This window comes from Argiope bruennichi, chromosome 6, assembly GCF_947563725.1.
Source record: "Argiope bruennichi chromosome 6, qqArgBrue1.1, whole genome shotgun sequence".
Classification (NCBI taxonomy): Eukaryota; Metazoa; Arthropoda; class Arachnida; order Araneae; family Araneidae; genus Argiope; species Argiope bruennichi.
In genome coordinates, this window is record NC_079156.1 from 36,199,697 (window position 1) to 36,444,216 (window position 244,520).

The following is a 244,520-nucleotide window of genomic DNA, read 5'->3' on the forward strand; positions in this document are numbered from 1 at the left end:
TTTTTTCACAAGTATGATAACGCAGTAATTTAAAAAAGCAATGATTTAAATAAATATATGAAGTTTAATATGTGATTGTGTGATTATCCCTGTAACACTGCGCTCCGATTGTAGTTTCAAAATAAGGTTCGAAAATAAAGGTATTCAAGTACATATTTGATGCTATGGTTTGCATTAAACAGTTCTGTTAACCCTTTAAAGGGCCATTTTTTTCTAGTCATATTATGTTAAAATATTTTTAGGCTTGAAATTAGAATAAAAAAAAGGGATTCATTTAGCTTATTAGATAAATTTAATTTGATTAATGAATTAATTTGGTTAATTAATAATTAAGTAACAAATCAAGACACATTTTGTGTGAGATAAAGAACTGAAGCATCTAAGTTTCTGACTTACTAAAAAAAATTTGTCAGAACTTATGCCAAACTACATAATTTCATGCAAAGATTGATAAATTTGGTGGGAAGCATACTTCCCACGGCCCTAGAAAGGGTTAATTAATCTGTTCATATACCAGTGAATATCATAGTTCCGAAACAGAGAGAGCCAAATGGATAAGATTTGTTTCATGGATTTAACATGGAGGCTACCAAATAACAGATTCTGTGTTCTAGTTTGCATTAACAGCATTCTAGCGATTAATCGCCAAAGATTCCGTGTTAAGGCATAATCCGCGTTAAGGAATGCAGTTAATAACGTACATGCACATTTATTAGCGTATACGAGAAAGTTTCTGGGAGACTATTCCAGTTAGTTTTATTTGGTTTTCAAAATTTTGCAATTTCACTTTTTTTTTTTTTTTTTTTTTGTATACTGAATTTGTATTCAGCACTTTCGAAAGGCAATCAAACTACAACAGAGTTTCTGAATGTTTGCAGGTTGATATTTCTGAAACAGAATACAAATATGTTCATCCCACTGGTCTAGTTACTGCATATTTTGTCAGCGTATTCAAATTGAGCCAACCAAAACTTCTGCATTTCTTACCCCACCACCACCAACAAAAAAAAAATCCTTGATTTTTTTTCCCTGAATACGTCAACCTTTGCCCGAAGTGCACAGACGTCCATATAACATTTCGAATCCGATAAACACCGGAACCGGATGCAGAGAAATATAGAGCCGCCAGAATATCAAAAGCAGATAAAAACGATCCGGCAAGACTATCGCATTTGCTCCGGCCAGCCTGACAATTGGCCCAAATTGGATTGGGCCGGACTGTTTGTCCGAGGGGTTGTGTTGTCCAGGGACCTTGTTAAGGGGGAGGAGAGGGGGAATTGTTTGTTACTTTTTCTTTCTGTTTCCAGATGGGTGTGCGGGGACTGCGTGACTCGGATGTCAAAGGTGGCTGCCTGGTCAGCGGCAGTTGATTTTTATCGATTGGTAGCAAGGGTGATATTTTATATCGGTTGCATTTTTTTTCTTAATATGTATTTTGTGTTCTGAAAGGAGGAGGGGAAACGCACATTGAAAAGGTAAACAAAAATAATACCTTTTTTTTCGTGTACGTAGTGTAATAGTCAGAAAATTCTATTTTGAGATTTTGATAGATCTTTACGTTTCTGAAATTTTTCCGATAGATCTTTTCATTTCTGAAAAAAAAATGAATTATGTGTATTCATCAAAAAAAAAAAAAATCAGGGGTTAGCGGTCTCACCAAAACTTTCTCTCAAACTCTCTAAAAAAGGTCTTATCTTACATAGCATTGGCGGACAGTAGTTACGAAATATTAATCTTTGGTGGGAATTTAGCATTTTCACTGAATCTAACATGTGATCCACGGCGAAGTTTTTGATTTATCAAATGGCATGCGGTTAAAAGTATTCGAAAATCGAATTTGGATTTTAGACATGTTTTTTCCAACCGATTGAAGCAAAAATTAGCCATTAATTTACATTTGTATTCGCAAAATCCCATACCAAATTTGATATATTTAAGTCATTGCGTTTGTGAATGATCGCATTTGTATTTTTCTGGAAGTATAGACAGGCAGATGTTCTGTTTTTTTTGGATTTGTGTCAATATCTCCTAGGCATCTACATTAGAAATATTAAATCTGTGTACCCAATTTTATCTATGCATATCTTTTCGTTTTATAGTTATTATGTTAGTTTATACTTGAATAGCCCCGGATAAACAGACTTACTCTAAATGGAATTAGCTTAAAATTTGATCAGTTTTTATACACTTATTGAATTTTGCATTTTCTTGAAAAAGTGTTTTTAATCTGCATATCAAAATGAAACAGTTGTCGTTATCGACAAAGCCCCAGTTCTTCTAACTAAAATTAAAAGGATTATATATATATATATATATATATGTATATTATATATATATATATATATATATATATATATATATATATATATATATATATATATATATATATATATATATATATATATATATTAATTCTAATTTCAATTTAATTAATTTCCAAGATTTTATCTTAATTTAGTCCATCGTAACTTCATTCTAAATTATTCTCTTATTTCTTGATCCAATTCCACTTTCGGTTTAATTAATTCCTTTGTAAAAATAATGCGCCATCAGTACTACGTATCAAATGAAAGTGATATCTTCGGTGCCCTTGAAAAGGAGTCAAAGATCACCACGTGTATTGAATTGACGCGTGGCGAGAAATCCTATGTTATATAAGACTAGTGATCATTTGTTCGGCCCTTTCTGCCTTCTGCTTTTGTGTCGCACTGCGCCTGCTTGTAAATAAATTGCTTTCCCGAGATGGATATTAAAGAGAATTAAAAATACAACGTCTCGTCATTGTCTTCAAACCTGCCTTCTGCTTCAAACAAAATAATGTTACATATTATTTAGCCGACAGGATTCGAAATCCATTACATATATATATATATACATTTCACACTATATCTGTTCCATGACACCGTATTTATTAATGCCTCAGTTTAGTGATAAATGGTTGGAGTACCGATTGCTCTTTCCATTTACTGTTCTATATTTTCGGCAAAACATGCCTTGATCCTGCATGCCTGAATTATTTTTAAAGTTTACAAACGAGCTTTTAAGATACCACGTATAATTGAAAACATGAAATATATAAAACAAAAAATCAAGTCTATTCTTGGATTATATAGTAAAACATTTAACAGTCTCAATAAAGTATAAAAATGCCTTATTATATATGAAACACTAAACGGAGTTAATAAAACACAGAGAGAATGTGCACAAACACCAGTTGCAATAAAGAACAGCTCATAAAAAGTAGATTTGAAATAAACAAACATAACAGCACAAAGTGCTCAAAGAAAACTCTCTGCATATCAATACTCAAAAGCGATATTTAGTTCAACTACTCGCTTGAGCTCAACTCAACCACTATTCTTTCCTCAGCACAGTTCCAATTTTTTTGCTCCAGTGATAAAGCATGGATATTCTAGATCAAACATTGGAATTCGAGTTAGATAATGCTATTGCCAAGATTCTAGAATATTCTGGATCCTTCATCTTTGTCCCCAAATTATAACCAGGTTTGCCACCAAGGTCTGGCTCATGGAACTTGCATCCGTTCAAACAATTTCAATAAAATTATCTCCTTTATTAAGAAACTAAATCAACAAAGAAAAAATATTAGAAATTCGAAACAATATTTTATGTCTTATCGTTAAACACCTTCTAAACATGCATTTCCTCCCGTCTTTCTAATTCTGAGGCTTTTTCAAAACATTAAATAAAATCTAATCCCTGAAAATTCCGAAACATGTTCATGTAATTTGTTACTTACAAGAGATGCCTGTAGAAGGAAAGAAGAAGATTTTTCTCATTTCTTCACAAAACATCGGAGCAACAGTTGTGCAGAAAATTTTAGAGCCGGAATCGTATTAAAAGAGTACTCGGCACATTAGCAGTCGAGTATTCCATTAAAAAGGGTTGTTCTGCTTCAGTCCCAGGGGTCTCTGCGTCCTAATGGAAACCCTTTCGGAATGCCCTTTCCTTTTACGATGCCTTCTTTCGATGGCATTTGAAAATAAATACTAATCTCGCTGCAAAGGAGATAAAAGCAATCGTCATGCTTTTGCTGATTTGGAAATGCACTTTTCTTCCTCTTTCCCCTTTTGATTTCCAGGAGAAAATCTTTTTCACTAAAGGTCAGATCAGAATTCTGTTTTTGGAAACAACGTCTCCCAGATTCACATTAAGGGGGTTGATCTTTTAAATATGGCTTTAAATAAAAATGAAAATGGAGAAAGTGGCTTTTAGGCTGGGTGGGGTATTATTTGGATGGTTTGAAAAACACAACGCGTCTTAAATTCTTAAGAGAAATCCTTTTCCCGAACACATTCTTTGCATTTTATTTGATTTTGTGAGATAATTTTAGAATCGACTCCTTGAGAATGGATTAAATTCGAATTTTCTTTTGGTTTCGAAATAAATATCTGATTTTAAGCATTAATTTTACTAAACTGCCTTTTAAGAATATTTTTTTTTTAATGTTATGCAGTTAAACAGTTTTTTTAAAGCACGTGAACTTTCCGAAAAATATTATATATTGCGTACAGTTTAAATTTCCATTTTTGCTTAAAGTTGATGGAAAAATTTTCATAAAAAAAATGAAACAGCTAAAAGCCATGTCTTTTAAAAAAAATAGAAGAATAAGCTTTAAATCTTAAAATTTAAAACTTATTTTTTGCTAATAAAGAAATTAAAAACAATAAAAAAATTTTTTAGTTTAGAAGCTTATAAAATAATTTGTTCAAATCCTTGCAGATAAGAAACATATTCCATCCTTTAATTAATACAGGGTTTATATTGACAAATAACATAAAACTACCATTTTTTTATTATGAAGAATTAAAATAAAAAATATATAACAGCGACAACTTTTTTAGACATGTATGGTTTATTCAAACATTAAAATGTTTTCTGCCATCTTTTCCAACAATTTTTATTTAACTTTAATTGTTTCATATTTTTAAAGATAAAATTTTATAATTGATTTTTCCACTCACTTTTTGTTATGTTAAAGTTTTAACATTTTTTGCACTTGTGTATTTGCGATAACAGTTCGTTTCAATATTTTCAGAATTAATTTATCAGTTAATCATTAATTAAATTAATTTTAATTCCATGCCCTCGACATCTTCTGATGGTGAATTAAAAAAAACAAAAACAACATAGATCTAAAGACTGTAAAGTAGGAAATAATTTTAAAGAAATCTGCTATTACTTTTCTAATAAAAGTGTGTTTTTTATAGTTTTTTGGAAATTAATTTATATTTCCCAAAACATACTTTCGACATTTGTAAAAATTATCAGTGCAATCCTATATACATTGTTGAATATTTTTCTGATATTTCAACACAAATAATAAGAATTATCGAAATTTTATTTTATTTTCCCGGTTATATATATATATATATATATATATATATATATATATATATTGTAATTGAAAAAAAAAATGAATTCGAGAATTTGACGAAGCATATTAACCCTTTAAAGGGCCATTTTTCCCTAGTCATATTATGTTAAACTATTTTTAGGCTTGAAATTAGAATAAGAAAAGGAATTCATTTAGCTTATTAGATAAATTTAATTTGATTCATTAATTCATTTGATTAATTAATAATTAAGTAACAAATCAAGACACATCATTTTGTCTGAGATAAAGAACGGAAGCATCTAAGTTTCTGACTCACTAAAAAAAATTGTCAGAACTTATGCCAACCTATATAATTTTATACAAAGATTGATAAATTTGGTGGGAAGCATACTTCCCACGGCCCTAGAAGGGGTTAAATTATAGCAGTCATGCAATATGATTTCAACAAATCCCCACGTTTCAGACCTCTTTGAGTCCGAAAAGTATACTTTTGGAATAATGCCTGTCTGACTATGAATATGATAATAAATACTTCAATAAATTCTTTGAGCTAGACAGTTGAAATCTCGCATGTGAACTTTACATCATGTTTGTAGATTTCTGAAATTTTGAACCAAATGCATTCTAAGTAAATGTGTCTGTTTGAAAGCAAATGAACACAATAACTGCAAAACTGGTAGATTTGGAAAGGTAAAATTCAATACACAATTTTAAGATCTGAAATGCAGATATGTATTAGATTTTGAACTAAATATGCCAACAAATTAACCACCTGTTTGTCTGTGCTTGTAAATGCAATAACTTCATAATTTTGAACCATGGTCGGTTGACGAGAAAGACACCTGAGCTGGCACCCTCCTCTCCAAACTTCCACAACACACCAGCTCAATGACTTAGTTGAATTAAATTTGCTACGAAATATTATTACTAAAATTGTAGCTCTGTGTTACATTTTGATTCAATCGGTCAAAAAAATAGATCCCCAAAATGCATACTCTGTTTTCTTTACTATACTACGAAGCATAAAACGCTCATGTGCGGAAATCCGAAAACAAAAGTCTGCGAAATCCTAGCGTTCATTGCCTAGTTGTAGGTCATTAAAGACCACTGTGGCTTGGTGGTAAGGTCTTGACTTCGGAACCGGAGGGTTTTAAATTCGGGACCCGGTTTCACGGATGAACCACTGTATAAGCTGGTGTACGTTAAATCCGTCGTGGACAAACGTCCTCCCGCTGGTGTGTTGAGGGAAGTTTGGAGAGGAGGGTGCCAGCTCAGGTGTCGTTCTCATCAACCCAACGTGGTTCAAAATTACGAAGTCTGTGCCTAATGTTGCTTTAAAAACGGGGCATTAAAATTACTAAAAGAAACAAAACAATCTAGATTATTAATTTTTATCGTGAAACTAGGGTTATTATTAAGGAATAAGCGAGAATATTTCTGGAAGACCTCTCCCACTGATTACGTCGACCATTTTTTATTTATATTTCTTCTTAAGGATTTTATTCCAAAAATAAATTTTCTGCGACCAAATCAAGAATAGGAAATTTCAACGTCACAAGTCAGAAAAGGAAGATGAGAACAGAGATTAAAATGAGTGACGCGCAATGATGCGGCGGGAGGATGGAGCTGTCTGCCCCCCTCCTCATCATCCTTTGTTTCGGAGGTCTATTCTTATCCTCTTCCGGGGGGTCAAGGCGAAACGAGGCGTAAAAAGCGTTGTGCCGGAGCGCGCTTTGTTCCCGCTATGTTTAGCATCTCGTTGAGGGGAGATTACAAACACACCGAATGATGCCCGAGTGTTTATGGACTCGCGCGCGCATTCCACAACCCACTCGGCTAAAAAAACATTCTCGATGATCCGGCTACTTTGGGGAGGATGTGGGGAGGGAAAGTCTATGCGTTTCGAGACTGAGATGGGTTATTTTATTGTCTGCCTTGTGGTAGATAGTCCCATTGTTGTTCAAGAATTTTCAAATCAGTAATGGAACTGGGTATTCCAAGAAGTATTGCAAAAATTTAAAATGATTTAAAATATATATGGATTCTAAGCAGAGGCAGATTTGGGCGTTTAGCAGCCCTAAGCAATGTGTCACGGAACTGCTCTTTTATTGAACCAATATTTAATGACGAGTCAATATAATTCACATTTTGACTTCATCGTTATATTAAGGATTTATTAAAATCCATCAAGTTTATGAAAATAAATAAATAATTTATTTTTTGCTTAAGTATATCATGAGACTCCTCTTTTACTGAACCAGTAATTAATTACGAGCATATTGACATATTGACTTCCTTATTATGTTAAGAATTTATTTTAATTGTGGAAGTTTATGAAAATAAATATATTTATATTTATTTTTTACATATGTGGTGAATAGCATATAAGCCAGTTAACAACTACACTGCACAGACAATTGCTTTTGTATCATGGTTGTTACTGGACTGCTAACCACAAGGTCCCAGGTTCTATCCTTCGCGCATCTCAATTCGCCGCACATATGTATATCAGGATACCCTCCTTTCACTGAACCAATAATTAACGACGAGTCATTTTAAATCACATTTTTGACTTCATCATTATGTTAACGATTTATTATAATTTTAACAAGTTTGTGAAAATAATAAGGATTTTATTTTTGCATATGCTTAGGACAAATAAAATAATTATAAAATTCTTGACATTCATAATTACTGTTTAATATTTATTTATCTGCCGCTAGTCGCCTCAGGTAACCGGGTGGTTCTCCGGCAGTATTGGATATATTTAATTTCAGATAAATCGTTTGGATATAGTTTTACGTCCATGATTCTGTCAAATTAGTAGACATTAAAATGACGTTATTTTAACTGTTATATAGGTTTTGGGTTACATAAATCTTTCTGAGATTAGTCCTATAATGTTACAGCGTTATTCGATTCGACATTCATTGCTTTTTTTGCTTGATTTGAAGAAATCTGCTGCCGAAGCCCATCAGACAGTTTTATAAACTTATGGTGATGCTGCGACGTCATATCCGCATGTCGGTTTTGGTTTCAACACTTTAAGAGTGGTGATTTCGATGTCAGTGACAAAGAACAGTCTGGAGCACCCAAAAAAATTCGAAGACAATCCATTGCAAGACTTATTCGACGAAAATGGGAAAAAAGTTGTAGAAAATGATGGAAATATTTTGAATAATATATATTGTACCAATTTTTCTCAATAAATGCCTTTTAAAAGTGAAAAAATTATCAATATGCAATCACTGAGTATCTTATTTTCCCACCACCTGGACATTTATTGACAAAATCAGAACATGATATTTACTTTGGAGACACAGAACTTGAGTCAATAAGCTGGAGGGCTTATGAGATTCCAAATATCGAGGTAGATACAGCAATTTTTCAATGAGAAATAGATAGGTTTATCATAGTTCTAGTTCTGGATGAAGGGGTTTATGAAAATACTGAACTCCAATTTTTTGACGATTGCAATACCTTCTCATTTCATACTTCAAATAGGACAAACTAAAAAGTTAAGAAAAGAAAAGAAGATACATTTTCAATTAATCCAATTACGTTTTTCACTAATATATCTCATAAAAGGAGATATCACATGAATAAGACATCCTTCACAATTTCCGCCAGTTAGTTCCAGGAAAGTGACTTTTTTCTGTTAAAAGACAGCCTCTCCTGCCCATTTTTCGGCTTGTCTTCTGCCTCTGAACTGCAAAAGAAATGCGCGACTTCCCCGGGTGATTTATAAGTGAGATGGAACACCCCGTTCCGCTCCCAAATGGCGGTTATAAACTCTTCCCAATGGCCGTTCGTATTCTTACCGAGAGAAGTCTATTGACAAACACTCACGGAGAGGAAGTGATTCCGAGCCATTTGAGAGGAGGTGACTCAATGGCCCGGATCTTTCCATCGGTGAATTTGTGACTGTCTTCAACGATTCATCCACAATGGATGGCTTCAGGACTCACTTGTCCCTAATTAACTATTTTTTTTTCCTGGATTCCATTTTCTATAAATACCCGAGATATTTCTTCACTTTGTCGTAGATTTCTTTGGAATTTATAAAATTAAGGAGACGGTATTAGTATTAATTAATTATTATTATTAATAATTAATTATTATTATTATTAATTATAAAGGTATTTTTGTTAGTTATTAATCTAGAAATATGGATTATTTTATGCAAATATATTGGGATATAAATAAATATATTTAAAAAATTCTTTTAAATGTAATATTTTTTAAAAATTTAAAAAAAAAACCTGATTTTTAAATATTACAGGCAATTTTTAATTTTCTTCATTATTATGTAAAAGTGCCGGCTTCCTTGCACAGGGGTAGCGCATCTTCCACGTTATCTGGACTTCCCGGGTTCAAATCTTGGTTCGGGCATTCTTCGTCTGCGTTCTATCTGTGAGGTGTGGGAATGTGCCCCCCCCCCATGTAAAAAGGGGTTGTGCAAGCGAATGTGTGAATTTCATCTTCATATGAGCTAGAAATCAGACTTCTGCTTTCGGGTGTTCAGGGGTTTTTACCCTCAGAAGCTACTGCACCCCCTTTCCGTGGTAACGCGGACACGACATCATCATCATTATGTAAAAATACATCTGGTCCAAAACTAAGTATTACTTTGTAATTTCATTTAATATAAATACTTTTATGCGCACAACTGAATTTCCATGAACAAAAAAAAAAAAATTAACGTTAAACTGTCGAAAAGAGCTTAAAACATAAAATGGATAACCAGTTTCATTGTAATGTTTTACAGGAATTTTCGCCGGCGTCCTGACCTAGGGGTATAGCGTCTTCCCCGTGATCTAGGCGTCCCGGGTTCGAGTCCTGGTTCGGGCATGGTTGTTCTCTACCCTGTGTTCTATCTGTGAAGTGCGTGAATGAGCCTCCTGTAAAAAGGGGTTGTGCAAGCGAGTGTGTGCGTGTTTCTTCATATGAAGCTAGAAGCCAGACTTCTGCCCTCGGGTGCTCAGGTGTCATTACTCTCAGAAGCTACTGTGCAAAAAACTTGTCTTAAAATAGTCACACGACAAAAAAACCAGGCATTTTTATAGTAAGTGTTTTGTAATTTCATTGAAAATTAAGATACCTAGGACATTTCGAATTATTTAAAACTGAAAAGGGTATCGCTTTGGAAAAAAGCAATTTAAAAAATATATTTTCATTTCTGAAACCGTCAAGCACTCCATTTATTTAATAATGTTAATTTAGTCACATAAAAATATATATTCTGAAAAAGAAATTTTTAGAAAGCGTCATTTTCCATATTTTGGTCAATGCTTATTAATTTTAAAGTTTAGCATCGTGTAGCATGCAATATATATTATAGATTGTTTTTTTTTTTTTGCTTTATTGATTGATGTAATAGTTCGAATTCGTGTTATGATCATAGAGTTAAAATCTCACGACTTTGCGCTATGATAAAGCGAAGAGGACAGAATCTTAGCTGGTGCTCTTATTTCCCCATTGCCACAGTAACACGATGATTTTGACAAACATCGACAGATCTAATATATGCATGTGTGAGATATCTTTGGTGTAACTGAGCTCGAATTTGCGACATTCTATCTATTAAGATTATACTATTTGGCCATTACGGCAACACTGCCTGAAGTGGTAGTCATTGTAATATCGAATTGATGATTCTTCAAATATCCAAATATCGACCAACTTCTAAATGTTGCCAAGAAAACATCATGTGATTGTTGTTTCTAAGATAAATTTGTGCATAAATAAACTTGTTTGATTCTTTAAAAAAAATCAAATCTTGAAATCCATTTGAAACATTTGTCAAAATAAAATACCAATTTTGACCTTATTGCGTATTTTATACAATTTTCAGTGAAATATCCTTTACGGGGGGAAAATATTAGATTTTCAATGATCTAATGGTAAAATCTTAGATTGTAAACACGATTCCAGAGCAGATATTTCATGAATGTGAGTATGATGAACGCTAAAGTTACTATGATATGTCAAGCGGCTTGACGAAGATTGGTATATAAGGTCTCAAGTTTCTCCTCTCGCAATTTGCGCACATTTCGCCGATTCGCAGTGGGTTAATAGAGTTGCTCTGAATACCTGTATAGAAACAACTCGAAATTTATTTAGAGATGGACCTCATAGATTTTGAATTGTGATCAGGATACGATACATAATTCGACACAATGCAAAAATTCTACATTATACTAAGGGGAGGACGAGATTCGAAACAGAATGCTAATCTAACTTTTTTTTTTTTTTTTTTTTTTTTTGTCGTGTGACTATTTTAAGCCCAATTTTGCGCAGAAGCGTCAGAGGGTAAAGACCCTTGAGCACCCGAGGGCAGAAGTCTGACTTCTAGCTCATATGAAGATGTACACACACACTCCCTTGCTCAACCCCTTTTTACGGGGGGGGGCATTCACGCACCTCACAGAGAGAACACAAGGAAGATAACAAGCCGAACCAGGACTCGAACTCGGTACGCCTAGATCACGGGAAGACGTGCTACCCCTACGTCGGGACGTCGGCATTCTAACATAACTTAATGAAGCTATTTTTATGAAGAATGTTTATTGCATATCATATTTGAAACATTTGTTGAGAACTTCTATATTAAAGTGTTTGTTTTTGTCCAAGAATTTACTGTCAACCCCATTCCAAAGGTACATCTAAACTAGCCTTTCATCAAATGGACCTATTGCCCCAAATACAACCCGTTGTCCAAGGCCATAACACCATTTATGCTGCACTCATTTCTATTTCGCAAAAAGGGTGGAATGTTAGGCGAGGTTTGAGGTAGGCAAACGGAAAATGTAAGTTTAAATTTTTTGAGGCATTTTAAAAATATTTCATTTGTATTGTCTCTTATAAGAAAAGAAGAGGAAGTATTGTTATCATCAAAAAATTTGATTATGACATTTTGATAAATCTACACCACTTGGAAAGGCTTAAGAAAGGAAATTATATATATATATATATATATATATATATATATATATATATATATATATATATATATATATATATATATATATGATTTAGACAGATGAAATTTGGTATGTGGTCATAAAATTAAAATTGCAGATTTCTATCAAAGTTTCGACGACTTCCCTTGCCAGTCAGAATCTTTATCCTTCCAGTTGAATATGGACATAATAAATCAAGGAGAGAGATGAAATATAGCTTATGGTTTTAGAAATTAGAATTGTATCTCGGTTTCAAATTATGGGCCAAATTCCTCCAAGAATCGATAGTCTTTTCGCTTATCTATTTGTGGATAAATGAGCATTGTAACTCATAAACGCTAAATGTTAAATAAATGAAATTTGGTATGGGATCTTTTCTCCGAAACTGTAGATTACTGACAAATTTTGGAGGACAGGATGATGTTAACAATGTATACTCAGTTTTCTTGTCTGTACTCTGAAGAAAAAAGAAAACATTTTGTTAATTTACAAAAAAGTAAAAAAAAAAAATCCATGATTTTCCCCTTATTTTTTTTTTTTGGGGGGGGGGAGGATTCTATGCTTTAGATTTTTAAATTCTAATGAACAGAATTTAGGCTAATTTTATTTCAAATTGGAAATAATATTAGCACTTCCACCCCCTCCACCCCCATTGGACAATATAATCTTTATGCATGATAATAATATCTTATCAAATGAAAATTAAGTTAATGACCGCTTTCTCATCCTTTCGTATATTTTCTATCTAAGATCAACTATCCACTCTTTACTGAGAAACAATGAAGTCAATATAATCAGATTTCTTGTCGTACTTGCAAAACATCCTTCTTTCTGCCCCCCCCCCTTCCTATAAACAAAGAGGGCGATCCTTTTGGAGAGGAAAAAGGGATCTCATGGAATCCCTTGAGCGAAATTTATGACCTCAGGGGTCGGTAGAGGGATGGAGTGGGCGACCGCAACCCCTTGATGGACGATGGAGGACGGCCTGCTCTTGCGCTTCATCGACACCAGATGGCGCGGGGGAGACAGATGGCCCGCCCATCTCTTTTCCGGGGCTTAGAGGAGGGGATTTCGACACTTAATTGCACCCAGAGATGGATCGCTGGTCACTTTTTAGCCGGACACTTGTTCCGAAGTAAATTCTTTTACACGAGATCGGATCCGTTCGAAAGCATCGATTTCGAATCCTTTGGATTTTAGAACTGTTATCAAATGATCAAAAGAATATATTATCTGAATGGGGGAAAAAAGTTATTTAATTGTTAAATAAGCTTTTTTTAATGGATTTTTTTTGTTCTTTTTTTTACCTTGGAAATCCCACAAATTCAGGCATACATACAACTTTCGTAGCAGCAATATTCTTCAATTAAAATTCTTATTCTTTTCAAGATTAAAAAATTCTTTTCATTTAGGCAGACATTCTTTTAGAGGCAGCTCTTTGCCATTTAAGTGTTACAATTAACATTAATTTTAATCAATATATTGTTAGATTATAAATCTTCTAGGTCCTGTTAATGCATTAATCGTTGTTAATTTTTAACAGAAGATTTTAAGATTTCTTTTATCAATAGATCATTTTTAATTAAAAAAAGAAAGATGTAATATAAATTTTTATATCCTTTTTATAGTAAATGTAGAAATTGTATCATATAATTAAAAAAAAAAACTTATATGATAACTTAAAAAGGCTCGACTGTTTAAAAAAAAAACAGAAAAGAAGAGCAATCCAAATTAATCATTATCTTTTCATGTGTATATACTTTAAAAAAAATCGCAACATTTTACAAGAAAATGAATAATTAATTTGGGAAAAATGATTTAAAAAAGGTAATCAAAAGAGGGTAGGTTTGACTATTTCCATCTAGTTAGAAAGTTTTTTTTTCTCGATTTTTTTTTCTCAGAATGCTTATTTGTGTGCATGTGTTGTCAACCCAAAGTCAAGTCATTTGACCTAAAGTTACTCAATCCGGCCTAAACAAACTTGAGAGAGTTAAGATTAGGATTTCTGAATGATTTCTGTGAAATTTCTTTTAAAATTTTAATTAACTGAAAATCAAGCAAGGTGTTAACTTTTTCTCACAACAAAATATTTTATTACACAAAAATATTTTATATAAGTTTTTAAAATTTAAAACATTGTTTTTTCTGTTTGCTGAGTAATGTTTCCTTGAACTGAAATTTACAAATATATATATATATATATATATATATATATATATATATATATTGCATAATTTTTAGCAATAAATTTCATTCTTCCTATGAAATTCAAATCATTTTTAATGTTTCTTAAAATATTGAATCACATGATTTCTGTCATTTTTTAAAACTAAGAAGAAAGGGATTTATGTAATATTTTTGTAATTTGCAAGAGAAATGAGCTATTCAGGTTACAGTTTACCTAAAGTTAGATTAGAAGACAGATTATCTGGGCAATTAATTTTTTACAGCCTCATGATGCCCTATACATAATGAGGGGAGCAAGTGTAAAACTATAAAAATAACACGATTTTGATGTCAATTCCAATTTTGATGTTAAAAAATATTTTTTCTGAGAAATCATGAAGCACTTTAATTAAAAGTAAACACAACCAATTGATCACCAAAGATGGCAGCATATTTATATATGTAAACATATTTTAGGATTTGTGTGACCGAATAAAAGAAACTTTTGGAATTTCCAATTCGATTTATTTCCTTCCGGGGCCATAATTTATACAGACAAAAATCGTTAAGAGATCGGTCAGCCTACATCGCGGCATAAGAGCAGAAAAGGCCAAATTTTTTTCCTTCACTGATTTTACCATAAAATTTTGATAGGGATTTCTTTGACATGTGTAGTCTTAGAAAGGAAAGGGAAATTTAGGTATCTTTAAAAGAATGTTGTGAACATTTAGGAATTTTATTTCTTCATTAGAAGCATGAAAACCTGCTGAATTCAGAAATTTTACAGAGTGCGTGTTGAATTAATTAAATAAAAAGTAAGAATTGGATCAGAAAATGATAGAACATATTAGAATAAAGTTAATACGGGTTAAATTTTAAAAAAATAGGAAATTAATTAAGAATTAAATTAGATTTATATATATATATAATTCTGAACGTGGTTTGAGATCAAGGGGCCATGATTGGAGAAGATATGCCAAAATTTTTAAAAAGTCCACCCTCCTAAAAGTTATCAAATTAAAAGGGCAGCACAAAACATGAATCCATCGCACTGTTTTCCAATGGAAGCGTGAAATTTTTCCCCATTGTTGAAAGCCAAAGAAGAAGGATTTTGTTTAATATCTGCGTATTCCACAGAAAGATTTTGTTTTGAATGATTTTTTGATATCGTGGGACTCACCTCCATGAAAATATTCATATAACCAATAAGTTAAATGGATGTAAGACAATTAAAATAGTACATCTTTAAAGGTTACCACAATTTTTATGTTTAATTATATCTTTAATCGATATTCATGAGAGAATCATGAATATCGGCCTATGGATAAAAAATTTAATTCGAACTAACATTACGACCAGCTGAACATATGGTCTCCAAATGTGGCCAATAAACAGATAATTTACTAGAGGAAACGTTTAAAATCTTACTACGAATAACTTTTATCTGGGAATAAAATAATTATGGCAGAGAATCAGGAAACAAAACAAAATTATTCGTACCAGCTGACTTCATATTTTCATCTCCCATTTATGGCATCTATTTCTTCAGGCCCATGACAGGAAAATATTGAGAGTCGAAGGAGACACATTGGCTAAAGAAGATAAACTATATATGTTTATTTACTGCTTTTAAAAGGGCCCTCTACCATTTTTCTCAAAAACCACCCTGGATGCCGACTGCGGTTAACAAAGAAATTACCCACAATCCTTCCTGTGGCTTAACATTTATGCATGGGATCCACTTCATAAAGAGGCAGGGAATTGAGTTGTTAGCATTTTCATGCTCCATCAAAGGACAAGAAGGCCTTCTTCTGTTTTCCGCCCATAAAACATCATTACGGTCGTATTGCCCTCCCCCCCTTCCAAACCATCGAAATACTTTACGACAATGACTCGATAAAATGCCTCTTCTTTGCCAAAATCGGATCCACTATAAAACGGAGCAATAGGTCGTCCTTTTTTTTGCGGTCCGATTTGGAAGGGAGTCTCTGAAATGACAGCGTTTGAGTTAAGAGGAGGGGAGGAATCGCGATTGCTGAAAAATCGGGAATGGATACTCGTTGAACTGAGATTTTGAAAAAGGATACGGTGAAACCTGTTTGAAAATCCTTCTCCATGTAGAAGCCATTTCACTTTAGAACTCATTTTCTCCATTCTGGTATTTTTGTCCTTTAGACTTCGTGGTTTAGACTTTTCTCGGTTCTTCTCTCAGAAAAATGATTTTTTTTTGTTAGTGGCAAAGATATCACTTGTTATTTATTTTGATTTCACCTCTATTTAGGACGCAAACTTATTTTATTGTTTAATAATTTTTTTTGCAAATTTCACATTATCTGTAAATTCAATAAAGTTTCAAAATCTATCATAAACCGCCCCCCAAAAAAAATTTCAAGCATTTCTCTCAACTGCAATTAAACCACAATCCAATAAAAATAAAGAGACATTTGGTCTATTCGCACTACTTAGGGAGAAAAGATGCACATTAGTTTGACGCACTGAGTTTGAAAATCTTACTTCCATAGTGCCTCATAAAATTACAGGTAAATAAACATTATAGAATATGAATTTACTGATTTTCAGTAAATAACTTAGATCTCCATTTATAACGAATTGGCCACTTTTGACATCCAGCTTATTCCCTAGAATTGATGATTGCTAAAATCTTCAATTAAATATTTTATTTACTTCCCCAGTAAAATATTTTTTGAATTCAAATTTTGATATATAAGTAAAAAGTACTATTTTTTACACTATTCTGTTTATTATGTTATGCATTCCACTCATTTTCTGTAAGCTCACTTAAAAATAACTACGATTTCCTTTAAAGAATCACAAGAATTCCTGGACGACAATCTAATACCAAGGGATTAATAATTGCTAAAATTTTCAACTAAATATCTTATATGGCTTCTGATGATTTCTGCAACACAATATTTTTAAAATTCAAATCTTGATAAGATTCGTAACAAGTACTTTTTTTTAATACCATAATGTATATTATGTCATGCATCTCACTGATTTTCTATAATATCACTTAAAATATAGTTAAGATTTCCTATTATAAAATACTACAATATAAAGAATTAAAAGAATCCCTTTGACGACAATCTAATTCCAAGGGATTGGTAATTGCTAAAATTTCCAACTAAATATTTTGTATGGCTTCTGATGATTTCTGCAATACAATATTTTTAAAATTCAAATCTTGATAAGATTCGTAACAAGTACTTTTTTTAATACCATAATGTATATTTTGTCATGCATCTCACTGATTTTCTATAATCTCACTTAAAATATAGCTAAGATTTCCTATTATAAAATACTACAATATAAAGAATTAAAAGAATCCCTTTGACGACAATCTAATTCCAAGGGATTGGTAATTGCTAAAATTTCCAACTAAATATTTTGTTTGGCTTCTGATGATTTCTGCAATACAATATTTTTAAAATTCAAATCTTGATAAGATTCGTAACAAGTACTATTTTTTGACACCATAATGTACATTTTGTTATGCATCTCACTGATTTTCTACAATCTCACTTAAAATATAGCTAAGATTTCCTGTTATAAAATACTACAATATAAAGAATTAAAAGAATCCCTTTGACGAGAATCTAATTCCAAGGGATTTATAATTGTTAAAATTTTCAATTAAATATTTTATAAGGCCTTTTCTGATGACTCCTTCAGAAAAATATATTTAAATTTTAAATCTTGATAAATATGTAACAAGTATTATTTGTTACACTGTTCTGTTTATTGTGTCTTGTAGCTCCCAAATTTTCTATCCTCTCCCTTAAAATTTGAAATTTAATTTGGAACGAAAGTGATTTAATTTCAACTAATGCAAAAACTTTCATGCAAAAGTATTTAAAAAGGGTCTATTTGTTTTAATTGTCTTCTTTTGAAAAAGTAAATTAAAGCTGTTCGATGAATGTATACTTAAGTACAAGATCCATCAATACATAATCATATCCTGTTGTTGAGATGTCTCTGAAAACAATCAAAATTACTTTATAAACTGGACATATGTAAATTTTGAAAACTGCCATCCTATTAAAGGTGTATGAAAATCAATGTTTGTTCCATATCTTTATTATTTATTCAGTAAATCTAAATTAACAAATTTGTGTACCTGATTCAGAAATGGAATGTGCTCGGTTCCATATCTTTAATAAATTGCTTCAAATTTGTTTTGAAGCTGAAAAGATGTTTACAAGTTATTATGCGCACTCATTTTCTTTGATCTGATAATTGATTTCGAATTTCGAAGTGTCATTTTAATTAAAAATAACAACAACAACAACAACAAAAATCCATCTCTGCAAAAACTTCTAACATTTTACTGAGAGTTATATTTTATCTTTCTTTTTTCCGTAAAAATAAAGATATTTCTTCCTAATTCCGGCAATGAAGTAGAAAGTGACTATAAGAATTAAGAAGAAAAACGACTCAAAAATTCTCATAAAACTTAAAAGATCAAATCATGCCTTTTTTTTCCCTCCTTTACTTTCTTTTCAAAAGCTAACCGCCCAATCATCGTTATCAGCGGGCTTAATGAGCGTCCTAAATCGTTCTCTTTTGACCACCGCCGACATCATTTAAATCAAGCGGGGGTGGAGGGAAATAGGGGGCATAAGAAAAAAAAAAAGAACAAAATTCCAGACAATTATAAAACCATCGGAAAAAATCATCTGCGCTCACTTGTTTTAAAAATGAAATCTTTCTCGCACTGTTACACCCTCTTTTGATGATTTGTAGCCCCTGGCTGCCGTAATTCGAACACAAAGGAACTGGGGTAGGAGGGAGATTTTCGCTCCATTGCCGCTCTGAAATCGTTTGGCACCCCGAGGCTATGCTCGGGAAGGGTGATTATCGAATGTAAGAGAGGGGCCGGTGAGAATAAGAATCTTTAAATTCAGAAATAACTTCCTTTACTTCCTTTTGATTAATTTCGACTGGATATTTTACGGCAGAAAAAGACAAAGATTCAGTGGATTGCTTTTTTTTTGTGTGTGTGTGTATATATATATACTATGCAGTTTACTGGTTCTTCAGATTTTAAAAAACTGCATAAGTTTTAATCGCATTACGCAACAATTTAAATTAATATTCCAAATAACGGCTTTGCGAATTTCCATGCAGACGATTTTTTTTTTTCTTCATTTGTCTTATCACTGATATCGGAGATTTGGAATTGAGCATAATTGATCGATTAATTATCTGCTTTCAGTCTTAAATTGTAGTCTTACTCTTACCAGTGGTTCTGCGAATCTTAAGTTTCTGATTTCTCAGGCATTAAATCAATCGCCCTTAATTAATTTAGATCTAATTTCTTAAAAAATGTCAATAAAAAAATTCCAGATTAGCAAACTTTATTCTTCCTTTCTTGACCATTCATATATGATATTTAGCGAATGTAATCATATACATACTATCCAATCACTGCACATTTTACTTAAAAGGCAACATATAGACAAATGTAATAGTAAATATAATTTCTCTGTTAATTTTTCATATTATAACTATATAAGAAGTCGAATTCGAATGTTTAAACGTCTGAAACAGAATACAATGTCTTGAAATTGAATTGATTTGATTATGCTCAAAAGCGAGGTTATATAATTGCGTTATTGCTAAAGAGCTGGGTATAATTAATTTTTACTATTCCTTTTCGAAAAGAAACAAAAATATAGGGACCATTTTGTCTACAGATCAGAGAAAATTAATCAAAGATATAAATATAAAAAACTCAACTCAAAAATGTTATTATTTTTTTATATATAAAAAAATTAAATCACATTTTGAAATAAATATATGAATATTTAATTCTATAATAAAAAATAATTATGAAAATTAATTATTTCAAAAAATTAAATCTCTATTAATAATCATGAGCGCGCGTGTTTGTATGGTGATGATTTACAGAACAGATTGTTTGACTTAGAGTTATAAATTGGGCCAAAATATAATTTGAAAGGTGAACATTTTCATCTCGAGACGATAAGTTTTGAAATTTTAATTAATTCAAATCCAGTTCTTTCCGTGATTTCTCCCAAAAACGTTGTTACTCAAAATTAATTTTTAGATCATTTTAAAGTTTGAAAAGCTGTCTTTTTAATAGTACTAAGATAAAATTGGTAAAAAGTCTGGGGAACTAGGATTCTAAATTACAAGCAATACCAGTTTAGTGACGTTGATTGTGAAACTAACGATTGATTAAATTGTTAAACTAAAGATAAGTTGATTGGTTAAACTAACCAATCAACGTCATGTTTTAAATGGCTACTTATTGACAAAGAATGCAATTTTAACTATGATATGTTGCCGAAGATGGCATCTGAGTTTCTATTTCTATCTATAGTTTACCAAAATTCCATTGTGCACAAGTTGTTGGATATTTAAATCCAGCATATTTAACGTACCCAGCTCAATTTGAGAGACAAATTTTAAGTGGAATAGAGTTTAGAACCTTTGAACCTCAGACTCAGAAGCACTATCTCAGGCTACCACGGCCTTCATAATACCGTTACTAGTAAATCCTAAAATGTGCAAGGCTTTTTTCACTACATGCTTTCGAACTATGCATCCTTTTGGAAATGATAAAATTTGTAGAGTAAAACATCATGTACAATTGCATTACAGCTACAACAGTCATCTCGTATCTTGAACTCTACACCATTGCATTGTTATGTCATATCATTATTCCTTGCTACGAACTTTGGTTCAAGATATTAATTTTTTAAACATTATAACATTGAATGAATTGGCTGGATATTATCTACGAATTGGACACATGCTTGAATTCATTGGATTCATGACACGAAAATCATTCGAAATGCTCTTAGCACAGACCGTTATACTGACAGTTAGAAATATGGCAGGTCGCTACTTTTTCAGTAGTAAGCACAGACGAAAAAGGATATTTAAAAATCTTAAATAAATTTTAACTAATTAATTAAGCTTGATCTTAAGGGATTTTTCGTTGATAATTTCGAAATATATTGTCACACCAATACCGCTTTTACACAGCAATAAAATACAAAACTTCCTCTTTGAATGGTGGTAATATAATTTTTGTTCAATTCTTTTTGCTCCAATTTTAATAAATTTTTAAATATATTTGCATGTTTTATACAAATACTTGATTTTTGTGTCTATACATATTCACTTTGCAGCAAACTAAATATATGAGTCCGAGAAAAAAAAAACCCCGTTTAATATATGTCTTGCTGTCTGTTTGTAAACGTGATAAAAAAAAAAAAACTGCTTTGATATTGTAACATTCCCCGTTTCCCATTACTGATAAGACATTTGCAGCCAGCTGTATCGTCGCTGTTAATTACTAAACTCCTCGAGATAGCCAGGTGGTGGATCTTTTCACCTGGGTGGTTTCACTTCTGTTTTAATTAGCTACTACAGTGAAAGACCACATGTGGGAATTCCTCGTTCAAGAGATATTGAGTGTACCTTCAAAGAGAAAGGGGTGTCCAAACATCTGGATGCTAAATGTTTCTCACTGTGAAAGGACTATGATAACTCGTGTTCCAGAATGGTCAGTTATGAAAGGTGCATCACTAAAAGGACTTTCCCACGACCGTCTGGCGCCGCTGAGGGCCGAAAGAGAGCTCAAATGACCAATGTAAATTAAGAAGCGGAGATTGTCGCCGAAATAAAGTGCGATTTTTTTTTTTTTTTTTTTTTTTTTTTTTAGGGAGAGGAAAAGAAACGAATTGCTGGCAGACTGTTGGACAATGCCCACGTGTTCGGAGTCCGAGAACTACCCCTGGAGTGGTCGTGTTGACTAACAACCTGTTATTTCCTTGTGGTGTTGTTTCTCCGTATTGATGGAGAACTGTTTTTCAAGATAAAACTTTGACTTCGTCTGTTGTGTCTCCTACTACAGGTGTAAATAACTATTTATCTAACCAAGATTAGAACAAGTTGTTCTTTTGTATATGTAGGGCTATAAAATAAAGAAATGACTGGAAATTCTGCTTCGTTATTTGATCAGTCTATATCAAGACATTACAATATAGAAGAAGGAAGTTTTGTATACGATATTTACACTAAATTTGAAAATGCCAGACAAATTCTAAGCGAATTCCTTTTTGAGGAAGTTTGTAAGCTCGTAAATAGTTATATAAGAGTTGTCATGATACCTACAGAATGAAAAGAGCTGGATGGATGAAACTTGGTACGCAGTTTTCATATTTAAGATATAGATACCTACTCACTCGGAAACCAAATCTGTTAAGAACCTGCTCTTCTTTCTGTTTGTTTTTTCTCTTGCATATGAAAGTGATAAATCAAAACCCTAATGACTTAAACAATATGGCATGAGATTTTTCAACTACAATTGTAGTTTTTTTTCTTCTTCTTTTAATCAAATTTTAGTTTCAAGTGGTTTAAGAAATGATCATTAAATTTCCAGTTACCCGTATATTTCCCAATACCTAATATTTTCAGGTACCCAATAGTTTTACCCAATAGTCCAAATAGTTACCCAATAGTTTCAGTATAAATACTAAATTCACACCAAATATCATTATTTTGTAACTATTTTTCGCAAATGCCATGCATGATATTCGTAGCCCTACCCTGGGTACACAATTTCATGTGGAGAGGGGAGGTTAAAGAGTATGTGAAAAAATTGGAACAGATCATCGTATTGGTTGTGTCCTCCATTGTTGTTATAAATAAAAGAAAAAAAATCAAAAATAGCATAAAGACCTCTAAAACAATACCATAGTAAAATGTTTCGTTCTAGAAGTTAGAATATCTTTAATTTTTTTTTAAAATTCCAAACAATAAACCTTCTATATAAAGGACCTTCCTTTTCCGGTAAGTATCATCTCAACTTCAGATTCAAAGACATAATGAATTAGCAATCTGAAATTTAATCCCAAATAGGAATATTCTCTAAATCCAATTCTAAAGGTAAAAATTCTGCTCACAAGTTTTTTAAAACTCATTGTTCTGAAATGAACGGCATAGAAAGAGAAACCCTCTTAACCCTCTCTCTCCAGTGCTGCGGGGCCCGCTCGCATCTTCCAGATGACGTCAGCAAACTTCAAAGCCCCTCCCTCTTAGCAACGCTCGGCCACTCGTTTGCGCATGGGAAGGCACGGCCCTTTAGCAAAGGATATTTTCAAAGGGTTGGAAAAAGATACTCTTTGATCACACTGTTTTTTCCGTTTCTTCGCTCAATTGGACATCTAAACTCAACCGATCAAAGTTTATTTTGCAAGCATTGGCAACAAACTGTGCCGTGAAGATATTTTTTAGTGTCTTAAATGCTTTAGTTTATGGTGGTTTGAAGATGCAAAGCGGTTTAATTCCTTTGGATTGAAGATAACTTTTGAGATAAGTTAGCTTTGCGGAAAAAGGATGGTTGGCACTGCTTTTAAAGAATCGTCTGCTACTTTATAGTTGCATTAAAAAAATATATAGGCTTTTTTTTTTTTTATATGTGATCACAGTGTTTTTTTTTTTTTTTTTTTTTTTTTTTTTTTTTTTTTTTTTTTGTACAGCTCATTTAACATACAGTTTGCTTTGAAGATATATTATATATATTTCTTCAACCATATTAATTATTTTCTCTTTCTTAGAGGATAATGTTGATAAAAAGCTCAAAGTGAAAGTTTTGAAAAAAGAAGTGAATTCATTTACAATCAAAATAATAATGAATTCAGTCAAACGTAAAAGAATGAAAATACAAAATATTATTAAGAGTATATCTTGTAAAAATAAGGATTCTTTAAAAATAATTATCTTTGTTAAAGGAATTATTGTCTTGTTGCTATTTCATTAAATGTCTAATTAAGAATTCTTCAAAACAATTCTTTGCTTTTTATAATCCACTTATTACTTTTTTTTGTTTAATTTAAAGTTAAAGCAATTTTTAGCCGAAAGATAGGTATGGAAAAAATCGCCTTTAGAATATAATATGAATATTTTGTTTTATTATTAATTTTAAAAAAAGCAAACGATATATTTTTTGCAATAGAAAAGTCGTACAAATGAAAAAAGTACTACTAAATGGTTTTAGTCATGTTAATTTTTCTCTATCATGAAACATACATTCATATTTATTAATAAGAAACCATTTATTCCAGAAAAAAGAAGTGAAATTAAAAAGGAATTTTAACTTTAAATCATACAGTTTTCTTTCTGCTCTAGACTAAATAATTAAAGAAACAAACTATTTTTCCTTGTTTTGTAAACATGTTTAAGGATTCCTAAATAAAGAATATTTTATTTACTGTTCAATGCTATTTCAAGAATACTCTTCAATAATATTTTTTTGATTTTTCATGTTTAAATGCGATAATTCTATGATTGAGAATTTTTAAAAACTCCTAATCTCATTTTTCTTTTTCTATATAAAAAAAATTGTTAGAAAAGTTATTGCTAAAAATATAGAAATTAATATTTGCAATGAAATTCCTTTTGTTTAATTTTCATAGAGACATTTTTTACTAGAAGTTTCATGTTCAAGAAATGGACACCATAAAAAGTGAAAAAACAGATTTTTAAAAATCAGGATTCCCTACTATCAAATGCACATTTGATCTGTCAGAAAAATTTTACTGTTGTCTGATAACATTTTATATATTAGGACATGTCAAAAAGAAAGCATATAAATTTGAATTTAACATTTGTAGTTGTAAAAAATACAATGCCTGATATTATGAGGCAGAAATGAAAGTATTACCAAATTATTACTTTTTGACGTGACTGCTATTCATATTGAAGCATTAATCCTAGTGTTAGATCAGAGCGAATATCTTGGACTCAAAGAATCCTGTTGGTCTGTATGAGGTCGTTGTTAAAAATCGAACATCTTAACGAGGAAAAAATGCAAATATTCTATTGGGAAGCTTTGGAGCACCCATTACACAGCTTTGAAATAACGCCCTCAAATTTTCATATATTTGGACCTATGAAGTTTGACCCAGATGACGGCTTCATATGCATTTACATCGTTCTATGAGACCCCGATTTTCAAACTGATCCAATGCTGGGGATAATACCTCAATGTAAGGCAGTTATGTCTAAAAATAATAAATTAGCGATATTTTCGTTTTCGATTCATGTCGTCATGCATTTTTATTTATTTATTTTTTTACTATTATGTTGAATATATATGCGCTACTTGTTGATTGATAGATACCTCCTGGTATGATTACAATTGAATTTTGATTGTTTTAATTAAGGACACTTTGGTATTTACAGAAACGACTATTTTAGGGACTAAGATTTTCATACATTTTGATGCATGCAGTTAATTTTTTTTCTTAACTAAACTTATTTTCTATTTTGAGCTACTGAAAAGGAAAAAAAAAATGAAAAATGCAATATTAAAAATAAATTTTAACAATTAACAAAATTTAATAATTTTGTTATAGAATCGAGTAAGAATCCCCATAGAGAATAGAGTAGAGAATCCCCACAGGACTAAATTATGACATAAATTATTAAACAGTCTATGATATTTATAATAATGTACACTATCTCACTGCATTATCTTACTACATATAGTGCTACGAGAAGATAATTTATAATACTGACGCACAATCATGGTACTTTAAATTATTTATCTAGACATACAATTTTGATTCCTTTTTCAAAGTAATTAGTTAACCCTTTAAAGGGCCATTTTTTTCTAGTCATATTATGTTAAAATATTTTTAGGGTTGAAATTAGAATCAGAAAAGGGAATCATTTAGCTTATTCGATAAATTTAATTTGATTAATTAATTAATCTGGTTAATTAAAAATTAAGTGACAAACCAAAACATATAATTTTGTGTGAGATAAAGAACTGAAGCATCTAAGTTTCTGTCTTTCTAAAAAAATTTGTCAGAACTTATGCCAACCTACAAAATTTCATACAAAGATTGATAAATTTGGTGGGAAGCATACTTCCCACGGCCTTACAAAGGGTTTTTATTTTCAAGAACAGTTTGGGCATGCGTATTCTCTGTTGGTAACTATTAGATAAAAAATCGTCACAAAAGGCTATCAAGTGAACGTATTACTTACATTTATTTTTATAACTGTATTATTTGCATTTGAAATAACAGAATAATCAATTTTTTTTTTATCAAAACAAGTATATCATTGAAAGTATTATTTTCATTACATAAGGTGCAAAAAAACTAATAATAATAACATCTAGGAGATAAAAACCGCTGAAATCTTGCTTAGCGGGTTAAAAATTTTTCTTTCATTAACCAGTTAACAGTTTCGACCTCTTCGGAAAATGTGTATCTAAATTGTGTCTCCTGATTCATTATTATTCCTGACGAATGAACTCGTCATAATGCAAAATGTTGTACTTTTTCCATGACGAATATACTCGTCAAAAACAATGAACAAGCTAAAAAGAGTTCTAACTGCTGCATGAAAACTTTTGACATTAAATGTTTCTTTGTACAAAAGTGAAAGGTTGTATTTTTAGTGAGCCAGTCATGGCGTAAAATAAACGCTAAACAGAAAAGGGATTTCATAAACATAAAACTCTTTAAATTTTCTTCCCGCCTATTTTGATAAAATACTTTTCTAATAAATTCCACATATAAGACATGCTCCAATTTTCTATCTCAATAAAATGATTTCAAACAAAGCCCATAAATGTGATTTTGGCGGTGACCATCTCTCGCCAACCACTCCGCCGTCCGTCAGGCGCCGTCCACTCCTAAATGACCGTTTAATCAGGGTAGGAAGTGGAATATTCAGCACTTTTTGTGTGCATCTCACCGAGAAGGGAGGTCGTTTGTCAGTCCGACCTGTTGGACAGTGGACGTCTCCCTGTCGCTCCTTCCTACCTGTGGATGAGGATACATTAGCCAAACTTCATCCATAAACTCTTTTAGCTGAATATCCCCCTTTGTGACGAAGAGCATGACGGGATTGCTTAACGGAGGCTTTGTCCAGAAGACAGATGCATTCACTTCTGAAGAATGAGTGAGGTATCAGTTGATGCAGAGCTTTAGGATATAATCAGGTGGTTGATTTACTGAATTCATGGCGAAGAAAGAGAAATCGTCAGCCATAATTTATAAATGATATATAAAAAGATTAATCTGAATTCGTTATGTTACGATGAAATATATTATAATGGATTTATTTTAAATTCTACACATGTTTAAAATACATACAGTTTTAATGAAATATCATTGGAAGTTCATAGAATTTTGAAGTCATTTATTGAAATTTGCAAATTATGAAAACATTTACACTTTTCCTTTATATATGGCAGCAATATATGTCTCTTAAAAGAACTTGAGTCATATTTTTTAAATTCTGTTAATTCCTCGTACACAAAGAGAGAACATTGTAATAGTGAAAAAAATTCGAGCTCGAGATTTTGATGAATTTCCAATTTCAGACCATCCTTCAGAGTTTGAAAAACACATTTTTAAAATTGAAATATTAAGAAAAACATTGAAAACGTTAAGAAAAATGTTCTACAGTTAATTATGTTCTTATGGTCACTGCGGCAAAATCCATTACAAAAAAAATAAAATACTATGAATAAATGAGAAGGTTTTTTTTTTGTAATTTATTATGAAAAAATTGCTTTAGAAAATACAATGTCAAAGAGCTCTTTTTTAAATGGCATTTATAAGGTGAAACTAAATTTATTTTAAATTTCTCTTTTTTATTAATTCAGTAATATGCAAAATGTATATAACCTAATATTTTTTATGAACCTTAGTAAGTTAAAAGGCGAAAACAAATAAATTGAAAATAGTAATTAAAATAAAAACAGCCTTCAAAACACAATAACTTCTATTTTAAAAGGAATGCATTTAGAATTGATTGAGAGACTATTACTTTCATTTATAATAATGTGCAACTCTCGTTTTGAGGAATGTTTTTTTAATTCTATTACGATTCTAAGGTTTAAACCTTTTCTATAATTTGAACAACGACATAAAAGATTAAATGATAACATCCATTGATTTTAATCACAAAATTCTGGAAAAAAGTCACGCAGATAATGACGTTTGCTGTTTGAATAAGTAAAAAAAATTACAAATACATTTTTAGTAAGGTAAACGCCCGCATTTTGAATTACAGGACAGTGGATACTTTGAAATTTGAGCATGGATCAAATGGGATAGATGGCACTTTTGAGGTCAAAAGTCCTCCCACGCTGAGGCAGATCTTTGGATTCTGCCTATTTAAGCTGCATCAGCCTACCACCCCGTCATCGTGATTTTTCAATAAAATCTATTCTCCAATGGTCAGTTTTTGGTCCTGAATCCATGAATCTATCTCCAGTTCACAATCCTAAATAATATGATTTGAGGAAAGTTTTAAAATTTGAAGTGACTTCATTATAAAATTTTTCTTTATATTTTTTGAATATGTCGATAAATCTGAAGTTTATTTTGTTATATATATCTAACTACTGAATATACTATATCTAAATTTACGAAGGTATAAGATTTATATTATTTCAGCTCTTTTTCCTTAAGTAAAATGAGGTCAAGGTCAATATTAGTTGCACCCTTGCTAATATAGAAAGCAATCGTCTCACTGGGTAGAATTATGAATGCATATGAGTTATCGTAAAAGTTACCTTGCTTTCTTGATGAATGTATAATGATGTAGAGTAGATTTACCTCCATTTTGATGACGGAACATACCTCTTACAGTTGTCCTGTTGAAGATAACGACGGCTATATACGTTAAATCTTGGGCGTTAAATCTTCTCTTTCACTGATGCTGTCTTGGCGAAGGTCGTTCAGACTATCCCGGATATCCAGGCAAAGTTGATTTAACTCACTCCTGGTAAAAAATATATTTTCGAAATGAAGATGGCATCACCAGAATATTATATATATTGTTTTCATATTAAAAATTCCATCAATTAAAACATTTTTTTTTTTTTTTGAAAAGCAAAAGATTTTGTAATGTTTACAATGACATTTGATCCATTTATAAAGCTCAGAATAAATTTAACGGTTTTGCTTTTGCGTATACAAAGTACAGACAAAGTATTATAGTAGTCAAAAAATTCAAACTCGAGATTTTATCGAATCTTTAAGTTTCAGACCTTCCTGAATTCGGGGAAAAAAAAAAGATGGAAAATGTTTGTTCTGTGAAAAAAATTGAAAAACGCTTTGAGCTAGACGGCTGAAATTTGGTATTCTGTCTTTACACCAATTTTTTTTTTTTATTTCTTTTAAAATGAGTGAAAATAAAATCAGGAACACTAACGATGGTTTTATTGTCAGCAGCCAATTAGATATAGATTTCTGAGGGCTCGTATCATTTTCAACTTTTAATCAATAACGATAACTAAATTACATACCAGAAATAAGATAATTCTTTCCAGAAATTGTATTATGGAAATAATTTTGAATGAATTTTTATAATGACATTTCTGGCTGTTTAGATTCGTATGAATCCGCGTTTGACAGGGGATGTTTCATTTCGAATAAGCAGTGTCCTTCGTGCAATAAATTCAGAGAAGCCTGCCTTCAGGGAGGGAGCTAACGACCCTTTAACGGAGGAAACACGATTAGGGGGCGAAGAGGTTGCCACTCAGAGGGAAGGGGTGCGAAACTTTGTTACAAATAGAAGGGACGTGTCTCACGTAGAAAGACTAAGTAATTTCTGTTCTTTCGTTATTCGATAAATCTAGGCTGGTTACTAGCTAGAGAACCAATATCAGATTTCTATTAAGTGGCATAGATCTATATTTGAAAGACATTGCAAAACTAGATTAAATATGATACTCGTTCGTAATCTAGATAATATTTTTATCTTATCATTAAATAATATCATATCATTCGATAACATTTTTAATTAGTATGTTATAACTTCTAAATGTGAGTAGCTTGTTTGAAATTTAGTACTTATTGCATGAAGGTTAAATAAAATGATCTTGATGTGTGTAGAATTACTCATTTTTTTGTGTAAATTTTTTTTGTGTCATTTTTTTGTGTAATCTCTACTAATAATAAATATGAATATGTGTGTGCGTGTTTTTTGGCGCTCTACAGGATGGATTGCTTGATATACAGCTACAAAATTTGCATAAATATAGCTTGGAGGGTAGGAAAGTGTACTTCGGAGTGAATTTTTTAAAATTGTAATTAAAATTTTAATTTAAAAAATTAAACTGATTTTTTCATTTTTCTGTAATAATTTCTCAAAAGAAAATTATATAAAAGTTAATTTCCAGCAATTTCAAAATTTGAAGAATTATCTTTTTAATGATATTAAGTTAATAATCATCCGAGCTTTTTTCTAAATTTCGGCAATTTTTTTTCCTAGTTTTTAATAATGAAATTACATTCTTGTCCCGAAATTCAAATAATTTTCATTGTTTTATCAAATATTTAATGGAGTAAATTTCTTCAGTTGTTGAAAGCTAAAGAAGAATTTTGTTTAATATCTATGTTCACATTTCAAATGTATTTTGGAAATAAAGTTAACAGTTACAAAAGAAAAGTTATTAAAAATTTGCTATCTTTGGAGATTAGTTTGTTCGAATAAATAATAAACTTTTTAGGGTGTTAAATGATTAAGGGGGCATTGGACTTTGAAATAAGCAAAAAGGGATGAAAATACGCTCAATTTTATTTTTATCGTTTCATCACTAAAATATCTCTTTATATTCAACTAAAATAGTGTTATAAAATGAATTATTCAATAAAATGAATATTTCAAAGGCATAGAGAAATTTAAAAAAAAAATTACTTTCGTCAAAATTGTATTGTAAATAGATTTAAATATCTTTAAAATGTTCCAGATGTTTTAATTTTTGAAGAAATTAAATGAAATTCATATTAAAGGTTTCATTAATTAACATTGAAAGAAAATAGTATATGCATTTTATGTTTCGAGTTTTTTTAGCTAGTTAAAAGTCGATTTCAGTTCATAAAAACATAAAATTCCTAAGAAAATTCCGTAAGTGTGCATAAAAACATTTCTAAAAAAATTAGCATTTAATTGGAATTACAAAATCATACGTAGCTTTGATCCAAATAAATTTACATTGGGTAATAAGAAAAAAAAATAATAAAATGAAATTAAAAATTAAGTCGCCTGGAATATTTTAAACTTTTTTTAGATTATATATCTTTTAAATTTTTTAAAAAAATAGTATAATTGGTTTTAAAATCTATTTTTTAAACGAATTTGACGTATTTATATTTTAATACATATACATAAAAAATTTCATAACCCTAAAAAAATAATTCCCAAAAGTTTCTAATGACTTCTAAACGAGTCCGCTGTTCCTTTAATATAAAATGCATTTTTTTAAAAAAGTTCTCCTTATTTTTTGATATGATTGGAAAACATGAATTCAGTTGAATCAGTTTATTGCAAATTAAGAAATGTAGATTTTTGAAATAATAGAAAAAAGTAAAAATTTACGAAAGAGTTAATGAAAGGCAAAGACATGTGACTGAATGATTTGGTAAATGAGTTTGAATTCCATCATAACATTTCAAAACAGATTGCGTACCCAATTGAATAAAATAAGCATTAATAAATTAAAGAGAAACTATTCAGAAATAATTTATATCATTAAAAAAGTAATTTTTTGCTTCTTAAAAGAATATAAAGATCATTTTTGTAAGTTAATTATTTTGGAAGATACGGACAACAATTTTACTTGGCAAATCATTGCGATTTTGCAATTGCAGACGATTATGCTTACTTTTGCTCCCCATTAAGCTTTCTATTTAAAATCTCTTTCTTAATTTTTTTTATCGTCCTTCTTTTAAAGAAAATGAAATTTTTGGTAATATCAAAGAACCCTGTCCGAAATATTTCTAATAAAATTTTGCAGCTTCGTTTATTAGCGAAGAAAAGCTCCGAATTCAATGCAACTGTTAAAAAAAGTTAATGAAAGAGTTTGAAATTCATACAACGGTTTATTTACCTTTTATTGTTGCCATTCGACGATAAGTTTATTGCAAATTTACGATAAGAAATAAAAGTGTTTCTACGACACATACATTTATATATATATATATATATATATATATATATATATATATATATATATATATATATATATATATATATATATATATATATATATATATATATAGAGAGAGAGAGAGAGAGAGAGAGAGAGAGAGAGAGAGAGAGAAAGAGAGAGATTATATATTCTAACATTTAGGTCCTTTTGACTCATGCGTTTTGTTTTTAGTTATTACTTGAAATACTCTGAGGAACTTTCAGTAAAACTGGTTCTTTAACCTGTTGACATTGTGAGTGGGGAAAGCAACTCTACGGTGCTTATTTCAGGAAGGACATTTTTTTTTTATTCGTTCTGTCCGTAAGATTGAAAGAACAGTTATGAAATAATATGTATGCAGTGAAATCTTCTTTTACAGAACTACCATTCATTGAAAATCTTTTTAAATCGAGCCTTTTCTCAAAAACATTGGATTTTCATTAGAGAAAAAAAATCTGAACATCAAATAAAATTCCTATACATCTATTTAATATTTTTATATAAAAAAAGTATTCATATATAGTGCCGTCAAAAAGTATACATGGATTTGGTTTAAAAGAAGGAATATAGATTACGCAAGAATACAATATATACTTATGGAAGAAAAGAAGACTGTTTACAAAAAGAGCAAACAATAGCTAATGAATCATGGAAGTAATTGGACATAAAAACGAAGTTAAGCTTAATAAAGGAAGTAGAAAATGGTAGTAGAAAACACATAAATACAAAAAAAGAAGTAGAAAACACATAAATACAAATTTTTTTGAATATTAACTTATATTTTTGAGTATAATGAAAACAAATTTGTAAAATTATGCACATGTTTGCGTATTTCTTAAAATAAAATTTTTGGCATTTTAGCTTTTTAAAATTTTATTAAAATATATAGTAGAAAATATATTTTTCAATATGTTATAATATATGATACATTTTTCATACGCAAATTATATGATATTTTTATATTTCAAAGTAAATTTTTGTCTTAGATTATTTTTTTTTAAATTTCTAATTGTATTAGAACTTGTTTTAGAATATATACATCTAGTGCTTACTAAACAAACTTCTAAGTGAGGTACCTATTTGTCCATATTTAAAGACACATTTAGCATTACACATTAGCAAAGACACATTAGCAGTTATATATATATATATTTAGTTTTCTTCAACTCTAAAAAATAAGTATGAATGGCTGTTTTTAGTAAGAATATGGTGAAAAATTATATAAATATTTCTGTAGTCGCAATTTCTCTATATACAATTTTATTCCAAGAAACTTTCAAATTTGATTTATAGAGGTTCGACTATACTAAGTCTGGATAATTTTTGATGTTATTTCTATGTAATAAAATTTTGTATAAATTATACAGAAATATCAAGAGAATCCTATTTTATTTTCACTGCAGGAAGTTATCGAAGAGAAATTATTTAAAAAAAGAAAAAATTCGACCTTGAGATTTCGACTTTTCAAAAACCTCCGATTAAAAAAACAAATTATTTCTATTTGTCTGCCTCACTGTCTACATGTAATAAAAAAAAACTTTGAACTAGAATAAGGGAAATTGATGAACTTTAAATCAAATTTGTAGAATTTTACCACATTTTGAACGAAATCCATACACAGATTGTCAGTCTATACGAGTGCAAGTTAAGACGTTGCTATAAAACGCAGCGAATAAATTATAAAAATTTTTAATAATATAAAATAATAAAGATAATGTAACAGAAAACAAATATATAGTATGCAAAGAAATATAATAAAGAATTTATGATAAAATTTGTACTTAGTTTTAGAATCGAAAATGCAGATATTCACATTCCCAATCTAGTCATCTCGAAAACGCAATAGTTGATATACTCTACAATTTTAGTAATTTGATTGGATACTAAATTTCATTTCATTTTGTTATCTCCTTTATATGACTGTGAATTTACAGACCGACAGACGAACAACCACTTGACAGATAGGATTCAAAATTTGATAAGTATCTATTGCATCAGCATATGGTAAAATACTTCAAATAAAATTACCAAAATGCTGGAAAATCAGATTCTCTTATTTCGTAAAATTCATATGAAATTAGGCAAATTTGCTTGCGTGACAAAATAACGCTTTCAGTTATAAGAATTTTTTTTTCAATTCTTATTTCCTTAAATTATCGTTCGCATTTTTTTTTCAGAAATCGTCAAGTTGAGTTGTTTAAATTAAATCGTGTATGCGACAGTATCTATTTTTAAGATTCTAATAATGTATATCAAATTTTATTCGTATAGCTATTTGTGTTCTCATAGAAAACATCTTAATTCGCTTTCGGATTTACAGATAAAGCAACTTTCTGTATATGGATTTTCATCCAAATTTGCCTTTTCTCTTTTATAATTTCTATACAAGAAAGTAAAAATGCGCATAATATAATGCTTTCTTCCCAATCGCCGAAGATTCTCTTTTGCTCGCCAATAGAGGTAATTCTTCGCCAATTGCGAGAGACCCAACCGCTCCGGAGAGGAAAAACAGGCAAAGAAGGAAGCATACGGGAGAGATCGCTAATCACAAAATCAGCAGTCGGGAGCGCTGCCTTAATCGCTGCACAAACGATCCAATTGAGTTGTCGGCACACGGATAATCGAGTAATAAGGCCTCCCGTTGGCACTTCCCTAATTCACCCCAAAAGGGGTTTTCCATTTAATTAGACAACACCACTCTCCCCCCAACTAATGGGCACCAAAGGTTAAAAGAGTGGGTCCATCTCATGGTTGACGTAATTAACAATACAGCAGCGTTTCGCAACCTTTTGACATTCAGAAGGCTCTTCCAATGATTGCAGCTTCTCAATGAAATTATCGTCCGTCGTTAAATCCGTTTGATGATGTCGAACAAAAGTGCACTTTCTCCACTGCGATTGCGAGATTTTTATAGCAACAGTTGACAGAAATAAAACATTAAAAAGATGTAGAATTATTAGGTAGATTCCTGTAGGAAAATTACCTATTGCAATGATTCTCATCTCATAAGTTCTTTATGGTCTCTAGACCCAAAACTACCCTTCATTCAAAAGTTTATCATATATATATTATGATATCTCTTAATGTTAAATTAAATCCTAATTAATTTCCCAAGTTCTTTCTTAATTCAATTCATATTAACTTCATTCTAAAATATTCTCTTATTTCCGGATCCAATTGCATCTTTTTTATTTAATGAATGCAACAGAAGCTCTGTAAAACTGAGACATCGACAAGTTCCCACACTCCAAGTGAAGGTATAAAAATCTGTTGGTCTAAACACATTCTTTTAAAATATCTCTATAATTCCTTTAAATAACTCTACACGTGTAAAAGAATTCCTATCAAAATCTCAAAGTATATAATCAAGGGGATAAATATTTCATTAGCTTTTTTCCTTTTTCACTCTTGTGCCGCACTGTGAGCGGACGCTAGTTTTGTCCCGCGCTTCTTGCACATAAATGATTCTTCCCGGGATGGAATAAAGCGAAGTTTAAAATTCAAAAGTATCTTTTCTCTATTCGGCCACGACCCTGATTATATATATTGATATACAATATATATATAATGATATTTTAAACTCTTAATTTAGACTAAAGTAAAATATTCTCTTATTTCGTGATCCAATTCCTCTGTAAAAATAATGCGCCATCAGTACTACGTCTCAAATGAAAGTGATCCCTTAGGTGCCCTTGAAAAGGTGTCAAAGGTCACCACGTGCATTGAATTGGCGCCTGGCCAGAAATCCTATGTCATATAAAACTAGTGATCATTTGTTCCGTCCTTTTTCGCTCTTCTTTACTTCTGCTTTTGTACCGCGTTGCGCCTTCTTGTAAAAAATCATGCCTTGTCCAACCTGCTTTATACTTCAACCAAAATAATGTTACACACACACACACACACACACACACACACACACACACACACACACACACACACACACACACACACACACACACACACACACACACACACACACATACACACAATGTAAACACATATTTTTGAGCAGTAGCGTGTCCGAATAGAGAGAAACGACTTTTGAATTTTAAACTTCGCTTTTTCCCTCCCGGGAAGCATCATTTATGTACAAGCAAGTAGCGACGAGGTACGTTAGTTCACGACACAAGAGACGAACAAAAGAGAGAAAAGGTAGACTGAAATATTTTCCCCCAGTGATTTTACACTATGAGATTCTTATAGGGATTCTTTGACACGTGTAGATTTAAGAAAGGGAAATATAGGTACATTTTAAATGAATTGCCTAAGCATGACAGATTTTTATCCTTTCACTTGGAGCGTCTGAAAATGCTGTTTAAAGCATTATTACAGAGCTCGTGTTGTATTAATTAAATATAAAAAGTGGAATTGGATCAGGAAATAAGAGACCATTTTAGAATGAAATTAATATGAGTTGAATTAGGATAAAATTAGGAAATTATTTAAGATTTAAATTAGATTTTAAAACATCGTTACATATATATCTAAGATAACTGGATAGTTTTGTTTGGATTTTAATAAGCTTGGAATACGCTGTAAGAAATGTTAAAATCTATGACGAGTTCGTAAATGGCTCATCTAGCTCAAAGGGGGTGGAAATAGTGGGGGCTTGAAATCTTCCTTTCCCTATAACTTTCTTAATATTGAAGGTAGAAAAATAAATCCTGTCAGCGAAATAAGCGCCTCATTAAAACAAACATAACTGCAATATCTTAGAAGTTAGGGGCTGAAAAGTTATTTTCAAGCCCTCATTTTGACTGTTTCTGACATCAACAATTTATATTCCCATACAGTAACTTACGTGTAAAGGAATTTACATGGAGTTATGTTTATCTGTCTGTTTGTGAATTTGTTAACTGATAAACATTTTAAGCTAGACCGATGAAATTTGGTATGGGGTTTGAACACCAAATGTGTATGTTTCTAGCAAATTCTAAAGTATACCTGCTCAAAGAAAATTTATCTACGTGTATGAACGTGAACTCGATAACTACAAACAGCAAAGAACTAGATGGATAAAATTTGGTGCTCAGTTTGCATGCGAATCCATATGCATTTCAATTCCGATATGCGAATGCATATTCATACCTTAATAGCTGTAGAAGCTGTATTATGAAACTAAGCAAAATTAACATCTTATGAGACATACAAATACTTAAATCTAAAATTTTTTTAACACATTCCAAGGCTAATATTCTAACTTTTTTATTAGGCTAAAATTCTTCATCTAATTCATTCATTTACATAAAATAATTACCATATGCTAAATATGATTCTGAAATATAAATCATGATAAGTTCATAATAGCATGGACAAAAAAATATATATTCGCAGTCATAAAATATGTAAAAAGTTTGAATTTCGGACGAAAAAAATATATTTGATTTTTATAAAAAAATTTTAGTAATTGAATTTACGCATTTTTTAAATTGGTATTATAATAATTTTATATATTTAGTGATTAAAAATTGCTTTTTCATCTAATTACATAACATTTCCGAACAGCAAGTTTATAGCTACAAGTACCTGTAAGACAAGAAAAATAGACAGTTTTTTATGAAATGAGAAATTGAAAATATATGTTGCTTTAGAAATTATAAAAAACTTCCAGATAGTTCATTTGTACTTAATTGAAGTCACGTTATAAATAAAATCCTAATATAAAACCAATTGATCCTCAAAATAAAAAACACAAAGTAAGAAAAACTAAAATTCGTAAAATTATAAAATGACTTACTAGTCTTCATACTTGAAAACTAGTTTGAAATAAAAACTTTAATTAAAATGTCACTTGATGTATGGCGATCTTTATGAACAGAACTAGAACAAACGATTTAAAAACTTGATGAAATAATGAAGCTTGAATTTAATTTCAACAAAGAAATTTACTATTGCAAATCATATCTAAAAATACAATTGCAGAAACATTAAACATCAAATTCATATAATTAAAAGCTAATTTTTCGAATTTTCAGGTGGCGTAAAAATTATTTTTGTGCAACAGTATTTTCAGACGTTATCACCAATGAACTTCGAAAATTTATGAATTTCTTAAGGAATTAAAATTCTCTTTAAAGTATCAAAAAGTTCGTGGTGCACATTTCAAATCACCAAAGTATAGCTGTTCCAATCTAGGATATTCTAAGTTAAATGGTCCATCCTATAATGTGCCAACAATCAGACAAATATAAACTACATCACTCGTTTTTACTTTCACTATACGAAGTATAGAGAAAGTATTGTAATGTTCTTAAAATTCGAACTACAGATTTTTGTGAATCTCCACTTTACAGACTTCCAAATCCGAAAAGTTTGCTCATTTTCGGAATGATGTCTGTCTGCCTGCGTATCTGTATGTATATGACAAAGATAACTCAAAAATGTTTTGAAATAGACAGATGAAATGTAGTGTACAATCTTTATACTAAATTTGCATTAAACTTTGAGCAAAATCATTTCAGAAGAAGCTATTCAGTTGTCTGGCTATTCAATTAGTTTAGTTTAGTTATATTAACGTCACGTTGTAAAGCAACACTAGGGCTATTTTGGGACGAATCTCGTCATTTTGAACAGCGGTCAGATGACGAGGACGACACCTGAGCTGGCATCCCTATCTCCATACCGCACCATCAGGACATTTGGTCTGACGGATTTAAGTCGGACTATTCAAATATAACTACAAAATGAAGAGAAAAGAAATGTAATGTTCGGTACACAGATTTAACATGTATAGCGTAGATAAATATGAAATGTTGTGCCAAATCTATCTAAAGACTTTTCATCTTTCTGAAGTCAGTAATAAGCGCAATTGCTTAAACATGTCAAATCTGATATGGGATTTTTCTAATCACATGTATAGCAAAATTTTCATTTTAATCAGTTTTAAAAGCGCATACTATTAATCGCATATTATATATTTTTCGGATACTATTAATTGCGTGTTAAAAATTCATTGCCAAAAAAATTCGCCAAGTATCCCCTGATAGATTTAATAAAAATGCTAAATTCACGCCACAGGTTAATTAATATTCCATAATTATTGTACGTCAATGCTATACAAGACATTCTCTGGGATAACATTAGATAGTATGCAAGAAATTGTTGGAGAAATCACTCTCTCTGGTTTATTTTTCAATATTAAATGATATAATGGCTAAAACAAGTATTAAATACAAACGATCCTTTTTTATGAAAAGAATAGAAAGTCATATTGCAAAAACGTTAATAAAATTAAAAAAGTTATGAAAAAAATGTTTTGAAATTATTCAGAAAATTTTAACTTTAACAATTTAAATGGTCTTAAATAGAAAATGCGAATAGTTATTTGTGAAAAACACTTTATACATTAAAAGATGTAAAACAAATGTGCATTTCAATTAACTCGTTTTAACCCTTTCTAAGGCCGTGGGAAGTATGCTTCCTACCAAATTTATCAATCTTTGTATGAATTTATGTAGGTTGGCATCAGTTCTGACAAATTTTTTTAGTAAGTCAGAAACTTCGATGCTTCAGTTCTTTATCTCAAACAAAATGACGTGCCTGGATTTGTTACTTAATTATTAATTAACAAATTAATTAATTAATTAATCAAATTGAATTTATCTAATATGCTAAATGAAACCCTTTTCTTATTCTAATTTCAAGCCTAAAAATATTTTAACATAATATGACTAGAAAAAAATGGCCCTTTAAAGGGTTAAAATAAACTTTGATAAAATGTACACAATTCGCCACCTATGAAGATTAGATAATTCGACAAGAATTTAGTTACGTTCACTTTCAATTAAATTTCTTCTACATAATATATTTGATTCCCTCTAAGGTTATTTTTAAACTTCAAATTGTAACAGCAATGAAAACGTGTTTGTTTATAGATTAACTCCAATTTTGCTCATTTTATATATAGAAATGATCAAATTGGAGAAAAGTCTCATAGTATCATGGTATTTAGACATATAACTGTCCGGCTCAAGAGTCTTTTAATTTCCGCAGTACTCTTACTTCACTTTCTTATTTTTGTTGTAAATGACACAGATATCAAACAGAATCCGTCTTTTTTTAACTTTCAACAATGGATAAAAGTCAAATGATTAAAGATTTGAAGAAATAATAAATGGCTTATGTTCTTGTTTCTAAAAATTCAGTTTTTTGTTAAATTTTGATTTATATTATTATTTGATAAAAAATGTCGAAAATGGATATTCCTCTTTTTTTACTGTAAGTATAGACTCGCATCGGAATGGTGGTTGGTTCTCACCGCCATGGTGGATACAGAAATGCTGTAGGAATGACTCCCTCTCCTTCCTACGGGAGGAGCCTTACGTTGACCGGTATTGGCACTTAGAACTCAACCTTAGTTCTCACCAATGCTGTTGCGGCTGTTCGCTTGAAATTCAAATGCCTTACGGCAGGTTTGAGTAGGTCTTAGTGGTTACTATGAGTATAGATAAAGTATTGCAATCGTCGAAAAACTCGAATTCGAGATTTTGATGAATCGCCACGTTTTAGATCTTCCTGAGAGTCTGTCTGTCTATGAACACGATGGTATTTGATATATGGAATTAGGAGCAGTTTTGAAGGCTTCTATCAAATTTTGAACGAAATACATTCTCAGAAAATCTGTATATTTACAATTAGAGGTACAAATTTAGTAAACAAATGACAATTTCGTTCGATTAACGAGTGTTCCATTGTTAAAACCGCTGGACTACTAGATGATTACCTATGTTCATCTGATGATAAAACCAGGACCTTTTTACGAATACTTCGATGTAATTCTCTTGCGCTTTATTTTTTATTCGCATAATTTCAATGATGTCTGTCTTAGCAAATAAGACGAAGGTGATGAAAAAAGTCATTATATTCAATTTCTGAGTGTCTTAAAAAGCAAAAAGAAAAGATTTGGGGATAAGAGAGAATATCCTTGTTCTTTTTTTTCTCCCTCAGTTTCTGTACCGTTTCTCCTTGTAAAAGGGAAGAAAAAAAGAATACTAGAAGCTTCGAAGTTTCTTGCTCTGCTCTGTGACGTCACATCCTAAGCCGCCTAAGAGAAATTCCACCCCCTCCCCCTCCCTTCAATCAATATCCAAAAATGGCAATAATTCAGATTTAAGCGTCGCCTTTTGCAGTTTTGTTGTAAATATCAAAATGAGAAAAAGGTAGGGGGTGGCTGTTTGAATAACGCTGTCGACCCCCCCCCCTCTTTCGTAGAATAAGAGGAGAGAGGGGGAAGGGTGCATCGGCGTTATTTCACACTCCATTTGCTTTTCAACTTCTGCTACTTCCACTTCTTCTACGACAGTCTCCCAACCATTCGCCTTATTTTTTTTACTTCCTCTTTTAAATCTTTTTTCCCTCGTTGCTCGAGAGCAGAAAATATTTAAGGCACGCAAAATGGCAACAGTGGATCAAGTCGCACGTGGTTTAAATAAACGGAAATTCGGAACGGGAGCTGAAATACCTTCCCCCACCTCCTCCCGCCTAATATGTGAGAGGAATAGAAATCGTTCTATTTTTCCCTGCACCGAGAGGGAGGTGTGATTAATTTCTAATGGGAGGTCTATCTGAATGAGATTTTCATTCTAGATTAAATAATTGATGCTTGTTTCGTTCAGACGATTTTTTTTCGATACAAATTTAAATAATTCATCACCACACTTTTGTGGAAAAATACCCAATTGAAAAGAATTCATTTATTTATGCGTTTACACAAATAATGCCCTAAATGCCTATTAGCTTATCTTTAAGAGATGTCCTTGAATTCATGAGGGCTTTTTTTAACCGCTTTCAAAGCTGTCAAATTTTCAAAAGAATTAAAGCAGTTACTCTTTGTTCCAACTAATAGTGTTTACTCTGACAGAATATCATTGTTCTTGTCAATATATATATATATATATATATATATATATATATGAGTCTAGCGTGCGTGGAACAAAAATCGTTCATATTACATACGGTCGAATGACAACAGTCAAATATAAAGAAAACACTATGATAAGAAGACGTCTGTTTACATCGCGATACAAAATAAAAGAGACAGAATTTTACCCTTTAATGGTTTTATTACAAAATTCTAATAGAGATTTTGTTCACATGAGCCGACTAAGGAAAAGGAATCTTAGGTATCTTTGAAAACATCTACACTGACGCCTGGAATTCCTATCGTGGCATAAAAGAAAAAGAAAAAGGAACTTTTTAGAGTGCCTATTGGCAATAATCAAATAAAAAAAAGTGGAAGTTGGATTATGATATAAAAGAAGATTTTAGAATAAAGTAATATGAATTCATTTAAGATTAAAAAAAGGAGATTAATTAAGAATTAAAGTAAATTAAAGAGATATCGTTTATTTGTATATGCATGTATATGTGTTGGCGCTCTACACGTTATATATATATATATTTATATATATATATAATTACGGAAATTCCGTTTTTTTTTTAAAGATTCTCGTTGCTACTTTCACAATAACACACAGCACAATTCAGCAATCGCTTGAGCTCTTCACTAGACCTATTCAACTATTCGCCATAGACTCTTTACGCGATTGATTTCGGTTTGAGACTGCCGGCCTTTAATAGTTTCCGGAGGCGGACCAAGAAAGTTCTGGACCTATCAGGCGTATCTCGGTTCCTATTAGATGAATCTGTAAAATTCTGGAAGTTTCCAGTAATATCTATTCTGTATCCAAAGTCGCCAAGTTGCCAAGCCCTGATATCACTCATTCGGCATCCGGTGAGCAACCAACAGAGCTGATCGTAAAACGGTCTTTCCAGAGATTAAACCAACCATGCTTGGAAGCAGCAGCATGGATTTGTAACAATATATAGTTTGCAGAGCGCCAACACAGATACATATTATTCATGTTTATAATTAATAGAGGTAAATGCAATCATTCTCAATAATTACATTCATATGAATGAGGAAACAACTAAAAATGAACAAAACCAAGGCAATTGAATATTTGATAATCACATAGCAAACATAGAATTGTTTCGTCTTCCATTAGTAATTATAAAACTCACCAAAAATATTAGCTATTACAAACTCTTAAAACTTTCTTTTTCCTCTATTCGTATACTAACAGATTTTGGCGAGTTTTGGTTTTTTTTTCCGCCAAGAATGCTAATTTCAGATGTAGTTCTTATGCATGTTTTAATATTTATGATTCACTGTCTGTACGAAAGCCTGCAGCCGAACCAATTAAATATCCACATCAGCTGGCATCTAAATGTCTAAGTATCGGCATTAATCTCATTTTTTTATTCATGAATCAAAATGTATATTTTATCCTATCATTAAAATGTCATGGCACATTTTACTTTCAAAAATATGCTAACAGTATCAAAACATGCTAATAACAAAGGAAGGCGCAGAAGATTTCAGTTCAATAATTACATTCATATCTTAGAAGGGCATCGTTTTAACCTCCAGAAAAATTAATGAATAACGAAAGAAAGTAAATTTGTTACATTATTACCTTAGTTTTCAACAACAGGAAAGAAACACACATCTAAATATTTCTATAAACTATAAAAATCGTGGAAATTTATTGCAACAACAAAAAGTATAGTTTTAAATTTCGCACAAAAATATTTTAAAGATATATTAAAATAAGAGAAAAAAATTTATGACAGTTATATTAGCATCATTGAAAGGATAATTTTTTAAGTTGTGTTTAAATTAGTTTTGTGTAGAAATAATTTGAAATTTGCTGTTAAGAAATATAAACAACTTATAGCTATTACGTTAACTATATTACTGATTAAACCTTCTAAAAAAATCTCTCCAAGATGCATATTTCAAAACTTCAAGGTATATTTGTGTCAAATTTGACAAATATAGGTAAAATAGTCTGTTCTTTACCGAGCCAACAAAGATACAAGTTTCAGATTTATTAATAGTCGAGACTTCAAATCATTCTGGGGAGTCTTTCCAATTGTAAACAATTGCTCATTTGCCATTTTTAATGCTTTAAGTACGCGCGGGAATTTTTATGAGCCTAAAACTCATTGATTATGTTTTGTGCAGGCGCTGCATCCTTTAAAATCTTTAACACAAAATGTTAAAACATATGAAAACTAAAATAAGCAGCATAAAATTTAAAACTCACAAATATATTTATAAAAACTGAAAACTCTAAAAAAAGAATGATTGCATACCTTTGTTTCCCTTCTTCGGTATTTCCAATTTTATTTTCATTTCATTTTCTGTAGTATTCTTTATTTTTTGAATCAGAACTACTATAATTTCGACACTAAAAGTTTCCTTTGATCTGGTATTCATAGAATACGATACCGTTTTAGAAGAGTAGAATAAAGAAGTTCTAAAAACTTCTATAGAGTTTTTCTTCTTACTTCCTATAGATCAGCACATTAGAATTATATTTGCGTACTAAATATTGATCAAAATACAGTTTGAGATTAAATTCAGTGAATTTTATTTTCATTTCATTTTTTGTAGGATTTTTATTTTTTTTATTTTTTTGAATAAGAACTGCTATAGTTTCGATACTCGAAGTTTCCTTTGATCTGATATTTATGGAAAACGATACCGTTTTAGAAGAGTAGAATAACAAAGTTCTAGAAATTTCTATAGAATTTTCCTTCTTACTTCTTGTAGATCAGCACACTAGAATTATATTTGCGTACTAAATGTTGATCGAAATAGAGTTTGAGAATTCAGTGAAATTTTTTTTACTGACGTACTAAAAAGCTAAATGATCATGAAATCTAATCTTGATTATAGGAACTGCATTCAAATCCAAAAAGTTTTTTTATTGTATCTGACATAAACTATCAAACACAGAAACATAAAGCATTTCTCTTGAAATTTGAGGTAATGAGATCGCGATAGAAGATAATTTTTCGTCATTGAAACATCAAATTTGCGACTGAGTGCAACTCCTGATGTGTAAGCGCGAGTCAAAGATTTTGTCCTAATCCATCCACGCATCACAGAAAGAAATAGTAGTTTTCTTGAGTGTTTAAATTATCTTTTAAACTTGACTGAAATGTACTTCTTTGGCCAGAATTCGGAAAAACAATCGTTAGCACAATTCCTTATTTGGATTAAGCAGATATTCAGATTCGTTTAATTTACTCTGCTCAAAATTTCTTAAAGTAATATACTTGAAAATGTGTCTTGTTGAATTCTAAATTTCATATAAAATATTCACTTGCAAAGATCTATCAGAATAATCCTCATTGGATTCGGGACATCAATTTTCATTTTTCTGAAATTTTTTCATTCTTGAATATAAGTATCATTGTCTGTTGCCACATCGGTATCAGAAAAGAATGATTATATTATTATGAATTCGTAAAATTGTTTCCTTGCTGGATTTCAATCATCGCTGTAAAGGAAGTTTTATAGGGAATCTTAATAGATAATGAAAGGATTCCAGGATGCTCGACATTGGTGAACCTCTTGGCTATCATTTGGCGATTTTTGTAATGAAAACGAAAGCTGTAGAAACTGAAATAATTATGATTCTAACTTCACATGAATAGAAATCTGAAGATTCTTATGTAGAATTCCATGTGAAGTCATGTCCAGTTTATTTATATAAAAATTATATGCTTATTATATACCAGAAAATTTATATAAATTTTATATGCTTATTATACCTCAATATGATACAGATTAAAATTAAATATCCTCAGATTATTAAGCTATAAACTGCCATTTCTATTTAAGATTTCTAGATTGAAAATTACGAGATCTTTGCCTAATCTCAAAGCTGAGCTGAAAATTATCCCTAAGGAAAAATAACTTTCAAAGTTTATTTACTTTTAAGAGGCGTGTAAAAGAATTCTAATTTTAAAATCCAAAGTGGATTCTAAAATTATGAAGAACTTATAACGTCCGATATTAGAATCTAAGAGTAAACAGACTCTCCTAATAAGGTTTCATAAATTTAATATGTGAGCCAATAGTCTGTAAAAAAGGATTATGATACAATCTAAAATAAAATAGAACATTTTAAAGCATTATCAGTGATAGAGGTTTTTTTCTAAACTGAAGTCATTGCAATTTTAGAGAAGGAAGGATTTCCAAAAGAAGTTTATCACAGATAATTACATGAAAATAGCTTTCCTCTGATTTAGCAGACCTATCTGTTTGATTCCAATGTTATGGAATCTTAATGCTCATAAACTTTTTTCACCTTCATTCTAAATAATGTTTCACTTGAGAACTGGGGAATAATACTAATTGTGATAAAATCACGTGATGTAAAAATAGTAACATTTTTGAAAAACAAAACTATCCAGATTAATTTTTCTTATTAATAAATTAAAAATTTCAATTAATTTCCATTTAATTAATTATTTTGTAATTTTCTTATTTTGTAAAGAAGCATAGTATTTTTTTTTTGAGATACATCTAATAAATTCCATTTTTACACAATCTTTAAATTTTATAATTTAGTTTAAATGAAATGCAAATTAATCTCATACTTAATTTATTTACTATAAATATTGGAATATTGTTTATTGAATTACATTACCATTCACGAGGGAGAAAAGCTTAAAAAACTGTAGTGCAAATCCTAATTTAGTTTATTTTATATTATTATCTCTTTTTTGTTTTCTTTTATTCTAGAACTTCTATTTAATTGATTAACTATACATAATCTAAATTAAATAAACGAAACGAATAAATACAATTAATGAATCATTTTTACTTCTGTCAATGAGAAAACTGTGTAAGCTTTTAAAAGCACTATCTCTATCTCTACTAATAATAAAGATGAATGACTGTGCTTTGGTGCTTTACATTCCAGACCGTTTAACTTAGACCTACCAAATTTGGAATAAATGTAAGTTTAGAGAAGGGAAATGTGATCGGAAAGAATTTTGAAATTTCAACCAAAGAAAAAAATTTAAAAAATATTTTGGCGTTTTTCCGGAATAATTTCGTAAAATAATTTTATACACTAATTATTTTTACATTATTTTGAAATCTTTAAATCTTGTATTTTTACTGAAACTCGTTTAGTTATTGTGTAAGCGAAAAAAATTGCAAGTTTTGTAACAGCAGATTACATTGTTGCATAATAATTTCAACCGTTTGTTTATCACCAAATATTCAACTGCATGATTTCCTTCCATTTTTACTTTCTCTTAAAATTTAGTGGAGGTACTGTTATCACTAAGGAATTCGAACTCCAGATTTGGAAGTACTTCTACAATTTAGACCCCCCCCTGGATTTGAAAAAAAAAAGACGTCATTACAAAAAAAGTGTTAGTACTCATGATGCTTATAGATTGAATAGTCTCGAGTTCGAATTTTTTGATAATTAGATTACTTTTGCTTTGTATACTTGCATATGAGGAATTAAATATTTATCAGTATTGTCTCTCTAGAAATTCTCCCGCTGGTGTGGTGTGGTGCGGAGAGGGGGGTGCCAGCTCAGATGTCGTCCTCGTCATCTGACAGCGGTTCAAAATGACGAGGTCCGTTCCCAAATAGTCCTAGTGTTGCTTTACAATGGGACGTTAATATAACTAAACTAAACTCTCTAGAAATTCTGTGCCGTCTTCTGTTAACCAAAGGGCCTGAAACTATATACAAAGTGCTTGGTTAAATGTTTTAATAAGGATGGCTGGGGGCCACTTTTATGTAAGATAGTTTTTTTTCTTCTCTTCTTTCATTTAAAACTTCGACATTTCAACATGAATATCTTTTCTCTTCTTTTTTTAAAATATGTTACGTCTCTTGGCGAAATAAAAAGCTTGATATTCAACTTTATTAATGTTTCCAATTGAACAAAGTATTCAATATCAAACATTTTTATTTCAATTACCCAATTTGTATTAAAAAACTTACGAAAAAAATGTAAAATTTTAAAGTAACCGGAATTTTGAATTGTTAAAGAATGTTTTAAAGGAAGAAAATAAAAATCAGTTTTTGCTTCTAGTGAAATTGATCGTAATTCTGAATCTTCAGTCATAAATTCTGGAGCCTCAAACCGATCACAAAGGTTATAAGGATTTTTAATGTTGTTATTGTTGTTTCTAATCCCAGGTGTTATAGCTGCGCTATACCGCCTCCATGAAACCAAAGATCTCTAAAAAGTCCAAAAACAATAGCGGATTCCTTAAAATCTCAAAAATCGTAAAATTTAAACATTTAAGAATGTGATTGGGGGAGGCTTGATCTGCCTTGCACCAAAGACATTCAGCAAAGATCCTCCGTCCGTGTTGGAAGGTGAGGGATTTGGTGTGTCCACTCAAAGAACGAGAGAGCGCCGTTTGCTGTTTTCTAGATATTCAGGCGGTGACACCAACCAGGACTCTTACTAAAGTACCAAGGGTGAGCAGGTGGGACTCTCCAAAGTGCATTCGACTCCATCTTTTTGATAGAGGAGATTTCAGAATAAGTTAGTGTTGCATCACCATGAAATATGTCAACTGAGGCAGGATTTTTAATTCTTCCATTTAGAAGTCCAAAAATGAGAGAAATTTTATGAGAGAAGTGAAGAGAGAAAACAACCAATATTAAAAATGTATTCAAGTATTCGCAAACTATATTATTTTGATTAAATCCTTATCATTGCTATGTCCAGTCTAATTGCCATACTGCAAGATGAGCCATTCTCTCATTCTTGTTGAATAATATTTATTATAAAAGCTGTATCATAGCAAAAACATCCACATTAATTCTTAGAAATTATAATGAGCCTACAATTATTTCTGAGATTTCTGAGCACTAAAAGGAATCCTTATACTTGCATGTAAGGAAACTCATTATTTTTGGGAATGCAAAAGGTTAAAAGCTAAGAAAAGGAGTTTTGACAGAGATATTGTTCACGTTATATTACTGCGGATTAGAAGGACAAGAACTCTCCCTGACCAAGTTTGAACCCCTAAAACGTCAACGCATAATGTAAATTAAATGAAAGTAAAGAGAAAAAAAAATCAGTTTCCTCATATCTCATATATTTCATTCATAAATCAACAAATCAACAAAATGCATAATTGGGTGAGAATTTACAGATTTTTGTCATTTCTTTCTATTTAAAATGTTTTTATGAAAAGGGAATTAAATGTATAATTCATGTGAGTGCATAATCAAGGAAGATTCATCAAACAATGTCTATTTTTTCCAAATTAATTTATTAATCAACCGATCTCATATGAATAAACGTTCTTAATTAGTCTGGTTTTTCCAGAGACATCTCATTTGACTTCTGATTACAGTAAGGAAATGATTTGAAGCGAATATATTTGAAATGATAAGAAGGTACTGTTTATTCATTAAATTTTATTTTTCTTGTCCCCAATTTTCAAAATCTTTTTTACTGTTCAATAGAATCCCCGGGGGGTACCTCGAAATGAGGATGAGATGCTTCCGGTATGATGGTTATATTTCGCCACCCTGGAGGGTACACAAAAAGGTGGGGGATCTGGCTTCTTCCTTTAGATGATGGGACGTACTTCCTTCGGGAAGGGTTGTACCGTGGCCGGTGATGGCCCTTAGGACTCAACCACAGTTCCCGCCGGTGTTGCTGTTGTGGTGGTCCTGTGATGCAGTATTTTTATCCGTGTGCCTTTGGGCAGGTCAGTGATATAACTTACTGTTCAATAAAAACATAGGATATTTCATGAAATATAGCACGTAAGCTGTCATAGCTGTTTAATACAATTTTGTATAATTCATAAGCATTCTATCTACATTTGTCAGGATAAATAGATATAAGTAAATCTTTATATAAACAGAAATGACAGAACGTCATGGGACACGAGAAGGAAACATATAAGAGTCAGAAATTTACTTTAAAATAAATAAGGACTAGTAGTATAATTAAAAAAAAGCTCCCATACTAAAAAGAATGTTCAACTATAATTTAGCTCATTTTCCTCTGGCATTTGCGCTACTTGAAAAAAACCTACTCAGGGATAGTATTTATAGAAGAAATTTATCTAAATCTCAACAATCATAAATTATGATTTACCACCAAAACACCTCTTTGATTTAATTAAATTTGACGCCTTTATTATTATTTTGGCCCACATCCGAGGCTGAAATTAAAAATTAGGTTAAATTCTGAACCATTTTCAATTTGAAAGATTTCGACAAATCAGCATGCCATTCCCATTCAACATTTTGTTATATATTAAATTGATGATGATGATGATGATGTCGTGTCCGCGTTACCACGGAAAGAGGGTGCAGTAGCTTCTGAGGGTAAAGACCTCTGAATACATGAGGGCAGAAGTCTGACTTCTAGCGCTCATATGAAGCTCACACATTCGCTTGCACAACCCCTTTTTACAGGTTTGCACATTCACACACCTCACAGATAGAACACAGATGAAGAACAACCATGCCCCAACCGGGATATATTAAATTTTTATAGAGAATATTTATTGGATAAGGCGAAATAATAAGAATATTGCATTAAGTATTTGTGAATTGGAAATAAATTAAAAAATAAAAAAGTGACAAACAAATAAATATTTTTAGCGTAAGTACATAGACAAAAGTTTTAATTGCGATTAGCAGCCTACCGCTATTAGTCGATGTCATAACTATCAGACAATTCAAGAATTCAAGTTATTTCAATTCATTATTCAAGAATGTTAGGTTCTTATAAATACTGTAAATTATTCTAATTACTCGATTTCATAAAAAAAAAAACACACGTGGGAATGGTCTCCCAGAAACTTTCTCGCATGCTCTCTAATAAAGATCTCCCACGCCATCCTCTTGTGGACTTGAACCACCCTGGTTATGGTTCAGTGAAGGACACGGGTGCTTAGATTTAAAAATGCCATATGCCCGTACATATGCATTTTTGTACGGCGTGGTGTAGTGAAGAAATAACAATATTATTCTAAACTCAATTTTTTTTTGTCGACCTAACAAAACTTTGACTCAAAACTACAATTTTAATAATAAGATAAAGGGTTTTGTATATTAAAACTCTGAATTTTTGTATTATCGCATTTACACGAGTGCTAATGTGCAGACAGACAGACAGACAGTGAACCCACTGACATATCTGATTCAAAATTTAATTTTGATTTACGATTTAGATGCTAAAACAGTGTGTTTAATGGTATTTAACCACTTCTTTACGTTATATGTTTATCGTGTTCACTTACAGACAGACTGACAAATAAAGTTCATGAGAATGAATTGAGTTAAAAAATATGTAGATAACTGAAAAAAACCAATTATTAAATAAAAACCAAATACTTTTTCTCTCTCATATGATGATGATAATGCCGTGTCCGCGTTACCACGAAAAGAGGCTGCAGTAGCTTCTGAGGGTAAAGACCCCTGAGCACCCGAGGACAGAAATCTGACATCTAGCTCATATGAAGATAGCACACACACATTCGCTTGCACAACCCCTCTTTACAGGGGGGGGGGCATATTCACACACCTCACAGATAGAACACAGATGAAGAACAACCATGCCCAAACCGGAACTCGAACCCAGGACGCCCAGATCACGGGGAAGACGCGCTACCCCTATGCTAGGACGCCGGCTTTCTCTCTCATATACGAAGCATAAAAAGACAACGTATTGTAATACTATTACTACTACTACTACTAATAATAATAATAATAATTCGAAATTTTGAAGAATCTCCACATTTCTGTCCTCGAATTCGACTTACAAACGCAATGACATAACAAAGAAAATTGGCATCTGATCTTGTTTCAAAAGTTTTAGTTATACATCAAATCTTTGTTCCACTTGATCGAAAAAGAAATAGTTTAAAATACAACCTCGGTTCTCTCCCAATACAACAAAACACAAATTTCATACGTGCAGCACTGAAAATAAAAATCTGCGCGTTCATGATGACCTTCCCGAAACTCCACAATTTTATGCGATAGTGGGGAAGGAGGACAATACTGTTATTAGAGAATATGCGAGAATGTTTCGGGGAGATCACGCTGGTTGGTTGTATAGTTTATGCATAGGAACTCCTATGAATAACCACCTATAATTTGATATAAGCTTTCGGTGTGAGAACCGGACAGTTTTAAAGATACTCAAGAAAAACTAAAATGGGAACCAGAAAACATCTCTACAATATCAATACCAATGTACACAGAGAGCCTTGTCCACTTCGAAAGACAAATTCAGAGCTAAGATAATAAGCATTAAGTAGATGAAAGATTACCAGATAACATAGAGTCACAGGCAACGTTTATTCAGTGAAAATCGCAAAAAACAGACGTCGAAAAGGCAATGAGTCAATGAGACAGTTAAAGAATATAAAATTCCTTACATTTTCAAGCTTTTATTTTTCTTCAAGTTTTAAAATTTTTGCAAGTATGGGTTCTAAACTCCTTTTTCGTTTTCAGTAATTTATGACTCCTTAGATCATTAAATCCGCATGTTACAGGAAAGAAAAAAACTTTTAAGAATGTGCTTTCATTTAGAAAAAAATTCATAGTTGAAACACCATTTGTTATTTTTTTACTAATTTTGTAAAGTTTCCAACGGTTCTCCGACTCTATATTTTTGAGACTTTCACCTTCTAAACATCGTTTGGGACCGCCGTGTTGTATGATGATTCGTTATCCTCTTGATATCTACTATCACCCTCTGAATTTGTCTGTCGAATTCGACAACACCCTGTATATATATATACATGAGCTTTTTTCCAGAATCTTGACATATTTAAAAAAAAAAATGTATAATTTTCACCAATAGATTTCATTGTAGGGCCAAATTTGAAACAGATTTCATCAGTTTATCAAATATTGAATCACAGGAATTTCTGCCATTTTTGAAAACTAAGAAGGAAGGATTTTGTGTCATATTTTTGTAGTTTGCAGGAAGAAAAAGACATTGAAGTTACAATTTACCGAAAATTAACTTAAGAGATAGATTATATAGGCAATTAAGTTTTTTTAATAGCATCATGATGCCATGGACAATAAATTTATTAGGATGGTTTATATACACAATGAAAGAACAGGTTGAAGCTATTAGAATGACAAGGCTTCGATGTCTGCCTGCTTAAAAACCTTTTTTTTTTTTAAATTGAAAATGTGAAGCGATTTAATTTAAAGTAAACACAACTAATATCCCAGGCAAACCACCCTATCACCTCGACGACTTGTTTATATGTATAAATTTCTTAATAAAAGTGTCAAAGCCGTTAAACTTATGAACGGAATTTGGGATCTAGGTACCATGACCTCAGCAGATCTGCCAAAGTTTTCAGAAAGTCGACTTCCTTAAAGTTATCTACCTAAAAGTGCAGTCCAAGAAAGGAACTCATCGCATTATTTTCATTGGAAGCGGACTTACACCGCTTTGTTTCTATTCCTGGGACCGTTGAGCGGCGGCACTCCCGGAGACATCATATCTTTATTGCAAACACACAAATCCCTTCCTCCTTTTATTGTGGGATTTCCTCCGCCGCAAAAGGGTTGCCTCGCGCTCGCCTGTCCGAACACCCTCCATCCCCATACTCTCTACCGAATTTTTTTTCCATCTTCAGAAGATTGTAGAACGAAAGAGGCGAAGCACTTGGCTTGCTTTGTTCATTTTTGCGGTTCCATCCCAAAGAGGATGCTCAAAGTGGCTGCAAGAAAGGGGAGGTTCGAGCTGTCCTCGGATGGAAATTGAACACATTGAGAGTGGCATGCTTGAGGGCAGAGCTAGGACGAGGACATCTGACACCCCGAAGAAAAGAAAAATCCGTGCAACTCTTGTCGTTATGTGCATACATATTCATGTATATACTCAAGCATGAATCAGCGATAGTGATTTTATACCGAAACTTCCTTGTCTATTCCATACTAAAGGTGTTATCACCCCTCTTGCGTATGAGTATTTTGTACTTCGTATTATAGAGAAGAAAACCGAGCACGAATTTTCAGTACGTTTCTTTCTACCGCTAAACACCATAGTTTGATACCCACAAAATAACAAACCCGTTTAATAACTAGCTCATACATATTGAATTCCATTGTCGTTATGTTTCTGAGTTATCGAAATTGCATTTATGCGAATGTACTGAGAGACGGATGGTCAACTCTTTCAAGGATCTAACTCAAAACTTTAAAACGTAGCTATCATTTTGATGGCTAAAATGCCAAACTAAATTTTATCGATCGAGCTCTTTGAATTTTGAAATTTTCATATTGCATACGTGGACAAACATACCAGCTTTCTATGTATGGGTTTGTTTAAAAAATTTATTGAAATGTGCAATTATATGACGCGTTAAGACCACATATCAAATTCATCTGTTTAAGTTCAAAATACCCTTTGGATTACTTTGTTCTGAAGCAGACAGATATAATTCCAAAAAGGGGCTTTTTGGACTCGGTAAAGTATGAAACGTGGGGATTCGTCAAAATTACGAGTTTGAATGAATTATTTTGACATTTTCGTTAATTATTTTGGACATTGAATTAATTATTAATATTTTCATATTTGGCACTTATAAAGTTTTTCACTTAACACCGATTAACAAAATAATATATAAATTGTATCATACTTTTCTTCATTTATTTTAATAAACTTGCATTTTAAGCAATAGTTAAATTTTTTCATTCAGTTCGAATATTTAATTCATTAATATCAAGTATGAGAAATTAATGATAATTATGTGAAATGAATGTTCATCTTGTGTTTAATTGAATAAAATAGATTCATATTAGGAATCCTGACTTTATTCCTATACTAAAAATTTCCCATAATCAATTGAGGGGATATATCCATGTTTAATGCGATAAATAGATTTGAAACTCTATTTTATTATTTACATATAGGTGAGAGTCTAATAATTGCCAAAGAGTTTTAGAAATTTCGTCGTACTTTTTCTTTGCAATTCGTTATTTAAAATTATCAATAAATGAATTGCAGTTTCATCTGATGGACTAAGTTATATTTTCAAGTTATTATAAGGATACTCTGGTAGTAAAAATTTCCCTATTTGTGAAGTAAGGAGTGATATAGAAATGCATTAGCTATGTTTTAACGTCTTAGTTCTACAGTAATTTTTTTTCTGATTTTCTGAAACCATCATAATAAATTTCATTTGCCTAATACATAAATACATCTCTAAGGAATGGAAAAACTGGAATGGTCTTTCTCATTCACAAGTTAGGCAAAAACTCCTAATCAACCCGATAAGCTGGTGTCCAATAAGCCTTCTTCCTAGTCTAAACATATCCAATATAAATATCTTTAATAAACTTAAAAATCGTGTTGAAAATTTCATCCCAAATTTTCCTTGTGAATTCAAAAATAAATAAATAAAAACCTTAGCCTTTGAGCGATTGTTCAGAAAGACAAAGATCAATAAACAAACGTTCCATTCAGAAAGGGTTATTATTGGAGCAATATTTTTGGACACTATAAAGGAATTCATTCGAGTTTGGACTGATGGCCACATGTACAAAATGACTAAAATGAAAATCCCTAATTGCATTGTTCAATTATCATTATCCTATTTCTCTATTTGAAAATTAATTATTAGTGCGAAAAATTCACTTTCAACTTCATGTAAATTCCAAGCTCGCTTCAACGTTTTAGTATTTTCATCTTATGTTCCAAATTCTAGGCCGACGATACAATAATCCTCTGAATTTAAAAAAAATCCCAATAAAATCATAGATAAATGAGATGAGCATCAGAAAAGTCGATTATACAATGTGAAATCCAAATTAACAGTAGTCAATATGAAATAATTCTTCTCTTAGAATGTTTGTTTCCAAAACTCTTCAGAAAAATTATCCTATGGAAAAAAATTATTACGTATCTTGATGTAACTTCTGAAAATTATCTTACATTCAAACATCATATGCAAAAAAAAAAAAAAAAAAAATTAAAATCTAGAAAATTTTAAAGATGCAGATATGTAAAAATTTAATTTAAATCTACGTATTTAGTATAGAGACCATATACTAAATTTTAGTACTCCGGCTGCAGATGTTTATCAGTTAATATGCCAATAGACAGACATAATTTCAAAAAAGGGTTTTTGGACTCTGGATGGTATTTGTTGATTTTGGAATTTTCGATGATTAAAATACTTTCTCTTAGCACACGAGGAAGTAAAAGAGGCGATGAAATTTCAACGTCTGAGTGCATTTAATAACCCCCAATCTAATGAGGTAAACTTAGTCTTGCTTTCCACCCGCGAGTATTAGCGCTCTGAAAGAGGGGAGGGGGCCTTAATGCACAGATCGGGATCCGGTCCGAACCGGAAAGCCGCGGAAGACGGAGACACAAGTGTCGTTATCTCATTGGGTGAGCGATCACCCGTCACATGGGCTTCCGGACGCTCCAGCGACAAACGGGCCCTAATTGCACCCATTGTGAGCAGGGCCCATTTTTCCCCTCCTCCAGGGAGGCGTTTAATTGAGAGCCGATCCGGACTCGCCTGCCAATTGAGTTTTCCTAATTATTCATTGGAACACGTTTCGAACAACGTACAGGATAAATAAGACCGCGATTCTGTAAATGGACTTAAATGTTTATATGAATGTGCCTGAATCATTTTTTCCTTGGATTTTAAAATCCATTTACTTCTTTTTAGTCTGCCAGTAATCCGACAGATGTGAGTTTAGACGATTGTCGGATTAATAGAAGCATCAAATTGGAGGATCATTTAGGAAAACGAATATTAATATCTAATCTTATAATATGCGGAATATTCGTAATCAAAATTAGATAGAATCTTTCTATTATATAAATTTTTTTTATGTAAACATTGCATTTTATTCACTTTTAATTAAGTGTAGGGCCGGCATCCTTCACTTATTTGAGGTAGCGTGTCTTCCCCGTGATTTGAGATTCCCGGGGTCGAGTCCTGGTTGTGTTCTATCTGTGAGATGTTTGAAAGAGCCCCCCCCCCTTTAAAAGGGGGTTGAGCAAGCGAATATGTGTCATCCTCATAGGAGCGAGAAGTCAGACTTCTACTTGCGGATGCTCAGGGGTTTTTACCCTCAGAAGCTAATGCACCCACCCCCTTTCCGTGGTAACGCGGACACGGCATCATCATCATCATATCACATAAATGTAGTACCTGCGAGTATTTTAGATCTAAAACTTAACTTCACAAAAAGGAATAATTGTAACTTCATGATAAGATGTGGTTCCACGAGTCCATCTTGAGAACAGATGACTTCTCAATAAAATACATGCAAGAATTTCAAACAGTTAATCTTTTTTCTGATCTAGATCTACGTAATTCTTTTCTTCGTGTGAAAAATTTGCTTCGGGAGTAGCTATTTTCAATTTTTGAAGAAGTACAGAGACGAGGATACAAATGGTGGTGGAAAAGTGGCAATTCCCTTTACATTTTTAAATGAACAATGACAAAAAACCAACTCAACTTAAGATTAAAGTCACAGGCGAAGGTGCAAGTAGATGTGGCAAAGTGAACTAACAGTTTCCCTTATGCTACTGTCATTGGCAAAAATGTATGTCAACACTGGCAAAAATCCACAGTTGCACAAGATATGAGGCGTCAAATAAACTGATTCTGCCAGGTTACGAGAAAACAAACGTCTTTTCATTCTTCCATAATTCCATTCTGGAATTTTGTTGAACTCAGTAGTAGAATGCACATATTTAATAGGCTCTGCCCGTGTTATCCTGTGAATATGATAGCTAGAACAGTTTTAATTAGGTATCAACTGACGAGAAATAAATAGAAAGGAGTGTGAAAATTTCAGCGAATCGCATGCAAGCTATCCATTTCAATAGTGTTGATGGCCGAATTGAAATTTTGATATGCCCATAATTTTCTTACTTTTTAACTTAAAACTATCAGTCAATTTAGGCATATTGTTTCTCTTTGTTTCCCCATACTCTTTTATTCTCATAGCTATAAATCTTATGGGGCAACAGAGGCGAAATGGCGGATTGAATGAAATATTCTTTCAGTTAAAATCTAATTCAATGTGCTCTTTCACTTTTTCAAGGATGCCAATAATGCCAAATCGCCAATCAAGATTGTTGAAGAGAACGACAAAAACAAATTCCGGCGTCCTGGCATAGATGTAGCGCGTCTTCCCTGTGATCTGGGCGTCCCGTTTGCAAATCCCGGTTCGGGCAGGGTTGTTCATCTTCTCTGTTCTCTCTGTGAGGTGTGTGAATGTGTCCCCCTGTTATGCAAGCGTATGTGACGCATGAAGTAGCTAAGTCGTACTCTTGGCCCTAGTTGGCGCTACTGAAAAACAAGAGACGCTCACTCGGCTTAAATCGCTAACAGAAAACTGTTAATGGACTTGTAAAGTGTCATAAGTCACAACAAAAACAAATAATTATCACCATCCACTTTAGCTATTCAATCTTCACACGTCCCTAAAATATAGCTACAAACAAAAAATGGCATATAATATAGAGTTATTTAACTCTCACTATAGGCATTACCTAATGGAAGTGGAATTCCATCAGTGTTTGACAAATTCACCCGGAATGGGAGTAGATGTAGTATGAAATCACTGATACCTTTGTTGCAATGACAATTTTCGTTGAAATATTATTTATCCTAGACTTAACAATACCTAATTAATTTTGGCCAGTAAATGGTGATCAATGTGGAAACAAAAAATTTATGCCAAATTTGGCATAAATAAAAAATTACGACATGTAAAATTCTATCGCATGTCGTTTACTCGAAATGGCTATTAGTTTTTAGTACATAAAGCATTCACAGCACGTAGCAGATAGAGATGTAATTGACAGAAAGTCTTATCTTTGTTTTTACCTGATAATTTAAAGATTTTGTTTATATATATTTATGTGCGTAACATTAAATCTCACATATTGAATTGTCATTCGGAAAATGTTAATACAATTTGACTTCTATTTATTCCATTTCGTAATTATTTTTGTCTTAGTGCATTAAAAGTGGCTTTTAATGAGAACTCTGCACAATAAAAGCTAGCCGTTTTGATCAATGAAATAAAATTTTACTGAATATAATTCTTGTTATAAAATCCCACTGTAAAGTTTTAAAATGTCACGATGAAGTTGCTTTATAGAACTACAACACAGTATGAAGAATTTTATTTATTATAAAGCAGGTAAGTTATAAATGTTACATGCTTTATAACAAATAAATAAAATCATAGATTAAGGAATATCTGTCATGAGTAATGGTAAATTCAATAAAATTACAAACGATGTGCCTCTTTAAAAAAATAAAGGATTCGTTGAAAACCACGATTTTTAATCCCTACGTTTCATATTCTGCAATTATTTGAGAGTTCACCCATTTTAAAAAATAAATTTTCATTCCGCTTTTGAAATCCTAAATATGATGATTAAAGGTATGATAACTTACCGAAACAAAACATCAGAGAATCGACAAAAATTATAGCTGCTATACCAAAAACATTTTTCCGTTTGATATCTAGTGTTAAATATATGGTAATTCTGCTAATCACTAACAAATATATTGTAATTATGCTAATCACTAACAAATATATGGTAATTCTGCTAATCACTAAGAAATATATGGTAATTATGCTAATCACTAAATGCATGGTACGGGCATACCTTAAAGTATTTAAGGATCTTCTCAACTTCATATGCTTTCTCCGTTCAACAACAATTGAAAGAAACAAACGAAATACATATTGCTAAATTTCTAAATAATATAACAACCAAAAATTAAGAATTTTATTATCAAATGAACAACAGTAAAAAAAAGAATGATACAATAATGAAAACATTAGTAATTGATACAATAGAGAATTTTCTTTTTCTATATTACTCAACGCATCTTGAAAGGAATTCTGCTTGCTTATTTTCATCGATACAATCAATCAATGTACGTAAATTTTAAAATTTAAATTTTTTAATATTATTCATATTCATTTGGATCATATTGAATGAAAGTCGGTTGGAATCTACTTTAATGTGCCCTTTCAGTTAGTTGCCAATGTGATAATCCTAAGTAGTTCTTCTAGCAACCGTATAGCTTATTTGTATGTTAATATTATGTTTATAATATTTGTGTATATACAGGATGGTTATAATTAAACTTCCCCTATAAACAGTATCCTACAACGCAAACGGATGAACGGATTACAGCTAAATTTGGTATACAGACTGTCATAAAATGCACTCATGGAATTGACCAAAACGGAATACAGATACAATTTTAACATTTATTGACTAGTTTCTGATCATCTTGTCAACGGACCACATTAAGTAAAGGTAAGGAAAAAATAACAGTACACTGTTTGAGGGCAGGGGGGAGCTGTTCAGTTTGTAGAAACCAGAACAGATTAGGACGAAATTGCACAAGAGGAGCAGTTGTTAATCATGTCCAGGATGATGTAGGGAAAGGTGCTCTATGTGACCACCCTCTTACACTGCAAAATTTCAAGTCGATGGACAATGCGCTCAACGTAATTGATCAGTTGTGATGCTTCGCACATGAAGTGTTATGGAGTAAAGTCATTCAACGTCACTACACAAACTTTTTACACGATACACACTACACGATACAAACACGATACATACTACACGATACAAACACGATACATACTACACGATACAAACACGATACATACTACACGATACACACTACACGACACAAACACGATACACACTACACGGCACAAACACGATGCATACTACACGATACACACTACACTATACGCCAAACTTTTTAAGCGGCCCCATAACCAGAACTCACACGTACATAAAACATGACAACGTCAACAAATGTTTCATATCCTAACATGTTTCGTATAAAGATTCCTCTTCTTCGCAAGTATGCAAATTTAGGCATTTTTTCTCCTAGAACTTATAGCTTTTTCCGGTTTTTACATTTTATTACTCATAATTCTTGTTCTGGATTACTAATATTGTTTCTGTATTCCGTTTTGTTCATTTATTGTGTTAAATTTAATGTTTTCCGGAAAAAGAGCTCTCTAGTGAACATTTTGGAACTAATTCTTTCCCCACCCCCGAAATTCCGTGAGCGCATCTAGTGTATAGTCTATATACCGAATTTCGTAGCAACTCGTTCATCCGTTGCGCTGTAGGATGCTGTTTATAGGAGGAGTTTAATTATAACCATCCTGTATATTGTTTTGTTGAGCTGCATACCTACTTCTTTGGCCATTTAGAACTGTTGGCATCCTTGGCGATTTGAAGTGGCACATTAAAGTAGGTTTCAGCTTTAATGTCAAAGGTAATGAATTGTAGATGTAGATTCTGTACAAGCACAGCTATTTCTTAAAAATTGTAAAGAATTATCGGAGTTTCTATTTAAGCTGAAAGATGAAGATACTAGTCTTCTTTTAACGGTTCTTTTGAGTACCGTTGTTAAATAAAAGGTTAATTCAGTGTACTTCAATAAAAATGGAAGTACCCAAAAATCGAATATGTAATTTGGTAGCCTTTTTTCCCTACCGATTAAAACCAAAATTTGACACGGAATTATAATTGCAATAAAAAAATTACAAATTAAACTTCATTTATTTAAGTTGTGAACATCAAATTTGACATGAGAAACTGAACATATAACTGAAATTAAATCTAGCCAATATTCCCAGAGAAGTCAGCTGGAGGCCAAAAGCGTCTACTTTTTAATAAAGGTTAAATAAATAAAATTAGTTAAATTTTTATTATAAAAAATGTAGCCATTAAGGAAGTAATATAATATATTTGGCTGCTTTAAATTGCAGTTAAAAACTATTAGTCTAAATAAAGTAATAAGGACTATTAGTCTTGGCACTAAAATATTTAGTTAATATCGCAATGTAAGCATTTGTTCTTTAACTACTGGGACTTTGTGCCTTCTCAAAAAAATGATTCCACAAACCACATTTACATTTTTGTGACAGAAGTTGACCATTTTAAAATCCAAATATTTATCATTCTAGTTATGATACCAGACCAATCTAAGTGATGTTCAAATTCCTCAATTCGTTCTTATTTAACGATAAGAGACTGACGTTTTCGTTAAAAAATAATCCAAGAAGCATTTACAATATTGCGATATAATTTTACTTTTTTAAAATCCACATATTTATATGAATTAACAATTAAAAAATTAACGCAAGATGAACTTTTGGCAACCCATTTAACAGCTGATAGTTTAGGGTTACTAAAAGTGAAGAATTGTATGTCAGAACAACGTGTTTCCATTATTAAACATTATTTCAGAAACAATGAAAGTCTGGCATCCACATTTCAAAAATTTGAGAATTGGCTTCCTAGATCATGTGATTTAACACCTTTGAATTTCTTTTTATTGGGTTATTTGAAGTCAAAGGTCTATGCCAACTAGCCCACAAGCAGGCGTGAATTGAAGGAAGAAATTCAATGTTGCTTTGCTTTTACTGAAAAAAAAAATGACTTGAAAGCTCATATTTACATTGTTGCGATATAAGCTGTATATAAATCCCAAAATATTTATAAGAATTGTAGTTATTATATCAATCCATTCAAAGCCACTTCCAAATTCTGTAATTCTTTCCTATTTAAATGGAAACTCTTAGTGCTTTATTAAAAAAAAATGATTCTGCAAGCAATATTTACATAAGTTATGGCATAAGTTGCTTATTTTAAAACCTCAAAATTTAAAAAAATTGCAGTTCAATTGAAGCAAGATCCAAATGAATCGATTCTTCTCTATTTAAATACAAATATTTAATGCTTTGCTTTTCCAGAAAAAAAAATGATTTCAAAGACCACATTTACATTGTTGCGACTGACGTTTTCGTTAAAAAATAATTCAAGAAACATTTACATTGTTGCGATATAAATTGTCTATTTGAAAGCTCAAAAATCGCTGTTATGGTACCAGTCCAAATTCGTCATTTCTTCCCTATTTTTGATGATTCTTGCCATCATTCGATCCTAAACGAGTGAAAATTGTCTAAATATTGAATACCTCCAGATAACGACTCATTTGGATCATTACGAACCATAAATAAGTCTCACTCTAACAGGCAATCGGAGCATTTAGCTAGCCTTATCGGGGCTGAAAAATGACGCTTACCCCCTCCCTCCTCTCTCTCATTGTGGAGCTGTCCTTAATGATTATTGCTCTGTGTTTTGTAATCCTCCCGACGTGTCGAGCCAGCAATAAGCCGTGATGGCTCCTTTCATGTCTCAATACAGCGGCGGACAGATTGCCTGACGGATGGCCTGGCGTTTCAGGCACTCGCCCCTGATAAAAGGGGACGTTGATGACACAGAAAGCAAACGAAAACGGCTCGTCCTCGATGCATTTGGGGAAACAAACAAGTTTTTGAATAACGGAGAAATAGCTGTGTCATGAGCAGTAATTATTTTTGATTTTCTACGATTGTCTGTCTGCGCAGGCTCGTGATTTTGATGACAAATGAAGGCAACAGCTGTTCTGCTGCATCATTAAGAATACAAACAAATAGGTCAGAATTAGTTGTATCAAATCTAGCAAAAGGTGCGCGTAAGAATTGAAGAGAGAATTTAATATTTGCGTTGATCCATTAGTCTTTGAGTAATGTAGCAAGTATAAAGCAACCTATTCCATTAGGATATTATTTATGGGTGATAACTAAAAATTATTCGGTGGATGAATAAATCTCTCTCTACTAATAATTATGAGTGTCTGACAATTCCAAAATGTAAGAAATTGCTAATCTTGCAAAACTGAACCTTAATAAAACAGATAGCCAATATTAAATAAAGAATTGACAAATCTCTAAAAAGTCTGAATTTCGATTATTTCAGAGAATTTCACCAAATTTCGATTATTTCAGAGAATTTCACCAAATTTCGATTATTTCAGAGAATTTCACCAAATTTCGATTATTTCAGAGAATTTCACCAAATTTCATTATTTCGATACTTTGGTGCCTCTTCCAATTCATGTCAAACTTTAATTAGTATTATTAACGGCTAATTGTAAAAATACGAAGCATAATTAATTAAATTTATATCATTCAAACAGTGTACTTAATTTCATATTGTTCGGTATTTACGTGCTAATACATGTTAGAGATTTATTTATCCCCCCTCTCCTACAAATCACCATTGATGGGACAATAATAAGTTCTATTGTTACTAAAATTTTATTATGTCAGCCAGTGGCATGTGGTTAATACATAAGAACCTATTATTCAAATTAATTTGAATCATCACGCCCAATTAAATTTTATATCATACTTTTAGAATTCTTAATAACTTATGAAGAAAATTATTTATTATAAGTTTTTAAAAATCCTTTCGTTCGATTTTTACTTTAAATGAAAGAGAACATTTCAAATTTTTGATTATTATACTATTTTACTAAAAACAATTTTACATTAAAAGTATTACAAATGGAAGTATTTTTACTCCCAGCAATATCTCATATATCAGTTAGTAGTATGTGAATGTTAATAAATGTAATTAACTAATTTACAGTATTACGCATGAAAGTATTTCCTCCCCAGCAATGTCTTAGATATCAGTAAGTAATATATAAATGATAATAAATGTAATCAGCTTATTTATTAATAATATTACAGAAATAATTTACTAAAAATATTACACCTGAAAGTATTTTCATTCCCAGCAGTGTCTCAGATATCAGTTAATAGTATGTAAATATTAATAATCATAATCAGCTATTTACAGAGCTAAAAAATATTATCAGAAAAATATTACAGATATCAGTTAGTAGTATGTAAATGTTAATAATCATAATCAGCTATTTACAGAGCTAAAAATATTACACATGAAAATATTTTATCTCCAGCAATGTCTCAGATATCAGTTAATAGTATGTAAATGTTAATAATCATAATCAACTATTTACAGAATTAAAAATACTACACATGAAAGTATTTTCATCCCCAGTAGTGTCTCAGATATCAGTTAGTAGTATGTAAATGTTAATAATCATAATTGGCTATTTGTAGAGTTAAAAATATTACACATGAAAGTATTTAATCTCCAGCAATGTATCAGATATCAGTTAGTAGTATGTAAATTTTAATAAATGTAATCAGCTAATTTACAGAGCTAAAAATATTACACATGAAAGTATTTTCACCCCCAGCAATGTCTCAGATATCAATAGTTTGTAAATGTTAATAAACGTATTCAGCTAATTTACAGAGTTAAAAACGTTTTGATTTCTTCCTTTCTCCAGATTCATCCGAATTCTGAAAAGCACTTTGCAAAACAAATCAATTTTATATCATCAAAAGGACATCGTAAGGACATCAAGAATTCAAGCAGATATCTATCTACATTTACAACTCTGTATCTATCTGTTACGGTGATGTCGATAGCGAAGGTCATCATGATCGTAGTAATGATGTCCATGTCGATGATCGTGATAGCCATAATGCTGGTGACGCCCGAGATGGTGGTGGTGATCCTGATGATCGTGATAATGGTATTTGTGTTGCCGGTGTTGATGCTCTGTATCTCTCGCTTGTCCACAATTTCAGATGATATTGAGAAAAACAATCAGCAATCCACTGAGAAAAAATGCGAGGATATAATCCAATGTGACTGAACCCAAGCACTTTGAAAAATTTCCTAAATAATGTCCGTTTTATGATGCACAAACTTTGTATATGAAGTGACGTTGGACTTTTGAAATCCGCTTTGACAAGTGATTTATTTAATTGTTTAGAATAGTGATATTAAAATGAAAATATGCATGTGAACGACAATAGGCCCCTTTTCTACACTGTGAGAAAATGTAAGAATTTGAACAACAAAATGGAATCCAATGTGGCTGTAAATCAGACGCTGTAATCTTAGAACATTTCCATGCAATGTGCTCTCTCCCTTAAGCATCCTTCATAGTTGGAAGTTGGACTGTTGAAATCCGTTTTAGCTCATTTAATATTTTTAGAATAGTGGTATAGATATTTATAGTTTCCTAAGACGGCAGGGAAGATTCTGGACCAATCAGGCGTATCTCCGCTCCAATTGGTTGAATCGCTAAAATTCTGGAAATTCACAAAAATGTGAATGCAAACAGCAACTGTTTTTTTTTGTAAGTTATTTAGCAAATATTAATAAAAAAATGAAATGCATGATAGATTTATATGTCACGACTGCTGAGAATCTTCTGATATGTATTTTCTGTATTGGAATAGGTGTAACACTATTAAAAAAAAATTAACGAATAAAATTCCAAATTACATGAAAGTGTGTATATATATAATTTAAATCCTAATAAATTTCCAAATTTTTAACTTAAATTAGCGCATGTTATCTTCACTCTAAAATATTCTCTTATTTCCTGATCCAATTCCCACTTTTTTAATTAATTATTTCTAACATGTGCTTAATAAAATTTCTGACTCCATCGTCCTCACGCCAGGAAAGAAGGGATAAAAATCTTTAACACCTGCAGAGATTTTTAAAAGATATCTAAGATTTCCTTTCCTAAATCGACATTTGACAAAGAAATCTTTATTAGAATCTCACAGTAAAATCACTGAAGGGAAAAATTTCGGACACGTAGCTCTAGTATCGAGATATAGTTAGTTATATAGGGCCCGGTTGCAAGAATTTGATGAAACTGAATAAGCATCTAGCTTGGTCTGATCTATCCTCAATATTAATATACGAATTTTAGGGTATCCTGTAATCGAGTAATAGCATTATTATTTGACAAATGAAGAGGATTGAACATTTTTCCTTGTAGCCATACACAACTACAAATTTCAGCAGAAAAACAAATTATCTGAATATTTATTAGGCGGATGGTAAAATATGTATATATAAATTAATTTCGTTTCTTTTCTCTCTCTCTCTCTCTCTCTCGCACGGAGTTTGCAAAGAGAAAATATTGTAATTTTCAAAGATTCGAACTCGTGAATTTGACAAGTTTAGTTTAGTTTAGTTATATTAACGTCCCGTTGTAAAGCAACACTAGGGCTATTTAGGGACGGACCTCGTCATTTTGAACCGTGGTCAGATGACGAGGGAGACACCTGGGGAATTTGACAAACCTGTATATTTCTGATCTCCCTGAGTCCGAAAAACACATTTTTGGAGTTACGAAATTTTTCTTTGCACATGAAAAGTTAAGAAAGTTTTGAACTAGACGAATGAAATGAGTTAAGTAGACACACAAATTTGTGGATTTCTATCACATTTTGAATGAAATCAATTCAGAAGAAGTTGAGTACAAGCAAAAACGATAACTAGATAACGTAAAATGCTGGATGGATAAAATTTGGTTCACAGTTTTGACATCTAAAGTGTAGGCATCAAATTTTGAATCAAATCTGTCAAAGAGTTGATTGTTTGTCGATCTGTATTTGTTTATGTTGACCGTGGTCTATGATCTTCTGACTACTAATGCAGTTCTGTGTTGAAACTCAGTTTCTAATAGTCAGAAAAAATTTCTATATATATATATTCGTTTTTCTGGTAATTTTGTACTAGCCGCATACCAGTGATTAATCACCAGAAAAATCGCTAAAAATCGCAAATTCGTTAAAAATCGCTAAAAATCGTTAGATTCATGCCAACAATAAATAAGTAACAATTGTTCGCCATTGCCTCGCATTTAATACACAAGTACAGTTTTTTTTTTTTTTTAATAATACTACAAAGCACAAAACTTTCGTATGAGGTTTACTGGAAATAAAAATCTGAGCACTGGTGGCATTCTCATCTTTGCCTAAGGTCCACAAGGATGCTGGGTATTAGAGAGTTTGAGAGAAAGATTGGAGATCTCTCCCCCTGGTTTTTCACACCTAATATTTTGCTTAGTGACATTTTGGTTATTCGTGACATAATTGCTAGTGGCCCTCTGATTCGGCATCAATTACTTCATTAAAATACAGTAAAAATAAGATTTCTTTTATAAATTTATCACTTCTTAAGCGTCTTAGAAAGAAAATCCATTCAAAAATTCTTTTTTTTTTTTTTTCAGTTATAGCAAAGGGAGATTTGTCGGTAATAGAAACGTGTTTCCGCATCTTACTTCATTTATTAAGAAACAAACGTTTATACGGTCTTTGAAAGCACGTACAAGTATAATCACGAAGGAAGTTGTTTATTCATTCTTTATTCATCGCTTTCTTTTCATTCAATGTGTAAGATCATTAAAATAAAAATCCAGAGACTGCACTCGTTATTGAAAGACTTTTGAACGTCACAAAGAAAGAATACTCTATTGATGTTTTTCATTCTCAGTTTGTTTACTCTTATATTTAATTTTTAATCATCAGCGAATAACTTGTATAATTTAAATTATTTGTGTTCAAACCAAATTATCATCACACCCACAGCTACTCCCCATACCCCCCCCACGTATGTTTTTTAATTATCGTGTTTATTGTCAGACATAATTACAAAAAAAAAAGTTTTTTTTTTTCTTCGGATTCAGAAAGTTCTGAAGCATGGTGACTCGTCAAAACCTCGAGTTAAAATATTTTTTTAAGGTTTCAATACGTTCTTTTTGTATATTTCGCACACGATAAAATAAAAAAATGCTAAAACTATGAATTTTGATGAGTGATATATAGCACTTAGTTAAACAAAAATAAAAAATTATAAAATATGACCATTTCTAGGTCGAAACCTTTAGCTGAAACAAGCCTTTAAGTCTTAGCTACCCAGTTTTAGCCTTTTTTTTTCTGAAACTTTTAAATACATAGGAATTATCAGATATCTTAATGTGTTTTAACCCTTTGCTCTCGGATATCTCTTCTAAGCCGCCATTGAAGACGGTGGATCATTTTAATTTTCCGTTTATTTATATTTTAATTTTGATTGTTAAAAATGCATAGAGAGTGGTAAGAAGATATAGATTAATTTTTCGTGGAAGTTTAACTTAAAACAATTATATATATTTATTTTTCAGAGCGAGAAACAGGTCCTCGTATTAGATGAGTAATTCCGAGTTCAAAGGGTTAAAAATGAGTTTTACAAAAATTTTTAATGAATAAAATTAGGATATCCTATATAATACTGCTAAAGGATTTGATTAAAAATGAGAAACTTTACTCTTTAACTTTTAACAGTCGAAAAAAATGAGTGTTTAAATACTTGTAACTGAATTTACTTTGTTGGTTTAACAATTATTTTTTGGGGGTAAATGCATTTAAAAGTTATCGCCAATAATATCAAAATTAAAATAACGATTTAAAGGAATGCAGAATTTTTCGGAAAGATTTCTACGAGAATTTTAGGAAGTAAACAGGCATTAAAGCTGAAGTAAGTTTCCTTTCAAGAACATCATTATACGAAGCACAGGTGCATTTCACCGTTGTTTACCTTTTCAAACAGATTTGATTACAGGTTTTTTCCCCCATTTTTAAAAAAAATAAAAATAAGAGCTCTGGAAATGCAGAAATTTTTTTGTAGGAACGAGGAATAAGCAAAGAAAAAGTTTCTTTTCCAGAACCTTGGGAAAGGTTTCGTTTTCTCCGCCGTATCCGTCTCCTTTCAGATGACAAATGAGATTGTTCGTTTGTCAAGTTACCCCCCGTCACTCCGCAGAAATCTATTTCTGAGATTTCTAATTGGCGTAGGCGGAGGTATCGTCTGCTACTCGATGAAGACACCCCTTGTGTTCCGCGCACGCCGAAAAAAAAAAAAAAAAAAAAGAGCGCGAAACTCAAGAAATGAAAAAAGTTACAGTTAGAGAAAACTTTTTTCCCCCTCCCCTTCTGTTCTTCTGCGTCTTTTCATTCGTATTTTAATTCGAAAAGCAGATGCAAAATGGAGAAGAGAAGAGTTGTTTGGAAGCTGCTTGGAAAAACAAGACAAATCCGCTCAATTATCCTGTCCCGCATGTGCGCGCTAATGATGCAATTTTTTTAATGATGTACCCACACGTTTTAAATGCAAAGTCATTTCTCAAATATAATGATGTGTTTTGACTTTCATTTGCGGTTTGTGCATTAGAAAGCTTCAAAATCAGAAGGAAAAAAATGGGTGTTAATCTATCTGACATTAAAACAAGAAATATAATATTTTATGACATTTGTTCAAAATCCACGATGTTTAATATTTATTTTTTATTGCGCCAATATTCTTAGGAGAATTCTTGACTAATTTTATTTGATATAAAAATGAAAGGTATAATTTTTATGTCTTTTGTTTAAAATCCGCAATTATAGCGCTAATATTCTTAGCAGCTTTCTTGATTAATTGTTTCTGATAAAAGCACCAAGCACAGTTAGTGTATGTTTGTTTCAAATGTGTGATGATTAGAACTTGTCTTTTGTTCCACTGATATCAGAGCTAGATGGGTGAAATTTGGTATATGGACTTTACATGAAAGCATTAGACTATTCATTTTTAAACGAAATTCACTCATAGGAACTTGACTGGCTGGTTGTCCAAATTCAAGTGTTCCCGATATCTACGAATTCTAAAGAACTATATGGATTAAACTGATTTAAGATGTTGAATTGCTAAAGAATAAATCAAATTTCCAGCCCTATTCGTCATGAGATATACCGTATATCAGTCTGTATTTTCTTATGCATATAAACGCAGAAACGCAGCTATTTCGCTAAATGAAATTTGGTATTTGTTCTTATTACTAAATTTATAATTCTGCGTCAAATATTGATTTTAATATGTCGACAAAATAACGTAATTGATAATTCAGTTTCAAAAGCTATAATTGAAAATAAAAAAAAAGAAGAAAATGAATAATTTCAAGATATGAAAGCAAGAATTTGTAAGGGGTATAAAAAAAAAAGTAAAATGGATGTTAGGACCGTTCTAATCACAAGATTCTACGATGAACTTGAAAGTTCATTTTTTGCCTTCTTAACTATTTACTAAGCCTACTCTGCCTTCTTAATCATTAAAGTATTTACTTTTTAACTTGTTTACTTGTTTCTTGTTTTTAATGAGAAGCAAACATAGAGTTTTCATGAAGATATAAGGGACATGAAAAAACTTTATTGTTTATTTCAACTTCATTTATCTTATTTGTTAAAGATGAGTGCTTAGCCTGCACACCTATGAAAATTCGAAAATGTATTAGAAGTAGGAGAGAAGATAAAAGTTTCCCATAGCCAGAAGCAGTGAATACTGATGTTTGATTAACTGATGATTTAGAAATTAGTTCTCACTATGGAAAACTTTCATCTTCTCTTGTAGCACCTCTTTTTCCCCTTGAGCAGACAGCGCCCCCTTGTGGCGAAGACAAGCAGTTGAATGGCAGACCTGCATCCTGAGGTCGACTTTTTCCCTATGCGCTAAGGCCAAATGCTTTTGGCTTTTACCTAATTTTCTATATGTTTCTGTAATAATAAGTGTTTGTAAATTTTGTAAAGTAGCTGTGTTTGTGAAGATTAAAAATAGTGTATTTAAAACCGGGCAGTTCCTTAGAAAATCACAACATACCCACTATACTCTCTTATTTCATATCTTAGACAACTATAAGACAACTTACGCAACTTAGTTAAGCATTCAGTAGTATTTTGTTCCTCACTAAAAATTTTTAAGCATTTAAATTTTACAATACATTTTAATTTAATGTAAAATTTAAGTGTTTAATTTTTATAAAAAATTAAAATAAAATTGTTTTTTTATTCACCTATACATTATTTACAACCCCCCCAAAAAAAAACTATATTTGATTGAAAGTATTGAAATTAAGGTAATATAATAAGCTCTAAATGTTTAAATGTATTATCTAAAGAATTTAAAATCGACAACTTATTTGAAAATTGTCAGATTTAAGTATTAAAACAAACTGTAACTGTATAAATTTTTAAAAAGTGATGATAAAGTTTTCTGAAGAACTTGATATATTGAATACGTCGCGTTTTGCTTTTAAAATCAAATGGCTACGATTTTTAAATTTCTATATATTCCTTAATGTATTTAGAATTGAATGTATTCAACTTTTAAATTTCTATACATTTTTTAATACTTTTTTTATCATTGAATATACAAGACTTCTTAAATTTTAATATTTTGAAATTCATTATATTCAACTTTTAAATGCATAATGCGTTTTTAAAGGCTTTGGAAATAAATACAGGCTCTTAAATAGATCCTACATTTTTAATGCTTTTATGGTTCAGATTTTGCAAGATGCATATTAAATATATAATATACTGCACATTATATATTTAATATGTATACAATCAACATTAAAACTGCTATGCTAAGAACTTTCGAAATCTGAACCATAAAAGTATTACATATTTTTGTTAACATAAACATATACATAAGCCTGTTACATATTTTTTTTTTCTTCTAATCACTATTAAGACTTTTTTTGTGTGTTTATTTTTCATTATATAACACACTTTGTTAAATGAGATTTTTCTGTGATTTGTATTTTCTTTTTAATAAATACCAGACCATTCTATGTTCTAGCATAATAAGATTCCTAAATATCACCCAGAAACGTCTGTTGCCAGTGAATTTTCGCAGTTAGTGTCATCATTTAATTCTGCTTAATACTCACTATTTCGATTAACCATGATTAGTCAATTGAAAAAAAATTGAAATTGACTAATCATAATTGATTGAAATTAATTACAGGTTATTAATTAATTTCATTTACTAAATCGAATAATAAAATAATTAAAGGAATCATAACCAGTGCTAAGAATCGGGTCTCTTACTTTTCTTCACTCGTTCCCCCCACCACCGCCATCTATTTCTCTCCCCGATTCCGTAATTCTTTTCGAGGAGCCACACTCCACCCCCAACGGCTGGGATTAAAACCGTGTAAAACCCAAAAGTCTATTTTGAGTCGTTTTGCGGTAAAAAGTTCTCTCGTGGGGGTTTTAAGTTTAATCGGCGTGGGTGCGAGAGAGCAGCGCCCCCTCCCCCACACCGAGCAGAAGGGGGATGCGGTGAGTGATGATGCGTCTAGCAAACGATTCCGCAACTGCTCCGACCTGTAATGGGTGGGCGCGGGTATCTCTCTTGTCTACCCGTCGCATCCACCGATCTCTCTTTCCACAGTTTGTCAGCGGGAAAAAATAATGGATGGTAAAAAGCGTTGAAGACATCTGTTATTTCGAATGTTTGTCTCCAGAAGAAAACCCCCTTGCGAACATGTTTTTAATTGCAGCAATAATTTTTTTTTTTCAGTACAAAAATTGCTTTGAAAAGAAAATTTCTTTCATTCCCTCATCATATTTGGTTTTCGAAAACGATATTTATGAGCATGAGCAATGCAATTTCATATTCGAGGATTCCTCAAATGTAGCCCTCATCAATCCTACTCATTGCTACTTAGCATAAAATGGAACGTTTTTAATCCTCTCACCACTGACCCGATCCAACCCGCCTCTGCAAGCTGTGCATTAATGGGCAGTTTTTGTATCAGTTTCTTTTCAAAATGAGGATGTAAAATGAAGGTATCCTTACTGATAATTGCTTGACATCTTTCACCTCTGATTTGAAAAAGAAGCCGGTCCCAAAACGAGATAGTGTCTTAAAATGGGACATCTGTCAAACAATTGGAGCTAATAAAGCTACAATTGTTTGACAGATGATATATGTACAAAAACGGCAGAATAACTTTCGATTTTATTCCTAACCCAGAAATAAAAATAAGAAGATACCATCCAATGATAATTCAAATTGTATCAGGACATGGGAGATTTCCTGCATATTTCCAAAGATTTGGAACAATGCAGGAAAATAAATGCAGCTGTGGTGGAATAGGTACTGTTTACCATTATTTAAAAGAATGCATAATAATCTCGGAATTAAGATAGAATCTGAAAGTTTAAAATTATGACTTAAGTATAGAACTGATGATACCAGATAATTTTAAAATTTTGAAGGACATGATGTTAAAAATGGTCAGTTAATTACCATCTGTTTGAAAGTTTGGAAGTGTTTGAATTTCTGTTTTTGTGGAACAAAAATTTGGAGGAGATTTTCTTTAAGTGTTGCTCCTTGCTTTATAAGAAGATAGGTGAACGGGAGGATGAGGAGGAAGGTCAGTGATTTGTGTCTAGGGGCCAACTGCATCGATGAGGATGTCAGTTTGGTGAATCGGTCAGTCTTATGGACGGAAAAATGTAGCTAATGCTAAAGGTAGCAGTCGGCCACAATAAATCCTCTCGATACTGCTTCGTTCAGTGGTGGCAGGGTGGTCGGCTATACACAAAAAGAAGAAAATATACATGAGCATGCTCAATGCAATTTCATATTCGTGGATTCCTCATTCGCCCTCATCTCCAAAGTAACCCTCATTCTCCTTGCTCACCGCTACTTAGCATAAAGTGAAACGTTTTTAACCCTCTCACCACTGACCAGGTCCAATCAGGCCGTGCAAGTTGGGCACTATTGAGCAGTTTTGAAATCAGTTTCTTTTCTAAATAAAGAATTCAAGATGAAAAAGGATGTCGCCTGAAAAGATACATTGCTTTAAACCTTGCATCCTTCGTTTGAAACAGAAGATGGCCCCTAAACGACTCATTAGTACAAAATATTAATTGCCAGGTTAATAGTAAAAGAATTAAACCGATTCCTTTAAACGTGTTCAATTCTTTCTTCCTTAACATGTCAATTTATTTTCATTATTAAAAAAAAAAAGTCTTTTTTAAAACCAGGGAGATTAATGTCTCAAAAACTCTCTCACTTTCTCTCTAATAAAGGTGTTATCCCACAAAGCGAATTGCACGGCATTGGCGTGCAATAATTACGAAATATTAACCTTAATATTCGTAAGGCGAATTAATATTATAACCTTGGCGAGTTTTTTGGCGATAACTCCCTGGCATGTGGTTATTGGTATCCGACAATCGAATATTGTTTTAGGCTTATTTTTTCCAATCGATTTAAACAAAAATTTGACCCAAAACTACACTCGCAGTCACAAAATCCCATACCAAATTTGATATATTTAAGTCATTGCGTTTTTAAGCTATCGCTTTTACATGTTTCTGACAGTATAGACCAACAGGCGGCCAACTTTATGTTGGATGTGGCACAAACGTTTAAAGGTATCTGCACTAAAGATATTGAATATGTAAACATAATTTTATTCATCTTGGTTTGCTCTCTTTGGTTTGAAGTTGCTGTGTTAATTTATATTCTTACAGCTGACAGACAAACTTTCTAAGAATAGATTTTGCTGAAAATTTACTAGGAAATCTGCAAATTTGGTATAGAGATCCTATGCCAAATTTCACCAGTCTAGCTCAAAATGTTTTTGAGATTTTCTTTCACAGATAGGCAGATAGATAAGCATTTTACAAAAATGTGTTTTATTGAACTCTGGGAGATCTAACACGTGAGATTCGTCAAAATCTCGTGTTCGAATTTTTTGACGATTACTATACTTTCTTTATATTGCATATGCCAGAAAAAAAAATCCATAGGAGGTTTCCAAATTCCCTCACATACTTTCTTATAAGAATTCTATTTCGCTGACCCTCGTATCAAATTATTGTCCTTGGGCAAACCATGAACACAACGTGAGAGTAGATTATTCGTATTTGATAGTTTTATACTTCGTAATATGATAAAGAAAATTGAATATGCATATTTTTCCTAATTGGATGCCTTTTTTAACGAAGGAAAACACAATTTCACATTGAACTACAATTTTAGTTACTAGATCACATCTAAATTTTATTTATTTAAGTCATTTCATTTTTGATTTATCGCATTCACATGTAGGTGAATTTACAGACCGATAGACGGTCAGCCTATAAACGGATTTGATTTATAATTGGATGAGAACTAATTTAAACTTTGATTAAAACTATATACTAAATTCCATCCATCTAGCTCTTTGTGTTTTGTAATGTCTGATTCACTAGCACTCGACGCTAAGACAGACACATAGATTTACTGTGAAGGGATTTTGTTTAAGACTTGAAAAAAATCTACAATTTCGATGTAAAGAACCACTTACCAAATTTCAGTTGTTTAGCTCAATGTGTTTTTGGGTTGTCGGATTCGAAGACACAGACAGACATAATTTCAAAAATGTGCATTTCGGATGCAGTGAGATCTAAAACATGAAGATTCGTCAAAATCTCGCTTTCGAATTTTCTTTTTTTATCGATTGCAATAATTTCTTCTTATATATTCCATATAAATAATGTGGCGATATAAAAACTTGCTTTTAGAAATATTTCCTATCTAAATACATTCAGTTGTATTCAGATATAGTTCTTAAACAGATAACACAGAATGATGCAAAAAGGGGTCATATTTGAATAATTTTCGATGTCTAATTACAGAAGATAAGCAAAAATATACAATTTCATTTAGATAAAACAATTAACATTTTTAGTCCAATGATTTTATTTTAAAATGGTCATACAGATAGATATGCACAATATGATTATCAAATTTGAGCTGAATGAAGTGTCAAAATCGTGTGAAATAGCCATATATTTTCTTTTTTTCTAAATTCATTTTATAAAAATCGTCTCTGTAGATGAACGTGTAATATTACACTAAGGTTCTTTATTTTATAATTCTATGTTATAGAATTGTCACTTTCTGTTTATTGAGTTCTTAAAATCTATTCTTTGCAGATGTATGCGATATAATATGAACATAAAGATAAGATGTTTTATTTTATAGAGCTGCCGCTTTCAATTTATTGAAATTAGAAAAATTATATTTGCATATGTTATGCAATGTTATGGACGTTGAATGTGATTTATTGGGTAATTATACATAATAACCAGTTTATTACACTTACCATAACATATAGATTATATATATAAGAAAAAATCATTTATTTTAGAACTTTATGTTATAGAGCTACCATCATCTAGAATTAAACATTCGTTCGAGTAGCAATGTAAACGCGTTTTTCCTCAACTCAGAAACAAAGGAATTTATAAAAATTTCCGAAGTTTTGCTAAACAGTTTTTTAATCTCAGTTACAGAACCGTTTATAATATCGTTTAAAAAGGAATCGGAGAAAAGTTAAATTTGAGGTTGCAGTAAAAGTTTTCAAGTGAAAGATTTCAGAGCCACTTTATCACATTCCTCAAATAAAACATTATATTCTCTACCCATTTGTTATTCTAAATTGAAATGATTAAAGAAAAGCCGCCGAAAATACCTTTAAGACTATTTCTACTAGCTTTTATGAAAAAGAAAACATCTATTCCAAAAATAAATAAATACCATCAGTAGTTGTTTCTACTTAGCTTTTACGAGTTACTTTATATTTAATTGCGTTATCGAGAGATCTTCCCGAATGACACAGTCGGCCATATTAGAGAGCTTTTTCGTATGAATTGTTTATTAACCTCTTCCTCTTCCAATTGCATTCCAGCAGAAGAGTAAGATTCCGGAAGGTATGAATTAAAGCGGGATTCCCTAAAGGAATACAATAAATCACAAATGGTTCTCTTGATAAGACTTTATATTATATATATATATATAAAATATAATTTATAACATTTTTGTTCTGCTCTCTGAAACTTATACTTAAAAACACGTTTACTTTTTAGATACAGTTGTTTCCCTCTCACTCTCGAGATAGCTGAAACTTATCTATCTGAAACTGCTTCCAAAGAATTTTTCTTATATTCCGGTTTTAGCGTCACTTATATACGCTAGAAATCCCGTTTCTAAACTTTTTAAACGTCCCAAATCTATTTTTTTTTTCTTTTTAATTCTCCTTTCGTATCATCTTTTTAGAGGGATTTGGTTTGAAATCCTCTTTTGAAATTATATGAATAAGAATGCTGAATTCTTGTACATACACACACACACACATAATATATATATATATATATATATATATATATATATATATATATATATATATATATATATATATATATATATATATATATATATATATATATATATATATATATATATATATAAAGTCTAATTTCAATTTAATTAATTTCCAAGATTTTATCTTAATTTAGCCCATAGTAACTTCATTCTAAAAATATTCTCTAATTTCGTGATCCAATTTCGCTTTCGGTTTAAATAATTCCTTTGTAAAAATAATAAGCCATCAGTACTACGTATCAAATGAAACTGATCCCTTCGGTGTCCTTGAAAAGGTGTCAAAGATCACCACGTGTATTGAATTGGCGCGTGGCCGGAAATCCCATATTATATAAGACAAGTGATCATTTGTTTCCGCCCTTTTTTTCCCTTCTTTCTTACTTCTGTTTTTGTGCCGCGCTGCGTATGCTTGTAAATAAATTGCTTTCCCGAGATGGATATTAAAGAAAGAATAAAACGAAATTAAAATTACAACGTCTCGTCTATGTCTTCATATATATAAAGTCATATTTTTTTACCAGTTGCTTGGTCGAAGTGAAGACACTTTTGAATTTTTTAAACTCGATTTATTCCTTCACAGGAGACATTTATGTACAAAGAATAAGTGATAAGAAATACATCAGTCTACGTCGCGAAACAAGAGCAAAAAAGACCGTAATTTTTCCATCAGTGATTTTACATCATGAGATTCTGAAAGGATTTCTTTCAACGTATCGATTTAGGTAAGGGAATTTAGGTATCTTTAAAAGAATGTTGTAAACTTTAAGGAATTTTATCTCTTCACTCGGAACGTGAAAGCTTGCAAAAGTAAACATTTTTATAGAACGCATGTAGCATTAATTAAATAAAAAAGTTGGAATTATATCAGAAAAAAGAGACAATTTAAGAATGAAGTTAATATGGGTTAAATTAAGATAAAAATTAGGGAATTAATTAAAATTTAAATTAGATCATTACACACTCACTTACACACATATATATATATATAATAGATAGATTAGATTGTATTGTAATTTATATATTCAGACTGAATCTGTTTTCGCCAATACTGACTCAACTTCTGTATTTCCCCCCCCCCCCATGAATCTTCTTGCGAGTCGAAGTAGCTATTCATGGTTACCTACTAATAATTAATTCCTAATGAAATTTCTGGTAATTATTTACTTCCAATTCCATGCTGATTTCTAAGCTCTATTTGTTCTTAAGTCTTCCGTTTGTACTTCGTAACGAATGGTTAATTTGCTTACCATTAATATATCGTATATATCATATATAAATATCTAAAATAAAGAAACCTTCCTCACATTTGCGACATTTGATATAAGAAGTAGAACGACTTGTGAATACGGTATTTTGGTTTGGTATGAAACGAGTCCTTCAAATGACAATCACATATAACAGTTTGATTGTAGATGTAGATTCCCTATATAAATATTTCATTCCAATAAAAAAGAATTGGCTAATTTGCCATAGATTTTGATATAATAGAAAGAAAATGTCTCATTCTTTATGGCCTTTCTTCATGACATTTTTTCCGAAAAGTTATACTTTTTCTACCTTTTCTGGTTCACAGGGGCTTTCGAGTTCGTCTGTGGCCTCCACGATGTCATCGTCTGCATTGAAAGGTTGTGAAAGTCGAGACGAGTGTTGGGCATCGGCTTTCGTAAAAGCCGAAAGGAACGTGCAACCAAAGAGAAAACAACGCCCGTTAAAAACATTTACGAACATTCGCCCTCCCGAGGACGGGGGTGGGGGTGGGGGTAGAGGGGAAGATTTCGAAAGGGTGGACGAGGGAGGAGAGTGAGGATTAAAGACGTGATGTGAAATCCCGAAAAATCTAACGGGGGAGGAGAGCACTAAATAGATTTCTCTGCGGTTTGGGGCTTTTCGGCGCGATTTTGTTCTTTCGATCCCTTCCCCTTTGTTCTTCTTTGTCTCGTGTTCTTTTTCCAGAAGCAGACGATTTTCGGAGGTGTTTGCTTCTTTCGGTTCGTCTCTATATTTATATGATCAGTTCCTGGCGGGTTTTGGCACTGAAAGGTTCGGGGACTCCCCAACCGTGTAGGTTGAACGTTGCGCACCAGTGCAGCAGTATTGGTAAACTTTATTTCTGTTTACGTTTCTCGTTTGGGAATAGACAAATGCTAAAAAATACATCTGGTTCTAAATACACATTTCGGGTAGTCGGATTGCCATTGGGAAACGTAATGTTTGATACTTCTGTTTACATGAAGAAGCAATTTGTTTTGGACGACAGCAGTGAAGAGGAAAAAGGGACTGATTTGTAATGCATAAAAAATGATAGATTGGAATCTGATATATATATATATGTGTGTGTGTGTGTGTGCGTGTTATTTGTGTATAACTATAATAATGAAACTTGATATGCTCCTAATTTATCATTTCACTATTTCAAGAATGGTTTTTGCTTCCAAAAAGGAGTTTAAACATGGTGTGCGAACCCCATAAAATGATCTGACAAAATGGGGATGTCAAAATTCACGAATTTGGGACACATCTATTTTCTGAACTTCATAAAAAGCGCGAAGAAAATAGAAAAAGCAGCTATGGGAAAATTTGTTCATCTTAATGAGTACAGAAGTTTTTCAACTTAATTATAATTTTTCAAATCTGGTATATTTTTCTATCTTCAATCATAAGGAAGTTATAAAGAGATAAAAATTTCATTCCTCCCACAGTTTCCTCTTTCTTTAGCCATATGGTCAATTATGAACTCATCCAATGATTTTTAATTCTAAGGCAGATTAAAATCCAATAAAAAATTTCTAGCAATCGTATTCATAAGATAACATGGGAAATATATAAAGAGAGAGAGGGAGAGCATTATAACAGATATGTAACGAAAAGATGGCTTTCCTGGAATAAACTTCAATTTACTTTTCCACGGGAGAGCAGGGTTTGAACATGGAGATCGAGTTCGTTCGTACCAGAATACAAGAGAAAAGTTACAGTATATAGTTGAATATATATATATATATATATATGTAGAGACATGTTAACTCTGATTCGAAAAATGGAATCTACGAATCGGATTATATATCAAATCAAATATCTCTCACGGGCTCTAGGGGAAAGTCCGGTTGAGATTAATGCTTAGAGATGGCTCATATTACAAGAATCACACACTCATTTAACATAAACAAATTTAATGAACTGGACGAACGGCTGGGCCGCTTTACATCGATGGACGCTAGTACAGTACTGAATATAGAGTTCTATTGGCGGGAATCAGATTACTCCGTATTGGCTGTTGAGTTATGACGCAAGCGGCGCTCCGGGCACCATATTATATATATATATATATATATGTAATATTATTTGTGGTGAAGCATGATGCAGTTGAAGGCAATGAAGATACTTTTAATTTCGTGACGTCGTTTTATTCATTTTGAAGAAGCAAGCATATGTACAAGCGACGAGCACACAGAACGACACAGAAAGGAATGAGGGAAGAGCTCTCGGACATTTTATCCCTGGTCTTATATAACCTATGATTTTGATAGGGAAAACATTTCTTCACAGTGCTAATGTATTATGAGATTTCGATAGGGATTTTCATTACAGGCGCCGAGAAGGTAGGGGAAACAAAGGGAGATTTTAAAAAAGAATTTGCTTCATCAGCGGTATGTTATCTCTTCACGCGTAGTGTGGGAAAGTTAGATTTTAGCTGATTCAACAATTTAACAAAGCTTCTCTTGAATTAATTAAGTAGAGACAGTGGAATTGGATCACGAAATAAGAGAATATTTTAGAATGAAGTTACTATGGGCTAAATTAAGATGAAGTTATTATGAAAATTAATTAAATTGAAATTAGAGTTAAAATATCATTACATATATATATATATATATATTGAAAATGTGTGGCTGAAAAGAAGAAATTTCTGAAATTATAACTAACCTCGGTTTATTTGACCACGGGAGGTGTATTACGCATAAGGAAGAAACGATGATCAAATGACGTCTGTTCATATCACGATACAAGAGCACAGTGATCAACGTTTTTCCCTTCAGTGATTTTACTATGAGATTCTGATAGGAATTTCTTTGCCAAGGGTCGATTTAGACGAGGAAATCTTAGGTATCTTTTTAAAAAGATGTGCAGGTGTTACGGATTTTTATCTCTTCTTTCTGGTGTAGGAACGATAAAGGCAGAATTTTTTTTAAGCCCGTGTTAGAAATAATTCAATAACAAAAGTTGGAATTAAAATTCAGAAATAAGAGAACATTTTAGAATGAAGTTAACATGGACTAATTTACAGTAAAATTAGTACATAAGATTTAAATTGAGAGATATTATTACATGCGCACATGCACATATAGGGTTTTCTAGACCATGATCATTAAACATTTGTAGAAAATTTCTCGGAAGTTCTTTCGTAAGAACAATTGCAATAACTAATATATTAAAAAGAGTCAAAAAAGTCTTCTCATAGAGCTGGAATTTCAATGATTATACTGAATGAAGAGTTCTAGTTTTCACTGATTATATAAAATTTAATAAGTCTTTAGTAATAATAAGTAGTTCATCAAATAAAACAATTCCTTTTTTAAAGAGTATATTGCTTTCAATTAGTTATTTCGGATAATAGACCTGGTGGAATAGAAAAATTATAAACTTTTTATTTCCAATTTTCTCTTCATAATTTTGTTAAATACTTTTTAATGGTGATTTGAAAATAACTATCACCATTGTTTAATGTCTCTTTTTTTATCTTAATCTGGCCATCAAAATCACTCCCGAAATGTGAGGAATTTTGTTAAAAAATGAAATAGCTTAATACTTCTGAAGTACGTTGCTCTTGGGAAAAATTTAACATCTGAAAAATTATTCTGAACATCTGAAATTGTTGACAGAGGAAAGTTAGCAAAACTGTTGGTTGCGTATAATAAAAATAACAATAGAAATTAAGCAAAATTATATTTGAAATAAAAAGGTATAATTAAAAATAAAAAAAATATACATAAAGCATTGAAAATAAGCAGCTATTTTATAAAAGATGGTAGGAAAAAATTATGAAGAAAATTTATTCTTATTTGATATTATATGTAGTCTATTATGAGCTTTGAAACTGTATTTTCAAAGTTCATAATAAATTGAATTGGCTTGGGAGATCTTCTATAATCAACAATCTCGAAAACTATGTACAGTGAGGTTTCTGTAGCCTGGCACCATTCTATAACATGTGAAATCCTCACTTCTTTGTTAAAATCATAGATAATCAAACCATCGATGTTCCCTTGCTTTTACTTATGGTGTTAGCTTGGTATCTTTTTACCTGATATCTTTAACTTTAGAGCTAAAGAAAATATCAGTAATTTAAACCATTCAATATCAATTATTTAAAATTCAAATCAGGCTTCAGTAATTCAAGATAAAAATCAAAAGCACAGCGGATATGCTAATATTATCTTTTAAAAATTTAATCTCAAATTTAAGGACCTGCACACCAACAACATTAAAGTAGGAGTTAGTTAATTGGGAAGGATTATGAGAGGACAAATCATATGTAATCGTCTTTTGGGGATTCTCCCCTTCAAGTCTAAAAATATTAATGCGTTTATTTCCCTTTTTGTATTCAATGTAGAAATGGGACGTTCCGGCGCAATTTGTACTTATTACGTCATTCATTGAAAATGAAATGTTTATATAAAATAAAGCAATGGATTAACATTGAAAAAATATCATTTTAGTATTATTCATTTCTGAGCCAATGAGCCACGAGAATATGAATATTGAAACTTTGAAACTGTGTCACTGGGCTTACTCAAAAGCAATCGATAAATTTACGAAAAACATTTCATTCAGATTCCACTCTTTTTCCAGGAACGGAAGGTTGATTTTGTCTCCCGGAGTAAGAGGATTATAGTTATGCTAATCAGAAATCGTAAAAGTTTCTCTTCATGAAAATCCTCCAATAAATCCCCGATTTCCTCCGTAACCGTACCCGCAGTCCACAAATTGCGAGAGGGCTTTACAAAAATCCCCCTTCCCCCCTAGACTTTATTAGTGGGAGTCCTTCCATGGTATCGAATTTGTCCATGTTCTGTTACAGGGCTTCGGACACAGGGTGGCCGCCTGTCTCCGCCATTACGGAAAGGGGCTCTCAATTTGATTTTCGATTGTTGAAGGGCGATGAAGAAATAGTGATAGCGAATGGAGGGTTGTTTTAACTTTATTGTGGAAGATATCCATCATCAAAAATTGAGCACATACAGTGATAGATCGATTTAGAATTGCTGCCTTTTCTTTTTTATCTGCCACTCAATTTTCATGAAGCACGTCACATCAGTGACAATTAATCTGAACGTTTTGGACTTTTCTAAGTTCGTAAAACATATTTTTGGTATTTTGTTTGTCTATCTGTCTGTGAACACGATAACTCAAAAACGCTCTAAGTTAGATGTATGAAATTCGGTATATTAATTATATAAAGACCAAATTTATAGATTTCTAATAAATTTTGAACGAAATCTATTGTTACGTTCAACCTCTCTGCCTCCCCGTTTGATTACAAGTAAACTCTATAATTTAAAAGGCAAAGAATTCGATAGATGAAATTTAGTACGTAGATTTAGCATTTAAAATATATATTGTTATCAAATTTTGAAGGAAATTTGTCCATCTGATCTTCTATACTTTCGCATGGATGTAAACACAATAACCCATTCAGTATATCAATTTATGCAATTGTAGTTTTCGTGCCAAATTTTGGCTCCATTCGGTCGACAAAAAAGTCTTCAAAATACATATTCGTACGATAGATTCAGTTAGATTCATGCCAAAGATCTATATTTCGTAACTACTGTTCGTTAATGCCATGCAAGGAATCTTTTAACTTTCCGAAAGTCAATAATTATATGCGGGGGTGGGGGGTAAAAGGATAAGACCTAAATTCGAGAGTGTGCGAGAACGTTTCGGAAAGGCCACTTCCATTGGTATATTTAGTATTTACATGTAAAAACCGTCAATCAAAGATTTGAATGGAATGCTATAGTGTTTATGAGCGAGGATCTTTATTACCTCGGCGCTATTGATAGACAGCACTACCTACAAAGAACTCTAAAAGAAAAAAGACTGTTTGCAGAGTATTTTTCGACATTGCCGTATCAGGCCAATTCTAATAACTATGAATTTGGAAAGAATTTCAGAAAAAAAAATCGAAAAATGTCCCTTTATAAGGATATCATTCAATGTCGAGGGATATATCAGAACACTGATCCAACCCATTGTGTTGTCCTTATGAATGAATAATTGAAAATGTATTCAAAATGAAAACTTCATTCAATAATTACATTTCATCATACTCTTAGAGATTTCATCACTTTACTGTGACCACCACGATCGCTACTTCTAGTTCTGATCTGGCATAGGTGAAGCATGATTGAAAAGTGGCTGTATTCCCATTCCTTTTTCGTAAATGGCAACTGCAGATTTTAAAAGTTGCAAATAAAAATGGATAATTTCCACAAAGAATGGTGTTTGAAGCTTATGTGATTGAATTCATGCAACTTTTCATATCTATATTTTACATAATGACAAATACATATTGGGAAGAATTCCATCACATTTTACAGATATTACTAAATTTATATTTACAGTAAATATGACATTTATTATATACTTACTTTATGAAGGTACTTCCTAACATTTTTTTTTTCCACTTGTGTGTCACAGAATTTAGATGTATCAAAACATGTATGCTTCCATTCTATGGGCTATTCAAATTAATTTAATTACATTGTATTTTCACTTTCGTTGTCATGATTTGGCTTATAACTTATAACCACAATTTGATTATGATGCAACATATTACTAATTAGGTATAATTGTCTTAAATTTTTTTAAAGTTTATTTTTTAAGAAGCAGACAGAAATTTAAATATTTTAGAATGTCTTTAATACTAAATCAGTGATCAGAGTAAAAGAAAATCTAGAAACAACGGCATAAATTAACATTCCAAGTGGGACATGCCATTTCAATTTTTGAAACCTTTTTAGATTTTTCAAATGGAAAAAAGGAGGTCAAAGCAATGTTTACGGGTTGAGAATGCAGGTACGATCCAACGGTTTGGAATCCAAAGCTTGTGAATTATCCAATGAAAAGGGATATTCGAAACCACAAGAAACAAGATATGCTGTAAAACAAGTCTTAAATAATCTTGTAAATGGAGATATCTCTTGTATTGTCTCCAGACCATGGAGGCCTTTTATTTTTTTCCTCTCGTCTCTTGATGGAGCTGCTCTAAGCCTACTCTTCACAGAGTAACAAGTGACAAAGACGTCCATGACAAGAGCAGCGGAGGACGTGATACATTTTTGTGCCTCGCCACAAAGCCCTTTGTTTCCCCGAAATACCCTGATTGATCCACAAGCGTCGAGTGACAGCGACGCCGGCAGAGACACAAAAACAATTAAACCTGTCTTACCGACCCGCGTTAATCACCCATAGCCAGTTACATTGTTACAAGCCCCGCAACAAAGGAGACGCTCTTTCCAAAATTAAGCTCTCGGTATTTTTTTTCTCAACCAGTGGACAGCCGGGTCTTTATTTTATCCCAGAGCATAAAGATAGTTGTCTGATTAGGTGCAGCAGTCCACATTTGGGGCTTTCGGCCCACGCTATGAGTACCTGTGTCCCGCTTTGAATCCTTTATTTTGTGTCAGAAATAATTCGTGGAGAATTGTAATAATTCAAAAAAAATCTTACATAATCCGACTCACAAGTATATGGCACATTCCCACCCTCCAAATTAGTTGTGGATAAATCGGTCTAGCCTGTAAAGGACCAAAACGAATACATTTACCTTTATTATTAACTCCTTTGCACACAAGGATGTATCTGACACACGCATCGGATTATTTAATTTTTAATTTTAAATCTGCAATTAAGTGAAAGTATTAAATAATTTAAAATGCAAAAAAATCACTCAGAAACGTTTCAATATTTCAAAACTTCTTATATTATTATAGGAATTAAAATAACAATAATTGTCCCAGATTGGATGTGCCATCTAATAGGAAGGTAATAAATTCGGTAATAGAGATACAATACTGGAGGTTTTGTTTTCAACTTTATATTCGTATATCTCATTCAAGTGCATATTCAAGATTATGCATCTGAAAGGACATATGATTAAATTTTTCCTATTCTGACTTAATTTGGTTAAAAAACCAAATTAGATGATATACAATTAATAAAGCTCTTTTAACCGCCGAAGACAGTGATCAAATAACGAGTCAAATAATAATATTAAAATTAATCAAACTTCGTATGAATGAAATAGGTAAACATAAAAAACGCATAAAATTAATCTATATAAAAAAATAATTTACATAACTGTAGGGATGTTTTAATTAGTTTTTACAGGATAATCAAAGTTAACACACATTATTATTACAGTGTTGTAAGCTTTATGATTGGTAGTAGCAAAACGCAAAAATTTAAGGATATATAAACTAGTTTTCAATATTATTATTATAATTGCAAACTTTTCCTCCGTGTTCTGTTGTAAATTAGAAAAAAAAAATAAAAATAGACGGTTATATGCATCCAATTAAAATTTTATGCATTCCCAATTCAGGAATTATCTGTAGCACCTATTCTTCTAAAACTCTTCAAGTCTTTGTTACTGATTTGAAAATCTGTTGCTGATGCCAACAACAAACAACAATTCTTGACTGTTTGGCTGCTAGATCTTCATTTATCTTTCTGCTTCAACCTCAACTGAAACTGGAAACAATGCCTGGAAGTGATTACTTTTTACTTTGAAGAATTATTCGGAGATAAAATCGGACAAAACAATCGAAACTGAGGAGAACTGTATAGAACTCTTTTATTCATATATTTATAACTTTTCCTAGTAAGTAACAATGATTACTTAGTAGAAGTAAAGTTTCCAAATGTTTAAAGATATGAGTTATCATGAAATTAAAAAAAATAATTATAAATAAATTTTAATTCTTAAAATATTTAAATTTAATTATTTAAACAATATTTTTTATTTAGCAATCAAACACGTTTTTTTTTTTAATTTTGGTTAAAGTTTTAGAATCTTTCACGTTAAGAAAAGTATTTACTACAAAGAGATCTTAATTTCAACTTTTTAAAACATTTTAATAGTTTATTGTATATTTATAACTTCTAAAAGAACATTTATATGAAAAAACGCTTTTATGACAAATATTAGATAAATGTGTTATTTAGATAAATATGCAAATATTATATAAATGTATAATTCTAATAAAAGTTATTTAAAATAGTATTTTGTAAATTGAAATATTAGACAGCTCATATATTTAATAATTCATCATATTGTAAATGATTTAGTGATTGAAAAAAATTTATTCCTTTTCAGATATGCCAAATACGAATAGAGTAAAACAGCGATGAATGGCCTCGTATCCCATCTGCATGGAATACTTGATGTTGGAGAAGATCATCGTACAAGAATATAGTAGTATAGTTTGAAACAAGCACAAAAACCTCTAAATTAGCTCAAAAAATTCATAATGAATGAACATTCGTGATTATATAGCATTTAATAATATTATATAGCATTTAAAAATGATTCGTGATTATATAGATAGCATTTCATGATATTCATGAACGAAAAAAATTCCAACTTGCAAGTAATAATCATATTTATTTACATTAGATTGAAGTCCCACACAATTTCTCTGAAAGTAGACGAGTGGATTTTCGATTCTTCACTCATCTTTTCCACATTTCCTGAAGTAAGTTCTTTACGATACTGCGTGGTTTCTACTTTCCTTTTAAAATTCTTTACTTTAAGCAGGGAAATTGAATTATATGGCTAGTTTGAATCGAAGACGAAACTCATGCTTAAACGAAGGTAATGGTAATACTTACCATTCCTGAGAAAACAATCATAGGCTAAAACATATTTTTCTTTGACTGGAATCAATAAAGAAACAGGATGTTTCCACTCACACGTCAAAGTGCGGAACATATACTGTGTCAACAACATCCTATTTTTCTGCCTCAGTCTTTACATATCATAAATGTTTTATTCTGTTTTGTCGGAATATGTATGAAAGACTCTTGGTTACATGGTCAAAGTTACCAAATATTTCTGTACTTTTGGTTGATCGCCAAATTTATCAGTTACTGCATTGTAAAATATGGTACTGGCAGAATGCAGTACTCATCCTCTTTTTCACATATAATTAGTCAATGATCAGACATGACATAGAAACATCAGAACATTGAGCTCTGGAATTCCACACATTAAATGACATGAATCGTCACATGTATCTTGCCCTGATAACTTTTGCTTGGATAATCCAAATCTTTGATATACAACATTCCAATGCGAAGCTTTTGTCTCATTTATCTTTATAGTTCCCGTGGCTATATACAAGATAACTTTGTTCTAAAATTCTGTGCTTCCGGGACATCCATATATGAATTAAATCACAGTAACGCCTGAAGTTCCGTGCATTTAACACATAACTTTTTTAAAAAAAATACCACGTTATTCACTTGTATGAGTTATTTTCTCATGCAATGAAGTTTGCATCCACTTACCTATATAAGGCACTGAGGGTCAGTATGAACATTGCCCTAATTGTTGCCAAAGAAGGCATTATACTAAAATGCGAAATAATTTTTTCTTCAAAACCAGACTGGATCAAAAGTTTTTTAGTTTCCTTGTCTTAAGAATGAGTATTTAGTTTTTAAAAAATATGATACCTAATTCGACTTAGCCCACATGATGAATGGGTCCACTTTGACATTCAAAAGCAGATGTTATATTTTTTCCAAAGCAACGAATCATTGCATAAATTATTGTTAATTTGCATTCGTTATTGTTAGGCATATGCATATGTTCAGTATGCATGTGTTATCCATATGTTCATTATCACTGCATAAATTATTGTTATGCATAAATTGTTTGATTTAAACTTCGTTTTAATTCATATTTTCTTTTAAACAATGTTGAAAAAAATTCAAGTTAAAAAATTATCATTAACACTTTCTCTCTCTCTCTCTCTCTCTCTCTTCTAACATCTTCGTAAATTTTTATTTTTATTATTTTCGATTATTTAAAATTGAAATCCATTGTTTCTCAAAATCATCATGAGAAGGCGTCAATGGTATGAAAGCGAATCTCAATAAAATTATTGATAATTCTATAAATAAATTCTAAACATTGAAATAATACATTATTATTTAGAATTTACCAATGTACACTGCTTCAAATCTCTAGCACAAGAAAAGCTAAGAAAGTTACAAATCAATTATAAAATTTCAACGAATCTGAAACAAGACTAGCTGAATAAAAGTGATTATAAAAGATTCATTGGCTTCATCTCAGTCTAATTATAGCTTTTCTGTGAAATGAAGCTCGAACGCTTTAATCAGTTTTGTATTTTTGACTACGCAGATAGGCCAAGGAAGGACCACAAGCAGATCGATTAAAAGTTTGTATTTTAAAAGTTACTAAATAAAAAGTCAAAGAATTTCCTAAAAAAATGTCAAATTCTAAGAATAGGAAGTATTTAAAAACTTTATCAAACACATTTGGTCAGGTTCTTATACGTTTCATTATATTCGTTTAAATATTAGATTATTTCCAAAATCGAACATCAGTAATTTTATATGTAAACGTATATACCGGATGTCTGAAGTCACATTAGGTAAATAAAAAATGCATATTCACAAAAGTAATAAAATAAATTTTAACAAAACATTCAATAACATCTTAACATTGTGCGGAAGTGTGAAACTAAATTAAACAGTTTATTAAAAAAGAAACCCTCATAATGAGTTATGCCTCGTAACACAACATATTGAAATCAAGTTGACTTTGATGAATCTGCCAGCATATGTAATATGATGACAATATTTTAAACCCTCATTTTTTTTCATTGTCTCGTTTATAAATTGCATATTTTACAAAAAAAAAAAAAAAAAAAAAAAAAAAAAAAAACCAGCTTAAAATGTAGAACTTTTTTATGGAAAGACATTTTATTTCTAAAAAAGTAATGAGCCCTTTGAAATAGTTATTCAACAATCCTGAAATTGTAAGGTGCTTTGAAGTATTACTAAAATTCTATTGGATGCTGCATAAGGAGAAAGAAAAAAAGGGAAAGAGTTCTGAAATGGAGTCGAACTCAAACATTGTTTCTGTCAAGAGCCTTTAAACTTTCCGTTGACCCACACCAGGAAACTTTGTCCTTGACATGAAATTCTAAACAGCGTATTAACATTTACGCGACAGGGCTGATTTCCAAGTCAAATGAAGACCAAATTCTGCTCGCTTGGCGTTTTTCACCGCTTTTCGCATCGCCAGACCCCCTCTTCCACCCTCACGAGTCATTGACGATATACTTTCCCCCTCCTGCCCCCTCCCCCCTCCAATCCTCAGACGGTATTTCTGTTTCCAACTTTTCAGGCAGCGGAGAGTTAAATTACACTTTTGTTTCTTTTTGCACATCGCTTTGGTAGAAACGGAACTCGATACACAGGTGCACTGTAGGCATATAAACAGCTATTTTCCGTTATATTGTTTCTCATTTGGAAATCTACGAAATCGTGCTGGTAATTGTAACTTGAAATATTTAGTGGATATTATTATTATTTCTGTGCTAAATGCTTTACATGATTCTAAATTTTTTTTGTGAAATTATTTTAAAACAGAAATTATGACATGCAAATTCTCTTTAATATATTCATTTAAAATTATTCTATTAAAACTTAACGTAATGAATACATGAAATTCATTAAAACAAATTTAATCAATTTGAGATTATTAAAAAAAATGAAAGAAAAAGAAAAGAAAGAAACACAATAAAACATGTTTAGAAAATACGAAACAAATTCTACCAGAAATTCTTTTCATTTTCCTTTAAGGGATTCTGCATGAATTATTCGAAACTCAATTCGAATCATACAAATTAAAATTTTGTTGTTTAATCTTTGTGTGTGCATGTGTGGCTTATTTCTAAAATACCATATAGGAGTGGTCACATTTCGCTGGCTTTGTGAAACAGGAATCCAAGATGATGCCAATATAGCAACCTTATCCCAAAAAAAAATCGAATGTCATGTAACAAATATAGGGTGCCCTTAAAGCATGTTACCTTTATTCAGAGCTACCTATGACATAACTATTTGTAGAAAAATATAAAACATTATAGATTATTTAATATGCAAATGGACGAAACATTTAATAAATAAAGCAAAAACATTAAATAAATAAAGCAAAAACATTAAATAAATAAATATGAACCTACAAGATGTACTATTATATGAAAAAAAAGAAAAACACTGCCAAATACAGGAATTCTTTTTAACTTCGAATGCTAGATAAAATTATTCTTTTCTTCGACTTTCACAGTCATACATCCTTTTTTGATCTAAACCTAAAAAATATTCTATAAATGAAAGTCTTTCCCCAGAACTGACCTTTGGGAAGGTAATAAACATTCCATTGCAGAATATATTCAAAATCACTGCTCCTTATAGAAAAATAGACAGCTTTTGTTTATATAACGCTGTTTATTGAAAGCCTTGCGAATGTTCCCTGTGTGACTGACAGTGAAATGATTCAAATGCATCGCAAAGGTGTTTCAGAATATAATATAATATAAGTTTAAAACAATATTTGATTTTTTCCCTACTTTTTGCTAAAAGGCTATTTAGGCCAAAGTATGGAATGCTGTTTGAAATTCAGCTACACGGGGAACGTTTCAGAATATAACACAAAACAAATCGAAAGCAATATCCGAATTACATATATATATATATATATATTTAATTAAAAAAAAGTTATTCACAACTGTTGAAATCTTGCTAGAAAAATGAATTTTTTTTTTGTAAGATAATTCTTACATAACAAATGAAATATAAAATGAACATAATATTTTTTTACAGTATTAGAAAAAATTTGTTCAAAAATCTACTAAAAACTATGAAAACTTTTAATTTCATTAAATTTCATGAAAATTGATTTCATTCCCTTCTCCACTTTCTTCATAGAAACTTGAAAATTTTTTTAAAAACTTTACTTCTGAAAGAAATGAATTTTAAAATTTATGTACTATAATTTGCATCATTAATGTAAAACTCATTCTTTACCAAGACGTTGAATTACCGACAATATTTTATTTTTATACAAATTATTCAATTTGAGAAATATCCAAAGGATTTTTAATATACTATTATTGTGCAAATTTTCTTGTACCTAAAGTATGGTAAAAGCAAAATATTCGAAATCATAAAATTGTATTTTTTTTATACACACAAAGGAATAAATTCATGCTCATATGATGATATATTTCCTATCATTTTATCTTTAGAATCCTTCTAGCATTTTACATTTTCTGCTTGTCATATTATTTTACATCAATGCATAGTGTAGATAATAAAATAATATGCGTTATAACATTTTCGCAATGACTATGAAATCAGGTAAATAACAGTAAAATGACTCGCAAAAGGTAATGAAATCAGGTAAATAACAGTAAAATGACTCGCAAAAGGTAATGAAATCAGGTAAATAACAGTAAAATGACTCGCAAAGGGTAATGAAATCAGGTAAATAACAGTAAAATGACTCGCAGAAGGTAATTTGTAATGACAGACTTACATTGAGTTGCCTCTAAACTAGCAATGAATTACTCTTATTCTGCCTAAGCATCCAATAAATTTGATTCACCGACGCAAAAACAAAGTGAGAGGAAAGAAAATGAGATCAAAATTTTAAGGACCATTACTGAAACAATAGAACAAAATCACCGCTCAATTCTTACCCGCAAGAGTCCCTATTCATATTGTTCCCGTCATTGGAATGGGGATACCTCGAACCCACAATTTTACTGCTCATTTAACCGGGAACTTCTCATCTACATACTCCTGATGCCTCTTAGGGGGTAATATCTCTTAACCCTTTAAAATACCTTTTTTTTTTAGTCAAGGTATATTAAAATATTTCTAAGATTGAAAATATTAAGAAAAGATTGAGACGAGTGAGATATAATAAGATTGAGATAAGATTAAGAAAAATTATTCATTTAGCTTATTAATTTAATTAATTAATTAACGAATCAAGACACATTACTTTGTGTGAGATAAGGAACTGAAGCATCTACGTTTCTGTAATATTGAAAAATTTGTTAGAACTTATGCCAACGTGCATAAATTCATACAAAGATTGGTGAATTTGGTGTGAAGCATACTTCCCATGGTCCTAGATAGGGTTAACTACGGATATAGAGTCTTCTTTCCATAGAGTCCGAAGTAATATGCGTCACTGAGTTACTGCAAAAAAAGGGCGGTTACTGTATGCATACATTATAGAGCATATTGCGGTTTCAGCCATTCACTCTTCACACAGAGATACAACGCGTTATTAGAATGAGAGTTGAAAACGCCATACCATTATTATCACCACTAGGAAAACGAGAACCAACAACTATAACTGAAATTCCCTATTCTCATTCTGAGCTGATATAATATCAGGTAAATTAAAACTACTCGGTTTCGAATGGAAACTTTGAACAAACATCTTACAATCATAAGTATCAAAGGAATAATATCTGATAGAAATAATTACTCATTTCTTATTTATAATGAAAACTTGGATTATACAGAAAACTGTATGAAACCAAGATCGTTGAACTGAATGTGTTATGGTGATTTTATTTACTTTAAAGAAATTTGGATCATTTCTTCGTCCTCTTTGTTTTTTCTTCCCATGAAAATTGCTGAAAAAGCTTTTATTTGTCCAATGTTTCACACGGAAAAACCCAAAATAGTTCCGTTGCCAAAAATTAAAAACCACCTGGAAGCAAGATCCATTACACCAGTAGTATTTCGAACAATCAAGTCTTTTAATGTAAAAGGCCTGAAAGAATAATTATAGCTACCTTACATCTCCAAGTTTACATTTTTCCCCCCTTGCAAGCTTACAATCCACTGTCTGGTTAGTTATTTCCTCACAGCTTAGTTCTGACAAGAGCATATTCCGCCTCTTAGTTAGTTAAGGTTGTTGACATTTTGGAGAAATGGGGATGGTATATACCAGAAACAGACGCGGAAAGAAGGGAGAAATGAAGAAGTTGGGTCCTTTGGCGGCAGATTTCAGAGTTGCCAAGTTTGTGCTGCCACTTGATGGATTGGATTGAAATGAGTGCTCGCCCCCCTCCCCTACCTGACAAGGATCCGGCGGTACTACATCACTCGGCGCAGAAAGCCTCCAGACGGCATCGGGCTCGTGGGGTTGGAAAAAGTGACGAAGAATTGAAGTATCGTTTGCATCAAGTAAAAATAATGTGGATAACCTTAAATTTCAAAGGATTTCTAGGTTGTAAAACAACCTTCTCTGTATGCTTTGTTTAGGAATAATAAATAAAAATGAGACTACGATAAAGAATCTTTAAGGCTTAAAAATGGAAAGAATTAAAAAAAAAGGGCAAAACTTTAAAAGTGGCTACAGCAAGTTACAGTATGTAGTATTTTAATATCAATGACGGCTGTCCTATGTTTTTACTTTGCCGTATGCGTAAAGTATTGAAACTGTCAAAAAATTCATCTTGAAACTTTTAGTGAATTATCATACCTCTGTCAGAATTATATCTGTCAATTTTCCTGACACACTGCCTGTCTGTTTATGGATATGATAATTCAAAGCTAGCTAGAAGAATGAAATTAGAAAATTTGATATGTTGTCATAATAACTAATTTGTAGATTTCTGACAAAATTTGAACGAAATTCATTCTCTCGAAATTTGTCTATCTGGCTGTCTGAGTACAAATGAAGATAAGGACTATGAAATGTTCAGAAAGATATAGACAAAATCCAACAAACGGTTTTATCAACTAAAGTGCTGATCTGTATCAAATCCCTCTAGCAGTTGATAGTCTGCTTGTACATTCGCATGCAAATAATTGCCTTGCTAAAAAAATGCATCGGTTGAAATAAATAAAATTTAGTATGTGACCTTGATACTTCAATTTTAGATCTGTATTAAAATTTTGAGTTCAGTCGATCGAAGAAAAGGGTTTCAAATTGCATACTTCATTGTATCTTTCATGTGCGAGACTTTGAAAATAAAAATCTGAGCGCTTGGGGAGACACTTAGAGAAATTGGGGACTCGGTGTGTATCTGTTTTCGGACTTTTACAGAAGGTTGGTAGTTGATACGGATACGAATATGATTCCAAATTGGGAATTCTTTTCTTCAACAGAGGTACTGATTACGATATGGTGGTGGCCTTAGTTTTGTCAGTAATTGATGGGTGGATGAGAAGAGGAAAGGAAGAGCTTTGTTGATATAACTAGTATTACAAAGGTGCGCATAGTGATATGTGCACAGAATATAGCTAAAAAACTTAACGAACTCTAGCGGCGACACCAAAATAGAACGACGAACTAAGCTATAGTTTGTACAATATCGATGTAGTATCACCAAATTGGAAGTGAACATGGAAGATTGTGAAATGAATTCAAAAACGGATACCAAGTACCTGACACTTTTAATATGTATCAGTTACTGGCAAAAAATATCAGGTTGAAGTATCAAATACAAAAGTGTGAGATAAAAGTATCAAATGAAGATATCAGGTAAAAATATCAAAAGCAAAAATATCGGGTAAAAGTACCAGGTGAAAGTATGAAATGCAAAAGTATCAGGTAAAAGTATGAAATACAAAAGTATCAGGTAAAAGTATGAAATACAAAAGTATCAGGCGGAAGTATGAAATACAAAAGTATCCGATGAAAATATGAAATACAAAAGTATCAGGTGAAAGCATCAAATGCAAAAATATCCGGTAAAAATATCAATAAATCAAGTATCAGTATTAATATCCACATGATAACACAAATCTGGTTATTAACTATATAATTAACCTGCCAACACAATGTTAGAAATACCAGCGGTATCCAGTTTCGAGACTCTAAGTATTAGATATCGAGCCTTATCTACCTGCTCTTGTATAAAGATATGGAAGTTAAGGTATAATGCACAGAGAACTAAGAATCGGGATCGACGGACGGTGGAAGGAAAGTAAGCTCACTTCCACTGGCGAGGGAGGGGTGTCGGAGGCGGAAGTTGCTCGAAAGGTGTCGCCTCCCGAATCATTTCCCTCTCCGATAATCGCCTCCTCTCACTCCGGAGGAAAAGGTGCGCCCATTTGTCTCGCGCCTCGTTTCCGACAAAACCACAATTAACGCCTCCCCCTCCCCTAATGAACGAGAGTTCAGCTAATGAATTGGAAACGGTTGCCTTAATTAGAACGTCCACCCACCCCCTCGTCCCTAATGTCTGAGGCCCCATTAAATGAGTCAGTGTGCCCCGAACAAGTGGTGGGGAGGCAGAGCGCCTCTAGACTTCTTTCTTTTTTTTTTTTTCAACATCATATTTTTTTGCTTTGGGAGAATTTTCAGGGTCATTCAGAAAATGTTGTTACTGTCCGTCTAAGAATGACTATTTAGTAATTATTGTTACTCTACAGGTAATAATGCTATGTATGAATAAAAAAAATTATATATTTTCAACATATATTAAAAATAATATAATTAAATTAATAACAAAACATATATCATTTTACTGTTTCAAATTATAATAATATATGTCGCCTTAAAAAGGAAGTCTTTCTAAGTTATTATTGGAATATCTACTTTCTTGGATTGATCATCTGTTCCTAATGAGTTTAATGAGCATCTTTTAAATACCTATTAGGCGTTTCTTATTATTTACATTCCTAATTACAAGTTTTCCTTATTTTGAAAGTATAAAAAATTGAGCTCTTGATTAGGCGCTCTTTTTCCTTTATTTAATTTGGCGGCCAAGAAAGTATTAAAATCGTTAAAATATTTTATCTACGTTTTTTACATCATTAACATCTTGTGGAAACTAAATAATTTATTTCTAATGCTTTAAAAAACTACTATAATTCTCTTCATCGATTCCTATACTATTACATTATATACTATTTGCCTTTGGCTACTGGCTCACTTAGGATATTGGCTATATTTAATCCAGTTAAACTGTTTACATATAAATTCAGGCCCATGATACCCCCAAATTATCAGATATGAAAGTTTATTAAAAATTGTTTTACATATGCTCTCTTCAATGAGTACATGAACTTTTCTAAAGAAGACTAGTCTCTAGAAGCTATTAAAAGCGCAAATATGCAGTGAATCTGTTTTCTAAGTTTCACGGTATTGTAGGTACATTTAGTAATTCGTCTATTAAATGCACAGATATTAAATAAAATTCTTCTTCTTTAGCTTTCAACAATGGAAGAAAACAGACAAATAATTATTTGGTGAAACAGTGTTGTGTTGTGACTTATGGCACTTCATAAGCCCGCTGACAGGTATCTGTCAGCGATTTAAGCCGAGTGAGCGCCTCTTGTTTTTTCAGTAGCGTCAACTAGGGCCAAGAGAACGACTTAGCTTATGCGTCACATTAGCTTGCACAGCTCCTTTTTACAGGGGGGGGGGGCACATTCACACACCTCACAGATAGAACACAGAAGATGAACAACCCTGCCCGAACCGGGATTTGAACACGGGACGCCCAGATCAGGGAAGACGCGCTAGCCCTATGCCAGGACGCCGCCTGATGAAACAGTAAAAACGGTTTTAGTTTCAGGAGCACAATGCAATCTCATATTATAAAATACTCTTAAAACATTTTTTAAATTAATCAAAAGTAGGGAAAAAATATAATATTGAAAAGGTAAAAAATTCTTATGATTGAAAAATTTTGAATTTTAACATAATTTAAAAGATGCAAAACTACAGACCGACAGACGGTCATTTTCTTCATTCTTCTCGCATTCGATTCAAAATTTGATAAGTATCTACATTTAAATTATAAATCTGTGTACCAAATTTTATCTTCTTTGTTTGCTCTTACCACTTTGTAGTTACTGTGTTATATTGGAATCAAACAGGTAGACAGACAGAATTTCTCTTATTGAGCTTCGCTGAAAATGTTTGCAGAAATCAACAAATTTGGTTGCAATTCCATATATCAAATTCCGAAAGTATATACTGACAAACTGGCAGTCCCTAGAGCTGTTTAGTTCAAAATTTGATACCTAATTTTTTATACAGATACGAAATTTAATTGTTATAACTGTGGACCAAATTTTATCCATACTTCTTTTTACATTTGTCGCTTTCATTTATTTGAACAGACAGGATCTGGTTCGAAATTCAATTGAAATCTACAAATTTAGAGGAAAGAAAGAAAGTACATGAAATTTCACGCGTAAAGCTCACAGGACTCTTGAGTTATTGATTAAATAATTCCAAAAATATGTCTTCCGTCTCAGGAAAGTTTGCAACGAGTCATTCGATTGAAATTCGTTAAAATTTCAAATTCGAATTTCATGATGATTACAATACATTTTCTTTACATGCTTCGTATATGAAAAAATAAAGATTGAAGCATTCTCAATGCTAACTTGGAATTTATTTTTAAAAGATTACCTTCATGTTTCTACACAAACCATTTTCATCAAAGCCTTTTACATTCTTTAAAAATCGCAATATTTGTTGAAGTAAATATTTTTCTTAAGAAAGCTACGTGTGTGGTAGTTTCCAAGGGAAAAAATTAACTGGGCCGTTCTTTTTGTCAGTTTTTAGCGAGAGAAGTTTTGATTCCGGGCGCTTTGTTAGTGTTGAACTTCCCACTTTCGCGAGTTTTCCATTAGTACTTTGGTGAAAGATGGTTCGCAGAGTAGAAAGCAAACGCAGAATAACCATTATACGCCAAAGCAATTATTCTTGGAACTTATCTCTTTTGTTTATACTCTCGACCTCATTCTTATGTTTATTTGATTGTCTTTACGTTGAATTTGCTAATTTTATATCTATAAGTCGTAGCTCGCATTTTTTACTTGCATCATCTTCAAAAAATAGTAAAACCAAATAAGATATTATCATATTATATATATTTACTTTTTAGATAATAAATATTCATTTAAAAAAAGGACTAATTTAAAACGCTGCCTTTGTCATTTGAATGGAGGACTGAATTATCAAATAGGCAAATGCCTAGGAGGCCAACATTTTTGAAGGTCCCCGGGGGCTTGAAATTTTTTAATGAATTTCTAAGGTAATCTAGTTGTGTACTTTTTTTTAGTTACAAAAGCCATGCAATCGAACATATTTAATTTAAAACAAGGCAACGTTTGGATTTCAGAATAAAATCGAAAGAATAGTGAGTTAGTCTAAGGAAAGATCGATCCCCTTCCTTGGGTTGACTCTTGACTGATTAAAATCAACAACACTGGTAAATTTTGTATTCGAATATTTAGACGTGTTAAACATTTTTACAGATGTTTTTTTTTATTTTGTTTTAAAATATCTTTAAATTCATATATATATATATATATATATATATATATATATATATATATTATTTTAGTTTGTCTTAGTATTTGGCATTTAATAACTGTTAAATTAAGAGACTAAATTAAAATCCTTAAAAAAAAATTCGAATTTCCACTAAGAAAAGGGGCTCAAAACTTAGATTACCTAAAGAGCTTTCAGAGCTTAAACCAATCTTGTCTGAAAATGACAAAAAATATAACCCATATACAACTTTATAATGTATAACTAATAAGAAACATCACGTTTCGAAATCTGGAATAATTTCTTTTTTATTTTGTCATAAACTAAATATACAAAGAAAAAATGATGTAAATGTCAAAAAATTCGATCTCCAGATTTTGACGAGTCTCCACGTTACAGGCCTCCACGTAAGTAAAAAACCCTTTTTGGAATTACGTCTCCTTTCTATCCCTCTGTGGACACAATGCCTCAAGAAACATGTAGAACTAGACTTTTGACTTTTAACAGTTGTTTCTGACCGATAGTAATCAAAATTTACAAGGGTAGGCACCAGATAATACAGAAACTTTTATCAAATTAAGTTATTGCATTTTTCAATGCAATAACTTCTGCGTAACTTATGTATTAACATGCATACAAAAGTACAGACAGACAGACTATTAAGGCCTTGACTGATATGGTACCGAATTTCATATAAATATATCTTTTAAGTGCTAAATACATTTACTAAAGGTTATCAATTTCATTTTTATATTCATAGTATTAAGTTGCATTTAGACAGCTGATCAAACAGACTTCCTCTGATTGGGTTTTATTTTAAATTTAATAGAAATCTACAATTTTGGTACAAAATCCACATGCCAAATGTCATCCATCTAGATCAAAGCATTTTTGTATCGTGTTCACAGACAGAGAAACATAATTTCAAAATTTTATTTTTTGTACTCGGCCAGATTTGGAGCTTGAATATTCATCAAAATTTGGAATTCTTTTTAACGATTACGATTATTCCTATATACTTCATATACGAGAAAATAAAAATTAATTTCACTCAAAAACCTGAAATATCATGTAATCTTTTTTTTTTTTTTTTTTTTTTTTTTTTGCGTGTTAAAAAATTGATTATCTCCTCCAACGATAGATATGAAATTATACCGTTTACAAAACAATTAAAGAGTTGAGATTTGAAATTCATTTAATAGTTGTTACATTTATTGTTACCATGGTGATTTCGTAAATTCCTAGAAAAGGCATAGTCATTCTCATTCTTTGAATCTTTATATCCGAGCATAGAGCTTAGTGCTTACTGTAACTCACTTGCCATTTAAATCCAGTAGCACATACAATCATTAAGTGCTACTGGAGCATATTCCTTAAATGTATAAGTAAATATGTTCCAGTAGCACATTCTTTAAATGGAAATCTCTCCAAAATGATGCAATGCAAGTCAGAACTTTGCTTTTATTGGTCTCCCCGAAAGCTCCTGGCATACTGTCCAATATATGTCTTATCTTGATCCGAATAAAACTGTGAACTTTGAGTGAGACGGCGAAAATCGCGAGTGCTCCGATTTTTATTTTCAGAGTTTCGCTCATGAATGATTTGGGCTTTATTATACAGTAAAGAAATCCTAGTAAGAATTCTGGATTACTTTTTTGTTGACAGATTGAAACCAACATTTGATGCATTAGCTACAATTTTTGAAACTGGATCTTCACATGCACGCAATTGTACAGAACGACAGACGGATAATCCTTTATAGAATTTAGTTCAAAAATTGATTCAAAGCTGCACTTTAAATACTACAACTGTACATTAAATTTCATCTATCTAGCTTTTTATACCTGGAAACTATGATGTTCACTTACTCTCAGAGTATGGATTTTATTCAATATTTGATAGAAATCTCTAACTTTGATTCGATTTCTATCCGCATACCAAATTTCACTCATCTAGATGAAAGTAATTTTGCGTTATCGTATTCCTAACCATGGAGATATAATTCCATAAATGTGTTTATTGGATTCAGAGAGGTTTGAAAGGTGGAGTATATCAAAGTCTCGAGTTTGAATTTTTTGAAGATTGCAGTAATTTGTTTCTCTTTGCATACTTTGAATATGAAAAAGTAGTTTCATTCTTGATGTCACCCTTAATGAACTTGAACACAATGAAAAATTGTATAGTGTAGTACAGTATAATGTCTCAAATAAATTTATTCTGTATATGTTGCACAGAGTTTGAACTTCCGCTGTAAGTACAGGTTAAATATGTTTAATAATTTAAGAAGAGAAAGAAAGAAATTAATTAAATCAATAAAATATTAAGAAATTAATGTATTTTAAGCATCAGTAAAAGCAAAGTGGAAGAAACGGCGATAAATCTACAGATAAATAAGTAACAAAAATATTAGTTAATAGAATGCTGTTGCAACAGACAAATATTTAAAAACAATCGAATAAATAAATTATTTGGAGATGATTGATATATTTGATTTTGTATTAACAAAAGAATATACTCTTTTAGATGCCGTCATCAATCTTATACCTGATCCAAAATGTGTAAGACAAATTCGTCTTTTTTCTGTAACATCCTTTTAGTTACGGTAGTCAAGATGTTTAAAAAGAGAAACAGAGATATGCGAAAGAGTGAAGTATAGAATCCTCATCAAGTGTTGCCAAGTTTCAAATACAAATTAAAACAAATTTTTGTCCAAGAGAAATACGCGCAATTACAAGCTTGGCGAGAGAAGCAACAAAAAGTTACATATATTAAGTTAGATACAGTTCATCTACATTCTAATCAAATAAAACAGAGCAGAAACATCTAATTTTGTATCAGTCCAAAGATCGTTGTCTCAATTGCTAATTTCAACAAAGATTGCAGAGCTTTATCACCGCTTTTATTTCCTACAAGAAGACAAATGATGTTGTTTACTTTTCACTTTTACGTTTCGGTGTTTGGCCGTGGCTTATCCCAAGGAAATCATATAAATAGACTGTCATCACCGTGCCCATCAATGTAAGAGAATGTGGATCCAAAGAATGGAAGCGCAAATAACGAACCCCCTTAAACACTTTTTAATGACAACAACAACAACAACGCTCCTCTTCTCGCGCAACATTTCACGCAGCGCAGTTTTAAATCGAATTAAGCACACTTTTTCATCGGCCCCCCACCCTCCCCGATAGTCGAGTGTAATTGAGTGCAAGAGTTGTTATTTTTCTTTTGGTGGAATTTTTTTTTCCCCATCCATCCCCGCGCCCCTGGTAAGAAAATCGTTTTTTTATGGCGACCTGCAGGGAAGTTAATTGAGTTGCTAATTGTGATAAATAGAAATTAACGAAGTGATTGATTTGTGAGATTACTCACTAGATTAGCAAGTACGTCTGTCCTTCAAGAATTCTGATCCTGAAGGGTTTTTTTTTTTTTTTTTTTTTTTTAAGTAAATGACGAAAAAAAAAAAGGCGAAAAGAATTTTTTTGTGACACTCTTTTTTTATTATACCAAAACAATTTTTTAGAATGATCTGAATTTGCTCACTTGGTCAAGAAATCGTTTGGTCTTTACCATCACAATAGGTTTTTTTTTCTATTGTATTTATTTACTAGCCGCCTTTGGCGACCAGCCGGTTCGCCAATCTTAATGTTCGTTAAAATTTTAATAATTAAATATTTTATGCAATTTCTACTTTAATAGCTTCTTCATCAAAATATTTTAAAACTTCAAATTTTGATTATCATATAATTTATTCATAATATTATAAAGGCCTTCAGTCATAACGTAATATGTATCTCTCTCATTTTCTGTTAGCACCCGTAGAATTTATGCTTTAAATTAAAGTGGAAAGAATTTATCTTCAATTAGTATAATAATATTTTTTTACTGAAACAAAGCATTTTTTTATAATCTGATTACTGAAAATAGAGTCACTCAGCATTTAAACTTTATGGGCACTAAAGAATATCTTTTTAAATTTATGTAACATCTCAAGAGTTGGTCAACAAAATTTTCTTAGATTCATTATGAGCAGATCGATTCATTAACAATGTTTAAATTTAAATGCATCAAACACTAAGAGAAAATAAAACGAATCGTTTAAAATAAACGGTTGAAAACGGTAGAATTTATGCTTTAAATTAAAGTGCAAAGAATTTATCTTCAATTAATATAATATTTTTTACTGAAACAAAGCATTTTTTTATAATCTGATTACTGAAAATAGAGTCACTCAGCGTTTAAACTTTATGGGCACTAAAGAATATCTTTTTTAATTTATGTAATATCTCAAGAGTTGGTCAACAAAATTTTCTTAGATTCATTATGAGCAGATCGGTTAATTAACAATGTTTAAATTTAAATGCATCAAACACTAAGAAAATAAAACGAATCGTTTAAAATAAACGGTTGAAAACAGGTTTTAAAAAAGCTACTTAAAAAACGATGTACTTAAAACTATAAGCATATACAAAAAATATATAACTAACATAAATACAATTTACTTACAAAAGCATGCAACTAACCCAAAAATAATTTAAATCATCCATTGATAACGTTGTCATGGCAACAATCAGAACAGAATGCGCATGCGTGAATTTTCTTCGCCGGTTACGTAACGCAAATACGTGATTTTTTCTACGCCAGTTGGGGTAACGCTATGCGGATTAGAAATTTCTAATTTCCTTTATTCGGTTTTATTTTAATTCAAAAGTACTTCAGAATGAATCTGAAAGATTGATTCATTAACAATGTTTAATTTTAAATGCATCAAACATTAAGAAAATAAACAGAACCGATTGAAATAATCCGCCGAAAATTTTTAACCCTAGCCTCATTACTGTTGGGAGAAAAAAAACTGAAGCCTTTCTCGTTTGGCGCTGGGGATAATGGAAGATTTTTTTGGCGGAAAAGTTGGCGGTGGGGAAAATGGAAGATTTTTTTGGCGGGAAAGTTAGTTTTTAATTAATAATTAAAATTCTAATTAAAAATTCGAAAAAAGAAACCCCAGGTGCACATTCCCAACCTCCAAGGTATACATGTACCAAATTTGGTAGCTGTATGTCAAACGGTCTGTCCTGTCGAGCGCCAACACACACACACACACACACACATTGAGCTTTATTATAAGTATAGATTTTATTTTATTTCTTTTTTAAAAAGGCGAAAATAATTTTTTTTATTACTTTTTTTCTATTTATCAAAACAATTTTTTTTAGAATGAGTCAGAATTTGCCCACTTCGTTTGGCTTTTACCATCACAAAAGTTTTTTTTTTATTTCTGTTTCTTGAATTCAATCATTTTAAGCGATGTGTTAGTTTTACATCGGAATCTTTTCGTAAATCGTAGATGAGAATGATTTCTTTGTTTTGCATAGAACAGCATACAATGAGATGTTAAATGACATGTGTTGTTACATTTGTCAAGAAACCGCGAAATTACGTAAATTTATAATTATTTATCTCGAAATTTTAATTTTTGTATTTAAGCCAGACGATAATAAAAAGAATTCTACCGAATTTCAATCTTTAAAAAATATAAATAGTTGTAGTTTTGAAATAATTTGTATAATTTGAATTTGTACCACAAAATATTAAAGGTATAGTTTATACTTTAAAGCAATTATTATGATTTATAATCTAATCTATTTATTTACATTATTAAAAAATTATTATTATAATAATCTAGTAAATCTATTTATATTATTAGAACAATTATTATTATATATAATCTAGTCACACATTCTGGAGACATTTGGTATAAAAATGTTTTTAAAAAGAAAATAAATTAGCAGTTAAGATGTATAAAATACAGTTCTTACAATAATGAATAAATATTGTAATTTAATAATATGTTTTCTCATAAATAAAGATCGCTGTTAAATTAATATTTCTTTTTTTTTATCACAAACAAGAGAATGAAATATTATAAGAAACTATAACTATTTAATTCAACGTTTAAAGTAAATTTACTTTTTATTTAAGATTCATTCCTAATTAGAAAAAACTTATTTTTTAACATTAAGAATATAGTCAGTGATAAAGTATGCTATTCAGTTATGAAGTATATTCAATCATTCAGTGTAAAAATGTAATTCAGTGCAAAAAAAAAAATTCATTCTACCGTAATAATTTTATCATAACGTGATAAAATAACATTGCCCTCCTAAAATGCAATGAGTTTGGATATTAAGTTCAAAGGAAATATAGTATTATTACTGAATCAAAAAAGATTTTGATTTATTTTATTAAAAAACAACAAATATGGTTCCATAGCATTCTTTATTTAAGATATAATTTAGATTTGGCAAGAATATAAATATTTTAACATCCTATTCCTTAATAACAGATTTAATTTTTTAAACAAGCATAAATGACCTAGAATAAGTATATAAGTAGTTGAAGGGAAAAAAACCAAGCTATTTATTGAATAAATTTTTCTTACACTTGTTTCTTGAGCAATCGTATCAGATGTGTAAATATTGAATGACTACCATATTGCAATCATAAAAATGTTCAATTTTAAATTTAAAATTGTTGAGTTTATAATAGCAGACAGTTGTTTCGTTTTATTTAAAAAAATAATCAGACATTTTTCGAAAGGTTTTTCTAGAACATTGACAGTTTTTAAAAAAACTTTTAAATAAAACATTTTTCTAAAAAGAAGCAAAACATGTAGAAAATGAAAAATCTGTTCATTTTTAAAAATATAGCAACAAAAAAATTATTATAAAATCATCACTTTTTTACAGTACAAAAGCTTTCATTAATGCATTTATTAAAATATATAAATTTTCATTTGCATGTAGTTTACAATAGATATATTTTCATTTATGTACCATGTATATGAAAAACATCACGTTAAAAATATCTTTTTTGAAGGGCCTTTGTAACTTTCAAAACTTTCATCCGTAAGCTTTGGTTTAATCATATTTGGTTTTAATCTTTTTTACTTTCGCATTAAAAGTATAATTATATATTTTTCAAAATGTGAAAATTTTAGATTTTTAAAAAAATTTTTATATCAAACAATGATAACTATTCAAAGGTTTTCGAGATGTGGATAATTTATATTAGTAATTAGTTGATATAGTAAATGAAAGTTAAATTTTTTTTATTTGGCTATATTCTACAAAGCATAGAAAAAAATATCACTTTGTGGCACATATTTCTGTCCTTCAACGGATATTTATGTTCTATTTGATAGCTCTAGGTGAAACTGCTTTTTTTATAATTTTTTTTAAAATTTTTATTTATTTATTTTGTTCTGAAGAGCGCCAAAAATATAAACAAATTATCCTTCATATCAGTAAAAATTGCATTTATATAATTATTCATTTTTGGAAACAATTTCTTGTAAAAAATCGTCTGATTTTATTGCTTTCCTTTTTATAAACTTATGTTGAAAATTAATTTAGATATTCGATTGTTGTGCATATATTAGAATATTATTGAACGATCGGGTTATAAAGTAATTTTGTTTTTAAGTGTATATTTATTATTTTTCAATGATTTCATAAATATATATCTTATTTGTACTTTCATATGGAAGTACTCAGGATGTATTTAAATTATTTTAACAGGTTTTTCTAATTAGAATAATTTTGAAATTAGATAAATAATGAATATTAATTTAAATACTGAATTATTTGTTGCGTGACAAAGTAAATAGAAAGTAATATTGATTTCTGAAGTGGGATATACTATTTTGTTTTTTCAAAATCTTCTATTAGGTGATCAATTATTATTCCGCATACAGAATATTTTAAGAATATTAAATAAATTGTTCAGATACGTATGAATTCCCTCAATTTCTTCATCAAAAGGAGTAATCAAGTTTAATTTATTTTGCTTGGAAGAAATTTTATTTTTTTCGTTAAATTTTTGTAATTTCAGTTTAATTTTAATTTTTTTAAAATTTCACATTCCTCTTTCTTTTGAACAATACATTTTGATGCAATGGATTAATCTAAAACTTTACAATCTTTCTTTTCGATAGTAGAGAAATTAACTTTTTAAAACGTTTAAAATACAGAATACAACTTCTGATGAAATAAACTAAATTTTAGTTTTGGTATAATATTTTGTCGTGTAAAGATAATCCTCCAAAAAACTGTTAAAATTTCATATTTCTGAATGTGATGGGTTTTTTTTTTTTTTGCCTTAACATATTTTTTTTATATTTAAACAAAAGAGAAATTAAATAATTTTGAGGATTAAAAATTTAATAATATTCAAAAGAGGAAGGTTTTACATAATTTAAAATCCTTGCAAAATAGAATTTTTTTAACCAACATTTTTTTTACAACTTCTGCGAAACAAAGCATATAATTTTCCAACAAAAAAATTTTACGACTAATTAAGTTACAATCTATAGTAATTCCATAAATTTCACAAGAATATACGGAAAGTCTGTACTTACCTTTAGAAAATTCATTAAATACTATAAATCTTACATCTTTTAAAAAACTACATATCGAAACTGCATATTTTTAAAAATATTTTATCTCATATTGTCTTGCAATATGACACAACAAAATCTTGAATCTGTGTTTCTTCACTCTTGAATAACTTTTTAAAATGGGACATATAAAATTATTTATTTTAAATTGCATATTGAAGATTATAAAAAAATAATCAATCCTGTTATCATTACATATGCAAAGCCAAATACTGAATTCCTAAAAAAAATATTCCAACCTATTTTTTCAGAAAATGTGATGAAAAAACAGTGTGATGTTTAGTAAATGTGATATATTGACTTAAACTAAATAAAATAACTAATTTTTACTGCTTGTTATACTCTCGCTGTTTGAGTTTTTAAGGTAGAGAAATATATTAAAAAGTCAAAACATTTTAACACCACTGAAAATTGTTTAGACAAAAACACCAAATATTTTTTTAATTGTTATTTTATATCTTTGAATATTTTTCATAAATTCGTTTGTGTTTTATTTCTACATTCATTCTTTGAGAAGTTTTACTCATTCCCACATTGACATGATTCCCATTTTAATATTATTTTACATGTTTAAATATTATTTTCCAAATTCTAAATATTCATAAAATTTTCTTTCAGGAACCCTTATAAATAAATTCAACGTATACTTTTGCTTAAATTTACTCTAATAATTCTTCAATATGTACTATAGTTACTGAATTTCAGAATATACAATCCGTTTGATTAAAAAAAGAATTATAGTTTTAATGCTTTATAATGCGAAAAATAATTTAAAATTCATATTATTTTTCAGTCAAATTCCAGCATTTAAAAATCAGATTGAAATACGGCTTATTTCTTAAACTATCTGCAAGAGTTCATACAAATCATTTGATAAATTTCTAAATTAAGAGTTTTTTTATTTATATCCTTAAAACAAATTCAGAATTTTTAAAACAGTGTTAACTTTTAAATAATCCACTTTTGTTTTATTGCTAGGTTTTTTTTTCAACCAATTTTATGCAAACAAATTCAAAAACAAGTATTTTAAAACATTAATTTAAATAAGTATTGTATTCTGTTCGAGTATTTTATAATGTTTGTCGAAAAATTCCTTCTAAACATAATCACAAACCTTAAAATTATTATTAAAAAAATGTTAAAGTTATTATAATAATAATTTATTATAAAAAAACTTTAAAATTATTATAACAAATTAAAAAAATTCATCGCATTATACTAATAAATTCTTCCAACCAAAACTTTTTTAACATTTTTTTCTTGTAATTTTTATTATTCATTATACTTTAAATATTTATTAAACAAGAAACAAGTTAATTTTAAAAAAAACTTTTATTCATCGAAGCCAGATATGCTAATAGACGAAAAAGGTGTGAAATCTTCAAAAATAAAAATCCCTAGGCTTTTGTCCTGTCACTAATATATTTATAGCCATTTCCGCTGGTATTTTTTAAAATGTCAATAAGGAGAAATGGCTACCCACCCTTTTTTTTTTTTAAGTGAAAACGTGCAGAAACAATCCGGAAACTGCATTAGCGGTAAGGCGTATCAACTCACAAAAGCGTCAACGATGATGAATCGTATTCGAAGAGGACAGCTTCTTTCGAATTTTTTCACGATAAAATTTCTTTGTTTGGATTTGCGGTTGAATTGCTCTTGGCGTAAAACCTCAGCATGGTTTAAAGTTATATAAAATAGGTGGAAAGAGATAGCAAGATTCCAAAAATTGAATTTTAAGTTTATAATAGTCATATTCATTTAATTCCACAAAGATTTATCTTATATTTAGAAAACTATTATAGAGTGTAGTTTTAATTACTGAAATATAACTATCAAAAAATGTTCTCTACAAAAATAAAGAATTAATTATAGCTGTTGCCATTCTATGCAAAAGGAAAGTTAGAAGTAAATAATAAAAGATAATTTAGTATAGATGTATTTGTAAGAGATTATAATATCGCATAACCATATTTGAAATTAATTAAAATTAGTATATAACTTCCAAACTGAAGCATAATCGCTTTCAAAACAAGAAATGTTTTCTTAAAAAATATATGAACAGCTTCTGATTTTATTTTTTAAATCTTTATTTGTTTCAAAAATAATACTTCAAATAAACAAAGATTATTATTTCAAATTAATTCGGTGGTATTTTTTTCCTAATAATGCCAAGAAAAATTATTCTTTTTATAACGATAAAAACAAGCAAATGAAATTTCCTAACATTCATTAGAATATGACAGGACTTTAAATTTTTTTTTTCTCTGTATATATTCTTTACCGATGAATATTAACCGACAAATACTACGACATAAGAATCGAAGAATAAATATATTTGCTGTCATTATAAAAAGAAAAACAAAATCAATAATTCATTTTAATCAATTATGTTATATGAATCAGAATCACCATTTAAAGGTAATTATTCATTTCTTCTAAGTATTTTAAAGAACTAGAATAAAAAAATCCTTTCTCTTAATGGTTAAAAATCAATCCATAATTATTTCCGAAAATTTTAACATTTCATTTATATTCATTTATTCAAATGATAAATTAAAATTTTCTCTATTCGATTGTGAACTAATAGTTACAATCATTTTTGAAGTATCAAAGAATCTTTGCGCCAATCTCCGATTCTTTTTTAGCATTTTAATGATTTTTTTCTTAAAATTAGTGGCAATAAGGGATATTTAATTTAAATTAACGTGAAGAGCACATATATGGACATGATTCTTCATTAAATCGTAACTACTCAAATGACAAAATAAACAATATTGCACAATTATATTCCTCTATTTTCCCATCTATATGACAAACAATATTCCTGTATTATAACATGTATGTGGCATTATTGGTAATAAACAAAATTCTTCTATTTCCACATTTATATGGCATTGTATCATATTGATGGGAAAATAGAGATTAAAAAGCGCCGACGATAAATATTATAATTCCATGAAACGAGATGTTTGCGGAGTTTCAAATATTTCAGTCAAATTTAGATTTTCAAAATCGTTTGGCGGGAATTTTTTTAAATGTTCTTTTAGATAAAAATGTTTCACTTGTATAAAATAGTTTTGGGCAAATACAGTTTGGACAAAATTCTACTTGTTAACCGACAAACCGGAAATCCAATGTACTTTGGAGTCTAATGTCAATAAGAACTAAATTTTGTTTTATTATTATTATATCTTAACTGCATGGGTTGGCAACATGTATTGAAAGTAATAATACAAGATGATATTGGTGTGAAAAATTGCTCAATGTAAAAATGTGTAATTTGTAAACATTCTTTTATAAATACTATACACTTCCTTTTCTGCGGTTATTAGTTCTATAAACCACTCATGCAAAGTTCAATAAACATTTCATGCTTGATTTTCACATAATAAAATAATGAGAAAAAACTCGTCAACAAAGAATTTTATTTACATGTTGAAGATCAAATAGCTCAATAAAAGATATTCTAAACACGAACAGCGTATATTTCAAAAGACAACAGTGAAGAACAGGAAATGTTTCTTAGAAAATTTTTTACGACAAAAATTGTTTTACATAAAGATAAAAAAGTTCTTGTAATTAACATTTATGCGATTTACTGAAAAAAAAAAACAGAGTTTGGAACAAAAATGTCACATAATTAAATTAACTGTTCGAAAATGAAATGTGCATAAGAATTGGATTTTTTTTTCAGCAGAATCTGGTTGTACGTTTTAAACTTACTCTTTTTAAAAACGAGCAAGTAATATTGGATAGCATCAATGAACTGATAATTTTGAATGAAGATATGAAATGAATAATACATTGTAAATTTAAAGAATCACAAAAGCGTAGTTCAAATCTGAAATAAACATCTTATAAAATAAACCTTTTACAAATAAAAAAACTTACATAATATGAAGAAATCGTAACACTTGATGGAAACATTTATTGTTATTCTAATACAAAATTAATTAAATATTTAAAATATTTCACATAAAAGTGATTTTCTGCGGAATTAACTTATTGATACATGATGTAAAAATTATTTAAGAATGTTGAATTTTAAAAAATAATAAAATAATATTCATTTTTTTTAATTTAAATTCTTTTTTGTGTTAAAAAATAATTATCAGATCATGACAAAAAATATTATTGAAATACATAATTTCAAAAATCTTCTAAAAATCTACTTATTGTATCTACCAGAAATCATTAATATGCATATGAAAATTACATTAAAATGTATCTCACATTATGTGCAGCACATGAAATATTTTTTAACGTAGATGTATCTAAAAAAAAATTTTTTTTCTTTAGTATTGGCAACACATTTTTTTCAGCCATTTTTAATTTTCTTCCATTGCTTAATCCATATAAACATGTTTTTTAACTGATAATTTAATTTCCTGCTAAATATTATTGTTGAATTCAATGAAAAAAATTTAATTTTTGACAAAATGAAAAAGAAATTTATTTTTAATACCCTTAATAGTATTTTAACAACTTTTATAAGCAGTTTAATTTGCAACTCAGAAGAAATTTAAAATTGAAAAAATTTTAACTGATTAAATATAAAAAGCTCCTCATTCCAATAAGCACATATCATTAAAAAAAATAAAAATGATGCACAGCTAATATTTGGTTTAATTTTTTCAATCACAATGAAACCACTATACCTTACCCACAATTACTATGAAACCCAATTGTGGAATCAAGGATTTTGATAAATACAACAATATTTAGTTGAAAATTTTCTTATTGATTTAATATGAACTATAATGACTAAGAGAGTTTCACCACACTTTTGATTTTAAACATAACAGTATAAATAAACAAATTTTAATATCTATTTTATCATTTGATAACAATCAAAACGTAAACAAATCAACAACAAAATGAATAATAATTTTTTGGTATTAATTTCATGTGCTGCTTATCCAAAGCCAGCAAATTTAAGAGTTAATTATACATTTGAGCATATCTACATCTAACAAGTATCACTATTTGAAAACAAATGTACAGATTCACCGGTATTCTGTAATGATTCGTACTAGAAAGATAGGAGCCATTGGTCTTTGTTATCTGTTTTGAAATGTTGCGTCCCCATTTTTAAGTTTCTGCTACTTCATATTTATCTACAAATCATTTTAAATTAATCATTTAAAGAATAAAATATTTTAAAGAAATTGAAAAAAGGAGACAACATTTTTGATGTGGAGTTCAAAAACTGAAGGCATTAATGCAATAAATGTTAGAAAGTAGTTAAAAAGTAAAAAGACGAAATAATCTAATATCAGCAGCAGAGATAATAGAAAATAAATCATTTAATAAATAACTATTATAATCTTTGAATAAAGAATTAAAATATAGAAAATTAATTAATAGATTCAAACATTTTTTTTAAATCTTTATAAAAGTTTAAAATAATTAAAAAAATTTCATGTACAATTTCTTGCTTAATTTACATTTGAGCAAATTTTAATTTTGGAAAAGCGTAATGAGATGAAATTATTCTTTTTAAAAACATTAATTTATTGTTAATCTTTTACATTTAGGAAAATAGGAAAAAATATTGTAAATAAATACAATTAAAATTTTTGGTACAAAATTTTGATTTTTTAAAAAATTTATACTAAAACTTCCTTTAAAAACTTGACAACGTTATATACGAGTATTTTTTGACATCAGTTGTCCACAATTTTATTCTGAATAGACCTTTCAATAAAAGATCAAAGTTGAAAAATATTTTTATTAAAAATTTAAATTCATGAATTTTCGTATAGGGTATTATTTATAAGTATAATCAGACTAATCAGGTATTTTTATTTATTATTTGACCACTCGCATTTGCCAATTTTTCCATTATTATTTGATATTGAAACAAATTATAACAACAATAAAGTTGTAGAGAAATCATTATGATAATTATAAATTTCTGAGTCTTTCAAAGAAATGGAAATTCTAATAAATATAACAATCTCATCGATTCTTTCTTTCATACAATGCATTCTAATTTTTAGAAATTAATTCTCATTCAATTTTTTTATAGCAGTGAATTGCTTTTGGTCTATTCGATAATGTTTTAAAACAACAAACCCTTTGGCAGTCTGTCAACGTTTCGTCACTAAAGTGACGTCAAAGATCCATGGCTCCTCCTCCCAGTACGATGCGAAAGAGGTAGTCGCAACTATAGATCTCTAAACGAACAACAACGAACAGCTGAATGTGTCACGACACGAGAAGAAGAGTAATAAAAAAAGTCCTGTTGTCTCTCCCCTTCCAAAAAGATGGAAGAAATAGATAGAGAAAAAACAAAGTGTCCTCAAGTATTTTGTTCCCTCGGTGAAAGGGTTAAACCAGGAATGTCCGTGGAATGTAACCTCGCGTCTGTGGTCGGAGAGTCACTATTTCAGTCAAGTGCAGTCCATACGTTTGGTCCTGTGCCAGGTGCGAGCTTGAAGTGACAGGAAAGGAGACTCCTCTGCTTTCAAAAACTCATTGGCATGAGGGCTTTCTAGGAATCCCAAACAACTGTCTCCCCTTATATATAAATGACTTAGGAGACCATTCAACCATTTTTAAAAAAAAATCATGCGATTACCATATTTTAGTATCACAATTTAGGAATCACTTGGAATATTTTTATAAAATTATATATTAATAATCTATATTTAAACAATGAAGCCCTTAATGGAAAAATCTCTAACTGTTTTTTATTTTCTGAAGTAAAGAATAATTTCTGAAACCTTTGTTGTTAGATTTCTATAATCACAAATAACTATTTCTCTTAACCCTTTCTAGGGCCGTGGGAAGTATGCTTCCCACCAAATTTATCAATCTTTTTATGAATTTATGTAGGTTGGCATTTCTGACACATTTTTTTAGAAAGACAGAAACTTAGATGCTTCAGTTCTTTATCTCACACAAAATGATGTGTCTTGAATTGTTACTTAATTATTAATTCACCAAATTAATTAATGAATCAAATTAAATTTATCTAATAAGCTAAATGAATCCCTTTTCTTATTCTCATTTCAAGCCTAAAAATATTTTAACATAATATGACTAGAAAAAAATGGCCCTTTAAAGGGTTAATGTCAGAATAGAAAATCATTAATTAATAATCCTGAAACTTAAAAGAAACCATGCCTTCTTTTATTTAAACATTTCAATTTAGTTTAGAAAAAATTGCCAGTAATTCACCTGGAATTAAATTATTTATCAATAATTTACGTAAAGAATGAACTATTATTGAAAGAACCATTTTTTTTATTTATTGATGTAAATCATGATTTCTAAAACTTTTGTCATCAAGCTTTCTATAATCCCAAATAACTATCTTTCCTAATGTTTGAATAATTCAGAAAATAATTGATTTATCGTCCTGAATTTTCTTTAAAAAAATCATGCGTTTACTGTATTTAAGCATTTTAATTTGATTTAGAAAAAGTTGCAGTTAATTCACTTGGAACATGCATTTATCAATAATTTACATAAAAAAATGGAACTATCGTTGAAAGAACCAATTTTATTTTAATTTATTGATGTAAAGCATGATTTCTTAAACTTTTGTTCTCAGGCTTTCTATAATCTCAAACAACTATGTGTCCTGATGTCTGAATGATTCGATAAACCATTGATTAATCATCTTGGAACTAACCAAATGATGCTCTTAATATATTTTAACATCACAAATTGATTTAGAAGTTTCCCGGTAATTCACCTGGAATATATTTTTTAAATTTTTGATCAACAATTTACATAAAGAATGTAAATTATTATTAATAATGTTACTTACAATGAGTCTTACAATAATTTTGTAATATTATTGTAAGAATTATTATGATTTATATATTTATGTAGTAAAGCCTGGCTTAAAATTTGTCTTTTGTGATTTTTTTTCCCTGAGTAGAAAACGACTACAGTTTTACCTATATAAAAGTTTCATAGAAAAGCGAAATATAAAAGTTTTAATTAAATTTTTTATCTATTTTATTGGATTTTTCAAATAAAAATATATTTATACAATTTATAATTAGCTTCGTTTTTCATTAAAACATATATATTACTGATTATTGTCTTTAAAATATGCAACTAATGTTTTAAAATTTCCCGATTAAAATTATTTATATATTTAAAAAAGATCTATTGAACGAATTATGTAAAGGTATTAGTTCTCTTCTGAGTCTTAAATTTAACATACGGACAAAATAAAATTTATGCAATAAAAATATGCCTAAATTTAAAATTCTAATAGAATATGAAAATATTTTGATACAAAATGTTGACTAAAATATTAATCCTTTTAACTAGATCATTTGATAGTAAATTCATCTTGATGAAGTAGATTAAAATTCTAGTTCAGAAACTGCACAAATTTATTTTGTATTTATTCGTTTTTCATACAATATATATTTTAATCATTTGCTTTAATTAAAGGGGGAAATTTTAAATAATTTTTTATATATTTAGAATGCAATTTTTTTGTATTTTTTGAATAATTTGAAGTAATATTTCCCTTATGTGTTGATAATTTGTTAAATACTATAATTATTTAAATAAAATTTAAATCCTTAGAGGGGATGAATTACGATAAAATATTTTATTGATATTATACAATAATTTTCCCATTCATTGTCGTTTGTTTCTAATTTTGTGCACTAACTTTATAATTCTATGTCTTCCATCGAACAGTTAGCTTTCAACTCAGATAACTTAACTCTTTAGAACTTAATTGCAGTTTTAAGAGTCAAAATATTACACATATTAAAAATTCATTGCATTTTTCTATTATAAATTATATAAGAACATGATTTAAATTTAAAAATGAGTTTTTTTTTAACTATTTCTCAACTTATTATTATATATCATCCATTAATCCATTATAAACTATTAGCAAAAAATGATTAAGTTTAACTAGTATCAGTAATTACTATTGCTTATACTCACAAATTACAAGGAATTTATTTCAAAATCCCTAACTAACAAACTCTATTGATTATCATTAATAGTTAAGTAGATAATAAAATTCATTAAAAATACATTATGTTTAGGAAATAAATAAATTGATAGCTGCAGGAGGAATTTGATTTTATAGTAAATCCTTCCTCAATTTGTTCATCTTTTATTTTAATCAAAATTACTTCCTTGGTTTTTGTCCATCGACACATAAGAATTAAAAACTATTTTCATTAAATTTAGATTTATAAGATTTAAAGTATTTAATATTTAGTAATTATTTTATGCGCTTAAATATCATCTATTATACACATTTACAAGAAAAGTCTTTAATAATTAATTTTTAATTTTATACTTTTTTAAGTACAAAAATAGCTCGATTTTAATAGATAAAATAATAAAATAAGAAGATTTTGGAGATTTGAATTTTTTTTCTTTAATCTTAAAACATTATTGGTATCCAGAACAATTAATTTTTTTGCAAAATAATTTCACATTAATTGTTTTATATTAAATATTTGATCAATTACTGAAGTCATTTTCGAAAGTTATCTTTGTTCTAAACAGCCAATTTGTACCCACATTTTTAAGTCTGTTATGCTAAAAAGACAAAGTTACAGCTCTCTGACTTGCTATATAATATCTATTAATTTTATCAAATTGTTATTAATTTATTAAGTAGTTTGTCAAACAAATTGCATTGTTTAATTTTTAATTAAATTCGAAAGTAATATGGCCAAATTTATTCGATTCCTAACCGAAAAACGAACATTTTTCCTTCACTAATATAAAAGCTATTAAATTTATGATCCCACAATAAAATCGAATTGGATCATATAAAAATTCCTTTATTTGATTATTTCATGAAAATTTTCATTAAGTTATAGAAATTTAAAATAAATACAAATTATAATATTTTTATATTTACCAGATTGAAATTTTAAATAACGTTTATTAAACCATAGTTACCAATTATTAAATATAAAAATTTAAAAAAAATCTTCAATAATTTTTTGGTCACATTAATAAAATTTTGCATACAATTGAAATTATTTAAATATATCTTGAAATCTTCTGAAATATTTAATTTTAATTTGCCAAAATATTTATTGAAAACTACTGTATAAGTTATTTTTATTTCCCTTTAGTAATATGCGAAGTATTTTAAAAATAATGTAGACAGTTTATCAGTTTTCTTCACCTTAAGAAAAGGGAATAAATTTAACTATCTACAGTTAAACAGATAGTTAAATTTATTCCATTCCATTATATTGCTATTATTAAATAAATATTTATGTCTGAAATACTTCAAGATCCAGGTGCATTACAATTCAATGCATAAAATGTTATTTATATTTTAAGTATTTATTTATTCAAAATAAATCCATTATTTAAGCATCTAATTGCTTTCTTATTTACTTTCATCATAAATAAGGCTTTAAATATAAAAAAAATTAATGAAATATAAAGAAATAAGCAGCTTGAAATCCTCTACTTTATAAAGTGAAATAAAGACTTTCTTTTTCTTTTGAAAAAAAACTGGGCAAAGGATTTAAAATATACATTTTAAGCCGTTCTTCATTGCTCTCAAGTTTTTCCTAAAATTTTTAGGTTAATATCATCATTAGTTATAGAATTATTTTATTTTTAATATAACTAATTGGTATTTAAATTTCTAGGATTTGAATTTAAAATTTAATAACTCTTTTAAAATTTATAAAATCTACCGTTTTTAAATAGAAGACCTGTATTAAATTAGCATTAAACTTTCCATCTGTCTAAAAACATGACGACAATTTTCTCTTAATTCGAATGTATGAGAACTTTTACATTTTTTTTTTTTTTTTTTTTTCATTTCCATTGAGTCAGAAGAATCATAAGCCCTCATGCCAGGAGTTTTTCCTTGTCTCAAGAAACACGTAGTAACGTGAGAAGTAATTTTAAAAAAGAGATCCAGCCTTACTACCTGCAATTCTCTCAACTTGTCCCGCAAGACGTCAGAGGTAGAACTCGGGAGAACTGGGATTACTGGCTGCTCCACCACTGGACACGCTAGACAGGGACCTAGGATCCCTGAGAGCGTGCAGTTGCTGCCTATAGAAGTCTCTCTCCCTGCACGCCCTGTCCAGCTCCTGGCGCAGCCTGGCCATCTCACCTTGCAGCAGGCGGTTGCGGGACTCGAGCTCATGCCTTTGGGCCAGTCTCTTGGTGCGGCAGTTTTGGGCATAGCCCCTGTTCTTCAGAGTCCTCCGCTTCTGCTTCATACGGACTACCTCTTCCCTCGGATAGCCGTGTAGACGCTTGTTGAGCTCTCTGACTGTCAATGAGATGAGTTGGTCATCGTCGAGTATATCACCACCTTGACCGTTGCTTCTCTGGCACGTTGAAGAACTCACTGAGCTACAGCTGCTGCTACTGCTACTGTTGCTGTTGGCACCCATCATGTGGTGATGATGATGATCCATCTGTTGACCTGGATGGTGTGTTGGTGGGCCTCGCTGCTGTGGTTGCGTAGGGGGTACGCCCTGTACTTCTGGATAATCACGGCGCCCACCTGCTATGAGCCATGCCTCCATGTCCGCTGCACACTGTGGGGGTCGTAAATCTAAGGGACCATCCTGCGTCCCATTAGCAGCCCCATAGCGAAGATTCTGTGTAAGCCACAACATACCATCATCTATGAGGGGACCTGAAGTGGCCACGAAGGCTGGAGACGGTGGCATATGGCAGGGAGGAGTATCCGGTGGCGTAGTAGCCACAGGTGGTTTTCTGGGACAGGGAGCACCCACTGACATAGCATATCCTCCATTCGGATGATGCTGGGCTTCCAAATGTTGCTGGGGTGGTACCACTGCCATCCCATTATTGCACGGATTGAGAGCAGCCGGATATTTGGCCCTGTGCATTTCCTGCTTCACCACTTCCTCTAGGTGTTCCAGATCAAATTCGTGCACATAGTCTACCCCGTGGTCCGATGGGGCTCCCTCCATCATGGCGTAGTAAGGCGGCCCCGCGGGGTCAGGGGGGCCCCAAACCCCTTCCGTAGTCGAAACGTTGGCCGGTTCGGTGATGGAGGGCTCCGGCAGACACTCCCGCCGGAGGAAGTCGGAGGAGACCGCCGCGCAGGAGGAGAAGGTTCCCGGAGGAGGGATTTTTCACACGATGAACGCTCCACACATATCTTCAAATAGATCACCTGCTTTTGGAACAGATGCGGAGGAGCACTTGTGCGGTCTTTTCGGTGTTCTTTTCTTTTCTGTCTTTCTCTTTCGAATTCAGTGTCTGAGAGGAGGCACAGAAGATTTGTCTTGACAAGTTTTGGAAATGAATATTTAAATGTAGGGATCAAATAAATAAGGTTTTTCTTTCCATTGATTAATTATTCATAATTTATCTCCTTTGCAGATGCTATGTATAGTCCAATGTCAAAATTTCAAAAACTTTGAAACAGTTTTTTTTTTTTTTGGTGTCTTGTTCTTTTAGTTTTTAATCTTCAGAGGAGAAGACACTGATTTCTTTTTAAAATAGTCCCCAAAAACTTAACAAATGAAATTCTTATTTCTTTTGTTATTTACCTGTAGGTAGTATTAAGTCAATGTCTATTTTCATTTAATCAGCTTAAATCCTTTAGTGCTGAGTCTATTTACTTTATTGGCATTTAGCAGCTGGTTTGATTTGTAAATTTAATTATGAAAAGCAATTAATTAACTGCTGGATCTTGAAATAATTATTTCATTTGGCGAAGATATTCTGATTTAGAATTAAAGCAAAAGTAGTTCATAAAAAATCAGCTAGATCTTTTGATAAAAAAACCAATGTCTTTAAGTTTGTTGCCCTTGAAGAGATTTCAGAGAACCGGCATAGACACTTCGGCATTGGTCACTTCTGGTATCACGTAGTCAGCACATATCCTGCGAGGCATTATCCTGAGGTCCTCCAAAAACGCGGACTTGCAAGAAACGGTGGATGATGCAAGGGGTGGGAGAAGGGGGCCTATTAAAGGCTGTTCGATTGATTTCTGCAGCCGATCACTCAAATTCCACCTCTCTCTTCAACCGCAATGGGGGGAATTGCACCGATGATAATCTCAATTAGGGCCCCTCGCATACACACAAAGGGAGCTGGGTGCCCCTTTTTATTTATCTTTTTTTTCCTTCGGTCCACCCCAGTAGAAGAGAAGCTTCCTCCCCCTCTGTGACGACGGGGGTCAGGGGATGCTGAAGGGAAGGGGAGGCAGAGAAAAAAAGAAGTCTTCTCGCTCTTCAGATAAAGCAAAATAAAATCTCTCGGAAAAGGCTGCAGCGGGCCTCAACACGGAAAACTATACGAGCAGCCGGGTCTTGGAAATCATCGTGGGGAGAGCGAAACCGCTACGGTTGCAGCTAAAGTCCCGCAGCCGTCAGCATTTTCTGTTGCGAGTTCCTCTCTTCTCCTCTTCTACTCCTGGCTGAAAACTTTTGCTGACTCAACTCCGCTCTGGATCCGGGACCGCTGGATATTTATGAAGCGCCTGACGTCACCCCACCTTCTCGACCAATGGCGGGAAGACGACGTCACGTGCTGACCCCCCTTTCCGAGAGAGTTTCCAGGCCCCCGAAAGATGAGGTGGGGGTGCACACGCGCTTTTTGAGCGTGACACGTCGTGCGGACCAACGTTTTTTGGACCTTAAAACTTTTGCAAACATTTTTATAATGACTTTACTAAGAATAATTAACATAGCCTGCGAGATAATCAAATTAAACGGCAAAATTACAGTTAATGAGCCTGATGAAATGGTTCGCAACAATGTAGAAGAGCAGTTGATGGAAATTTACAGGTAGTAATATTTTTTATCTTGTATTATTTGGTATTGTTTTTGAATGCACGTCAACAGGGGTTTTATCCTTTTACAACAGGGGTTTCAGCACCCCTTTATAATAATAACTCTTAATTAGATAGAATTGTTTTCTGAAGAAAGACCTAGATAAAAATTTCAACACAAATTCATTAGCATTTTTATGCATTCATACATTAAAGATTTTATATGACATAATGATATTCTTTACAAACCCTATAGGAAACAAATTTTTATTAGTATATAATGTAGTCAAAGATTTAAAAACAATCATAATAAAACATAAAGAAAAGCGTACTCGAATAATTCATAGTCCCGTGCTTAGTATCGGAATCAGAAATTCAACAACAGATAGAAATCAATAAATTTAACCAACCTCAGAGTGGTTATAATTTATCAATTATTAAATTCATGGAAATAGCAACTTGCGGATGTCTAATTGTTCATCTTTCGTGAGTTTTTTTATTTCCGTCAATATTTTAATTTATTTCGTGGGGCGGCAACAGTTTTTATAATGTTATAAAAAATGCATAATTTTGTTCATAGGAATTCTAAATTCCATTTGTAAACTAGAAAATTTCTCAAAGAAGCAAATAATTTTTTTCCATAGTTATCTGATCGAGTTAGTTCAAATTACAAAAAAGTAAATTGAATTGAAACCCATATTTTTTTTTCAAAGGAAATTGAAACTTTAAGGAGACTTTGATTAAAACGGTAATTAAATACTCAATTCTGTTTCAGAAATAATTCATTTTTATAGGTTCTTAAGTAATTATAATGTATTGAAAGCTAACCGCCTTCAACGACCACCTCGTTCGCCGGGATGATGGTTACACAAAATTTCAAGTGAATCTTTTATATGCAATTTGATTTGAACGGCTTCCTCTATAAAATACTTTTAAATTTTTCTCAAAAATACTCAAAGTTTGATAGTCATAAAATTTGTAATCCTATTTGAACCTATACGGTTATTTTCATTTTGTTGTTTGTCTTTAAGGTTTTCGGGCATTTCATCTAAAATAGAAAATTTAATTCTAAACGAGATGATTAAATTATGACAAATCCAATGACATTTTGTTTGAATAGAAACACATTCATGGTATTATATAGGACAGAAAGAAAGATCATTCGAGATACCAACCAGTTTTTATATGTACCATAGAATATATTTCATAATTTACGTAATATATCTAAGAATTATTTATCAAATATTTCTCTATCATCAAAAAAAAAAAGAGAGAGAGAGAGAGAAAAGTATTTGAAAATAAGTTGAATTTAATCATTGCTTACTTCTTCAATTAAATATTAGCATAATTATAATATTAGAAAATATTATAACTATCACAATATTTTATGATTTTATTAAAATTTTATTCAAAACATTCTTTAAATAAAAACCTGTTCCATACGAAAAATACTTTAACTTATTATTATATACTTAACCTTATTATTATTATTAACTATTACCTCTTAATACCTTAACTATCAATAATGAAAGAAAAGCCATAATTAAATATTTATAGAAATTATGGAAACGACTTCGGCTTCATTAGCTAAATATTGCTCGAAAATATTGTTGTAAAAATTACTTGAAAGCATCTTTAATAATGCATTAAATTTAAACAAAAAATATATGGGCAATTAATTAATATCATTTAAAATATAGTATTTTGAGTTCTCATGTGATGTAAAAAAAATTTTTTTTGTGCTATAACATTTTCGAAAATTATAGAGGAAAACCCCCAAATATAGGCTAAGTTTTTAATTAATTGGAATTCTAATTGCAAATTCTAAATTTCAAAAAATAGCTCTGAAGATCACATTCCGACCCTCCAAAGTATGTATGTATTATGTTTTATACCTCTAGGTCAAATGATTTAGCTTGTAGAGAGCTAGTAAACATACAAACGTATACACATTCATTTTTATTATTAGTAAAGACAGTGTGTGATATTTCATCTCTGACGAGCCAAAAATTGTTTCGCTTTGTTTCTTTGAAAATATTAACCCTAAAAAAGCTTTACTAGAAAATCATACGATGAAAATAATAAATACTGCGATGGATTCTTTGCACACGAAGAAAATATTTTAAACAATATTTCATTATTACATCAAAATAGACATGCAAATAAGCCTCTCATAGATATATGAAATTAAAGATTACATTCAACAAATTGTTTTTCAAATCGTCATTGGCAACAGCTGGCATATTGGATACATCTAATTTCAGTTAAATCGTTTAGATATAATTGTCTATGATGTCTGATTCCCTCATATTGTCAGGTATTAAAGCCCTGTTGTTTTCTTGCATATGTTCTGTTCATTGTGTACATAGAATCATCCAATAGAGATTAGTCCCATGATACTATAACACTGTTAAAACTGTAAATATACGTTTCCTCTTAAATTTCGTGATACATTAACTTCACTTTTTATCCGTCTTGTAAACTACACAGATATTAAATGGAATCCTTTTTCTTCAGCTTTCAACTCTGAAAGAAAATCTCGCCATTTAATATTTGATGGCACAATGGAAACAGTTTGGATTCAAGGCAACAATGTAGTCAATGTAATGAAATTCGAAACTAGGCACAAAAAGACAAAAAATTTTAAGTATTTCCAAAATTCAGTAAACAGTTGAACGACTATTAATTTGATACTGTTAAAAAACGATTATTTTTTAAATTTTGACTTGGTTTTAAATATTTTTTGGGGCAATAATATTTTTTATTCGCCCCAAAACGCCAAAATTTTGACTGATTTTTAATTATTTAAAAATTTAAAAACATCAGTCTGAAGTGCATATTCCCAGCCTTCAATGTATATATATGCCACGTTTGATAGTTCAACGTGAAATGGTTTGACCTGTAGAGAGCCAACACACCCTTCCATCTTTATTATCATCTGACGAAGAATGATTATTTATATTAGAAAGATAAAAAAAGATGAAAATGTAAAAATTTATAAAACAATACCATGAAAAAAGAAGAATGCATCTATAAAGATCGATAATTTTTTTATTAAACAAAACTTAACATTGAAAAGGGCATTGATTTTTTAAAAAAAGTTTTGAATTAAGAAAATAGTTATAGAAACATCACAGAAAATGGGCACTTTATTTGAGATAAAATAGTTATACAAACATCATAGAAAATTTTCCCTTTATTTGAGAAAAAATAGTTTTAACTGTTTCTTTTTATCAAGAAAACTATGCATAAATGTCAAGAATGTCCTATCGGATTCAACTATTTGATGATTACTTTTTATTTTATTTTTTATTGCGAAAACACGAACTTTCTTATTAGAGAGTAAAAGTAGTTTATCTAGAGAAGCTACATAAAATTTCGAAATCATTTCTTTATTCTATATGATAATTAAGCACTATTTCACTTAAAAATAATTTTTGACTAGATGTCTTTGGTGTTCAACGGCATTATTGTGCTTAATTAAAATTTGATCTCATATGTTTAATTTGTTGTTCATAATTACCTAAATATAATATTTTTAAACATGAAATTTTGGCAGACATTAGAGCAATGTTACTTCCTTCTTTTTTCACCTCTTCTATTATTGTATACATGAACCTTGTTATTAGAATAAAGTTCATGACATCATAATACCATTAAAAATGTATCTATTCGGATAATCTACTATTTTTCTCAATATTGTAATTTTATTTTTTTTCCTTCCCAGATATGAATGTGTGTTTTCATATAATAAGAGTAAACTTTCTTCTTTTGTATTTCAATTAATTAATGCATACAATTAAATATTTGATGAAACAATTATAATTCCGTTGTAACAGTATAAAGTAATGCTGCAAATAAGTCAAAAAATCTTTTAAAAATTGTCAAAATCATTTTTGTATGCAAAATATTTTCTGGAGTTATCGCAGAAAACACAATTATCTTGCTTAATTTTTTATTGACTAAAATTTTTAAGAAATCTCTCTTCTAGGCTTACATTTATATATATTATTGTTAAATTTGATTGCGCTAGTATAAACAGTCTTAACCGTAGAGCACCAATAATATACATAGACGGAACGTTTTTTCTACATCATTAACAATAGCAATTCAAAACTTTAGTTCATTTGAAAGAGAATGAAAAATCGATTTTAATGCTCTCTATTTACAAGTCCAGTTAAATAAAATTGTAATACGAAGGTTCCTCTTTTCTCACATTGGAATTTGTGCAGGCTTATCTTAAATGTAGAAACGTGAATTTATTAGAAAAATCTATCATTGAAAAAAAAAGTACTATAATTTTAATCTAATGTATGATTCTGGTTTCCAAAAATCCTCTTTTCTCACATTGGAATTTGTGCAGGCTTATCTTAAATGTAGAAACGTGAATTTATTAGAAAATCTATCATTGAAAAAAAAGTACTATAATTTTAATCTAATGTATGATTCTGGTTTCCAAAAATCCTCTTTTCTCACATTGGAATTTGTGCAGGCTTATCTTAAATGTAGAAACGTGAATTTATTAGAAAATCTATCATTGAAAAAAAAAGTACTATAATTTTAATCTAATGTATGATTCTGGTTTCCAAAAATCCTCTTTTCTCACATTGGAATTTGTGCAGGCTTATCTTAAATGTAGAAACGTGAATTTATTAGAAAATCTATCATTGAAAAAAAAGTACTATAATTTTAATCTAATATATATTTCTGGTTTCCAAAAATCCTCTTTTCTCACATTGGAATTTGTGCAGGCTTATCTTAAATGTAGAAACGTGAATTTATTAGAAAATCTATCATTGAAAAAAAAGTACTATAATTTTAATCTAATGTATGATTCTGGTTTCCAAAAATCCTCTTTTCTCACATTGGAATTTGTGCAGGCTTATCTTAAATGTAGAAACGTGAATTTATTAGAAAATCTATCATTGAAAAAAAAAGTACTATAATTTTAATCTAATGTATGATTCTGGTTTCCAAAAATCCTCTTTTCTCACATTGGAATTTGTGCAGGCTTATCTTAAATGTAGAAACGTGAATTTATTAGAAAATCTATCATTGAAAAAAAAGTACTATAATTTTAATCTAATGTATGATTCTGGTTTCCAAAAATCCTCTTTTCTCACATTGGAATTTGTGCAGGCTTATCTTAAATGTAGAAACGTGAATTTATTAGAAAATCTATCATTGAAAAAAAAGTACTATAATTTTAATCTAATGTATGATTCTGGTTTCCAAAAATCCTCTTTTCTCACATTGGAATTTGTGCAGGCTTATCTTAAATGTAGAAACGTGAATTTATTAGAAAATCTATCATTGAAAAAAAAAGTACTATAATTTTAATCTAATGTATGATTCTGGTTTCCAAAAATCCTCTTTTCTCACATTGGAATTTGTGCAGGCTTATCTTAAATGTAGAAACGTGAATTTATTAGAAAATCTATCATTGAAAAAAAAGTACTATAATTTTAATCTAATGTATGATTCTGGTTTCCAAAAATAAATGCGAGTAATTTTTATGACTTAGTTATATTTTAGTAAAAATCGTTTGATGTGTGAACATATAGTTTTGCTGTAAGAGCGTTCAGCCAGTGATGAAAAAAAGTAGAAAATTCATCATTTCTTTCATGGTTGTGTGAAAAATAATATAACTTTTTATGTTAAGACTTTCAAATTTAAATGTTGTTAAAAAGATTATTTGTTAAAATTTTGATTTTTTTCATCGCTTATTCACTGTCTTGTATTTCAAGTCTAAATATGAATTTTTTTTAACGTATGGGAAGTTTAGTTTTCAATCTCAAACATGCTCTATAACTTTCCAGTGGAATGATTAAGTTTTTAAGAAAACATTTTATCCTAAAAGCATTTATTTTGAAATCGTAAGATCTTTACTATTAATATTTTTCCATGTAATTAAATTTTCAAATTATTGACTGTAATTGATTGTTATTTCTTTCTCGACTTTAAAAATTTTATTTACTGCTTTTAAAAGCTTGATTATCAAAAAATAATTAACTGCGAATGGAGTGAAAAATTTATTTTTATAGAAACAATAAGTTGTACAATTATATGCTGATAAACTTTTCAGGAAATTATTTTGTTTTCCAAACTTGAAATACAAACGCTGCTTCTTAAAAGACAAATTGCATTTATATTTCAAGTTAATCAATAAATAATTGAAATTTATGAAACAAGATTCTGTAGACAATATTGAATTGGACAATAGAAAGAGACATAGTCCTATTAATTAATTAATTAATTATACTTTGCGAAATTATATTACTAATTAAAAAATCAACAAATGATATACGTATAATATACTTTTTCACCTATCGTTGTTTTCTTTGTTCGTTCGTTGTATCGTTCTATTCATTTCTTCAACAAATGAATTGCAATTCAAGCAGCCATTACTGATAAGACAAATAGTCAGTTATATCTTGACTTAATAAATAAATAATTAAATTTTATCAAATAAAATTTTCCTGAACATGTTTAATAGATCAATGCATAGAGTGAATGTCATTAATTAATTATATCTGGTGAAATTAATTTTCAAACTAATAAATCAAGAAACGACGTTTTTAATAATTTTTTCTTTAAACATTTATTGCTTTTCAATCAATATTCATTAGACACTGATTTCTATTGAATCGTCTTTTTGTACCCATTTTTGTAAAAGATAGATATCGAAGTATAAGGAAAGAAAGATTGTAAAAGTAAGATGTAAATCATCCTCTAAATAGAATAAATCCATGCATCTTTGCAATCGCAGGATAAATTAAATGAGAATTTCATTCAATATTTCACTACATAGAATGAACTAGAGTTTCGTCATAGACATTTATTGTATAACATTTTTCCTATGGAGAGGTGCGAATTGAACATTTCGCATTGAGTATATCACATGAATAGAATTCAATTACTTCTAAAGATCAATAAAGAATCTTTCACAAAGGCTATAATGGTTAGATCAATCTAAATAAATATAAAAATTGTAAATTTTGCGAAATTTGTTACATTCTTTAAATTGCCAGATTAATTAAGTAGAATTATATGGATTTATATATTAAAAACAATAAAACTGATTGTGTTGTTGCATTTAATATTCAGAACTACATTTCTTTTATACTTCGTATATGGTTTTTTTAAAAGAAATTACGGCCTGAAATTATCAGTTTCTATGTATAGACCAATTGAAATTTAGCTTTTTAGTATATGAAAATTGTCTATTTTATACGTTGTAAAAAGGAAAAAATTATATATTTCTTTTGCATTCTGTGATAGAATAGAAAGAAACTCATAACAGAAGAGTGATTTTGAAATACGGGAGTGATGGGGGGAAAAAAGAAAAAAAAAAGACTTTCTTCTTTCATTCAAACCCAGAATGTTGACTTCTCTGTAATATTAGAATGTTAAGGGAGAAACAACCTTGACCGGGTAACACAAGTGCGATTGTGTAAACTTATGCCCACTGTGATAGAAATAATGATGTAATTTTGAAGATATACTTTTTTTTTTCTTTTTTTTTAAAATTATTTTAGCTAAAATAATATAAAAATTTTCGTTGCCAAGAAATTATTCTCAAGTCATCTGAAATTATATTCTTATTATTGAAACATAACTCAAAAACATATCGAACTAATCGGAATCTTAATATATAAATTGTAGGTCTTTGACAAATTAAGAACCCGATCTGTCAAAAAAACAAGGATAAATTTCCAAAACGCATATTTCCTCTTTTTTTTTCCCCACTGCAATCTATCAACTTACTCTATTAATTTTTCAATTCAAGTGGTGTTTTATTTTTTATTCGACGCAAAAATGTGCTACATCAAAGAGAATATCATAGCAAAATTTCAAATCGAAATTTACATTACCTTCCATAAAGTCAAGTAAGTCAATTATGCAGAAAAAAACGAAGTTGGAGAAAATTAATTTGTGAACTGGAAAACATAATATTCCAAAAGTAATATTCTATGATTTCGAGTATTATTATAATGAACGATTTTCCAAAAAAAAAGCATTAAAAATCAAAGAAAAAGAATTTTACTTTATGACGATTGGTTCTCGAAAAGCATTAAATAATAGCATGATTGAAACTAAAAAAAAAATGAGTTTAGGCTTAGTAATCGAGACAAAAAGTTGTTTTCAAATTCGAATTTTATGCCTTTTTCTTTGAAAATCGACAATTATAATATTATCAAGGATCATAAAAAAACACCTTGAAAAAAGAGTTGTTTTTCCTATCTTCAAATTCGGAGTGACAGAAAAGTGCTTATAGGTATTTTTTAACTGTGTTTTCATCGATAAAATTAATTTTTTTAGAAATAATGCAAATATCTATTTGAAATTTTCAAAAGATATTTCCTTCTGAGTAACATATGCTTTTGTAGAATTCCAAAACTTATTCAAACACTGAAAAGATTTTTTTTTAAAACATGCAATTTTCAGCGTTCACTCATCTTTGAAATTTATTCTTGACTTCATTATCTGAACATTCGATATCTCATTTAATAAATAATTTTACCTATAATTTTTAAACTGAGATATAATTTTTTTATCAGTTTAATAGGCTATTATTTAAACATGAAAAACCGATATTTCTTATTTTTCTTCTTCTCCATTTATTTAGTCCCACATCCGAGAACAAATGTAGAAATTTGTTTTGGCTAGCCAACCTATTATCTTTAATTATTCCAGTCAATTACCGATTGATTTCATTCGATTCGATTAAATAATTTAATACCTGATTTAAAAGTATACCACAGGTAGCATCGCTAAATCTCGAAGGTTCCGAAATGTTGTCAATACGTAACACGGAAGAGAGATGTTTGTGTGGGTGTATGACAGGTGAGTCGGAGTAACCCGAAGACGCGGAAGAAGTGTCAATTCCCTCCCTAGGAGATCGGCAGAAGAGATAGGCAGAGCCTCAAATAGATTCGAATCGCATTGAAACACCCCTCCCTCTCTTTACCTCCTTTTCCACAGTTACAAAACACCCGCCAAGTAGAGAAAATTCGGTGAAGGTGTAATCATCCCGGAGATCTATCTGATTATCAGGAGTTGTTAATCGTAATGGACACCCCGGGGTGAAGACGGCGGAAATAAAAATGTCACTCACGATTATAATTAATGATCGTATTTTTAACGCTAACTCGGAAGTAAACATGAAATTTTAAAGCCTCACAAGTTTTATTTACGTAATGGGATTACAAGACTTAAATGAAATATTTTTAACTTGTTCGTTTATAGATTTCCAAAACATTTTTCAAACATCCTGAAAAAATGAGCTGGTTTATAAAAAAATATTTTTTTTCATAATAAATTTACACTTTTAATAAGATTGAAATGCATCATTTATAATATTTTTTTGATAGTATAATCCTTTTCTTATTGAATCAAACGTTAATAGTGTTTATTATTGAAGTGCTTTAATACGCTCTTTATTTTACCCTTTTTCATTTATTGTAAAGTTCTTCAATTCATTTCTCAATATGGCGTAATATGTCATGCTTCGTAGAATACTAAGCAATCATGATTAAAACTCATCAATGTGATTAAAACTACAAAAGTGCCCTTATCAACAACTCCTGTGTCTTTCATTTCACAGACCTGGCATCAAAAATTGTAGATCCATAACTAAGCTGCTGTCAGTGTGTACTTTGGCATGCACGTAAACGCAATGACTCAAAAGCGTAACATCTTAGGTAAATGAAATTTAGTCCATACTTTAAGTATTTAAATTGTGGATCCTATCTTATTTTGAACCAGATCTGTCAAAAGGTTGACTGTCTGGCAATCTGTATTTCCGCGATACTTAACGCGATAGCTCAAACACTCAATGACTTAATACAATTTGGTATGTGTTCTTGGGACTATAATTGTAATTCTGTGTCACATTTTGGCTTAATCGATTGGGAAGAAAGCGTCAAAAATGCATATTCGATTTTCTGATACTTGTGTATTAACCGCATCCCAATGATTATTTGCCAAAAAATCGCCAAAGCTCACTTTCTAATAGTCTGATAGTCTATATTTCCGCAATAGCTCAAACACTTAATGACTTAATACAATTTGGTATGTGTTCTTGGGACTATAATTGTAATTTTACGTCAAATTTTGGCTTAATCGATTGGGAATAAAGCTTCTAAAATGCATATTCGATTTTCTGATACTTGTGTATTAACCGCATCCCAATGATTATTTGCCAAAAAATCGCCAAAGCTCACTTTCTAATAGTCTGATAGTCTATATTTCCGCAATAGCTCAAACACTTAATGACTTAATACAATTTGGTATGTGTTCTTGGGACTATAATTGTAATTTTACGTCAAATTTTGGCTTAATCGATTGGGAATAAAGCTTCTAAAATGCATATTCGATTTTCTGATACTTGTGTATTAACCGCATCCCAATGATTATTCGCCAAAAAATCGCCAACTCTCGCTTTCTAATAGGATCTTCAGTCATTATTTTTCCCCATTGTCATACGATTAATGCGCAAGTATAGATTTTCTTTACTATAAGACAAAGCACGGAACTTTGGAGAAAAAAAAAATTTGAACCTATGCGACATTCGTAAATTTGCATTAACCCTTTCTAAGGCTATGGGAAGTATGCTTCCCACCAAATTTATCAATCTTTGTATGAAATTATGTAGGTTGGCATAAGTTCTGACAATTTTTTTTAGAAAGACAGAAATTTAGATGCTTCAGTTCTTTATCTCACACAAAATGATGTGTCTTGGTTTGTCACTTAATTATTAATTAACCAAATTAATTAATGAATCAAATTAAATTTATCTAATAAGCTAAATGAATCCCTTTTCTTATTCTAATTTCAAGCCTAAAAATATTTTAACATAATATGATTAGAAAAAAAATGGCCCTTTAAAGGGTTAAGTCTTTAATTCTATACGGGAAGGGGAAATATTACATCTGTATTAGAGTATGAAGGGAAATTTAGGGAGATCCGTTCTGCTTGGTTATATGGATGTACGCTTGGTTTATAACAAATTATATTAAAATATTATTTTCACTAAGGAAATGTTTTCATTTGGCAAATCTACTTCGCATGCTTTACCATCAAACGAAATCCAATAAGTATGGTTCTTAGTTGTTTCACAATCAACAAATAACCTGAAACTGAGCATTTTTAGGTTAAGAATGAAGCCTTATTTTATGATGCATCTGAAAAAGAGCAAAATCTAATCGATGCGCCTCATATTTATAAAAAAAAGGAGGTAAAAAACATATTCTCTCTGTGTTTCTCGATCCCATCTATTGCTTTCTATTTAGAAGAAACAGAATGCTGTCCGAAACGAACGATAAGGCGAAGAGTTAGAACAAATGATCCAATTTTCGATACGAGGTCAAGCTTATCGGAGAAGCCCCTCAAATGCCGCCCTTGCACGCCCTACGTTTTCCTCTTAGCGATGCTGTCATACAAATGCTGGAATTAGAAAACTGCTAGACTGTGAATGGGATGCTGGGGTTTTGTTTGTAGTAGTCGAAATGATTTCCAACAAACTAAATTAATATTTTGTCATCTTAACCCCCATGTACTATATCTAATTTTTTAATTCTTCGCTGCCGTTTAACTTTCTCATATGAGAATACAAAGTAAAAGTATTGCAATTGTCAAAAACATTCAACCTCGATATTTTGGCGAATCTTCGCGTTTCAGATCTTCTTAAGTCCGAAAAAAATACATTCTTGGAATTATATCTATTTGTTTGCCTGCCTTTTTTTCCTTGAATCCAATTACACACACACACAAAAAAAAATGGTTTTAACTTGACTTTTGAAATTTAATATATAGTCTTCAAAGAAAATTTGTATACTTCTATCAAATGTTTAACAAAATCTATTTAAAGCAAATATATTTGACTGTCTGCTTAAGTATGCAAAATAACAACAAAATATACACAGTCAGATAGTTGAAGTTTGATAAACAGAACAAGATTTTATTTGGAGACCCATATATAAGTTAAAATTTAATCAGTCGACGGGTTGACCATTTGTCGGTCTATATACTCGCATGTACGTAAGTGCGCCAGTTACAAAATGTGCAATGGTGTGGATAAATGAAATTTGGAATGCAAACTTATTGCCTTTATTCTTATCCAAAATATTCAATATTCGCATTGGGAAAAGAAGAAAAACACTTTTATTATTAATTATACGAGAAAGTTTCACTAAACCCATTTTCACTAGTGAAGCAATAAAATTTGAAGATTGTTAGTGCACATTCAGATGAAAATGAAAAATAAATAAATAAGATGTTAAGTACTGTTTATTCTAGGATTCAGGAAATTTCCACACTTTTGCGCAAACGTCAGGAATCTTTTCTTTCGTCAAAAAAGGGTGATCATCATGTCGTGTCTGCGTTACTAAGGAAAAGGGGGTGCAGTAGCTTCTGAGGTTAAAGACCCCTGAGCACACGAGGGCAGAAGTCTGACTTCTAGCTCATAGGAAGATGAAACTCACACATTCGCTTGCACAACCCCTTTTTACGGGGTGCACATTCACACACCTCACAGATAGAAAACAGATGAAGAACAACCATGCCCGAAGAAGGATTCGAACCCGGGACATCCAGATCACGGGGAAGATGCGCCGGGTCAAAAAAGGGTGAAAGGAAGGGTGAAAGGAAAGATGAAAGAAAAGATGTTTACATTCAGCAAAAGGGCGAGTTCAGATAATTTGAGGAATTAGGAGATGTAGCCATCCATCTGCGTACCACCCCTTAGTGAAGTGCAATGACCCAAAAGTATTAGTCTGGGGATTCTGAAACGAGCAGTAACTGGCATCTTAAATTAGTATAATTATGCAATTGTAGCACAGTTTCTATGCACAGCCTAAGAAATTTATTGCCTACAGAATTTGTTCGTTACTTTAAATAAATGGGTGTGGCCTCCATGAAATTTTCTCTCATACTTCCTAATAAATGTATTATCTCCTCCCCCTTCAAACAGAATAAAAGATATGAACTTTGCTTCGAGTTCGTGAATGCAATGGAGGCTCAGATTTTTATTTTCAGAATCCCGCTATGAGAATTTTGGGCTTCGTAGTATAGAAAAGTAATCCTAATATATACTTTGAAACCTATTTTTGACAAATTGGTGCTACAATCTGACACAGAACTACAACTTTAGCAACAAGATCACATGCCACATTTCATTTATTTAAATCGATGAATTTTTAAATTATCATATATAAACGTAACCGAATGTACGGACCGACAGACAGTCACCCATTTGATGGATTTGGCTAACACTTTGACACAGATCTATACTTTAAATACTAAAACCTTGCATCGATTTTTTTTTATCTTATTCTTTGTGTTTTGTAGTATTGAATTCGCTTAATCGCGGGCAGACAAAGAGATAAATTTCCTTTGAATGAATTTCACTCAAAATTTGACCGAAATATACAAATGTAGTAAAAATACCACAGGCCAAATTTTATCTGTCTAGCTCGAAACAATTTTGAGTTATCGGGATCCCAAATAGACAAATCTAATTTCAAATGTTTGAAATTTTTGGCAATTTCTATGTTTTTGTCTTTGTATATTTCATTACAAGAAGTTAATAAATTAATGTGGCGCACTTCGCTACTAAAGAAACTAACCATTCAGGATAAAAGACCAGCTGCCATGACAGTCAATGCCCTGAGACTTGTCCGGTTATTTCTTTTGTATGACAGCATGTATGCCATCAATCGCTCTTTGCGGTCAAAGCCATTCTAATCCTCTTCGGAGAAGGGGGGAGTTAACTAAGCACTACCCCTCTCCCTCCATTGATTTCTTCCCTTGTACCTATTAGATCTCTTTAGATAAACCCCTACTCCAGGGACACAAACAGCTCGATTCTTCGATACTCCATCGTTGTTGCCACAAAATATTAGTCTAATGCGTAAAAGCTCTTTCACTCGCTCATGTAACACAAGGAAATTAATAGAGCCGTTGCCATCTCACCAGCTAAACATCATCTCAGTGCATAGAGTGTTATTTTGAATCCAGAAAATGCACATGCGAATAATCGTTAGTCTCGGTTATGATTTTTTCTCTTTCCTTCTATCTAATTATTTAGATCTTTGAAATTGATTTAAATGATTTGTTACGTATCATTCAAATAATTTGTTTTACAAATGAGATTCTAATAAGTATATTCTACAAATATTTTTCATTTTTGAAGAGAATTATTTTTTTAATTAAATTCAGCTGTAGTATAACTATGTAAAAATACAAGTAGAAATGGAGGCAATTTACTTCAAAAATCTAATTTTATCTTATACATAAATTACATAGTTTAATTCAGAGTGAAACGCTGACAAAATCTTTTTATCGTCTGAAATGTTTTTTAAATAAAAAGATAATTCCAATTCAAACAAACGATTTTTAAAAACAGCCAATAGCTAATTTCTACTTAATTTGTTAACATTTGTTATAGAAATTTTTAAATTTTGTTTACAAATGCGGGAATATCAGAAAGAGATTAAGCAATTCTTTTATTAATAAATTTGACTGACGTTTCTAATTAATAATTTTGATTATTTTATAATAATTTTTCATAAATAAAAAGCATGAAAATAAACCCAAGCAGAAGTTGTTCTTGATATAAATTGTTAATTGTCAACTTCTAAAATCTTCTTATAGCATTCTTACAGAATTTTTCTAATGTATTCTGGCAACAGTTTTTATGCATTTGTGTTCTTCATAATAAAGAAAACCGTTACATATTGAGAATAAAATTTTTAAACGATCATTAAAAGTTGAAACAGTTAGTACAGAAATAAAACTTATATCACTAAAAAACACATTTTTAAAATTTAAATACAATTTTTCGGGAAAATTTTTACAGGTAAAACATCAAAATTTATTGGGTTTTTTTAATTAACTGAAATTTTAGAGATGATAGTAGATTTTAATAGTGATAACTTTTTAACTAATTAAAATAACTTTCGAATTTGTTTAAAGCTAATAAAAATCATTGCTAAAAATTTTGATATAAAAGAAATATATCGAAAAATAAAAGTCAAGTATTTTAATTTTCTAATTTGGTGAAATAAGAAAATTTTGAATTATTACAATAGTATTTAAAATGAATTTTGAAAGCTCTTTAGAAATGACGAAAGATGTTGTGAAAAATATTAAGATGTTGATTCTTTAAGATGTTGTGAAAAATATTAATGTGATTATTTAAATTTTTTTTACCATTTTAAGTTAAAAATTCTACCGAACTTATTTTTTATATTCTTGAAGTCATTATTGAAAATTATCTTAGAAAAATTAACCCAATTATTTAAAATTTATGTCATTTGAAAATTTTTATCTATCATTTTTTGTGATCTTGAAGTTATTAACGAGAATTATCTTGATTTAAAAAAATACATGAGATATGTTAAGAAGACAAAATCTTTAATCGGTAACTGTAAAAAAAATTCATACAACTTCAAGCCTGATTCAATTTTTACTTGCGACTTAGACCATAGTTATTTTTTTGTAGTTGCTTATTTAATGTTTCTAGTGCACAGAAGAAGAAAATTTTACAACTTTATATCGATTTACTCGTTGATGGAAGATGAATTAAACCCTCTAGAACCCACTGGCTATATAAGTCTCGGGGTCATCATTTTCCCCTCTCTGACTTCCAAAACCCTATTTTTTTTATTTAAAATAATTTCTATATAAGCAGTTTGAACGTGGCAAGATCCACTCCATAGTAAACCATATTCACAAGTACCAAGACCTCTTCAAGACTACAGAATAACTGAGACCAAAATGCCACTTGTCAAAATCAACCGAAATTATAACTTCAAAAGTCCCTCAAAAGTGCAGTTCTCACGAAGGGAATCAAAACCACAGGATTCAGACGGACGCCACAGATTTCTGACTCTTTAGTGATTACTTATATGCTTACACATGTCATACAGATATTCTCAATGTAATTTATCAATTTTTCAGTTAGTAATCTCATTTCCCAGTAAGTTCAACTCAAAGTCACCATTTGTCTAAGTATTCTTGTCCCCTCTATCCAGTTATTACATCACCAAAAAATTGAATATAGTCATGTAGGATTTGACACCAATGTGATTCTCTCTGGAGAACCCTGGATGGTCTGTCTTTTCTTTCTTTCTATCAACAATTTTCATTCTTCCCCCCCCCCTTCCATCTTGTGCTCATCCAACTGGTTAGATAACTTAGTGTTATAGGCACCGGGGGCACAGGATGGCGTTATGTTATGTTATAAGCAGTTTGAAGAGGAAAATTTTGACAAACTGATATAGAAGAATATAAAAAATGGATTACTTTCAAAAAAATTAATTTCGATATACATCCTTTAAAAGGTGCAAGATTAAACCTGAAAAAGTAATTTTATACGAAACTCCAAAATTAGCAAATTTTTAATATAATCTAAGCATTTCTTTTTTAAAGGATTGGACATTTTTTTTAAAATTTAAAGCTAGAATTTTTTTTAATTCCACAGCTTTGTAATATAAAACAAAAGGCTATTAATTGGGAATGTTCTTAGAATAATTTTCTAAAACTTAAATGATACTTTATTCTAATTCGATTAAGTTAGAGAGCAGTGCTTTTGTGAATTCAATGAAAGCTCAAAATTAAATTACCAGAAAAACATCACAAAAAAGATCTCAAAGATATAGAACCCCCTAAAGTTGCCGGCCTCCAAGATAATTACTTTCTTTGTTTATTTAATAACCAGCCCTGATTAGATGGAATAAATTCTTCGAGAATATCAAAAGGGATCAATGACGAAAAAAGAATAATAGATTCTAAATGTAAAACGAATGTATTCCAAAAGGAATTTTAAAATTTATTATTTTTGAAAACTATTTTTACTGATTGCATTTCTAATAAATTTAAGGGACCATCATTGCAAACTAAACCCTGAAAATTATAACTTATATAATTCTTTAATCACGCAAATCACCTCTAGTATGAGGGGAATTAATAATATAACATCATATAATATAAAAAGCAACTTAAATAAATATTTAAATAAATACACCTACATCTTACAAGCCAATTAGGAATTGATAACCTGGAATCTTTAATGCTAAATTAAAAATAACTATCAACGTTTTTATTGCATTAAACAAACTATTCAGTTTTTATGTGCTATTATGGATGCTAAATATCTATGCTTTACCCCACTGCTAATATAGTTTTCATGACCAAATTCAACGATACTTTGATTTAATTATAAGAATTGAGTTAGAACATCAACTGAATGATTATTTTTAATTATTACCTCATTTAGTTCGACCTGTTGCTTGGGATTCTGTGCTTATCAACCCATTCAAAAAAATATATTGTTGATTTAATAAGGAAATATTTTTTGTTATTTTACGAAACGTGTTTCTTCAGTTCGTTTATTCTTTTTGTAAAAAAATGCAAGCATAATTAGAGATATACAATTTGAAGAAGTTTCTTATGGCAAATATGCTCTTTCTACGATCACCTCAGAAATAGAAATTACCTTTAATATACATCCGAAATAACTATTAGTTATTACTTCCCTCATATTAAACATTTCCCTTTTTATTTAAAAGATAGTTTAAGTCCATCAACCCACCATTAAAATGTTTCTAATCGAGAAATATTCTATGAAGCATGTCTCTCCATTTCCTTCATTAGCTGCTGAGAGTATTAAACATAATTAATGGTGTCCAAAAGTATGAGTATTTTTCTGGTGGGGGGGGGGGCTAGAAATTCTTTTTAAGATATATGAAAATGAATCATGTCTCACCAATTATTGTGTCGCTGGTATTAATTATTTCCCTCTTTGTTTAAAAGATTGTTTGAATCCATCAAAGTATATGCAATGTTTATAGAGACGTATGTTCTGTCATTTCCTGAAACATGCCTCTGGATTTCCATCATTACCTTCCTAGAATATTCCAAGTATAATTAGTGATATTCAAAGGTTAAGATTTCTTCTGGCTGAGATGTATCTATTATGCCACAGGAATTCCAAGATGGCCATAAAATGAATGATGTCTCACTAATTATTGCGTACACTGGTATTAAACATTCTCCCTTTTGTTTAAAAGGTAGTTTGAGTCCATCGTTTCAAATAAAATAAATCTCAACTGCCACCCCTGCCTTTCATCCCTAACTCGTTTTTAACGACCCGAAAGTGCCAAGATGGAAGAATGTGTGAAGAAAGTTGGATGCAACAGTTGGTTATTAATGAGGGCTCTGAGCACAGCATCTAGCTGAAGGCCGTTTATATTGCTCGCTGCAATGAGCGCCTCTTTTGTGCAAGCTAGTCCATTGTCTGCGGATAACGGATTGCCTTTCTGAAAGAGAATGAGCTTTGGGCAGTTCACTTTCAAACTCACAGAGGCAGACAACATTTCATAAGTCCCATTCATAATGCCGGCACCACAGAATAAAACAAACACGTGCTAGAGAATTCCTTCGAGAATTAGCTTGAGAATGAATAAGAGAAAATGATTTAAGTCTGGGCTTAGACAGTCAGATTCATGCTTGGAGAGAAGCAATATTTCGTAAGTGATTTAAATTTGACACTGAATATGTTTTATAATTGATCCTATTGGTTGAAAAATATAAGAACAAATACTTTAAACAATAGGTGATAATTGTCACAGTTACTAAGGTAAAGAATTAAGTTTTCATCTTTTGAATATCGTGATGGTAATTAACTAGAAATTAATTATTTCTACTTAGCAAAATGAAATAGGGTCCAATACGCGACTAAAATAATTAGAATTCTTATATGTTCAAGAAAATCGAACAAAAGATTTGTGTGGTAGCTTTAAAAAATCAAATTAAATCAATTCGTTATAAGACTGATGGCTACAATTTTCTTAAAAACAGTAATATTATTTATATTTAATTTAATATGCATTTTATAAGTACTATGCAAGATATGATATAATGCTCTAAAAGTTCTTGTTGCATATTATTCAAATCAGTTCCAAAAAATATTTCAAATTAATGATAACTTATTTATTTTCCACTTTAATTAGTAATATTAATGAAAGTAATAGTAATTTCATAATCATTGCAAATATTAAGTTATTAAAAAAATGGAATCTGCCTCTAAATGGAAAAAATAAAATAAAAAATAAAAATTGCAGAACAAATCTAAAAACTTCTTTCATTTACTTTCGGTATTCTAAGAGCGTTTTTCTTTAAAAATATTATTACCTTAGAAACTACATGATAGTTTTCGAATGTTGGTTTTGGTTTTTCGTTTTCCTTCTATTGATACATTGATGAAATAAATCTTTGCCAATGTACGGGAGAGTAAACAGAATGAGCGAACTCTATGGTTCTTAACCCCAATAACTTTGCAACTGTTGAGAGAATTGGCGTAGGCACGTGATAAATATATAGTACCTTAAAAACTGAGAAAATTAAATAAGGAGGAGATGTGTAATTGCAGTTATAAATAAGAAAACAAATTACCTAAGAAATCGTTTCTGCATGCGATCGTGTTCTAAAATTTTAGTAGTAAAGGAAGTAACGTTAATTAAAACAATTATTTTCAAAATTCATCAACAAAAAAATTTTAAAATGTTTTAGGTCTGTGTATTTATACCTAACCATAAAATCTTTGTGGTCATCGTCAATGGACGACAGCAAAGTCCATCTATTGTATGGAGCTCTGCTATTTTTGTCAGCAAATTTTTTTCTACAGGCTCTTCAACTAAAATTTAGCCCTATTTTTCGACGGTTACAATATCTGATTTTTGCATAATACGAAGAAATTAAAATTTAATATTTTCTGCATTACAGCTTAAATTATTTCGAAATGCATCGCAACGCTAAAGTATTAGGGTGTCCCAAAAGTTTCTTTCTCATCACGCTATGAAGGACCTTATCTGGCTTTTCTTGTGTGGCCCATACAGGCTTATCTATTAGCCGTCTACGTCATCGGTATCAGTCGTCACAGAGTTCTAAACTGTCGCAAAGCCGGGACTACACCCCAAAAAAGTTCTTTTATCAGGATTGGAAAGGCATCATTTTCTACGAACTCCATCCTCAAGGTGCAACAATAAATTTTACGACATACTGTCATCCATTGGATCAATTAAAAGCTGTCATAGCAAAAAAACAGCCAGAATTAGTGAACAGACTAGACGTTGTTTTTCATCATGACAACGCGAGATCACATATTGCATTAGCCGTAAGAGAGAAGCTCTTGCAGTTTGATCCGCATTCTCTCCAGATTTCGCTCCATCAGATTATTACTTCTTTCTGTCCTTAAAAAATTTTCTTCGCGATAAGCGCTTTAAATCCATCAGCGAAATAAAAGCGCACCTCGAGGATTATTTCTTGTCCAAAACACAACAATTTTGGAAAGAAGGCATAATGAGGCTTCCTGAGAGATGGAAAAAGGTAATAGAGTAAAAAAGATCTAATATAATAAAATAAATAATATCTTAAACAGTAAATAGTGTGTATTCATTTCATATTAGAAATAGGAAAGAAAGTTATGGAACACCCTAATATTAAACGTCGCAAGAACATTAAGATATTTTTTTTTGAACTTTCCAGTTTTTACTGAGTTAATTATAATTAAAAACTATTTTTTCATTAAAAAAAACAGGCCTAATGCTCTACATTAGCAGTCGCGGAAACTTTCTCCCGGTGCAAAGCTACTTTTGAATCTCATTGTGAAGAAATGAAGCTTCACTTTCCACCGGACGGGCTTCGTTATGAACGAGTAATTAATTCCGTAGTAACCGATTTTTTTTCAACGACGTTTCTTTTAGTTTCTTTCTCTTTCGCCCATTGTATTCACCGTGTTTGACTTGAAACTGCTGAAAAACGTCAAAAAACTGTCATTCTCAAAAATGGAGAATTTCTTTCCCTTTCCGTCCAGGAAAATTGTAATAATACTTAAATTTTTTTTTGTAAAAAAAAAAAAAAAAAAAAAAAAAAATGAGAGCTTTTTTTTCTTTTGGAATGAGTCTTTGATGTGCCATTTGTGTTATTAGCGCTGACTTTACGTTCGTTTGCCGGAGGAAACGAGCTGTCATTAAATCTTAATTAAAACCACAAAGGGTTGGTAATTAACTTTCTACGATGCGGAGTTTTCCTTTTTTTCTATTAAATCTAAAAACTCATTTTAATTCACCACTTTATACACTTAAGTTACCTTAATATACTCTTTCCAACAATAAAAAAATCGATATGGTGGGTTTGTCATAATGCCTTTCCTTCACTTATGCGTAGTTTATTCAACATGACTCAAGTTGTGGATATTATTTTAACGACTGATACATACATATATTACATTACAGACTACTATATTAGTTTTTAATTTTAGTTATATTAACGTCCCGTTCTAAAGCAACACTAGGACCATTTTGGGAAGGACCTCGCAATTTTGAGCAGCGGTCAGATGACGAGGACGACACCTGAACTGGCATCCCTCTCTCCGAACTTCCACACCACACCAGCGGAAGGACGTTTGCTCCCGATAGATTTAGCGTGCACCAGACCCGCTTACACGACGGTTTCTTTGGTAGAATTGGGTCTCGAACTTGAAACCCTCAAGCTCCTAAGTCGAGAGCTTACCACCAAGCCACCGCGGCCCTACAGACTATATTAGATGAAATACATCGTTCATTGTGACATGACAAACGTAACTGCGCTCGTCACCTTATATTAAATTCCATTTTATCTTCTGTCACTATGAAGAGACACATGCCGTTTTACTTTCTCGTATAAGAAATATAAAAAAGAAAATACTGTAGTATAAAAAAAATCGAAAGCGAGATTTCTTCAAATCTCTACGTTTTAGAGATCATAAAACACATTTTTGGAAGAATGTATCTTTGTGAACATCAAAAATGTTTTGAACTAGAAGAATTAAATTGTATTTTGGAATGTATTTTGCGATATTTATAGATTCCTATCAATCATTAATTATGATAAGAGCAGAATGGAATTTTTTAAGTGAATAAAATTTTGTCTACAGTTTAAGCATTTCAAGTGCAGATCCATATCAAATATTGAACTAAATATGTCTACAAATTCATCGTCTACCAGTTTGTATATTTACATGCACGTAAATGTGATAAACATAGACGAAATAATCTGAATGAAATTTGGTATGTGAGGTTATTAAAATTACAGTTATCTTTGAATTCATTACAGTTATAAATTTTGAATTCATCTATGCATTTACTCTTTGTCAATCTGTGCATCCGCATGGATGTAAATGTGATGCAAAAATACAACCACTTAAGTACTTGAAATTGGACATGTAATCTTGTCTTAAAAGTGCAGCTTTGATTTTTTTTTCAATGCCATTTATTTAGTATTAATTGGTCTACAAAAAAGTGTACAAGATACATAATCGGTTTCTTCCCTATACTGTGAAGCACAAAATACTCATTTCAGAGCTCTGAAAATAAAAATCTGAGCTCTTGTGACATTCATACCAACATTTTTATGTGTAGGGGGAAGGCGAATAATATACTTTTATCAAAGAATATGCAAGAAATTTCAAGTAAACCCCTTCCGCAAGTTCATCGTTAAGATACGCAACGAAATTATACGTGTTAACAAGGCGCATTTGAAGTTATATTATCACATGAAGTATGAATTAATGGCCTTCTAATACAGTATAATAAGGTGGCATTGTTTAAAAATAGCTTTGCTTATTTACATTTTTTTTAATTATTATTATTATTTTAAAGCATAGAAAGCTTATTAAGAAAATATTTAAAATGTTAGAAAAGTATTTCTTGAAATTTTGTTGAATATTGTACGTTTCAGACCCCACTGAACCTGAAAAAAAATATTTCGAAAAATGTCTGCTTATCTATCTGTGAATATAAGCTAGAGGAATGAAATTTTTCCACCAAACTTTTCGTATCAATCAAATTCTAACTGAAATTCATCAACGGAAAATTTATCAACACAACGAAATACAATACGCTCAGGATATTAAAAATCAAAATCAAAGCATTTGTGGAATTCATTGTCTTGCCCAATTCCCGCAATTTTATGCCATAGAAATAGTAGTTTTCTTAGACAGTTTGCATAAACGTTTCGAGGAAAACTCTTCCATTTTTTTTTATTCTGATAATTGAAAATTATTTATAACATTATACCTCCTCATCATATATTAAAATGATTAATTAACTTAAGCCCTCAAATAAATTTTAGAGGACAGACTATTTCTTCAGGATACTTGCCTTATTTTTTTTCGAAATAATCCAGGGATATCACCCCCTTCCAAAAACATCAACTACCCTATCTCTTTATGAACCATTCACTTTTTCCTGTCACTTTGTTGTGCTTACTTACATAGAAGGTCGTTAGGCGGATCGAGAGTCCGGTTGTCCTTCGAGTGTCCGGCGTAGGTCATCTCGACCGATTGACCGCTCGGAAATGGATCGGCTTCTTCTCTTTAGGCCGCAATATCCGGTCAAGAAGGGGCGATTAATATCCGCACGCCCTCTCCCCCCCCCCTTTTCCTTGAGCGATGGATCCCGTCTTCTTTGTGAACGGATAATTGAATCTCTGATCTATCAAATGAAGACCGGAAAAGCGATGAGGAAAAAGCAAATGTCTCATACACAATCAGAAATATCAGGTACTTATAGATTGGTATACATATAACGTGAATATAGCAGTGAGCAGCTGAAAATGATACTTGGAACAAAGAGCCATTATACAAGGTGTTAAAAGTTAACAAAGAGCCATTATACAAGGTGTTAAAAGTTAATAAGAGCTCAATTCCTAATTTGTAAATGATTAAAAATAGTCAGATATCTTCGATTGAAAAAAGAAACTTTAAAAGACAAAAAATTATATTTCGTGTTATTTAAATCATTAAATTATTATAAATTAAGAAAAGAAGAAAAGATTATTATAAATTCTAAAAAAAATTATGCAGTCTCCTAATACTATTTGTTTCCTTCAATTAAAATATTTTTAATCTACATTTTTCCATTGCTAATAAAAGAGAATGTGTGTTAGTTGGCCCTCTTCAAGAAAGAATGTTTGACTTAGAGCTACTGAATATGATAGAGATATACTTTGGAGGATATAAATGTGCATTTATGCACTTTTTTAGGAAATTTTAATTAGAATTTCAATTATTATGCGAACTTTTGAGGGTTTTCTTCAATAATTCCTGAAACTGTTATTGTGCAAAACTAATTTTTACACCGTTAAAAATTTTTTTTAATTGTCTTTTTAATAAAACTGATTTAGAGTTTACAGAGCGAGTTTTAGAGCGATAAATCCTTGTTGTATGAATAATAGAATTCGAAACTGGATTTGGGTTTCCACAGCGTTTCTCCAACCGATTGAAATCAAAATTTGAGGCAATGTTACAATTGTAGTCACAAAATCAAAATCAAATTTGATATGTTTAAGTCACTGCGCTTTTGAGCTACCGCGTTTACATGCTTCTGAATGAACAGGCCGACAGATGGCCAATCCCTTGTTGGAATTGGCTTAATAATTAAAAGGTGTCTATAATATAAATGTTAAATATGGGTACCGAATTGTATCCGTTTTGATCTCTTTCTTTTGTATTGTCATGTTAAGTTATAATTGAACAGTCGACAGACAGACTTCCTCTAAATGGAGTTTGCTCGAAATTTGAAAGCAATCTACAAATTTGGTGTGAAGACCATATGCCAAATTTCATCCTTCTAGCTCAAAGTGCTTTTGAGTTACCTTTACAACAGAAAGAAAAACGGACAGACAGACAAACATAAAGCCAAAAATCGTTTTTTTTTTAACTCATGGTGACCAAGAAAGTGGAGATTCATCAAAATCTCGAATTCGAATTTTCTGACGATTACCATATTTTCTCTGCATTTTGGATACGAGAAAGTAATGAATCATCTTACGTGCCAAGTGTTCTTAAAAGAAACTAAAATGATTCGAATATTAGAATAAATACAATACCATACGATACCTGCCTGAATTTTTTCGTGATGTGTCGCACACAGAACTTATAATTCAATAAGTTAACAGTTTTATTCTCAATATATATTTTTATTTTTTTATGTGATCGACTGATAGACAGAAACGAGGGAACGTGAGTCCCTTGTCCAGCTGAAGGTAAGAGGGAATAAACGACAGTCGTAATTTTTGCACCTAAAAGTCCAAATCCCCCCAACACGAACCGAAACCCTGAAAAAGCGACATCAGATAACGCTTTTATTTAAACTCCGAGCGATGATATCGATACGAGTCCCTCTTTTTTCCGACATCCGGAATGGCAACAGTTCGGGAGTAGGGGGAATTTTAAAATAGGCCTTGTTTAGGGTTAAGTAGGGGTCGGTCCTGGATTTTCGCTGACTGGCCTCCTTTTTTGTTTTCGCCCCTCTCCTTTCAGATGGATTCTTTCTTTCCCCGAGATGCTTTCATTTTAGATTTCATTTTAAAACTTGACAGGTTTGAAATTGCGAATTTTCGGAGTGACACATAAATTTCTTTGTGCGATTCAGAAACGAAAGCTTTTCTTTTTCTTAACGAAAAAACGGAGCCAAGAGCCATGTCCCCCAATGTTTGCAGCGGTGACTGGATCTAGTTGTTTGGGGCGATACGAATTCCAAACATGAAACAGATAAGAAGATGTGTCCAACAAAGTTTCAAAACATCAATTGCTTTTTGAGTTTTGGCTGACAGAAATTTCAACTCATCAACCGAATATATTATTTTTAATCGCAAAATATATAAGAAATGAAAAATATATTTTTTTGCCAATACAAAAATCGTCTTCTGTACTTAGAAAGATCAGCGATACGTTTTCATTTTTGTAGCATTTTTATGACTGGATTGCCCGACTTATGGATTTTCAGACTGAGCCACAGACTAAATATTTCACTGTTTCATACCACAAATGTGATTTATACGATTCATGATTTTATAAATTATGACATGCATTATTTTTTTATACGTTGCATAACAATATATTATTTTTTATAGCAATAGTTCAACATTATAATCATATTCTTTAGCTATCTGAGCGAAATTATCCACAACTTTTCGAACAAATTAAAACTTGGTAAACCCCAGACAAATAAATAGTTAAATACAAAATTGTGGACTTAAATATTTTAAAATCCTAGATAGTATCCATTCTGAGATTAAATTTGTTACATATTCCAAGCTATTTCTGATTTAAAAAATTAATTATTTATTTTAAAATATTTTTTATTTTATTAATTTTATGAAAATGTGTTTTTATTTATTAAGTAATTTAACGTGACTCGTGTATACGTTATATCTACGTTTGTGAGTAATTATATATATAAAAAAAATTTACAGTATATGTTTATACATACTCTCATAACTAAGAGAATATATTGAAATAGATAGAGGAATCTAATCAATTATATTAAACAGTATTAAAATTATATAATTCATTATTCCTAATATTTTATAATTCATAGAATTTGTATTTTTTTGCTAATTTATTTATATGGCAACTAAGAAAATGGCATTTTTCAATCGATCTACCTGAGACGCTAGGCAGCTGCCTAGTCTATTTAGTCGGAAATCCACCACTATTTACAAATCAATTGCAGTTTAGTTGAATTATCTTCATTAGTTCAAATATAATTTTACCGAATAAGATCCCCTAGTAGTTGATTATCCAGATCATTCATACATATATTTATACTATGCATACATCGATATTTCATTTTTAATATTAGTAACTTAACATCCAAATATTTACTTCATAAATAGTACTTACCTCGTATATTTAAACAATAATAATAGGCATTTATTATGCTTTGAGCCTGATATAAATCATGCTATTCCAATATAAACCTTTCATTGCACAATTATAATTAAGCAAAATAATAAGAATGTTGGAACATTATGATTGGAATCTTATATAACTTTTCGAGTAAAGTTCTTTTGGAAATGACTCTTTATAAAATTTTGAGACATTTTTTAAGAAAGTGATTTTTTTTCACTCTTTTGACATTAATTTTATTCCATTCGTTACAAATAAATAAATCAGGCTTATAAAAAACATCCATTTCTATAAAATTCCATTGTTTAGCTTTTATGCGTTTTCAAATTTTGTAAGTCAAGAAAACAATGATCACGGTAATGATCAGTACAGTGTAAAATGGCTGCATTCTAACATAGTCCAATGACTAATTTTAACCAGTTAGACAAATAAATACTTTAAATGACGTGAAGAATTGTATTTTGTATTGTTTCAGTTAATAAATGTTGAAAAATTGAAATTAAATAATGCTGAGAAAAGATTATAAATATATATACGGTTTTCTGATTTCATTTATTATCTATATCTATACTTATAATAAAGCTCAATGTGTGTGTGTTGGCGCTCTACAGGCCAGACCGTTTGACATACAGCTACCAAATTTGGTACATGTATACCTTGGAGGTTGGGAATGTGAACCTGGGGTTTCTTTTTTCGAATTTTTAATTAGAATTTTAATTATTAATTAAAAACTAACTTTCCCGCCAAAAAAATCTTCCATTTTCCCCACCGTCAACTTTTCCGCCAAAAAAATCTTCCATTATCCCCAACGCCAAACGAGAAAGGCTTCAGTTTTTTTTTCTCCCAACAGTAATGAGGCTAGGGTTAAAATTTTTCGGCGGATTATTTCAATCGGTTCTGTTTATTTTCTTAATGTTTGATGCATTTAAAATTAAACATTGTTAATGAATCAATCTTTCAGATTCATTCTGAAGTACTTTTGAATTAAAATAAAACAGAATAAAGGAAATTAAAAATTTCTAATCCGCATAGCGTTACCCCAACTGGCGTAGAAAAAATCACGTATTTGCGTTACGTAACCGGCGAAGAAAATTCACGCATGCGCATTCTGTTCTGATTGTTGCCATGACAACGTTATCAATGGATGATTTAAATTATTTTTGGGTTAGTTGCATGCTTTTGTAAGTAAATTGTATTTATGTTAGTTATATATTTTTTGTATATGCTTATAGTTTTAAGTACATCGTTTTTTAAGTAGTTTTTTTAAAACCTGTTTTCAACCGTTTATTTTAAACGATTCGTTTTATTTTCTTAGTGTTTGATGCATTTAAATTTAAACATTGTTAATTAATCGATCTGCTCATAATGAATCTAAGAAAATTTTGTTGACCAACTCTTGAGATATTACATAAATTTAAAAAGATATTCTTTAGTGCCCATAAAGTTTAAACGCTGAGTGACTATTTTCAGTAATCCGATTATAAAAAAATGCTTTGTTTCAGTAAAAAATATTATTATATTAATTAAAGATAAATTCTTTCCACTTTAATTTAAAGCATAAATTCTACGGGTGCTAACAGAAAATGAGAGAGATACATATTACGTTATGACTGAAGGCCTTTATAATATTATGAATGAATTATATGATAATCAAAATTTGAAGTTTTAAAATATTTTGATGAAGAAGCTATTAAAGTAGAAATTGCATAAAATATTTAATTATTAAAATTTTAACGAACATTAAGATTGGCGAACCGGCTGGTCGCCAAAGGCGGCTAGTACTTAATAAAATAGTCTAATAATAAATTAATATTTTAAATAAAAATTTCACTCTTCTGCAGAAAAAGTGACCAGACTCAGAAGCTCCAAATTTTATTATTCTAAAACAGTCAACAATAGTCACGAACAAGCACTGCCTATAGATTGGTGAATTATCCTCTATACGACTACTAAAAAGATCAAAAATCATATAAAATACCGAAATTAAAAAAATCCACGAATCGTTCAGTTTTAGTCACAAAAGAATGAAACTGATCCCTTTTTTTTGTTATTTTGTTGAAAATTCTTGGAGATAAGAATAATTAACTAAATATGACTTAATATGACTGCATAAAAATTTACAGTAATTTCTACAAAACAATACATTTATTGATTAGTACAACTTAAAATATAGTTCTTTATACCATTTAACCCCTTCTAGGGCCGTGGGAAATATGCTTCCCACCAAATTTATCAATCTTTGTATGAAATTATGCAGGATGGCATAAGTTTTGACACATTTTTTTAGAAAGACAGAAACTGAGATGCTTCAGTTCTTTATCTTACAAAAAAATGATGTGTCTTGACTTGTTACTTAATTATTAATTAATCAAATTTAATAAATGAATCCCTTTCCTTATTCTAATTTCAAGCCTAAAAATATTTTAACATAATATGACTAGAAAAAAAATGGCCCTTTAAATGGTTAAAGCAATTTCCTGACAAGAAATACATATCTGCCTTAAAATGATTATAACCTGAACATAGAAAGTATATATAGAAGTATAAACCTAACTCTAAATCCATTATTGGCTGTAAATATTTCGTAATTTTTAATAATTTTAATGTTATCGATAATTTTGAATATAGTCCAATTTTTCACCATTTTGTCCACATTAACGAAATCAGTTTGAATGTGCCATTCTTCAATGTTTTTTACAATAAAACCAATAGAAGTTGTCTCCCCGAAAGTCTCTCGCATACTCACTAATAAAAATTTTATCACCCACCCACACGCATAAATCTGTGGATCTTGTCTATGGCCACGAATGACTTGCATGGTATAAGCAAATAAAAGTTCAGAAGTATAGATCTTTGAGAGCGTCTGGAATTTTTACTGCATTCATCGTATGATTATGTATAATTTTTGAAGGTGTATTTTTTAACATATTAAAATTAAAATTTCACACAGAACTACATGATAGCATCACAATCCAGTGATTTAAGTCAATACCCTTATGAGTTATAGTGTTTACATGCTTGTGAAAATATAGACCTACAAACGATCAACCCTTTGACACATTTGGTTCAAAATATGATAAGAACCTACATTTTATATTCTACACTTATGTATGTACCAAAATTTACTTCTGTAGGCTTGTAGGTTTTGTTGTTATAGTGTTCATTTGTATTCGAATGGCAAGATAGAAAGATTTCTTTTGAATGGATTTCTTTCAATACTTGGTGGAAATTTACAAATTTGATCTAAAATCCATATGTTAAATTTCTTCCGTATGGTTCAAAATGTTTTTGAATTATTGTGTTCAGAGATCCACTAATTCTAAAAGTGCGTTTTCCTGACTCAGACAGAGACTTAGAATTCCAACACTTAGAGATTCATTGAAATCTAGAGTACGAATTCTTCAATGATTACAATGATTACTTTTAATTCTTACTTGATTACAATGATTACTTTTAATTACATTCTTGAATGATTACTTTTTATCTATATACTTCATATGAAAGAAAGTAAAAACGGCTTTTTAAGAAACAGGAGGACCACTACCGACGTCGAACTTTCTGGATAGTCATCTTCTTTTGATTCGAAAATAAAAAAACGATAATGGAACAACCTTATAAAAACAATCACAATAGTGTCATCACTTTTGAAACACCTGTATTCATTCTTATATCCTATTCTCAAAAAGACCTTGAAGAAAGGCCATTCAGTACAGTTACATCGGAAACTTAAGCTATAGAACACTTCCTCGAATCCTTCGTTTGTTTTGAAAGCTAAAAGAGGAATGAATTAAATTCTCCGTCAGAGCAACAGATGGGTAAGAAAGCGCTGACAGGAAGAATTTTCGGATCGGACTCCGTATTTGGAAGGAGAAATTCTGGAACAAAAGGAAGAGCCCGCTTATTTCAACCTGTACTCCAGGCGACGAAAATAATCGTGTTGCATTTCCAGAAGCCCTGCAATGCCCGAGTGAGTCATATATGAAATAAATAAAAAAGAGTAATCAAAAGCTGTAACATCTATACACAATATAACATGAAATCTCCTGAAAGCACTGTATGTTTGAAAGAGAAAAACCTAACTGATATAGGAGATATTTGTACCATTTTGTAGGGCCTTTATTGGGAAAGTTTATAATATATTGAAGTCATATCCAAATAAAAAAAAAGTTTTATAACTGCGATTTTAACTATTTTCCTACTACGATTCACGCATGCGTGAAACAGCGGTATTTGTGCTTTATACTTATCCGTGCATGTGCGAAAACCTCAAATTGTGCTTGCGCAAGAATTGTGGTATGCATATACGATACATTTCTTTGTTTACGTCTGATTTTAAACAGCGATTCAAAACTCATTATGCCTAAAAAAAATAACTGGTATTGGAGATATTTGTACCATTTTGTAGGGAATTTATTGGAGAAAGTTTTAGTATATTGAAGTCTTATGTGTCACTTTCTGGAGTTGCATCCAAACATAATCTTTTTGTCTTGGCACCAGGAGGAAAAATAGTCAATATAGTTTATAAAAAAATATTATGAAGCAAGCTGAATTTTATTTTCATATCAGATTATACAGATTTGATAAACAAATGTGGAACTGGGGGTACAATGGCTTATTTATATATTTTTAAATTTGAAAACAGCTTTTCTATTGTATATATTTAGTGAACTGTTTTGTCTATGAACATATCATATTTTTACCTTTTCAACAGTCTAAATATTTCTAAATGTGTGTTATAAAAATTATTTTGTTGTTATTTTTGATTATTTCTAAATATATTTTTATGTTGGTTTGATGTTGCGTGACATGCCCATGCCATATCGGGCCACAGGCAACGCTGTGCGGGTACTGTTAGTTTGAGATAAAACAATGTGAAAAACTTATGGCACTGCGATTTGAAAATTTATGAGCTTATTTACTAGTTATAGTTATGTAGGTGAAATTAAAACTAACAAAAAACTATCATCATGATTACTTCCTTATTTTTATTTAAAAATTGCTTTAACATTTTATTTAACATTATCTTTCTACTTTGAATGAAAAAAAGTTTTATAATAGACAAAAAATAAGATTTTGAACTGGAGATTCTAACGAAATATAACATTTCAGATCTCCCTGAGATCTGGATTTATGTTTATCTGTTGCTTTGTCTATCTGTCTGGGAATTTGATGTCTCAAAAACATTTTGAACTAGACGAATAAAATTTGAACTATGATTTTCACACCAATTTTGTAAATTTCTATCCAATTTTAAACGAAATCCATTTAGAAAAAGATTATTTGCACGTCCGCCCGAATGCAAATTGCGCATAAAAATTACAAAACGTAACAAACTAGGTAAATGAAATTTGGTGCACTTCTATAGCGTCTAAAATGTAGATACGAATCAAAATTGGAACGTCAAAGAGTGACCCATCTTTCAATCTGAGCTTTCGTACACATGTAAAGGTGTTAATTCAAAAATGCAATGACTAAAATGAATGAAATTTGATATACGATCTTTCTATTCAAGTTGTGTCAAATTTGACACTTTTTTCAATCAATCGATTGAAAAAAAGATTTGAAAATGTTGATTCGGTTTTCTGGTGCATGTCTTAACTGTTTGTCATCAATTAATCGCCAAATAAGAGGAAAGAGAAACAACCCCTGAAAATCCCAAGTTGGATTCATGCCAAGATCGAACTTTAGGAACTATTGTTAGCCAATGACATGCAGTTAATATACAAGTACCGGGGTTCTTTTATTATACTACGAAGCACACAGCTCTTATGCTCTAAAATAAAATTTTTAATACTCCTGGTGTTCACGATCTTGTCCTAGGTTCATAATTTTATGAGGGAGAAAAAATATAACTCCTGTATTAGAAGGTTTGCCAGACAGTTTAGGGGGGATCACTTCCGATGTTGCTTCTCCATACACGAAGATACGGGAAATAATATTGAAGAGAAATGAAAAGAAAGTTTACGGAATGAAAGTAGTGCAATCGTCAAAAAATTCGAACACGAAATTTTCGAAAAACACATTTTTGGAATTATGTCTATCTGACCGTGAGCACGATAATTCAGTATCTCTTTGAGCCTGCAGGATCAAATTTAATACGTAGGCTTTACACTAAAGCCGAGTTCCATAACATTTTTTGGAAATGCATCAGCAAGTCTGTCTGTTCGAATGCAAATGAGCCCGATAACCACAAAATGCAAACTGCTAAATAGGTGAAATCTGCACAGAAATTTAGCGTTTAAAGATTAGAACTATATGAATTTTCCAACCGAATCCGTGAAAGGACTGACTGTTTGTCTCTATGTACATTTATATACATGTAAATGTGATCTCAAAAATGGAACGATACAGATAAATGAAATTTGCTATGTGATCTCGCTATTAAAATTGTAGTTCCGCTCCAAATTCAACAGCAACTTGCCCAACAACAACAACAGAACATCTAAGATCTCCCATGATTAAAAGGTATAGAAAGAACAATGAGATGGCCAACATATCGAATTGATCTATTTAATAAATACGTCATCTCGAATATTCATTGAACACCCATATTTCTTCCGTATTTTCACCTTATTTATTTCTCAGACAAATAACATATCTCGATAGCCTGAAGAACTATCACTGCAAAATGAAATTTAAACTTAAAAGAATTTCAAAGTAGTGCTTGAGTAACAAAAGAGAAAATTATTTTTTTTAAAAAAAACTGAATATTACAGTTTGAACACTTAAAATCGTTATCTATGATAGGAAAAATATCAAAGATAGGGCAATACATTGCAAAAACTCAGCTTTGAAAAAAAATTTCAAAATAAATTATTGGTTGTATGTAGTATTATATTAGAAATATTTTTGAAACTTTATTACTTTTAAACAAATGTGATGAAAACCATTAAATGTATAATAACAATTCATAAATAAAATTTATAACAACGATTGCTTATAATTTCGATAAACAACTTTAATAAGTTGTTTTTACATTAGTCCCTTGAAAAACATATAAGTGGTGATATCATGTATTCACATCATTATATTTTTTATTATTATGTGAGAACATAGTGTTGTTTTTGCTTGGAGTTTTTGAAGCCTCAAAATGCATGAACAGAAAATTATTCATATATCGCTTTTGAGGCATTCATTTTTCGATTTTAGGGTTATCAGAAAATGATAAAGAAGGTTGTCACATTTGGCGACTTATCATCAAAAAAAAAGTTACAACTTGGCACGAATGTCCATCATGTACCCGTTTCACCTGTCTGGCCTATAAAGGGCAGAGTCGTAAGAAGTTATCACCCGAAGAAGCACACAGAGGAAAATGAGAATAAACTCAAAACAGTGAGGATAGGTATCGAACGTTTCGATATATATGTAAGTTTTGGAACTCGATCGATTTTGAGATGATCAAAAATAATCGCTTTTCTAAATGTAGGTGATTGTGAAATATGCCATGTAAGAACATGATGTTTTTCTGTCGAATTGATACCACATGACTTAAAAAAATAATGCTCTCACAAGATTTTTCATTTTTCTTAACTTTGAAACGTTTCAAGGAAATTTCTTTAGAACAAGAATTGAATCTTTGGTCTTTTAATAGAGAAAACAATCTCTTCATTGAAACCGAAACGGAATGAAATCCGGTCGAAAAAAAGAGGGTGGACCTGGGGGAGGGAGGAAGCATCGTAATCTCGTTAGGAACATCGAGGGATTTGAGACAACCGAAAGTGAAGTATTAACTTAACGTTGAAAATATCAGTGTCTCGAAAATTGGCGCTTTGCTCTCAGAAATTCATTTCCTCCGGGGGGGACAGAAAAAAACAGCCCCCACCCCTCAAACTATACAGAAAAAAAAGTTTGTAACAAAAGATTGCCGCCTCTCGTTTTATCACTTCCTTTTTTTCCCCTATTTCCCTTAGTTTTATAAGAAAGAAAAGAAATACAATATATTTTAGTGGATGAGAAATGGCAGTATAAGGAACAGAATGGTTTAACAATTTTGGTTTTAAACTAACGGCAATTGTTTCGCTTCTAATACTGACAATTATGAAATCTTCCAGTCTAAAATTTGTTTATTTTCGATTTTTAGATCATTTCTCCCATCATACATTGTAAATGCCTTTTACTGTCAGACCTCCGTTTCGTATTAACCAAGTTCAAAATTATAAGAAGATCATCTTTATAGATTCAAAACAGGAAGTTAATCAAACTGTTAATTAATTCAATATAATGATGTTAATATTAAAGTCGGTAAATAGTGTTAACATTAAAACTCAGCTTGTTGAAAGCTCCACTACATACGTTGCGTTTCCACTATGCCATTGTGGGTCGCCTATTACAGCTTGAAAAAAAAAATCATTCAGTTCCTAACCGAAAAACTTGATTGCAATCTTTTAATTTTAACGATTTTATGTTCTTAAAGTATTTATGATTTTGCACCTATGAAATGTTTACATTAAAATGCTGTTTTCGGTAAATTTGTTGCAGTATTTGGACTTTTATTGGCTTTTCTATTCATTTGAGCCTGCTTATAGTAAATAGTTCCGATATATCTGAATCCTATTTACAACAATACCTATGTAATCATTTCAATTTATCGACTTTCTAAGAATAATTTCTCTTTATTCACTCGAATTCAGGCTTCACTTTAGCGTCTGAATGGCGGGAGTTCTTATTTTTCTATCCTGACTTTCCACCTCTTGAACCCAAAACCATTCTTAAGTAAATTCCTTCTAAAATTATACAAGTTTAAAATTCTTTCATACGCTCTCTTTTTCCTGTTTTCTATTCTGTCTATCCCGATACTTGGTCATGGTTCTAATAAAGAACTTTTCAAACGCATCTAATAAAGGAACTTCTCTCTAAATCTTCATGAAAAAGGGTAAAATAGTATACCCAGTCCAATGAATCACTTTCCTCTTTTCCCCAAAAAATATCATTTCATCTATATTTGTACGATATATTTAGAGAGGCAGGATAAAGAGAAAAATAAATAAACTAAAGAATTGCATTTCAATTGATGGAATTACTGTTCATTTATTTAAATTTTCGTGAATTGCGTATTTAACTTCTACTGAGGTTTAAATCCAATGCATTATTAATTTTTGTCGAGAATAAAAAAAACCATTAACACTCTTTCTTTATATTTGATAAATTAAACTCATTTATATTTCTTTTCATTTTTTTAATCAAGGACTGCAATGAATGTTACTTGTCAGATGTTCTATTGGAACTTAACATATTTTTGAATATTTAAGAAGCGGAAACAAGTTCATAAAAAAAAATAGTTAAATAGTTTGTTATTTAAAAAGATGGAGGCCAGGAAATTTTTCCGTAAATGCTGACATTTTGGAATAGCGATTTTTTTTTCCTGAAAGATATCATATGACCTCCGATGCTTAATATGTATATCAAATCTTATCTATCTAGTTCCTTTAGTTTGTCATGTTCATTTGATGGTAGTCAAAAGATATATTATCAAATTTCATTGATTTAAGTCATTCCGTATATGGACAAACCGATGGAGGTTAATCCATTGACTGGTTTAAAATTTGATAATAATTTATATTTGAAATCAAAACCTATGTACAAAATGTTGTTTACTTAAGTCTTATCATTTTCAAGTTATAGAGCTCTCTTCTAATTGAACAGTTAGACAAACACACTTCTTCAGAATGAAAAATTCGTTCAAAACTTGTTATATATCTATAAATTTGGTGCGAAGTACATATACAAAATTTCATCAACATAGCTGAAAGCGTTTCTAAAGAATTTTTTTTATAAACATACAGATCAAGAGATAGGCACAATTCCAAAAATGTGTTTTCGAGTTCAGAGAGGTTTCAAAAGAAATGTTCATATTTATTATTATTATTATTGAGATTTCTCAAAATTTTGAGTTTAAATTTTTTTAATGATTACAATATTTTCTTTCTGTTCCTTTCTTAAAGCTTATATACATATATTATTGTGTACATTTCATTGTAAAAGCCTATATACTAGGACTTAATAAACACCCGGGAAATACCGTACTCATTTATTGCTTTGATAATATATGCTAAACTTTAACTGTAAGCCTATTTTATAAAAAAAATCGTATCTTTATAGTACAATCTCCTAAATATAGGTCCTTATCCTTCAGGTAAAAAGGAGAGCCGTAGCAGGAAATGGAAGATTGCTTCAGTGCGTCCATCACAACTCTTCCGATAAGAGAATGGTAAGTGCTTTCTTTTTCCAGTAAGAATCCTTATATGCATCAAATATCAATTTTTCAAGTACATATTCCCCGACTTCACAGATAAAAACATGGCTTTTTTTTAAGAAAGGTACACCGGTAAAATGTTTTTTTTTTCTTTTCACTACCGTTCGGTTTTTAAAAAACACCAGCTGACATGCCCAACATTGATCCGCATAAAATTATTCTTATGTTTTTAACAAACGTAAATTAACTATTTCCTTCATTGTCGCAAAACTTTAAAAAAATATTTTCGGGGGCAAATTTTGAAGTATTTGTTTTATAAAAGTTTGTGTCTAAAATTGCGATTATCAACTATCAAATCACTTAATGAAAACTCAATGGTATGAACATCATATAAGAGAAAGTAAAAATAATTTTCATACTATAATACTAGTCGCTTTTTTGTTACCAGCTCGTATTCCCCGTGTATTGAATTCCCTGGCTGTTATACTATAATATAGAATGTATTCATTCATAATTTGCTTTTGTTATTTAGTAAGAGAGAAACGAAGTAATGGAATCCATTTACTATTAAAATGCAAATACATGTGTAAGTTAAAATGTATAAATGCTACGTTCACTGTGATTAATTGGTTATTAATAGTAATAATTAGACAAAAGGATTAATGTTATTAATAATAACTAGTCAAAGCGATTAATGTTATCAATAATAACTAGACAAAATGATTAATGTTATTAATAATAACTAGTCAAAGCGATTAATGTTATTAATAATAACTAGTCAAAGCGATTAATGTTATCAATAATAACTAGTCAAAGTGATTAATTATTTATAATAGCCGATTTATTATTTATAATAATCAATTATTTATTTATAATAACCGATTAATCACGTTAACTATCACTTATATACCATCAAACTAACATGAATGGTCTGCCCAAAACTTTCTTGCACATTCTCCGATAAAAGTATTATTCTGCTTCTGACTCTCGCATATAATTGTGAAAGCCATGAATGCTCAGATATTTATTTTAAGTATCCTGCGCATAAGAAATGTGGGCTTCATAGAAAAAATACCCGGTACCGCACCGGTATTGTTATCCGCATGTTATAGATAAATAATGGTTGCGAATCTGCAAATGAACGTGTGATGTTCGACGATTCATCCGAATGTAGTTATTGCACAAATGCTTGAAAACTGAATGAGTATTTTTGCAAAAAAAATTTCTTTACCGATTGAAAAAAAATTTCATGCAAAAGTATGCAATTGTAGCCGCAAGATCACGTTTCACATTTCATTCATTTAAGCATTGCGTTTTAGAGTACTTGTATATGGAAGTGTAGGACGGTAAACAGTCAATCTTTTGGTGGATTTGATTCAAACTTTAATACACTTTAAATGCTAAAAGTATGTGCTCATTTTAGTTGTTGCATTTTTGAGCATTGTTGTTGACATTCAATGGAAGTACAGACTATCAATTTACGCAACATTTTGTTAAACATTTGATATGTAATCTACATTTTAGATGGTAAGTCTGTATACAAAATTTTATATCCCTTGTTCTTTCTTTTTGTAGTTATTATGTATTCAAACAGCCAGACAGAAAGACTTCCTGAATGGATCTCCTTCCCTTTTTCCTTTCTTTTACTAATCGAAAACTCTTGGATAGATCGAAAAACTGCTACATTATTCGCACAAAAACTATTCGAAACTTTTATAAAGCGTTAGATAATTTTTAATTGATAAAAAACATTGAATATTTCTCTCTCTCTCTCTCTCTGTGCGTGCGTGTGTGTGTGTGTGTGTGTGTGTGTGTGTGCGTGCGTGCGTGCGTGCGTGCGTGTGTGCGTGTGTGTGTGTGCGTGTGTGTGTGTGCGTGTGCGTAGTCATGTGTTTGTGTTTGTGTTTGTATTCGTCTTTAAGAGAATGGCACCTCACAAATAATTATCCTTGAAGTGTTTTTGAAAGTATTGTGCTGTAAGTATAATAGATAAACATAACAAATGACAAAACATGACAAAACCTTCCTGGTTACTTGAAAAAATCATTCAATAAATCACAACAAAAAGTATGACTCTTTTCTCATCATTTCATATTTTCTCGCTTTTTAGTTTAATATTATTTATATTAAGAAATTCCTTGTTGAGTAGTTGACATTCTGAAAAATTCTTTCAGTGCATGCAAGAAATATTCAAAGTCGCATTGTCTGCCAAAATACTTGTTTTTCTTAAAAAGACCATTAAAAGAATCCCAGAACTGAATACACGTCCTGACTGAAAAAAATTTTATACTGCTTTCCTCATCACTATCTTCTTTAAAATGTTTCTTTCTTTAAAAACAAAGAAATTTTCTAACCATTGTTATTCAATGATAAATATCTTTAAAGGCTACATTTTTCAAATCTAATTTAAAAAGAAAACGATTATTCTGATAATAACTTCTACTTCACCGCTTAAAGAAATTAGCTAAAAACATGTTCTAAAAATAGCAAGAATCCGTGAATAACGTCATAATGAAACTAAAGGCAGTCAATTGCTTCAATTCCTTTCCGAAAAGGAGAGACAGAGATTTCGAGTTTGAAAAAAAAAATAATAATAAAGAGATGAGCGAGGGCGTAGTCATTAAGGCGTGGAAAGGTTATTGTTGTCTACCTGTGGAGGTTTAATTGGCGCTTCTCAATTAAGGATCCATAATGTCATTTCAGCACATTACGATGTTTATCTCATTAAGAAGGGTCTTCTGCCATGCAGGAAGGAACCATAGCTCTGAGGAGATGTTTCTGCAGTATTTGTATTTTACTTAATCTCCCGATAAATTTCTAAGTAAATGTAGATACAGTTCATAGCTACTTGTCAGTAATGACTAAAATACTCCTTTACATTGCAATACAATATTAATTTCTTGAATAAGAACTATATTCTTTGCCATAACGTAAAACATCAAGACAAAAACAGGCAAATGGTTAATTTAGTTGATTTTGTTGGAAAATCGGTTTTTGTTTATCAGTTTGTTATCAGTTTTAATGATACGAATTTAAATGCCATAAAATCTTATACGTATTTTTAAAGAAATTTTTATCATGTGAGAACATGATGTTTTGGTTTGAGGCTTTTGGAGCCTCAAAATGTGTAAGCAACAAATTGGCGATTTATCGCTTTTAGGGTTATTAGAAAATAATACAGAAGGTTGTCACATTTGGCGATTTATCGCCAACTAAAGTTACAACTTGATTTCCAAATTATTCATTCTCTGAATTCTTACGAATTGTCTCAATTAATTTAAGTCATTAACCAGTTTAAACCGGTTTGAAACAATAACGAGATTATCAGATTACGCATGCGTCGATATTTAGAAAAACGATGGGTTTTTTTTGTTTTTTGTTTTTTCCCAGTCTCAAAATCGGTCGAGCTCCAAAACTTTGTTTGCAAGCTAGAAAAATTGAAAATGAAAGTTTAAAAAATTTCATATTATATATATATATATATATATATATATATATATATATATAGAGAGAGAGAGAGAGAGAGAGAGAGAAAGAGAGAGAAGTCTCGTGATTGTTTCAAACCGGTTTAAATTGGTTAATGACAAAATTAATTAAGACAAATAATGACTTAAAAAATAATAATGTTCTCACATGATAGCTTGAAATTTGCGATCTTAAATTTCATTTTCATTTAACTTTTTTTAAATTGTTTTAATTAAATTATATTTATTTAAAATAATTTTTTTATGAATTGCAAATTAATTTTCACTGTGATATTAAAAATCGAACTTCAATACTCCTTCAAGTATTTTAATTGCATTACCTTTTCCATTGTTAAAACTATAATTTACAAAGTCTGCTTTTTTTTTAAAAAAAAAATGCATTAACTCTGAAATAAGTTTCCACTTTACTTTTAAAATGCTATATACTTTTTTAAAATTTGTCTTTCAATTAAAAAGTAATAAATGTAGGGGCTTCTATTTTATAATTTTTCAATTTTTTTCTCATTTAAGAATTTTATATTTTTTTTTCCTTTATAGTTTAAAGAAATATGTTCTACCACCACAAATTATACTTTTTATAAAACAATAAAACGCTTTTTCTTTGTTTCCTAATTTCATCTTTTTTATAAGTTTCATTTTAATTTCTCAATTATTATAAATCGAGTTTATTTGCTTTCAAACATTTTGATTAGTAAGAAAAATTGAAAACGGTTACAAAAATTATTATCTGAATAATTTTGACTCTTCTTTTAAAATAATTTGTTTTTAATGTTTTTCCACGTATTATTTTTAAATTTTATTTCGGAATGATTATTTAATCTTTCAAATAACTGTATTATTATTTCAACCAATATATTTAATGGCTTAGTTGACAAAAAATTTACTCCATATAAATTTTTTCTGTCAAATTTGGTCCTTTGAAAAAGTATAGCTCAAAATACTTACTACTAAGATGCTTCATTTTGAAAGTAGGTTTAGGAAAAGTAATTCATTTTTGCATGAATCTTATTTTCCATTAAATTTATATTTAATTCAAAATAAAGGAAAAGTTTTAAACAGTTTTGCATGCCTTATTAACAGTTTAACAATCAGGAAAACCAATATTTTGTATGAAGTGACTGATCACTAAAGATGTTATTCAATAATGAAACAATATTAAACACACAGTTTCGTTTCCGTCTATTATAATGTTTTAATATTGAATAGGCCAAACAAAGTCAGATATCCTGTTACATATTCATAAAACACATAGATATTTCACATATTAACAGATAGCAGTATCCTTTTGTTTTCCCTCGATAATTCGAAACTTTCATTTATCAGACTTCAACTGTACATATTATGCCGAATAGGCAGGCCTTTATAGTATTCACATTCTATTCAAACAATCGAATAAAATTTGAAAGTCCAATCAATCGTTCTGAATCGAGTGGTTCCTTTTTGCATCCCCATTCTGCTAATGGTGATGAGGCCGGTGCGTAAGCGCGGGTAATTGAACGCCTCGATCGCCAACCCATCCGCCAAAAGGTCGGGAAGAGGAATTTTTCAATTGACTTTTAATTAGCCGAACAACTAATGAATACCGCTTCATCAGCGGGATTTAGAGCGGTAAACAAACACTCCCTTTTTTATTTCTCCTACCTTAATGGGAAAAGATCGCTGTTCATTAATTAGGATCGAATGACTCCGCGCGGTTCGAAGAGATCCAACCGTTTAATTATGAACGCAGCAGAGCTTCTAGCAATTAGATTTAATAAGGAAAATGTATCATTTTAAGAAGATTGTATGACTCTGGACAATTTTCATGGAAATAATAAGCTGTCAGATTAATTAATTAATATCCATTAAGTAAAAAAATAATTAAATAAATGGAAAAGGAATAAATACGCTTTTTTTTTCTATGTGCTATGTAAAACTAAAATGACACTTTTAATATGTTTAATAAATATGTAACTACAATATAAGATGTGATTATTTCATAATATTCAATATCTTCTCTACTTGAACAAAAAATATTAAATGTTTATACTTTAATTACCAAAATGAAATAAAAAAAACATTTTTTTAATCTGCTTTTATATATTTTTCTGGGGTAAAAGGGCAGACGATAATCATGCAGCTAAACTGATCATTCGAAAATCCATCTACTCTTTTCAGAATCTACATCCTACACGTTTTGGTATAGGTAACTTGAATATAAACAGTGAGGGATATAGCGACAAAGGCAGTTATCCTAATCTTGGTATAATTTATCTATCTAGTAAATAAAATATTATTATGTAAACATTGTATGTTTTTCGCTTTGTGATTGGTAGATAGCGAATCACCTGATTCATGACATTTTAGGTTTGTTTTACCAATATTGTTTGAAATATATAATGAAAATTGTTATGTTTTAGTAAATATTTATATCGCAATTAACGGTGAAATAGTGACAAAAAAAAAAGCAAATGTAGAATTTTAATTAGCACCTAATTAACAATAAATGAATTTGAAACAATATTATTTGTTAATTATACTTTTAGATATATCGTTTGTGGCAACACTAATGAATAACTTTCCTCCTTGTAAGTAAATAAATTTGTCCAAAGATGATACTCGTTACTGGAATTGCGTTTTGATCGATAATGATAAATTCATCATATATTTTTTTTAAGGAAATTTAAGTAATCTCCTCTTGAAACGCAAGAAACTAAATAGATTCATAATTTCAAATTATTTTTATATTTATATATTTTAACAGTAAAATATATATTTTCATCGATAATTATTATTTTGTGAGACGTTAAAGTTTTATCAATGTCGATAGTTTTTTTTTTATCTGAAATAAATGTCATAACATTTCATGATCGAAGTAGGTATTTCTTATCCGAACTTAAATATAATTCATCACATATTTTATTTGCCATCATTCCTAAATTTTTTTTAACTAATTACCCATTATAAAGAGGAAAATTCGGTATCTTAATACATACTGATAAATATTTTTATTTAGCATGTTTATTATTATTTTTTATTAATTTTTAGAATGTTTTCAGAAACCTCGTCTCCAAATATTTAATTTTATTTTATAATAACTATCGTGTATTGTGTTTAGTTAATGCAATTAACAGAAACTAACAGTCTTACAATTGCTTTACCTTGAGGACAAAGACAATCGTTACAGTTTTGAATTATTCTTTTTTTTTATTTGATCAATTAAAAATGTATTTTCTATATAATTTCTGCATTAAATTACACTTTCTTTGAATTTTTTTACAATGCCTGTTTTTATTATATTAATTTCTAAGGGATCTATTATTAAAAAAACAAAGTAAAACTAGATTTTAAGTTAGAATTTCGCTTGTTAAAAAAATGTGTCTGAATGAATTTTAAAAATGCTAATAATTTGAATTTATTACACATACGTATATATCTAATATACATGACTAAAATATTTCTAATTCGATAATTAAACTGCTCAAAAGAATTATAAGAGAACAATCAGAATATTATAGAATTGATTCAATTTTTATCTAGTGTCGAAGTTGCACGAAGGAAACAAACTTCAAAACTCTGAACTGTGATCAGATTACGAGGTCGATATCTGAATCAGCATCTGAACTAATAAATGAGGTGAAAAACGTTGGACACAGATTTAATATGAATCCCACAAACGTACATATTTCATATTGGGAGCAATTGAGTTTACTCGATCTCTACTTTATCTAACTCTTCATTATCTCTCTTTACTTTACTATATCTTTACTATTAAATCTTGCGCACGTTATTTGCATTATTATCCCTAAATAATTACAAAAACTTCAGATTGAAAAAATTTCGCTTAAAAGCGTTTAAATCATCATGCCCTTTTATTTTTCAACAGTTTTTTTTAAAGACTGCTGAATGTTTGGGCATAGTGTTTCTTCATTGCTTTGATAATTGATTATTAATTCATCTTGCTTGGAATGTTGTCAGCAATCACAAGAATTAATCTATTTTTAAAAAGTTTAAGATTATTTAAAAATAATTTTTTAGGATAATTGCTTTTTGACGAAAGAAAAATGGTTGAGTATTAGTTAAATTTTATTATTATTTTTATATTACTGTAATAATTGTGTGTGTGTGTGTGTGTGCGTGTGCGTGTGCGTGTGCGTGTGCGTGTGCGTGTGCGTGTGCGTGTGCGTGTGCGTGTGTGTGTGTGTGTGTGCGTGCGCGTGCGCGTTTGAACTGCAGCTATTAAATCTGATATATATATTTTATATATACTTTGAAAAGTTGTAATGTGCCACTAAGAGCGATTTTTCGGAACTTTTAAGTAATTAAAAATTAAGCTGAAGTTTGGCATTTTTCAGGGATAAGTTCAGAAAATATTACAAAAAAAATTAATTATATTTTGTCTAATTTCCAAAAATATATTACATTATATATATGAATTTTTAAATTTTTTTTCTGTGTTTCATCAAATATCTAATCCTGTTGTTTTATTCCATTGTTGAAGGCTAAAGAAGAAGGATTCTGTTTAATATTTGTGCAATTTATAAAATGAATGAAAAAATGAAATTATAGAACAGCGAAAGTTTTAAAAAATGAAAAATTACGTTTTAATTTGCGATTTGCTGACAGAGGACTGGTCTTCATACGGAAGAAATAAGTTTTATGAACAAACAATTATTATGTAAAATTATTAAAATGATGTAACACTACTAAACTAACACCCTTTAATATCTGACAGTTTGACGAAATCATGGACATGAAATTATGTCCGAGCCATTAAATTAAAATGAAATACAACTAATATCCTCGGCAAAATAACTGGGCTCCCAAGTCGGTTAATTATTAATACGCAACAGAATAAGATTCATCAAAAAGTTTTCGGAGGAAAAAGAAATAAATAAACAACTTCCAAAAACAATATTTTTCTTCGTGGACATAATACAACTTTGCTTTGATTTATTTGATCGAGAGAATGCCAAATAATGTTGCCCTAATGTCCCAATTATTCATTTTCAGAAAAAAATGACATTTTTTTTCGATTATATTTTTATTCTAATTTTGTTCAATAATCCAAGCAACTGATAATAAAATTTATTAACATATAAATGTAGATCAGTCGTCTAAATATTTTTGAGAAGTATAAAATTTTTGAAAGGACTTTCTATTAAATTTAAACCTGTCACGTTTTCATGGGTTAGAAGTTTTATAAACATATGGCCTGTTGTTCAGGGGGGGAGGGTTTGCAGTTTTTAATGAATGGAGAATTATAAATGGGAATTCATTTTAGGCTTTACGATTCTATGTTATGTTTTAATTATTTAATTGCATTAAAACTGAAAAAAATTAATCAATTCCATCAAGTTCCTTTTGTTGGATAAGCATGCTGACAGAATTAAAACGAATTCTCCATGCAGATTCTTTATTTTGAATTCGAGAAGTGTTTCACAAAGATTTCTCTTGGAATCTGAAACACTCTCTTTAAAAATTCTTTTTTACATTTTTTCTTTTTTGTATAAACCTTTTAATTTTTCCGGAAAATATTAAATTTTCAGCATTTCAAAGAAATGAAATTAGCAAGTTTTAATGTCTGTATGAAGAATATGAGTTAATAGCAAGTTTCATACCAATATACTGTATCGGCATGACTATGCTACAGATAAGTATATGTGAATTATCAATGCAATCAGCCAGTATTATAGCAATATATCAGAAATTTATATAAAATGGCTTTTTTTTAAAAAAAAATCGAAATTTCCATACTGCAACGCATTAATTATAACAAGCAACTTTTTTTACTTAAATACTTTAAAAACTCGTTCTTTACTTCAAAGATCACTTATATAAACATCCCGTTTAAAAAAAAACACCAAAGCTATTTTTGGGAGGGCCCTCGTACGTTTGAACCGCGGTTAGATGATGCGGACGACATTTGAGCTGGAATCTCCTCCACAAACACCACACCAGCGGTAGGACGTTTATTCACGCCGGATTTAACGCGCACTAGACCCACTTACACAACGGTTCTTCGGTGAAATCGAGTCTCAAGTCTGAAATCCTCCAGTTTCGAAGTCGATTTATTCCAAAGAATAATAATTGAAATTCAATGTAAAAATCTGAACTAATTCTCAGGAAATTAAAAGTAGGCGTTTATTCTAATTATTGATTATAAACAATAGAAATAAACAACAAATGACAAAACGGAAGTTTTTCCTTTGGCCTGTACAAAGAAATAAAATGAAATGAAAGTAAAAACTATTAAAATAACAGAATATCAAAAGTTAAAGTAAATAAAAATTATTAAAATGGTAGAATATAAAAAATAAATGGAATAAAAAATATTAAAATAATAGAATATTAAAAATGAAAGAAAAATCAAAGAAAGGGAATTGAAAAAAAATTAAAGAATGGTCGGTAGTAAATCTTATGCTGAAATAATTATAGTAGTGCAAATTTCGGAAAGATAGTTCCTTTCCATCTTCATAAAACTTTACCAAACACATTAACCCTTTCTAGAGCCGTGGGAAGTATGCTTCTCACCAAATTTATCAATCTTTGTATCAAATTATGTAGGTTGGCATAAGTTCTAACAAATGTTTTTAGTAAGTCAGAAACTTAGATGCTTCGGTTCTTTATCTCAGACAAAATGATGTGTCTTGATTTGTTAATTATTAATTAACCAAATTAATTAATCAAGTTAAATTTATCTAATAAGCTAAATGAATCCCTTTTCTTATTCTCATTTCAAGCCTAAAAATATTTTAACATAATATGACCTGAAAAAAATGGCCCTTTGAAGGGTTAAACGACATTTTGCACTGTCATCCTTGCAGCCCTATCACATGCATTTCTTTCTAGTTCGTCATTCTCCTTCTTCCTTAATAATTTTATTCATTGATTTTTTTTTAAATTTTTATCAATCAATGACTTCTTTTACTGAGAGAGAATATTATAAAAATAAAAAGGCATGCCTTGAAAACAATTGCAGCAATGACTGCAGTTCTATTCCTCTAATAGGAAAACAATTGCTGCAAATTCCAAAAATGTTTTTATAAAAATATTTGATATTGATGAGTAATTAATAATGATTTATAAAAAATATTAATTTCTAAATTTATTAATAAAACTACATTTTAAAAGAAAGTTATTTATTAAAATTGTTTATTAATTTTTCACTAAATATGAGAGTTCTTATATTTTATTTCAATTTTTTTTTTAAATGAAAGTCAATTAATCAGCAGAAAGTCAAACAATCAGCTGAACCGTCTGGCAAATTCACAACATATTATTCGAATGAAATTTATCGGGGATTGTTCTTATTCTCTCGAGTATCCTGTGATTGCTAAAATATTTCTTTTTTACAGAATCAGCACAAATGCTTTATCAGTTTTTTGAATAACGACCTCTTAATTAGAAATCATTTTTTTTCCTCCTTCCAAAAAGGTTTTTTAAGTTTATAAGGAAGTAAACTAATTACACTAATTTATGGTGGGACCATAAATAGGTTTATCCCGTCCGATAAGGGACCAGAAACGGCCCTCTAGGGCATTGTATAGCAGCGCAATCGTGCAGTGGAAAAACGGCGCACCACTAATCCAGATAAGGGTGTTAATTGAGCAGTTAAATGGCTCGTTTTTCGTTCAGATTACCTGTTTCACAAATGATCTCCCATTCAGTGAAAATAGAAAAAAAAATGACTTAAGTTTAAAAAACGTTTTACATGGAACTATATCTGATTATCCTGAATTTCCAAATCGCATTCAAACGCATTTATGTGACATCACAAAATAAAATGAATTTCTCTCATAATATACCAAAAGAAATACCGAAATCAACTCCTACTTATTATGGTATCTACCTATTTTCGGTATTTTGGTATGGCGATTGTTTGGTTTGGTTATATTAACGTCCCGTTTGAAGCAACACAACAATTTTGAACCGCGGTCAGATGACGAGGACGACACCTGAGCTGGCACCCCCCTTTCCATACCACACCCCCTCTCCAGCATTAATTAATATTTTTTAATGAAATTTTCAGAAAATGATCTTTATATCATTGTCTATGAAATGAACTAAAAGTTTTGTTATACATCTAATACTTTTTTACTTATAGCCTTTTTTGTTAGAAAATATCTGAAAAATTAGGAATAATGTGTACATTGCAACATAAAAACAGTCATAATATTTTTGCATTTCAATAAATCTCTTAGATTTTAGTTCATTTTGAAGATAACTATGTTATGTATGATATGTGCAAAGAAAATTTTAATTGCTGAATTAGAATTTTGTGTAGAGTGTTAACCGTTTTGGTTAATTTTTGCTAAAATTTACGTCAAATTTGACAATTAAAAAAAATGGGGCAGTCACAGAATTTTTTAAAATAGATTTTTATTCTTATAATATCCCACTTAACTAGAAAACACCAATTAAAGCTTAAAAAATAGCCTTTTTAAAAAAAATTGTCTCGAACGTAGGTAGTCACCTTAAGTTTTGGCATAGAATAAATCCAGAACGAAGAAAAACTTTATTTAATTAAAATAATTTAATTAATTAAATGAATAATAAAAAACTTGATATTGTTTTTAGTACACATCTACTGATTTCTATTGGTTTAGTTTAGTTATATTAACATCCCGTTGTAAAGCAACACTAGGTCTATTTTGGGACGGATCTCGTCATTTTGAACCGTGGTCAGATGACGAGGACGACACCTGAGCTGGCACCCCCCTCTCCACACCACACCACACCACACCAGCGGGAGGACGTTTGGTCATGACGGATTTAACGTGCAACAGACCCCCTTACACGACGGTTCTTCGGTGGAATCGGGTCACGAACCTGAAACCCTCCGGTTCCGTAGCCGAGACCTTACCACCAGGCCACCACGGCCCTTTTGGTATGGCAAGGAACTGAATTAGTTCAACTTTCTTTGGGTAAATTTTGATTTGTTTGTTATTCAGAGAAGAAGTTTCTATTTTAACCGTCAAGTTTACCGTTTTCCGCAGAATTATTTGAACTGAAGGGATATTTTATATTACTGAACTTGACAGGTGTTTTAATGCTCTTCAATAATATATGACAGCTTTCTCAAAATGTTTACTTTTTAAGATTTTCTAATCAAAAGAGATTATATTCCTTTTACAAAATATTTCAAAAAGCATCGCAAACTTCGGAGTAATTTATTTCTTTGCTTTGTTTTATTCTTAACCAATAATTCTGCAAATGGTCTATGATATTAAAAGATATTAATAGCATATTTTTGGCAGGACAGTAATAAATTCTTAGTGATTGTGTTCAATTTTGATATAAAACATTAAATGCATCAAGTTTTGAAAAACACCAAAAACTTAAAAATTCTACGAGTATTCAAATCAAAAGTAATGAACTTTAACTTAAAAAAATTATTGATCCTCTAACTAAAAAAAATGCAATATTAAACATAAAATTTAAAACAGATTCTTTAGAAATAACTCTAACTCATCCGTGTAAAGAGGATATAAGGAATCAGAATAAATTTAAAGCAATAAAAATTTCAAACCTCATCTCACTAACCTTTGCTAAAATCCAGCAAGTGAGCGATGTGGTGATTTTATATATATATATATATATATATATATATATATATATATATAGCCACAATGGCTTTTATTATATAAGACCATTTTCACAAACAGGTAGGTAAAGCATCAAATAGTCTGACTTGGGGAGATTTGAAACGTGGAGACTCGTCGAAACCTGGAAGTCGAGTTTTTTTGATGTAGAAGAATTTTTTTTCCCATATCTTTGTACATTTCATATACGGGAAACTAAGAAAGGATCTATATGACAATAAATTAGAAATAATAGCCCGATTGTGGATACAAAATGATTCGAATCTTGATTGAATAGTCTCTTTGACTTCTGTCCAACTAAACATTTCTTAAGATCTTAATTTTTCTGTTGTCTCGCTAGTTAGATATATAAAATATTTTTAAATCCGATATATTTTCATAATTACTGTATTTGCAAATTGTGGAGGAATTTGACAGATTCATGTAATATCAAAAATTAAAAAAAATAAAACTTTATATTCCTTATGTACACAATTCCAATTTTCTTTTAAATTTATATCATTTTGTCCCTCCCCCAGTTTTGAGTTGTTTCTAGCTTCTTTACAATTTTTTATAACCCCATACCTATCCTATCTACCAAAATAAGGGTACAAAAGTCTAGTATAGAACAGTAGGGCAAGAGAGTACTTACAATCATTATCCAGAAAGGACAATAATTAAAATACAAACAAAATGAAGCATAACATCTGTTTGACCCACATCAGTGAGGAGGAAAAAGATTACACAACTTAATCCACCCAACTTACTTGGCTTTATTTCTTACTTAAACCTTTTACTCATACAAATTCTTGCCAAACCCTTCTGTTAAATTCTTACTTAATTTCTAGCATAACTCTTGAATTCACTATAAACTTCCCAATACAAAATTTTTACAAATAAGCCATCGCAATTTTTACTCAATTCTAATTTAGAAGAGTTCTAGAAGATAAAATATAGGTACTAAACCTTAGGGGAAAAACCAACAAGATGAAGATCTTCCGAAACTGTACCCGTACCTTTCGCTCATTATCACAGCCACTTGGACAGATTGCGTCAAGACTTGAATCAGAAAGTTCTCCATTCAAGTTTTTTCTGAGCTTTTACGTCAATCACTCAAAGAACCTTGACTTCAGCGCGAAAACAAAATTCTTGTTATTAGTAAACAAGCAAAGGCTCATCTCGTGTTGGGAGTATTTTTGAATGAAAAGCTGTTTGGGGGCATGTGGCAGGATACTAAAAGCGATCTGAGCAGAAATTGAATAAATAAAACGAATCTGACAGTGCCGGACTTGATGAGACTTGATTTGAGATATGGGGCCCACCATAAGTCCAATGAATAGCATTTTTTTTAAATATATTTTCTGATGAATGAATAAATTACCGTGATTGGTTCGTGAAAAGCAAGATTTCAAATGTTCAATAAAATTTAACGAAATTTAGTGCATGAATCAAAAAATTTTTAAAGATCGATAAACGACTGCTTTTAAAAAAACTCAGTCAAGCAGTTACTTTCAGTTCGAAGCACAGTGACTGCATTTATTTTGAAAAAAATAATCATCAACAATAATTTCGAATGCTCATTAAAAATCATATTAATGCTCATAAAATGCTTCAAATACTCATCAGTTTATTTTTTTAATTATATTTTTTATCTTGTAAACTATTACATTCTAAATAGTTTCCGAGTTTTATAAGTAAAATTTAAATTATTTATGGCCATTATTTTTTTTATTTATGATGTTAAAAATCTTGATAAAATTTTAATTTTATCAAGAAAAAATTATTAAATTTTAATTATTAATTTTTTAAAAAGCAAAATATATTATTATTAGCTATGACCTTTTATCTTATTTATTTCGTATTATAAAGATTTGAAGATTTTTCATGCGCCACTTAAAGAAAAATTGTCTCCGAACGCATTCGGATTTTTTAATTCGAGGCAAAATGTTTTTGGATAACCCTTATAAAACTTGGCAATGTGGTGGAATGAAAATCATCATAATCCGTGCAGTGGAAGCAACAGGACGTATGTATTCGGGACCATTTCTTTTATTATCACATTTCACACAAAACAAACACAAACGCGAAGAACAAGACATTAACGCTCGCACTGCTTAACAACATCTCATCTAATTATTTACAATCGCAATGCACCATGGGATGCGTACCTTATTAGGTATCGCCATCTATTATCTATAGAGTAATGCAACTGCTACAGTAATAATTACTTCGACATTAAAATATTCTACGTATTTCACGCGGTGTGACACTGCTTCCTTCCAATTATTTCTCTCCGTGAATTTTAAACTTAAAAAACTACACATTTAAATAGGCAATTTGTGCACTTTGTAATCACTTTCATACATTTTGAAAAAATATATATCGTCTACAAGAGTAAAAACATTTTTAATGTAAAAAAAATCTAATAATAAGCTACTCTTTTATGTGACGAATTTGCATAAAAATTTCGTCTAGAATTTCATTAAATCTCTTGGAAATGTATCTAAACGGACTTAATAAATGAGATTACACGTATCATTCAAACATTGAGCTTTCATATTAAATAAATGATAGAATTAGAACTCACCATTTAACGTCAGTAATTTAAATGCTCCCTTATTTCATATTAAAACCAGAGATGACGTTTTGCCCGAAGTTAATCCTATTAGCTCTCTCTTAATAAATGCTGCTTGGGAAGGAAACAGGTGTCCCTAAAGTACTCAAATTAAAAATTGGTTTCATTCTTTTAAAATACCTTTGAGGTTCTTTTCAAGAAATATTCATTTCGGAATTGGTTACCTAAATTGGGTTTAGAAATTTCTTATGATAGTTTTGTGTTATATGAATCATATTTTAAGTTTTAAAAGTAAATGTTATTAGTTAAAGGGAAAAGATATGCATCGAAAAATATTTAAATTTATATCATAAGCAAAATTAAATGTAATTTGCCCTTACAAAGAATAGAGGAATGATCTATTCTATGAAGTACAATTTAAGCTATTATGCTAATTACAAGAAGGCATTGGAAATTTTTGTCAAAATTCAATTGTTTTCTTTTGTTTTATTTCATCAATTCAATGATTGTTTTTACTTTATAAGTTTCCAGCACATGTTAATCAAGATGTCTATTTTAAATTCCGAAATTTTTTTATTTAAGTTTTATAAATTAAATTCATTTGATTTAATTTAGTGTCTCATTTCAAAGTAACACAAAAAATAATACATTCCTAAACAATGACAAGAAAATGAAAACTGAATCTTAGTTGGTTTTATTTTTTTAAATTTCACCATTAAGCATGACCAAGATGATTAGGATCAGTCTGTGAGATATTTAATACTCTCTCTCTACCCCTGCATTGGAATAATTTTCAGTGGAACTAATCATTGTGACAATAATTCTTGAATATTAAATCATTTAACCATAGAATTTTCAAAACTTTTCAAGCTAACTGTTAAAATTCTTTTACATTAATGATCGCAGAAGCTCTAAAGTACAAACGCTGAACGATAAATTATAAAATGAAGCACAATAGCTACTTCTATTTAAGTCTCGTGAACGTGATGAAACCTGCAGGATTTCAAGAAAAACATTTTTATACCTTTGAATAACTACGAGATAAAGTACTGACTATATTGACACTAATATCCTACAGTTCAATGAAGTATCTCTCTATTATTTTAATTATTCGAAGATTTCTTTACTTTCTGCTATATGTAATATAGAGAAAATATAATAATTGTTAAAAAAAAAATTCGAACTAGAGATTTTGACAAATCTCCACGTTTTAGCCCTCCCTGTCCCATGTCCGTCCATCTGTCTTCCCGTGACAAAGATAACTCAAAATCACTTTGAGCTAGAGGGTTGAATCTTGGTATGCAATCGTTACACCAATATTTCCGATTTCTGTCAAATTTTGAATAAAATATGTTTAAAGGAAGTCCATCTGTCCGGCTGCTAGAATATAATTTAACACGATAACTACAAAACGAAGAGAGCTAGATAGATAAGATTCGGCATAACATTTTAGTGCAGATACCTGTCAAATTAAGAGCCAAATCCAACATCGGATTGACTGTGTTTGTCCATCTGTACTTTCAGAAATAAGTAAACGCGCCGATTCAAAAACGCAATGACTTCAGTATATCAGATATGGTATGGGCATCTGTGACTACAAGTGCCGTTTTGTGTGTATTTTTTGTTTCAGTTGGTTGTAAAAAAAACACAAAAAAAACATTTGATTTTTGGATACTTTTGACCCCATGCCAAGGTTTAATAGATTTAGAATGTTTTGGAGGGACCGTTCCTTCTGATTCCTTCTATCAATAATAAAGATACTGCATCTACATCTAATTTACCTTTAAGATTGCGTAGTATTTTGGAGTAAGCAATGAGAGCTACAAAGTGTAGTAAGATATCGATTGATTTTTATGAAATTTTTCTTTCAGTCTTCATTCAAAGAAATATTCAAATGTTGTCTCTCATGTTGTTTATTGTTTGCATAGGTTATAAGTGTCTATTGTGATATTTTCAATAAGTCAAACTTAAATTCAGTTTAGTTCTATTCTGCTCTGTTCAGTGACATTCGGTCCACGGTGGCCTGGTTGTAAGACCTCGGCTCGTGAACCTTAGGGTTTCAGGTTCAAGACCCGATTCCAATGAAGAACCGTTGTGTAAGGGGATCTGTTGTACGTTAAATCCGTCAGGGCCAAACGTGCGCCAGCTCAGGTGTCGTCCTCGTCCTCTGTTCAAAATTACGAGGTCCGTCCCGAAATATCCCTAGTATTGTTTTACAACTGAACGTTAATATAACTAAACTCAGTGACATTCTTTCGGATTTTTCATTATTTCGCCGCTGGTGATTTCTTACCATTAATACATTTTTTATTAAATCTCTGATAGTCCATTCAAGGAAAATTACTATCTAAAAATTAATTTTAAATACTCGCTGAAAAATTATGAAGCTTTTGGCTGATATCTCTTAATTTTTTTCCCTAATTGAAAAATGGCTGAGAATTGGCTAGAAGATAAAATTTTTGATACGTTCCGCCAAAATTAAATAAGGTATGCACAAAAAAAATGAAATATGCATTTGTACAATTTTACTACAAGCACTATGAAACAGTTCTGAATTAATAAAGCTTTGGTATAACCAATGACGACTTTTTAAACCAAGAATCAAATATGAAAAAATATTTTGCTTTCTGTTTTAAACTTCACCTATTTTGATATGAGTTTTAGGTGCGCGAGAGCCTTTAACAAATAAATTTCCAATTAAACATTCTTGTTTTTTTAATTAACCTTTTCCATGTAACATCTATTATGCACCCGCTATTAGTTTTTCGCTTTATTGGATTGATATATTGGTTGTTGTATTGATATATTATTGACTCCCAGATTGGCACAAAAAATGCTAGTAACCTTCTGACAAATATGGAAGGATTTACGACGCCCCTCATAGATGTAATAGATAGTTTATAAAAATTAACCAGGAAAAGTTATTAAAGCTCAAGACACAAAACAAGGAACTAGATTTTAAAAAATATCACTAAAGGAGTATTCTTGTTTTCTTAACTAATTTTTTTTTTTTTTTGCAACATTCAGTTTTGCATTTTCTATTAGCTGATAGTGATTGTAAAGAAAATGCTAATGAATTATTGACACCTAGAAAAGCCCAAAAAAAATGCTAGTAATCATCTGAGAAATGAGAAGACATGTGATAGGATTTACGATGACCCTCAAGAATAAAATAGATAATTTGTATAAATTAATCGGGAAAATTTATTTAAGTTCAACATACAAAACAAGGAAATAGATGACAAAACCCTATAATTTGGAGTTCCAAGAGAAGAAAAAAAATTGGATTGAGGTCATAAGTTTCTTTTTTCCGTTTTATGTCTTATGCACTCCTTCCAAATAACTTCACTTAGTACTCCCGGTACTCTTTCCAAGCAAATTTACACAAGACACGTAACATGCAAGAAAGACGCAAGTCATAAGAAACAATTAAGACTAGAGATAGAAAGACATTAAAAATTCCGTATTAAGCACAAATGCGCCGCCTTTGTGATAATTATCTCTCAAAATATGACACACCCTTTACCACTTGGACGGCAGAAAAAGATACGAGTTAAAGATCTTTAATTTGCCAAAACAAAATTTTATAAGAAAGCTTTGATGCATTCTGATTCTTCAGAAATTAATCATTCCATAAAGATCTAAACATTCCACTCATTGACGATTATTCATAATATATGGATTAAAACTTTTTTGAGAAGATTCACAAGTTAAATTCATTCATTCGTTAATTTTCAACCTTATTTGTAGATTTTCAACCTTTGGTATTAAACTATTAAATAATTGGGAATTGACCTATACAAGACGTCCATACGCATCACCAAATACATAATCATCCACTTATGATGGCTTATAATGCTGTTTTGCCGAAGAATGGTGTATCTAAAATGCCATTTTATTCAATAAATGAATGGTATTCGTAAAAGGTGCTGACACTCACATAACGTAAGATCTAATGTGTTCAAGAAGAAACGATTCGAAGAAGTGTGAGAGAAACCACTTCTGGAGACGAGTAAGAGCCTTACTTTGATGGAAAGAAAGAGGAAGGAGGCATTTGGAAAAGAATGAAAGAGTGCTTTTCGCGATTTGCTGAATGTGGCATCTTAAATTACTAGCGATATATAAAGAGTAAATTCAACAATTAAAAAATGTTATTGCTACTATTAACTACATTTTGTCTGTCCATATATACGAGCTTATAATCAAGTATTAAAAGATTTTTGCCATTCAATTCCTGATATACCACTCTTAGAATCTACATCTAATGCTTCAAACACTCATTCACAGTGTCATATCACTTAAACCGAAGATTCGATTAAGAATAAGAAAACTTCCACTCGGGATCACGTTCCTGGCGCTTACAATAGGCGATGCGTGTCGTTGGATCCGAAGATGCCAGACGAGTTCAGTTGAGTTTGCCAGAAACGCACGGCAATCGGAAGAGATCACAAGAATCCCGAAAGCTTTCGCCGCCTCGAAGAATGAATCAAAGCCAATAAGTACGTGACCTTCGTTCGAAACTGAAGATTTCAGAATGGGAGGAGAGGAGACAGCACTATGCAGATACATGCTTTTGATACATGCCCCCCCCCTCTTCTCGATTGTTGTAGGCAAGATGGTTTCCGAGTGGCTTCCCTGGCAATTCGCCGTCCCCAGCACTCCCTTCATTAGAGCGATAATCGGCGGTGGGAGAGAGAGAGAAAGTGCTGCGCTCGGCAAACTTGGGAAGGCCCCTAGGGGCAGAGACACTTTGAGAAGAGCGCGCGCGTAATGATGGCCCACCCCCGCAGGTCACTCGGAGATCGTCTGCGCGTACGATGCGATTGTGCCGCCAGAGAAATCAGAGGACAATTCTGATTAATGCGATCAGCGCCACAGGTGTAGCACAATTAATCGGTGGAGTTTAAGTTGGAAAGTTATGGCCATATCGGTGATTGGTGGGAAGGGTAAAATATTCGATTATTATCAGAAAAGGATTGTTTGGGGATGAAAATATTCAGAAAAAGGTGACGATAAAGTCCCTTTTTTATGTAATTATGTTTTTAACGATGATCATTAGGTAAAATCGTCACTAGATTTCGGATGTCACTTTGTTAAAGATCTTGTCACTTCATTTTTATGAGAAAATTCGTTACTGGTAATTGCATTCTTGGCGAATTTGATCTGTCCTTCAGAATATCTTAATAATAAATTATTTAATTCCTCCATTTTTTTATAATGGATTAAGTTTTATTTGACAAGAAATCATAATTTTATATGTTTAATAGCTATAAATATACATTAGCGCAATAAATTGAAAATTAAAAATAAAACTTATAATAGTCAGCTGGAAAAATCTTTTACAATAGATGGAGTTTTTTAAAGTTTTTATTTGAGCACAAAATCTCCAAAAATGTTAACTTATTTGCAAGATATAGTACGACTTTAGAGTATCTAACCACATTGTGAAGATATTGCACAATATCTTGTATTAATAAGGCTCACATATTCTTTAAGATGACTAAAGACTGATTACAGCATTTCAGATGATATTTAAGATGTATCCAGAATATGATTATAAACACCGCACACGTGTTGACCACTGCCCATGACAAATGAAATTTGGAAAACATTTTCCTCCATTTTTAAAATAATTAATAACTGAAAAGCTTTAATTAATCATGCATCTTAGTATTTTTTTTCCTTCAATATTCCTTTTCATTTCTGTATAAGTGAAAATAATTATTATTTCGGATATTATGTCGAGCTTTAGAATATTCATCAACTTCACTTTTATCAGGAGATAGAGCTGGTGTGAAAGTATTTGGCGCCTTGGCAAAAAAATATTTTTTGTTTAATTCTGCGAATCTTATCAATAAGCCATCCACACTCACAACATTATAAAATATAAATAATTTACTTATAAAGCATTTGTTATTTTAATAAGCGAAAAAAATTCAAACACACTATAAGAAACTTTTTTCGATAATATTCATTAAATTGCATTTTAAGTATCACTCATTTCTTAAAATACTTAATAATACATTTGCAGTCATAGTTAAATACATATTACAAATCATCAGTTACTTTGAGTGCAAGGAAGCCCAACAAAAAAAATAGCAGTTTCGTTTAGTGGATAAGTATCTCATTGTTGTAGCATTCTTAGTCCATCGCCGCATTATTAGTAGATGAAAATTCAAATTACAAATGAAAGTTTCTTTTGGTGGAAAAGCACCTTATTGACGGGAATCCCTAGTCAGCTAATGAAAGCACTTCATTGTAGTTGAAACGCCAGAATCACCCAATGATTTATGCATGTCTGAAGAACAAATATCAATTTCGTTTAGTTGTTAGTTTAGTTAGTAGTCTCATTGTTGTAGCATTCTTAGTCCATCGCCGCATTATTAGTGGGTGAAAATTCAAATTACAAATGAAAATTTCTGTTGGTGGAAAAGCACCTTATTGACGGGAATCCCTAGTCCATCGCCTAGTTAGCCAATGAAAGCACTTCTTGGTAGTGGAATCTCCAGAATCACGCAATGATTTATACATTTATGAAGAACAAATGGCAATTTCGTTTGGCGGATAAGTGCCTCACTGTTGTGAAACACCTAGTCCATCCCCTGGTTACCTAATTTCTCTTGGAATCCGAAGATTACATAACAGTTGCAAAAATACTACGTTATTGTAGAGTCGCTAGAGCCATTTGATGGTTTATAAATGTTCGAAGAACAAATGACAGTTTCGGTTGGTGAAAAGGCGCCTCATTTGTTGTGAAATCCCTAGTCTATCGTCTAGAATCACTTAATGATTCATGTAACTCTTCAGAACAAGTAAGAGTTTAGTTTAGTGGAAAAGTGTCTCATTGTTGTGAAAACCATTGCCTGATCACCTAATTACCCTTGGAATCCGAAAAACAAATAAATGCTTCAATTAATGAAAAAATATTCCATTGTTGTAAATCCCTAGAGTCACCTAATGATTCATGTAAATCCTCATAACAAGCGACAGCTTAGTTTAGTGAAAAAATGTCTCATTTTTGTGAAGTTCCTAGCTCATTGTCTAGTCACCTAATTTCGCATGAAAATTATAAGAACAAGTATCTGTTTCGTTAGGCGAATAAGCTCTCCATTTTATTGTAGCACCCCTTAATCCCTCATCCAGGGTCATCTAATAAAATGGACCCAGTTAAGTAACAAAAAGGGCAAAGTAAATATAATTCTCAATGACTGTCACTTTCGTTCAGGTGTTTTCCGCAAACGCGTGAGTGCCCATTCTTGGGGTGAAATTGTAAGTCGGTGAGAAACATATATACAGTCGACACTTCATTCTTTTTTCCCCCAGTGTATGTACATTCAGGAAGAGCGAAAGTTAAATTTAGAAGACAGTTCAGCACTCAAAGAGCACGTTGTTCCACTCTTTAAATGTTGGCAACCAATTATCACGTATTCTCTGTCACCACTGCCAACTCTTTGAAGAGCAGCCCTCAAAATCCGACCGCTTCAGGTCCAATTTCTACAGTGAAAGAAGCAAGTATAATTAAGAAATTTTGGTACAAATGTTTACTTAAGTAAGGCAACTAAGATCTTCCTTTAGACTATGTTTCGATGACAAATAGTGTCATGCCATTTGCGAAGTAAAAAATTACTTTTTTATAACAAGCGTTCGTTTTAAAATACATCAATTCCTGTAAATCTATTTTTAACCAGATCTAACCTAATCTTCGTACTCACTTTTAAATTGCAATTGCAATATAAAAATAGATCTTTTTTGGTAAAGATCTATTTACTTCTTGGGTTTTATTTAGTCTTTTTATTAAAATAAAAAAAAATTTCGTCCTTCGTATTACGTAAATAAAAGCTATACAAACTTTGTCATGAAATGCGTCTTGATATACTCTGTAATTAAATGTAATAAAGGCACATAAATTTGTATTTATCTCCTTGCAATTCTATCATTTGTATTTGCCTAAAACAGAATATTTCAAAATAATGTAAAAGTGAAAATATTTTGCATTAAAAAATTCACGAAAATTTATGGAAATAGTTCTGTTTGATTTGGGTATATCTGTTATAGATGATGTCCGAGCCATAACCAGCGGTGGTGGTCTTCACAAAACTTTCTCGCGTGCTCTCTAATAAAGGTGTTATACCAGAACACGCTTTGCAAGGTATTGTACAATAGTTACGAAATATTATAATTTGACATGAATAAAGCATTTTTACTGAATTTATCGTGTAGTTCTCGAGAGTTATTTGACTATCCATCCCTGATATGAGATAAACAGTATCCGAAAATAGAATTTGTGTTTTAGACACGTTTTACCCAACCGATCGAAACAAAAACTTGACACGAAAGTATATTTGTAATCACAAAATCACCTACCAAATTTCATAGATTTTAGTCTTTACGTTTTTGAGTTATCACGTTTTCATGTTTCTGAAAGCACAGACCGGCAGATGGTTAACCCCTTGTTGGATTTGGTTCAAAATTTGACAGGTATCTACACTATATATGTTAATTCTGTGTATTGAATTTTATCTATCTAGCACTCTTCATTTTGTAGGTATTTTGTAAAATTATATTCGAACAGCCGGACAGACAGACTTTCTCTTTGAGGATTTTGTTCAAAATCTGATAGAAATTTACAAATTTAGTATAAAAATTGGATACTAAATTTCATCTGTCTAGTTCAGGAGGAGGTCTAAAACGTGAAGATTCGTCAAAATCTGGAATTCGAAATTTTGATGATCAGTATATTTTTTCTGTACTATGCATACCAGAAAGTAAAAATTGATAATCTGCAAATAAAAGAAGAATATCTTTCGTATAAATGTTAGACATCATGCACTTATAATTATATTTATCAGTCTCGCCGGAAGTTCTACCAAACATTTATTTAGAACTTTTTATTTCGTGATAAATATCCGATCTTAACATTTTATTGAATGATTGTATTGACCAAAACTATTCAAAAATGGTTTTACCAATGTGCATATTTAAGTACTGATTGTTTTGACTGATAAGCAAATATGTTAAAAAATGTATCGCCATTTTTATTTTCTCTTGAATAATTTTATTTTTTGAAAATGAATGACGCCGAAACGGTTAGCTACGAAATACGGCGTTCCATTCAAGATCATATTGGACCCACTGATGATACATCGATATCAGTGTATTACTGCTTCAGCTATTATTTGCTTAAAAGAATTATGGAAAAGGGAATAATAATTATGTAGTGTAGTAACTATGTATTAACAGTGTAAACACTATGCAGTTTTATTACATTAATAAAAACCTGTTTTTAAAATCTGTTATTAAATTTATTAATTACAGAGAAAGCATTGCTTTCAGTTTTACAGTAAGACTGCTAATGTTATAAATGAAAAACGCAGTTCTGTTGAAAATATGATGCCCAGTATAAAATTCTTTTATTTAGATTCAAAATTAGAAATTCATTTTTAGGACTATATTATTATTTGTTGGCTCGGATTCAACAAAAATCGAAAACAGCTTCAAGCTCTAGTCTGAAATATCCGTCTGTTTATGTGCAATTAGATGTAGCATATTGTTTTATATTCTGCAATTTACAAAAGAAAAAAAAGTCTGTCTTACAGTAACACATGCATTACTTTTTTTTTTCAATTTCCCTTTTTTCAAAGTCAGCGATTTTCTCATCATACAAATTGCAAATCGTATGCAAGCCTAAAAAGTCTTATGTTAAAAATAAGTTGGAACAATCCGTGGCCAAAAAGCATTATTAATAATAAATTTTTTAAATATCAGAGAGCTATTGGATTACATTCTATTTCCAGAAAAAACTGATTGATAGGCAAAATTTTGCTTTGCAGTGGAAAAATATATCTATTTCAAAAAATGCTCTCGGAAAATATTCCTTTTCAGGAGTTATGTTTCGTTTCTCTTCTCTCTGCTAGTAAAAGATAGATACATGTTTTCAACGGAGAAAAAAAAAAAAAAAAAAAAAATCAGCTCACATACAGGCAAAGGTATGGAGCAGGGGGTGGGGGGTGAGTAGCCGATGCTCACTTTTATTGTCAAGAGTCTCCTTAATTGGACTCCTCGAAACCACGTGACGTCGAATGGAGACCCCGCAATTATGGGGCTGGGAAAAAAAAAAAAAAAACGAACAACCCCAAAAGATCTTCTAATACGGAAAGGAAAAAAAAAAGTACAGAAGATGTGAGCGAAGTGACCTTAAAAAATAAATAAATAAGAGGTAAAAAAAAATGAAGAAAAATGTTATGGACATCGGTCTTACTTTTGTAAGAGAGTGGCTTCTGTGTGGTTTTTTTTTTTTTTTTTCTGCCGCCACACACCAAAGGCGATTTTCCCTCCGACGATGGAATCATTAAGAAACATCTCGTTTGGGGACGTGAAATGTCGTCTGCCCAATTACCTCCACCCCCTCCCATGTCCTCTTCTTCAGAATACTGGTCAAACTTCCTTTGGTGTGGTCTTTCATATTTTATTGGGACTGCTCAAAGAAAGTTTCCTGTCCTGGGTTTATTTTCGATATCGTTAATGAGATGGTGCCTTACATTTGATTTTTGAATGCTTTTGTAGGGACATATTATACGGTTATAAAACTATTTTTTGTCTGTATAAATAAAATTTCATTTCAAAATATATTGATTTGATTATTACTTTACTTTTTACTTTCTTGTAAACAAAAAGAAAATATTGTATTCGTCAAAAAAAATCGAATTCGAGATTTTGATGGAACTTCAAGTTTTGAATTAATTCCAAAAATCACATTTTTTTGGAATTATATCTGCTTGTGAATTTAAAAACGTTTCGAGATAGACGGATTTTGTATGTTGTCTATCAAATCTGTAGATTTTTGTCAAATTTTGAATAAAATCTATTCACAAGAACATTGCCTGCAGATCTATCCGAACACGACATCTACACAATATAGATGGATAAAATTTGGTACACATGCTTAACATTTAAATTTGATACTCACGCTTAACATTTAAATTTGGTACACACGTTTAATCTTTACATTTGGTACACATGTTTAACGTTTAAATTTGGCAACAAATCTGTTAAGGAGTTGATCGTGATAACAGCAAAACAAAATACATTTTGGCAATTATATCTACATGAATGTGAACATGTAACTCAAAGCTTCGTACTAGACTAATAAAATTTGGTATGAGCACCAAGTTTGAAGATTTCTATCAATTTTGAACAAAATCCATTCACAGAAGGTTTGCTTGTCTGTTTGTCCCTGTGCAACTGAATAACAATTAAAAGACAGTAAATGCATATAAATAAAATCTGGTGCACAATTTAAGCAGTTAAAATGTAAATCTGAATCAAATTTTGAACAAAATCTATCTTGGTAAAGAATGTCTGTTGGATCATATTTGTAAGTATACAAACGGGATAAATTAGAAACGTAGTGACTTAAATATGCGAAAATTGGTAAGTAATCTTGCAGCTACAATTAAAGTTCTGCATAAAATTTTAGTTTTGTCTTGTTTCAATTGTTTGTATTGATTAATTTTTCTTCCTTTTGTTGTATTACATGCTCGAATCTAAGAGTAAAATATATTTTAACCGATGATTTTGAAAAATAACGAGCGTTAATACAAAACAAGTCTTCATTTCATTGTATGAAAGTTGATAGAAGCATAATTTTTTTTTCTATGCAAATTTCTTATCTTATGTGCAAGTGCATTTAATTGTATCCTACGCCATTTATACAGTCTATGGTAGGTTTCATCCACGGTTAAAGAAACATAATTTTGCATTTTTTTAAAACTTTTTCATCGATGCTTTTGAACTTGCTACAATCAATTCTTTTGTTTCGTTTTCAAATATGCTTTTGAACAGGCTACGATCAATTCTTTTGTTTCGTTTGCAAATATACTTTTGAACAGGCTACGATCCATTCTTTTGTTTCGTTTTCAAATATACTTTTGAACAGGCTACGATCAATTCTTTTGTTTCGTTTTCAAATATACTTTTGAACAGGCTACGATCAATTCTTTTGTTTCGTTTTCAAAGATACTTTTGAACAGGCTACGATCAATTCTTTTGTTTCGTTTTCAAATATACTTTTGAACAGGCTACGATCCATTCTTTTGTTTCGTTTTCAAAGATACTTTTGAACAGGCTACGATCAATTCTTTTGTTTCGTTTTCAAAGATACTTTTGAACAGGCTACGATCAATTCTTTTGTTTCGTTTTCAAAGATACTTTTGAACAGGCTACGATCAATTCTTTTGTTTCGTTTGCAAATATACTTTTGAACAGGCTACGATCCATTCTTTTGTTTCGTTTTCAAAGATACTTTTGAACAGGCTACGATCAATTCTTTTGTTTCGTTTTCAAAGATACTTTTGAACAGGCTACGATCCATTCTTTTGTTTCGTTTGCAAATATACTTTTGAACAGGCTACGATCCATTCTTTTGTTTCGTCTTCAAATATACTTTTGAACAGGCTACGATCAATTCTTTTGTTTCGTTTTCAAAGATACTTTTGAACAGGCTACGATCAATTATTTTGTTTCGTTTTCAAATATACTTTTGAACAGGCTACGATCAATTCTTTTGTTTCGTTTTCAAAGATACTTTTGAACAGGCTACGATCAATTCTTTTGTTTTGTCGTAAAAGATACTTTTGAACATGCTATGATTAACTGGTTTATAAATAAAAACCTTTTATTTTATACATATTAACGGTGTATTGCTATAGACTGTCATGTCAGTTAAATGAATCAGTGAATTAAAATACCGATATTTCAACTTGACTCATTAAATATTTTTATCGTATGCTTTCATATGTTATTTACGCATACTAAGGAGCCAAACTAAATAATTTAAAATAAAAACTGATCTTCTCAATAGAGGCTGATCCGATATCAGTTTGAAATAAGGATTTTTTTATTACTAATGAAGCATATTTTCACCCATGGTAGTAACAGCAAATATGACATCAGACTAATTAATAAAATCCTACAAATTAATTAAATTCACAAAAGATAAAACATATATACACAAAGAATAAACACCAACGATAATTTCTAATATATTATGTTTTTAAGAATCGTGGACGCATGCTCACTCATCGAGAGCACACTTCTGATTGAACTGTCTGTAGTTCATGCCTTTCCATCCTAGGTGGCGCTATTTTTAGTACTCATGCACATTTAGTACAAGCATAACAAATATTTTTTCTTGTTCTGGCTTCATTAATTTGCTACTTTCGAATATAAGTCATTTTTTAAGCTTATTTTCGAAAACTGGGAAAGTGGTGTACCCTCCCACTCCTCCATAGAATAAGAATCATTAATTTTATCTCAAATTAAAACAGCCAGAAATGCTGCTTATAAAAGATGATTAAAAAACTATTTAAAAAATTTAAAACACACACTTTTGCTTAATTTACTAAATAAACAGAAATGTGTTTAAAGTATTTTCTACTTTTTTTTATCTTGAAACCTATGGTTTCTCAAAATTAACACACTTTTGATAATTTACTAAACAAACAGAAATGATTTTTTAAATATTTTTTTATCCTGAAATTCGTTGTTTCACAAAATCACCACTAGATGGTGGTACTAACGTAGAATAATTAATTCAATTTAAAGAATGATTAATAAATAGTTAAGTTCTGAAAATAATGTATTTTTAAAAAGAACGCACATATGTATAGTGTTTTGATTCTCTAGCACATCAGGAAATGAATAAAAAATCAATTACAAAATTCAAACTTTTTCAAAAAAAAAAAAAGAGAATTCGTAATCTGATCTCATATTTAGCCAATGAGAAATAAGACTACTCCAGTTAAATAAAAATGTCTAAAAACAAATGGTAATTATTCTTAAAATCTCCTAAATGTAATAAGAATTATTAAAAACATACTCTATGCCTTATCATTGCTGCAGCATAAAGTTGCATGAATTCCTAAAACACCAATACAGGCAAATGGCACTGCGCTTGTCCGTTTATGTCCTCTCTGTAACAGGTGTTTCCTGGAGGGAAAGGACAAAAGACAGTAAAACTTCTCAGACGCTAGGGCGTCGGCGTGAAGAATCGCTGACCGTCGTCCCCCTCAGTACACTCGTCATATGCGTTTCCGACATTCATTCTTCACGCCTTCGTGCTTTCCCTTGGAATAATTGGAAGAGGAAGGACTTGATGAAAACTTTAAGCCAGTTCCATGGACCCGTAAAGTGAAAGGGGAACTTGGCGGTGATGCATTGTAAGAGATATCATTCCCATTGTCATGTTCAGAAAGTGGAGATGATTTAATACAATACGATATATATACAACTAATTCTTATAAGAATGATAATATTTTGGGGATTTTCAAGTAAAACTACTCTCTACTTTAGTACAGTAATGGCCAAAAAGAAACAGTTCGAACTCCACAATTTGACGAATCCCTGAGTTCGAGAAACAAGTTTTTGGAAAATACCCGTCTGTCTGTGACAATAATAACTCAAAAGCGTTTTGAGCTAGACAGTTGAAATTTGGTACACGACCTTTACATCAAATTTACAGATTTCTATCAAATTATCATTAAAATCTTTTCATAGGAAATCCGTCTGTCTGGCTGTTCAAATATAAGTTAACACGATAATTGCAAAAAAGAAGAGAGCTAGATATAAAAAAATCCGTTTCATAGATTTAACATCTATACTGTAGATATCTTTAAATTTTGAGCCAAATCCAACTAAGGATTGACTATCTGTTGGTCTGTAATTTCAGAAATAAATAGAAATAATTTTAAAAAAACGCAATGAATTAATGATATTATGTTTTGGTGTGGGATTTTGTGACTACAAATGCAGTTTTGTGTCAAATTTTTGTTTCAATCGGTTGAGAAAAACACTAATTCGAATTTTAGATATTACTAACTGTATGCCAGGGATTCATCACCAGAAAACTCGCCAAGGATGCCACGATAGATTCAGTAAAAATCTTAAATTGACGCCAAGAGTTAATATATCGTAACTGTCGTACTTCAATGCCATGTAAGGCGAGTACGAGAAAGTTTTGGGGAGACCACACCCGCTGGTTTGATATGAGGATCTAATTGTAACAGTCAAATGCAATGAATTTTTCGTTCAATAGATTGCTTCATTGAAGATTTTTACAGTTGATACTCGATTCTATGTCAAATTCAGGTTCCAATGGGTCGTAAAAAAGTATCCAAATAACATACTTCCTTTCTTTTCTAATTGGTTGACAGAAACTTAATAGTATACTCTTTTCATTTTTAATCGTTCGATAAAAAGGTATCCGAGTAGCATAAAAAGAGCCTCATGCATCCACAAAATGCTCCATGCTCAATATTTGTTAATAATCTTGCATACAGCGCCATTACTCGCAAGGGATTTTTTTTTTTTTTTTTCGTTTCTTGGAAAATGAAATTTTATGTTTTCCTATAATCTATTGCCTGCTTCGACAACATTTTTCACAACAATTTTTCTTTTATAGTCATATTGTAATTATAAAGATCATGTATAATGTGTTTTGCAATCTTAGTAAACCGCTCATCACGACCATCAGTATCTCTAGAGATGAAACGTTTGCTTTCTTGCGTTATCATTCATGAAGTGGAAAAAACAGTTTTACACGAGGATTCAATTAGGATATCTTTGGAGCTCTTTTCTATTTTGGACCTCATTTCAGTTAAAAATAATTTACGCAATACCAATAGGAAAAAAATATACACCTATTCGATCAAAATCATCTAATACAGTTTTTTAATAAGCTTTGTTAGATTACCGCTTTAAAGTTAAACCAGGGCAAATTCGGAATGAATCACGCAATTATGATCTGTGGACGAGATTGAAACCTTAGCCAAGCATGCTTTCATTTCAAATCGTCGGAAGAATGTTTCACTTTAGATGATTTAACCCCTTCAGGACTGTGATCAGAAACACGAGACGATGCTTTCCAACTTCAGCGGAAAGATATATATATTATAACATAAGCCGTGAAATATGATATTGTGAGCTAGTCTTGATACTTTCAACAAAGTATTTTTTAAGCATCAAATATGGATTTGTTTTATTTTAATAATTTCACATTTTTAAATAACGGACCACCCTAAGGAGTCGAGTTCCATAATATCAAAGTGCCCTTTAAATTTAAATATTTAGATAATTTATCTTTTAATTGCACATTGTCTTTTGTGGTATACTTTAACTTCACTTTCTTATACCTTTCTGGTATAAACTGCACTAATAATAAAGACTTTTTTCTTCCTTTATTAACAACAATGGGAGAAAATTGCGGTATTAAATATTTTATAAAACAATGAAAACGCTTTTAATTTCCCTGTAACAACTAAAAATATTGTTGCAAATTATGCAAAAAAATATTTTTTAAACTATCAAAATTCAACTAAAAAACTCCACGACAAATTCGTATTACTTACAAGACAATTTTTCAAATATTAAAATGATATAAAAGAGTAAAAGGAGTATAAAAATAGTTTCTAGAGTTATCAAGAGAAACGCCAAAATTTTGCTTAATTTTAAATTAATTAAAATTTTAAAACAATCACTTCGAAGCGTACATTATTATACTCCATACTATAAGAGTACTCAACTTAATAATTCTAGTGCCAACATACAGACTTCAACAGAGGAGATACATTCTCTTTTTTTGTTAGTGTAGAGGAAAAGCAAAATTCTTAACCGAATTAAATATTTTTTGAATCATTAAAGAATTTCAATAAGATAATGTCTACCTTTATGCTTCTGGATACGAATAAATTAATTCTAATTAAATAATCATAATATCTTTCACGATCCTCCCAAAATAAGATACAGCATGTCAATACATGAGCTTTGTCAAATATATAAAACGATCGACAAATTTCTATTAAAATAAACGAAATAACGCAATTAAACAATGCGCATGTATACATCAAATAACTAAATAGCCGAACGATATTTCTAAAGTGTATTTATTTTGACAACGAATAACAAATACAAACATGAAAAGGCCATTTCTTCACCGTTATTTTCTACCGAATTTTGCTACTCCATCATCTGAAATCTGACCTCAAGTGTTTCGGACATTCGAATTCGAAGATTGCACTGCCTCCCACCCCTACCCGTCATCAGAAACCACAAGGCCTCGTCCTTTTTCGCTCGAAACTTAAGATTTAAAAATAAAAAAAGCACTACACACCCCTGCGCTGCCCCCTCTTCCTAGAAACTTAAATCCTTATCCGAGAATAAAATAAAATATCCGTCCTTTCTTTCCGCACTCCTACACGCATTTGACACATCTCCTCCACCCCCGGCCCCCATTTCTCAGGCAGGAGGTGGGTGGGGTGTAGAAGAATATAATAAAATATAGGAGGGGGGGACATAAAAAAGAAGGATATTTCTGCACCCCCCCTCTCCTCTGAAGTGGAAGAACCTTTCGTGTAGTCCGGAGACCCGGAAATAGGTCCACGGACCTCACTCTCTTTTCCTCTGTGTCTCTTTGGGAAGGGAGGGAACTGGAAGAAATAAAATTCTCTGATCCTCCCCCCATCCCACCGATGGATTCCATGACGGGTTCGATCATGCAGAATGCGAACAGACTTATACATAATTCCTCTCATTGCCTTTCCGGTCGCCCAATTCAATTCAGAACACCCCTTCAGAGGTGAAGGGAGGAGGATGGTGTGAGTTGTGATGGCCGCTGGTCATATTTAAGGCTTTGGGATGCACGACCGACTGAGGGATGAACTGGACACGGGTTTGGACATGGGTTTTTTGGTCTCGTTCTTTTGCATCGGGCACTCACTTGAATTTCAGGATAACTCGAGATATATGCCTCAATCCACTAATCATTGACATCGATGGTACGGTCATGAGTAGTCAATTCAATCAGTTAGAAATGTCGATACTCGATAATACAAAAACAAAATGACTTAAATCCATGAAATTTGATAACATACTCAACAACTCAAAAGCGCAACAATTTCAATTGGGTATGTGTTCTTATCATTAACATTATATATTTATGGAAACTATTAGGCCAATCTGTGGAAAGAAAGACAAAGAAAAAAATCCTTACTTATCATCCGTTTCCGTATTATACAGCAGATAACGAACTATGTTTTGGTACGATGCAAAAAAGTTGAGGCGTGAACAAGCCTCCTGATTAATCGTAGCGCGGAAACGGAAATAAACCAAAGGGAGTAGTCATTCCAAAACTTCCCCTTTACTTTATAATAAAAGGGCTATTTTCCTCCCTTATATAAAACTGTGGACTTGGGCAAAACAGCAAATATGACCGGTGCTCAGATTTTTATTTTCTGAGTTCCGCTCTTGAAATTTTGAGCTTAGTAGTATATAAAAGAAAATCGAATATGCATTTCGAGCACCTTCGGAAAATTGAAATCAAAATTGGGCACAAAACTACAAGTGAAATATCAAGATCACATACCAATTTTCATTCCTTTAAGTTATTGTCCTTTAAGTAGACAGACAGACGGTCAATGCTTTGATGGATTTGATTCAAAATTTGACACATATTTACAGTCCAAGGGCTAAATCCGCACTCCAAATTTTATCTATCTAGCTTTCTATGTTTTTTAATTATCATCTTCACCTGTACTTGTACAACTAGACAGACTCTGAAAGGATTTTGAATAAAAATTTGATGGAAATCTACAAATTTGCTGTAAAGATCCCATATCAAATTTAAAGTCTTCATTTCGTCAGTTTAACTCAACACGGATTTGATTTATCGTGTTCAAATACAGACAGACATTGTAAAAAGATGTTTTTTTCAGACTCGGCTTGTTCAGACTTCAAAACATCGAGTTCAAAATCTTTTTGCCGATTTTAATATTTTTTTTTCTTTGTATACTTTATATATGCGAATATAAAAACTAATAACAATGTGTAGAAGTTAACCCAAGAAATATATCTCCACATTAAACTTAGCGCTTTACATTTATCTCCACTTATATATTTCCACTCTTACATTTCAAAGACAAAATAAAACTCTCTAACAGTATGCCTCAATATATTACCTTATTATGAATGGTTTTTCAATATGCCATATAAATTTCCATATCCGACAAACTATGAATAATGCTAGGACAGAAATAACCAGTCGAAGGGGAAGCAATATTCAAACTTTATGCGTTTTTACATCTTTCCTGCTCAAGCTGTCTCTTGAAATAACCTTCCAGTGAGGATCGCTCTCCGGGATCATTGGAGGGCGAGTGTCCGTTCCGCACCGGAGACTGCACCCGCCAAATTTATTCATTTTTTGCCCAGTTCATGCAGACAAATCCCGCCACTGTTTCATTTTACCAATAAGAGAGCCTAATAAGTGTCCCAGGCCGCTCACAAAACTCGGTTTTATGACAGGAGGATCAAGAGAATGGAAGGGGTTGGAAGGTTTGGCGACGAATCGCTCTTTGGAAAATGAAAACTGCCTTTTTGGAGATAGAATTTTTTTTTTTTTTTTTTCTAATACCGAAGGTTACACATTTGTGAGAGTTTTGGAATAAACTTTATGCTATTCATTTGGGTTTCTATAATTTTACTTTGTCGTATCAGAAATATAACCAGTGGAAGTGGTCTCCATAAAGCCTTCTCGCAAACTCTCTCATAAACGTGACATGACAGAGATTGCCTTACATTATTGGCTCACAATAGTTAAGAAATATTAACTTTTGGCGAAAATTTAGCAGTTTAATTGAATGTATGGTGTTATCATTGACGAGTTTTAGGACGATTCATCCCTGCCATGCCATTAATAGTATACGAAAATCGAATTGTGCTTTACACACGTTTTTCCCAACCAATTAGAACAAAGATATGACATAAAACTGCTCTCGAAGCCACAAAATCTCACACCAGTTTAGTTATATAATCGTCCCGTTTGAAGCAACACTAGGGCTATTTTCGGACGGACCTCGTCATTTTTAACCGCGGTCAGATGACGAGGACGACACCTGAGCTGGCACCCCCCCCCCTCTCCACACTACACCACACCACACCACACCAGCGGGAGGACGTTTGGTCATGACTTATTTAACGTGCAACAGACCCTCTTACACGACGGTTCTTCGGTGGAATCGGCTCACGAACCTGAAACCCTCCGGTTCCGAAGCTGAAACCTTACCGCGGCCCCATCTCACACCAAATTTGATTTATTTAACTCAGTTCATTTTTGAATTAACACATTTACATGTTTCTGAAAGTGCAGACCGACAGACAGTCAACCCATAATTGGAATTTGCTCAAAATTTGATAAAAGCCTACAAATTTAGTGTGAAGACCGTATACCAAATTTCATCCGTCTAACTTAAAGTGGTTTTGAGTTATTTTTTTTACAAACAGACGTGCATTTTCCAAAAATGTGCTTTTCGAATGCGGGGAAGTCAAAAACATGAAGATTCGTCAAAATCTCAAGTTTTGAAGATTAGTATACTATGTATACAAGAAAACGTCGCAATCGTCAACGCTCTCGGCTTTTAGATTCTAACGAATCTTACCATCTCACAGTTCCTTGAATCCAAAAAATGCCTTTTTGGAATAATGTCTGTTATGTTTGTGAAAACAATAACTCAAAAACGTTATCAGCTTCGTGGATGAAATTTGGTGTATGATATTTACATCAACTTTGTATATATTAATCAAATTTTAAACGAAATTCCTTCGTGGGGATTTGACTGATTTTAAATTAAAATGAAAACTTCGAAACGTAAACAGATACAGATACAAAATTTAGTATACAGATTTAGCATCTAACATATATATCTTAATCAAATTTTGAACCAAATCCATTGAAGGAGTTGAGCGCCTGTCCAACTTTGTGCTTTTGAAATCATGCAAAAGAGATCATTTTAAAAGCAATAACTTAAACATATGAAATATGATGTGTAATCTTGTTATGAAAATTATAGTTTTGCGCCAAATTTTTATTTAAATGGGTCGAAAAGAAGTATTTCAGCAGTATATTCGAGTTTTTTTACTATATTATGAAGCATGAAACGCTTATAGTGTTTGAAAATCAAAACCCTAGCATTAGTTTTGTTCACATAGTGTGACCCAAAGTAAATAGTTTTATTTCACCTAAGGAGGGATTGAGAATGTGTAAGAAAGTTTCAAATTGTTGTTGTTGTTTCTTACGGCACTTGCCATGGACAAGCCCAATGTTACGAAGATAGCGATTTTAAGCCGGTGGGGGAGCGTCTCTTGCTTTTTTAGTAGCACCAACTAGGGCCAAGAGTACGACTTTGCTACTCACGCATCACTCATTCGCTTGCACAACCCCTTTTTACAGGAGGGCACATTCACAGATAAAACAACGGAAGAACAACCATGCCCAAACCGGGACTCGAACCCAGGACGCCCAGTTCACGGGGAAGACGCGCTACCCCTATGCCAGAACACCGGCACAGTTTCAAATAATCTACTCCTACTGGTTTATATAACCAGTGATCAAGAGAAAATACTGCCACCATCAAAATCATTCTACCTCGAAATTCAGAGGAAACGTTCAGAGGACGTCCGTCTGTCCCGCTGTTCGAATGCAAGTCAGCACGGTAACTACAAAACAAAGAGATCTAGGTAGATAAAATTCGGTACACAGATTTAGCATGTTTAATATAGACGCCTATCAAATTTTGAACGAAATCCAATAAGGGGTTGACTGTCTGTCGGTCTGTAGTTTCAAAAATATGTAAACGCGATAACTCAAAAACGCAATAGACTTAAATATATCAAATTTGGTACGTGATTTTGTGACTTTAATTGTAATTTTATGTCAAATCTTTGTTCCAGTCGGTTGGGAAGAACGCGTCTGAAACCCAAGTTCGAATTTCAGATACATTTGACAGCGTACCAGCAGTTAATCGCCAAACACCCGCCAAAGATTATGCGACAGATTTAGTAAAAATTCTATATTCACGCCAACGGTTAATATTTCGTAACTATTACAAGCCAATGCCATGCAAAACATGGATAACACCTTTATTAGAGAATATGGCGGGAAAAAAATTTGGCGACAATTCCCCCTAGTTCTTTTTACTATATATTATATAACTCTGATGTTAACCGTCTTTCTAACTTTATCGCCAGCATCCCCAGTTTGTTACACTTCTGATTTTGAAAGATAAAAGTGTTGGAGCATACAACTTTTTCTGATTCCAAAAATCTAGAAAATACGCTATTCGTTAAGATCTAAAGTTAATTTCCATTAAAGTCTTCAGTCTCATGGGGCGATAATTTATAATCGCCAGGATTTTTTTCCCTCACAAGAAGGGGTCTGCGCGGTCGGTTGAAGTGGTTGCAAATGGGGCCAATCAGACAAGCGACTCGTTATCGGCACTCTCTCGGCTACGTGACCAGCCTCCGGACTTTTGGCCCGATTATTCCTTGTCTGCCCGCCCTATCGATCACTTAGTCATCGACCTCGCTTGTTTGGATGGCAGATGAACAACTGCTCCTTCGCCTCTTTTTCAAAGAATATCTAAATTTGAATGTTAACAGAGAAAATACGTTTTTTTTAAGTTATTATTGTTCTGCCTGCTCCATAAAAAAAGACCTAAAGAACTTGTCTATTGTTGCGGTACTCATTCTATATGTTAAGTCTTGGGAGAACCGGTTGCATCTAAAAAGAAATTCTTTATTGTTAATAGACTTCAATTTTATTACTAGTCGCCTTTGGCGACCAGTGGTTTCGCTAGGAACATTGATTACATTTCATTTCATTTACCTTCATCTCATCTCCATAATATCGTCAAATTGCCAGACTTTAAAACCGTGCGATTTTAATAGTCTTGCGTATGCTCTGTTCAATGAGTATATGAATGTCTACATGATGAAGTTTGTAGTAAAAAAATCCTATTTCGGAGTTGATTTTCAAAAATTCAATTTTGGCATTGGCTAAAGCGCGTGATTGAATGTTTTGATGGATAAATTTGAATCTAAACATTAAAAACAAATTGTATTTTAAATTAAATTTTAAAAATGTTAAAGATCAGGAAAAAAATTGTGTAGATTTGATATATGTGTCATTAAAAATGCAGCTATGAGAATTCTAGGATAATATAAGGGTTTTTTTTACAACAATGTGCTCGGTCGTTAAAGAAAAGCGTTAAAATTAATTCATTTTTTCATTAAAAATCTAATTAAATTTTTAAAACCCATTTCTTAGATGACTACAGAAGTAGTAATTGCATGCTGGTTTGATACATCTAGATGCAACAGGCTAGAGCATTTTGGATGATTTTTTCTTCAGGCGTAGTATACGACATGATTTACAGATAGGTTACTAGTCTATGAACATTACAATGTTAAAATGAGCATTCGGATTGTTAAAAAACTAAAGCATAAGATATACACTAAAATACTTGCAAAAGATGTATATAAATATGCATATAACTTCTTTAAGAAAAATTAAATTACGTTATTTCTTCTTATAACGTAAACGGTATTCCGATAATTCAATGAAATATGCAAGTTTCAAATAATTAAACACTTTTTGTACAATGACTATCTTTTTCTAATTTTAAAGGTGTTGTATGTGACATTTAAGCTTCATTTACTTTTCGAAATTCAAAAATGAGAAACCCATGATCAAAATGTTAATGTATGAAAGAAATATAGTGTGCAAAAGATATCAATAAAAATAAATATAGATAAAAAAAACAAAGATAACTTGTTGCTTCATTACAATCAGGGTAAGTGGTCTCTCATAAAGGTGTTATCCCAGAAAATAATAGAATCCCAGGTGTTATCTCAGAAAATAATAGAATCCCAGGTGTTATCTCAGAAAATAATAGAATAATCCCAGAAAACAATAGAATGCAATAGTTAGGAATTATCAGCCTTTGCCGTGAATTTAATTTTTTACTGAATCTATCGAGTCATCCGTTCTGAATTTTTTTGGAGATTAATCCCTGACATGCGGATAATATGATCCGAAAATCAAATTTGCGTTTTAAACGCACTTTCCCCAATCGATTAAAACAAAAATTGGCACACAACTATACTTGTAGTCATAAAAGTCCACACCTAATTGATATATTTAATTCTTTGTGTTTTTGAGTTAGCCTTTAACATATTTCTGAAAGTACAGACATAGAGTCAGTCAGTCAACTTATTGTTGAATTTGGCCCAAAATTTGCTTGGCGTCTACATTACAGATGTTAAATCTGTGTGTCGAATTTTATCTACTTAGCTCTTTTCGTTTTGTAATTAGCGTGTTAAATTATATTCGAACAGCCGGACAGACGAGCTTTGCTCGAAACTTGATAGAAATCTGCAAATTTAGTGTAAAGACTGTATGCCAAATTTTGATCGCATAGCCCAAAGCAGTTTTGAGTTATCTTTGTCACCGACTGACAGACGAACATTTTCCAAAAATGTGTTTTTCGAAATGAGGGAGGTTTAGCATGTGAAGATTCGTCAAAATCGCTAGTTCAAATTTTTGGACATTTATTATACTTTCTCTATACTTTAGGCAAAAGTAAAAAAGGCGTCAAGAAAATTTTCCTCGCTTCTCTTTTATACCCATTTGATATACTTTCTATATTCTTTATGTACTAGAGAGAAAGTGAAAGGAAGGTGTATTATAAAGTCTCCTGAATCTGTATAATTCATTTTATACAACATTTTTTATTATTTATGTTCTTGAGATAAAATTTGACGACCTCCTTCCTTCTATGTTTCATTTGGAATAGTTCCTTTAACTTTTCTTCAAAGAATTTCTGAAAACTTTCAAAGTCATATTCGGAAACATTCTTGAATATTTGATTTGAAAAATAAAGATGCTTTATTATTAAACTGATAAGAAAAGATTTGAATTTTGCAAATTAATAACTATTTCTTCACAAAGATTGAAAAATGCTCAAAGTATAATTCTTCATAAACTTATATCGCAGCTTAATTCTACAATTTTACTTTCACTGAAATTCGATATCTTTTTTCTTACTTATTCGAATAAAAATAGTGCTTTTTCTGGCCCTTAAAAATTTTCGTTATATATTATATATATATAAAACGCCGCCATCGATAAGAAATATTTAAAGATTTACCAACGTTAAATTCGATTGATGGTCTTCATGAATGGATTCACGATTCCATGGAATGGTTTATTCGTGAAAGATTACAACCATTTATAGAACAAAGAAACAGGTGCAACAGATCACCCTGCAGTGATGACCACGTCCTAGAAATGGCCATTCCTATTACCCAAACGGCCATCGTCCGACATCTATCCCAATATTCGAATTTCGAACACGTCTTCCAGAATAGTTTTGTCTTAACGATAGGGAAGGTATGCTCCCTCACAAGTCAAAACAGGAAATGCAAGGCGTTCGAAACCGACTTCACAAGATCACGCGAAGTTTAGAAACAAATATGCCTATTTGAATTGAAAATGAGTTTCTCCCCCATGCTATTCTTTTTTAACTTTTATGGTAAATAACGATTACGGTCTTCAAACAATTCTACTGCAACCCTTCTGTTCTCTTTGACAGAAGGTAAAAAGGCATTAAGATTATCTTTTGATATGGGAAGACTTTTAAAATCGAGGATAATGCAAATAAGAAGCCATTTTCACTTGTACAAAGTGTACAAATAGAAAATTCTGTAATCGTCGAAAAATTCAAACCCGTCATTTTGACAATTCTTTTCGGACTTCCTGAGTCTGAAAAGCACATTTTTTACTTTCTCGTGTATGTAGTATATAGGAAGTATAGTAATCGTAAAAAAAAAAAAAAAAATTAAAATTGAGATTTAATCAGAACCCCCTGAGATAGGAAAAAAAAAAAACATTTTTGAAAAATATCCGTCTGTGGCAAGGATAACTCAAAAATACTTTGAGCTAAACTGTTGAAATTTAGTAATTACGAATTACTAAACAACAAATTTGCAGATTTCTATCATATTTAGCATAAAATCTGTTCAGAGGAAGTTAGTCTGTCCAGCTGTTCGTATATAAGTTAGCTCGATAACTCCAAAACAAAGAGAGCTAGATAAATGAAATTCGGTACAGAGAATTAACATTTATAATATAGACACCTGTCAAATTTTGATCGAAATCCAACAAAGGATTGATTGTCTGTCGGTCTGTATTTGCAGTAACATGTAAATGTGATAATTAAAAAAAACAATGACTTAAATATATCAAATTGGATATGAGTTTTTGTGGCTACAAATGCAGTTTTGAGTCAAATTTTTGTTCCAATCGGTAGGAAAAAAGTATCTAAAGCACAAATTCAATTTTTGGATACTATTAACGTCATGCCATGGATTAAAAGCCAAGTAACTAACCAAGATGACACAATAGATTCAGTCAAAATGCTAAATTCCAGACAAAAGTTAATATTTCGTAACTATTGTACGCCGTGCCATGTAAGGCTTTCTTTGGTCTGACAAGTTTATTTAAGAGTATGCAAGAAAGTTTTAGAGAGACCACAGACTTTGGTTTTTAAATTCGTCTGTCTATGAATGTAATTGAAGGAAGTCTTCTATCTTCATTAAAAAAGAATATCGTAAGCTTTCATACGAATTAAAAGTTGGAGAGATCGGACCATTGATTAGGGCTGGGCAATTAGTTCATTAGTTTTCGTTATTACCTTACATATATAGATATTTATTCGGAAACTGAAATTGAAATGATACGTACCAATGAGTAATACGACCACTCATTTCAAACTAGAATGTATTGGTTCGAACAAAGTTGAAAAAATGAAAAGCATGTAATTATTAGTGCTATTTAACCTTTAAGTTTTTAAAAGAAATTTTGTACTTACTTTAAAATTTCATTTCAAAATTTAAAATTTACAGAAAACCTTTTCTTTAGAAGGTAATATGGCAATAAAAATAGTTTGACCTTTTTCCGTTTTCCTCATTAATTCCATTTTTATCGAATTTCATCTCAACCAAGTAAAACACTAATATTTTGAAAGCACTTCTTCGTCCTTTTCTGAAGAGAACTGGCGTATTTATTTATTTCTCTTTGAAATAATTCGATTGTTGATAAAGAAAATTCCAAAATAATCAAAAATGTTCCTAAATGTTATTAGGAATTCAAATAGTCGAAAACTTGGAAACGCCGTCAAAAATTATAAGGTATAGTGGGAATTTTAAATAAATATCATCTATTTTGAATGAATAACAGCGCCCTAGTACTACAGCCCTTAGTATCTTATTTATACTGTTATGTTTATGAAAATTCACGTGATTCCAAGAGGAAGGAGTCACTGGATCTAAGTTCTCTCTCTCTCTCTACTTAGCTTTCTTATCGTAAATATTTTAAGAAAATTTATTGCATAATTCTAAAGATCATTAAAATTACTATCAAATTCAACAATACATTTCATCAATTCAATACTACAAGAAAAATAGATACACAGTTTGGTTTGAGAATAATCTTATCATTCATGCGAGTACCCATAAATATGTTGAAGAAATTTATTATATATTATTTAAAAGCATTCAAATCACAGTAAGATTCAATAATGCATTGCATTTCTTCTGTTCTATACGCACAATAGAATATATATATATCCTATATATCCTATTCTCTATATATATCCTATCCTATTCTATATATATATATATCCTATTCTATATATATATATATATATATCCTATCCTATTCTATATATATATATATCCTATTCTATATATATATATATATCCTATTCTATATATATATATATATATCCTATTCTATATATATATATATATATCCTATTCTATATATATATATATATCCTATTCTATATATATATATATATCCTATTCTATATATATATATATATCCTATTATATATATATATATATCCTATTCTATATATATATATATATATCCTATTCTATATATATATATATATATCCTATTCTATATATATATATATATATCCTATTCTATATATATATATATATCCTATTCTATATATATATATATATCCTATTCTATATATATATATATATCCTATTCTATATATATATATATATCCTATTCTATATATATATATATATCCTATTCTATATATATATATATATCCTATTCTATATATATATATATATCCTATTCTATATATATATATATATCCTATTCTATATATATATATATATATCCTATTCTATATATATATATATATCCTATTCTATATATATATATATATCCTATTCTATATATATATATATATCCTATTCTATATATATATATATATCCTATTATATATATATATATATCCTATTATATATATATATATATCCTATTATATATATATATATATCCTATTATATATATATATATCCTATTATATATATATATATATCCTATTATATATATATATATATCCTATTATATATATATATATCCTATTATATATATATATATCCTATTATATATATATATATCCTAGATATTCTATACACACAATATAATTCCCAATATATCTGTTTGGGAATAGGTTTCCTCAAAACTTACTCACATACTCTCTAATAAATGAGTTATTCCAGAGTAAGACCTGCAAGGAACTGGCTCACAATAATCACGAAATATTAAACTTTCAAGAGAATGTGGCATTTTTACTGAATCTATCGTGTGAGACTTGGCGATTAATCCTTGGTATGCGATTAATAGTACCCAAAAATCAAATTTACGTTTTAAACGCGTTTTTTCCAACCGAATGAAACAAAATTACACGAGCAGACATAAAATCCGTTACCAAATTCAATATTTTCAAATCATTGCATTTTTGAGATATCGCGTTTATATTTTTTTGAACTTACAGATCAAAAGACGTTCAAATTCTCATTACATTTGGCGTAAAAGTTGATAGGTTTTGACACTATAGATGTTAAATACTCGTTAACACTTTAAAGGGCAATTTTTCCTAGTCATATTAGGTTAAAATATTTTTAGGCTTGAAATTAGAATAAGAAAAGGGATTCATTTAGCTGATTAGATAAATTTAATTTAATTAATTTGATAAATTAATAATTAAGTAACAAATCAAGACACATCATTTTGACTGAGATAAAGAACTGAAGCATCTAAGTTTCTGGCTTACTAAATAAATTTGTCAGAATTTATGCCAACCTACATCATTTCATACAAAGATTGATACATTGGGTGGAAAGCATACTTCCCACGGCCCTAGAAAGGGTTAAAATAGTATCCATCTAGTTATCCTCATTTTGTAGTTATCATGATAAAGTATATTCGAACATCTAGACAGCTAGACTTCCACTGAAAGGATTTTTCTCAAAATTTGTCAGAAATCTATCTACAAATTTGGTGTAAAAACCGTAGGCCAAAAAGTTTTCGAGTTATCCTTATCACAGACAGACATTTTCCAAAAATGTTTTTTTCAAACTCATGGTGGTCTGAAACGTGGAGATTCGTCAAAAACGAATTCCTTTACGATTGATTTATCGAATCCAATTTTTTGACGATTACTATATTTTCTCTATATAACGTATACGAAAAAATAAAGCGATAAATTTACAAGATCAAAATAAGAACGATCGCTCTGGAACACAAGAAAATGTAGATTTCTTCGTCCACAAAAAAAAAAATTGTAGTTATTTACCTCAGTTCTCAGTTATAGAACATTCTACTTCCTTTCCAGAAGATAAGAGCCACACCCTCCTCCCTTTTTTCGGTAAAAACTTAAATCTCCATTGAAACGAGATCCTTAAAGGAGCTGTCTTTAAAGAATAACCTTGTGTGAAACTTAAACCAGCATTGAAACTGCCAAGTAACCATAGCAGAAACATTGGCAGTGTTAATCTGACATGCTTTACAAGACTTCATTCATTAGTTTGAGTAATAATATAGATTAATCTGAGATGCATCATTAAGCTAGGTTTTCAGAGCTACACAATTTGTGAACAAGATCTTTTAAAAGCCGTGTTTTAAAGAAAAATCCTTGTGGTTTGTTTAAATAAGGTCTCATTGAGTTGTCTTTCTAAAATAAATTTCATTGGACCAAGTGTGGTGGAAATCAATGGCTTCGATGTCAGATGAAACGAAATTTCGATTAATTGAAAACTTCATCTAAGAAGTCACGTTTCTAAGTCAACAGGGGAACTTGCGTCCAGGTTTGTTTTTCTAATTTGGTCTTGTCTTCAAGGGTTCATTAAGATATCTAATTTATAGCTTTCCTTGGTAGACTTGCTCCAATTAACTACAGAAGAAGTTTCGGATACATTTATTTTCCTGGGATCGTCTGACCAGTTCAAATTACGAGTTTTATTTTTAGAACTTCTTTCTAATATAATTGTTATTTTTATCGCCCGCTATCGTGTTTTGTTTCAATGGGATTTAGAATATTAGGAAGGTAGACATACAAGAAAAACAAAGTGTCACACATGTTTGTTTTTATTTGAGACTTCACCTTCTGGTATCGCTTGGTTTGTTTACAATTGTTTACTTTTACTCACTCAAAGTTCACTCCACTAGGAGATATGTGACAGGACAAAATTATCGTACAGATATTAGCATCCACTAATTTTTTTCCAATGTGTACGAAGTATATATAGGAAAAATATTGTAATCGTCAAATAATTTAAATTTTGAGAAATCTCCACATTTTTTAGGTGTTTCCCCGTCCGTAAAACATATGAATTATTATGTATGTTTGCGAAAATATTCTTTTAGCCTCGCAAAGATTTTCAGGTTAGGTTAGTTTTATATTAACGTCCCTTTTTAAAGCAACACTAGGGCTATTTTGGGATGGACTTCATAATTTTGAACCGCGGTCAGATGACGAGGAAGACACCCAACTGGCACCTGAACGGTTACTCAAAATACGAATTTGATACATAATCTTGACATCAAAACTCTAAATTCTGTGTCCATAGGGCGATGGAAAAAGGATCCAAACTGCATACTCGTCTATACATGACTGAACACGAAACGTTTCAGATTGTATAAGTATTCGAGAGAATCGAAGGGATAAAAACTACCATTGATTCAAAAAGAAAATGAATTTCAGCCCTTCAGAAATATCTTTGGCAATACTGATGTGTTTTGAGCTGACGAGATTCTATGATCTCTCATAAGCCACTCTTTTCTTATACAGTGGAAATTTTTTTCTGCTATCCCATAAGCACCAGAAACAAGAATTATTTTCTGTAGTCCTTTGATTAGTTGTAGTTCTCATTAGAATTTTTTTCCTTTCAACTCAAAAATTGAGAATTTTTCTGGGGGGAGGGGGGAGAAAATATCAAAAACTTGAATTTTCGCTGTAATTCCCAAATCTTTTACCAATTTATCATAGATTACGATAGCAAGAAACTATGTATTAAGTAAACAACTATTACGCTAAGAAATAACATTATTTCTTTTGTTCATCCCAATGTTCTAAACATGTTCAATGTGTAGTAGAAATCGGAAAAAAAAAGAATTTTTAACTTTAACTTTAAAATGGTTTCTTCTAAATTCATATTTTCCCTATTTTTTTTTAATTTTTTTTTACAATGAATATAGATAAAATAAACAGATAGATGAAAACTTTTAGGAAATTTGTTGAAAAATCGGTATTTATTCATTCAAAATAAATCCTGGTCACTTTTAAGGAAGAACAAAGATAAACTAGCTCAAGTGGTCACTCCGAAACTTTCTAGTATACTTTCTAATTAAGGTGTTATCCCCCTACTGCTGTATAAAACTGTATTCCTTTGACAAGGCCGTGAACGCCACGAAAGTTCAGATTTTTATTTTCAATGTCATGCATATAAGGGGTGTGTGCTTCGTAATATAGTAAAGAAAAGCGGTACTTGTGTATTATTAAATGCATGTCAACGGCGAACAGAGGTCACGGAAAGGTCAATTAAACTTTGATCTTTGACAATTTTTTGGCGATTAATCGTTACGATGCGATTAATACATAAACACCAGAAAAAACGCATATGTATTTTCGAAGTTTCTTTGCCGACAAAGTGACACCAAAATCCGACACTAAATTATAATTACAGTCATTGCATTTATTTTAAGCTACTGCGTTTTTGAGTTATCTCATTTATATACATGCGAAAGTACAGACAGACAGATGCTCAATCTCTTGACGGATACGATTCAAAAATTTGGCAAAGACATTCAGTTAAGATATTACGTCTATGTACTTTTATCCATCTAGCTTTCTTCGTTTTATAGTTATGGACAACCGGACAGATAAATTTCCTCTGAATGGAGAATGGAGTTTAATAGCAATCTAATTCAAACTTGGAATAGAGGTCATATACTAAATTTCATCTGCCAAGCTCAAAGCGGTATTGCTTGAGTTATCGTTCACAGTTAAAGAGACAATCATAATTCCAAAAATGTGTTTTTCAAACTAAGGAAAATTAAAAGCGTGGATGATTACGACACTACCCTTTTGTACATTTGGATGATTACGACACTACCCTTTTGTACATTTGGATGATTACGACACTACCCTTTTGTACATTTGGATGATTACGACACTACCCTTTTGTACATTTGCATGATTACGACACTACCCTTTTGTACATTTGCATGATTACGACACTACCCTTTTGTACATTTGCATGATTACGACACTACCCTTTTGTACATTTGCATGATTACGACACTACCCTTTTGTACATTTGCATGATTACGACACTACCCTTTTGTACATTTGCATGATTACGACACTACCCTTTTGTACATTTGCATGATTACGACACTACCCTTTTGTACATTTGCATGATTACGACACTACCCTTTTGTACATTTGCATGATTACGACACTATCCTTTTGTACATTTGGATGATTACGATACTACTCTTTTGTAAATTTGTATACGATAAAGTAAAATATCGTTGCTACCTAAGCTAATTAGAGCTAATCTTTATAACTGGGTAGAGATTTTTCTCTTCATACAGATTATATGATATTATGAAACATCTTGTGGAACGAATATCAAATTATTGAATTGAGAGAAACATACAACACATAAAATCTCCTCGTCGGATTTCTAGTCTCTTGGATCCGAATCCAAGAGTACTTAATCTCTCTTGGCTGAATCCCAAGTCAGTTTTAACAGAGAAAAACCGAATCCTTTTTCCCGTCCCGTCTCCGCATTCCTCTCGACGTACGAAAAGAATCTCATCTTACTGCAGTCGAAGGCACTCTAATTGCCTCTCTCTTAAACATCCAACCCCCGACCAAACTCTAAATAGAAAGCACCCGGGAGCTCCGAGATGCTCGGGAAATTAAAAGGTTAATGATGCCGGGGAACAATTGTTTCCGTTAAGTTATTGGATTCATTGTAGCGAAGAGAGTACCCTGAACAAGCGCCGCGAAAGCATGCAGCAACACAAAAAATATCAAGTTAATTGTGGTCGAGTTATTTCTTTCCGTACGTGCGTGATACATGGAAGCACGTAACGGTGACATGTTGACTGCCATCCCCATAAATAAAGCATTTTTTACGTGTGTCCCGACCTCATATATACTAAGTTTGTGATGATTGGACACACCAGTTAGCTTACGTTCAAAAAGGGTATTATTTTATTCAACTAAGCTTCGGTATTTTTACTTTATTTTTTACCAATCGCGCAGGTGACAAGGTATATTGGTTATATTTAGTTTTAGTTAAATCGTGTCGATGCAACATCCTGTTCATGATAGTGCCAAATTATCAGATTAAAGTGCGTTGTTTATCTCCTTGCTTTATCTATTTTATCTTTTTGTTTATTGTGTATATATGCCTTTCTAATGGAGATCTTTCTTTTACATTATAGAGCTAAAAAAACAAATATCCATTTCATTTAAAATTATAAATATACGTGGCGTGTACTCATGAATGTGTTATGTACTATTAATAAGTTTATGATGATTGGACACACCAGTTAGCTCATGCTCTGAAAGAACATTATTTTGTACAATTAAGCGTCGGCAATTTTAATTTATTTTTTACTAATCACTCAGGTGACCAGCTGGTTCCGTGTATTTGATTAAATTTTCTTTAAATCTCGTAGATATAATGGCATGTTCATGATTCCGTCAAATAATCGCACATTAAAGCGCGTTACTTTCTCCCTTGCGTATGGTTTGTTTATTGTGTACATGAACCTTCCTAATGGATATCAGTTCTATAATATTATAGACCTATTAAAAACAAATATCCAGTCCATCTGTCTTAAAATTATATGTGATGTGTACACATGAATATGTGTTATGTACTATTAATAAATTTATGAAGATTGGACATACCAATTAGTCTGTGTTATGAAAGGATATTACTTTGTACAATTAAGCGTCAGCATCTTTACTTTTATTTATTTTTTACTAATCGCTCAGGTGACCAGCTGGTCCACCGGAATGTTGGTTACAGTTTTCTTTAAGATATAACATCATGTCCAATTTATCAGATATTAAAGCGCGCTACTTTATCTCTTAAGTTTGATTTGTTTATTATTGTTTTATTTTTTGTTTCTCCGTTCTAATGGAGATTAGTTCTATAACATTATAAAAGTATTAAATAGATAAATATCCAGTTCATTTATCTTTTAAAATTATAATTCACTATAATGTAACTTTAATTTTTTATTTGTCTTGCAATCTATGCAGATATTAAACAGGAACATTGTCCTTTAGCTTTCAATAATGGAAAAAAAATCAAGGGATTTGATATTTGATGAAACAATGATAATAATTTGGATTTCAGTAAAACAATGTAATCTATTATTGAAAATTAAACAAAAAAGATTAATTCGGTGTAATATTAAATTGATATAAATAAAAAGACTTTTTTATATTTTAAAACGGTGTTAAATTTATTTTTATCCAATAATATTTTTGGAAGTTATCGCAAAAAAACGTCAAAACTCAACTTAATTTTTAATTAGAATTCGAATTTCAAAAAAAATCACTCCGTAATGCATATTCCCACCCTTCAAAGTATATTTGTGCCAAATTTTGTAGCAGTAGATCAAAAGGTTTTGCCTATATAGTGCCAACACACGCACAAACAAACATACGCATTACAGACATGAACACATACTCACAAGCACACAAACATACACACATCTTTATTAGTAGTAATTTGTCATTTATACTGATGTCAAATCATTTTTCCCAAATCAAAAACCTGTTCTGTATTTTGAATAAGGATTCTATATACGTTTAAAAATATGTTTACATTTTTAAATATCTTGCGCATTTATTTAAAACATGTACTCCCTCTTTTTTTAGAGAGATGATAGTGATTTGTGAAACCTTCCCAAAGGCAGTCACGTGCATCCTATAGTGACATCTTTTCCTTCTTGCATTTGTGACAAATCAGATTTAGCCAAAAAGGTAATAAAACAAATATTGGTAAAAAAAAAATTATTATGATTTTATTTGGAATGGATATCGTTTGCCAGAAACCAAATCTAGATTAAAAGGTTGCAACACAAAATTGGACATTCTTATCTCTGTAATTTAGGAAGATTGTACACTGACACCCATTCAGCCACCAGACGAAGTCCTTTTCTTATACGAAATTTAAAAGCATATATCATTGTATTAAAGTATGTGACTAGGTTCGGAAGGAATTTTTTTTAAAAACATTGGAAACTAATTATATTTTTGAATATTTGCATAAAAAAGATTGAAAAAATATCTGTGAAACAAAAATACCAGTTAAGTGGAAAAGGTTTTTTTTCCCCTTTCCCATTGGGAAAAATAGGACTTTTTTTTTAAAGCTAAAAAGAGGTATAAAACAAAAATCTTTTAGTTTAGAGGTTTATCAAATGATTTGCTTAAAATTTTGCATATAGCTTAAGAAATATGTTTTATAGTTCCTGAACTTAAAAATAAGCTGTATTTCTATCCATTCTTTAAAAATTGGAATTCTTTTGACAAATAACACGAAATTCTCAAATTCTTTCACACTGTGAAACACTAAAACAACTATAAAATATTTCTAAATAAATAGATTAGTCATTCTTTAGTACAGGAACATATTGAGAAATTATTATACTAAATTTGAACGAAGAATATTCATTAGATGTTAATTTATGAGAATTTTTGAAAGAAAATTCTATCAAAGATTAAAATATAAGAAAACAGCGTTTAAAGGTGTAAAACAGCATTAAAATGTATGTAAAATGCAAGTATAAAAATCATTTTAACTTCTCAAAAAATAGACGTAGGAAATAAAATTCTAACGATTTTATAAAGAAACCTGTTCAAACATAAAAATAATTTTTTTTTTTTAAATGTATAATTTTGCAAATAATCGACTTTTTAATGTAGTCACCTACCTTAAATCAGGAATTCTTATTTATGATTAGTGAAGAAGAAATATATGACGGTGGAAAAAGAAAAATAAATCAGGAAAAAGTATTGTGTTATTCTAAATTTATTGTGATACTAAAAGAAATGCAATTTTAAATAGTTCCTTAAGAAATGCAAATAATTCCTGTCTTGTTTCTGCATAAAAGCGTTAAGGAGTCTGCAATGAAAAGCTGATCTAATATTTTCTGAGATACAATATTATATTTGACATGGCAACACTTTTTAGATATTTCACCAAGTTACTGCCATAAGTAGGGAATTCTATATACATATTTTATATCAGAAATATTTTACATCAGTAATCAAATATATCCTTTCTATATTTTTGACAAATCAGACCAATCAAGAAAAATAAAATAATGCTGATCTAATTTTTTTTTATTACTTTAATTCCAGTAGAGTGACATTCGCCACAAATTACGTTAAAAAAAGATTATAAAATAAAATTGATAAAAAAATTAATTTTGGGACACTGACCGCAGGTACCCATTTTAATTCCAAGTAAAATCCCTTCTCTATATAAAGTTTAAGAAAGCATATTACTTTAAATCGAAAATTCTTCCATGGAAAAAAAATTCACCATTTTTTAAAATATTATAATAAATAAGAGGTTATAAAGTAATATTCAGTTTTAAAAAAGAAAGGTAATTGAGATATCTCTTATTCTGTGCATGAATATCAACGAGCTTGAAATGAAAAGCTGATATCACGTTCCCATAACCAATGCTGGTTTCTATTTGACATTGCCAATAATTTTTAATGATTTACTACTGTAAACATTAACAGTAGTAAATCATTAAACTGTTAATGCTGTGGTTTCTTTTGCCACAGCAATTATAAATATTTTTTTAAACTTTTGTTCTATCTATAGTATATATTTTACAACAATAATGAATCGCTTTAAAAATAATGGTCATTAACCATAATATATGAATTCTCATAAAGAAAAAAAAATCGTTTGCGCCCATATTTCCAACCACCGATTTCTGAAAATCCTCAATCCTCCTCTCGTCCCCAATGAGGCGGTTCTGGAAGAACAAAAGAAATGAGTGTGAAAGGTTCTCCTTGTATCGCTCTCCCGCCGTTTTCTTCGTTAAAATTCCTCTTCCGGACCTGGCCCCGAACTCAAACAAAAAGGGGAGCGCCGACCCCCGCCATTAGGGCTCGCCAAATACGAGAAACCGGGATTTTCCATTTCTCTGGCCCCGTTTTACATTTATAACGCTTTAAACAAACGCCGCTTCTTTCGCACCTACGAGCCCCTGGGATCGATAGCTTCATTTGGCACCTTTCTTCTGAGATCCAAATGAACAGATCGATCCTGCTTTCTTCTTTCCGTGTATCTTATCCTTTTCCAATGAAGAGGGCCTCATTTCTGTCACCCCCCCCCCCTCCCAATCCACTCCTCACAGAACCCATCCAAGTCCATCGCCTGTCGTTTTCAACCAGTGGCGTCATCTTCGAAAAATAAGCTCTGTCGTGACTGGTGCATAACATGTGTCGTAATAAATGTACCAAAAATTTCCTTTCATTTTAATTTCTTAATTGTTCTTAATAAGCACTGTCGTGGAGGGTATATAAACATGTGTTGTAAACGTAACAAAAATTTTCTTTCCTCTTAATTTCTTAATTTTCCTTAATTAGCACTGTCGTGGCCGATATATAAATGTGTTGTAATAAATGTACTAGAAATTTCCTTTCATTTTTTTTTCTTAATTTTTCTTTAATTTGAAGTTAAATGTATCGAATTATACACCTTAAGAAATAATAGTTTGAATTCCAAAGCAAAGATTTTTTCTTTCGATTTGAAGTTAGGATTAACTCACATTTCTGCATCTAAGATTCGCTAACTTAATTCAACATTCTGTACTAGTTTTCCAAAATTAATCACGAATTGTTCTTTCCTGAAACGATCTAGAAAAGATCGAAATCGAATGCTGATATAAAAAAAAAACTTCTACTTAAAATATAAAAAATATATACTTATCCAAAAATAAATAAAAGGCGTAAGGTTTACGTTAACGCGACGAGTAGAAATCTGTCAACAACTCATTTATATATATATATATATATATATATATATATATATATATATATATATATATATATATATATATACAGACAACAACAAGCAGATCGGCAAAGGCAGCTAGTGATATATAATTATTTTATCTACACATTTGAAATTTGAAATTGAAATTATTTGAAAAGGATTTGAGATTTGAAAAGGAAAAAAAAAAAAAAAAAAAATGTGACTTTGGAAGAATAGGACAAGATGGATTACTGCCATATAAAAAAAAAATCTATTTGCTAGTTGTTGGTATTTAAAAATTAAATAAATTAATGCTAAGGACTATACATTTTATTAGTACATGTGAAATTATAAATAATTTATAAATTCAAGAACTACGAGGATGCAAAACATTTAGGAATAAAAAAGCTTTTTCTTGAAAAAAAAATTTTTCAAAAGCCAAACGACTCCACAAAAATGATTGCAATTTATACAATCCCTGAAATTTATTTATATTTTTCTAACTTCGCCATTAATGCCAACGTTGTCAGCACGATTTTTGCAGCACCACTTGAACCAGAAGCTCAACTATTTAATTTTACTCAGCTACTCTGCCTTCTTGCATTCTCTTCAGCAAATGTTTTCAAAACCAAAATTCTTAGCTCTTATCTCGTGACAAATTAAAACATTTCAGAATTTGCTGTAGAAAAGAATGAAACGAAATACAAATTCAAGCCTATGGCGGCTAACCATGAAACACTTCCCAATTCTGTTTTTCTTTTGTGACAGTTGTGAAACAAAAATAAGGCGGGGGGGGGGGGAACAAATCTCTCGGTATCAAATCAACAACCCAATGAATTAAAAAAAAAAGAAAAAAAGAATCGATTCCCCCCTGTTTTGGATGCATTTATGAATCTGCTTCTTTCTCTCCGTTTAGGTGATGAGAGAAGCGGAGCGGATGACCGCCGACTGGACAGCGGCGACTGCAAGGCGACACCTTTGGAGAGACAAGAGAATAAATATTTTATTCTCCGATGGACTCAGTGTTTTATTCTTTTTGTAAAATGAGAGTCGCTTTACACTTGATTCAACAGTATTCACACAATAAATAAATTGATTATATGCATACGAAACATATTTTCAGTTTATTAATTGAAGTGTAATAATTCGCTAAGGTAATGGCTCTCTTATTTCTTTGAATCCTCTTCAATATTAATAGGTTTTGCCTTGAAATGAAATCTCAAGGCACTATGGGCGACACAACTATGAGGTGATCCAAATAAAATAGGAAATATTTAGACAACTTTTGCGCAAAAACTACAGACTGAATAGCAGTCAAATAATGCGCGTATGCTCTCCAAACGGTGACGTTTGGATTTCAAAAGAAAATTGCAATTCATATTTTGCTCGGAATGTTAAAAATGGAACCATACAAAAGTTTCTTTTTTCGAAAAAAAAATGCTTGCAACAATGCTTTAATTTAAAGAAAATGCGAAGCTGTTAAGCTGTACAGACCCTTACCATGCGCATTTACTATTGTTGCTTGCGCAATAATTGTAATTCCTATTTCTTCAGCTCTCTGCATTCAGTCGGTTTGCAGTTTCGTTCAGATTTCTCTGCAAAAATTCTAGTCTCTTCAAAATTATTCAAATCTTCATAACTCGGTCATGTTTAATCGCAGAAATACAGGTCATTATTTGATTCAAATGTTAGTAGAATATAGGACAAACGGTACTGCGAACTTGTAAAAAACTTAATTTTTCCAATAACCTTTATAAAGCACATTAATAATAATCATAATAATTTTTTTTCTTTCAAAGTATTTTTTCCAATTGGAAATAAGTGCATTTCTCCAACAATTTAGAAATTTACAATTGGATCACTACTATAGTAGAAATATTATACAAAATCTTTTCAGATTTTTTTTAGAGATAGTACTTTTCATTGCTACGTAATATTAGCCCACTTGCAAAAGCATTTTTTTTCTTATACAATATTTTAAGTCGATTAATGAGAAGTGATTAGTGTCAAACCAAAATTAATTTATTTTAGTTAGTTATTGAACTATGCAATGAATAGAAAAAAAAAATATTTAATGCTTCGGATATAGGTATGGAAAATTAAAATTATTCTTCAAAGCAATATTGAAAAAAATAAACATCCAGCCTCATGGATATATCATCCAGTTTTCGCATTCCTCCCACGGTTGCCTAGTATCAATGAATAACGAAATGTTAATACCAGGTATCTCCTCGTATTCAATATTTAAAAATACGCAAAATGAAACATTTATTTTACTTTAAAATAAATTTTTATAAAATTATATAACTGTCTGTGTTCTTAAATGGTGAAAAACATTTAAACCCAATTTTAATTTTGTGCTTAGCTTTTTTATAGTATTTATTCAGATAGAGAAAAAATTGCATAAATACTTTGTAATGATGAAACTCTCACACTAATTGCAATGATTTTTTTTTAATTTATGGAGGAAATTCAATGAATGCTATGTTTAAGGATAAAAATATTTTTCAAAGATTTCAATCTTAGAGTATTTTTCCGTTTCTTGGGGATATTGGCAGCGGTTTGATTTTTTTCGCCAAATTAAACCCAAAACATATTCAAAATAGTTATAAAAATACCTATAATCTGATTTTTTTAGAAATATAGAGTAAAAATATCAATAAAAAGTCAGAGAAATTTATTTATAATTTTTATAAGAATGAAATGTTATGAAGATTTGATATTTTAGTAAATACCAAGCATTGCTTGCCAAAAAAATGTAATAATTGTTCAAGCATTCCGCTGCTGTTTTTATGATATAATAATTTTGTAAAAAGATTACATTGAAAACATTAGTATACAAGCCGAAGATGTGAGTATTTTTTGGAACGCCTATTGTAATAGCATAAAAATTATTGATTTCCTGTAAAATATATGTAGTAAAACTTTAAAACATTTTAAAGCATATTAAACAAAATTAGAATATTAATTTCAAAACAGAATAAAATTATCTTACTTTTACTGGATTTTAATGTTCTTTAACATTGTGTTTGTCTCTAGTAGCAAGTAATATATTTCATATCAAAAACAATTACGAGCTATAACTGACCTCAGATATGCATCTATTTTTGCATACAATTACTCTAATAATTAGAAGCTAATAATTGAATGAAATGAGTGGAATTTCAGTTCCGACCATTGATAAAATGAAACGAGTATAAAAATATCTTACTTTAAATCATGTAAGTTAATTAATAGAATTAAATTTTAGTAAGAAATTGATAGAGCCACAGTCTATTTTAATAGTAAAAATGTAAAATAATCATGAGTAGTAATGTTCCATTAACTACAATTTTACTCAAAATGCCCTTCGCAACTTCAGGGCTTCTTATTTATTGATAGAGCCAATTATAGAATGTCATTTTATATAATATAGATGATGCTTTACACTTGCTCAAATACCTTTTTAGTACTTGTGTATTAACAGCATGCCAGCATGATTAATCTTTGTCACTTCACTAGTTACGCTGTAGAGACATTAGATTGCATACATACTTTAGGCTTTAAAAAAAATCCAATTTTTCTAATCAAAAAGTAAAGACTGATCTTTACAGGAATCATAATTAATAGTTTTGGATGCCAATCAAAGTAACTGTATCGTCTTTTAAGAAACTTAAGACCAGAAAAAAAAAGAAAAGTATAAGCATCTAATTAGATTTTGAATTTAAAAAGGACTTTAAGGATTAATCGCCAAAAATGTTATATTTTGCAACCATTTATCGCCAAGAAAGTCGCCAAAGATATCATTTTGGTCTGTTAATGAGGTTCACCAATAACATGCGATTAAACTAAAAGTCCGCAAATAGCATATGGTTAATACACAAAAAATCATCTTTTTTTTCATTATTCGTCTCAATTTTTGAGATTAAGGTTCAATGTTAAGTTCACTGCAACAGATCTCAAGGCATAATATATTATTATAAAAAGAAACATTATTATAAAAACTTCAGCAAAATTAGCTTTCTTTGCTTAGTTTCCATTTTCACTTTTTGTGGATACGGTATATAAAAATTAAAATATATATATTTTTTTAAATATGAGTAAGGAATCAATTTAATATGTTTTCCCTTTGAGCATTCTGTATATTTTTGTTATTGTTTTTTTTAGTTTAATTTGTTTGAGATATATTCAGTAAGGTTTTGAAAGTCATTTTTGTCCCTCAGAAGCTAGCCATCTGCTACCTTGTATTGTAAATGGAATAGTTAAACTGCAGTTCCTATATCCTTCCTTAATTTTTTCTTCTAGTAAAATAAATTAAATAAAACTACTCATTAAAGAAATAATTTTACTACATTTATGTCATTTTTTTAAATCTCAATATTGTTGCTACATTTCAGTGAGAATCATGAAATCTGGGGCTGATGTTTGACTCTTCGTGCAATTTATCTGACTAAATACTATAAAATAGAAAAAAAATCACGAATCTCATTTTTTATTCAAAAATCTAAAATAACAACCACAAAATGGATTCATGGCAGTTTGATTTGCTTTCCAGAAAATTAATTCACAAAATGAAATCCCATTTGATATTTGAAAGCGTTGTGAAAGCTTTACTTTCGAAAATACCAAAAATAAATGAAATCTTATTATTATTTTTTTAAATGAAGCTTTATATATCAACCAGTACTCAAATGGCAAAATATCATATTCAATTGTATCATTATTATAAATTATGGGAATATAAAATACTTATAACCCCAAAAATTCTTAACTGTTTTTTACCGATGATAAATTCCACATTATATAAATATAAACACTTAGAAGAATTCATTAATTTTCTTAAAAATTTACATCACTTTCGACGCTGATAATTTCTCCCCATTTCCTGTTTTGAAAATCAACCATTTGAGCTATATTTTACAGAATTATCACTAAGTAGTGCATAACAAATTCACTTCCACAGCACACACAAATTACTGCATGTATTTACTGTTTATACACGACAAAAACAAGGGCCGTTGCAAAAAAATCCGTTCCATTATACGTCGCTACGGCATAGTGATCAAATTCATGCTTCCACAAACACAGAAACGCCATGGCGACATCCTGGTCACAGTTCTCGCCAACGGTCACCTGACAAACAATTCTGTATCTATCCAATAGTAGATTTCTCACCTCCTCTCGGATATCAGATGATATTTGAAGAACCGCATCTCTCATCTCTGTAGCAGAATATTCTCTGTCCCGGAAATATTCTGCAAGAGCACGTTCTGCCAAGGATTTTATATTGCCAGGTTTAACAGTGACAGTAGGTTCTAGCTGGTAAGTACTGAGGTCCTCTTCCTGTTCAACACGGGCCTCGTCTTCGATGTCTGTGTCTACATCCCCTGCTGCTGGTCTCAAGTCATCTTCCGCTTCCACAGGCAGTATCTGTGTCACAAAGAATAACCCACCGTTCTCCAAAGCATCGTCTAAGTCCGTAGGTACAGGCGCGTTCTCCTCAGACATATTTAAAGAGAATCAAATTTTATATTTGTCAAGCGAAATCAGCTGTTCTGTAAAGTTTTGAAACATTAGATGTTTCAAGTTGCTATGGTAACTTGTAGTTATACATGGAGTTGTGCTGCCATCTGTTGTTCAACTTTTGAATTAAATGATGAAGTGAATTTTTCCACGAAACTTTCTTCTCACAGACTCTTAACCATTTACCATTGGTTTAAATCCGGCTGATATCTTCTCAATATGACTATTTTTTCTAACAATATTTGAAAGAACAGGGAGAATGTATTTCTAATAGAAAACAGTGGGTATCAACTAAAAATAAATGAATAATTAAAGACTTTTAATGTTAATTAAATTTTTTTTTCTTCCTAGGATTATTCTGTACCAAAACTTGATAGTTCAAAAATTAATTTCAAAAATTGATGGTAAAAGAATTCGGTAAATCAAAGGTTAAGCATAAAAAAAGATAATTTAAATTTTCCGATTATTCTTTTAATGAAATGCTTCATTATCATTTATTAACTAATATTTTTTCACCCCCCCCCCTCTTCCTTTTTATGGAAATGACAGAATTTTTCTGAAGAAAGTGAGATCCTAGAAACATTTTTATTTGAAAAAGAATCGCGGGTGGAAAACTTTTAAGAGCCTCAAATTTAAGATAATAGTTTAAAATAATAAGAAGAAAATAGTAAAAAAATCAATAACGAAATCTCATAATAGTGATAAAAAAATATTCTTTCTTTCGTCCCGAGGCATGAAGCTTAATTCATGCATATCTTGGAAGTTATTGCAAATTGTACTTTTTGAAAATTTTAATTGTTATTTCAACATGTCAGCCTACCTAATTATATCCCATCTAGTTCAAAATGCATATATATATATATATATATATATATATATTGCATGTTTAGATAATTCTCTTTTAAGGATTAAAATATTTTTATTCAAAAAGTATCATTCGATCAACGGTATAAGCTACTCATTAATATACATGCATTATATTATTTAAAACTTGAAAAATTTACATTAATGTGATGCGTTTCAGCTTATTCATTGTTTTATCTCCTTACATAATTTTCGTTTAAGTACAGCAATGTAATGATACTTAATGAAAAGATTTGTCTCATTCAGATACTTACGTTCAACATTTCTTTTTGATCGAAATATCAAAAATTAATTTGAACTGGTTAATCTAAAAGAATATTCCTTTAAATTTTTAAAACTGTTTTTATTTTATTTCTGTTGTTTCAAAAGGATAATTAGAACCACTTGAGCGAAACTCAACAATAAAAAAGAAAGTATGAACGGTACGATAGTGAAACAATTTTTCAGGTGTTTTAATATAAGCAATTTCCAACGCTAAATATTTGTTTTTACTTTTTCGTACAAGTCGTATAGATGAAGTATTGTAATCGTCAAAAAATTTTGAACTCGAGATTTTGACGAATCCCCACTTTTTAGACCTACCCGAGTTCAAAAAACACATTTTTGTAAAATTTCTGTCTGTGAAAAAGATAACTAAAATGTTTTGAACTACATGGATGAGATTTGGTATACTGTTTTTACACTGAATTTGTAGATTTCTGTCATATTTTCAGCTAAATCTGTTAGGATGTCTGATTATTCGACTGTTATTTAAAACGATAACTACAAAGCGAAGAAAACCAGATTGATAAAATTTGAAGTTAAAACCAACATTTGAATAGTCACTCAAATGTAGGGCCAAAATCAACAACTAGTTGACATCTGTTGGTTCAGAGGCAAGTAAACTCGATAATTCAAAAACGCAATGACTGAATTAGGTATGGAATTTTGTGATTACAAGTGTAGTTTTGTGTCAAATCTTCGTTTCAATTGATTGAGAAAAACGTGTCGAAAGCACAAAATTGATTTTCGGATACTATTAACAGCATATCAGGGTTTAGTTTTAGTTCAATTATATTAACGTCCCGTTGTAAAGGAATACTAGGGCTATTTTGGGACGAACCTCGTAATTTTGAACCGCTGTCAGATGACGAGGAAGACACCTGAGCTGGCACCCCCCTCTTCACACCACACCAACGGGAGGACGTTTGGCCTTGACGCATTAACGACGATTCTTACACGACGGTTCTTCGGTGAAATCGGGTCCCAAACCTGAAACCCTACGGTAACTTTAATCCTTACCAACAGGCCACAGTGGCCCGCATATCAGGGATTAATCACTAAAAAAATAGCCAAAGAAATGTCATCAAATTTTACCTATCTAAGCTATTGATTTTTTTTAAAAAAAATAATTATCATGTCCACTGGTTCACAAACTGGAATTCGTTTGAAATTTGTTAGACATCTAAACATTTGATGTGCATATCAAATCTCATTCATCACATTTCGCTTTTGAGTTATCGTAATAGCAGACTGATTAATAATTCCAAACTTGTGTTTATCGGTATCAAGGAGGTCTTAAATATGGAGATTAATCAAATTTTAGTGTTCAGATTTTTGACGATTTATTTATTTCTGTTTGTATTCTCCGTATACGAGAAAGTATAAAAGGATTGTATTTTTAATCCCGAATATATATATATATATATATATATATATATATATAAAATGAAGGCTTGGTCTTTTGAAATTCTGCTTTCATTAATCCAACGCATGACTGACTTAATATGACATTTATCAACTTACTACTTAAGAAAAGATTTCTTTATGATTGATGATCAAAAGAATTTTCTGCAGTGAAAAATAAAAAGAATTTCGAATTAATCTATATTTGTACTAAATCAGAATTCAGATGAAAACCAGTTTTCATCACGATTTTATCATTTAAAAATATTTCCATAACAACTGATCTGGTTTATCTACTTCCCATTTATTCCTTTTTTCCATTTATATCTATAAAACTGCTCTATGTTAGGAACCATATCTTGAAACTATGATTCTCTAATTATTATAAATAACTGACCATTATGATAAAATTCGAATACCAATATGATAAATGAATGATAAAAAAATAGAATTATAAGGAATTTTGCGCAAATGAAAACGAATGCCTTGCATAAATCAAAATATAAACAGCCATTCCCAATTTTATAATTAAATTAAAGTTTCTTATGGCGCAATATTTATAATGCATATGAAATTATTTAAACTCCAACGTTATCACTATATTCTTGACATAGATTTCTAAGAAATACTAATTTAGAAAAAAAAATAATAATAAGATTTTACCTTGTCAAATTCTATTCTTTATTTTCCAATTTTCAATTCAGATTAACTTCTAATTTTCTAAGATGACAAATACTTTAAAATGGACGCCATAATTTTATATAATGAACAGGAAAAAAAAATCATGATTCTTGAGACGACACATGTGTTGCCATGTTAACAAGTTTAAATTGCAGGTCGCAATTGTAGGTGTCTCGAAAAACGGACATTTGAAATCTCAAATTTCCGAGCGCTAAATCACCTCCGAGGCATAGTGACAATCACTTGCAACTAACTGACTGTGTGGTTATAACATTTTTATCAAAGAATGTCGATAACTAAATTTGAACCATGATTGTCATGGAACTTTGCATTTAGCTTTAACGGAGGCTTGTTTATTAGAATTGCAGATGCACAACATTTCTTGTAACAAACATTGTTTTGTTTTTTTGTTGTTGTTTATCCTAATATTCATCGATTTTTGAATATAATACAAATATTTTACAGAGCTGCAATTAAAGTCGAAAGGTTCTTTTATCAATCTGAATAGACAATAGTGAGACAAAGATGGGGAAACATTAGATGTGAAATATAGATAATAATAATAAAATGCTAATATATACAAATCTACTAGAAATCATTCCATGATCGTTCATTCTAATAGAGGTCTCTTGCATGAACAAAAACACTTAATATAAATGGGGAGAAAAAAGATCCATGGGAGGTCCAATATCATTTACAGGGAACTCAATAACTGCCTTTGTTGAATCAAAATTTTGAAATAGTTTTGAAAATAGAATGATCAGTAAACCCTTTAAATTCAAAACGGTGAATCCTATAGCCAGGGAAGTTACATGTATCTATAGTAAATAGAATATGATGAATTTATGAGGAAAGATTACCGCACTCCTAACGGCGAAATAAAGCCGTTTCAAAAATAAAGTCCATTTAGGAAAATGTGCACTATACCATAAATAAAACACAGGGAAAAGTTTCATGGAGTTATCTGTAAAATTGGCTGAGATATTTGCGATTAAAAATTATAAACTTTCCATGAGTTGAAAAAGGGTTCATCCTAAAATTGAGAAATGTATCATCAGATCCCCTTTCCCCCAGAATACGTTTGTCAGATTTTTGTCATTTTTATTTACTTTCTCCATAATTTAATTTATATTTTACTTTGCCGTTTTTTTAACTCGGAAAAACTGTATAAAACCAGAAAATACATTTTTCAATATTCGGATAAACCCTTTATGGGTCAGGAGAAGTAGTTGTGGATGAGATTCCTTCTTCGAGATTCTCATCTTTGTTCTGAATGGAAGTGTCCGATTTTGATTTCTGATATTTTGACGGTATTGAAAAAATGCATAATTGGTTGATGACCCAATGATTTTCTCACATGAAAGGAAATAGTAGAGGAATCCGTTATAGCAAGTCCCTGATTTTACCCCATCAGTGTTATGCACTGAGATAGATAATGTTCTGAGTTTGAACCCCTTAAATTTTGAAGGGAAAGACTCATGTTTAGAGATGAACATGAATTCGCCTCTTCGTTAAGAGAATTATGCTAATCAGTTTATATGAAGGAATTAGGGAATTTTTATGCCTGTAGGGGAGATATCTCGTTATTTTTGCCATTCGGTTAGAAATTCTCTAATGAATTTAATCTTTTATGAAATTTCTTGATGCAATGAGGTACCTGCCATGATTGTTCATTTAGCAGATTGTCCGCTGTCTTCATATCCGTAATAAACTTTGATCCATTCAAAGTAATTTATTTATTAATTTTTTTTTTCTTTTAAGATAAGGACATGTTGGATCAATTTATCTATGTATTTGATAATTCAGAGAATTTTGGGGGCGTTAAAGCTCTCGAATTAGATGCACGCTACTATCGTAGATTCATACTTGGATTTTTAAATAACGTGAATTTTATTGCTGACTTACACACATGACTGTAGTTACGAAAATTTCCATGAACTGTTACAAATATTAATTAACCATTTGCTTTTCCCACCTTTCAACAGCAACTAAAATTTGAAAATAATTCAACATTTAATCAAATCGGAACATGAACGTTTAGTTACATTTACATTCCGTTTTGAAACAACACGAGTGCTATTTGGGGCCCGTCCACGAAATTTTGAACAGAGGACAGAAGACAGTATGGCACGTATAATCTAGCATTCACATGATCAAACTTCCACGTGATACCAGAAGAAAGATAATCGATTCCGATGGATTAAAAGCGTACCAGATCATTTAGACGATAATTCTCCGATAAAATCGGCTTCCAACCTGTAACTAAATCAAAAGAAAAAAATCAATCAAATAGGTTCATTAAGGTAGGAACTACATCGCTTTCCTTAATCCATTCGCATAGAATCTGACTCGCGCATCTAATTACTGAATTTTTCATTTTAAACCGCAATTATTAAGCAATTTAAAATGCAAAAATCACTTAGAAACACTTCAATAACTCAGATACTCCTTATATTATTACAGGAATTAAAATAACAATGAATGTGCCGGAGAGATATATATGCCCTTATAGGAAATGTCATTATTAAGTAAATTCGTATGTCAAGGGGTTAATGTTATTTTAGCAACCAATTTGCCTTGATATTAAAATGGAATTTAAGTTTCATACAATATTTTTTAAAAATTACTATTAATTGTAATAAGAGATCATCTGAAAATCAAAAAATTAACTAATATCGTCGCAGTGCACACGTGTATAAGCTCAGTAATTAAAGCAATTAAAAGCACTATTATGAAATATACTCTAATATACTTTTTAAAATGTAGTAAAATTAGGGAAAATTAAAAATATATAGGAAATAAATCTTTAAAGCGCTATTTTTTAAAATATTTTCCATTACGATAATACGCTGACTGAGAAAAACATTAAAATTTAAATTAATTTTTAGTAAAAAAATAGAATTAAATTTTTAAAAAGCCATTTTATAGTGAGCATCTACAACCAAGATAGCAAATCTGAAGCTCTCGATTCAATCGTCTATCTAGTAGAGCGAATTATAAAACAAGAACAAGCAATTTTGCTTATAGTATTCAGCCTATGAAAGATAAAGTTTAATCTTGAAAGAAATATAAATAACGCAGAAGTTTCCAAATGGAATAATTTAATCTCGTAAAAAAATACAATCTCTTCAGATAGTGTCTGCTTCTGGAAGTTGCTTATGAGCCAAGTAGAGGAACCCGATACTGGAAAGAGCACTCACTAGGAATATGACATCGAACCACCTGTGGTAGAAATTGAATTGCAGATCTCCAAGTACTTCTGTTATGATGGATCTGAAACACATTCGATTACCATTCAATAAAAGAAACTTCAAACCTACTTTACAAACTGCATAGCTTTCAATTGAAAGGGGTAGGACCGCAAAAATAAATACCAAATAATAGTTTAATATAGCAAACAACCATAAAATTTTCATTTATATTGACACTCTTAACTTTGTTTTCATTTGAATATATCATTATGGCTAAATTTGTAATCTTTAATCTTTTAAATACAAATTTAGCTCATAATGTATGTTTAAGAAGTAATGAGTTGCTGATCAAACGTCTCATTTATTACTAATGTTTGAAATATAACTCATTATTATACTGCATTAATTCCTCATTAATGGTGCATTCATTTTGCGAAGTAATTTTCTGATTAATCATCTTTAATAACATGAGACAGCAGCAGGATTTTAATTCATAGTTAAAATAACTAATAATAACATTTTTCACAATAAATAACAATGTTAATGAAGTTATCAGAGCATCATAATGCTTTTAACTATGATAATATAATTTGATAATGACAAAAGTGCTGAATTTAAGCCAAAATTTATGCTGATTTACTGCATACCATCCAGCATTTTTCCCATGTTCTGAGAATAAACTAGGGTATTACAGTTGTTATCTATTGTCGAATGATTTTTTTTTTTTTGCTTTATTAAATTAAGACTATATATACTTTTGTAAATAATTACTATATATAAATTTCTCTTAATACTATCTTAATTAAAATGCATTGAATTCACAAATCTATCCAAGCTATAACAATATGCAATATCTCCAGTAAATTTGATTGAGGTTAAACATGTCTCAAGAGTTACATAATAGAAAATCAAAAAGTTAACTGCAGTCAATGATAACTAAAGTTAATAGTAACATATAAGCTATTAAGACCAGTTACACAATCCTGAATAAGATCCTAATGTTTTTAGAGATAAAAGATGATAACAAGATTTAATTCTTAAACATTAGCAATTGTTTTCATGAGTAATGCAAACCTATATTTACGATTAAAGTAATTTAAAACCATGAATCTCTCTGAGATGAATAAAAAACACATTATATTGTCCATATCCATAATTTATAGAGTGATTCATTTATTGTAAATTACAATTATCAGTGGGTGTAGATAGAGAAGCAACAATGAAAGAAATACCTGTATTCAGATGGCATATTCATTCGAATGAGAAGAACTGATGAAACAAAATACATGCCCTGGAATAAATAATACAATTGTGTTTAGAATTTTTTCCAAATGCCTTCTAATAAAAGTAAAACTGTGATAAGTAGATAATTCGAAATTGCTGAGACTACAATAAAAATTCAATTTAAACAAAATAGGTTTCTGTTAGTATTATGTTGAGTAAAATAATTCAAGAAACAAAAAAAAACAAAAAAAAATTCTAATTAAGCAAGAAATGAATATAAAAAGTTCAGATTAGTCAAGTCTCACTTCATTCCTCAATTTACAGTTACATATAACTATTTAATGTCAAGCTGTTTTTTTTTAATAAGAGTCATTTATTCTAAATTATCCTTTAATATAAATGAAGCATTACAGATAAATAAATTAGTCTCAAATAAAATGTTTTTCATTTTGTTGTGCAAGGTCTGTTTTTGTTAATTTTTATTACTTTATCATTATTTAAGAGAACAAGAAAAAAATATCAAAATGTTTAAACTGAAAAGGATACATAATATTCTCGTCCTTTTTCTAAACAGATTTTTTAAGATTTTTCTAATCTTAAAACTTATCTGTTTTAAGTATCACAATGGTGCTCTACCTTGAATATCAAATCAGTTCACTACTTGTATCACTAACTTGCAAAGAAATAATTTTTTTTATAAATAATCCAAAATTTACTTTTATTCTGAGTTATGCATACCTATGAAATAATCAACTTCAGTTTTTCATGTTAAATTTGTAATATAATATTATTAAAAAGAACTCACCATAATTTGAGCAAGAGCTAACACTATAATGTTTGATGATTTGCTACTGGATATAGCATAAAAAAACTGAAAAATAAATTATAAAAAATTTATACAGGAGTGATTAAATGCAAAATAGATCATAATATAAAGCAAAAAAGGAAATATTCATACCTTTGTTAGTGTAATAAGAAGACCCCTAATAGATGTCACAACTATCACCCCGACTAATATGAAAGAAATGTACTGTGACCAAAATTTTACCTATGAAAATAATCAAAATATAAATCGAGTTTCTAAAAGCAAACACAATAACACTTGTAAAATTAAAAAGGCTAATCATTAATGTTAAATAGTTTTAAAATAAATAATTAATGATTTGCATATATATATATATATATATATATATATATATATATATATATATATATATATATATATATATATATATATATATATATATATATAATAAGTGTTCTTCCATACATATTAAGTATATAAATCAAATATTTCTTAGAATAATATATTTAGGATTTTAGAAAATTTAATTAAAAAACTTTATTTAATAAATACCATAGATATTTTACAAATAATCTAAAACTAAAAATAGGATCATTATAAATATCAAAGGGCAAAAGTAATATAATTTTCTCAATATTTTAAATTTCCTAATTAACTAATTTTATAATTATTATACATTAACATCAATAAAATAATCAAAATGATATGCTTAAGTTTTTAAAATGTCATATAAAACATTCAAATTCATTAATTTATCAATAAAATAGTTTATTTATCAATGCAAGATATCAGACTATCAACCATAATAATACTTTTCTATCATTTTAAAAAACAACATACACACTTCCAAATGCTTTAAATATATTTCTGTCTAACACGAAAATATATTTAAGCATAAAAATAAATAATGTATTATTTCATAAAATAATTTCCAAACATGCCAAAGATTTCATATTTGTAATGAATTATGAAAAGAATAAATAGTAAAATCAACTGTGAAAGGAAATTACAGGGTGTGCTACAAGGTATGCAGCGTCTAATATTTACAGATTCGGACAGACACGTCATAACGTGTATTTTGATGTATAACATGTGGGGTTCCAGATTATAGCGTCATAGTGTAATTAAGGCGTGAAGCTTCTATCATGAAAACTTCAAGAAATGAGAAAAAAGCCAAGTGAAAATCAATTTTTATACAGAACTTTCAATACAACAGATTTTTGAAATGTGGGCTGTTCAGAAAAATGACATGGTTAAGTCTGGAATAGAAGTTCTCAACTGATTTCTGCAAAACATCTGTTCCAATTTTCTTGACTTCGGTTTCAATTGCTGCTCACAAGTAGTCCAATGTTGAGGACTGTGTGAGATAAACTGTGTCTTTCAGACGTCCCCATGGAAAAAAAAAAAAAAAAAAAAAAAAAGACGCACGGGTTTAGAACCGGCGAGAAAGGTGGCCAGTATATACCATTGCCTTTTCTCCTAGCGGAATCCAATCCTATTAGTCTATCTTGAAAATGTTCTGCTAATCATCATTTGGAATACAAACTGTCGGATTCGTAACTAACATTCTTCATGTAATTAGATTTATGACGCTATATTCGGACACCCCACTTGTTATATATCAAAATACTCGTCTTGATGAGTTGTATCTTAATCTGTCAATATTAGACGCTGCATACCTTTTGGAACACCCTGTATTATTTACTGTAAAATTTATTTTCTAGTTGAATCATAATAAGTTTTTTCGAATGAAAAAAGTCATGCAAATTTGCTTTGATAAATCAATTGTGAGAGTAAAAAACGTTTTAAAAGCTATAGTCTAGAGTCATATTTAATTTCATCAAGTTATGTTCACAAATATAAAATATTTATATTTGTATTTGTATCAAGCAGTCCCTTTTATTAAGTTAAATTTAAATTTAAATTATTAAAACACAACTGTTTTCTAAAAATATTTGTTCTTTAAAATATAAAAAGGAAAAACATACATCAAAATTGATTCCCATATAGTTCACAGCAATTTCAATGCCTCTTGTCACAGGATCCACTTTACCAACTCTATCAAAGAGAATATTGAATGTACACTGAAATAAAAACAATCATGCAATTAATCTTACTCTGTTACAATTGTTAAAATGAAAAGCCCATAGTACCAGAAAACACCTTTTAATTAGTTTTGCTATTAGCATAAATGTGATTTATATTTCTAAACATATTTTTATATAATTGACTAATTAACTAAATATCCATGTGCTGAATTTTTTATATGATTTAAAATGCACACTGTCTCTAGAAATAATCAAATTTTTAAAGAATTTTTTTCAAAAAAAGAATTTTAAAGAATTTTCAAAAAAAATCACAAAATAACTCTTTTATTGTATTTTAATACTTTGATTGCAATAATTCAAAATGAAGTGTAACACTAGAACCAATCTCAGAAAAAAAAAAGATTATCACATTTATTTCTATTAAAATTTCAATAAATATATTCCTATTTTATTTATCTAATAGTACTATTATTTTTTGTATTTATACAAAATCATGAATATTCTGTTTCAACATAAAGAAGAAATAAATGCATTTTACAGTGAATATTAAACTCTGATTCATAAGTTATTTTTTTTAATAACCATGAGTACAAAAAAAAAAAAAAAAAAACTCTTGAATTTGTGTGACATTCCGGATTGCCATGGGATATAGTTATAAAGTTAAATTACCAAATTTTGTGCCATAATAAATTTTCTGTTTAATTAAATTCACAAAATTTCAAACAGAAACATCTTCACTTGGCTTTAAGAAAATATCTTTATCACTTTGCTTATCATTCAGTTTGATTATCCCTATATTCAATTTTTATTATTAACAAAATGAAAATATAGATGTCCTCAATTAAGATACTAAAAATCACATATAAAAAAATTTCTTCCTGTTTTAAGTCCCTTCACTTACTTCCATTATTAAAGCATCAGAAAATGAAATATCCATAAAAATGATTAAAAATATACATGCAAAATACTGCCTGTATAGGATTAAATATGAATGCGAATTATAAACTTAAAATATTTACAAAATGTCCATTTTATCATGAAACTTTAAAAATAAAGAAATAAAGAAATTAAATATACATACTATAAAAATTTTCCACATACAGTAAAGCGAGAAGAAATACCCCAAGCAATTGAAGTATTTTCCTTTCAATGTTTTGGACCACTCAATACGTTCCTGAATAAAAAGAACAAAATTAATTCCACTACAATTTTTAAATATTTTAAATAAACTTCAAAAAGAAAATCTCAGTTATGGAAAAGTGACTTACTGAATATGCTGTTGATACAAAAGTAAAGCATCTATAGAATTTGATAGTTTGATGGTATATACAAATATATTTAACAGAAAAATCAATTTATGAAATATGTAATTGAAAACTGCATATGAGATAATATGGTCATTTAATATACTTCCAAAAATTAATTTTGTAAAATTTGATAAAATTAAAAAAATGGAAAAAGCAAAATTATTCTTTATTTCAACACTATATGATTAATTATAAAATAAAAAGACAAATGATAAAAAATGCACTACTAAAATTGATTTGTGTCCAAAAAAGCTACATTATTTAGACTGATTTATAATCAAATTTGGAATTCAACAATAAATAAAAATTATTCATAGAAACAGTGCTTAGTTGAAATTTGATAAATAATGTATCAGAATGTTCAAGCAATACTGGCAGACATAAAAGGATTTATTGGCAGACTTTTATATAGAACAAGTTAAACTGATGTAAAGAATATTTTAGAATTTTTTTTAAATAACATTCCCTTTCCCACTTCAGCTATATCTTTATAGAAGGACATACAGTTCAATATAAGCATTTTTTAAAAAAATTGTTGAACAATACATAATTATGTTCATTACAATATATAAAGAGAAAAAGGAAATTTAAACTCATATTTTGGTGAAAGATAAGAAAGTATCAACCATCTATTTTATAAATTATATTTTTTTCAGCAATTCTTTAATTTCTAAATTAATGTGTTTTCATAATGTTAGGAGTTATTTCTGATTATAACTTAATTTCTTTAATTATATTTCCAAAAAATATTTGATAGTTCAAACATGACTAAAAAGAAATGCTACAATTTTGAAACCAAAATTTCCTGTTTCATATTACAAAACCAAAGGCTAAAAATCCAATAGAAGTAATCTTATTGTTCACTATCATTTTATTTAAACAATTCGTTTGAAAATTTCAGAGCCTAAAATCACAAACAAGATCCTTAATGCATAAATTTACACTATCTGAATTCTTTTAAAGACTTGAACTAAAATGAAAAGTTCAGCTCATCATAAACTGACAATAATGAGCTGCACTAACCAGAAGTTATTGGGAGTTGATGCTTTTGATGAAAAATTTTAATTATGAAGAAAAGCCGTGAGTTTCTATATCAACACTTGCTTTTAAAACTAAGCAAATTAAATTGTCTACCTGAGTAATGCTGAATGAAAATGAATTGCAGTTCAAAAGGTAATTTATTTAAAGTTTATTTAAGAAAAAATTTCCAACCAAAACACAATGACCATTTTTAATTCCTGAATTTTACCACCTAGATTTAAAATAAAAATTGAAATAACCACAGCAAATAGCAAATTATTACAAAAAAAATAGTATATTTTAAATATAAAATATGAATCAGAAATTTTTAAATATAAATCATCTACCTATTTCCAAAATCTGGACTCTGACTGATTTACAAACATAAAAATTATTTAATTCAAAGTTACTTCAATCCAATTATCTATTAACATCAAAAAAACATCATTACAAAACCTTCTTTTGCATCTCCAATTTGTAAAGAATATCTAAATAGAGTGGAACACATCAGTTACAAGCAGATTTCAAAATGTAAAAGCTTTTAAGCTATGCTTTTCTTTTTAACTATCATTACTCGTTAAACTGGCATTCAACTGATTGGAAGCTAACTAACTTTATTATAATCAATTGATTTGACAGAACAAATCAAATAGAAACATGACAACTGAAATCAGATTTCCAAAGAGCAAAAGCCAAGAGATTATTCTTGAGTTTTTCATGTTTATAATTTGCACAATAACTTCTTACTAAAGTTATAAAATGGTAAAATCATGCTAATTAATTTACATCACTTTTTAAACATGTTATACCTTTTTCATATAAATATGCCAATTTAACTGAAATATAACTTCTGACAATAGCTCTTTAAAAATAAATTTTCATCAAATGTATAATCCTTTTCCCTCTAATACACCATTAACACATTCCAAAATATACATGGCGATAAAAGTTCACCCTGATGAGTCTACCCACATGAAATATAAGGTATTTATCTGCTTGTTATCATATCTAACAGTCATAGGTTGAACCTTTTAACTAATTATATTACTTCTTTTCTATCTTTTAACTATAACAGAGAAGAATTCATGTAATTAGATAGTGTGAATCACATGCATGGGTCCAAAGGCATCAGAGTTAGAAAAACATGTTCATCTAACAAATAAATCCATCTACATTAATTCAAAATAGAAAAATTCACCTGCATATTATGAATATTAACAGCTTCCAGAAAGAGTTGTCTGCTCAACTCTTCCAGGGCTTTGACATCCTGTTTCAGCTGGCTAATATCTGAAGATAATGTTAAGGATATGTTTTTCCAATGGAGAATAATTGAAAATAACTTATAGTATGTCCACTCTAATTGTGACCCAATCCCTAATTTCTAAACCATAACAAATAATTATATATTTCCATCTGGAAGAAGGATGTAAATGATGAATAGAGTAACATTTTATGCTGTTTGAATCAGTAAATATACTGATAAAAAAATTGCAAAATTAAATTTATATAAAGTTTCCCAACCATGTTTAGCAAAAAATTCTAGACACTCTAATATTTCAAACAAAAAAAAAAAATATTCCACTCATTTATAATTAAAATTCATGGAATTATGAAACTTTGAATTTCATTATTTTAAGCTATCAATAGTCATCATGAATAAGCACTATTTGACAAATCTTCTCCAAATTGATCACAAATATAAATCCAAAATAGTGATTTTTAAAATTTTATAACATGGTCAATTTTAGCAAGTTGTTAATTAATGGGAAAACAACAGCTTGTTTACTTGTTATTTTGTTTTGTTTAAAACACCAGACTATCAAAAATATTTTAAGAAATATAATTAATAAAATCTGGAAACTATAAAAAATTTTAATTTAGTAATTTTTTTTTTCAGAAGTACATTAACTGACTCAAACAACATAAAATATAATTCATTATGCCATTTGCATCATTTTTCCAATTAGAAGTTTAAGCCTCTTTTCTAATGGCTTAGAAATTAGTTACTAGGCCATGAGAAGAAACAATAATCTATATAGAGCAAAGGATACTTTCACCAGTGCTGGCAGTAGTGACACTTTTCAACATGCCCCATAGGCCTGATGTTTGCTGTTGCTGCTCCCTGGCTCCCAAGGCTATTCTAGAAGACAATAAAATAAAAATTCACATTAGTTTATTTTGATAAAACAATTCCCATTTTTTAGTTGCTCAATAGCTAATTTGGGATAGACCATAAAATTTTGATCTGTGATCAGAGAGTGACAAGAGTGCACTCAGATGCATATGCACTCATCTAACTCGATAAACTTTCATCACAAACTAGTAGTATGTATCATTAATCTAAAAAATAAAATTCTGAATGAGAATTTAACTATACATTTATCTTTCAATCGTGCTATATATATATATATATATATATACACACACACACAATTCCATTTTTTATTTATGTTAGTAAAAAACCTAAGAAATTAAGTGTTCATAGATGTGTTATCGCTTCCATTTTCAATCTTTGTACACAAGGTTTTAAAAGTAATCAAGGCACCAAAGAGATTTTGCAGTTTTGAATTCCAGATCATTAATATTAACATAATTCGCTGAAATATCGTATTGATTGAAAACTATAGTAATGATGAGTGAAGTCAATAGGGAAAAAAAGGCAACTAAAAAAACGCTTTAAACAAAATAATTAAATTAAAACTACTTTACACGCAAATTTGGAAATAAATTTTGTAATTATTTATTTATTAGGTCAAAAATATTAAATGTACTAGGTAAAACACATTTATTAGATTTTTGTAATTTTTTTTTTTTTTTTATCCAACCATATTAGAATATTTGATAGTCATTTGAGATATGGAAACAAAATGTTTCCATATCTCAAATGACTACCAATTTTGTTTTACATACCGGATGAGGAGAAAAAATACATCTAAGTGTATATTGACATAAAAGTTGATTAGTATATAAGGAGTCCGAAAAATATGGAAATTTTTTTTATTTCCCTAAATATTGCAACTAAACATATATTTGTAATTACAAAGTTTTATTAAATAAGGTGAACAATTACATAAAAATACTTGGTATCCGTGGCTTCTTGGTAATAAGTTTTTTTTTTTTTTTAATGGCTTTCATAGTGTAAAAGTGTCAATTAGTAATACATTTCTCTTGCATTCATCAATGCAAACACAAAGTTTCACATTTCTAACAGTAAAATTTGCAGAGATGTGCTTATTTTTAAATTTAGAGGAACTAATCACAAACTGAAATAACATATACTTCAGAAATGCAAATTTATTCAATACAAAGAAAAAAAAACTGTAGCATATGAATATAAGTCTAATGGTACATGATTCAATTAACAAGACTTCAAAGAAATTTGCTAATCAAATTAAGGGTGGTTACTTTGATTGGTTGATAATAACAGCCTTAGCTTTATAAAAAAAAGAAAGAGAAACTACTAAAACTGAATACTCTGAGAAATATTCAATTGCCAAGAGAAAAAAAAATTAAATTATTTCCATGTCCTTATGTGCTTTCTTATAGAATAACATTTTCAATATCAAAAAATGTTTGGATATTCTGACAATTAATACTATATGTAATCATAATGCTAGCCAAGTTGTAGTGGAATTCAAAAGTAGGTTTCAAAATTCCTGCAAACCTTCTAAGAAGTATATTTACAAAATGATTTAGCGATTGCAAACAAGATTCTTGATTTCAAAGAGAAGTCGTAGGATTAGGCAACACACATGTGATGCAAGAATCAACATTTTGGCTAATTTTTCAAGTTATTCTCATGCTAGATATGAACAATTGGTCAAGAATTCAACATTCCAAACTCGACAGTGGACAGAATATTTCAATATAACTGGCATCCATATATTTTTTGGAGTCCATTGGCTAATATAACAGTTGCATGAACAACTACATGATTGATGTCTATAATTTTACAATTGAACCCTACCTTAAATAAAATAAAATCTATCTTTTCCAAGAAATGCAATTTGTACTGTCAAATGTTGCTTTAATCAAGATAGAAACATTTATCTTCAAAACTATAATATTTGGAATGATGAAAACTCATTCTTCATGCAAGAGATTCATTTTCAGTGGCAATGAATGATGAGAAATGTGTATTATGTAGCATTTTTAAAAACTCTTCAGTTGGTTCCATTTTTTACAACAATATGCTGAATGGTGACAGATATACCCAGTTTGAATTGGAATTAAGTCTCAACTAAGGGATGAGTTTGTTTTGGCAGTACAAGCTCCAAAAATGTTTGCTATTGAATTCAAAAAGTCTTTTAAGTCACAAGTAATGAACTTGATTGTACATGCCCAAGTGTGGTTAAAGAATGCAACTTTGTATAGGTGGAGAAAAAGTTCATTTTGAACAAGTTTCGAACAAGTTCAATTAATGTAATGAAAGACCATTTTTTAAGATTGAAGTTAATAAATGTATTATTATTTTCTGATTCTGCTCATTTAATAATCTTTTCTGATGTGTATATTATCACTGAAAAACGGTCAAAGTCAATAAAATTATTACTTAATAGCAAATTATACTGATAGAAGTATGAAACTTATCTTCATATAGAAGTGTAAGAAAAAAATTTCACTTGTTGAGACTTTTTCATCATGTGGACAAAGTAAAAATTTATTTTTCCTTTTTTATTATCTTTCACTACAGAAGCCAAAGTATTTTCATGCATTGGGTATCTTATTTGAAAATATTTTGTAACAGGAAGTCTATGTCTAATTGCAATAATTATGGAAATAAACCCTTGTTCCACTTTTTCGGGACATCCTGTATATATTTTGTCATATATATATATATATATATATATATATATATATATATATATATATATATATATCAATCCACAAGTCATTCAATTATTTGTTAATTCAACAATAAATTCAGTTAATAAAGGTTTTGTGTGTTTGTTTAAAAAATAAGTAAAAATTTTAACAACTATGCGAAATAAATATTATAATATATATTGTTCAATATTCCATGGTTAATGTTTTTAAAAAATTAACAAATATTACTATCTTGTGTACATATACAATTTTTCCTTTATCTTTCAAAAACATTCCAAGCATTTGGGAAATGCAACACAACTATGTTATAAAAACATTATTATCAATATATATATATATATATAAATTTGAACTTAAATAATAAATACATCTTAACATTTGCTCACCTTTTCTTCTTCATTATGATCATATCTAAAGTCTGCATCACTTTCTTTTCCTGCATCTGAATATCTGAAGGGGATACATTCCTATAAAATAATAATATTCACAATAATTATGCAAAAATTGTATTTAAAACTTCTCTACTAATCAGTTAATAAAACTATGAAACTAACTTTTTATTTAAATACACATATTAGACGTGGAAATATCAATTCAAAATTTAAAACAAAACAATATAACTGCAAAAAAATCCAAACTAATAATTTCATTTAATTAATTCAAATTTCAAAAAAAAATCTTCACAGCTCTATAATTATGCAAGAAAATTGTCATTTAAGGTGTAAAAAATTTAAATTAAATTTGGATTTCGACATTAGCATTATATTAACAAGTGAATTACACGATACATCAAATTATAAATGCTAATGTTTTTATTGTTACATTGAACTTTAATTTACCTAAATGCATCTTCAATTTTACAATTCTTTGAAAACCCAATTCATAAAAACCATGGAAGTCTTTTGAAAATAATATTTTAAATGCATACATTCCTTATAATGACATACCATCTAAGCAGATGTTTATTTTTCAGCAATATCTGGTTTCATTATTGTTTAATTCTTCAAAATAAAGAACAAATTAAAGGACATAAGAGATTTGAATACAGGTATATCAAAACCATGTGGCAGGTCTAATAACTAAAACAGATTTCTGGGGACACAACATTTGCTTAATTTTTGATATTACAGTCTTTTATTTTGTTCAAATAGAAATAACAATATTCATGATTGGCTGGCAATTTTGTAATAAGTATTACTCTTTCATTCAGAAATTAATTTTAATAGCGCTCTGTTTTCCACAATAATTACTATTAATTTTATTAAATAATTTCTCTCCCCTATCTTTTTTTATTTATTAAAAAATTAAACACTTTTATGATCAGTATGTCTGAATTACTAAAAAATAAAATGAATTCTGCTCCCTCCCAATGTTTACATGTGTAATTTATATTTAGATTATTATTTTAACTTGCAAGAATATTTAAAACAGCAACCAAAACTCTGAAAAATGCAGTCACAAAAAAAATTACTTCATAAAATAAGTCATGGATGTATAAGGATAATTAACAGCACCAAATCCAGAAAGGAGAGCCATCAAAGTAACACCAATTACTCCAACACGACTCACACACTGTTCAATAGAAAAGATACCTGAAAAAAATAAGATATTCTAAGTCAAATGTACTTGTGAATTTAACATTTCACAAACTATAAAAAAACTAAAATTTAATCAAGGCATTGACATGATTATTTAAAAATTTTATCACAAATATTTAGAGAATTGCATGCATTTTCCTATTTGCAGGTACAAAAGTAATTTCTGTACTGTAGATATGCAAATAACAAAATTCTGCTGTAATGCATATCCACAAATGATACATTGGCTTAGGTGGCAACAGTTAGTAAATGATCCTTCTAAAATATAAACCAATTTTGTATACTTATGAAATAGGATAAATGGAAAACTCTTCTGATAGGCAATAAATAGAGTTGACATTCTTAGTGGATTTTTATTTTCCAATTACCCTTTTAATAAAAAGAAATAAGACTCCTTTCCACATGAATTGTAATATTAATCAAAACTCTAAATATTATAAAAAATATTCCGATTTTTAGCTGTGTTTTGCATAATATCAAAGAATAAAAATTGATATTTGTAATAAAATAGATATTTCATGGTAAAACAAATCATTAGGCTTCATTAATAATGACAAATAATTAAAGTTGAAATAATTCCCTTTGATGGACAATTACTCAACATTCATTATACTGCTTAGGAAGCATTCAGTTATTTATACAAAATTTGTTTTTTAAAGTAATAATTATTTCCATAACAACTAAACCTAACTAATATATAATTTCAACACTCAAACTACAATGGATTACAATAAAACATCTACAAAAAAGATGTTCTACAAGAGACATCTACAAGAGAGATAAGAGTATGGCAATTATGAATTCTAAAAATGATTTATAAGAACAGATATTTGAAATTGGAACAAAAAAACAATAGGGAAACATTTTAACAGATTGGCATTAATCAACTTAATTTCATTCCTCATTTATTTATCCCATTTCATTTTCTTCAGAAAATATTTTATCCTGCTTTTTAAAACTTCTTTTTGTTGTAATTGATATAGAAATATGTTTTCTTTTTTCAAAGGAGCAATTGTCAATCTTTAGAATCTTTGACTCAAAATGAAACCAAATTTCAAATTTATCATTAATTTTAAGAATAAATTCAGTTTTGACAAAGAACCATGGTTAGATATTCTGAACAAGACTGTAATCCAATTCTCAATTTCCAAATTTTCACATAAATGGAGAAAAAAAAAATTAGCTTTGACATATCTAACATGAGCTAGACCCACAAATATGATAGATTTTCTGAAGAAAAGGTATTGAAACTACAAACAATCTGATCACAAGACAGAAAGTTTGTCACAAAAGTATCCCATCATAAAAAGTTTTTTTTTTTTTTTTTTTTTTTTTTTTTTTCTGGAATTTTACAATACAGTACTTCAAATCAATAAAAATTTATATAAAGACAAATGTGTAAATAAGAATTAAAGAAATATTTTAATTTGCATCTATTTATAAAAGAAATCTATTTTACAAATCAATAAAACTTTATCAAAATAAATTAACATTTTATACATTTACAAAAACTAAAGAAGGAATATTATTCCAAATAATTACAGGAAGAAAATTATTCCAGGTTTTCAAACACAATATAAAATACAATTTAAATGCCAGTGACTTTTTTTTTTTTACCACTCACCATGCTTGGGGCTTAAGATAGGAAATGGATCACCAATTTTCCAAAACAAATACATAAATCCCAGCCATGAAGCTACTGTCAATGGCTTAATAAGTTGTTTTTGAACTAAAAGGATATAAATAAATAAGAGTTAGAAAAATAGATTCAAACAAATAGATTAATAATAATCATTTAAGTATTGAATACATTTTCAACTTGTCAATATAAATTTCTATTAATTGGGGAAAAAATCAATAGTTTTTAAAAATTGGAACTCAGAAACAGTTTCTTTAACAATAAAAGCAATTACAAAATTTGACTTTGTCTGAATAAGCATAAGTCTTTTTAAATTAAATAAAGAAGAAGATTTTATAGTGATTCCCATTATGATATTTTTTTCAATTTCAAACAATTTCTCACAAATAGAAAGAATTACATTTTATATTTTAAAAAATAGATAAGATTTTATAAGATACTCTTTACTACATAAAAGTAAATATTATCAAATGTATTAATTATTGCTATATATGAAATAATTTAAAACATAAAATCAATGACTTCAGAGATAAAATAAATATATGAAAATTCTTTAAATAAATCGCCAAATTATGCATATGAAATAGCAATATTAAAATACTTACTAAATCTAATGTTGCTAAGAACAAAATATCCTATGTAAAAAGGTAATACTACTATGGTCATAAAAAGAATGGCATAAAGACCTAACTTCCAGTGAATGTACCTAGAACTGAAAAGAAAAATAGGATCAATACTTCTAATTACAATCTAATTTTTTAAAAAAAGGTAAAAATTTCTAATTCAGATAATCTTACTTGGAATGAAGAACGCCTAATATTTCAAAGATAATCAATTCAAACATCGTACAAGATAAAGAGAATGTTATTGAAAAGATCAACTGAACAAGTACATGATGAACCTGTACAGAGATAATAATTTGTGTAAAGATTATTGAATAATAATATTATTATTATTGCAGATGAAAATAAAAAATGGAAATATCATTAAATGCTTTTAAAACTTTTGAGCCTTGTTTAATATTCCAAAACACGTATCACTATTTTAATGGCAGCTAAATAAAATTAGAGTAATTTACAAAACTTTGTAAAGTACATAAGATATGTTTTAAAAAATAAAAATAATCCTAAATGAATTTTAAAAAATTACATTAAATATAAAGTAATCAAAACATAATAAAGCATTCACAAACAAGAAATATATCTGAACAGTAATCAAGATTTATAAAATTTTTCCAATTCAAAAATGAAAAGAAGTTAATAAATAGGAAAAATAAAGCTTGTTTTACTTAATTTTTCAGTTACAATAAAAAGCTGCTTATGTGATTCAATAAAAGAATCATCATTTGAATTATAAATATTATTTCTTTATTAATATTTTCCATAAAACTAAGCAATTTTAGTAGCATAATACATATGACAGATTCTTTTTGATATTATTGTCAAAATAAAAAAAAAATCTGCATTTAAAATTTTGAATCTTAAAATCATTTAAAAGATTCTTATTATCTTCTCATTTCAACAAAGAAAAAAAATTAATAAATATGAAAAATTCAGTATGTTTTACTTAATACTTCAGTTATCATTAAAAGTTGCATATGTCATTCTATAAGTAAATCATCATTAAAATTAATATTTTCCTTAAAATTTGAAAATTTTAGTTCTATATTTTATATGATACATTCTTTATTATATTATCTTCATACTAAAAAACCTGCATTTAACATTTTGGAATTTAAAATTTCAATATAAATTATTTATGCAAAATATCCAATACACATTATCAAATGAATATTTGTTTAAAACTTATTATAGTGAGTATATGTTTAATTTAAAATATAAATTGCTACAAGTATTAAAAAAAATTCTTACTTCATAATCCCGAAATAGTTGTTTCATGAAGAACACCCATCCTCCAGCAAAAAACAGAACCTTAAAAGTTATTTCAAAAAATTATTTTATTATACTTGTTTAAAATTATGAATAAAAGAATCTTCCAATTAACATAAACTGTACCTGAGTTATAAATACTACCAATGTGTCTTCAAATAAAGCCATCTTTTCAACCACATTGAAAAGAGAAAAAAACTAAATAAATTGAATTCAATAACTAGCACGTAACGAAAAATAATCACAGATCAGAGCTTAGAAAGCAAAAATTTTGCAGTTTTAAATTAGAAAAATAGGAATTTTAGATTTCAAAAGTCCTTTCACTCGATTATTCCATTGCTAATCATTCATCGGCAATGATTTGTTTGTTTACATGCTTCAACTTATCTAACTTTTCTACGATCGGTCTGCTCGGTAAGTTTCCACTTTTTGTTTCGTTCAGCAAAACAAATAAGTCACTTCCCTTCACTTCTTTAAACTTCAAGAGAAGAAAAAGTTTAGTGCTGACAGATAAGTTTGATTCATTGAATTTTAACCATCGAATTAATATTATCAAAGGAAGATTTAAAATTACTAGCACTCTATTTGAAGGTTTTAATGGACATTTAAAGATTTTTTTTATTTTTTCGAACTAAAGAATAGTTTAAAAATACCAAATTTGAAAATTTTATTTCTGGAACATTAAAATATTTCAATACCATAAAAACTTCTATTTATTCAATATCTATCATATTTGCTATTGCTGCTGTAAGCTATCAGATAGTAATTTTTTCCTCTTTAACTAATCGTCCAAATGAATACAATGAATCAATGGTTAAAAGATACAAAATTCGAACGGGAAACTCGAAATAAAAATCCAATGGGTGTACAATAGTATTTATTGGAGAATTACTGCGTGAAACTATTATAAATAACATATAAAGCTATGGAAAGTAAATTTAGAATGTTTATAATAAGGGTGAAAAAAAAAAAGGCTAAGTCCCGGGAACCAAAAAAGTCCTCCACAACTAAAGTTTTTTTTTTTTTTTTTTTTTTTTGCAATAATTTTTATTGGAAACTCAGAGGCTTATGAATAATTATCACTTGCTATGTCAATGTGTTTTATCAAAAGTTGTCTAAATGGTATGTAGTGATGAGCATACCAAAACACATTTGGTTTAGATATGAACTGGGAGTTATATTTTTTTAAATATAAATCCAAATTAGATCGGAATCTCCATCTTTAGATATATTGATACTAATATTACCTACTGGCAGCATCAGTTAACGGCTGCCACTTAAAATTCATGATGATTCGAAAGCATTCTGTAGTCAGTCTCAAAAATATGAGGTGTTTATGCAATCCTATTAATACAGAATGCCCAACAGCTTAATTAAGATATCTTCATAATATTATCCAGTATTCAGAATATTGTAAAACATGGATATGTATCATATAAAATCTTGAGCTAATATAGATTTTTTTTTTTTTTTTAATTATTGAAATTCTTAGTCACAAAAAAATTCTTAGAATTGACAAATGCTCGAAAAAACATTGCAATGGGGAATCGAGGGAGGTTAAAAGGATAAGATGCAATGTTTGCTAGTGTTAGGGGGCACCATGCATAGAAGACCTTAGTGTATTTATGTCACTTTATAAAACTATTTCTAATAAAGGGACAAAAAGAATAAAATCAAACTCCGTGCGACATTATTACTCAGCCAATGATGACTAGATTCCAAAAAAGTCATATGATAAAACGTATATTACTCTTGTAACGTTACATTTTTTTTTTAATTAACTATTTGAGTAAAACTTTATTTATATTCGGAAGCGTTTTATTAAGTTGAACTAGGGTCCAAAGACTAGAAGCAAATCGGAAAGCTCCAAGTTAACCTGAAATGTTACGAGAGTACAGAAAAAAAAAAAAATGCTTTCAGTTTTTATATATAGAGAATTGATTCCCAAAATTCATTCAAAATAAATTTAAGGAAATTTTTCTCGGTTCTTTTTATTAATCGAAAAGTCATATATATGATGGGATATCGAATTAAAATTAATTAAATGTTTTGGAAATATTTCCTTTACAATACAATACTTTATTTCATTTTTCCTTTTTTCTATGTTTCTACACTATAAGCAAGAGCAATTGTGCATTTCTAAATTATAAAAACGTATGGTTTGAGCCTAATTCAAAGCAAATAACATCTTCGAAAAATAAGAACCAATCTAATCTCATAAACCATAAATCTAGAGTTGATTTGATTAATCAACCCTCCATTTTCATCCTTAATCAGATGATTAGAGTGCGATTCTGTAATGAACAGGCATTCCACTATTCAAACGTTCATATCTTATCAAAGAATACTATATAATGCTTCCCCATTATAGAGTGCTGAACTATTTGAAGGTCAAATAGAAATTGGACACTTTTAACTATTCAGGAATTCAAAGCTGACTCTTAAATTCACTACGTTTGTCTAAAATTCAATCTTAAAAGTACAAAGTTAAAGTTGCAAGTTTTCAAAGCAATCTAATTTCAAATATTTATATAAAAAACTTACCAATGAAATATAAGTAGATTGTAAAAATGAATAATGTGTAGCAAGATATGAAAAAGATAATCATTCGACCTATATACATAATAAATTTCCACCGGAATCAGATTTTGGAATCAGCCTCACATCCTCTTTCTGTAGGCATTATGTTACAATTCTAACTACACCAAACGATATTCTTTATATATATATATATATATAT

The 244,520-nt window shown here is 30.3% G+C and overlaps 3 protein-coding genes and 1 long non-coding RNA gene across 4 annotated transcripts; 1 reads left to right on the top strand and 3 right to left on the bottom strand.

Annotated features, from left to right (window-relative positions):
- Positions 1-119,770: 119,770 nt before the first annotated feature.
- Positions 119,771-121,603, bottom strand: LOC129973072 (transcription factor MafB-like). The gene has a single exon (XM_056087442.1). The coding sequence runs from the start codon at positions 120,872-120,874 to the stop codon at positions 119,879-119,881; it is 996 nt and encodes a 331-aa protein (XP_055943417.1). The 5' UTR covers positions 120,875-121,603; the 3' UTR covers positions 119,771-119,878.
- A 541-nt stretch (positions 121,604-122,144) lies between these two features.
- Positions 122,145-214,594, top strand: LOC129973073 (uncharacterized). The gene is made up of 4 exons (XR_008784932.1): positions 122,145-122,698; positions 159,552-159,626; positions 210,400-210,504; positions 214,437-214,594. It is a non-coding gene; the product is annotated as an uncharacterized LOC129973073 (long non-coding RNA).
- Positions 214,595-218,264: 3,670 nt separating this feature from the next.
- Positions 218,265-219,007, bottom strand: LOC129971717 (dynein light chain Tctex-type 5-like). Its single transcript, XM_056085694.1, has one exon. It carries the CDS (start codon positions 219,005-219,007, stop codon positions 218,486-218,488), a length of 522 nt encoding a protein of 173 aa, XP_055941669.1. The 3' UTR covers positions 218,265-218,485.
- A 6,309-nt stretch (positions 219,008-225,316) lies between these two features.
- On the bottom strand, positions 225,317-242,239 carry LOC129971513 (Golgi pH regulator-like). The gene is made up of 15 exons (XM_056085346.1): positions 241,907-242,239; positions 241,763-241,822; positions 240,689-240,792; positions 240,497-240,603; positions 239,877-239,981; positions 238,126-238,246; positions 237,041-237,121; positions 233,879-233,967; positions 233,026-233,114; positions 230,582-230,674; positions 229,441-229,536; positions 227,606-227,695; positions 227,453-227,518; positions 226,656-226,714; positions 225,317-225,505 (listed from the first exon to the last, which is right to left on the bottom strand). The coding sequence occupies exons 1-15, from the start codon at positions 241,946-241,948 to the stop codon at positions 225,361-225,363; spliced, it is 1,347 nt and encodes a 448-aa protein (XP_055941321.1). The 5' UTR covers positions 241,949-242,239; the 3' UTR covers positions 225,317-225,360.
- Between the last annotated feature and the right edge of the window lie 2,281 nt (positions 242,240-244,520).

What these genes read in the sequence shown, in the direction of transcription:
- LOC129973072 (XM_056087442.1), bottom strand. Translation starts at nt 120,874, where the DNA reads ATGATGGAGGGAGCCCCATCGGACCACGGGGTAGACTATGTGCACGAA.
- LOC129971717 (XM_056085694.1), bottom strand. Translation starts at nt 219,007, where the DNA reads ATGTCTGAGGAGAACGCGCCTGTACCTACGGACTTAGACGATGCTTTG.
- LOC129971513 (XM_056085346.1), bottom strand. Translation starts at nt 241,948, where the DNA reads ATGGCTTTATTTGAAGACACATTGGTAGTATTTATAACTCAG. An exon ending in TATCTTAAGCCCCAAGCATG is followed by an intron (nt 238,247 to 239,876) that starts GTGAGTGGTAAA and finishes TATTTTTTTCAG; the next exon opens with GTATCTTTTCTATTGAACAG. An exon ending in AATATGCCATCTGAATACAG is followed by an intron (nt 225,506 to 226,655) that starts GTATTTCTTTCA and finishes AATGTGTTTCAG; the next exon opens with ATCCATCATAACAGAAGTAC.